Source organism: Maniola jurtina, chromosome 20 (assembly GCF_905333055.1).
Source record: "Maniola jurtina chromosome 20, ilManJurt1.1, whole genome shotgun sequence".
Classification (NCBI taxonomy): domain Eukaryota; kingdom Metazoa; phylum Arthropoda; class Insecta; order Lepidoptera; family Nymphalidae; genus Maniola; species Maniola jurtina.
Genome location: NC_060048.1, coordinates 7,491,012 through 7,779,369, shown reverse-complemented (window position 1 = coordinate 7,779,369; position 288,358 = coordinate 7,491,012). Strand labels below are relative to the sequence as shown.

At 35.6% G+C, this 288,358-nt stretch overlaps 10 protein-coding genes and 1 long non-coding RNA gene across 16 annotated transcripts; 7 read left to right on the top strand and 4 right to left on the bottom strand.

Moving 5' to 3' along the window:
- The first annotated feature begins 28,431 nt into the window (after nucleotides 1-28,431).
- On the top strand, nucleotides 28,432-31,854 carry LOC123875523 (testis-specific serine/threonine-protein kinase 3-like). The gene is made up of 6 exons (XM_045921392.1): nucleotides 28,432-28,745; nucleotides 29,333-29,502; nucleotides 30,213-30,362; nucleotides 30,544-30,817; nucleotides 31,359-31,535; nucleotides 31,740-31,854. Exons 1-6 carry the CDS (start codon nucleotides 28,569-28,571, stop codon nucleotides 31,824-31,826), a joined length of 1,035 nt encoding a protein of 344 aa, XP_045777348.1. The 5' UTR covers nucleotides 28,432-28,568; the 3' UTR covers nucleotides 31,827-31,854.
- Nucleotides 31,855-32,645: 791 nt separating this feature from the next.
- Nucleotides 32,646-34,435, bottom strand: LOC123875524 (ribonuclease kappa-like). The gene is made up of 3 exons (XM_045921393.1): nucleotides 34,289-34,435; nucleotides 34,063-34,185; nucleotides 32,646-33,186 (listed from the first exon to the last, which is right to left on the bottom strand). Exons 1-3 carry the CDS (start codon nucleotides 34,352-34,354, stop codon nucleotides 33,031-33,033), a joined length of 345 nt encoding a protein of 114 aa, XP_045777349.1. The 5' UTR covers nucleotides 34,355-34,435; the 3' UTR covers nucleotides 32,646-33,030.
- On the bottom strand, nucleotides 33,289-37,122 carry LOC123875525 (ribonuclease kappa-like). 2 transcript variants are annotated; one of them, XR_006798152.1, is made up of 4 exons: nucleotides 36,941-37,122; nucleotides 36,752-36,871; nucleotides 36,028-36,264; nucleotides 33,289-33,301 (listed from the first exon to the last, which is right to left on the bottom strand). XR_006798152.1 is itself a non-coding variant. In XM_045921394.1 (3 exons), the coding sequence occupies exons 1-3, from the start codon at nucleotides 37,013-37,015 to the stop codon at nucleotides 36,163-36,165; spliced, it is 297 nt and encodes a 98-aa protein (XP_045777350.1). In that variant the 5' UTR covers nucleotides 37,016-37,122; the 3' UTR covers nucleotides 34,965-36,162. The 2 variants fall into 2 exon arrangements, 1 of the variants encoding a protein (XP_045777350.1); XM_045921394.1 differs by lacking the exon at nucleotides 33,289-33,301 and having other exon boundaries at nucleotides 34,965-36,264.
- A 542-nt stretch (nucleotides 37,123-37,664) lies between these two features.
- Nucleotides 37,665-47,564, top strand: LOC123875999 (pleckstrin homology domain-containing family F member 2). Of its 3 annotated transcripts, XM_045922137.1 has the most exons (9): nucleotides 37,665-37,779; nucleotides 37,968-38,032; nucleotides 38,852-39,053; nucleotides 40,878-41,003; nucleotides 41,291-41,397; nucleotides 41,970-42,141; nucleotides 42,823-42,923; nucleotides 43,924-43,999; nucleotides 45,959-47,564. In XM_045922137.1, exons 1-8 carry the CDS (start codon nucleotides 37,764-37,766, stop codon nucleotides 43,981-43,983), a joined length of 849 nt encoding a protein of 282 aa, XP_045778093.1. In that variant the 5' UTR covers nucleotides 37,665-37,763; the 3' UTR covers nucleotides 43,984-43,999; nucleotides 45,959-47,564. The 3 variants fall into 3 exon arrangements, with proteins under 3 accessions (XP_045778093.1, XP_045778094.1, XP_045778092.1); XM_045922138.1 differs by lacking the exon at nucleotides 43,924-43,999 and having other exon boundaries at nucleotides 37,666-37,779; nucleotides 37,968-38,027; XM_045922136.1 differs by lacking the exon at nucleotides 43,924-43,999 and having other exon boundaries at nucleotides 37,666-37,779.
- A 767-nt stretch (nucleotides 47,565-48,331) lies between these two features.
- Nucleotides 48,332-79,404, bottom strand: LOC123875998 (midasin). The gene is made up of 41 exons (XM_045922135.1): nucleotides 79,206-79,404; nucleotides 78,663-78,919; nucleotides 78,155-78,403; nucleotides 77,374-77,669; nucleotides 76,933-77,135; nucleotides 75,782-75,945; nucleotides 74,097-75,601; nucleotides 73,840-74,005; nucleotides 71,439-73,737; nucleotides 69,626-71,363; nucleotides 67,892-69,545; nucleotides 67,600-67,814; nucleotides 67,393-67,525; nucleotides 66,662-67,307; nucleotides 66,023-66,528; nucleotides 65,756-65,932; nucleotides 65,002-65,411; nucleotides 64,183-64,322; nucleotides 63,075-63,301; nucleotides 62,200-62,417; nucleotides 61,640-61,857; nucleotides 61,022-61,195; nucleotides 60,642-60,842; nucleotides 59,729-59,943; nucleotides 58,844-59,006; nucleotides 57,323-58,470; nucleotides 56,656-56,785; nucleotides 56,234-56,363; nucleotides 55,992-56,070; nucleotides 55,605-55,824; nucleotides 55,346-55,447; nucleotides 55,035-55,205; nucleotides 54,530-54,907; nucleotides 53,958-54,135; nucleotides 52,805-52,956; nucleotides 51,981-52,106; nucleotides 51,587-51,771; nucleotides 50,798-51,006; nucleotides 50,183-50,388; nucleotides 49,268-49,621; nucleotides 48,332-48,805 (listed from the first exon to the last, which is right to left on the bottom strand). The coding sequence occupies exons 1-41, from the start codon at nucleotides 79,290-79,292 to the stop codon at nucleotides 48,620-48,622; spliced, it is 16,215 nt and encodes a 5,404-aa protein (XP_045778091.1). The 5' UTR covers nucleotides 79,293-79,404; the 3' UTR covers nucleotides 48,332-48,619.
- A 2,062-nt stretch (nucleotides 79,405-81,466) lies between these two features.
- On the top strand, nucleotides 81,467-90,617 carry LOC123875694 (uncharacterized protein C1orf112 homolog). Its single transcript, XM_045921681.1, has 13 exons — nucleotides 81,467-81,636; nucleotides 81,758-81,834; nucleotides 81,918-82,052; nucleotides 82,647-82,861; nucleotides 83,640-83,797; nucleotides 84,319-84,509; nucleotides 85,350-85,495; nucleotides 85,882-86,011; nucleotides 86,408-86,564; nucleotides 87,168-87,393; nucleotides 88,826-89,162; nucleotides 89,336-89,560; nucleotides 89,955-90,617. Exons 2-13 carry the CDS (start codon nucleotides 81,772-81,774, stop codon nucleotides 90,609-90,611), a joined length of 2,640 nt encoding a protein of 879 aa, XP_045777637.1. The 5' UTR covers nucleotides 81,467-81,636; nucleotides 81,758-81,771; the 3' UTR covers nucleotides 90,612-90,617.
- A 3,359-nt stretch (nucleotides 90,618-93,976) lies between these two features.
- On the top strand, nucleotides 93,977-98,531 carry LOC123875701. Its single transcript, XR_006798196.1, has 2 exons — nucleotides 93,977-95,730; nucleotides 96,058-98,531. It is a non-coding gene; the product is annotated as an uncharacterized LOC123875701 (long non-coding RNA).
- Nucleotides 98,532-99,071: 540 nt separating this feature from the next.
- On the bottom strand, nucleotides 99,072-186,338 carry LOC123875693 (tyrosine-protein kinase Src42A). 2 transcript variants are annotated; one of them, XM_045921680.1, is made up of 8 exons: nucleotides 185,741-186,338; nucleotides 134,145-134,266; nucleotides 129,099-129,262; nucleotides 104,476-104,803; nucleotides 103,475-103,653; nucleotides 100,769-100,925; nucleotides 99,568-99,821; nucleotides 99,072-99,212 (listed from the first exon to the last, which is right to left on the bottom strand). In XM_045921680.1, the coding sequence occupies exons 1-7, from the start codon at nucleotides 186,103-186,105 to the stop codon at nucleotides 99,613-99,615; spliced, it is 1,524 nt and encodes a 507-aa protein (XP_045777636.1). In that variant the 5' UTR covers nucleotides 186,106-186,338; the 3' UTR covers nucleotides 99,072-99,212; nucleotides 99,568-99,612. The 2 variants fall into 2 exon arrangements, with proteins under 2 accessions (XP_045777636.1, XP_045777635.1); XM_045921679.1 differs by lacking the exon at nucleotides 185,741-186,338 and adding an exon at nucleotides 150,911-152,732.
- An 8,462-nt stretch (nucleotides 186,339-194,800) lies between these two features.
- Nucleotides 194,801-198,136, top strand: LOC123875852. Its single transcript, XM_045921900.1, has one exon. The coding sequence runs from the start codon at nucleotides 194,801-194,803 to the stop codon at nucleotides 198,134-198,136; it is 3,336 nt and encodes a 1,111-aa protein (XP_045777856.1).
- A 4,589-nt stretch (nucleotides 198,137-202,725) lies between these two features.
- LOC123875699 (G-protein coupled receptor dmsr-1-like) lies at nucleotides 202,726-274,446 on the top strand. Of its 2 annotated transcripts, XR_006798195.1 has the most exons (8): nucleotides 202,726-202,875; nucleotides 239,952-240,406; nucleotides 243,037-243,195; nucleotides 244,570-244,706; nucleotides 246,826-246,928; nucleotides 252,247-252,625; nucleotides 265,041-265,581; nucleotides 274,432-274,446. XR_006798195.1 is itself a non-coding variant. In XM_045921686.1 (7 exons), the coding sequence occupies exons 2-7, from the start codon at nucleotides 240,131-240,133 to the stop codon at nucleotides 265,262-265,264; spliced, it is 1,278 nt and encodes a 425-aa protein (XP_045777642.1). In that variant the 5' UTR covers nucleotides 202,726-202,875; nucleotides 239,952-240,130; the 3' UTR covers nucleotides 265,265-266,096. The 2 variants fall into 2 exon arrangements, 1 of the variants encoding a protein (XP_045777642.1); XM_045921686.1 differs by lacking the exon at nucleotides 274,432-274,446 and having other exon boundaries at nucleotides 265,041-266,096.
- Nucleotides 208,985-213,316, top strand: LOC123875851. Its single transcript, XM_045921899.1, has 3 exons — nucleotides 208,985-210,043; nucleotides 210,590-212,071; nucleotides 212,741-213,316. The coding sequence occupies exons 1-3, from the start codon at nucleotides 209,231-209,233 to the stop codon at nucleotides 213,314-213,316; spliced, it is 2,871 nt and encodes a 956-aa protein (XP_045777855.1). The 5' UTR covers nucleotides 208,985-209,230.
- Nucleotides 274,447-288,358: the final 13,912 nt, after the last annotated feature.

Here is a 288,358-nt window from a genome sequence, read left to right as displayed (position 1 = left end):
ATTTACATATGAAGTTTTAGTTTTATTTTTTTTATATTCTGCGTGCTCATCGACATAGGCATCCCCTTTTCGATATACTATTCAATATACAATAGAATAGAATAGACTAGACTAGAATAGAATATGATATAATAATTCAAGTAAACTTTTACAAATGCTTTTGAATCGTCAAAATAATTTACCATGCATTACAATATGATGTTTGACTAGATCGTTATAATATTAGGGCGTACTTTTGGCATACAAGATGAATAATTTTACGTAAGGTTTCTATTTAAAGATAAAGCTGATTTTTTTTTGTTGATACAAGGGTTTTTAGCAGAATTACAAAAAGGTAATAAAAAAAAACAAAATGTATTAACATTCCTTTTGATTCAATTGCGTTAAGCGAATTTATTTTTACGTTATAGGTATGTACCTATTGGGTACTAGGGAGTAATAACTTGCTTGAACGGAATGTAACAGAGTGATCCGATTTGGTTTATCCCCGAGAAAAGTAATGTAATAATGTAATAGTAGACTCGTATACACATTGACCTCTGAAAGCATTTTAGCTATTTTTTGTCCATCCAAACAGAGAACCGTTTTGTATACATGTACAAGTCGATTAGATTGAACTAGAACGAAGGTAAAAGGATTGTACATTATATTTTAATAAAATAGACACAGACAGACTAGTAACGATGAAAGTAATATTTCTCTTCAGAGTTAGAACTATTGCCTGTAGTCTGTTCAATTCAAAAGTTTTGTTGCATTTGTTGGGTACCTGCTTCAAAAACAAATAATAATTACGGATTGTGGTGTGTATAATATGATAATGAAGCTTTATTTAGTTTGTAAAGTCATAGTATATCATTAATAATGCAAATTAGAATAATATTTAAAAAAAAATAACTATGATTTATGTTGGTAGTTAATACCTAATATTACAAATGTGGGTAAAAGCTTCACATTTGCGTTGAACAAAGAAATATTCTTGTCCGGATAGCTAAGTGGGTATTATTAACTTGAGAAATTCTCATTTAAAAGATTACAATAAGAGGGTAGACAAATGCAACATTTTTTATGCTCTCAGCTGCAATTCTGTGCTATAATCAGGACAGGCCGAAAATAATAAAGAGTGACAGTAAGAGTATATTGTGCGAATAGAAATATTAGATAGCATACAGTGGCAGTAGATGAATTCCCTGCGTGAATGGACAGATGAATGAGTTAAAAAGAAAGTCTTGGTTCTGGCAGTGGCATGCATCGGTGTCGCTCATAATCCATGACTCTCTGTTTATCATTTTTAATTAGCCTAATAATTATTTGAGATAGCGTAATTAATATTTGCATATATGGAATATGAAATACCAATTATTATTATTGTTTGATACTAGAGTAATTCATGAATTAAAATAGTTTGTGGGTTATAAGATTATATTTGGTGACCAACCCTCGTAATTAATAATGCAGTGAACTAGTGAAATCATTAATATAAGTAGGGTAAAATTGGGAGTTGTAGCTCACGTCTCTAGATAAAGCGCGGCGCGTCTAGCGGTCTAGCTGCGCCGCGCCGCGCATCGTATAGACGTGAGCTACAACTTCCAATTTCACGATCGATGTTAAATATAATCAGTAACAAGAGAATGATCAGGTTGTCAGAAACTCCTCGAAGATGATTCAATGGTGATATTATTCTTGGATAGCCTACTTATCACTATTGACATCTCATTTTAGAATTATTTGGATTTATATAAGTAATCGATTATTTTAAATCGTTCAACAAATTACTTTTCATGTGTCAATTTCAGATAAATCCTAATGACTCAGCTTTATAAGGTTATTTATGAAAATCAGACGATTTTAGATCAGCTGATGGTATCAAGTCAACATACTTATTATTTATTCTTAATACGCGTGCGGAAACTTTAAGACCTTTATAATAAATGTTGGATTTCTTTGAGATCGTTGATATCAGAATACCATCGTATTCCTTATAGTTTAATATATGTACATGATGCAGCCCACACAAATTCCATTTTACAATAACAACGTCAACTAAATCATTAACTTTTAATATCATTTTTATTTGTTTATAATTATGATGATTACTTTGAGTTTTTGAAAAGGAATGACTTCCTTAGACCATGTACATGAATAAACTAAAGTCGTATTAATCAACAGCTAATAAAAATATTGACTATACTTTGCTAGTCATACTTATATTACTAATCAACCCTTAACAAAAGGAAAGTAAATAAAACTACTAGATATATATTTTTTAGAAAATTTTATTATCGAGACACCATTTTCTTAAAACAAGCACGTTTTTTAATGCACATATTGAAGGATGGTATAAACAACTAAACACATCACTATTCGTTTCGTATTGTTCATACAAACTTAATAAGCTAGGGCAAGATTTATCTTCCAAATTATAAACACTATCGCAACCAAACATTTTCGATATCCACTGCACTTTTTCTACACCTTTAGCATAAACACGTTTATTATTTAAATAATTATTCATGTTTACATATCCTTTGTAGTTTAAGTATGAAATAAAACCTTCTTTCCAATGTATTCCTCTGTTTCTTTCTATCCAACAAACTTGTTTTCTTTCCGTTTTCGTTAAATTATAAAATGGGTATGGTGGCTTGATTAAATAAGTCTGGATATGGTTATTACATAATATAGCTATTTCTTTTACTATAAACTCATTGGAATCCGTCTTGAATCCTTGTACATCAATGATGACATTCATGACAACTTGCGAACAATATTACTTAAGGGTTTATATTCAAAGAGGCGATCGTTTATTATAAGACAATATGCTGATGTTTTATCAGGGATATCTTGCGAACTTTCAATTTCCAAACGTACGTCTACAGGTCCTGTCTTTAAATTCTCGTTTTGTCTTGAACAGTCAATTACAAACAGTGGTGCCTTTTCTTTAAATGTGATCAGATCAAACAACGGGTCAACAGGAAGATTATAATAAGACTGACGAAATTGAGTGTACATTTCGTATAATATACTGTATTTATTTTCATCAAATTTCAAATTAAGTGAATCGTATGGGTAATATTGTGAATTTAAAAACAGTGTTACATTTGTTAATTTGCAATGATCAAATATAGAACTATCATTAGTCTTACTGTTTTTCCTATTAGTTTGTAGACCAAAAATAACATATCGAGGCTTTTCAAGTTGAGAAGTAGTTTTAATTGACCACGAATGTTTTGTAGTTTTAGGAAGTAAAGGATATTCATATAAATCCCAATTTCTGAATGCTATTTGAATAGGTTTGTCTTTTTCTAAATACTTAAGTAGTGAGAGTCTTTCACGATCCGAAACTTTTATATGCGGCACACGCCACTGAATTGTTCGTACTTCTATATGTATATTATCATCCTTGTGAATTGTTACACTATTTAAATTACTATTACTTCTATTCAGAATAAGTTCATGTTTACAGTTTATAATAATTTTATTATAATCCTCGGCAAATCCCATTATTTTATTCAATGGTATAACAGCATTAAAATATCCCTCTGTCATTTTAAAACCATCCATTTGCCAACCCCACAATGCTGCGACTTTGCTATCCCCCTCATTCATCGATATGTATGATTTTAATGTTGTGGTTATTCCAGGGTTTCTTACGCGATCTATTTCAATACCGTTCATTTCATACCTAATGTCTTGAAATAGAAACATAACAGGGTTATTAGTAAAATTTACAGGTTTCTTTATTTCTTTCCCCGATTGATCTTTTCCAGTCACTGTGGCAAAGCCTTCAACATAAATTGAACTATTACATGGTAATATGTATATGTCTTGCTGATGTATTGGAATGCGAATTTCATCATTTTCTTTAAAGCTGTTATTGTATGGATTGTACGTGTGGATTTCATAACTTTCGATAGAATTATCGAATACTGGGGTGTTATTAATATTTAGAATATTCATACTTTGAATCCGAGTGATCGGAGAAAATCTTTGTTTCTTTTTGTTACAATATTACGATTTGCTTTAATACGTGTACGCGCTTTAGTAGCAGGCAAATGATTGATTCTTTTCACCTCATATCCAAGTGTTTTATTAAACACTATCATTTTGCTCTACGTAAATGAAGCCTCAGTTGGATATTTTCTTCTCTAAAATCAATATTGTTACCGTTTTCGTCAATGATTTTAACAGTTATGGATGATATATTACTCTTATTAACAGGAAGATAAATAATATTTTTTGGAATTTCTATATATCGATATCCTGGAGGAACGTTAGGAATAAATTCATGAATAATATGTGATGCAAACCCATTATTAAATGATCCGAATATAAGATCACATTCGATCCTAATGACAGACAAGGGAAGAATGTTAACTGGATTAACAGACTCATGCCATTTATTTGCTTCAAGTTTTACATTTGGGAAACCAAGTAAGCGTCCTAAACTGTTTTCTACGTCAAAATGTACAGTTTTGGAACAAAAAAGCGAGCATGTTAAAGTATTATTATTTGGTTTTATTTCAATTTCACAGTTGTCTAACTTACTCGCAAGATATTCTCTTATGTCATATAAATCATAAGTACCATATGGAATTTTTAAATATTTACATTCATCACCATATGCAAATATGTTATTGCTATGATTTATGTTTGGTATTGAGTTCAGAGCAGAAAAATATAATAAACCGCATTCATATTCACCATCGAGAATAAGAGGAGGTTGAAAAAATGATTCCAACACAGATTTGTGCCCGGTAATAGTGATTGTTACAGACATGATCGTAAACTAAATATTTACTGATTTTACTGAACTATTTATACATTTTATTTTGTGTATTCCAAAAACTTCTTAAAAACTTTATACATAGATGACCACAGTTATAAGGATGACTACCTTGAAAATTTTTGTAATTATAACTCATACCAGTTCCTAAATATTGAATTAACTCTTTAGGTGGTTTTAAATTTCCATAGCTGTCAAAGTATTGAATTTCATTATTTACTTTTGCATAGGCTACCCAATGAGAGCCAGGATTATTGGAGCTATCCAAATTAACTATACCACATTCTTTTCGAAAAGGATGTTTTGGCATCTCATCTCTCATAAATACCCCTCGAAAGTAAGGAATGTCTTGCGAATGGTTGATGATGTCAATATTGGTGAGCGCTCGTTTGGGTAGCCTTTCTCTTAGTTTTTTTCATTTGAAATGTAAATTCCTAAACTACCTCTATGCGGTTTGATATGTAAACCTTTGCCTATATGGAGGGTTTCCATTTTTTCATGATGCCTCTTTAATTCTGTAAAACGTTTTTTAGCGTCTTTCAAATCATTTATAACTTTAGCGATTCCTGCAGCACCACCAGCTAAGCTACCCGCAGCAGATAATCCGGCAAAAATAGGTATCAAAGGAAGTACTCCACCAGTTTTTGGAATTGGTATAATTCGAGGAAGTTTTATTGACGAGTCTTTAGTCAATTCTTTAGCTGCTGCTATGGCTAATTCTATAGCCATTTTCTTACATTTGGGTTTCATTTTTTGCACATGCTTTTTTGCATGAGCAACAACATGTTTAAAGTGTTTTTTCAAACCAGTGCCTGAAGCGGATTTTTTTGGCGACACTGTTTTAGAATTGTTGGCTTTACTAGTCAGTCCCGACCCGGTATACAATTTAGCTATCATAGCTTTATTAACTAAATTTGCTGCTATCTTTTCTCCCAAAGTTGCATCAGATGCTAAAGCACGTTGCTTAGCCCTTTTCATCAATATTTTATCAGCCTTATGACGATCACTTAATGAAGTTGACAAGTCGTATGCAATATCGTGTTGTTTACAATATTCATCCAATTTATTTACACCTTGATCTCCCCGTGCAAGCCTTTTATACAATTTTGTACCAGCACCACAGTAATTATATCCAGGTAGATGAAGTTCAAATGGTAAATGATTTATAAACCAATTCAGAATACTGCTCTCTTTCATTACTTTTATTACAATGAATGAAAAATAACTATACTATCACTTAAATAACAATAAATAAATTGAGAACTGGTTAGTTATAAAATATTCGTTCTATCTATCCAACTATTTTCACTCGATGGAAATCCTAACCACTTTACAAATATCTTGTTTCCTTTTCTTTTTAAAACTTTTTCAATAAGATAGACATTAGGATTTTCTGTTTTTTGAAGTTCTTCTGCATAAAATGAGCCCAAAATTGGCTGATGTTTAGCATCTTCTATAAGGTAAGTAACAGGATTCGTTTTCTGTACTTTTTTAATTTGGAATATTTCGGTGGACCAATTAGGAGTATAACCTTTTTCAAAAACACCTTTATACTTACTAATGCGCACAAAATCTCCAACTTTTAAATTTCTCTTCTTCAGGATTTTTAACTGTTTTCCTACATTAAATCTTTGAAGTATAAGTTTCTTATTATTTTCATTAACTTCGTTAGGAGATAAACCGATCGTTCTGTGTTTAGAGGTGTTATAATTTTCAACTATTTCTTCTAGCACACCTTTAGTCCAAGTGTAGTTTCCTTGGAAACTGAATTGTTTATACATTTTATTTTTTAAAGTTCTTATAAGTCTTTCAACTATAGAAGCTTTTTTAGTGGAATATGTAGAATAATGATTGATGTTAAATTTTTTGACTATCTTTTTAAAATTTTCGTTGTAAAACTCAGTTCCAAAATCTGTTTGAAGGTTTTTTGGAATACGTCCTTTCTTTAATATAGATTCAAACGCTTTAGAGACCTGATCTTTATTTTTAAACTTTAGTGGAAATGCCCAAGCATATTTTGAGAATGTATCAATTATAACTAAAATATATTTATAACCTGAATTTTGTTTCGAAAGAGATTTCATATCAATCAAGTCAGCTTGCCATAAATCGTCTATATCTCTCATGACAACATGTCGACGAGGAAAGTTTACTCTTGCATTTTTATGTATTTCATTTACGACGCTGTTTTTGCTCATGTTTTACTTTACTAGCCTCGGTGATTTCGATCAAATTACTTACTTTAATATTTATTTCTGTAATAAACTGATTAATTGATGATATTTTTTTTGAAAGATTGTCTGCCAAAACATCAACGTATTCTTTTGTTACACAATCGTTAGAATCTACCGGTTGCGCAAGATTTTTTACTCTTTTATGCTGAGCATCCAAATTATTGTTTGTACACTTCAAAGCGCATTCTAATAACACTCCTTTCATTCTTCGCATCTTATTAACATGATGTCCAAACTTATCAACTTTCATGTTCAACCTGCTTATCAATACTGAACACGCTCCATAAATGTGCTTTCTTTTATTCTTTTATTATACCCGCTTCTTTTAACTCTTCAATAATCGAAAGAATTTCATTATCATGATTAGTGTTGCCAGCGTCTCTGGACGCAATAATCAATCTTAATCTTTCAATTAACTCATTAGGATCATCCCAATAGATGAGATCAGTATCAGTTTTGTATTTCTTTAAAACTGGTAGCCTACCACCGTACTTTAATTTGTTTGTTTCACACATATCCTTTTCATAAAATAATGGTTTGATGATTTGAGAATATTTTTTTCCTTTGTCACCTTTAATTTGATTAGCAGGATTGTAATCCCTTTTATGAGCACTAGTACTAATTAAGATATCTTTATATGTGATTTTATCACTTTCGGTTACTTTATTCAAGTTTGGTTTATTTCTTAATAAAAGTTCTATTAAACCAGCAGTTAGTTCATAACTTTTATCATCAATAGTAATAAAAGTTAATTTGTTTGAAGACATATCATCTACAGTTGAAAATTTGACGGGGGTATTTCCTATCATCAATTTTTTGTTAATGCGACGTATACCAAATGGTATAGATACATTGCTTTGCTCGCCAAACAGATCATTGTCTGCCAGTGTTTCGGAAATGTTGACTTCATCATTTAGAAATTCCAAAGGTTCAGACATTTCCTCTTGTTTTTTCGGATTTTCTTCAAAGTTATTATCGTTGTGAGTAATTTCAATATCACCATCTTGTTTTGAGTTTATATTTGGAATTTCAGGCGATTGATTATTTCCAACACTTGCGTTGTTACAATTAGTTTCGTGATAAGATTTGTTTGTAGCATATTTACTTAGTGTAACAATTGCTTTCAAAGGATCAGACAGTGGTTTAAATATTTTTTTCCGCCTCAGTTCTAACTCTTCATCTTCATCACGTAATCTTTTTACTTTACTTTTAATAGCCTTTACTGATTTAATTAACTCTTTTTTCAAACTTGTTTCCATTTCTTTTTTTAATTATTTTACACAACCATTGAACTATGTAGTAAAAATTAAAATGAAACTAATTTTAAATTACAATCTGTTTAAATCATTTCATTCAAAATTTTACAAAAACGTCGAAAGATTTTCTATATCTACCGTTATTTAATTCACAATCTTTGTTAATTATTAAACATGTGTATGGATCTTTCCATATATCTGAACATAATTTTTTGAAGTCTGACCAAGTCATGTCAGAATTGACATGTTCGTTATAGATGTGTTTCAAATTTATATCATCTTGTTTAAAAATTATTAAAAAATTTACGTTATCTCGAATTAATTGTTTTGGTATCTTAGAATATGTTTGAGTCAAATAAAAACAGTCGATGTTCTTATGTCTACCCATTGAAAAATAATCTCGGATATTTACTTGGTTCTCGCAAGTAACATCATCAAAAATAAATACAGAATTTTTCAAGGCTTCAGTAGGAGGAATAACCTCTTTATCATCTTTGAAGGTAAAGAGCTTAACAGCTGGAACCATGCTTAAAACTTTATTCAAAAAACAATATTTTGGTTGAAATGTTGTTTTAGAATATAGGTAAACATTTTGAAACTTGAGTCCATTTTGATGTAGTAATAAGCTTAACATTGTGTTTGTTTTGCCACAATTTGACGGTCCACATATTATACAGCGAATCGTATCGGGCAACAGCAAACTATGCCTTTTTTGGATTGATGACGCTTCTATATTTAAATTGTTAATTTCCAATGTTACTGGTTGTTTGATCAACTTCATTGTGTTTTCTGTTAAAAAAGATAAAATCCTGTCATAAAGTCTTCACATTATATTCTATATAATTTTATAACTAAAATGTAACATAATGTTAATAACCAATTTAAAGAAACGACACCATACACGTGTAAACTCGGAATGCGTTGCTGTGTCACTAAAGATTTGTTTTCACTTTGCTCAAATTACCCATTTGAGAATACAAGATTATATAAGATTTTACTATCGATGCATGTTCATTCCTGTTACAGCTCTCGGGAAAAACTTGGAATGTGATGCTGTGTCACTAAAGCATTATGTTTTCGTTTTGCTCAAATTACATCGTTTTAGATCGCAAGACAGTATTAGATTAATTATTATTTATTAAAGCTTCATTCCTGCTACAGCTCCCGAAGAAAACAGTAGCCGCGCTCATAATTTTATCATAGTAAATATCGAGTATTTTACTTGGTAAGTTATTATAATTATTTTATAACAATGTGCTGACTTTTAATAAAGCATGTATTTTTTTTACCGTTATTTATTAATTATTTTTCTTTTTGTTTCAGAATTATGTCGACTCCTATCTTATCCAACGAAAATCTAACAAATCCTTTTTACTACGCACAAGATGTAAACGGGTTCGCGGAAACTGAATTTCAGAGACTTTGCGAGGATTTAGCTCAAAAACAAGCAGCAGAACCAGTTCAAGCATCTAGTAAGGAGATGAAAAAAAAGAAAAAATGCAGTTTATCACTATTGAAGCCTGTTTCACCCCCGACTTCTACATCAACATCCTATGTTATTCGCAAAGCAACTGGAAGACGGCTTCATTTAATAAAAATAAATATTTATGGACTAAATGGAGGAGAACAAGATGAAAATATAAATGGTGATACTCCTAGTGTTAGTGCACAGTATGTAGTCAAGGATAATTACGATGAAGTTATGGATGCTACAGAAAATTTGATAGGTAAAATAATGTCAAAAATTACTCACTCCATATAAATGTGAACTATTGTTGAAATGTAATTTGCTTATTTTTAAATATCATCATATTTTTTGTTTATAAAAATAGTGTTTTTTAGAGTAAGGAGCTGTAGCATGAATTCATTATATTATGAAATAAACGTGGTTTAAAGAATAAAATTGATTTTTTTTTAAATTTTAAATTATTAATTGAAAACATTATGATTGTACTAAGTACCTAATAATATTAACGTATTCCATGTAAATATTAGGTAGTACAATCAAGTTTTTTCAAATATTTCAAGGGTTCGATTCCCTTAAATGTAAAGGTTTTTAATTTTGCTTAATGTTTGCTTACTGCATTTTCATTTCTTGACCAAGGTGATAAGGATATAATGTTGAAATTGAAGGTCTATATAAACAAACGTAAAGGTCAGTAAGCAAACATTATCACCTGCTATGATATCACTATAACTCAAGTTATTGATCTCGATAAATATAAAAATAAAAAACTAAAAGGTAAAATAATAAAATGTAAGTGATGATGAGTAGTAAATATTTATTTCAATATTTGCATGCATACATGAACAATCAAAATTGCACAGTAATGAATAACATAAAATCTAGTACAAATTAACAACTAAAAAATTGTACTGTAGTGCCCCCACGGCAACGTTTTAAATTGCTTCTTTAAAATTTGTCTTTTATCATCTTCACTATTTAAAACTAACTTATTAATTTTTTGGGTATATACATTATGATTTTTAGATCTAATAACACACATATTCTTTCTGACTGATTCATTGTAGTATAACACATTTTTGTATTTATCTATATCCAACCTTTTGGTAACAGATGTTGTCACTCCTTTTGCCTTTTTAATAGACATTTTTTGTGATTCAATACAATACAATTTTGCTCGTAAGCCAACAAATTCAACAATAACATCTCCACCCATCTCATCTTTAAAAAACCCCGGAATTTTCATATTTGCTTGAGGGATATTGTAAACATTTTTATCGCTAAAATTGCTGGTATCGAAAAACTTAATATTCTTTTTCATGTCTGAATAAAAATCATCAGTATATATGCGATATAGTAAGCTATCAGTATCAGTATAACAAAGTTCAATATTTTCTTTATATAATGGTTTCATTATAGAATAGTGAAAGTTATATAAATGTGTTTTAGCTAACTCTAAAACAGTAAACCCCACATAAATTGGTCTATCCAAAATTAATTTCGTTTGTTCTAATTGGATTGCCACCAAATTATCTGTAAATATCGACAAACATTTAAAGTTAGGCGCACTTACATACTTTTCTGCTCCAATAATCCTGTTTGTCTTATTATTCTTATCTGTCCATGTATTAACAAGTTTTACATTTACTTGTTTTCTTTTATTTTCTATGGTTTTACCAAAAATAGCATTATTTTGTTTTTTGAAAAAGTCTTTTTCAAATTCAGACTCTGCTTTTTGCCTCAAAGAGGTATTCAATTCAATATATGGTTTCAAAAATTCTTTTTGTTCAAATGATAGAATTCTATGAATTTTTAACAATTTTAGACCGTTTTTAAGACATTCTTTTAAATGGATGTAGTGAATAACATAGGAACATTTGTCGTATAAATTTGCAATAAGCTTGGCATTTCTATGACCAAAAGGTGTAAATTTTTCAGCAGCAAATGGTAAATCTGAGTGAGCGTCATGTATTTCAGATGGATAACTAAGATCTACTTCAAGTATATAACCAATGTTACTATCAACAGTAATAGAATCAATTTCAAATGTCTCAATTTGGTCTTTGTTCAAAAATTTAAAATTACTTGTAGGAAGTTTCATCATCATTGCATAACCATACAGGTTCACACAGTCTAAATATACCAAAAAGCTACTTGATTTGTTGATATCATAGTCAGACATATATTTATTGTTAGCTTTAGCATATCTTAAAGAACACTGAGCTAGACCACCTCGTATACCTTTTTCAATCATTTGATACATCTCCACATCAGTTATAAGGTCTAATTTTACATTGGTATGCAAAAGCATTGCATCCCAACTTAAAGAAGGTGAAGAAACATAATAGCACGGATCTAAGCAATAGGTTGCTAAGCTAATTTTCCTGAATTTTTCAAAACTATCTGCTAGTAATAGTACATCACATTTTAAATATAAATCTGTATATTCGCCTAAATTTTTTATTTTAAAAGTTTTCCAAACTTTCATTGCATGTTTATAATCTTCTTCCGAAATAAGTTCTGCAGTAAGTTTATTAAAAAAATGTTTTCGTTTTGGTAACTCAGTTTCATCGTAACGTTTTAAAGAGTCTATATAATCATAGCAGTAGACACCCTTTCTGCAAATCAAATCAAATAAATACTGATCACTGTAATACCTACGCAAGTTTACGAAGTCGTCTTGATGTAAAGATCTAGCTAATTTATCTAAGCTACAACTGAGAAAATTAAAAGAATCGATGAATTTCAATTGAGCAGCAGTTTTTGAATCAACTGATATAAATTTTGTGAACGATATGTATTTTTCTTTATTTTTTGGAATAATATTTATACGACCGTTAATACTCGCTAACTCTTTAATAAAAAGATGGCAATCGTAATTACTTAAATTATGAAATATAATAGGTATAAAAGGACATTTCTTTGCACTCAAGTTGCAAATGTTGTGAGCCGCGCCTCTATATTCCCCTGTAAAATGATCATGATCTGCTACAATTTTATCTGTGGATGTAAATTTTTGTTTACATATACAGCAAACTTTTGCATTATGAAAACATTTCTTTTCAGTTTCAGTAAGTAGTTTCATGGGATTATTTTCTAACAAAATTGCATGTAATCGTTTGACATCATTTGAAATTGTTTCTACAAATTTTTGAGCACAGTTAGCTCCTATGTATGAAACCAGTTCATTAAGTTCAGGTTTAGACTCACAACAAATATAGTACGCGAAAGATGTGGCTTCATGAACCTGTATGGTTTCAGTATGCCCAGATTTACTTTTATCAGAATATTCTCTTAATAAACTTTCAAAATCACCATAAATCACAATTGGTATTCTTTGAGTTCTTTCATAATTATCAAAATATAATTTACTATTTTTCTCTGGAAGAACAGTTTTAATTCTAGCACAATTATGTTTGCATAATTTTTCTTCTGAATTGAAATAAATGAAGCACTCCTCACATAAAAAAATTTTAGACTTATTTTTAGTAAGTTGACTATGAACCAACCGTTCAAAGTTTCTTATCAAACAAAAATGTCTTTTATTGTTTTTAGTAATGTAAAGCAAATTAACATGAACAAGTTTACGCTTGCTGGTTTTGTACAGAGGTCCATTAATATCACCATTTTTTTCTAAACTGTATATATTAACACTTATGTCAGAATTATTTTTTTCAAATAATGTGATATCCTCAAAAGATGGTGGAAACGACATACCATCTATTTTTAAAACTTTTGAATAATGAGGATATGAAGATACTCTATTACAGTTTTTATTGGTGGGATACATATGTGCTAATATACTCCACAGAAAACACTTATCATCACTATTTTTAATATTTACACAAGATCTAGTTTTCAGAATTTTTATTGGTAGTGGAATATAGGAGCCTGTCCTTAAAGGATTGTATTTATTAATGTTTACTTCTAAATTATTCAAAGAGTCAAAAGACCAGCCTGATTCTGAATGTTCAAACTCTGATAATTTGTTAAGCAGGCTTTTTACACACTCTAAATATATATTTTTTATGTTTGTGGATTGAAAAATTTGTACATATTTAGTATTAAACGACTTCAAAGATTTTTCATTATTTTTTGGCAAAGTAAAAGTCGCAAATAGTTCAAAATTTATTTTAAGAGCATTATGTTTCTCAAGACTTCTTTTTACTAAATTACATATCGTATTTACAACTTCAGATAAAAATTGCTCAGGTAACAAAAAATTTTTTGATGGACATACACGATAGCTTAGTATTCTGTTCTTAAAAGCAGTTCCAATTATTTGAACATTATCGAATTCTGTGCGAAGTAAACAATTAGACTTATGAATATAACTTTTTTTGTGTGAAAAGTATTTTGGCACTGTTATATTACAAATATCACAAAAAGTCATTATGAGATTATACTAAGTAAGAGTACTTATTATTTGAAGTTAGTAAAATACAGTTAAAATTTTCATGCTGGGTATAGTGTAGGTTTAACCCCTTTAAAATCTTCCTTAGCAGCAGCGACCAAGCGATTCGTTGCCTGCCAAATTTCTGAGTTGGTATCCATACATGACTTATAAGTAAAAAGGGCGTGACGCCATCGATTACCCGGGCTTATCTTTGATGCTTCAGCAGCGTTATAGATGCGGAGTTCTAAGTAATAATCGCCTTCCGTTATTAATTTCTCTGGTTTTCGCTGGGTAGAATACCCTGATGCTATTTTCTTGGTGATAAAATTTTTAAGTGGTTCAAGCTTTTGCACCACTTCTTCTTCGTACTGAAAAGACAAAAATAATATTTTTAGTTATTAAAAAATATTAACTCACTTAATAAAATGTTTATTAATAAATTGTTTATAGGTTTCCATCAATAAATTCAACAACCCAGAGTTGAGTTGCGAAACCTCTCCTAAAGCTAACAATTTATTTGATCCAGCTCAAGAATCGAACTTTAGACCTTAGGCTCCATATTCAAACGTGCGAAACTAATATTAACTAATAATTAAATAATTAAATATAATGATGTAAAAAACCATTAATATCTTCTCAAAGAGTTTAGTTGATGCTTATATTCAGTCAGAATTCTAATATTTCTTGAAAACAATTGTAATAATATTATATTTACCGTAAAAATAAAGTGTAATAACTCACCTCAGACTCCCATGAAGGACGTACAGCCTTGACAGGCTTTTTTTGAAGCGCTTTCTTACGCTTTACAGGTGGTTCCGGTTCAGATTCTGAATCTGACTGCCGCCTTTTTGATTTCTTCGTTTTATTGAGTGATTTACTCTTTGAAGTTGAATTTGAAGCTATAGGTAATTCGTCATCCGAATCAAAAGGATTATTACTAAAGCTCGAAGCCCTGTTATAGAAAAAACATTTTTTTAATGTTGTTACATCATACTATTAACTAGTTCTGAAACAATTAAAGATTTTTTTGGTGAAATGAAATTTAAACATGTATGTACTTAATGTAACTTTTTAAAATACTATTAGGTAAGAAGTTTTAATATTAAAAAATATATTATTTTTCTGTAGATGCAACAACTCTTTCATTAAAATATGTAAAAAAATAAAAATAAAAAAATACATACATACTGAAGCTAAACAACTGCTTATTTGAAATTTAAAAAATGATTTTTTAAGTGAATTAAGTAAACGTTTGCTCGTTGAAGTGCTCACAAAAGAAATGCGTAGTGAAAACAGTGCTTACAGAATTTAGGTTCTTCTAATAGTCAATCAATAAAGTCAAAAGTTCATAGTATTTGCATAGAATAATGACTCTTAAACATAAAAGTAATTAGAATGACATTCAAAGATCTCATTATTACACACATACATAAGATGCCGCATGCATGTTTAGGATTCCCTATTAGGAAGCAAACTGCAAATATGCAATCCTGCAATACGAGTCATTAGACACCGAAAAGAATCACTTTTAGTTAACACATGATGTATCCCGACTATACCTACTTTGATATTATATTTTAACACTCATGGCGTCTGTTCTGTATTTCTACATTAGATAAGTATATGCATATTATGCACTATGTAGGTAATGTTTACAGCAGTTGAAATAGTGTAATGCCAAAATACAATATAGTATTTAATTAGTTACTTACCAAAAGCGGATCGATTAATAATAATAATTTTATAAAAATTATCGCCTATTTAGAGAATAAAAAGTACTTATACTTACTTATATGAAATATGTTTTTATCGACAAAAATAGTTAGGTAGAAAAGTGTTAATGTAAGTATTTTATGGAATAGTAGGTCTATCAACCGAACTCGATTTACTCTATGAGTCATGATAGCATAGTGATTAAGACGCCCGCTGCCTCCGGTTATAAGTCGGGCAGGGGTTCGATCCCAGGCATGCACCTCTGACTCGGACACTTGCTTTAGTGGGATACCATAACACTAGAATGAATGAATGAATGAATTGGATGAAAATTAATACTACAACACTTGAATTTTAACCTTCTATTATAAGAGTGTGGTTAGTAATTATTATTGATACTTATATACCGACATACTTACCTGTTCCGGCATAGCATGCTTTCCATCCTAAACTGACACACCACTTACCATGTTTTGAATACTTGAATAAATGAATGAATGAATGATTGAACGATCGTCTTTGAACCTTTATACCGCAACACTTGAATTTTCGATAAGGGAGTGTGGTTACTAATTATACTTATATTAATAAACTGACAAACGTACCTGTTCCGGTTTAGTATGCTTCCATCTTAAACTGACACACCACTTACCATGAATTGAATACTTGAATAAATGAATGATTGAATGATTGATCGATTGTCTTTGAACCTTTATACCGTAACATTTGAATGTTCGGTAAGGGAGTGTGGTCACTAATTATACTTATATTAATAAACTGACAAACGTACCTGTTCCGGTTTAGTATGCTTCCATCTTAAACTGACACACCACTTACCATGAATTGAATACTTGAATAAATGAATAAATGAATGATTGAATAATTGAACGATCGTGTTTGAACCTTTATACCGCAACACTTGAATTTTGACTTTACGATAAAGGAGTGTGGTTACTAATTACTTATATTAATAAACTGACATACCTGTTCCGCTTTAACATGCTCCCATCTTAAACGGAACCTCTGCTTAACATAAATTTAAGATGAGTGCTACATTAATTGCATTAGGTAGGTTCTTAAGGGTTCCAGTACAAAATATAAATTATTCTAAATAATCTAATCGATGCTTAAGAATAGAATTTCTATAAAATATTCCAACTCAGTATCGTAACTAGTTGCATCACTTGAGAATGTGCTAAATCAACCATTGAATCATCTTTCTACATGAGTTAGTAACAATAACCTGATCATTCTCTTGTAACTGATATCTATTGTGAAAATATTGTGTGTTCTAGCTTAAGTCTTATAGATCCGGCGCGCGCTGGCGCGCCGCGTCATCTAGAGACTTGAGCTAGAACACACAATATTACCCTACTAATATAACTACAGTTAAGATATTGATTAGTTTAAAAAGTGATAGTTTTAGTATGATAATAATTATTTAAAGTTAACTTTGATAGCACCAGCTTTACAATCAAATGATCCGTTTATAATAATAAAGCATTGATAGTTAAAATAAAATGGATGAGATCAAATATGATTCTTATGAGATCAAATACCTTGTATTATGGTGAACTAGGCACCGGTGATCCCTTGCGTGGATGCGCGGTAGATAAAGATAATGTGGTGATTGCATACGTGGATGAATAGTGTCGGAGCACTGTGTGGGTGCACGATGCTATGGCATTGAGTATGTGTTCAGAATTTAGTAAAGGATTTTGAGATTTAGTAAAGAGGTATGATCTGATTTTAATCGTGAGTGCTAATGCATTGCTTCTTTAAAGAATATTCATGGAGTATTAAAAACCGTGTTGGCAAGGCTACCTTGTGTATTATGTTGAATAATCTATTTAAAATTAAGTATGTATAGCAACATAATTGATACAGCGAGCCGTGATAAAATTTTGGAAGATTAATTAGTTGGAATATTGCACCATGGATATGAGATATCACACTGGGATACGAAGCTTGAACTTTGATAAAATATTCGAAAGATAATTGGGAATATTGTACCATGAATATAAAATATCACATTGGAATACGATGCTTAAACTTGAAGGCGAACTTGGTACGCTTAAGTGAGTGAAATGCTCTTTAAGTGCAAGTGGTCTTCAAGTGATCTTCTACGATGCTTGACCTTGATGGCAAACTTGGTACGCTTAAGTGAGTGAAATGCTCTTTAAGTGCAAGTGGTCTTCAAGTGGTCTTCTATGATGCTTGGAACTTGAAGGTGAACTTGGTACACTTAAGTGAGCGAAATGTTCTTTAAGTGCAAGTGACTTCAAGTGGTCTTCACCAACTTGGTACGCTTAAGTGAGCGAAATGTTCTTTAAGTGCAAGTGGTCTTGACCAACTTGCTGCATTTAAGTGAGCGAAACGCTCTTTAAGTGCAGTTGGTTTTCAACTACGACAAATCTGGTCCCCTAAGTGTGGCAAAGTCCCTTTAGATGCGGTTGTTTTGTTCTTTAAATTGAAAGCTGTTGTTGTGATGAGTGATAACGAATGGACAATATTCCTGGATCTTACGAGTACATAGTGGAGGTGTCTTGTTAAGTTGCAAGCTGTCGTATGATTGTGAAGTGATAAGTGACAATGAATGGGCAATATTCCTTAGGAAGTTAGGAAGGATCCTTACAAGTAGGTAATGTGAATCAGGTGTTAACGGTTGTTTATTTTGCAGTAATTTTATCCCGACTCGTGGGGTGCCCGGGGCGGGCACCATGCAGCATGGCCGTGTTGGCAACACCTCGTTCTCACGTTCGGTGTTGCTTGGTGTTGGTAGTTATGCTGTGGTCGTGACGTCAGAGCCCCCTCCATCGAGACGAAAAGATGGCGCTAGGGCGAGGACGTGGCGTGGAACGACAAGCTTCAGTTGCTGTTTGCGCTCCGACCGATTTACATTGCATTATACGGGTTGATTTTACTATCTGAGAGTTTAATTGTTAACAATAGATACCCAATCTCTAATAATAATCTCTAACCAAAATAATTTCCTCAGAATATAAACAATTTATAAATACAGCCAATTTATTTATGAACAAATCGAGCAACAAGCAATTTTATTAATGAAGGTAGCGATAGAGCCAACCAAAAATCGCTACAAGTATTCTCTTTAGAACCATTCAAACCGCAGCAGGCTTGTCCCCCCAAATCTACTTAGACAAGGGCTTATAAAACAAGCGATAATCATTCGCGGACGGTAAACATAACGTTGCGGTTGTTATGATCCCCCCTTCTCCCCCCCATTAACCGTAACTACTACGGGATCCATGAAAAAGCTTTTTGCGAAACACATGAATGAGTTTCACAAGGCCGAAGCGGGGCCGTTCTATTAAAATTCTGCAAATAACAAAAGGGACGCAAAGTGTCGCCATCCCTCGTCTGCTTACCTGCTGTCCCGTGTTTAAAAAGGAATGTGATACAATGCCAGTTATTTCCATTACTCCGTAAATTGGTGGGCGGGAAAACAAATAGGAGGCGCACGTTGTTGCCCGGTATGACAAAGTTCTTGCTTTCAGCTTTTCAGTCCAAAAACACTTTGTCTATATGTATACCTACTTACCGGCTTACGAGTATAACATAGTAGGGAGAAAACAAGCGCGGTGCGATGGCAACGTGTCCATGATCATAATAGAAGTATTATTCAATTCATTTTATTGCGAACTTGGGTTAATTTACACATTTAATAAATTGTTAGTGTCCTGCCAAATTCTACCTTACAGCATGCAATGATACAAAAATCCTAATGACAAATATTCTTATCTCCTACCGTTACCTAGTCATTTGTTCTATATAATCATTAACGGAATAATAACTTTTTTCTACTAATTTCATTAATTTTGCCTTAAATGAAGGAAACTCGTTGTAGTTATAATCTCTTTATAGGTAAGTAAATGATTATAAAGTATTTGAGCTGTACAGAAGAGGCTCTTTGGGAAGAGAAAACTTTTACTATGTAGGTGGCGTATTTTTAGGATTGTGTAGGTAGTTAGTGACCTAAATTGTGAGATAGGTTAGACTTAGAACTTAGAACCAACCATAAATAAACATCGTTGCATCTTAGGAATGCACCAGTATCTAACGATAAATTATTTCCGGTGAATGCAGGACTGTAAACTACTGAATGGTGTGGAAATGAGTTCCTACGAACTAGAAAACTAGGTTATGACTTATGCCTATGAGGTATAATTACTAAGGTTTTTCTAGATTTTTAAACGCCTCCAGGCTCCATGCGTTGTTACCTAATGACTCTAATTCGTGTACTACCTTCAAGATTTATTTTAGCAAACCACTAAATGAAGACCCTTAGAATTGACCATATTTAGTGTTTGTTATATTTCAGCGAACAACTAGAAGATACGCCTTAGTTTTATCCTAGATCTAAAAGCACCTAGTAGGTGATAGGAAGCTTTATAAATAAACATACAAGGATATATAAGCCTCACCTAAAAGCATTCGCCCCGAGTTATGAATCTAAAACCAAATATGAATGCGGATTGCGGATATTAAACATTGCAAAAATTTCCCCAAATTACGAATACGTGTTTTGAGCTGCAGCGCAAAAAATTTGCAAATACCACACCTACTCTACTATAATTTGCAACGAAATACACGAAAGTTTGCTATGAAACACTTCGCGTTATGTAAATTTTAGTCATGACAACTGAAAATGGGTCTCTTGAACTGGGTCACGTATATTTTACTTATAAATCTGGGGCGGCCACTAAATTATTAAGACTTTAATTGAGCCGGACAGGTGGCAGCATTGTACTCGTAAGGCAGAAGTTGTAGAGCATTTAGAGAAACAATGGCCTTTGCGGTAACTGTATATACAATGTATAACTCTTTAAATAAAGTTGAATATCAAAATTTGATGGTTTATTGTAATGCTGAGATAATCAACTAACTTATGACAAAAATTGAAATCTCTATCTTAGTAGAATAATAACACTCTTCAACTTCTTTAACTTTCGTCAGAATCGAAATTTTCGAAATAACACTTTTTAATTTTCATTGTGTAAAAATTTCAACACTACTTATTACGGTTCACGAGATACAGCCAACGACAGACAGACGGACAGATGGACGGATTGTCCATCCGTCCATCTTAGCCGTCGTCGGCAGGCTATTAGTCATAGGGTTCCGTTGGCACAGTTCGGGTGCCTACAGAACCCTAAAAACGAATACGCGATTAATGTAAGAACTCAATTCATGTACTGGTTGATGCGACGAATTCCGAACCGAATTGATTAAGATCCCGGACGGACTCAAAAATATTCGGGCTTATACCGATTTAAGCGAGAGTTCTAGCCGAGTTCTTATTATATCAATATGAGCACAGCAAACGATAGTTTAGCATTCATCATAGTTCGGTCAAACTTTAAGTTTCACTAGCCATCGAGTATCATTCAAAATCTGTAACACGGAAATGGGAAAAATGGAATACGAATATGTTTCCAACGCGCTTGTTCAATAGAAAATAGGTCCATGTGCAAATGGACGTCCGAAACAAAGACTTATGCATCACGCATAAGTACCTACGCCGTCCACCCTCGGACAAAGCTGACAAGTTAGGTCAGAAGCACTTCCATTCCACCATTTTTAGAATTCCGTGCCTGCCTACAAGGCAAAAATGGAGCTCTACATTAGAGCATTTTTACCAACTATGAGAGGGTTATGTTATGACTCACAAGGTGATGCGCGACTTTTAGGTAAAGGTATGGGACGGTCTCCACGTACAGAAACTAGATATCGCTATTTGCACTTATACGAAAAAATCCTATAGCAATCATACAATTCAAATCTGTGAAGAAAGTAATTTTCAACGATGTTACTAGATGACATCACGGGTATCTTCGAACATCCTCTATGAAGCTTGAATCACGCTAACGAAATGTTAACTTTAGAAGCCTATATACTCAACTAAGCCTCAATAGCTCAACGGTTCTAACAGCGGACTGTAATCCGTTGCACTATTATCGTACCCACTCCTAACACAAGCTTAACGCTTAGTTCGAGGGGAAAGGGGAATGTTAGTCATGATTAAAGTGATTAATATTCTTTAAAAAAAAAAAAGATTGGTGGACTGTGACCAAACCTTTATCAAATGTATATGGCGGTTGATTATAATTAATTATAATAAATAATACTTCATACAAGTTCCATGACACAACGGTCAGATCAATTGGGTTTGGAGCATGTTACCCGTTTGGAGGAAGATCTTTCTAGTGTTACGGTCGAGCTCACAACACACTCCTCCCGTACAGTTGTAGGATCCTGCTGGGTTATCATATTTTTATGGAAAAACCTAAACTTTTATTGTTTTAGTTACGGAACCCATGATTTGTGAATCTCAATCGCCTTTGAATGGTTGTATTTTAGCATCGGATATTGCGACCGATGTAAAACTTCCAATACACAGTAAAGTAACGGAAAGCATTCTTTGTTTCATTGCCAAAGTAATACTTTAACTTTTACATCAAATGCAAGAGAATAAACCATTAAGCGCTTCCTTTTGCTCTGCCTGCAACAAATGAAAGACAACATTCTTCTGTTACTTCCAAGATTGATAATGCGATCTGGGCCAATTTTTTTGTTTTTGCACTCAACTAAGATTGAGAATTGCTGATTGACGAACGCGCACTAAGAAATCAGCCCCTCCAATTGTGTGAGAAAAACGTATTCATCGTTATTGTAATCGGTAGCAAATTCTGCCCCTTGATTGGTTGTGGAAAATATAAACAGCGAATCAACCAATAAAAGGGCAGAATTTGATGTCGATTAACAATGAATACGTTTTTCTTACACAATCCGGGGACAGATTCTCATATTATTAGCTAACTTTTTTGGAAGGCAAGAAGTCTATTCTTGCTTTCCAAGAAAGTTAGCTGCTTCTGTTAATCGAAACCAAATAATTTTAAGATCAACAAACTCGTAATAAACTATTGAATACGAGTGATATTAAAGATTTAAAGATCGATACGCGCGTCGGCGGCTATAGGGCTGAAATCCTAATGGCGTAACACCATTCGATGAGCTAAGGTAGGTACGAGTATATACGAGTATGTATTGTTGTTAGCTTTTCAATTGAAGTTGAAAAGGGAATATCAGATAAGTTTGCAAAGGAATAAAAAATAATACGTAGGACTACAGTTCTGTTATAACGTCGGCAAAACAATCCCTATGAAACGTTTCGTTCAAATGTTGGAACTTGTACATGAAAGAACGAGAAATATGCAATTGATTGATTCTGTATGGAAACTCCAATGCTTCAATTAAAAACGAGACTCGCGAGTTCTCGGTTTGCTGGTCAACTTTTATTAGTTCCTGGGAGTGGGAAAAGTAATCAAGCCTGCAATATAGGTATCGCACATCTAACTCGAGTCCGGATAACTCTTAATTGTTTGATGTGACGTCTTCGGATACGTGCGCCAGGCTAGCTTCCTCTTATCTTGTTAACGAACAAATTACAAGTTTTTAATGCATTTGCGGAAAAGGTTGAACTAATCAGTATTCAGAAATTATAAGCGAAGTTGCCACGAACTGTTTAATTGAAGACCATTTAAAAGCACCTAAGTAAGCAGTTTGTAGTTATAACTTTAAGAGAATTTAATTTATCTCCATTCATTTCCATATTTTAAATGGACAATTAAGTATTTATCTTACTTTTTATACTTGCTTAACTCATTTTTAATGGTTTCATTTCAACCTACCTATTTATGTACTTTGATTTTTAATTCTGCAACCTTCCTATCTATTTTTATATTTCAGAGATTTTAGTTCCCTCGGCAAAAATCGTAACATAGTCCGTAGTTTACAAAAATGAATAATCCGGCATGATCTAAATAAAAACGTATTCAGCAACGAGCATTTATAATTAACGAAATATGTATTCCTGAAAATAAGCTATTCATACCTATATGCGCATAGCGTAGCGTTCGCAATTACGATAACAAAAGCAGCAGGCGAACTCTAGAAATATGCTTTCTAAATGAAAGCGTACAAAAAAGAGGCAAATGCACGAAAATGGGTCATCGAATGAAGTATTGCACACGCCCAGTAGAGTTAGACCCCACGTCAGTACTCAGTTTGCTTTAGAACCGGAATTCAAAAGTTTAAGGGAGGGACCTCACTAAATGGACGGTAAACTGGGAGACGGGGCAGGACGGGACGCATACGACAAGACTTGGAAGGCTGGCCGTCGGATGCAGCTATACTGCCATTATAGGTTAGTAAATTTTGTTCATCCCGGAATTGGTCTCCGTCGAAAATATATCAACATCGAAATTGTTCAGGAATACCACTACCTATACCAGGTAATACAAATAATACGATAGTATCTTTTACTGATGGGAATATTGAGAGCACTATTTAAACTTATACAAATCAAATTGACTCAGTCTAAATACTAAAGCTGAATCAGCACCGTTGGTACTGATTCTGATGGCAACCTTTCAGAGTATGGTTAGGAGGAGGTTGGTTTATCTGTTCTTAGACAGATAAACTTATTTTTGTTTAAAACTCTTAAATCTCATGACTTAAGGTATCTGAGCAGTGTTTAAAATTTGTGGAGTAGCAATAAAATTTTAAAATCTGAATTTAAAATTAATTTTCTGTCTCTTTTTAACAATATTAAAAAGGAAAAGATGTAGATTTGTACTCTAAAGCATCAGAATCAATCCTAATTTCTAATGATTCGTCCAACGTAGCTGTAAAGATTGTAAATTTAAAAAAAGGTCAAGTGCCAGTCTGACCCTCACATGGATGGATGGATTCAAAGGATTCCATACCATTGTCCAAGAAATAATACTTTTTATTTTTTATTTTTATTTTCATGGTGGTCATTATGAAACTCTTATTTGTTGTTATACCCGCAATAGATACACACATTCTGTGAAAATTTCAAGTCTCTACTCTCTACCTATTACAGTTCACAAGATACAGCCCGCTGAAACACAGACATATGGACGGACGGACAGAGACTGGTACAATAATTTTATTGTAAGTATAAAACATTTCAGATTTTAAGAAATATGAATTATATAGATTTTTGAGTGTATTGAATCACTTTAAAGCACAAAGCCATCATTGGTGAAAATCTCTACAATTTTGGCCATATTATCTCTTGTAGACAGACATCCATCAGTTGAGAAATCACGGACAATGCTAATAACTATTTAAGTGAATCATAAATTAATTTGAATTTTATTTTACTTAGGGCTAATCACAATAGGTTTTATGTCAATAACCAACCCAGATTCTTTGCTTCATCATGATCAACCCATCCTATCTTCTCTCAGTATGAGAAGAGTCCACCACGCTGGCCAAATGTGGATTGGCAGACTTCACACACCTTTGAGAAAATTATGGAGATGCAGGTTTCCTTACAATGTTTTCCTTCACCATTATATAGTGAGTGATACCCATTTAATTTCTTAAAACACACAACTTTGAACTTTTTGTTGCCAGTTTATTATAAGAGATTGGGAAGCAACCATAATTCATAATACCTACATGAACAGCAACTGGCCATACTGAAACTAGTTAGCCACAGATGAGTTATAAGCCTGAGATGTAAAGACCTACAGCTGGTTCCTAATTCATAAAAATCTGTTTTTACTAAGTAAGCAAATGTAAAGCGCTAAAAATAATCAAGAGAATAAAAATAAAAAAAGTTTTTAACAGCAGTCATTTTATTTCATTTTAAAATTAAGTCACAGTTAAAGCATAAAAATAATAAGTTACAGTACCTACTACAATCACTACAATCATAAATAAATAGCTAAACGTTTACACACACAAACACAAAATAAGTTGTCATGTAAAACATAGGTACCAAGAACATTTTGCAAATAAAATCAAACTATATTTATAAGTATACTTACAAAAAAATACAAAATAATAGTATCCAAGTCTCAACCAGTATGTAGGTACATACCTACTTAACAAAATAAGTATTTTCAAGCTTAAAAATCCATCTTGAGCATGCTTTGTATGCAATTCATACATTACTTACCTACTTTAACACTTTTAGCCCTAAATAGTAGTTCACTGTTTATAAAATATAGTCTAGGTATTTTTTGATAACCTAAATACACTTTCAACACTTAGCGTTACTATTAAAGGTACACGTTATAGTTAGTCACTGAAAGCGATTTTTTTACACCGACTGTTCTCTTACTGTTCTAATCTGTTTGATTTCAGCACTGTTTATAGCTAAAATTCACATTTCTTGCCTATTTTGATATTTTCTTGTATTGTTATTATTATTTATTTATGCCGCCACCCGCCATTTTTATTTTGATACATTACCTTAATGTCAAGAAGACATTGACACATTTGTAGATTTTTAAACCCTATATTAGGGACTATGTCTGTTTATGTCACTGGTCTGTGTTTATGATATTGGTCTGTGTTGTGTGACCTGTGTTTATGATGGCTATCGATTTAATAGTAGACCTTTAGTACGGTCTGCCCGCGAAATTCAAATTTAATTTGATTTTTCGCAATTTGTAAACTAATACGACAAAGTAGGCTTATGGCACTTTAATTGCGCCAATTGCAGTATCATCCTCACAGGTTTATATAAAAATCTTTACTTGAAAGGGTTCAGTTTAAGTAATTAGTCCTAGTATCGACTATAACTCACAAATAGCTAATTTCTTAATTTATTTGAAGTTTGTGTTTATACCTCAGGTAATAAATACCTTTTGTCTTAAGGTACTGAATGAAGTCTTATAATAATTATAAATATGAACAATTTTCTGTGTTTCTGTTCTTTTTAACCCCCGACCCAAAAAGAGGGGTGTTATAAGTTTGATGTGTGTATCTGTGTGTCTGTGTATCTGTGTATCTGTGTATCTGTCTGTGTCATTGTAGCGCCTAAACGAATGAACCGATTTTAATTTAGTTTTTTTTTGTTTGAAAGGTGGCTTGATCGAGAGTGTTCTTAGCTATAATCCAAAAAAATTGGTTCGGCCGTTTAAAAGTTATCAGCTCTTTTCTAGTTTTATTGTAGAAAAGAAGGTTAGATAACCGTTAGGTTCATAATATTATGTCAATTGACAAATGTCAAGCTGTCAAGATGGGCGTTGCCTAGATAAATAATTATTTATTTGAAAATGATGTTTTGGAAAACTCAGATACTTTGGATCTTAAGCGCGGAATAGCTATAATCCCAGAAAATTTGTTCAGCCGTTTGAAAGTTATCAGCTCTTTTCTAGTTACTGTAACCTTCACTTGTCGGGGGTGTTGAAAATTTTTAATTTACACTTGTTATTTTAAACCTATTCAATTTCAAAAAAAAAGTTAGGAATAATCCTAGCAGAGCTGCTTGTTTGGTTATGTTGGCACTACTGTCTTTCTGTCAGTGCGAGTGATCTAATGTTGGTATTAAAGCATGAAATCCATCTCATACATTTTCATAATTATCGTTAGTTACCTATTCGTTTTTGTATGAAAGAGATCAAGAGATTCAGATTACTGGTCAACTGGTCTGTGATTCAATTTATTGTAGTTTGTAAATAAACTATGTATATTTATGTGTTCTTTTATCACAGACCAGTTAAATAAATCTCGTATTATCTAAATAAAAGGTATTCGTAGTTAATAAATCAAGATTTATAGAAAAACGTAGTCAAAAAGTATCTATATCACATAGGAGATAATGAAGCACCCTGACAAATTCAATGTTTTCACTTTTCTTACAAGATGATCTGGATGTAGCGTTTGCTATGCAGAATCCTCGGTTAAGGGCCATGAGACCGGCCTGCCCGCGAAATTCAAATTTAATTTGGTTTTTCGCAATTTGTGAACATATAATGTGACAACGTAGGCTTATGGCAATCTTATTCCGACAGTGGCAGTATCATCCTCACAGGTTTATATAAAAATCTTTACTTACTTGAAAAGGTCCAGTTTAAGAAATTAATTAAAGTATCGACTAATTTGTGAGAATAGTATGGATGTATGGACTTGGATCATCGATGTCTATCATTTCTGAATCTGATGATTTAACGATTTTTTTAGTTGATTTCGATGTTTAAAATAATTATTAAAAATGTGTAAAAATCATAATCTTGTTGTTTTCATTATGTTAATAGTGTACAATGATAAAGAAACATTGTTGAAATTTATCGACAACAATTATAATTAGGTCACAGCACTACCGCATTCCTGAGCTCTGCATTCAACTCCTTCGCTATCTGTACATAAGTGTCGCAAAACTAGTATCTTTTAAAAATTCCCTAACTATATCACAAGTGTAAATTAAAAATTTATAACATCCCCGACAAGTGAAGGTTACATTACAGTTACTAGAAAAGAGCTGATAGCTTTCAAACCGATTTTCTTGGATTATAGCCACATAGCTAAGAACACTCTAGATCAAGCCACCTTTCAAACAAAAAAAAACTAAATTTTTATCGGTTTATTAGTTTAGGAGTTACGCTGCCACAGACAGATACACACGTGAAACTTATAACACCCCTCTTTTTGGGTCGGGGGTTAATAACGTGTGATACTGGCCTGTCTAGATAGGAAACAAAAACCGCGGCACGTTCAAACTTCGTTCCCATGACAGTCAACAACCATCAGTTGACAAAACGCCATAATGACTTAAAACACAAAAATTATAGTGAAAAATAAATACAATGTGGCCAAATAAATTATATTATGAGTTATACTTATCTAAAATTTTGTAATACCTACATATTTTGCGCATGATATGCCAGGGCCGGATGTAAGAGCCGACGACAATGTTCATGGCGAGATGTCTACGGAGCCCACGGCAACCGTTCACAGTGGCGTTGAAGCTAAGCCTGAAAGAAAACTAACCGTCCTTGAAACACATGGATATATTTTAGGGAGGACCATAGGTTCTGGTTCATATGCCACAGTCAAGGTTAGATTTATTTACAGGGCTACATACTTATGAATAGGTTATTAATATACCAGGTTTAGGATTTTTACCGTTCAGGTAGTTACCTACTATTTGTAGAATTTAGCTTTTCTTATTTGCGAATACTTTCTTATAATTCCCATTTTATAAATAGTTAGCTGATGCCCGCTACTTCGATCGCGTGGATATACATAGGTGTTTTAAAATCCCGTGAAAACTTTGGTTTTCCGGGCTCGTTCGGCAATTTCCATTACAGTACTCTTGGAAATTGCTTGCGTGCGGCCAATAAAGACTCATTTACAGTCCTCTGTAATGAAATCCTTTCTTTTGTAGCAGCTTACGAGCAAGTGGAGGCTTTACCTCCTACAAGTGGAGTATGTACGTCCCCAGTATGCAGGGTATCTCTGTGCCAAACTTCATTGAAATCGTTTTAAGAGTTCAGGGATAAAGAAGCAACACACTATCAAACTGATACGATGTATATATATTACGGTATTTAAGTAGTGGTAATGTTCAAAGTAGGGACTTAAGCAAATAATGAAATTGATTTAAACCGTTCTCACTAATTAAATATCAAAGTCCTACGCTAGGTAGCAACGAGTGATCGCCACAACTGTCAAGTGGCAGTAAAAATAATAAGTAAATTCCAAGCGCCTGGCGATTACCTGAAGAAGTTTCTACCAAGAGAGATTGAAGTTGTCAAAGGGCTGAAGCATGAAAATTTAATACGTTTCCTACAGGCTATTGAAACCACTCATAGGTAAAATATTTAGAATGTATAGAGGTGTAAAAAAATCCAGTAGTTAATGGGTAGGTAGGTATGTCTACGACATGCGGACGTGTTCTTGCGCCTAGCAAGCCAGATACTCTGCCAATATTTGACGAGTCCGGAGTCAATCACAAAAGCCGAGCCTCATGATTAGGTTAAAGTCAAAATCAAAATCATTTATTCAAAGTAGGTACAATTGTACTTCTTTTGATGGTCGAAATTTTTTAATTTGTACGATAAAGTGGTGATAATTAATTACGTAACTTAAAACTAAAGCTACGAGGGTTCCAAACGCGTCTGAAAACACCACAACAAACTCAGTCGGATATTCTTTTTTTTATTATCACCACTTTACAAAATCACGTCTTATTCTTATTAGAACTATCAAAGCTGATTGGCAACTCATTACTAAGCTTTCGTATCATTTAAATAATCCTTTACATTATATAATAGGATTTTTCAATCAGTTTACGTGTTATGAAAACTTTGAACTTATTGAGAGATTGTTCAGCTGAATAGGTGACTGCCTAAAAATCCACAAGGCGCATCAACACCCACCCATGATTTAGTTTGCGAGGCTGCCGCACGAACCCTGAGCTTTGTAATTGGTTTTTATTGGTAGTACAAGAAATGGGACCTGCTAGGTTAGTTAGAAAATGATCAAAGTCGCAATGTAAGTCTTGGATTTATATACATTACAGAGTATATATTGTTATGGAATATGCTGAAAATGGCAGTCTCCTAGACATCATCCGCAAAGACCAGCACATAGACGAATCGCGCGGACGTCGCTGGTTCAAGCAGCTCGTCGAGGCGGTAGATTATTGCCACGAACGTGGGGTGGTCCATCGGTTAGTCACCCTCTGTACTGCCAATTTGTAGGTATATGTTAATGGAATTTGGTAGCTGGAACCTGGAATTTGGTAGCTTCCAAGTCCCGTTAACTGTAGGTATAAAACATAATAAGTCTGTGATCTAAGATCTTCAAAGACATTCAGGACTTTTAATTCCAATTCTTTTTCCTTATCGCAGAGACATAAAATGTGAAAATCTACTGATGGATCATGGCCTTAACATCAAACTATCTGATTTTGGATTCGCGAGAGGTCACATGAGGCCGAAGAACGGAGTTTACTCCTTAAGTGAAACTTTTTGCGGAAGCTATGCCTACGCGTCTCCAGAAATATTGAAGGGAGTCCCCTATAGACCTCAGGATTCCGATATTTGGAGCATGGGAGTAGTTCTTTACGCCATCGTTTATGGTAGATTACCATTTGACGATACCAATTATACTCAACTATTAAAGGTAAGGTTTTATTTGTGGAAAGATATTAATTTATCAGCTAAATGAACTATAAGATATACCTACTTATTGTTCTCACTCCTAGGGCAGACATAGGCCAAAGACCATAACTCATAAGCCGCCTCAAAGTTCGGATTGAGAAAATCGACCTATCGTATTCCATTCCTTGCGCCTCAACTGCTCCACTTTTCTAAAACCCTATTGTTTATCAAATTATTAGTTAGATGTTATTCAAAATTGAACTGCTTCCATTTTTGATGCATTTTTTATTCCGATATCTACAAGTTAGCCCATGATTGCGATCCTACCTGGTGGTGAGTGATGATCACGATGATGAGGATTGCTGTCCAAGATGGATGCGGACTAACTTGAAAGGAGCATGCCAGTTTCGTCATAACCCCATACCACTGATAATTTCTTCGGGGCATCGTAGGTACCTACCGGAACCATAAATCACTTGACAGCACGATTTTGCCTGGTTTACCTATCTTTTTACCTTAAAAGTACATATAACTAGTTACTTAGTTTTGTCTTTTATTTACAGCAAGTTCAAAACAAGGTCTCCTTTCCCCGCGATCCCAAAGTGTCAACTGAATGCCGTAAGCTGATCACTAAAATCTTGGCCCCTCTCAAAATCCGTGCTAAAATACCGCAGATTTTAGCCGATCCCTGGCTTTGCCCCAGTCAGCCAACTAAAGATGTAGAGTTGGATGCCAATCCGGTAAGGGTTAATCTTACTTAGGTACATCTAGATCTTGAACTTTTGAAACTCTAAAATTGAACGGCGGAATCGTTAGACCATTGACAATTTGCTTTTTTTCACATCTTGGCAGAACCCAGAAGCAAAGGTCAATAGGTTCCCTAATTTCTAAACTTAGTTCTTACTAAGATGATAGGTATATTTTCTTTGTTTTTCGTATTCCAGGATAATGCTCAAGCTAGCAAAGACGAAATAAAAAGCGTAAATATTGGAACTGTAACATTTGATAGAAAATTGGAAGAAGTTAAATAACTTATTTTTACAATTTTGTAAGCTTTTATTTTTTTAATGTAGGTATAATCTACAAAAAATACTGTAACTGTGCAATAAATATTTACTGAAGCCTGCCTTTCATTTTATAAACCTAGGAGAAAATATATTTCAAAGGAGTTTTGCTAATGTAGTACCTAGGTACCTACCTTCTTACTCATACACTCGCATCGCGCTGTATTGAGAAACATAAACAAAAATATTACTAACTAATCAATAATAATCATGTTATCGTTAGCTACCTACCATCTACTTAGGTAGTAGGTATAGCAGTGGCGTGCACATGGATTTGACCAGGGTGGGCAGAAGGCACAAAGCATGAACAAAATACAGGCAAGTACGGTATTAGAGAAGGGTAATCATGTAGGTACCTTCTTTCATTCTTCAATACCTACAGTATACCTAGTGTTTTTGCGCATGTATGGAGGGCATGCCACTGTTAAGTGGGCTCTACACTCGCGGCGCGAACGGCCGCGAAAGCCCGCGGCAACTGCGATTCACGAGTGTAGATGTTGTTCACGACTTCGCGTTCGCGCTTTGCGCCTTTCCCCGAGCAGTGTCGGTTTTTGGTTCGCGACAAAGGGTTCCGTCCATAGTCACGTACAAGACTGTGAAGATTTGCGAGTGTGGAAGGGACACAGTTTACACGTGGATCGCGGCATACATTCACGGCGTGAAATAACGGCGCGACTTCACGTGTGAGTGTAGAGCCGGCTTTACATGTAACTGTTAATCCTATCAATAAATTGTACTTCCCTACTTCTAGGCCATTTCTAAGCTACGTAAATAAAAAGAACAGCATTTCCCTTTCATAAGACAAATATTATAGCTAAAATAGATTCGTCTACCTATTCAATTCAGAATGATGCTTATACCTATAGTTTAGTTGAAATAAAAGTAACTGTCTCCTTAGGGCCAGCGCATAGATAGGTAGGTATACAAACACATTGAGTGGAGCACCTAGAACAATGTATTTTTGATAACAAATTAAAATCAGAATTTATGCTCCGTGAGAAACAGTTGATATTGATATACCTACCTACCGACTGAAAACAAAAAACTTCGCCTGGGTGAACCCACCCGCCGGATTTTTGTTAAGGTAAATAATATGAATGAGGTAGTTTGAGTAGTTATCAAGAAGGACACCGCGGCTCTGCTTCATCCAATCTGCTGTTGTGCGTAGTACCTAAGACTTCTTAGGCTTTTCTCTACAGAACACTTCATCGTCTTTCAAACTTTCTTCCGCCATCCTGTTCTTCGCCCTGGCGTGTTTCATACACCAGAATGATAAACCCAACGTTATTAAGTAAATAATTGCTGCAACCCAGCAGTTAATCGCTATCTGAAAACCAGACAAAGAAATTTCGTTGGCGGTCGGCATGTCCGCCATCTTGAATTTCTCATGACGTCATAATAGTCACGTGCGAGCGCGACATACGCCATGTGGAATATTATGACTAGTTGTGTGGAACACTTCATTATTAAATTGTTATGTTCGAAAATAGGTACCAATGTATAGGGTACGATAGAACATTATAATACGATGGTTATTTATGTAGGTTTTAAGCTGAATCGAAATGCTGTATGAGATGATAGGCTTCCAGAATTAACTAAGGGAAACACAATACGTGCACAAAATGTGCGTTTTTCAGATATTGTGCATCATCATCATCAACCAATCGCCAGCCCACTACTGAGCACGGGTCTCCTCTCAGAATGAGAAGGATTGAGGCCATAGTCTGCCACGCTGGCCCAGTGCGAATTGGCCGACTTCACACACCTTTAAGAACATTATGGAGAACTCTCAGGCATGCAAGTTTCCTCCCAATGTTTTCCTTCGACGTTAAAGTACGGGATATTTAATTGCGTAAAAGGCACATACTTAACTCGGAAAAGTTAGAGGTGCGTGCGCGATAATACTCTAGTAGGTATAATGGTTAGGACTCGGTCTTCTTTTTGGGAGGTCGAGGGTTCGATACTGTGTATATTTGTACGTAAATACCTATGTATAATATTAAATGCAAATGTGCAGAATGACACCGAGGGTAGTTAAGAAAAAGCTGATCTTAACAAATCCATTCCAAAATATGAATAACGAAAAATTCGAACCTATCAATAAACCGGGTATCCTCTATTAATCTGTGGGTTAACACGGCTGGAGCTTTGAGCCAATGACCCATATGTGCTAGTGATACGTACCTACTGGAATAAAACTTACTTTGTGGTAATTGTCCTTAGTTTGTTTTATGAAGTCGTCGTAATCCTCATAACTGTGATGGTCGGGTTCAGCCTCTTCTATAAAAGCGAGGACTTCCAACTTGAAGAAAATTCCCATTACAACCTGAAAGTGTTGAATAGGTGGACAAGTACAAAGTGACAGCATTATCTGGATGAGTTTGAAAAGCCTAAGATTCATATTTAATTACTACGAAGCAAAACATTACCAACTGTAGAACTGCCCATATACTTAAAAGCATGCAGCATAAACCACAACCATATAGTATCCCCATATCAACGGTTTTTATGAGTACCACCAAGTTTTTCAAAATGAAAAACGGTTGTCAAGTCTTTTGCAAGATAGACGTCAAAATTGACACAAATATAGTTTTTTTTTTTAAATGTTACCTAGCATTGTTTTTTTTTTAATTTAACCAAGCCCTGAATTTTGTGCATTCAGAGAGAATTTTATTGATTTAAACACGCAACTCACCTGAGCGCTTGACCTTTATGTTATGAAGGTTACACCCAGAAGGGATTTAAAGTGAACCAATGAGGTAAAAATGCCGTACCTCAACAGCGCAGCTTTCGATAGTCATAAGTACTATTCAAATGTTGGTCATACTGGTATAAAAAAATCCCAGCTTCACCCAGATGAGAATTGAGTCAAAAGTATGATTCTGTGAATTTTCTAATTTTACTTCTGCATTGTATTCCTCATTGCTGAGAGTCGTGGTCCCTTTTATTAATCATAATAATTTAATGGTAGTTTTCTTGAGGTAGTAATGCTGAGGGTTCCCAAACCCTTCTGCCATAGAATTAAGGCTATGCCTTCTGCATAATTTACTTGGGTACGTAATTGGCTGTAAAAACTAAAAGTAAGAAATAAAATAACAAAATATATAACATTAATATTATTTAATTCAAGAAAACTATAGAACCATTTTACAATGTACCTACTGTAATAATAAATTATTTTATTTTATGTACAATTGATATTTGATAGCCAACACTCGTAAGCATAATAATTTCACATAATATAGTGATATTTATTATTTGCTGGACAAGATTACACTAAGAAAGGAGTATAATATAACAATAGTCGACATCACACATATTAAGACAATAAAAATAAAATAAAATTGAATACTACTTTCATTTGTGAATGTAAACCTTGAGAAAAGTTAACAAGTTAATACATCACTATGTAATAAAATAAAGGTCATTAGGAGTTTAAAAATTCAGAATTCGTTTAATACAGTATTAATTAATATACTTAAAACAATATTGTGCTGTAATAATCTCAATACAAGCACTATATTAATAAGACTTTTCCAGAAAAATAATGTATCTTTGTACATACTTAGTTAGTATTTTGTGAGTTTGGAGTTATGACTCATATTTGTATTGCAATCAAAATTAATTATAAGTGCTAATGTTAGTTGATTCATCATTCTTTCATATTATAGTAACTTATTGATCAAAGTGGTTTTTCACAAGGCTATAATATAAAGGTAAACGGATGCTTTAGTATGGAAACCATACCCACAGCAGTGAACACAAGCTAAATTAACACGCGATATAGGTCGGGTCGCGTTGTTTTGGGACATGGGAATCACGATATATAAACTATTTTTGTACAATGAAAGAGAAACAACGCTCTTTTCAATATTTAATTACTTTTCCCCCATCGATTTTTAATAAAATCTTTATAATATATAATAAAAGGTTTATTTTCCTTAATTTAAAACTACATAATATTTTAGTTCATGTTTTGCCACTTTTGGAAAAGCGGGTCAATTATGTCCATTTACCTTTAACCAGGAAAATAGGGTCTCTACAGGATAACTGACAGAGGATAATCCAGTGAAAAAAAACAGAGGCAAAAACTAATACCAAATAAATAACAATGACTAAATCAAATAAGCAATCATCTCATAATAAAGAACCTCAAATATTTCAAAACAAGTCAGGAAAACTTGATATTATCTCAACTTAAGCACTGCCTAAGAGTCTTACTAGGCAAAAAAGATACTTCACTTTTCTGGTAAAGCTAAATAATGGAATGGAGGTAAACTTCTGTTTGCTTGAGCCCTAGTTTTTACATGCTAACTGAAGAGCGGTTGTTCAACCAGAATTGATGGGCGGAAATGACAAGTGTGATCACATATAGTAGTGCAGCAATCCAGCAGTTGTGTGAATTCTGTAATTTACAAAATAAAGTTTATAATTATCTAATAGTGGCTGATTAATTATTATTTTGATATCAAAGTCAAGGCATTTATTTTTTGACTGTCAATTATTGAATTTGTAAGATAAATGATGTCATAGAAAGTAATAGAGTGAGTGAATCAGTGTTAATTCAATTGGTCGCAATCTTTAAATTAAATTAATAACAAAAAATCATTTTGATGATTGAACATTGATAAAAAGGCAGCAATATTTTTAAGCCTATCAATGCTTTAAATTTAGTTCAGACTGTACATATACAACTGAAATTGCACTTATGAAATAAGATAGATTCATTTGACTAACCAAAAGAATTTGGTAAAAGTTTACGTGAATGAAAAAGTTTACTTAAGTCTTAGGTTAGTTAGTTGTCTTGCCAAGGTACCATCATCAGAAAAATATTTAACTCTTTACAGCATAGATCAAGGCTCCATCAGACAGGTGTTTATAAGTATACTTGCCTGTGTGTATCCAGTTTCAACTTCGCTAATAAAATCACTGAGGGTCTCATGCTCTCCACCCAGTGGAAGGTCCTCAAGTAGAGCTACTGCTTTAATAGCGTAGAAAACGCCCATTAAAGTCTGAAATGATAAGATTATTCCTTAGTTTTCCATAAGTATCAGTGAAGTCACAAGACCATCAAAACTTACCAATTGAATAATTCCCCAAACACTTAACACGACTCCGACAAGCGAAAGTTTAGGGCCACAGAATTTGCAAGCCATTTCGACGGATTGTCCTCTAGTTTTCAAGAAACTTAAAAAGGAATTTATTTTGGTATCGACCACTGCCTGTCAGAAAGTGTCAAAAACCACAAAAAAATGGAGACTCACATGACCATTCGTGTTTATGGTGTAGAATTTAAAGCTAGACTACACTACAGTTTATTACGATTTTATCGGTTTTTTAAACTTAACCTAATTGAAAATTTGATGGATTTCCTAAACAAAAGCTGGTAAAAAGTCACAGTTTTTTAATCCATATTTTTTTTGACGACGCAATGCTGGTGGATATTCTTTGAATCTCTTTTAAATTAAATCTTATTAGATGGAATGAAATTCAAGTTTAGTAATAACTGTCATTTGCGGCTACATTAAGGTTAACGTCAAAGTCAATGCACAACGCCATCATTATCGCGATAATCAACGCGTTAAAACTGAGTGGTCTGACTGGTCGCACTTGGATTTAAAATCGTCTAGAACCAAACGGCATTGTGAATGCCATTGTACGTTGATCGTCTACGTTTAACGGATAACGCCGTTGAGCATCGCGTTGTTGGCTATTGACATGGCCGGGACATTTTACCTTTGACAGAACTCTGGCCCGCGGGCCGTAGTTTGGAGACCCTTGCAATAAAGGGTTATTAAAATAATATATGGCAACATTATCAAATTTACGAATGACACATTTTGATTTTACTCATCTTCCGTGTCTTTGAGTTGTGTGGTGTAAACTGAATAAAATTTTGTGATAATGGTGGATCGTTTAGGTAGGATATTTATAATAATTGTGTCCCTTGATTTGGGACTGTACAGCGGCCAAGCAATGGAATCTCATGGTGAAAAGTTGTGGTTGTTCTGATAATTGGTGTCATTGTTGTTTGTTAGCTCACTTTCCTTTGACGTCAAACTTTGATGCTGAGCCGCATTTTTAAGAGATTGTTTTCCTTTTTTCCAGTGAATAGTGAGGCAAATGCTAGAAGGATTGCTATGGTGGAAAACTGCTTCGGCAGTTCAGGTCAGGTGTGTGTTTTTTATGAATTACATTGATAAGAAAGTACTTGGTGAAACTTTCAAACTTTTCGCATACTTTTATCAACCGACAAACAGAGATAAATTCTCAGTAAGCACGATTGGTGGGTTTGGCCAAAGATATCACCTTTTTATCAGTGTGATATATTTTATTGTAGTTTACAAAAATAACTTTGTGTTGGCTGATAAATAGATGGACAACATTGTATTGGTTATAACTGCAATAAAGTTTTTTTTGATCCTGTTGTGTAAATAAAATAATATACTATTAAAAACTAAGCTAAACAAAATAATTCATTGAGAATCCTTAAAACTATAAGAAACTTATATGTTAAAAATACAAAACTCCTAATATATCCTATCTAATGTAAAATGTGAAAGTAGTTACCTTTTCACTTCTTACCTGCTGAACTAGGAATCTTAATGAAAATTGCTGTATGCTTGGATTCTGGTGACAAAAGTGTAAGGCAGTTTTGGGAAAATTTTTTATGTAGTCCCACAGGAAAATTTAATCCACTCAATTTAAATTTAGGCAACAGCTAGGCTAACTAATTTACCAATTAAAAAAAAAATGTAACAACTAACAATTTTACTGGAGATGCTTCATCCACACTTAGCTATGAACCTACCAGCCAAGCTATGCCATCGAAAGATTTGGAAGTTTAATAAAACCATACCTTTTCAAGTTAGATAGCTTAATTCTATGGTATCTTAATTATGGTATCTTTGCTTACCATGAGACAATATGTCAGTTAAGAGCTAACTAGTAACTTGTCATCAAATTAAATAGATTATCTGTCTTATTTTTAGCCCCTGGCAGAACAAGGCAGAGTTCTGGTTGGGGAGGGGGTCCTGACAAAAATGTGCCGGAAGAAACCCAAAGCACGGCAGTTCTTTCTCTTCAATGACATTCTTGTGTATGGCAACATTGTTATAAACAAGAAAAAGTACAACAAACAACACGTCATACCACTTGAAGAAGTCAAATTGGAATCGTTAAAGGATGAAGGACGTATGTATTTAATCTTTTGTTTACTGTTAATGACCAGCACATCTTGATGATTAGACCCATATATTATCTTGTTGCATTCAAATACCAAAACATGGGGTAATTATGGGATAGGATGGCACATCATGGAATCAAGTGGTTGTTTGAAATAAAAATCTTTTTACAAATCACTGTATTGCAGCACTTGTTGTGTATTTTTACTTTAGTCATTGAACTATCTATATCATAACTTTTTAAGGCTTTATTTTCGCAAAAATGAAGATATTTTTGGAAATATTTGTGTAAGAGAAAATTCTCCTTTTGTATCCTATTTTGGGAAGTATAATAATATAGATTTTCATATTTTTATTTTATATCTTCTGTTAATTTTCCTAAAAGATTGTCTTGTCCCTTACCTATCCCATGTCTGTTTCTACATTTATTAATTTGACAGGGTCTACTGATGATATTAAATGACAAATCCTTGAACTCAATCCAGACTCCTTGGGAAGAAAATTGTGATGAGCTAAAATAGTATTCTTGCTGCAACAATGCATTTTAGCCAATAGTTATTTAATTAATTTAATTATTAATAATTATTATTGTCAAACTACTCTTGCAATTTTAAGAATAGGGAAAAATTTAACAAGTGAACAGTAGTCTCTGTCTTTAATGATGAACAAGTATTATCTTTGAAATATTATTTTTTAATTGATAAACTTGAAATCAAGCTACCAAATACTTGTTGTATTCATAATATGCAATGATAGTATAGCTACTAGCTAGGTTCAAAGTTGAGTCATCCAACCATAATAACATTTTATCAGCTTGATATAAATTCAGAATAAGTTATAATGATATTACATTATGACTCATCACAATAATGATTCATTTCTACTACATTTTAATCCTTAAATATTTCATACAACTTCAGTTATCTTTTATCAGGGTGGTGACAATTTGCATATTTTTAACCCCCGACCCAAAAAGAGGGGTGTTATAAGTTTGACGTGTGTATCTGTGTATCTGTGTGTCTGTGTATCCGTGTATCTGTCTGTGGCATCGTAGCGCCTAAACGAATGAACCGATTTTAATTTAGTTTTTTTTGTTTGAAAGGTGGCTTGATCGAGAGTGTTCTTAGCTATAATCCAAAAAAATTGGTTCAGCCGTTTAAAAGTTATCAGCTATTTTCTAGTTTTCTTGTAGAAAAGAAGGTTAGATAACCCTTAGGTTCATAATATTCAAGTGTCAATTGACAAATGTCAAGCTGTCGAAATGGACGTTGCCTAGATATATACATAATTATTTATTTGAAAATGATTTGTCGGGGGTGTTGAAAATTTTTAATTTACACTTGTTATAATAATATATCTATGGCACACTACTTTTTACCAATTTACATGCTACTACTAAATACTGACATTAGAATTTTTAAAATAACAGATTTAATTACAGATTGTTAGATTATTTTGGGTTACATCAATGTTTATTAGCATAATACTCAGGTCTAATATGCAATTTACATGTTAATGCTCATTGCCTCAAAATATAATTAATGTACTTATCATTTTTATCATAATATACCCTATATAATAATATATATAATAGTTGATGCCCGCAACTTCCTTCCTGTGGATATAAAAATCCTGTGGGAACTCATTGATTTTCTGGGATAAAAAGTAACCTATGTGTTAATCCACCGTATAATCTATCGTCATCCCAGATTTCAGCCAAATCCGTCCAGTAGTTTTTGTGTAAACAAACATCCATACATACATACAAACTTTCACTTTTATAATATTAGTCAGATTGTATTTAATTTTAATTTAATATATCTATATGTTCTAGAATATCGTAACGGTTGGTTGATCCGCACTGCATCTAAATCTTTTGCTGTGTACGCTGCTACAGCCACAGAGAAGGAGGAATGGATGGCACATATAGAGAAATGCATAGAGGATTTGCTAAGAAAAAGTAAGGAAGATTGCTGTATTTTATTATTTTTTAACCCCCAAATGTCCACTAAAATGATCAACTTTAATTTTAGCACAGGATTTCCATTCAATTCATACTTAACCCAGCTGACCAATGTCATATATAAACCTAGTCCTAGCAAAACAATGACACTTTACATTCTTGTACAAAATATATAGCTGAAAAAGCATCCATGCATCTGTACCATCACACACATGCATGCCATACATGGAACAATGATATATGCACTTTGCCTATCTGGAGTTTTATAAAATCTTTGTTCATAGGTGGTAAGCAGCCACCATTGGAGCACGCAGCGGTGTGGGTGCCCGACAACGAAGCAGCTATTTGCATGCACTGCAAGAAAACACAGTTCACTGTCCTCAACAGAAGGGTTAGTCCTTATTACAGTGTTTTATCTGCTTTTTTTTTGAAAAAATGAATGAAAGCAGTTAGCTATGTATGTACTTTGATTGAAATCACAGACTTTGAATTCAAATTTGTACAGTTTTGGGGCATTTCACATGGAAATGAAGTCAAGTTTGTATTCAATGGGTCAAAAAGTCCAGATTCCAGACAGAAAAGTATTTTTATGAAAAGTGTGATCACATCATTTTGTTCACCGGCTCCTCAATTTCACCAGTAATAATAAAACTTACTTTTCACAGTCCATAAATTTTCATCATCCAAATTGTTATGTAAAGACATGAATTTTATTAATGTACTAGCTGACCCTGTTGGACTTCGTCCGCATGGATATAGGTTTTTAAAAATCCCGTGGGAACTCTTTGGTTTTCCAGGATGATAAGCCATGGTGTAATCTACCTTCATTCTAAATTTCAGCCAAATCCGTCCAGTAGTTTTTGCGTGAAAGAGTAACAAACATCCATCCATTCATACAAACTTTTGCGTTTATAATATGAGTATGAAGTAGGATAATTTGTAACATGTAGTTGTATGTTTTAGCATCACTGTCGTAAGTGCGGTTCGGTTGTATGCGGGCCATGTTCGTCGAAGCGCTTTGTACTGCGCGGCCAGAGCGAGAAACCGCTGCGTGTGTGTCTGCAGTGCTACGACGAGCTAACACGCGACCGCGCGCGTCCTGCGCAAATACAGCCTACGTCCGCTGCTGTACCGAGTCAGTACCGCCTTAAGAATATAATTAAATATCATCATCATCATCAGCCTGTGGATGTCCACTTTTGGACGTAGGCCTTCCCTAAAGAGCATCACACCCGGTCCTCAGCCCAAATATAATTGAATATAAATAATTTTTATTCAAACAAAGTTTTACAAGGATTTTTCAATCGTAAAATGCATCTACCACTGGTTCGGAATGCCTTTCCTACCGAGAAGAACCAGTTAGAATATTATGCCATGAATACAAGTAATTGCAATCCTGCGCATTGCTAGATGTGTTGTTGCGTAAGATTAGGTCTGAGGTCACACGATGTTTTGATACAACTCATGGATGCCAACAGCCCACCAATGTCAGTGGAGGGTCTACCAACGGCTACATATTCCGGTACAAGATCACCATTTTAGCACATTGGAACCCCAGCATCTATCGGTTCTTACAACTATGTGCCCAGCCATTCACTTCAGTCACTTTTGTTCACTTCTATGTCATTTCTGATTCAATCACTTAGAGAAACTCCCAGCATCAAGCTCTCTATCCATCGCCTGAGTTTTCTTATAAAACCTATAGTTAGCGACCATGTCTCTAATCTATGTCATCACTAGTAACACACACTGTTTGAAGATTTTCACCCTAGAATATTAGAGATTTTCTAGTAACCCTTGTCTGTTCATTCAACAGTAAAAGGCATGGAGGGCGCGGGGTCGGGGGGCGACTCGTCGGCCGACGACGACAGCGACGACGACGACGACCGTCTGCACACCGACCAAAGCCACGACGAGGTGAGACACACACATGCACACATATACACCCAAATATACTCACGTAAACCGGGTTGCTTTGGACCAAACCAGGCTCACATGACGTGAGTCGCACACCCAAACACACAAACATACACACTCAATACACATACATACTATTATATATAGACTATTATACGTAGTATCTTCTCATAAATACTTATTTAAACTTATATACTTATATATATAAGTTTTATAGAAGCGTGAGTTTGTCGTCGCGTCGATGGGCAGTCATTTATCCATCGTGAGTTTTTGTAATATTATTTGTATTACAATTCAATTTATATTTTGGACTGTTATTTTTTGGACTTTTCGTTGTGTACAACTAATTTAAATAGATACGATACATTAACAAACTCAGACAGAACCAGAACAATTGGAAATCATGAAAAACAGACCCGCACTGCGAAATTTCACCGCGCTATTTTTCCCGCAGAATCCTATTAAGCCGGCTCTACACTCGCACGCGAAGTTGCGCCGTTATATCACGCCGTGAATGTATGCCGTGATCCACGTGTGAACTGTGACCCTCCACACTCGCAAGTCTTGTTCGTGACGTTGACGATGCGTTCACGTTCGCGCCGCAAACCCTTTGTCGCGGATCAAAAACCGACACTGATCGGGGAAAGGCGCGAAGCGCGAACGCGAAGGCGTGAACAATATCTACACTCGTGATTCGCAGTTGTCCCGGGCTTTCGCGGCCGTTCGCGTCGCGAGTGTAGAGCCCACTTTACATGAAAATTGTATTTAAATCCGTTCTCGCGTATTTTTTTCATACGTTACCAATTTTGCAGGAAAATTCGCAGTGCGGGCTTACTCTTACTTTACCTCATGCTAAATAATGATGCATTACGAATAATAGAAAAGAATAAATAGAACGACTTTTTTCGGAAAACTGTTATGATAATGGCTTATGATATTCCCGACATCAAAAATGTTGTAAGATGCGGCATTGACAAAATGATATTATGCTTATTTCTAGGGCTTTACAAGTTATAACGCCGTGAACAACGGATTGAGAAATAAAGTCACGAGTGTATAGTACATGTTGACATTGTGTAAGTCGAGTCAAATGAATGGATACTTCATGCTTTTTTTTTTATTTGGATTTGTGGTTTCATTTCCCTTTGTGTTCTGTCACCTTTCCGATGTGTAGCGAAAATATCGTTTGCAAATGCAGTGTTGTAAAAAACCATCTCATATTTATACATCTTTATTTTTTATTGTAGAGAAACATCCGCAAATATGTTTGCAGTCCTTTATAAATGTTAGGTATATTATGCCGCCTCAATAGCTCATTCGGTAAAGGAGTGGACTGAAAACCGAAAGGTCGACGGTTCGAATCCCGCTGCAATATTGTCGTACCTACTCCTAGCACAAGCCTGACGCTTAGTTGAAGAGGAAAAGGAATTATTAGTCATTTAACATGGCTAATATTCTTTTTTTTTTTTTTAAAAAAAATCAAATTCAGGTGCATATCTAAAATATTGATCATTGCGTTTTAGAATTTCCAATTATATATGCATTTGTGCAGTGGCGAATCACATAATTCTGTTTGTTACTAATGTTTGAAGTGGTTTTATACTTACCAGTTTGATTTTACCTCAGAATTTAAAACACGTTCTTTTTTTAATCAAGGCATTTCGTAGCACGATTAGGTCAGTTGATCATTGAAAGGATATCTTTCAAACTAACTTCTCATTCAGTTGGAAAGCAAATCCTTTTGAAATTCATGGTAATTATTACAAAATCTTTTGAGGCCGTTTAAATCGAGCCTTAACAGTTGTTAAGGCTCGGTTTCTACTCAAGAGGAGCAGAGATGTGTTCAATCGCCCAATCAGATTGTTAATAAACCTGGAAGCATTATCACGTCATCTTTTTAAAATCTGATTTGTTGACTGTACATCTCTACTCCAAAAAATTAGAAGAAACTTTAAAATGCGATTTAAACTTTTATTAGGTACTTAGGTTAAGTAAGGTTACTTTTATTGGGTATTATTTACTAGTGACTTTCGCTAAGACAAAACTTTCGCTCATGGCGTAAAGTTGAATATTTCGCCACGAGATAGTTTATCTTAGCGAAAGTCACTAGTTGACATTATGTAGCGATCATTCATTTGTAAAACTGTTATCTCATGACTTTTTTATTATGTATTTGTTTTGTTCTAGTGGTTCTAGTGTAAGAGACTATCCATGATATTATAAGAAGACACAAAGTTGTCTTTTTGACCTTGAAATGTAGGACCTTGGAGCATATGAACGTAATGCATAACCGTAGCGTTAGTGTTACGCAGTCCGTGTGCACAAACGCAACCTGGCATGCTATAGATACATATTCTAATAGGCTGACATCTATAGAGCGCACTTTGACTTTGCTCAGACTTACGACACTGTTAAAACGAGACAGTGTTATATCGTTAGTATAAATCCGTCTCGTTTTAACTGAAACTTAAGTCTAAGTAAAGTCAAAGTGCGCTCTATAAATTTCAACCTTAGACTTCTGTGTCAGTTTGTCGGCAATTTCTATTTTCGCTCTGAACACAGACACTTTTTGATGAGCAGAACGCCAGGTTTAGCTCCACATACGCGCTTAGTTTTTTTTTTTAAAGAATATTAGCCATGCGAATCATGACTAACACTCCCCTTTCCCCTCCAGTTAAGTTCGTTTATTGGTCGATTTAACTCGTCACGTCGAGTCTCGTCGGTTCAGAGCGACCATAATGATTGACCAGGGCCGATACATTGCGTGTATGCGCTACGTTTATACTCTCCAAGGAACCCCTACATAAAGGTTTAATCAAACAAACGCGTTGCGCCAGTGATAAGCAATCAATTTTATATCTTTGCTTAATGCATCAGCGGCTGGGAGTCGTACCCGCCACGCGTTTGCTTTACCAAGACTTTAACGTGTGACGTAATTAATGTGACTTTATTTCATATATTTTTTGCAAAATCCATCATTTTTAATTTACTTTTTAATTAAATAATTCATTGTTTGTTATCTCTTTTTTTCGCAGCCAAAGTTCTACGGTGACGGCGAAAAGACTGAAGAAACCAATAACCATTCGTCCAAGGAAAACAAGTAAAAGAAAAAACCAAGCAATAAACAAAAAAAAAAACATCCCATTAAAATATTATTATGTAATTTATTATGCGTCCACAACAACACGAGACCTAAACCTGAAACATTCATGTAAGAAAACGTGACATGAGCGGGTAAATCTGTTGTTTTGTATGGAGCCAAACGTCATAAATTGTCAGTTCTATACAATTTTGCAGACTAACAAATCCAGTGTCATAGTATAACTTGAAAACTCATGCTAAGGGCTCTGAATTTCTCGCCATCTTAACTCTTAGGGCCAGCGCACATAGCGCAGCGCAGAGCATGCCCGCGAAGTTTTCTAATCGCGTGACACATTACACGAATTTCTACCAAAGGATGCGCGAGTATCCGCACGGATGCACAATTGATTTTAGATATTATTTCAATGAAGACAATGTCGATAATATTTTGACTGTGAAAAATGCTCTGCGCTACGCTCCGCTATATGTGCGCCAGCCCTTAGGCAGAGACCTATAGAGCGCACATTTACTTAGACTCAGTTAAAATGAAACAGATTTTAACTCTATCTTAAGTATGAGCAAATTCAAAGTACGCTCAAGCATTAGTACAGCGAGCAACTCTTTTCAGTACATTTATTGCGTATTCTTTTGGCGCACTGTATATATGACGTCATTGGGCTAAGTCTCGTGTTATTGTGTACGCGTGATACATAAATTATTATAACTTTACAATTTAGTAGTATAATCATGTCGCCCCTGATTTATATTTCGTGTGGACATTATGCACTTCACGAAAGTTGGAAAAGCGGGCAGAATATGCGTTTTGAGAGCGGCCATACATGGATAGCTTGAAGCAGTCATGACTTACTGCATAGCAAACACTGACTTCTGATTGAAGTTAAGATAGGGCTCTCTCTGTTACGTAATGCCATACAAATGACAAAGACAAAAAGTCATTGGGCGTTAACCATTTTGAATGACCAACCAATCGCAAAGAAGACTATGTTTTCCGTACTAATTTTTTTTCCGTGGATAGAATTAGTACAGAAAACAGGCTGTTTTTGAAGCAACTTGATTTTCGCTATTTTGTATGTATGTTTCCGCAGTGCGGGATTTTTCATACTTTGCTGTTCAAACTGTCCAAGTATGAGCGTTCTAAGGCTCAAGCCACATTGCGGCATTTTCTAAAATGTTTTATGTAATCCGGACTTCAACTCCAATCTAATAAGATCCAGTAAACATAATATTCTCATATTCATTTTCTTATACACAAATATATTCATTATGTGGTGGTGTCAAAGTTCAGTTTACAAATAGTACTCACTCACGCACATACACAAATGCAATAGTAATACACACGTTATTGTCTTTCCATACATCTTAGTAATTTAAAGTCACTCTAACATCTATGTAATTTAATATTTGTAGTAAAATATCTAAAATATCAATTAGTGGTCACGTAATTATCGTCACTTAAAAAAAAGCGGCCGCTTCACATTATTCGAGTATAGCTAAACATGTGAAAAGAAAGGTACTGACTCACTGACTGGCTCATCAACGCCCAGCCCAAACCCTTGGACGTAGGAAGCTAAAATTTTGCATAGATGTTCCTTTATAATGGTAGACAAAAAATGAGGCTTTGTTTTTGGAAATCCTTCGAATAGAAGCAGCGAGCGGTTTTATAATATCAAAGTCAAAATCAAATTATTTTTTCATTTCCAAAAACATTTGTCAGCGACATTGCCTTTGCCTAGAGTTGAATTTAAAAAAAAAAATACAATTGGAGGGAGATGGGAAAATGGTGGCAAGAAAAGTGGTGGTTATTAATTTGAAGCAGAAAAGATTGGAATTTATTAATATGTTTTCAAGAAGTTGTGCTTTAGAAGCTAAACAACAACAAGTCAACAGAATCAGAATATAATCTCTGCTCGTAATTAATGCGAATACGAAAGTAATTAAGAATACAATACGAATGATTTTTAAATACGAAAGTGTGGCTTTCTGTCTGCTAAATATTCCCGGTCCATATTTTTATAACAATTTAGACCTTTGGGCTTGGCATGGAGTTAGTTAACATATCGGGTACGGACATAGGTTACTTTTGTCCCGGAAAATTAAGCTTCCATATTTTTAAACCCAAAATCCACGTCGACAAAATTGCAGACTTCTAAGTATTTAGGTACAGACAGAGATAGCTTGCATGCAGGAGGTGGATAGAAGCAACTTTTATCCCGGAAAAACAAACAGTTCCCACAGGATTTTTAAAAATCTATATCCACGCGGACGAGGTCTGGAGCATCATGGGGTGGATAAAGAAAAGAACAGAGTTGCACAAATAATAAATTTATTTCTTTATAAGTATATCACAACTTAAGTACTAAAAATATTCACTCATGATAACCTAAATGTTATTCTTTACTTTTTATATGATAATACATGATAGCTTTGTCTTATAATACTCTCATTTAGAAAAACCGAAAAACTATAACATAATCTATACTTATAATATATCAAATATTATTGCATCTTCCATTTTTTATACACACGTGTAAAAATCAATATTTTTCTTCTAATTCGATCTAATTTTTTGCACTCAAAAACTCAATATTTAATTTTTAACTAGTATTTGCAGCCAATTCAAACCATTGTCTCAATGCGTCGCCTAGGACGGTCGGCAACGCATTCATATTCCGTAATATGAGGTAGAACGGAAACGGGAATGTGTCCAAATATGGTACAAATCCTAACAGAGTGTTAGTCACTGGGTCCAGAATAGGCCGCCTTATGTCCATTATGGAGTCCTGTGAACAATGAAACAGAGTTAAAATATTCAACTCTACCTTTTTTTTAAATTCACTATAGGCGCACGCTTGGCCACGATCACACCTGATGGGCAGTGATGAAGATGGGAACCTATTAATATTCACGTGATACGAGCACGCTGTCAGACAAACGGACAGACAGCGGACGCTTAGAGTAATGGTGGCCCATTGGCTTCGTTACTGAACTCTAAATGGGATAAGATCAGGAAGGAGAAGATACCTCGTAGACCTTTGGAGTATACGTTCACGTGGAGTAAAATAGAAAAATTATCCTTTTAAGGGCTGATTTCTAAAAAGGTCACCTTTTTATGCTGTGGCACTTCCCGCAACTAATATTTTACTTGTTTAGACTAATTTTGGTCAATGAGCTAGATAAAACTGTTCCTTACATACATATTAGAGAACAGAATAAATTCATACATGACCTTAGTGTAAACTCACCTTATTATCAGGGTTGTCTATGATGACGTAAACCAAAAATATCCCTTGTTGTCTTGCTCTCCTCACAGCTTGCAACACCCTAGTTTCTCCCTCCGAGAATATCCCTCTCCCATCACTGACTATCACCAACAGTTTGGCATTCAACGCGTCACTCCTTATCGAATGTTGGTCAAACATGACCGTGCAAAAATCTAGCAACTGTGCTATTTTGGTCTTGGTTTGATCAAATCGCAGTTGTTCAAGTATTTTGGAGCCCGAATGTTCAGAGAATTGTTCGGTGAATGGGTGCAAAAGGTTCGGTTTTTCGCCGAAACTTAGTACCGCCAGGTCTCCTGATTCTAGTAGATTTAATGCCTGTGGGGAAAAAGGAAATTACGAATCAGAAAGGTCATCCAAATACTGGACCAAAGTTAATTCACAAAAGATTATTTTATTATTTATTTAGTCAAAAAAAAAAGATCGCCGATTGATCGAAGTTTGCCTGTGAAAAACGTTTATACACACAACGCCAAAAACGGAAAATGCCAAATCACGTAAAACGGTATGCAGAATGCCTTTGCCTAGCCATAGCGCATACGCGCGAAATCAAATCGCTATGATGTAAAAAAAAAAACAACTATATTTTTAACTGTAAAATAGTAAGGGGTCTCTTAAATTTTAATGGTCTTTACCATTTTCAGAAGTCTTAGCATTTAAAAACTGATGAACTGATGAATAAACTTTTGAGTTTGGTTTTTCCACATATAATATATTATATTGGCATTTTTTACTATCACCAAAGCGGCAATTTTAATGTTGGTATTTTGAGTTTTTCTAGTAGTGCGTCTAAGCGGAGAAGAATACACAAAACTACGCCAAAATCTGCCCGTATGTGTGTGTATTTTATTAACATCGTTAAGTTACAAAGAATCTTACCTGAGAGACTAAAGCCAAGCTCTCGAAAGCCAATTCCTTGCTCCTATTGTCAGCCATCGAACTGGAGTCGTCGATCGCTATGGCGATTTTGTACTCGCGCTTGGCAGGTTTGGTGCGTCGCAACCAGATGCGATCCTTGCGGAAGTGCGACGCGATGTACGGGATCACGCGGCGCATGTTGATCGCGCGGCCGGTGCGGAAATCGCCTGTAAACAAATCATTTATAGCTCGTTCACACAGGCTGCGTAAGCGTAGACGTAGCGCGTACCATTGTGTCGTAATGTATGGAACTGTATGAAACATGGCATACCGCTTGCGTAAAGCGTGGACGTATTCGTAGCGTGTGTTAGGGGCTTACGCGCGTGACTACGCACGTGTCACGTGTACGTGTTTGGTGTGAATCAGCTTTTATTTGACTTGCAATAGTTTTCATGTTCTAGAATCACTTTCACAAATGTCTATTACGAACATCGACACAATAAAGTTCAGTAGGTACCTAAAAGGCTGTTTTAAGGTGTATGACACGGGCCTCCCCGCGAAATTCAAATTTAATTTAGTTTTTCGCAATTTGTAAACTAATGCATGCGGCCGTAGATGTAGCTCCGTGTCACTCACCGGCTCGTCGCGATCGTCCAGTGGGCTCCAGCACCAGCCTCAGTCGCTCGCACAGCGCACGCGCAGCATTGGCGCACTCGCTCCACACGGCGCGCCACGCGGCCGCGGACGCGCCGCTGCCGGCCACCGCGCCGCGCTCCAACCACTGCCTGAGGCTCAAGTACTGCTCCATTGTTATATCGTCGACTTGCTGGCTTGATTCTTCGAGTCTAAGAAAAGATAAGGAAAGTTGCTTGATATTTTCTCGTGGGAGAGTTTCGATGGATAAGTTTGTAAAAAACTACTGATAAACGATGATTTTTCTTTCTTGTTGCCGGTAAAATTAACCGTAATCTGTCTAAACGTTATCTAGTATGATAACTTCTATCTAAACAGTTTGGCGTTGGCTAATAGTTTGCTCGGATGCGCGGTGCGATGTCACTAAATTGCGAGAGTTTTCTAAAACGAAGTTAATTACCTATTTACACTCGAATATTATGATTTCAGTTTCGGTTTGTATACCTATTGTTTTTTTAGTTCAATATTTCAGTTATTTAAGAGAAATGTGCCACATCCATATAAACTCGAGAGTTTCAGGGCGTCAAGTGGAATTATGTACAACTATTATTTGGCTCAAATAAATAATTTTTTTTTTTTTTAATTGTCGCGGCATATTAGCAGTCAATTCAGTTCACCCTCGATTTCAATACCAGTTTCACCAGTAGCTTTATCAGTCACCACATTTATTTTGTCACATTATATATCACGTATAAAAAAGTAACCGGAACTCCAACCATTAACTTTACTAACCTAGTATGATAAGTAGTGTCTCGTCCTCGCGGCACGGTAGTAGTCAATACAATATCACCCTCGACTTCAATACCAGTTTCACCGGTAGCTTCATCACCACCTTCCTTCTTGTTACCGGTTTTGTCTTGATCTTTATCCTGGCCGGTTTTGTTCTTCTCGGACTTCAATTCTTCTGCCTTATCGACCTAGGTTTTCAGAATTAAAAATTTTTGGGTGATTCAGATTTCAATAGTGAAAAACAGGTATGTATAACTAATGTAATTGAATCAAATCAAATCATTTTTTAGTCAATTAAAATTTTACAAGTACTTTTGAAGTAATTTTGATGTGGACCTTAAGCCCTAATTAGACTGCAGCTTTTTATTTATTCATTATCTAAATAGCTATTACACACCTGAATATCGTCTTCATCCACATCCATCGCAACTTCTTCGTCTTCCTTCAATTTCTCCCCTTCTTCTTCTTCTTGTTGCAAAGTTGGCTGTTGGTCCGCTTGTTCCTTTGTAGCGGCATCAACCACCTACAAAAATAGAGGGCTTCTGATGATGATGATTGAACACAGTAGCATTTTGATTGCCATGCCCTCTAGCTTTTGGCTATTGCCTTGACATAGTTCCACATAGAATCCCACTATTTTAAAGTTTGCTTCCATGGACATTCTCCAGGTGATGGTTGTTACATTAAAATAAAAACCCAAAACTTAAAAACTCTTTTTTATGGCCTATATAGGCCTGCGCCTGACTGCAAACATACAAAATAGTAAGTGATGCCTAAGTTGCTGCGCGCCGCTTATTTACTCTTCTTTTGAAAGCCCCAATATTGTAGCTGGAGGCGGCGTGGAAAACGGAAGGGCATTCTATATTCTAGCAATACGTATTTGAAATGAAGCGACATTGTGGGAATCCATGAAATTTCGACTATGTACTCGTAGGAGAATAGAATAAAATATATTAGGATTTTTATTCAGATAGACTTTTACAAGTGCTTTTGAATCGTCAAATAATTTAGAAGAAAGAGTGTAGACCTTTACGATACCGCGCGGTCAGATAGTTAAATGACGAGTGGGGAACTAGACGAAATAGTTCCTTAGCACACTCTCCACACAAAAATTAGTAATAAAATTTTTTGTTTGCCGTATTTATTACCTACTGGCCTAAACCCTTTAAAGTTACATTTATATACTTTATAGTTCGTACTAATGTATAGTATATTGGTTACCTGTAGATCCTCTTTCTTGGCCTGTTTAACGTGTTGGTAGGCGTCCGCTTGGTCGTCTTGGCTCTTGTCCGCGTCGCCTCCTTCGTTCTCCGCCTCCTCTTGTTCCACATTTAGAGTGTGAGCTTTCTTATGTTTCCTTTCATTTACGTCACCTGAAGATTATAATTTATTATTTATATGCCACCGTGAAATTGTAAATACCGTTAGATTATAATCTAACAGAATCACACCCGTATTCACAAACGTTACTATGGGGTCTCATGGTGCGCTCGAATGCACAGTGTAGGTTCCACCAATCAGATTACTGTATCACGTCAATTTACAATGATCTGATTGGTGGAACCTACACTACGCGTTCGAGCGCACTGTGAGACCTCATAGGGACTTTGTCTGTGGTGGCGTTTGTTGGCGCGCGTGTTGTGACTTTTTGGAGTGTTTTTTTGTTAGAAGTGGCTGGTTTTTTGTGTCCCGCTGGTGTTTATTGGTGGTGGAACTGACCGAGGAACTGACTGAGAAGCGCTCTAAAGGGGCGCCGCGTGTATGTCGGCGGGCGCCAGCACAGACGAAGTCCATACTTATACATATAGTTTTCCTAACTTGTGAATAACTACACACTTGACATTGGCTAATCAGTGTAAAGCCAGACGAGAGAAGAAAAAAAAAAAAAAAAAGAGACCTCATAGTAATGATTGTTAATACGGCCGTCAATCTCGTGAGATTGTAAACTGTCGAAAGATTGTGAACCTCTCTATTGTGAGATCTATATGTCGCAGCGAAATGCCATAAGCCGGGAGATGTTGAACAACAACTCAATTAGACCATTTCACTAAACAAATCTAGTGATACCATAGAATATACAGGATGGATTTGGGATAGTTATTATAACATAGACATCCGCTAAGGAAGGATTTTTGATAGTTCAACATCTGATCAACATACAGCTCAAACTAATGGAAAATTTCCTAAGAAATCCGCTAAGAAAGAATTTTTGATAATTCAACGTCCAATCTATCAACGCACAGCTCAAACTACAGGATGGATTTGGCATGCAGCTAGTTATAATGACGTAGACATCCGCTAAGGAAATCTGGTTTGAAATTTGTATACTCCACGCGGACCAAGTCGCGGGCATAAGCAATGTATCAATAAATACCCAAAGTCCGCTCATGGTCAGTTCTGCCAGGTTTATTCTGGAACCGTTTCTGTTCTTTGTCTTGAGCGGTCTCAGCTCTGGTAGCGTCCTTGTTTCCGCGATGCCCTTTTTCACTTTTATCCAATTCCGACCTCCCAGTTGATTGGATATCCTCCCCCACTTGTTCTTGCGCTTGCTCCTGAACGAAAAAATGTTTCAATTTAAGGTTTTTTTAAAGAACCAAAAAATGAATCAATATATTGATACAACATTATGGATTTGTATGCTTCTTAATTCTTTATTTTTCTTGTTTAATATAGTCAATTTTTAAAAGGTACCCTATGATCTTCCCCGGGATGCAAGTGATTGCTTTGCTTGTCAAAATAGGTTAAACGGATTGACCGTGAAAAGCTAACAGATATACAAACACAGACAAACTTTCACATTTATATTACTATTAACAGGGATTATAGTATGAATATTTATTATTCATCCTCTGAAAGGGCCCTTACTATCTAGTTCTCTTAGATGAATATCTTAGACAGATTTACTAATATAAAATTTAATTAGTTTGCGTGATTATAATTACTTACGAAAGGTTCAGCTTCGTCATCCTGAGCCTGTTCTGTGTTCGTCTGAACATTATCATTAGTGCCTCTCTCCATGTCAGCATTTTCCACTTTCTCCTCTGCCGTCGGATCATTGTTGGAAGGATTTGCCTGAGGATTAGCTTCGTGTTCCTTTTCCTGTATTTTTTCCTCTTCGTTTATTTTATCTTCGTTCTTTGGCAGGTTTTCGTCTTCTTTTGAATCATTTTCTTCCTGTAATTCAGGTTCACGATTATCTGTTTCTGGATTATCTAGGTCTGGTTGAGCGTTTGGATCATCTTTTTCTTCATTAGGAGTGTCATCTTGATTTTCTTTGCATTCATTTTCATTGTCACCTTCTTTGTGCTCAGCATCTTCATTGTTCTGTAAATAATTTAGTTTTTTTTTTAAATTATCTTGTTATCATTTAAAAGCTACTCAACCTTTGAATTTTTAATTTCTTACTAAATTTGTAAATCATCTATCATGAATTACCTATTTAAGAATTTACCTGTTCGTCATTTACATCTCCTTTATCTTCTCCCTCTTCTTCGTCACTAGAAACATCTAGACCATTTTTATTATCCTTTTCCTCTTTTTCCTTAGATTTATCTTCCTCCTCTTGAATAGCTTCTTTCATTGCATCTATTTCAAACGGATTTTCAGTTTCGGTTTCGCCATCCTATATTAAAACAGATAGAACTAGATATAACAATATTATAAATATAGATATCTATATTGAAGCTTGAGATGAGTGATTTCATCAACCAGATGATTGTTAGTCTGATATGAATTGTGATTAGACTTAAACACCTTTTTTACCTTATCATCATCTCCTTCTTCGCCATCGATCTCCATATTATCGGGAAGTTCAAAATCTTCTGGTTCCGGCAACTGTTGTTGGTTACCGTGGTATGGATCGATCTGGAATTATTTTTTATGTTAGTATACATAGCAATCAAACATCAGTACAATCAGTAAAAACCTCTTGTTTTATATTAATCTTAGGTTCTTTAAATAACTAAAATTAATGTAATAAAACTAATTTATTCATTAAGGTTATTGCAGTTCTCGATCTTACATGGTCATCATCAACTTCAGGTTCGTTCAATTCATTGACATCTTTCTTCTTTTGTTTCTCCTTGCCCTCTGTACCATCGTCCTGACCCTGTTCTTGTTCTTTGGCAGCCTTCTCTTTCTCGCCCGTGCTTTCGCCCTTGCCATGCTCTTCCTTCTCTTTCTGACCAGACTCTTCCTCTAAATCATCTTCGTCCTCGGAGCCCCATATTTGTTGATCTAGTCTGTAAAGTTAACGATAGGGTTATATAGACCTATAAAGTATAGCCGTCTTTTTCACAATAAGTGTTCTGTTTAGAAAACTATCCCACAGCGATTTAGAATTTAGAACCAAAGTAAAAAATTATATCCCCTAAAGATTTTCTGAGAAAAGAGAGAGTTCTATACATACTTTTCAGCAGCATTGTCAGTTTCACCCATTTGCTTATCTGGATCATCATCTTCATTATCTTGATCCGATTCATCTCCTTCTGTAATGTTATAATTTTCTTTGTAATACGATAACGTTATAAAAGTCGTGCAGACTTTAACATTTTTCCATTTAGGAAGGATAGATATTATATAAATTATCAAGAAATAAATGAAAAGTAAAAATATTTAAAATACTGCTATTTAAATCTGAATCCGTTTTACCTTTCCGTTCAACATCTTGGAGATGGGAGTCAAAATCATCAGTCATATTAACTCCCTTTTCTTCTTCTTTGCAATCTCTATCTTCTTCATTCTTCTCTTCACCAGGACGATGTGCATCGTCTAGTTGATCCTACAAAAATCGATTGATTCATGAAGATTAATCAATAAAAAATGACTGAAAAACCCAGCTCAGCAGTAGATGTTATAACAAGCACTTTTTCTTTAAAGTCTGTATTTCAGAAGGATACACGCTAGATTATTTGATCAATAGAATTATTTCACACATACTCGCATAAAACAGACAGAAGTCTGTCCGTCTAGTGCGAATACCTCTTTTTAGCTTTAGAATTTTGTAGGATAACAATTTCATCAAAATTCTTAGAATATTTAAACTTAATATAACACATGTTAATAGCTTGTACCTGATTCTCAATCCTGTCTGAAACATCTTTTTGTCCTTCTCCTTCACCAAGCCCCATTCCACTAGAAAGCTTTCCGGGACCACCGTCACCCTCGCCTTCTTCCGTATCCAACCCGGAGGGCTTGCAAAATCTAAATAAGTTTGAAAATATACTGTAATATATGATTGTAACATTGAGAAATTTGAGTTTATATGATTTGAAAAAATCAGAAAGTAAGCTATAGAGCTGTACACCCATATGGGGTGGTGTCACAGATGAAAATGCACATTTGTATGCTTTGTTTTTATCTGTTACACCAACAACAAATAAATGCATTTTTTTTCTTTCTTCTTTATGCATTTTCTTATTTGTATTAAAGTTACAAGGAAGGAATTGTTACAGTAGAGTTAGTGTCAAGTAAAGCCTCTGACACTGAACCTGAAGTGCATGATTTTATCGATCTGTATATTTGTTGGCTTGAATTGAGGAACAACGGCAGGTCTATCTAACCCGTTGCGTATTGGGGTGTCAGTCAGTCAGGTAAGATAAGTACAACCATATACCTATACAAATATCTCTGCCTTTTTTGAATGACTCCAGAATACTTTTTACGCATCAAGATATTAGAATTTTTACTATAGCGGCTTTTAGGTTTAGTTAAAAATATATGAGTTCTATGTTAACATACCCTTTAGTGGCCAAATCCGAAAATATCTTCAACAAAACTGAAAGCATCTTACAAGAAATTCTGTGCACCGCTACTTTCTGTGACAAAAAGTATTGGACAAACAACACAGTTTGTTCCAATATTGGCACCAATCTTATTACTGCATTTTTTATATTCTCTGTGTCAGTTCTTGTTGCGATACATTGCACATAGTTGCCTAATAAAGAACGAATTTTGCTTATCAGAGTATCAAGCTGCAACAATTTAGAGTCAATCGATAACTTTTCTTGCAACAATTCTTTTAAATGCTTGTCTTCTAATATTTCTTTCGATTCCTCTTTTTCCTTGTTACCTTCATCGATAATTTCATCGATTGCATTCAAAACATCGATGTTGTCTGTACTTTTATCGATTGGTAAATGTTTTTTGTATAACGATTGAATTATAAGCAACATTGTCGCTACAATATCCTCTGTTTGTGCGATTAGTGCGTCAGACGAATCTTCGTTCATTTCTTGGTCTTTAACTTCATCCAACTTATCAAGTTCTTTAGTTGTGTTTTTCAAATATTGGATCAAATTTTCAACACATCTTAAAACTGGGTGTTGGGGGTTAAAATCTTCAACGATATTTGTCCTAAATTTGAATTGATATTCCTGTAAAATACCTCCGATTTTCTCAATCAGGTCGTGCAAATTTCGTTTAGCATCGCTAGTTACGTCGATATGACTTTGAGAAACGTTTGGTAAATTGTTCATTTCACCTATATGTTTAGGTGATGAATTGGCAAGTTTTTGTAATGCTGCCTTTTGCTTATCTACGACTGATATAATGGCTTTTATTTTGTTATAAAGTTCGCGCCATTCATCACTGTTTAGGAAACAACGTGCCAAAGGTGAATCTGATAATACTAGATCGAATTCTGGTATGGAATCAGTATTCAGAGCATCTTCTGGTATAGATTTGAGTACGATACTAAGTTGATCTAATAGAATGCTGGTATGGGCGTAACATTCCATTAAAATATCAAGCTTTTCTTTAATAGTTGAAATATTAGTGTCGCTAATGTCAGCTTCAAGAGCATTAGTTAGATTTGTGGTCACTTGGCGTAAGTCGTAAATGTTTCTTGCGTATTTGGATATGGACTTCTTTTGAGTATTTGTGATTTTCTGAGAAAAAAATAAAAATAATAGGACATAATTAACACCAATTCTGTCTTATACAATTTTCAAACTGTTATATAATTTTTCATTGGTCGATAGAAAACATTTTATTCGAGATTTGCGCGATTTCTTGTATTCTTGTCAAGTCAGATTTATTTCAGAACTCGGCCTTGGTCATCCCCGCACCTATCACTTTGACTTTCATCGAGGATTGAGCTAAGAATTGTAAATATACAAAAATTATCAGTTAATATAAGCTGAAATAATTGTGTTTCAGTGTGATACTAGTGAATTTCATTGGTATGTCTACAGTGTACCATTTCATGTATCAACCGAATTACCGACCAATGAAAATGAACTCTAAAACTTAAAAACCTACCAGTAATTGTGCAGCAAAACCTTTGCACCGTTCAATGTTTTGCATGCCCAGATCACTGTGTGGTGTCTGTAACGCAGTGCTAAACAACCTATGCCGAGCAATATTCTTCTGGAAATATTTCTCACAGCCGGACCATAGAAGTGTTAGTGTAGGGTCGCACCGTCTGAAAACATACTGCCCATTTGAAAATCTGATACATAATTTTATAATAAGATAAAGATCAAAAATTAAAACTCAATTGCAAAGTTTAAAACGAAAAATCTCAGAAGCTAAACCATTTTACGAATTATTATAAATGTCAATTTCTTTCTTAACGTATTTTTACTGTCGTATCCATATATTGGATTTGTCATGACGTCAGTTACATCCACACAGAACGACTCAGGTTTTCTGTCTCATCTTTTATATCAAAGACTCCTTCTCGTTTAAATTCTAAGTAAAGTCAGAGCAGAGTTAAAATACACTCTATTGGTCTCGGTCTATGACATACACCTCATAGTCTATCAAAATCTAGAAAATTATACCCGTATTCACAAACATTACTATGACATCTCACAGTACGCTCGAACGCACAGTGTCAGTTCCACCAATCAGATGACTGTGTCACGTCAATTTACAATGATGTGATTGGTGGAACCTACACTATGCGTTCACGCGCACTGAGAGACCTCATAGTAATGATTGTGAATACGGCCGTTAATTTGTAAGTTAAGTAAGTTTGGATAGATTGGAAAACTTATCAAGACTTCGGAAACATTTTATGGTTGATTTTTAAAAATAATTAGGTACATTTTATATGAAAATTAGTAAAAGTTAAACTCTTGACGCGTATTTATCTTAATCACAAAGTAGAGAAAACGAATAGATGTTTGTTTCTGGACAAACCTGCTCTTCAAATACTTCATAGCCGCGTCCAAGTCAACTGGCGGTATTGTAAAGTCGTACAGCTCTTCAGAGGCAGATAGTATAACTAATCCGGTTCGATAGTTGAGGCCCATTTTGCTGAGGTACTTGAATAAGTCTGCGAGGGCTTTGCGCTTTTGTTGGACGATGTTCTTCGCTTGGGACGTTTGCTTCTCTTTGGCTGCTGTTGCGTCAACCTTATGAAACCGATTACATAATTATTATCCGATGCCCGCGACTTCGCCCGCGTGGATTTAGGTTTTTCGAAATCCCGTGGGAACTCTTTGAATTTCCGGGATAAAAAGTAGCCTATGTGCTAATCCAGGATATTATCTATTTTCATTCCAAATCCGTCTAGTAATTTTTGCGTGAAGGAGTAACAAACATACACACACACACACACACGCATACACACAAACTTTCGCCTTTAATATTAGTGTGATTAACTTAGGATAAAGTATTACAAGCTGTTGATTATTTCTATCATAATATTCATGTGTTTCTGGCTTATTAACAGTCAATCCACAACTTATCCTTAAATCTTTAAATTATAATATTGATATTCCGATTTTGGTATGTCGATGCCAAATAATATTCTCGCTATAGCACAGTGATGCACTAAACTTCTAAAGAGCATAATATAAAGATTTATTCAGGCGATTAGCAAATTAAAACATAAAAATTTACACTAAACAGCAGTTGTACAAATTAAAAGGTTAAGTTGAGGTTTTTCCATAAAAGAGAAAGTCACTGCAGTCAGATAAGTCAATTTAAAAGTTTTTATACCATCAAAGTAGAACCATTTTTACTAGCATTTTTGGAACCTCTAGAACCTAAAAGGGATGGTGCTACAATCATGCCCACATTACTAATTGATTATTTCTATAAATCTTACCTCTAAAGATCCTAAATGTGCACTACTCTCGATTACCAGTGTAACAAAATCATCCAATGCTTGCACCAAAGAAGGGTATCCAGTATTTGTGATGGTATCTTTGCATAACGTCTTGGCTTTGTTCAGCAAGCTTGGTATCTTGGATAAAAGACTGACGTCTGATATTATTGGGCATGGCTGTTCTGTTTGGTCAGTGTATTTCTGAGGAGCAAGTAAGTAAAAGATATCAGACCTCAGATAAAAGTTATTCAACGATTGAAGAATCGGTCCTGAATAGTTTATTTAAGAAACAAAATTACGATACGAAATGTACCTACTACAATTTTAGATTTGCTATATAAAGCCTTTTAATCTTTATACATAATATTATATAAGCTTACCTTAATATTCCGAGCCAATACAATATGTATTTGGGGATCAATCATATAGGCGCCGCCAGTAGGGACGTTGGCACTAGTGGCTCTCTTCGGGCGGTCCCATATGCCCACGTGATCTGCCCCGACTTCACTCGAATTGTCCACTAGATAGTTCACTACACTTTCCTTTAGGACTTTCTGAGGACATTCCAAATAATAATCTATTAGACACCCTTTAAAAATTCGCCTAGACGGCCACAAGCGCACACAAAAATATCAAGCCACAAGTGATCGTTTAAAAACAAAAATATTGAAACCGCAAGTTATTAGCTTATAAAATTTGTACCTTAACGCAAATTGACAAGGCTCAATTTAGAATACAACATTGCTATGGGGCAGTTATCCTTATATAAGTAGAAGTAGAAGTCTAGACACTTTCTTTCACAATCGAAGGACTGCTTGTGGCTGGCTATGAGCACTTCCATTTTTGAATTTGTTATTTTACTCAATAAAAAAATAATACTTATTTTATTGAATTTGTGAGGTAAAAAATACAAGATCAGTGCATTTGAGTAGAAAAAAGCCAGAAAAATATAGTCCTGTCAAAGAAGATAAAATATAAAAATATTTTGGCAAACAAACCTCAAACTCTTTTGTATGCTTGTGAAGGGCCTTATGAGCCTTTTCTACTGTGTCCTTGACACTCCAGTAGCTAAGGTCGCGGTCCCAGGTGCAAATCTTGACGAAATCCTTTAACTTCTTCTCTATAGGCGCTCGCTTCTCTTTAATTTGGGCAGCCACTTGCGGCGAAAATTGTGCGTAGTAATTATATGTGTTCCATAGTATGGATATAAGCTCATCTAAAAAGACTTATTGTATTAAGTTGAATAATAATAATAATAAAATTATTCTCTTACATTGACTTGAGTCATGGATTCATGAATATTGAATTAAATTATAATTTATAACAAAAGAAAAAGATGAAAAAATTATACCACATAATATGGTGGCGTGTGCTACTACGCTAAAAAAACAATGTGCCTAATTCATTGTTTTAAAAAACCATCTTCGCATTATTGCCTTTCTAATGAAAACGGTTTGGGGCACATTATAGTTTCAAAGTCTAGAAGGACATAGGTAAAATCTTTATGTGTTTTATATATTCTAAAAATGTAAAAAGCATATCTACCCTACAAACTTACCTCGTCTCTCACTACGTTCCAAATGTACCAAGTGACAATGGTACACATAAACTATGTCCAGCCTGACTTCAAACTCAGCGAGATTGGATGTTTCCATGAAGTCTTTTAGCACTGAGATGATCCTCGACGACGATACCAGTTCGTCTTGATTTGGTTCCAAGTAGGAGTTTACTGCTCCATACATGTAGAACCAGTATTTGTGGGCCTCCGACTGTTTTCTAATACAACAAAACAAAATACATATAAATCTTATTTTGTAGGAATAATATTTTGTTTAATTGGGATATTTCACAAACAATCAATGTTTTTTAGGGTTCCGTACCTCAAAAGTAAAAACGGAACCCTTATAGGATCACTTTGTTGTCTGTCGTGTCTGTCAAGAAAACCTATAGGTTACATCCCATTGACCTAGAATCATGAAAGGTAGTTTGGTAGGTCTTATAGCACAAGTATAGGAATAAATCCGAAAACCGTTAATTTGTAGTTACATCACAAAAATAAAATGTTTTTAAATTTTCAAAGTAAGATAACTAAACTAACTATACAAAGTGGGATATCACATGAAAGAGCTTTACCTGTAATTTATTTCTTTGTTTTAGTTTTTGATTTAACGTGCAAAATGTCGGAAAAAATACCCGAGTACGGAACCCTCGGTGTGCGAGTCTGACTCGCACCTGGCCAGTTTTTAAACTAGAAGCACTAAGTCCCTTGTAAGGACGCACGCGTAAAACTAATTTTATCAATTGCGCAAAAAAAAAGCAAACGAACACGACTATCGATGCGTCCATAGGCGTTTGACGCGCGTTATGTGCACGGTTCGTGCGCGTACACAGGTGCGAATACATCTCAAGATTATTAAAATAAAATATTATTACCTTTGATACAAATTATTAAGGCACTCTTTCCAATTGTTCATTTCTAATTTTCTCCAGTTAATAATTTGCTGGCCTACGGCTAGAGAAATGTCTATCATATTGTTTCCCTTGTGGGCGTTCTTGTTCCATTCTTCGATTTTATCCCGGAGTAATTCCAGGCCCGTCAAAAACCGGGACACAGGGCTAGTGATTGGGAAGCTAAGTATCCTGTCCACTATTATTAAAATCTGAAAATATTTTTTGAATAAATTAACTAAATCTGTATATATAACAAGTGTAAATTAAAAATTTATAACACCCCCGACAAGTGAAGGTTACAGTAACTAGAAAAGAGCTGCTAACTTTCAAACTTCTGAACTGATTTTCTAGGATTATAGCTATCCAAAGTATATGAGTTTTCCAAAACATCCTTTTTCAAATAAATAATTATGTATCTAGGCAACGTCCATCTCGACAGCTTGACATTTGTCAATTGATATAACATTATGAACCTAACGGTTAGTTAACCTTCTTTTCTACAAGAAAACTAGAAAAGAGCTGATAACTTTTAAATGGATGAACCAATTTTTTTGGATTATAGCTAAGAACACTCTCGATCAAGCCACCTTTCAAACAAAAAAAACTAAATTAAAATTGGTCCATTCGTTTAGACGCTACGATGCCACAGACAGATACACAGATACACACGTCAAACTTATCACACCCCTCTTTTTGGGTCGGGGGTTAAAAAAAGCCCTCTGCTGGAGCTTTAGACTGGAAAGTACGTACTGGCAAGCGTAGTCTAAGGTTGAAATCTATCTGCTTAGACTTAAGTTTCGGCTAAAACGGGATAGATTTATATCGACGATATAACGCTGTCTCGTTTTAACAGTTTTAAGTCTGAGCAAAGTCAAAGTACATTCTATAGATTTCAACCTAAGTACGACCTCGAGCCAATAGTTTGACGATCTAAAGGTGGTGGAAAGCGGATGAGTAAGACGGAAGACTGTATGTGGTGCTGCGCTTTAGAGATGGCCTACTACTATGTCCAGCAATGGACGCATGATGGGTAATGGATTGAGTTTATTGATAGTGCAAAGCTTTAATAGCATCTATTCATAGTTCTTACCTCTTTAAGTGTAGGGAAATCAGGCCACTGTTCAAGCATTGCATTAGTACTCTCCTTGACTTTATGTAATAATGGGACACATTCTCTTGTCTCAGAAACCCATGGGGAATGGTAGAAATCTGGTTTCTGATTTGTTGCATCTGTGTGATAGAAAAACATTGGGTAAGCAAGTATATTGTATTTTATTTCAAACTAGGTTTAATTTAGATTTTAAAAATACTGTGGGAACTCTTTGATTTTCTGGGATAAAAAGTAGCCTAAAAAGTGGCCGTCTTCGCGATGCAAGCTATCTCTGTACCAAATAGATGATGCTTGCGATTTCATCCACGTGGATTTGAGTTTTTTAAGACTCACGTGAGAAGTCAAAAAGTAGCATGCCCTTTTCTAGATCTCTTTATCTTTCCTCAAAAACAGTAAAACAGATGGGTAGTGAAAAGCTAGCAGATACAATAAAGGATAGGCACACCTTCATTGTTGGATTGTTCCAGTTTTCCCCATAATATTATGATGGACTCATAAGTTGATCTTTTTTTAGGGTTCCGTAGCCAAAGGGCAAAAAACGGAACCCTTATAGATTCGTCACGTCTGTCTGTCTGTCTGTTTTTGACTGCAATCTCAACTGGTAGTAAATAAATATACTAGTCTCAGATAGAAACCAGCTAATCTGGGAGGGTATGGCAGTTATGTAGAAGATCAAGAAAAGTATGAGTTGAATTGATATGACTTGTGATCATACAAAATTGTCAGTGCAAGCATCATCTTGATCTGATGATGTAGCAAGCACCCAGGAGCTGTACAAAATAGGGGGAAAGTACTCACCATTGCCATCCACTTTCTCCTTTATATGCGAGACTATAACCAGAAAGCTCGGTGATATTCTGCCCTCAAAGTCGGCGTCCAAAGCTTCCCAAGCCTCCTGGATTACACTGCTAAATGTTGGATACCGCAGCAACAACGGGCTGAGTACATCACACCCTACCAACTTCTTTGGGCTGGGTAACCATTCAGCCCTGGTCGTGTTACGAACAAAGTTGGAATGCCACTTGTAAATGAGAGACACGTCATCAGGGGTGATCAAGTGTTTCGGTTTTTCTGTAGGTGCTTTAATTTTCCTCTGTTCGAGTGTTGGTGGCTTAAACTCTCCGAAATCTGATTCAGAGTAAGATGGGAACATTTCCGTTATTTCTTCATACGCGATGGCTTCCTCATCTTCGTCTTCGCATTTTGACCTGTAAAATTTTATGAGAGGTCATAAACTAAAATTGAGTAGCTGGCGAACAAAATGGTTTGATTATACTTCTGATCAAAAAAAAAAATTCTTTTTAATCTGGACGTTTTGAGCCACTTAATACAAATGAGCTTAAAAGTGTACTGAAATTGAGTCCAAAGTTTATGATTTTGATAGATGAATAGAAACTTGAAATCATTTCTAATTTTGCTTGCTCTTTTATACCGTCATGCCTGATGAAAAGCGACTATAAGTTTGAACATGCTTGCCTAGAAGATGCTCTTGCTTTGAAAAAGGATGCAGACAATTCCTGATAATTACAAAAACAGTTTATTTGCAACTTACTTGGTAACATATAAAGCCTCATCATCTTGTTTCTTCTTTTCAATGTCTTGTCTCTGCTTCTCCCAAGCTTTGGTAAGCGCGTTGAATGTGGTCAATACAGCGTTTGTTGTAACCTCATCAATCCGTTCTGATGCCATGCAGCTCATACTGATTTCGGATAAGTTCATTTTTAATACCCTGCAAAAAGATTTTATGAAACTACCCACACCAAACACAACAACAAATCAAAGGACCTTTAAGAATGAGGGTAACTAAAAGCAAACTTACTCTAAGCATTTCCTTTCTGCTTGGAAGATATCTTCATTCGCTGCGGTTGGGTTTTTATTCAATAGTTGCATGAAGTTCGCCGAAACAAATCTATTGAGGTGCTTTTCTCTTGCATCTTTATTGGGGATAGCATTAGGGTATTCTAGTAAAGAAGCCAGAGCATTTTGCAGAACTGGCCCATGTTCTATTTTCGCGATAAGCTGTCTTAGTAAATCAGTCATTGAAGATACGCTGTACACAATTTGGGATAATGAGCTTAGTAGAGGCTTAGCTAGATCGGGGAACGCCACAGAATAAGCACTCTCCACTTTTTTGGTAAATGCTTTTACTGAATACATCCACGAAGAAGTCTCCTTTATCACAGTCTGTGCTTGTTCTAGTACTGTTTTGTCACGAGTATTTGTTTCTATGATTTCATACAATTTATTTGCAGTTGAAATAAGGTTTGAAGAAATGGTTGTTATTGTTCTCTCAGATAGAACAGATTTTGTGAAATGCATGCAGTCCTGTAAACAAAAAACTTTTTTCAGAGAAAAGCAAAATAGTCAATATAGGAAAGAAACTAGTAACAAAGTATTGAGCTTGAAAGGTTATCCCAACACGAGTGATTTGGAATTACGTGTCAAAAATCAATCTTACCTTGACAAAGTTCCCATAGGATGGTTCTATGGGTCTAAAAGTATTACCAGATGCGTATTTATGGACTTTCTGTGCTGTCTTCTCTTTTAATTCCATAATAACTTTGCAGTACGGATGCACCTTTTTTAACTTCTCCCGATTTTCGGTTCCCTCTTTGTAAAAATCTGTAGCCACTTGAGATGGCTTTTCAATGTTTCTGTTTTCGCTTATAGTGCCAGATATAACGCCGTGTACGTAATATGCGCTCAACAACTTATTGAACATATTGATATCTTCTTCTATATATTGTACTTTGAGTCGGTATTTTTCCACATGGTCAATCGGACTTAATTCTGCCATTACTCGAAGGAGTATAAAACTCGTCAATAGGGACAGCTCTGAAGTCAAAATTTTTACTTTTGTTTTTGAGGGAGTATCAATTAAATTTTGCAAAACAGCATTTGCTAGTTTATCATGTACGTCGCTTGCTTTGCTAAACAGATCAATGAAATGTTTATCGTCTTTAAAGTGTACTTGCAAAGTTTGTGTTATCCCTTCATAAGATTTCGTTGAATTTTTACTAACGCTACCTTCGTCCGAGATAGTGTAATGTAAATAGTTTAAAAGCTGAATATATTTTTGCTGCTGGAAATTAGCATCTGATTTCCTGTAACAAAAATTAACCTTTAAGTAAGTAACTACGACATTTAATTTTTTTCAAATCATTATTCATCAAATAGGTTGTAACTTACAGTTTCAACGCGGCCGTTGAGTCCAAAGTACCAATGTTTTTCCATAAAGTATTCAATATCGCCTCTAACTGCATAGAATATTCCACACGATCTTTTATAGGTAATTTTTCGTAAGACAAAACTGGATGAGCACCTGCAATGTTAAAAAGCACATTAAGACTAGTAATGGAGACACATTATGAAAACGTATAGATGAATTTTACTTACTTGATTGATCCGAAAATGTAGTCAAATTCTGAAGGTAATAAGACATTAGCGGCATATTAGTTGACATTCTCTTGCTATTGGCTGGAATCGTTTCTATAACTTGCTCAGAGTTTTGTAGGGAATTTTGACTCAGAAACGGCATTGGATATGTAACTGGAGAACTAGTAAGCATGTTATAGAGATTTGTCCAGAACATAACTGGTAGAGATGAAAGCCTGAAAAAGTTAAAATTTTAATGTATCAAATAAAATACTTGAACTATGTTGCTAAATTCGGGAGGAAGAAAATATACCTTTGTGAGGGGACATCGGGATTGCTTTCTAGACATTTTTGGATCATCTTTAACTCATCCAGAAGTGCTGCAGGGAACCCCTTCATAATGTTAGCAGTTTGAATCAAACTTGTCAAAATGTCAACACAGTTAGTACTTTTTGGATCTATTTCCAAACTGAATTCGCTATCTGATATTTTATTCATAACTTCAAGAAGATATGGCTGCAAAATATTTATTATCCTTTGTATCACATATAAGTTTATGGGAAGCAATTTCAACTGTGTTCTCAATTTAGCAGTATCTGATGTATTTTTTATAAGTTTTTCCAGAGTATCCTCAATATCTTTAATGATTTCTTTATCTGGTACATCTAAAGCTAGTGTGATGTCTGATAAATAACTGGGTTCTATAGAAACTTTATAAAGTTGTCGATCTATGCTTTCATTCATTTCTAAATTTATTTTGTTGTATAATTCGGTTCTCGCTGTAGACAAGTCGTGTTCATTTTGATTTTGATACAATTTCGGCTGTCCGTAACATTTGCGAAGTTTTTTGCCAACTTTGGCAATTTTTGAATTATCTTTCTCAGTATTTAACATCAAAGATTTTATTTCTTTGGCGAATGTTTTCAACTCGTCCTGATTCGATGGTAGTTTGAACAATTCACCGAGTAAATATTTTTGGACCCATTTTCTGTGCACATTCAATAAAGGAATGATTTCTTCTTTTAAAATTGGAGCCCTTTTATTTTTTGACTTTTCAAATATTGGCAAATCACAAACTTTTATAAATCTTCCGCGCCAATTTAGTAGCTGTATAACGAGACATAATAAATCGTCATTCAAGCATGTTTCGGCCGATTTTAACGTTTGCTTGATATAGCGGTCAATAATTTCAAGGTAGATTCTACAATTTCTTAAAATGGGATATTCTATAAACTCATCTATAAGTTTTCCTTCACATACTGCCTTTGCGTAGTGCATTGCAGAAAAATTATTTTCCCCTATGCATAATTGGAACAGAATGTTCTGCAACTCAATGTATAAAAGAGCAAACTCCGTATTAATACTAGACACCTTCTCAGTATTCAATTGATAGGCTTCAGTGAAGAACCTTTTGTATCCATTTATTTTTTCGTTGCTTTTTAAATGTTCAAACGCCTTATCATTTAACTGATGCGTAAATGCTTTGATTTTATTTGTATTGTTTAGTTTCACACCTGCTTTAATTATGCAATGAAACATGTTCAATAGCTCTGGAGGACATTTTTGATAAGAAGTTAGAACAGAAAATAAAGCGTGAGTAGCACTTTCCGAAGACATGTCAGAATCTGTTGTCTGTTTTAAGATTAGATGCGTTATTTGTTTAGCGATTTCATGTGACGAATTAGTACACAATCCTTTAACAGATAATGTATGACTAACGTCATTAGAAACGACAGGTTCGTATTCTTCTGTTCCTAGCTCTAATTCTAAAGCTTTCAACATGGTATTTTTCATTTCAGCTAGAGACATGCTAACAGACGAAGTGAAGTCACTTCCACTTCTTGGCTTTATATAAACGTCTGAAAAACTACTCAGTAACGCTGTTGTACTCGAGATTCCTCTGATTAGTTGTTGCCAAGTTAGATGAGCGGCTTGTAACAAGTGTGATACAGTTGGCCTTTCTAATCCTGCAAAAATAAATTAAAAATAAATTACATAATAATCAACAATTTAATCAAACTATGTTAAATACTAATTAAATATATACCTTGTACAAACGCAGTCAATGATTCGTGGCATCTTATGCAAATATCGTGGTATTCATTAGGTAGCCCACAAGAGGAAAGCAAGGCTACTAAATCCATGTAATTCATTGTTTCCGATAAACCCAAATCAAAGTCTTCGGATCTCAATAAATAAATTTCGACTCCTCTGTTTCTCATTGCACGAGATATTTCACCATACTTAGAATCCATTGTAAAAAAAACTCTGAAGTTAGAGTGTGGTTTGATTTCAGTTTTTCCACCTCTTTCTGATATATTCAGCACGCCATTTGGTTCCAATAGTCCGTTTAATCTGTCAAGAACAGCTGCTGATGTTAAGTTTACGTTGTCCAGCAATAGCCATGACCCTTCCACTAACGTTTTTACGGGCAATGAGTCTACCCATTCAAATTTACCACCAGCGTTCACTGAGGTTAACGCTGAAACTTTATTCTTCAATTTTATTATGTTACTTTGAGCTTGCTCAACGTTTCTGGTTGAGAGGTTGCATGATATTGCGCAATCTAACAACTTTTCGCAATGTTCTAGAAGAAACTGTAACCTTTCTTCAAATTTTTTAATATCCTCATTTCTAGAGTTTTTATCCAAAAAGTTTCTTTGCAAAGATTTGTATTGATAGAGGTTACTCAACAATTTATTACATCTCCACTTTTTCGATTCCTGTATAACCCACACATTTCTTACAATTTGAATTGTTATCGTTTCTATTTCATCATACAGGCCTTCGAGGTTTCTGTTATAATCAACTTGCTCAAATCCCCCTAAAAGATCGGAAACATCCATGGCCGATGTTACTGGCACAACATGGAGGTCATTTCCTGTCAAATCCGCTAATACTTGAATAATGCTGCTTTTGCCCGTAGCTGTTGGGCCAACAAGTATAGATAACCAGTTCATTTTTACATTCTGAGCTAAAGCCTTTAGAATAGGCAATTGATTTCTCAGAACCAGCAAATTTGTTTCTACTGTACGCCTCCTTTTAAACATCAACTCTTTACTTCTCTCTAATTTCACATCACCTATAGTAATGTTTTCGTCGTCAATTGCGATTTGAGGGTTGCTATCGCTTCTAGGATATTCTGGCAAAAATATATCGTCATATATTTCCGCCATGTGTTCCTTGTCTTCTTCAGTTCTCATGCGATTAATGTACAACATATCTATATATTTTCCAGGACATATATTTCTTCCACATTTACTATCGTCTATAAGTGCTTCACACCACCTCTGAATATCCCTCAAATTCATTTCCCAAGGGCTGCCCTTGTGGCCCCACGACTGAATTTCTGTAACTTCATGAGCCACTTTGCAGTTGAATTCTACAATTCTGTGTAATATGTCTAGAGGTAACTGTGAATATTGTGCTTTTACAATGTATAAGAGATCTTCTTTAGTCAATGTGTCAATATACACTTGCGTAAATCTGTTTAGAAATGATACCGGTAAACCCCGTCGGGCGCCGCCTTGTTTCAGAGGGTTTTGGCAAGCGAAAAGTTTTGTTTGATGTTTAACTTTAAATGTTCTGCCTAGTTCTGGAATAAAGATTTCACCCCTGTGATCTAAACAAGCATTGAGACCTTCGAGTACGGGTTGAGGAGCTAAATTAAGCTCATCTAGTAAAATCCAATCTCCATTTTGAAGAGCATTTAGAAACGCTCCTTCTTTAAATGTAAATGACCCATCTTCCGTAGGTAAGTCAGTTCCAAATAGATCTGTAATATCCTGTAAAAACAAATATTAGTAAGAAGAAATTTTAAGTGATTTGGAATGCAAAATTGCTACTACGTTTAAACTTACCGTCTGATCACTGAGATTAATACGAACAACTCTGTGCCCTGATGATTTGGCTAAAGCAGTAACTAAGCTTGTCTTTCCAACACCAGGATTCCCTTCTAAAAGAATAGCCTTATTTAGCTGTAGGCCTCGTAGCAATCGGAGAGTATTAGATCCGGTGGTTGGTGCAGTGAAAGTAAATGTTTGTTTCTCCTCCGAAGTACCGTGAGGTCCACATTCGATAAAAAACGGCTTAATTCCGAACTTTGAGACATCCGATTCTGCTTTGAGCATCAGCTGTTTATTACACAGCATTTCTTCAAGACTCTCTGTATACTCGCTTCCATAAGTTCTGATTTGATTCAGCAACAATTTAATAGCATTTTGACGTAACAGGCTTAGCGTTCCAGTATCTATATGGCCTGTGAGAGTAGTGCCAAAGCAGTCTAGAAAAGTCATGCAAGCGCCGTGTACATATGCCTCAGGAACATCAAGTAAACCATTCGAAACTGTTACATTAATGAATTGGACCCATGAAAGCAAGTCACGTATACTGAATGGGAATTTGTTAGTGACTTCAGAATTTTTCAACCAATCAGTAAAATCCAGAATACAGTTGCCAATCCCGGAATTACCGTCCTCTTGGTTGCCTAATGCGATTCCTTTATTCACACTTTTTTCAAGCACTTTTAGTAGATCCTCTCTTGGGCTGACATGATCGCACCATATTTCTGTAAATCGGTTACGGAGAGCTGGTGAAAGTTCTTTTTTTCCGAAATCGCCTCCGGGATTCATAGTTCCAATAAAATGGAAATTTTGAACAGCTGCAATGACTACAATGTCCGAATTATCTTCCATGCCTCGCTCCGACAGCACAAGCTGTCGTTCCGGTTCAAGTAAAGAGTTCAACCTCTCTAAAACGCTATCATCTGCCAGAGAAATTTCGTCGGCTAAGAATAAATGACCATTCTCCATTGATTTTATTAAAGGTCCATCCACCCATTCAAATAACTTTCCGTCGTTTTTATACTGTCGAACGGGACGAAGTCCTCCTAGAAAGTCAGAACTCTCTGTGTGCATATGACAGTTTACAGACAATAGTTGCCTGCCACTCAATGCTGCCAAGATTTGACATATTGTCGTTTTACCGCAACCTGTTTCTCCCACCAATAAGACAGGCTCGTTAAACGTAAAAGCTTTTGCGATTAGTATAGCTAACCGCCTCATGTTATAAGTCCAAATGATATGTGTAAATTCAGAAAGTTGATTATTTAGAATCATCTCCAAAATGGGTTTAGTAACAGGTGAGGTGTTTGAATGTAAACTAAAGAGATTGTCGGGGTTAACTTTTCTCTTAATATGTTTCTCTATTACATCTTCGATGATATTTCTTTCATCGGTTTGACGAACTTTACCAGCCAGTATAAGATAGCCTTCATCTGCAATGTGTTGATCCCAATCATAAAATTTTTCGGTAGTTAACATTTCTTTGGAAGCATGTTTATACCTCTGGCCCCATCTGAACAAATCTCTTAAAGTAATAAATCCATCCTTGCCTTGAACAGCAGCCGACCCGCGTCGTCTGACTTGTAATTCTGCCATCACTTCAATCATCTTTTTACAATAGGTAGGGGGAATATGACATCTTTGGTGCAAAATTGTTTCCAATTCATGTCTAGGTATTTCATCAAAGTGCAATTCAACAAAACGATTCCTAAACGCTCTCGATAACATTTTTCGACCACCATACAAACCAGGTGGATTTTGTGTTGCAAACAACATGAAGTTGGGATCAGCTTTAACCACTTGTTGAGTTTCAGGAATGAACAGTTCACGATTGTCGTCTAAAACTCGATTTAGAGCTTCAAGAACATCACTTGGCGCTAAGTTAAGTTCGTCGAGAATAATCCAATATCCTTTTCTCATAGCTTCTACCAAAACGCCTTCTTTAAAGACAAGGTTGCCTTTAGAGTCTGTTGCATACGAGCCAATATACTCTTGTAGATCTGTGTGTTCGTGATTATTTATTCGTACGCAGTAGTTTCCTGAAGCTTTGGCAATATAGGTTATGAGGGAGGTTTTTCCTACGGAAGTGTCACCTTGAAGTAGTACAGGTAATCTGCCTAACGAAATAATACGCGCAATGTCTCGAAGATTTTTTCTAACTGTTGGTGTCAAAATATATCCATCAGGGATATCAATTTCTAAAGTTCCTTGTGGTATCCAATGCCCTTCGAAAAGCAAAAAGTTTTGACCTTGAATTTTAGGCTCAGGGATCAATTGTTTTAAGACCGAATTTATATTCTTTTTCCCTAATACCGCTCTGAAAATAACCAAACAACATTGTGAGACAATTTGATATACAAACTATAAAATTTTGTCAGCAAAAATTCATTTCAATACTTGCAGGGTTCATGTTACTTACTTGGCAATCATGGCTTCTACTTTCGGATGGGAAGATCTGTCGAGTTGAGTTAGGAAGGAAAGACAGAAAGCTTCATAAAGCGACCTAGCGACTGTGCCACATTTTGCTTTAGCTGCGGCTGTAAGGGCCCTACATAGCGTTCTCAGTGAATAATGTGGTGCATTACCTAAAATATGTACAAATAAATTTTTATTAGAAGGAACGAAATGACGTCAAAAAATGAAGTGTTATAATATTAATATTTATTACCAACATACCTGAACCATCCACTAAATTTAATTTCGCTTCTTTCCTTATTGTGGCATAAAAGTGATAAATAGCCTCCAATATAGCACCACTTAGATTCATGTGATACAAATAGTCACCTATAAGCAACATCAAATCATTCCTCTCTGTCAGCTCATCTATGAAGAATTCCGTGAATCTATTTCTCAAGCCCACAGGCAGATCTTTTTTACCAACATCTGTTGCTGGATTCATGCAAGCGAATAATGTAAAATCTGGATGTCTCTTTATAGGGACTTTATCACCTTTTTCTATTAAATCTATACTTTCATTTTTGTCTTCCAGTAGTCCAGCAAGACATTCTAAAATTTCTGCTGAAGCCAAATTGATTTCGTCTAGTAACACCCAATGGCCTTGCTGCATAGCTTTGACGAGCGATCCTTCTATAAATGCAAACGTCAATCTCGATGCTGATTTTACTTGCTGTTCTAATTTCAATAATTTATGACCAAATCCTAGCCAGACTTTTAACGTATCATCTTTCTTCTCGTTTATTAATCTATTAACAGCTGCTTTGTGGCTTTGTTTCATTAATGCCAGCAATGCAGTCCAATTTTCTGTTTCATAGCAAGTTTCGATATGGCCTATAAACTTCTTGTTCTTCTCTGTGTTGAAGAATCCTTTGAACATTTCTACATACTCAGTTTTTATTGGTCGTATTACATACTTGAGATCTACCGGTTTGTAGCCGCCGAGCAAGTCGGCAGAATCTGATTGTTGGTTCATATTTATAACCACAAGTTTATGGCCAGTTTGTTTAGCCAAATACTGTATAGAGGAAGTTTTTCCCGTTCCTGTTTCTCCTACAAGGAGGACGGGTTCATTTGACCTGACACAGCACGCGATCTTTTCAAGCAAGCATGACGACTGACGCGTAAAAGAGAAAACAACTTCTTTGTTATCAAAATCTATCCTATCTAAACTTTTTTCTACTCTCGGGACTTTGGCTCTGCCTACTTCTAACGCGTTTGAATGTAACGACACACTTGGTTTGTAATGCTTGCAATAAAATTCAGATTTTGTTTCGACAATGCCTAGACACGTGCCGACTTTTTTTGCCAACTCCAGCCTGTATTCTGGCGAGGAAATAGAACAAGTGAATATGTCCAAAGCGTCTTGTAGTACTTTAAGAGCCGATTCGGGACTTGAAACGTTAAATCCCACTACAGCTCTAGCACACCATTTCATTAAATCCCTTGTCGAGATAAGCCTTGAACCTCTCATAAAAGTCACATTTGTATCTTTTTCATCTACATCGGTTGTTTGTAGAGAAGTGTCATGACTTCCTACAGAAAACATCATGAACACTTCAATCATTTTTGAACATATTGTCGCTAGGGTTGGATATTTAGCGTGGATAATTTCAGCTAACTCTGATCTTGACAGTGGCTCTACGTTGATTTGTGTCAAATGCTTTTGCAGTAATGTGCTTGAATTTGACATTTTCTTTTGAAACCCGTAATTAGTAATTACTGTCCTGAAAAAGAAACAACAACAAAATCAGTTAAATTGATGAATTTGGCCATTAATGTGGTTCATTCTAGTATGCTGGACTGGAATGGATAGTGTTTTTTATTCAAATTATTTCAATCATTATATATGTATTGTTCTAGTGCTAATACCTAGAATACCTAGAATTTTATGGAATTTTTCTTACCTTTGAGTGACAAACAATTGAAACCCTGGTGTAACAGGCAATGCATCTCTGTATCCAGGCACACATAATGTATTTCTTTCCAATAGTGAACTCAACGTGGACGCTACATCTAAGGCTGCACAGTCAATATCTTCTAGCAACAGCCAGTGACCATTTTGGACTGCCTAAAACATGAAAAATATTAAAGAAAAACTGTAAACATATAATTCAGCCAACAGATTTAATTTCGTTTCTTTGGGGCTTATGCATTTTTCAGCACTAATTTGAATTCGTGCTAAAAAGTGAATAAGTGCAGTGATTGTGCAATAGTGCTTCCGCTAGGGAACAAAAACATAGTGAACTGTATGAATACATTAGAATAAACTAAGGACAGCTATTGGACTGTAAATTAGATTTAGAAATTAATTATAAGTAGAATTTTAAGTTAGGATAATATTACTTACCAGCCCATAGGCTAGATAGAAGTAATAATAAAGTTGTGTTATAATATAATAGATGCTTTATGGTAGAGGGAAAAAAATCTCTGGGGCTGCCTCACACCAACAAGCTGACGACTAAGGACTGACGCAGACTTACGGAGAGGAGTGGAGCTAGTCCAGTGTCTCGTTTGATAACAATTTAAACACAGCTTTATTTACTTTAACATAGGTTTGAAATTGGTATAATGAAAACAAACCCGAAAGAGACTCAAAAGGCGGGCACGCAGCGTGAGCAGGATTTTTTGACCATTTCAATTATAGATATGTAAAAGGTTTGTATTTTAGGGTTCCATACCCAAAGTCTAAAATGGGGCTCTATTAAGTCATGGGTCAAGAACTCATTGAGTACTTGGCCAGTTTTTTAATCCTATTATACACTACTCTTATTATAAAATATGTGAACATGTGCATGTTTGTGTCTTTCAATTCAACAATCAGACTGCAACAGATTAACTGATTGACCTGATTTTTGCATGGATATAGTTGAAAACCTAGAGAGTGACATAGGCTACTTTTTATCACGGAAAATCGAAAAGTTCCCACAGGATTTTTAAAATCTAAATCCATTAGCTAGTTAAAAATGACTTCTTCTTGGAAAATCAAAAAGTCCCCACAGAATTTTTAAAATCTAAATCCATTAGTTAGTTAAGAATGACTTGAACAATTAAATACCTCTGTCAGAACACCAGGTGCCCAAACAAACTCTCCTGGTATATCTGTGCACTGGTGTGAACCTAATAGCATTCTTGAGTCAGTCTGATCACCGAGCTGCACCTTCTTGAATGCTACACCTTTACGTCCAGTTATAGCTGCCAGGTGTTCAACTAGACAGGTCTTACCAGAGCCTACTGGACCCATTAGTGATAATGCTTTGCCTGTAAAAAAACCGTTCAAATGCAAGTCGGACTCACATATAAAGGGTTCCATACCATCATACAAAATATTTTTACATTTTTATATGCATCTATATATGATTTAGTAATTATATTTTATTTTACCTTTTAATGTGCAATCACCTTCAATAAAACTTTTACATTGACATAGTTAAAACAAATTGACTACAATCAGCTATTTTTTCTGTGCATAATATGTATGAGTAAAATAAAATTTTACCTGATGCCACAGCCAAGGCTAAGCTTCTCAAACTATTAATAGTAGACTTAACAGGTACCAGAGTGCCAGGCTGCACATTATTTTTATCATATACAGGCAGCAGAATCCCATCCATGTTTATAACACTACTTATATTTAAATCTAGCTCATCTATATTGCCATCAATTATATGTACTTCATTAGTTTGTGGAATGTTCTTGAGAGCATCTTCTTGTGTTATACAAAGATTTCTGGCTAGAATTCTTGATTGGGATTCAGTCATGTTTGTTAGTATGGCCATACATTCTTTTACCATCCTATAAAATAAAATAAACATTATCAATATCAACACAATTACTAAGAACCACTTACAGTAATAGTGCTAAGTGCTAAAGTAAATAAAGATTGTAGGTAAATCATGCCAGTATTTAAAAAAAATTGATGGATCGTTATTTTGTACCTAAATAGTATTTTTTTACAAAAATTCTGAAACTGTTTATGATAACTGGCAATTATTTTAAAATACCTATGCAACAAGGTATCACTAAAATCGTTAAACATAAATTTTTTCAACATAATTTTTATGTTCAGAAAGTACCCTGAAATATTTTTTCCAAAATTCTAATATGCCTCTGTGTAGCAGTAGGTTTCTATAACTGTACTAAACTTTAAGACTCTTGTTGTTTAATTTTAAAATGATTGTGGCATGACTCACTGGATGAAACTATAAGGGGTCCTCGCTTTATTATACAAAAAAATCCTAAAAAATTATACTAAGAAGTATGCTACATTATTAACTCACCATCTTATTTGGGAATTTTCATGATTACTAAAATTGTTAACAAAATTAGTCCAATCCCATTTCGTAGATAGTTCATTCGGTAGCTTGCTCAACAATGTATAACAGCATAACACCATTTGGTAATCCGTAATCTTCTGTCGACAGTCTAAGAGCCTTCTTTTCTTTGGTGCGACATTGTAGGAATCTTCATGGTGTATGAATACCTCAAATGGAGGTATTGAATTGATTTGAAAATATTTTAGGGCATATCTAAAAAGACAATTATTAATTAATTAATTTGTACTTTGCGTTCATAGGAAGTAAGTTCAAAATTCAAATTAATTGTCTTCAAAAAGACAAAGCATATCTGACAGTTTTTTGGATGAAAGAATTTTACATTGAAATATATGGAATACAACAGAAACTGATAAGATATAATTTTGATCATTAACTCACTTGCATTTCACTTTCGTTTAAAAAACCAAACCTATGAACTGTCAAAGTTAATTGTAGTAAAAATAAAACTTACTGAAGAATGTCAGGATGATCAGATGTAAGTGCCAAGATTATAGAGTACTCTAAATGATGCGTCTTTTCCAAATCTGTGCACTGATCAAAGTTTTCACTAGAAAACACAGGCTTCAAAGGAATTTGTGTGGATACTAATGCCAGCAGTATATTTGATAAATACTTTTTGAACAGCAATGCATCTTCAAAATTGAGGATAAATTGAGATAACTTCGTGATGAGAACATCAATTTTGATAGAATTGTTTTTTAAAGAATCCTGCAAACATGAAAGTTAAAATTAACAAACACAATCCGACAAAGTTTATTTAAATTACAGGAGTATGGTGACAGCCCTAAAAGACTAGTAATGCCGGCTTTTCCACAAATAACAAAGGGTCACTGTGAATTATAATTTCAAAGTTTTAGGGTAGGTAACTGAAACTGAATTTTATACTTATCAAATAAAATCGTTGTTCATAAGTAAGAACAGTTGCAACGTATGATGCGCCTTACTTGTGGACTTGTGGCTAGCAAAAATCACAAATTTTAAACTGTTTACTTACTACAACATGCTGACATGTTTTTGTCAGATCTGAGTTTTTGGTTTCCAGCTCGATATTCTTTATCGCAGCTATTATTTTGTCACCCATTTTCTCCACTTGGTTTTACTATCAGTGGGTTAAATCTAGTGATGCTAATTAAACGAATAAATACATATTATTCACAAAAAACATCACACCTTGCAGCCAACCAAGCCGGTGAATGGAAATGGAAAAAACACGTGTGAATATGACATTGACATTTAATGACATTTCATCAGTGTGACTTTTTTTTTTCTCTCTCGTCTGGCTTTATAAAGATTAGCCAATTTCAAGTTTGTAGTTTTAGAGCGCTTTTCAGTTAGTTTTAACCATAGACATACTAGTTTTCGCTACGCTCAAAGACTGACAAAGCGAGGGAGCGAAAGGTAGTTAGATAAGACCCATTGCCGCGAGCGAAAGCGAGATAGCGAAACAAGATGCCAATAAGTCATTGTTTACGTGAGTACGAGGCCATACGTTTTCGGCCTGTTCCAAGTCGAGGTGATTTTTTGCATTTACTAAATAATTTTACGATTAAAACGTAAAATCTATGTCCTGCCACCATGGTGTCTTGTTCAGTGAGCGAATGTGACGTTACAAGACGTTATAATCCGCGTAAATATACGTTTCACAGGTAATTACTGATTATTTATACTCATTGTTTATAGTTAATCATTATTTCATCATTTGTTGTTTGAAAATTAGGCAAAAAAGCTATTGGAAGCTTAGATGATAGGTTTCCCTTAAGACTTATCATCAAATTACATTGCTAAATGAAGAATTTTTGGATATTTTGTGTAAAATTTAAAAACGTTTGTTTACGATAGAGATTGACAAAGTGATGACGTCACAAGTATCGATAGTCGATAATCGTGTCTACCGGTAGGTTTGATGTGATAGGTTTCATGTGATGTATGTAAAATACAATATAAAACACTACTTTCCAATAAAAGAAAAGAACGAAATAAATATTTTCACTAATTTTTATTTTATTTAGCGTGACTTAGATTTCATATACAGGGTTAAAGAACCCGTACATTACTGTATTTAAGTGCTTATCGGGGAGGTCATTAGCTATGAATTGAGCGCCATATATACTATTTATTTTTATTAACTTGTCACTTAGACATTATATCAGAGTGTTATTGTAATTTATCAAATTAAATTTACTTGCACTATCTAAGCTATCTACATACCTTTCAGCTCAAACGGTTCAGCCATAGTAAAAATATAGCAAATAGTCCAACTCAAGGTGTTTAGAAAAATAAATACCTACACAGCGTGCTAAACACAACAGCGTGGCGACAAAGTGAGTCTCATAGGAGGTCTAGTGAGTCCGAGATTTGGTGTGTGCACGCGTACGTACGCGTCGCACACATACAAACCGCGTAGGGTCTTTAGTTTTAGGCGGACTACTTGCTATACTTTTACTATCGTTTAGCCGTTTAGGCGTGAAGAGGTAATAAAAACACAAACACACAGAAACATCCATACTTACGCATTTATATTCTTGACAACGTTATATACCTATACATATAGATTTATCAATCGTTTATTTCGTAGTAGCTGCACCAAGTCATTTCATTAATAAATAATAATCTGTTACCTAGCTTTAGCTTTGTTACTATTTGTGTATTTGAAATGTATTTGATTTCTTAAGATTATAAGATGCTTTTTACTTCACTTCGTTAAAACTAACTCATTAGTGTCCTATGATTTCGCCAGTAAGACTATCGATAATACAAATGCTAAAGTCAGGACAACTCTATTTCACGCACACATTTACGTTTCATTTTTTGTAACACCGTTAATCTGTCATTGTCCCTCTAGTTGTTTATATACTATCTCTATGGTTTTAACAAAAAAAAAAAATACTATCCAAAAAGGTAGAGCACGCCCGCCAGCTAACACCGACGCAGACGAAGTCTCAGTGTGACTAGGACTAGAGGATAGAGTTTCCCTAACTTGTAAATAACTAGAAACTTTTTAACAGGACTTCGTCTGTGTTGGTGTTAGCTGGCGGGCGTGTTTTGCCTTTTTGGAGTGTTTTTTTGTTAAAACTGACTGGAAAGCGCTATAAGGGGGTGCCGTGCGTATGTCGGCGAGTGCCGGCACAGACGGGGTCCATACTTGTATAGTTTAACTAACTTGTTACAAATAACTACAAACTTGACATTGGCTAATCTTTGTAAAGCCAGACGAGAGAAAAAAAAAAGTACTCTGTGTTGGCAACCCATGAAAGGAAACGTCAAGCTTAAAATGTCAAATTTGAATTTGTGTTTTTTTTGCTAAATTCGGCGCTGAAAATGTTGGATTTTGGTTTAGCTTAATCAAAGAAGTCTGTTTCAGTACCTACTCTTAATATTATGTCGTGATTATGTACCTACCCACAATCCTTACTATCCTAAACAAAGTAAGTATGTAATCACTACGTTTCCTAAATCCTATCTATCCATCTCACAGATGGATGAATACCCCCACCTCTCGATATCTAACTAATAAGTTTCTTGCATCTGCCGTGAATGGACCAAAAGGTGAATAAGCTGTTATGGATGACTCTCAAAGTTCAGATAATATCTTTTCAGAAACAAGTGTTTCAGATTTAACAACAGTATCCTTTTTTTATATTATAGTAATAATACAGATAAGTAATACAATTTCATTAGTAAACTTTTTCTTACAAAATAATCTCAGATTAAAATAGAAAAGTACGATGTACGTGTTTCGAAGATTAAGGCTTACGCACAGACTTGTGTTGGTGCGAAAAATGTCTTACATCAGGAACCTTTCACTGTATTTCTGGAAGACTGCAGATTTTGTATACTTCAGGTAAATAAATAAATAATGATTTCTTGTAAAGTATTAAAACACATGTACCAGTCCTTGGCAATCTTTATGGCTGCTTTGAACCACAGATGTAGTAGAACCACATGCCAAGTTCATCCAACCAATAAACAATCTGGAACTTTCATATGGTAACTACTATCCAGGCTGGGCGAGGTCCCCATAATACTTTTAAAAATTCACACATTGATACACAGCTATCAGAATGGCCATAAAGATTGCTGTGGCTGTATACAGATAGTTCTAAATGTATCCATAAATGCGTAAGCCATATGTCCCACTAGGTGGACAAACAACATCAAACAAGCAGGGAGCTGTTGGATTCAGGCGGTGCAAGAATGGCATGTGGAAATTCCTACATCTATGACCTATTTCCAGCAGTGGATGTCTATTCTTTGACAATGTTGATGATGATGATATTATGTCTATAAGTTTGGAAAATATTCAGTATGTTCCACAAATCTAGAGATAACAGAAGTTTAAAAAGAAAGACCCAATAATACCCCCATATGAATATTAGTTAGAATACTAGTAAGACTGGTCATTATTTATAATGTGAATAATTGTTTTTTTTTTCAGAGCTTGGACCTAGTTAATATATTATTAGAAGATGCAAACACAGAAATAGATAAATTGTGTAATTACTTGGAGGATGCTGTGTGCATTTTACAAATATTATCCAATAGAGTCAAGAGTATAATAGAATCTGCCACCATCACATGCAGTGCAGCAAAGAATTTGAGCACTAGTACTGGAAATATAATATTATCTGTATTCACTCATTGTAAAGACAGGTAAGTTTAAATGAATAATGACTTGTTGAAGCCTACGATTTTGGTTATGTGGGTTTAGGTTTTTTAATTCTGCAGGAACTGTTTGATTTTTCCAGATAAAAAGTAGTGTCACTCTCCCAGGTCTTTAACTATACCCATGCAACAAGTGTAAATTAAAAATTTATAACACCCCCGACGATCCAAAGTATTTGAGTTTTCCAAAAAATCATTTTCAAATAAATAATTATGTATTTAGGCAAAGTCCATCTTGACAGCTTGACATTTGTCAATTGGCAATATTATGAACCTAACGGTTATCTAACCTTCTTTTCTACAAGAAAACTAGAAAAGAGCTGATAACTCTTAAACAGCTGAACCAATTTTTTTGGATTATAGCTAAGAACACTCTCGAGCAAGCCACCTTTCAAACAAAAAAAAAAATTAAATTAAAATCGGTTCATTCGTTTAGGCGCTACGATGCCACAGACAGATACACAGATACACACGTCAAACTTATAACACCCCTCTTTTTGGGTCGGGGGTTAAAAAATAGTCGATCTGTTGCGACGTGATTGAAGGACAAACCAAAAGCTAGAAACTTTTATAACAACTAAGCCAATTGTGGATTAGTTATTAGGAAGGCCATACACTCTCTAAATTAAAATGACAAGTCTCAAAAATAAAAATATTGCTATCTTTTTGATAATGCTTGGTGCAGAAAAGGATAGAATTTAGTTAACCTTAGGGATTGTATGCAACAGAATTAGCCAAATATTGCATCAAACAAACTATATTTCAGTGAATGTACTTACGGCAATAGCCTATGTATGGTGGAAAAACAACTGAAGGATTTGTTTCGAAACTGCCATGAGTTGCAGTTGACATATTTAATGGCTTTAGAAAAGCATTTGATATTTGATTTGACTGAAAAGGAGGACCAAGATATACTTGTTGCAAGTAAGTTTGCTATTAAGTAATTATCTATTTTATGACAGCATCTATAGTAAAATACTACCTACTACAGACATGTTCATTGTTCAATGTTCATATTACCAGGCCTGTAAAGTTTGTGCTCAGTGATGAGTAAGACAAAATATACAAAACATATGAGTGTAGAAGAGACAAAATGTGTTCTAAGTTTTGTAGTTAGATGTCTTAACTTTAGATAGAAGAAGAAGATAACTTCTTATTTCATCTAATATTGTTAGACGGCTTACAGAAATTTAAATATGTATATTATACTAATTGTTGGGATTTCCTGATAACTGGCTTCAAACTTATATGGGCATGATTAGATGGATTGGAAACTTTTAACTTTTCTTTATTGGTTACAATTTATATTTTCCTTTTAAACACTTTTTTGTGAAGATGATTATTATAATTGTTATTTATGGAGTCTGATTTTCTGAAACAAAAAAATCAATAGAATTCTGGTATTGCTCTGATTAATATTTTTAATCACATTTCATATTTTAAAGCTTTAGAGATAAACTTGAAAATTGGCGATGTGGTGCACTCATTAGATATCAAAACTATGGCGGAGCAGTGGAAGGCATATACAATGATTTGTAAGAAATATTCAAGTTTTCTTTTGGAGAAAACTATATTTAACACAAGTAGTAAACTACTTGCTTCTACAATACAAAGAAATATACACATTGCTTTGGAGGTACCTACTTAATTTTCTATTATAATTTTTATACCATAACATAGCAGTAATATTCTCATTAAAAACTCTGTGAGTTAAGTATACCAAATTGAATTAATAGCTCGTTCACACAGGCTGCGTAAGCGTATACATAGCGCGTACCATTGGGTTGTAACTTGTAATGTATGGAACTGTATGAAACATGGCACACCGCTTGCGTAAAGCGTGGACGTATGCGTAACCCGGTGTGTTAGGGGTTTACGCGCGTCACTACGCACGCGTCACGTGTACGCAATTAGTGTGAATCGGCTTCTTAAAAGGTGTAGAACCTACCTAAAACAGCACGAATGCGCAATCAAACATACTGATGTTCGCGCAATGATTGTGTATGACGCGTACTATTCTGCACGAGCACGCGATGGTCGCATCGCTTACTCGCTTGATGATCGCGTAATCGCGTTGTATTAAAACGACGCCTAAGAGATGTACTGACAAAAACTGAAACCTGGGATTCAGTACATGATTCTTCAGACAGACTAAAAATTGAGTTAAAACGAGACTTTATGTGGGAGATATACATCTGTCTCAAGTCTAAGCAAAGTCAGAGTGCGCTCTATAGATCTCACCATTAGTCGCTCAATTGGAATTTTTCTTTTTCTTCTTTTTTTTGGGCTTTTCATGCATGACAATGTTTTTTTTTTGCATTTTTACGTCTACGTCATTGCCTACGTCAATTTGTTTTTAAATAAAAAACCCCGGTCAAGTGCGAGTCAGACACGCACGTAAAGGAATCCGTACTATCGTACGAAAATAACACTGCTGCAATTTTCATGTATACTTAATATATTTTATTTATTACAGGCAAATGAAGAAGACAAGATTGTACTTCGATCCTTGAAAGTAGCAAGTTTTTCTATAAAGATACTGTTGCAAATATGTAACATATTCAAATGTTCTGCCAATAATAACTATAGGAATATCATAAAACTATTGCTTCAAATCAGTTTGTAAGTGTTTTTATTTTTTAACTGGTTTTTGATTGCGAATTTCTTTATTTTAACCGTATTTTAGGGTTCACATTTAATTATAAAAAAAATCACTATGAGAAAAAAAGTCAATTACACTGTGTATATATTATAAAGAGAAAAGATCTCTTTGTTTGTTTATAATCGATAAACTCAGAAACTACTGCACCAACTTTGATAATTCTTTCACCATCAGAAAGCTATATCCAGAAGTAATATAGGCCTAACCTAATATATAATAATATGAGGTACATATGTATCAAATTCCACTCGAACGAAGCCGGGCGGATCAGCTTATTATCTGTTGATTTGACTTAATTATTTTAACTATTATTATATCAGTTATCAATAGTTATCAAACATTACAGGTGCAACAGTTCATACTATGAAGTGACTGCAAATAAATCATCAGAATTTTCAGCACTGTTGGAAACACACATATCAACTCCTGCGAAAATATTAATTGATATTCTTATTAATGAAGAAAGTTTTCTAAAAGTAAGTAATACATCTTCCTTACCTCAGAAATACACATACCAAGACCTTGACCTTACGCAATGGGTGATTTATCTATCTGTTTGATATGAAGTAACCCGCGACGGTGGGGGTGTCTGTGCCTATCATAATTTTCGCATAACCATTATATCCTTGACTTAGTACTCTTGTGTTGAGGTTTGAATTCGTAGATTCATGTGCAACGCCCCAAGCGAAAATTTTGTATCATACCTTCGCAACTTTCTTGCTTTTGACTTGACCGATTTTGATTCAGTTTTCAGTAACGTGTGGTCAATTTCACAGGTGTTCATTTTTCACAGGTTTTAAGTTTTATGTGTGGGTTTATTCTTTAATTGTAATTTATAACATGTTTAAAACTATAAATATGTTTATTTTCAGTTAATATTCGTAACTGGAAGCAGTGAACTGAAAGATAGTGAGTTGCTGGGTCATATGCTGCTTGATGTAATGATAATGAAAGCGCTTCTAAAGAAAGAAGAACCAAGTGATAATATGGATGAAGTTGTTGTTTGTGTGTTCTCACTCTTACCTTATTGTAAGTACAAAAAATGATTTTAATATAAGCGCCTCAAAGGTTCATTGGTTGTGGATCGGACTAAAATCGAAAGGTAGACGATTCAAGTGTCCCCAGGCACACCGTTGCTATCCTACTACCATCATTAGAAGACATACTTACCAAAGACCAGCAGGACGATAGAAGTCCATCATAGTGTCCCACTTGGTTTTTAGGGTTCTGTACCTCAAAAGAAAAAATGGACAACTATAGGATCACTTTGTTGTCGGTCTGTCTGTCCGTCTGTCCGTCTGTCGTATCTGTCAAGAAAACCTATAGGGTACTTCCCGTTGTCCTAGTATCATGAAAGGTAGGTAGGTAGGTCTTATAGCACAAGTAAAGGAAGAAATCCGAAAACCGTGAATTCCTGGTTACATCACGCAAAAAAAATGAAAACGTATTGTCTGTCTGTCCGCGTGTCACAAGTCTCTAGCTCGTAGACGCAATGAGTTACTGCAGACTTAAAATTTTGGTATTTAGGGGAGGGGCTCCCAAAAAAAGGAGCTGAATAAATTTTCTTTCGTGGGTACTCTTAGGGTATGAAACCCTAAAAAGCAATTGAATCCAGATTAAAAACTATTACAGGTCACAAGTGGTTTAACATTGGGTTGAAATTTAAGCATACCGCTACAGAAGACAAAACTCAATACTACAGGTTATACGAATATTTGTTACTCCACACCGCAGCTTTGACGAACATATTCAGTTGCGCACAGTATAAGAGATTAGAGAATTGTTTATATGAAGCTCTGTTGGGAACTGAGTATTATAGTGCGATTTTTGGTTCTAACTTATGGGTTTTACTTTGCAGGTAAGGTTACTTTTTATCACTTTTAATTAAGTTTACAGTGAAAAAACCGGCCAAGTGTAAGTCAGACTCGCGCACTGAGGGTTCCGTACTCGGGTATTTTTTCCAACATTTTGCACGATAAATCAAAAACATACATAAAAATAAATAAAAATCTGTTTTAGAATTTACAGGTAAAGCGCTTTCATCTTGAGATGTGACCACAAATTCGCGGTTTTTAGATTTATTCCTTTATTTGTTCTATAAGACCTACCTGCCTGCCTCATGATTCTAGGTCAATGGGAAGTACCCTATAGGTTTCATGACAGACACGACGGACAGGCAGACAGACAGACAGACAGACTACAAAGTGATCCTATAAGGGTTCCGTTTATCCTTTTGAGGTATGGAACCCTAAAAAGTGTTGTTTCTTGTACAAAGGTATGAGAAATAACCCTTTTTTTGCGAGTCTGACTCCACTTGACCGGTTTTTATTTAGGTACTAACCGATGCCCGCGATTTCGCCCGCGTGGATTTAGGTTTCTTGAAATCCCGTGGGAACTCTTTGATTTTCCGGGATAAAAAGTAGCCTATGTGCTAATCCAGGATATTATCTATCTCCATTCAGCCAAATCCGTCCAGTAGTTTTTGCGTGAAGGAGTAAGAGCTCCTTCTCACTAAGTCGCAAGCAAGGCGGCAGTAGCAGCGCGACTGTCGCGCGACAGTCGCGCTGTTCAGAAGCGGCAGACTTCCATACTAAAATGAGCAGCGCGACAGCCGCACGACACGTGATTGACATAGCGGCCGGCAGCGCGGCAGCCGCGCGCGATCAGTCGGCTTCCAAGCAGTGTTGCAAGCGCACGTGTATACAATTATTATCGATTATGATTATGTATGATGATTATGATTATGATGATTATGATTATGATTATGATGATTATGTATACAATTATTGTATTCAAGAAGACGTAACAATTCACCGAAAGACTTTTTTGACATTCGAACATAATTTTTTTTTTTATTATTACTACTTTTCAGCACTTTGTATACTGTTATATAATCACTATTTATATGCCGATTTCGAAACAAAGGATCAATCCAGTATTTTTTAATTTTATTATGAACGCGACGTCAATGGCACTGAAGGAGAAGCAACAATAGCAGCAGCAAAAATGATGTTTCCGTTGGAATCCATTATTGAAATGAAGTGTGCCACCCTAAACTAAACAAGTCGCGCTGCTGCCGCACTGCTTGCGACCTAATAAGAAGGCATCGGCGGCTGTCGCGCTGCTGCCGCACTGCTTGCGACCTAATGTGAAGGAGCTCTAACAAACATACACACACACACACACACATACAAACTTTCGCCTTTATAATATTAGTGTGATTGAATTTGAGTTTTGTAAATTAATAATATAAATCTTGCAATAATGTTACCATGTTCATATCTTTCTAGGTTCAGTAATAACCAACTGCAGTTACACGTGTTGTTGGGCTTATTAAACGTTTACCAGAAACTGGAATCTCATCCCTTATTTGCCACCTCGCCTCAGCGAATCCACTTGGGTTACACTATAGAAAAACTATTCCATACCGTCGACGAAAAAGAAAAAATGCTAATCTACAAACAATTTAGTGTAAAAGATGAAAGAAATATTGGAGTCTGGACTGCAATGAAAATAAAGAATTTACAAAATGATGTTGCAAAATATGTGGAAAGGGTTGTATATGATAATCTAATTGCCTGTTTTGATGAAGTTTCAAATGATAATGAAGATAGATTAGAGAATTTGGTAAGTTCATTCATTTTTAAATTACATTTCGTGCATGTACAAAAAATTAAGCAAAAACATTCTTGCTGGCTCTTCCCAAGTGCATTCCCAAGTATCTGTTCACACGTCAACGCTTTTGATGAGACTGAAATAGCTGCAACATACAGACAATATAAGTAAACATTATTTTACAGATTGAATATTTCAAATTGGCTTCAACTTGCCAATTTGTAGAAAGAGATTCAAGGATAGAAGATTTGCTGTTAAGAGCATGGCTTAAAGCTTGTCCACTTTGCAATAATGTACTGCAAAGGCATCTCGATGGTCGTTCAGTATGGCTCTTTAGGTATTTAGAGGATCTGACTTCTTTGACTGAAAGTTATATGGAAAAATTTGAACGAAGAAAAACTTTAGTAAAGGTAAGTTGGTTCTAATTCCTGCATTTCTGCCAGGAATATTGTGAACAGAAAACATTAAAAAAAAATAGCGAGCAAACGAGCAGGTGGGCCACCTGATCTTAAGTGATTACCGCCGCCCATGAACATTTGCAGCGCTAGAGGTACCGCCAATACAATGCGTTGCCGGCCTTTCAAGAATTTGTTTGTACCTACTTTGATTCAGTGAGGATTGTTTCACCAGTTTATATTCAAATTATTTTTAGTGTTAAGTAAAGTGTCGATGGATGACTCGAATCTTATGGTTTGGTTCAAGATTAGTAACAATAGAAAGTTGAGGATGTGTGTGATCCACTCATGAGTAAAATTTCGCTTTATGGAATTAATTGTTTTAAATTGTAAAATTTTTTTTTTTCAGATACTAAATATTATTTCAATTATTCTAAAGACAGGAAATATGGAGACAGTCCATCTTTTACTTAAATTATTTTGCAAACTTGCAAGTTTTCTATTAGAAAGCGAAAACGATGCAATTGCGACTCTATTAACAAGAACCATAACGATCATTTTTAAAGGCAACAATGATTTACAAGAATACATATTGAGTACTATAATTTCTAATGCTGATATTAGTGAATTAGTTTTACCAGTTCTGGAAAACACTAAATGTATATCGGAGAAAGTTGTTGAATACAAAAACATAATGTTCAATACCAAAGAATGGCAAAAACAACTAGATTCAGTTGCTGATAATAAGTATATACATAAATGTATGCAAATATCTGATATAGACGTACAAGAACCCATAAGTATGGAATGTATTGATATAAATGTACAAGAACTAAGGAAAAGTCAAACTAATTTTGATCTTGGAGATATAGATTCGTTGTTTGAAGAGAGTGACGGGGAAGAACCGGTTAGCAAAAAGGCGAAATTGGATTTCGATGTCAATCATCTTATAGGAAAAATCGAATCGGATGTAGAAAAGCTGTGTCAAAGTAAAGAGAATATACTCAGTGAATATAAGGATAGAATTAAGTGTGTATGTGATAAGTTGAGAAATATAGTTTCTTAATATTGATTTAGTTGTTTTCTTTTTTTACTTCTTACTAACTACTAGTACAAAAAATCTTTCTTATCAAAGTTTTTTTTAAATGTTTATTAATTAATAACATAATTGTTTTATTATTAATTAATAGCTTAATTAATAATTAAACTTAATTATTTAGTAATTATTGAACTATAAAATATATAAGTAAATAGGTGCATATCATAGTTTACAAAAAAGCAACTATCAAAATATAGTGCGCGACAGATTGAAATGGCAATTGGGGTATGAGGCCCCCCCCCGCACAGCCCTCGCGCTAAAGTGCGTGTGTGTGGCGTTCCCCACCTCATACCCCGATTGCCATCTTAACCTGTCGCGTAGTAATCTCAAAGTAAAATCTGCCGTCCTTTTGCCAAAAAACGGCTAAACTCAATTTTTTTTTATAGCATGGGCTTGAGCTTGATGACAATCATACTTAAAAAAGTGTAGGTAGCAGCGCGCTTGCCAAGAAGATGCCTATTTACTCTTTATCTTGAAGGTATTTATGATATACGTGGCAGGAAACGGACGCCGGAAGCGCATTCCACACCTTAGCTGTTCGTATCAGAAACGTTGAGCAAAAAGGTTTCGTGCGAGTAGATTGGATGCTGATCATATTAGGATGCCAACATTCATGATTTCTCGCTGTTCTGTAGTAAAAAGGTGAAGGAGGAACAAAGTTGGTAAATTCCTGAGCACACTCCAAAATATATCCGATAAAAGCCCGAAAAGGAGGAACACTCGGTACTGTAAGCTGCGTGATTAATCACCAATTATTCTTTAGGCATGGTGATCTATCAGGTCTAATTGAGTTGGTACTTGGTAGAGCCATCCCCAGAGAGAAAGAGTAGTTTTTAATTAAAAAACGTGGGAATTTTGATTTTGTTTCTAAAAAAGTGCCTCTTTTAGGAACATCAGTTTTCTTTTCAATGTTTAAAACTGCTTTTTGGGTTTAATAATAATTAGAGCTATCATAAGGGCTAGTTTAACTAAAAACTTAAAACGTCCTAGTTATTTTTTGTCCCAAGATAGCTAATAAGACAACAGGACAACTGCAGTTAAGCAAATAATCATCAAATACCTACAAACTTTCAACTAGCAATTAAACTTGCAGAAGTCAGCTGCTATTGTTATCAATTTCTGCAAGTTTCAGCAACTAAAACTGGTAGTAATTGACTTGTGAGAAGTATATTGATACTTTCATCATTTAATCAGCCAGAGCTGATTTTTGCATGTTTTATTGCTAGTCTCAGATATAGTTTTGTGTAAGTAATATAGGACTAAGGATTGTTTTAATAAAACAAAGTTTATTTCACATTTATATTTATTGTTGTGTTAAAAAAATCTTTACAAATAAGTGATATAATAATCATAACCATACCTTGCTAATATTACACTGCCGATCGACAACAATCGAATCGATACAATAAAAAATAAATGATAATATGAGATAATGAAGGAATTGAGTTAAATAGCGCAAATGCCTATCAACAGTGTAATATCAGCACAGAGGAAACTTAAAATAGATTTAATTGATACTCGGAGGTAATAAGACCTTAGTTCACATCGAACAGTATCAAATAACATCAGTCGCTCTATACGATTTCAACCAATCGCTGATGAGTCACCCTACGGCTGTACAGTACTGAGAACAACGCAATGTCGTGTAACAGCAACAATTACTAATTAACTTAATAATATCTAACACTCATCCTTCACAAAGTCTTATTCTACACTCTCTTTATCGCTCCCGTAATAATTGTGATGGCGCCATTCTATACGCAATATATTTACTTAATATTGGCTAACTAATAATAAAATACGAATACATTATTTTATTGCATTGTAAATAGCGAACTTAGCCACTGCCAAGCGAAGCCTAAAGCATTTTATACAGCTGTATATATAACTTAAAATCTTAATAAATTATTCAAATAATACAGATTAATAAATCGTTTAGGGATCGTAATATTTCTAATAAAATCATAAAACGTGATAGGAATAAAACTTATCAAATAATATAAAAACATGATTGTATGGTCGTTTCGCCTCACAATTCCACTCCTTCAACGAGTATCAATAATGCGGTGCAATAATTTCAATAGGGTCTTGAACTGTAGTAATAAAATAATGTGATGTTTTGTATAGCGGTAGTTTATAGGGCTAAAATTCATTAGTAAAGAAAAAAATTAAAAAAAAAAATTAGATTTTTCGAAATTATTAACGTCGCGCTGTACAGAAGGCGATCAATGATTTCACAAGGCGATAAACGACAAATATTTTTAAATTTTTTTATACAAAAAACATTTATTAAAGGAATTACAGTATTTTTCTGTTGAAAAATTGAAAAATATTTGTCGTGACATCATGTTAAAAATTTCGAAAAATCTAAATTTCTTTTAATTATATTTTCTTTAATTGGATTCTAGCACCATAAACTCAGTGACGGATTAAGACTACATGATGCCCTAAGCAATCCATGCCTGTGGGCCCCCCTATCCGTATGTCAACTAGAATCGGTCTTTGAACCTTTACTGCCTAAAAACATTAGTTTTTTGTAAAATAAGATGATGAGATGTAGCGTACTTTAAAGGTGCGACAACAATTAAAACCGGCCAAGTGCAAGTCAGACTCGCGCACTGAGGGTTCCGTACTCGGGTAATTTTCCGACATTTTGCACGATAAGTCAAAAACTATCATGCGTAAAAATAAATAAAAATCTGTTTTAGAATATACAGGCAAAGCCCTTTCATATGATACCCCACTTGGTATAGTTATCTTACTTTGAATAGGTGAAAAAAATATTTTTGAGTTTCAGTTCTAAGTATGGGGAACCCCAAAAATTTATTGTTTTTTTCCAATTATTATGTGAAAATCTTAATGCGGTTCACAGAATACATCTACTCACCAAGTTTCAACGGTATAGTTCTTATAGTTTCGGAGAAAAGTGGCTGTGACACGGACGGACAGACAGACAGACATGACGAATCTATAAGGGTTCCGTTTTTTGCCATTTGGCTACGGAACCCTAAAAACCAAAGCATAATTTATTTATTTATTGAAATGCGCCTTGCGGCTTTCGGAGGCATTCGAATTTCGAATGCACAAGCGGGCAGCGAGTCGGCAAGCTGGAGTTGGGTTATGACTCTAGGTCGGACTCTATGTCAACTTAAAACGCGCGAATTTTCAAATTAGTCCTAGAAACTTTTTTTGGTGTGGTTTTTGGTGACATGAGAGTGAGACGTGATGCCCTAAGGACGGCTTTTTTTTTGTGCTTCTTCTGGTGCCCCCTCAGACGTGATGCCCTAGGCAATTGCTTAATTTGATTAAGGGTTAATCCGTCACTGCATAAACTACACCGTTATACAAAACATCACATCATTCTGTTACTACAGCTCTAGACCCTGTGTTACACGTAAGCGAATGAGAAAAAATATACTTTTGTAAAATAACTGTTTACATCTTAGTGATCTATAGTTTCAAAAATATTATTTTATTCGAATCAAAATATAAATTGAAATGTACATTTTCGAAGCGTATCTCGCTTACGTGCAAGAAGTGAACTCAGTAAAATTTTGTGACGTAAAAATGTATAGAATTTTTCGAGGCACCTTATCGAAATACGTAATTAGAAAACTACTTTTTGTGCGCCATACTTCTCTGTCTTATTAATATAAATCGTGATTCGTCTCATTACACTAAAACCGTTTTCATAAAAATTTGAACCGTTCGAATTATCGGGATCCTATTGGAATGGTCGAGAAAGTGGACTTTTGTATCGGCAGTAGGTACTCTGTTCCAGCATCAACATTCTAAATACATTCAAAACTTCAATAAGCACATAACTACATTCTGTACTATTTATTTACAAGTGCGAGAGAAATTCATAAAAACAATTTTCGCTGACTGATCGGAATAGTCATCAATACAATGAACCTTACGAAGATACTATTTAATTGCGTTTAATTGTTCTGAGGATGTAAATAATGTCCCAGGAAATATTGTCGCAAGTGGTCGCGAAAATAAGTAAATACTAAGCACCGGGGTACAATAATACAATAAATATTGCACATTTCTAATACAGTGCAGCTTTTGACGAACGAGTATAACGATGTCGGTGTTTTACATGTACCAACAAAGCTAACAATATTACGTTAAACCTAAAAATGTTAGGATACAAAACCTACACGATATTCAAAAATAGGTATTCCTTAGGCCAAATTTATGTCTTATCTTTAATTTTTAAATAGAAATTACGTCACCTATCGTGTCTTCAAAAATAATGTTAGATTAGCTATTATTTGTGGCAACATTAAACTTTCCCTTAAACTAAAGTCTTGGCACAAATAAAATATCAATCGAGGATACGTATTGCGTTATTATGATAATTGATACTAGATAAGTATAAGACTACACGAGGACGTAATTACGTTTACAAAGTACGTAGGAAACTCAATCGGAGCACACGTTCAATTAAATAAAAACACCGTAAGTATTACGCATATAAATAAAACGACACGTTCAAGACAAACGCACGTACGAAAGCGTATAAATTACATAAATAAATTCCTAAGCCTAAATACCCTCAGAACAGTTAATATGTATTTATATAAAATTCAGTTCTTTAATAGGATTATTTGGCATCTATCACCATAATCGTTTATTCTACTTTAAACATGGTACACGAAGGTGAAAAATACCGTAATCCGATGCGTCTCTCCGAACATAATCCCTCATGAGTCAAGAGATACGCATGAGTAATAAAAATCCCTGCCGAACCTAAATTTCCTCCTAATCACACACATGCGCGGCCCGCGCCGCGTCCCGCCCGCACCCCGCGTCCCGCCGCACCCCACAGCGCCTCGCGCCCCAGAACTAAGTGGACCGAACTAATACGAAGCTAACCAGACACTAAACTGCTTCTAGCCTCAACTAAATCTACTATTTCGCTGTCAAAAAGCTAGGATATTTTAAACTCAATTCGTAATAACAGCCGACGATTTTATAACTATATCCAATACCGGTATTAACGTCTAATAATAATAAATCGTATTTTCGGCGAACGTCCATATCAACGACTTATTCGATATAAGAACTGTAAGTTAAGGTGGATGCGACGGGTTTGCCCGCGAAATTTAGTCGTGTAGACAAAGTAGGCTTATGGCACTTTAATTGCGCCAATGGCAGTATCATCCTCATATTATCATCATCATCTAGTTATATCGACTATATAACTGACAAATTAGTTGATACTACAGCTAATTTCTTAAACTGGATCCTTTCAAGTAAAGATTGTTATATAAACCTGTGAGGATGATACTGCCATTGGCGCAATTAAAGTGCCATAAGCCTACTTTGTCGTATTAGTTTATAAATTGCGTAAAAGCAAATTAAATTTGAATTTCGCGGGCAGACCCGTCTCATGCCCCTTAAGTAGTTAACCTATCCGTACGCTAAAATACATTTAGAAAAATTGTAGGCAGTCTAACTAAACTTACTATCGACATCGAAGAGTAATAAAATTGTGTAAACGGGCAGTGAGAGATGGCCGCAGAGCGTACTAAACTCGCAACATCAATTCCTTGCCTTGAGAGAATTATTCACTATTAATGTAGTAACGGTACTTAAAATCTTATCGTATATTTGCTTATCGTTTTTAGAACGACGAATTTCTTATTCGGTTTGTTCGTCTTTCTACAATTTTATTTCCCTTGAATCGATATTAGCCATTAAAAACATCGGCTACATCAACATTGGGGTATAAAGTGTCAAGTCCGCGTTACCTAATTTTTATACGAACATCGCACACGCAATCAACTATTTTTTTATTTTTCTATACAGCGTAAAATAATGTTTGTTTTTCGCAGCAGAACAATTTTATTTTGAAACACTTGAAATAATTAAATAAATATTCATCAACTCGAAAGCGTGAGAACTAATAGTAATTCACTAAACATAGCGTGCTATTCGAATCGCACGCGCTGCCGACAAAGTGAAAATGTTCCGAGCAAAATAAGCTCTCGCACGTAGTGATATAGCATAAACTGGCCTGGAAGCACGGCCATCCGCGAAGTATTACTGTGGTTCGAGGTTGCTTTCGAGTTTTGTTCTTGAAAATAATTGTAAATCTGCCATTTTTTGATTCTATTTTTTTTTTAATAAATCGATTGTACTACCAAGATAAAATAGTTTTAGCTGTGGGAAAATAGCCATTACACGCTGTATTGTGTATTAGTTCAACAATATTGAGCATAAATAGCAAAATAAATAAAATATTATGTCAACAGTCTAATCAATAATGTATAAAATATAATGAAAAATAATATTTATATAAGATTGCGTGCGTTATGTACAAGAAAATTTTGATTCAGTAGTATACCGCGTTGATATACCAAGCTTGTTATTCTGAACATGACAATATATACTAACAATACACCAAGTATACATTTTTCTTGAATTTTTTAGTCATGAAAGATAACGTCGCATCCAATGTATTGTTTTTACAAAAAGTGATATTTGATGAACAACATCGACTATTCTACGCACTAAATAGAAGGAAAAAGTAATTTAACATGTAATTAGCTTATCTCTATCGCTCACTTTAAACTATTATATGTGCGAGCGAGAGGGCGCTATTTAGTGCATAAAATATGTTTTTTTAGTTGCCTACGATATTATGATGTAAATAATCTTAACGATCATGAAATGTTTAGAATTTTTCTTCATTGTATATCAACATTAAATCATATTTAAAGAAAAATCTATAGTTCCTGTAATGTCTTTCTATAATTTATGTAACAAGTAAAATTAACATATTAGATAAAATTCTCTATTGGCCCCCATACACACGGCCGCTTTATGGAGGCTTTTGACGTTGCTGGTTTCAATGTTGGCTTGGAGTTTCAACAGACGTTTTTTAACGCGCGTCATAAAAGCGTCCGTGAGAACGAAGGCCTGGTGTATGAAATCGCGACTTTAGGGTAATCTAATGAGTGTGATTCGATGTTATCATGCAGGGTAGGTGTAGGAGAATGAATGGGGCGATGTGGAGTGACGTGCTACGCGATACAATATGACTAAAGCGTTACAATAAACTTATGCTTACTTAGTTATACTTTCTTCCTCAAATAAGGTGTATATTGTAAAATATTACTCTCGAACGCTCTGAAATGGACATATCGAGGCTATACAGCTAAGACCCAATACGTCATTATTATGTTAGGTGGCGCTTATTGAGTTTTACCAATATACCCTCGATATACAAATAATGCTGGGAGAGATGTGCCATAGAAAATGGCAGTTTTTGACGTGACAACGTCTTATAATTCGATAGAGCCGGCTGCACGCACGAAAAAACATGACTCATGCGGCGTTACCTCGCTCTGAGGCGTTCCATGTAAGGCTTGAAGTGCAAGCGAGAGCGCGGAACGAGCGACAAAGAAGCACAATCGGCCTTTGTTGTCACGTTCAACTATCGTCAGTCAGTAAACCGACTTTACAGACAACCAATTTTTTTTGTGCCGATCGAAGCGGACCACCGAGGGTACCGGGAATTAAAACTGACACTTTGTGTCAAATGGTTTTCGTGTTGACAGACGTCTCATCACTAACATTTAGTTCCGAGTACGCTCGCATGACGCTCATTGCTGCTAAAATAAAGTTGCTTCAAAAACGGGTCGGCAGAATCGTAGGTCCAGCGTGTATTAATAGAGGTCAGTGACCTCTATTAATAAAAGTGTTTCTTAAAAGCCCTTTCAAAATGCCAGCTCAATTTTTCAGAGATTATCCAGAACATTATTAAGAATAACAACATAAGACCACATTTTATACCCCTATTTGAGGAGACAAAATTTCAACATGAAATATCAGATCAAAGTAAGATTCACTTATTTTATCGACCAAACTAGTCGGGATTCAGAATAAAACCTGATTATTCAAACAAATATTGATTATTCCAAGAATGGTGAGTGGTCGGCACTTGATTTAAATACTCATAAATAATCATGTATTTAAATAGTCATGTATTGTTCGCTTTAGTCATATTGAAACCCAATTCTGTTACACATAAAACTAAAGTTAAACTCAATTCACAGTTCTGAAAGAATGCCATCTCTTTTCATACTATTCAATCCAGAAAAGGATGGATAAATTTAAAGGCCAGAGACAAATCAAACGGAAAAATGCGCGCGATTTTTTTCGGTATATTCTCCGCGTCGATATGGCGCTCCCCTAACTTTTAAATGTTACAATGTAACAGAATTTCGTACACGTGTTTCCATTAGATTTGTCCCTGAAATGAGTGAAGCAATAGTTTTACGTATGTCATGAATTGGTATGGATGTCGGTTTAGGGCGCGCGGTAGAGCGTATGCGCGGCGTGGCGGTGGCACAGCGGGCCCAGGCTCGCCTGCTGCAGCTGGCTCAGCGTGGCGGCGTGCGGCATAGCGGCGTGGCCGTGCGCGTGCGCCGCGTGGCCACCGTGCGTCGCGTGGCCGTGCGCGTGCAGCCCGTGGTGCATCTGCAGGTGCTGCATGGACGCACTGCTGTGCAGCATGTGCAGCTCCGGCGGCATGTGATAGAGGCTGGGCGTCTGGAAACAAATTAATTTTTAACTCACTTTAAAAAAAAGGAAGAGTGAGAGAGTTTCTCAATTCGGTGCGGTTTTTTTATAGAAACGATTTGGCTGGCTTAGGCAAAATTATGGAAATAACTCATTCACTACGTAGTGGTAAAAAGGTAAATAATAACAATCAATATCAAATAATATAATCATCCACCCTATTAGAGTCTATTATCATGATTATTAATTTGATCTTGATTAGTACTGAAATGAGACTGAAATCAATATTTTAAACGAACGCATCATGCCTGGGCAGATGTTCTCTTGCAAGCCCGTAACATGTGCGACATAACAACAAATTCAAGATGTCGATATGATGACTCACGTGGTGCGCGTGTGCGTGTCGGTGGGGCGGCAGGGAGGGCCGGGCTCAGTAGGCCGACGCCTCCTTGTACTCGGAGTTGTCCATGGTGAAGAAGTCCTCGAGCTTCCACTGCAGCGTCTCGAAGGTGGGCCGCTTGAGCGCGTCCTTGTGCCAGCACTCCAGCATGATCTCGTAGAGCGCGGCGGGGCAGTTGGGCGGGCACGGCATGCGGTAGCCGTGCTCCACCTGGTGCAGCACCTCCGCGTTCGACATGCCTGCAACGACCGATACACGATATTGTTAACGTGCCTACAGATTCCTGAAAGGCCGGCAACGCATTGGCGGTTCCTCTGGTGCTGAAAATGTTCATGGGTGGTGGCAATCACTTAACGTCAAGGCCCGTCTACTCATTCGCTCGCTATTTTACATACTGTTACAGTACCACATTTACAAGTCGCGTCGGCAAAATTCGTCAAAGCCGAATAAAACTGAAGATACTACCAATGACGGACAGACTTTATTGCTTGAAGCCAAGAATCTTTTTGAATTGAAATCAATCATTCTTTAGCTTCATTTACGGCGACGAAATATCGAAAGTAAATAACAACCAAAGTTTTAAAATCTTGGAAAACCTTAAAACCAGTAAAATTTACAAGTAAGGTTATTTCAACAATGGGAAACCCATTCAACTGGTGTCCTTTTGTCATGTACAAGTATGTATTGTCTCGTTATTTTTTCATCGAAATGCATCGTTTCAGCTTTGTTCGGAGAGGCAAATTTCATGTTAATCACTTACCACATATACATGTAATGTATGACAAGCAACAATAGTTGCCAATTAGTTCAAGTAAAAGAATATAAGGATAAGACGTCAATACTGTGTGGCCCTTTTTTCAATTACAATTTAGCGCTTTTCTGTAATCTCATCTGAAGAGTAAACACATTGGTTTCTACGTAAAGTCATACTGAGCGGAACCCCTCCAGCTAATTGTATAAATTTCCAAACAGACATAACTTTTAGGGCCAGTGCAAAGTGCTGTCAAACGTCTGTTCAAGGGTTTAAAAACTAATCATCTTCGTCAGCCTGTAGACGACCACTGTTGGGCCTAGGACTTCCCTAATGTGCATGACCACACTCAGCCCCAGCATTGCTCATCCAGCCATTACCCACAACCCTCTTTATGTCGTGCTGGAGGACTAATGGAAGCTGCATTTAAATTACCTGGATAAGGTATGCGGCCGTATGTGACGAGCTCAGTGAGAAGGATGCCGAAGGACCAGACGTCAGATTTGATGGAGAATTTGCTATAGTTTGCCGCTTCAGGCGCCGTCCACTTGATGGGGAACCTTGCACCGACGCGGGCTTCGTACTCGTCCTCCTAGATACAAAAAAAAAATAGTTTTAAAAAATCAGCTATTATGGGAAGTAAAAAGTTGGAATAATATTTTACTGAAGGACACACAGATAAGTACAAGTCAAACGAATCCAAATTAGAAGGACTTCATATTGTTAGCTATTGAGGAATCCTCCTCCAGCCTCCATTATCATACCTGCTTGATGTCATTATATTGTCATCAATCGCAAAATTAATCAGCCTTGTGGCATGAATGAATTTTCTCGAATCTTTAAAAAAGCGATTGCTCAAAGACTATTGTTTAGAGATTTATGTAGAGCTGAATGAGCATTATTCGTGATGCAACGTGTCTGTATTGCGTGGCTAGGGTTGAAACTGGGAACAAATTATACAATTCATGATCCATCAAGATGATTGCATCTAGAATATAATTGAGGTAATTTAAAAAGATAGATGATATAATATCTATTGTCTATACTCGTCCTTGCCGCATAGTTCTACAGGTTGTTTTATATTATTTTATAAAAATATTGGACTACTAACACTATCTTAAAAACTATTGTGATTTCTACATAAGTGAGAATTTATGACGACAAACTGCTAATTCAGTTTTATTTTTTAATTATTTATTATTCTGACTTCTGTATTAATCCATCCGTAATCTGTCCACGTTGTTTATGTTAATGGTATGGATCTTTTTTGACGAATGACAACGCTGCAAGGTAACTTATCGACAGTTTATAGATAGATTGAATCAGAGATTGAATATAGAAACCGGGTCTACAAGTTATGCTATTCTTTTTCGCCGTAAACATTGTGATAACAGGAGGTGACATATTTGTATTCTAGCTGAAATAAATGTGGTTGTTAAGTAATAATTTACATTTTAAAAAGACAATATGACCTATTAGAAATGTAATAAATTATGCAACAAAGTCTAGCTTCAAACTAAAACAATAAACTTTTCTCATGACATCAGAAGTACGATAAGAGTACTGTGACATCAGCTCCATGAAGGAAGCCAGCCAAAGGTGACACACGAGATAGTACAATGTGACTATTAAGTAATGTTATCATTTTGAAAAGACAAGTGTAAATTAAAATTTTATAACACCGCCGACAAGTGAAGGTTACAGTAACTAGGAAAGAGCTGATAACTTTCAAACGGCTGAACCGATTTTCTTGGATTATAGCTAAGAACACTCTCGATCAAGCCACCTTTTAAACAAAAAAACTAAATTAAAATCGGTTCATTAGTTTAGGAGCTACAATGGCACAGTCAAACACACGCCCAACTTATAACCCCCCCCCTTTTTGGGTCGGGGGTTAATAAAACACGATCAGTGTACACCTACTAATAGCAATCTAATCTATTACTTAGTAAATTCCTCTATTGCGATAATGCATTTATTATAAAATTAATGATATTACTACTTCGTTGTTCAAGATTAGGGGAAAGCTTGATTCGTTTTAATTCGGCATTAAGACTTGAGAGCAGTTTCATAGAAAATAGATTAAATCGTGAGAATAAATGTTGGATCGACATAATCTTTATGTATACTTATTATAAGTTATGTTGGAGTGAATGTTTATTGTTTGAAAATTATCACTCTCGGCTGGAAAGAAAAGATAGAGAGCTTTTTATACAAATCAATTTTTACAAGTGCTTTTGTATAGTTAAATCTATATCTATGGCCTTCCTTGCACAGTATTCGTTAATATTTGTAAAACGAAATTTATACCAATATTCGTAAAACATCCAACCACTTCGTTCAGTTATCTTAATGGCAATCACGTTTTTAATTATTTATTGTGATCGCAAGGCCGTAGCATTAATTGCAGTGGCAAAATGGATGCAAACGACGTAATACTTAGTTAACAAGGTAAAGAAAACCGAGCAAAAGCCGTTTGCCGGCGACATTCTAGCTCACTTCATTTCACTTTGAGGTTAATCGCAGTGGGTGGCTAAACCCATACCGCAATGTTTTGTGCCGTTAATAGATACCACAAGTTTTCTACAAAGTTGCCCATAACTCAGCTATTTGCCTATTTAAATACGAAATATCAATCATATCATATTATGGATTTTGTTCCAATAATATACCTAAACTGTTTAATTACTCTAGTACTAGATATTGCCCGCGAGTACGTAAGCGTGGATTTATAGTTTCTTAGGGTTTTTTACCTCAAAAAGAAAAACGGAGCACTTATAGGATTACTGTGTTGTCTGTCTGTCTGTCGTGTCTGTCAAGAAAACCTATAGGGTACTTTTTTTTGACCTAGAATAACGAAATAAAAAAGTTTCAATTTTCAAAGTAAGATAACTATACCATTTGGGGTATCATAATGGAAGGGTTTTACCTGTACATTGTAAAACAGACTTTTATTTATTTTTATGCATAATAGTTTTTGATTTATTGTGCAAATATGTCGGGAAAAATACCCGAGTACGGAACCCTCGGTGCGCGAGTCTGACTCGCACTTGGCCAGTTTTTATTCTTTCTTTCAAAGGCGTCGGAGTACTGTCTTCTTATACTGTATGGTAAAGTGGTTGGGTTCTCATGGTGGCTTACCTTGATGAGTCTAGCAAGGCCGAAGTCGGCGATCTTGACGAGACAACCTTCGGCGACGAGGACGTTCCTCGCGGCGAGATCACGGTGGATGTAGTTCTGGGACTCCAGATACGCCATGCCGGCTGCTATCTGGGCCGCCATGTCTATTAGCTGTTGTAGCTTCAGACCACGGCCTTTACCTGTGTGCCAACAAATGTTGTTTTTAACTAACTTTCAGAAAAAAGATTCTCTCTATTGCAATTTTTTGCAGGGTTACTGTCCGCCTAAGTTGTGGAAATTCAAGAACTGTTACTGGTGAATTAATAATGTATGTCTCAAGCAATGACTTCATGACTGAACTCCAAGTCCCAACTTCTAAGCCCTGTTGATGCAGGGTACTGCACTCCTAAGCCGTGGGGATTTAGGAACTGTTAAAGGCACAGATTTAGGATTAAAGGTGAAGTGATATTGTAGGTACCAAGCAACGACTTTATGATTTAACTCTTCTGTCTGCTAGCTTTTCACAGCCGGATTTAAACGGATGGTTTAGCCGATTTTGACGGAATTCAGTACAGGAAGTAAAGGAAGGAAGGAAATAAGCTACTTTTCGTCCCGAAAATCAAAGAGTTCCCCACGGGATTTTCAAAAACATAATCTATTGGCTACAAAGATAGCTTGCATTCCGGAGACGGATATAGGACATTTTTCCCCGAGAAAACAAGGTTCCCATGAGAATTTTTAAAAACCGGAACTTACGCGGACGAAGTCACGGACATCACTTAGTTGATTATAAAATCGGGAATATATTAAAAATAGATAATATGCTGTAGATCTCCCATTAAAGTATCGATTGTTTACCTAAGTTGCGATGCCTTCAGAAAGGAAATTCATCCGTTCTTTATTTATTATTGCATGTTGGCGTGTCTAATGTATTGTTAGCAAAGCTAATTTAGGTACAACAGACATTAATTCGTAACATTGTGTTAGTGGGCCGCGAGGAAAATGTGATTTGCTACTCTTACCTTGTAAATATTCCAAAAGCGAACCGTTCTTCATCAACTCTGTGATAATGTAGATAGGCTCCTCTAGTGTGCACACGGCGTATAATTGGATAAGTTTGCTATGCCGAAGTTTTTTCATTATCTGAGCCTCTGCGAGGAAGTCCTTAGGGTCCATTGTGCCGGATTTGAGCGTCTTGATGGCGACTGGCGTAGTGTTGTTCCATAACCCTTCCCAAACTTCGCCGAATTGTCCGTGACCCAGTTTCCGGACGAATTTGAGTGACGAGCGGTCGATTTCCCATTGATCTCTCGTTCTGTGCGAGAGACCTTCAGTAACCGGTTTCTCCACCTGAAAAATACGTAATTGTATAAAAATAAAGAATGACTATTGGTCAGCTTTTCCATTACTAAATTTAGCGGAACAATGGGGCGTAAAATTGTGATTGTCATGCCTCCTTATGTGAATAGTAATAGTTGACTGGAACTGTGTAGATACCTAATGACTTTTACTTGCAATTAAACATGTATTCAGAGCTCATCATACACTAAATTGTTACAAAGTACCACGCTAACGTGGACTTAAGTCCCTAAAGACTGTATCTTATAACGTAATATACAGATATAGGATAGGTAAAAATCAAGTGATTCCGGGCAATCCTAGACGGTCTAATAAGATTTTCAATGAACGATCTTCATTTATATTAACACACCTCTCAATTTAAAATAACTTAATGCCTTGATGATTTTTGCTAAAGGCTCTAACAATGACTTGTATTTTTATAAACAGTCTGAAATCTGCTTATCGTGCTAATTTTGGGAACTAGAGTGTTTCTACAAGAATGCCATAATTTCGGCGAATCACAGCAATTATTCAGATTCTAGCAGAGCACGGAGCAATGTCATAATCGAGGTTTGTGCTAAGGAGGCTGTTCAAAGGTTATGTATGATTTGTTTATTTAATAGCGCAGACTGATAGGCGATGTGTGGATATCAGGCAACCTGAGAAGTGTAGGTATGTAATTTTTAATTCACAATGCGTAAGTTGAAACCGGCGCGGCGGTTGCAGGCGACGCGCCACGGCGGTGGCCAGGCGACCGCGAGATCCTACTTACTACCTACTCCGGCGCTGGTGTTTCTATCATGTCGTGATCAGTCAGTACCTAATAATACATATTTATAAATAAATCCTTCAGCCATTCATTTCATTTCTTTATTTTATTGAATGGCGTGAATGAACTTTTTGCACGCGTGGTTATTTAAAAGGTCTTTTGTCTACTTTAATACTAGTATAAAAACCTGGGACGAACTGGGAACGAGTCGTGGTCGTGGCAGACCACGCAAAAGATGGAGCGATGAACTAAGTTACTGTGAAATAGAGACTAATGACGACAAACTGAATTACCATTTTTCCACCGTTAAAATAATTTAATTTAAACATACCGGATACAAGACACGATTCATCCGTTCCAGTCCGGCGCCCATACAAAATATACAATAAACTACATAGCTTTAGACGGAGCTTCTTAGACCGTGTGATATAATTTACAGCCTATATAACATTATTCACTCGGGGATGATGTAACTATCTAACAATAAAGAATTTTCAGAAACGGAGCTTTAGCTCTGGAGATTACCCCCTACGTACAAACTCACAAAGTAACAGTTTTATCTCTTTGTATTATAGACCGTGTCTATGTCCATTTGTATTCGCGGCTCAATCGCTGAACCTATTTTGACAGGCACAAAGATTGCTTAAGAGGAAAACCAATGCGAATGACATAGACGATTTCACCTTCAAACTAGCAATTTTGACATGCCATGACCCTCTATTGACAATTAATCAAGCAGACATTTCAATCTGCGAAATTTACGCGGACTTTTAGTATTTTGACGTAGGAGGGTAAAAGATCCAGTACATGAACGAATAAGGACTACCCTGATATTGACCTAAAATTAAGGTATATGAGAATCGTTCTATATCTAATTTTTATATTTTGTGTGTCTGTACACAGTAGGTAAACACTCTTAAATTATTTAAATATCAAAAAATCAAATAAAATGCGTGGTATTAATTATTATAAATTATTTTATTTAAGAAAAGGATAAATTGCCAGTAAATGAACTGGGAATTTCAGTGAATGAACGAACTCTATCTAGTGCATAAACTCTCGATTCCTATTAATAAATAAATTCTTAAATATATTTTCGGCTTGGAATTCAAAAAAAATTGTCAGATTTTCACAGTTTTTGACTTATTGTATATTTTTTTCTACATTTTGCGCGATAAATCAAAAACTATTTTACATAATAATAATAAATAAAACCTGTTTTAGAATGTATAATAGAGCCCTTTCATATGATATTATCCCCTTTGGTATAGTTATCTTAGGTTGAAAGTCACCTAAATTTTCTGGAAAACAGTCTAAATGATTACAGAGAAAATGAAACTTAATGCCCATGTTGCACCCAAGTCGCTGGAAGTGCAACATCAGCTGCTGAATGTTTTGAGAGTAGTGAGAACAATATACCGTAACACATGTTATCAGATTTGTTCCTTTGAGCCGAGAAGCCACATGTTCTGATGCTTTTTAGACAATCTAAGATCTCTCATTAAGTGGTCCAAATCATTTTGATTAAATAGTCTAAGTTGAGATGTAAAAGTTACTACATCGTCACTACCTTCTGAAAGTTCTTGAAGTAGATTGGAGGTACTGGGTTGGGGCTGAGGTACAGATTTATCACCAGAAGTCAGAATCGTTCTAATTGTAGACTGCAAGTTACAATAGAGTCGCTTGGAACAATTTTTTTGCTGTTTCTTCTGGTTATATTCACAATGCAGAAATAATAATCATCATGGTGTTTAGATGGTTCGCGCCAAATTATAAGACTTTTTTTTAGTAAAAGTAGGGTCTATTCTTATTTGCTCATAAACGCAATGAGGAAATACAGCTTCCACATATAAAAATTTGAAGTCCAGGCCTTGCTGTTAGCTGCTAATGGGTTCTCAAAGTAGCCCGAGTATGCTTGTTTTACAAAGTTAGACCCACTTGCACGACATTCTTTAATACGTACTCGCCACCAAATGGTACAAAAATGATTGGAATAACTTGCAGATGTTCTTCTTGATGTTAACACCTCGATAAATTTTGGAAATTACTTGTGAGATCTTAATAAAGTGTGAACATACAAAGTGTGAGTATAGTGCAAAATATGGGGGTACCTGTATCTCAAAAACTAGAGCTGCTGTGTAAAAAATTAAAGTAGATCTGAAATCAGCGACGTCAAATTAGTAAGAAACAGTTTCAAAACCTAATAAAACAAAAAAGTTGAATTTTGTATGCCAGTGAAATGATTCGGAATCGGAAGCCACTTTATATATCGCGAAATTTGGAAATGTGGTCAAATTTTCGAAATCCATATTTATCAATGAAAAGCGACATAATTTTGTAAGTAGTACCTACTTACTTCAGTTTACTATTTTTGAACAGTTTCGCAGAGGTACAACAATCGGCCTCATTCAATCAGCCGCCATATTTATAGTAACAGGCAAATAAATACAATTAAGTATTGGAACTACAATACCTATGCTCCTAAATGTATCTTAAATAACAAGTCTCATTCAGCGTTACAAGTGCAGAAGAGGAAGTAGACAGACGGATTAACATCAGTTCGAACAAGTACTGGGCACAAAAGGAAAGAATGAAAGGAGCTTACCCAGTACATCTTAAAAGATCCGTTACAGATACATGCATCCTGCCATGCCTTACCTATGCCAGCCAAACATGGGTCCAGACAAAGAATATAAAAAGAAAAAGTGACTTGCTAAAGGGCGATGGCAAGGAGCATAACTTAAGGAAAAAATATTCAAAGTGAGAATTGAAGACATAAGAAAAAAGACAAAGCCTACAGACACCTTGAGACATGCCCTAAAACTGAAATGCAAATGGTCATATTGTATCGATTTTTACAGATGAAAGAAGGACAGGAAAAATCTCCCCTTGGCCAGGTCCAGCAGGTAAAAGAAAAATAGGTAGACCGAAGACGCGTTAGTCTAATGCTATTGTGCAAATCGCGAGAGAAAATTAGCTTGATAGTACCAAAGACAGAGAGAAATGGGGATACCCAAGAGGGATCCTTATCCAAGAAAGAAGAATACCAGAATAAATATTTAAAAAAAATCTAAAGAAAAATTAAACCGACTTCAAAAACCACAAACACTAAAAAGTAAAAAAAATTTTAGTGATTGTGGTTTTTGAAGTCGGTTTTATTTTTCTTTTGAAAATTTTTTATTTCACAATTTTTAGTGGCCCCACTGTACTATAATATGCCATACTCAGTTTACCTAAACAACCCGAACCAAACCCTAACCCTAACTTTTGCCAAACCCTACTGTTTACTAAGATATTACACTGATCGCGAGCAATTTGCTCTTATCCATTGAGGAGTTCCGTTCTCCATTCATCAGATCTTCATCAAATTTATATGGGACCACCTGCGAAGTATACCCTATCAAACAAAAAAATCCAAATCGGTCCAGGCGTCTTTGAGTAATCGGGGAACATACATTAAAAAAAAAAGATACCGACGAATTCAGAACCTCTTCCTTTTTTTGAAGTCGGTTAAAAATATACTAAGATTTAATAACATGGTGTTATACCACAGAGTAGCGAACAGAGGCAAAGCTTCTAAGAAGCGAGCAAAATTTATAACTATTTTGGTAGGGTTGGCACAGAAGAATACAATTTAATAAACAATAGGTATTTGTTCAACAAGATGGCAAAGTTTGTTTTTGTTGTGATTGCTTAGTTTAAATATCGATCGATAGATCTAAATATCGATTTTGAACGAAATCAGTCACTTTACAAAGAATTATAAATGGTGCCAACTTTTTTAAATTTTGGTAACAGTTTCCTATTTTGTGACCCCAGGGAGCTCTAAATATCGACTTTGAACGAAATCGGTCAATTAACAAAGAATTTCAAAATGGCGTCAACTTTATTAAATTTTGGTAACAGTTTCTTATTTCGTAATCCCAGGGAGCTCTAAATATCGATTTTGAACGAAATCGGTCAATTAACAAAGAATTTCAAAATGGCGTCGACGTTTTTAAATTTTGGTAACAGTTTCTTATTTTGTGATCCCAGGGAGCTCTAAATATCGATTTTGAACGAAATCGGTCAATTATCAAAGAATTTCAAAATGGCGTCGACGTTTTTAAATTTTGGTAACAGTTTCTTATTTTGTGATCCCAGGGAGCTCTAAATATCGATTTTGAACGAAATCGGTCAATTATCAAAGAATTTCAAAATGGCGTCGACGTTTTTAAATTTTGGTAACAGTTTCTTATTTTGTGATGCCAGGGAGCTCTAAATATCGATTTTGAACGAAATCGGTCAATTAACAAAGACTTTCAAAATGGGGTCGACATTTTTAAATTTTGGTAACAGTTTCTTATTTTGTGATCCCAGGGAGCTCTAAATATCGATTTTGAACGAAATCGGTCAATTAACAAAGAATTACAAAATGGTGCCAACTGTTTTAAGTTTTGGTAACAATTTCCTGTTTTGTGATCCTAGGGATCGTCAGATATTGATTTTGAACAAAATCTATGACAGTTCAAGAAAATAGATTTTAAACACGATTTAAATTATTATCATTAACATTAAATTAAATGAAAACACGACGCGTGACGTGTACTGCAGCCCCTGAGCTTGAGCACAGGCCGAGCCGGTATAAACCGATTTCTCTCCGTACGCGACGTAGGGCCTGTGCTCACGCACACACGCGCCTCAAGCTTGTAGTAGTGTACCTATCGTAGCGCGCATGTATGAAGCTTTGACTCTGTTCGCTACTAATGTGGTTATACAACGCAATACCACACTCACAAACACTCGTACAAACATACAGACAAGTATATACTCACACACACTCACACACACACACATGGACGCACGCACACGCACTTTTGAACGGTTTGAACGGAACACGGTTTTGAAATTGAAATTGAAAAAAAGTGTAAGAATTTGTAAGAAAATATTTAAAAAAGGTATATCAGCCGGTTTTTTATTCCAGTTCTTTATACATGTAAAAACGTCCAATCTGTTCATTTACTCGAGCCTTTACCCTAGTACCTAATTATATCGACCGCCCCATATCAAAACAAAGTAAATGTCATTTTTCCGAAAATCGTTTTATGTCATAAGCCTAACTTTCATAGTATGTCCCGTTGTATTGTAAGGACACCCACATTAAAGTAAAATTAAAAGCTAGTAAGTCGCTTTGACCATTTTAAAACATAGTAAGTCTATGAACTGGCTAGGTTTTTTATAGATTAATGCGCCTTACTAAGTTTTTCAAAGGAATTAGATTAAATAAAATAAATATCACCCATTATCTAAATACCATGTCAAAACAGTAAATACTTAATAATGCATTAAAACTTAAAAGTAAGATAGGAAAAGTCAATGACCTCTACATGTCAACTGTTAAATATGGTTTGCAAGGGAAATACTTTGCATACTTACATAATGTTTTTAGGGTTCCATATCTCAAAAGGAAACACGGGACCCTTATAGGATCACTTTGTTGTCTGTCTTTCTGTCCGTCTGTCCGTCTGTCGTGTCTGTCAAGAAAACCGATAGGGTATTTCCCGTTAACCTAGAATTATGGGCAGGTAGATAGGTCTCAACTCTCATAGCCCAAGTAAAGGAATAAATCCGAGAACAAATTTCGTGATTCTAGATCAACGGGAAGTACTGTATAGGTTTTCTTGACGGACGGACGGACAAATGGACAGACAACAAAGTGATCCTTTAAGAGCTCCGTTTTTCATTTTGAGGTACGGAACCCTAAAAAAGAAAATGATGCACATGTAATGAATAAATGTGTAGGCCAGTCTTCACACTAAAATATTTAAACCCCTTTAATTTAAAAACTGTCATAGCCTAGTGGTAAGAACGTCCGCCTCCTAATCGAGGGTCGGGGGTTCGATCCTGGAATCACGCACTACTAACTTTTCAGTTATGTGCGTTTTAAGCAATTTAATATCACTTGCTTTAACGGCGAAGGAAAACATCGTGAGGAAACCTGTACCTGCAAGTTTTCCATGTTCTCAAAGGTGTGTTCCTAAACTTATCTTGAATTTAAACCACTTACTAGGTTTTGATCTGAGAAAGAAATTTGACATTAATTGACAAAATTGAGAGACCTAAGCTTGTATAAGAACACAGAAGTGTCATAATTCGTGTTCACTTTGCCTAACGTCTCTCGGAGAGCAGAGAGAGATTTAAACTGTTTCTTATAATCATTGGCCATATTTCAAATGCGAAAGTGTGTTTGTTGGTTTAATATTCAATCACGCTGCAACGGAGCAACCAGTCGACGTGGTTTTTTGCATGGATACATTTAAAGACCTTGAGAGTGACATCTCTCTCCGCATCGTATTCTTTATTGCTGAGGGTTGTGACCTCTTTCCATTATTCCTACATCTAATGGTAGGTTTTCTTGGGATAATAATGCGGTGGGTTCAAAGAGCCTACGGAACTCGACTAGAAAAACGAGATTTTGACTCTTAGGTTTAACGGTTATGAATTAGTTATTATTATCAGTGATAAAATTGATTAGGGCTGCTAGGTAAAATGACATTTATCTCGGAAAATCAAAGAGTTTCCACGAGATTTTTTCCAAGTTTGCGCTACTAAGTACATATATTATGAAGAGGAAAGGTTTGTTTGTTTGTTATCGATAAACTCTGAAACTACTGAACTACTTGCACTAAAGACATAATCATCAACATCAACCGACAGACGTCCACAGTGAACATAGGTCTTTAATAGGGTCTTCCACATGCTACGGGTTTGCGCCGCCTGAATCTTTGCGCTTGCGCTTGACGACAATCATGCTTTAAAGAAAGCAATGATGAGGTCCAAGTTGGAGCACGCTTACCTAGAAGATGCCTATTCACTCTTGGCTTGCAGGTATCTAAGGTATATATGGCAGGAAACACGGCCGCCGAAATGGCGTTCCAACCTTTAGGCTCTCCCCATTGCCCGCAGCTTGAATCTGAGCTTTCTTATGATGGTTATATTATTATGTACATATAATATCTCATAAGAAATCTCTAACACACAATCCAGCTAAGTAGGTCCAATTTCAAAAAAAGCTAGCTAGCCGACAAATCTAACTCAGTTAGGCAGCCTTCGGGAACCTTCGAGATGTCTCTCGTCCAAAATTCCTCAATGCTTGAAGACCAGTCTTTGAATAGTGCATGATGTCAGTGATGAAAAATGGATCCGAAATATAGGTCTTTTTTGTACACAGGAAATGCCTGACGCATACCCCTCCGTCATGTGGGGCTTGCACCAAACTTGCGCTACTACGAAATCCATTTCGGAACACGGCACCCGGAACGAGGCGCGCTATCTCCTAAAAAACATAGGTATAATACCTATTTAGAACACTTACTATCTGTCATCATAATCTATGACAACCTCCGAGTATTTACCTGGTAAAACCGTGACTTTAGAATAAATTTTAGTATATAAGCAGGCTTCATTTAGAAATGAAAAAATCCCTATTTTATTTTTCAACGATTATAAACACAACTTTCATTCAAAAATAATAAGCTTAAATTCATTTTAAATAATATTTTGCGACGAAATGACGCGCACAGTCCTTCCGCCATGACAGTCCAGTGGACACTGAATTCCATAGAGCGCCTGCAAGAAAATAAATAGCACAGGAAGTTTTTTGGTTAGTTTTAGATTATTTAAGAAATGAAAAACATTTAGTATAAAACTAACAGTTCGAATTGATTGCTAAACCTAAACATATCATTTTCTGGAGGTTGGCTTCAAAGTATCAAGATGTTAAAGAAAATTTTTACAGAACAAGTTGCGAACAGCAATGTTTTCAACTTGTTTTTTTTTTTTATTGGGATAATGTATACAAAATTAAAAGAGGCACTTATAATCTTCACAAACTGAAGTTTTTAATTGCATGTATTTAATAGCTGTTAATGCTTTAGAAAAATAAACAATTTACTTCAAAGTACAGCATTTTTGCGATTAGTCAAATAGCCATAGTCTTAAATCCACTGGATGAACTTTTTATCCCACGAACAGACGGTTTCTACAGGATTTTTACAATTCACGTGGCCAAAACGCTGGCGCATGTAAAAATTAGAGTCATACGCCTATATTCCCGTTGCATCTTAGAGTCCAATAAATACTTGGTTATAGTTACCGCAGTCATGAAATTGTATTAATCAAGCCTATTAATCCGAATGACTCGGGAAAATTTAATCTAACTAAAATAGAACCTAATCAAAAACCTGTCGGTTATTTTTAGCGTGGCCAATATAAGTTCATTTAGAGTTGCAGACAGAAATAGCTATATGTAAATAGGCATCGTAAGCAGCATAGTTGATGTAATCACGCCCGGCGCTTCGTAAGGCTGGGTCTACACTTCACATATAGGTATTATGTGTCATTTTAGTGTTTAAACCAAGGTTTAGACTATTGTGAATGATTAGATTATAAATACCTATATACGATTTACGAGTGAGTATAGCCGGAATCGTCTATATTTTTTGGTTTTTGAAAAATCCCGTGGGAACTCATTAATTTTCCGAGATAAAAGTAGCCTATGTCCTTCCCCGGGATGTAAGCTATCTCTGTACCTTTGATCAAAATTGGCTGAACTGTTGAGCTGTGAAAAGCTATCAGACAGACAGAGAGAGAGAGACATACTTTCCCATTCAAAATATTAAGTATGGATGTGTCATATTGGCAGAGTTAGCATTGTTTCAAATAAGTGTTTTGGACAAGTTTCAAAAACAAAATGTTTTGTTCTTTAAAATAGTACTTTTTCAACTGCATATTGGTGTATCGGAGCTACGTTTCGTAGCGCCTACGTGTACGATACACGATCCTTAGGTGTAAACGCATGTCATACGATACACCAGCAGATTAATTCTGTGAATTTATGGTATTTTTAGGATTCCGTATCTCAAAAGGAAAAAAATTAACCCTTATAGGATCATTTCGTTGCCTGTATGTCTGTCGTGTCTGTCATGAAAAGGAAATCAAAACCTATAGGGTACTTCCTGTTGATTTAGAATCATGAAATTTGGCAGGTAGGTTGGTCTTATAATACAAGTTAAGGAAAAAATCCGAAAACCATGAATTTGTCACATCACAAAAAAAAATTAAAATGTGTTCATGAGCAATTAATTATATACAGTTTACTTAAATCACATGCACTTGCAATTTTGCACGTATAAGTGTTATATCTTGTATGATGGTACGGACCCCTTGTGTGCGAGTCCGACTCGCAATTGACCGGTTTTTATAAACAGTCCATTGCATTGTACCGAATAGAGCGAGTTTCAGCCAATCAGAGGTGGTTGCGATCTGTCGCTGTACAGCAGCAGACCTCCAGAATGATACCTAATACCTTTACATCATGATACATCAAAAATGCACCAAAACGATACAAAAATGTGCACCCAGCCATAGTTGACGTAACCACGCCCGGCGCTTGGTAACTCGGTGCGATGCGAAAAACTGGCAAGCGTTATACAACATGTCACATTGATGGACAGCCTTCAGCATTTCCAAATAAGTGCAACGCACTTTTGCACTAGAAATTAAGATGCAAAGTTAACGTAACAGAAGTTCAATGACCTTCAAACGTTTTATTATTTATATTCGGATTCCATCACAGACGTTTTTTGCTCATCTGCATAAAACTTCTTAAGCAATACACCTACATGATACTAAAACAAGATCTATCTGTCTAAAACAGTTGCTACCTATATGTAAGCTTAGAAATGAGATATATATAAAACAGGTATTTATGTATATTTAACTACATACGGTATACACAGGCACATTATTCTCAAATCATTTTTGAATAATTATTCCATTAATGCCGATTTTTCAATCGTCAAATAACTTTTATCTGAGGAATCGACAGTTTTTGTTTAGAAAATCTGTCAAAACCTTTTTATTCCTCAGATAAAAGACGATTGAAACTTGATCGATTTGTGTTTTTATGATAAGTACATCGAGAATTTATTTATTGTTTATAATTTAGAACATTGTTGTGCATTAAGACAACCACGAGTACGTTCATGGACGATTTAAAGCAAAAATCTACTCTCCATGCATTAATTTTTCAGGCGCTTAAACCAGTGGCGCAAAATAACGTCCCTTCTATTTTGTCAGGGGTAGCAAACTTAGGTAAATAGGCACGAAACTGACCTAGTTACGCAAATAAGGAAAATGGCAAACTAAGCAGGAAAATTCGAGCAATGCAAGTACTGTATACAGGTAGACGCCAGACGGTAACAAGGCTAACTAAAAGTGACTAACCACAAGTAGTTAATTTTTTCCAATAAACAATATAACCTCAACAACAAGGTACTTTCGCGTTTATTCATGTATTGTTTTCACGTTAATTTTCTCGACCTTCACCTCTTTATTTGGCTGAATTAAACAGTCTAAACCGTCTAAACCTTTATTATTTTGAGGGCTATTTGCAAATCAGACGATAAAAATAAAACGTTAAAATTTGATTACCAAAAAAAGTGACTATGGGTTACACAAATCCGGGTTCTTTGTTCCATCTAATTTTTTTGACTCAGGTTAATCAGGGTTCTTTTTCCATGTAACTTGTGCAACCCACTTGTATCTTAATTTTTAACCCACGTAAGCTTACTTTAACCGCGTGATGTGCCACCGGCCCTAAGTCTGTAACTTTCGTACTTATTACATTCATCATCGTCGTCATCTCACCCATGTCCGGTCCACTACTGAGCACGGATCTCCTTTGAGATTGAGAAGGGATTAGGCCATAGGTAATCTACTAGCTACCAGTCAGGGCAAATGAAGGTTGGCACTTTGGTAGACTTCACACATTTTTGAGAACGTTATGGAGAACTCTCATACCTCATTAAGGTGCTAAAATTTTAAAGTCCAAATCCTTTGTTTCATAACAGGGAATCAAAAATATGCTCTTGGGAACCGGTTAAAAGATACGTGGTATCCAAAATTTCTTGGAAGTTAAATATTTACTTTCCTCAGCGGACATAGCGGGTAAACCAGTTAATGCATAGATATGTAGAATGATATCAGGGTTGTCGGTTCTGCGTGAAGTTCATATTACAGTTAATTTACAGAGATCTGGATGAAAGTGGAGGGTGTGCGTCAACGCCTAGTAAGGTACTGTTCCTTTAAAGTTTACGCGCAAAATAAGAGGTTGAAAGACGAATGAACTAATCAGACGGCATCAAAGACGCTGACTATCGCATCTCACTCCGTACAAACAAATAGATTGGAAATCGGACGTCAATTGTATGATTATTTAAAAAGTTTAGTTAAAAAGCTCTCTTTCATATTTTTTTTTTTTGATATTTCTAGGCTATCTGCAATCAGTCATTTGTCGACTATAATCAGATTATTTGAGTGAGTTACGGGTTTGGAGAAGGTCACTCCATCAAGAGACTCTTCTCTTCATAATTTTTGGATACGAATTATAACGCAAGGGCGTAACTTATACAACCAATAAGAAGAGTAATTGATATGCACAACTTGCACTGAGCTGGTTTTTACCAAGCACAACGGCAGTATGGTATTTTTCAAATCACAGATTTGTCAACCCTGATTGGCATACCTGCAGCTGATCGTGTCGATTCATTTTACTGGCTATTGAATCTGCCACGGAAGCCGTGTGATATTGATTTCTAAAAATATGTTTGCTCTACATAAATCTATGTTGCATAACAAGTGTAGCATTTCTGTATTATGTACCTTTACATCAAACCTAATGATTATTTTACTTTCGTAAAAAAAAAAAACATAATTGTCTATGGAAAAAATTTATTTACTATTACCTAATATATAATCTCATATCTCTAAATCATAATATAATATAAAATCATTCATTTTGGCTCTACTGGTAGTCGGGTGAAAAAAGAAACTTACTGATTAACAAATTCATTTTATTGTCCGACCATTTAAGCCGCTGCGGATCTAGGCACTGAGATTTAGCATGAACAAGTGTAAATTAAAAATTTATAACACCCCTGACAAGTGAAGGTTACAGTAATAACTAGAAAAGAGCTGATAACTTTGAAACGGCTGAACCGATTTTCTTAGATTATAGCTAAGAACACTCGATCAAGCCACCTTTCAAACAAAAAAAAAACTAAATTAAAATGGTCCATTAGTTTAGGAGCTACAATGCCACAGACAGATACATAGATACACACGTCAAACTTATAACACCCCTCTTTTTGGGTCGGGGGTTAAAAACTATAACATAGAACCAACCCCACAGAAACGCTTTTGACATATTCCAATTGTTAAAAAACATAAACCTACGCAGACAAAGTCGCGAAAGGGGTAGGTACTCTTATTATAAAAAATCTAAGAAATGAACTCACGGAGAAAGGGTAATACGCCAACACACCTAAAATCGCTGTTTAATGGAATTAAATTTTACAGCAAGCGAGTTTGTTTTTTTTTTTTTCATCTTCTTAAACCCTATAGGTTTTAATTACCCTTTCTTGATAGACACGACAGACAGACAGACAACGAAGTTCATTTTCCAAGTTCAAGGGTTCATTTTTCCTTCTGAGGTACGGAACCTTGAAAATCATTAAAATCTTTCGTTGTTTGAGGGCTTTGTCCTACAACGGGAAGTAAATAAGTTAATTCTCTACCGAGGAAACAAAGATAAGTAATTAAAATTCCGTTAAACAAAGTTCTTAAAAAGTAATTGTTTTTTGTTCAATTATTGAGATTATAACCTTTAAACATCCTCAGATAATTGTTACCTATTTGTTTCTCACACAGCCCAAAAACCGTCATAAGTTTAAGACTGCGCGTCTTAAACTTATGACGGTTTTGGGCCTACAGACCTATTTTTTTTCATGAAATTATTTACATTTTAAAGAGAGTTGTATCTATTCCAATAGATTCTAAGGACTATATTGTGCTTATTTTCATTCGTATAATTCGCATAGCGTTACTAAACAGAAGGATGTTGCAATCGCGATCCGCGTTGAAACCGCAAACGGGGTTGGGAAATGTGAATCTGAATAAACACGAGCGACTATCAAATTTTATTGCCCTGCAATGTGCCTACATTGTTTGCTGAAAATATAGAGGTTCGCGAAATCGCTTTAACAGCGGTCAGAGGTCACTCCCATTTAGGTATTAAATTTTATGTCGTTATCAAGTAGGTACGTACCCATCTATTAAGTACACAGTTCATACAGATAGTTTTACAGTTACGCTTTAGGACATTCGAGGTGAAGAAGATTCAGAATAATTCAGTCTTGGGAACTTCATATATTGGGTACGTACTACAAACGTACGTTACGTATAAAAACTAATAAATAATTCCAAGAGTAGGTACTTATGAATTTTGTGACATTAGAATTAACTTAGCAATTTTAATGTCATAGACCCTTAGCGATAAAAGTATACAACCTCAAATGATTTTTCAAAAATGTGTATGCTAGCCATGTATAAATCCTAAGGAGTGTAAATTTTTATTAGTCAGGCTACTTTAATAAGCCCGGATCTATGGCCCGGATTAGGATAGAAATCAAAGTCAAATTACTTATTCAAATTGGGTACAATTGTACACTTTTTGATGGTCAGTTGTTGAATTAGTAAGATATAATGGTGATAATTAATTTTGTTAACTTAAAACTTAAGCTACCTACAAGGGTTACCAACGCGCTCAGGTCTTCTTGGAAGAGCCCACAACAAACTCAGCCGGGTATCTGCTCGTATGTGAATAAGGGTTTTTCTATTAAGAATATGGCAAGTTTATTTCCCTCCGTACTTTAGGTTAGCGAAGATTAATTCATGTGTTTCCCATAAATCTTTTATGACAAATTGTTGAATTAACATGAATATTTAATGCTGAAGTACATTCCTATAGGTTGTAAATTCAAGGGTACGTCAAGCCTTTAATAGAAACATATATCAACATTCAACATATTGTATTACCATAACACTACGTCATATAAAACGGCGCGTTATCGCATAAGTATGTCGATATTAGCATATTCGCTTTATCCATCAAACGGCATTTCTTCATAACTCCTTAGGAGTTTTACTTTTAGCTAATATTTAATAATGTATACGGAGCAAAACATAAACACGAGAAAGTGAATATAATTTGCATATTAATAAAAGAACTATTACAACTTACAATAATAATTATTACAAGTACAGTGAGTAGTTACGGGGTCCTACCACAAACAAAACAAGTATTCTGCTTTTTATTCACATGCGATTTTTCATATTTCGCGTTTTATATTCAACTAAATGATGGCGGCGACTTCTTCCGCGTGGATTTAGGTTTTATAAAATCCCAAGGGAACTTTGATTTTCTGGGATAAAAAGTAGCCCCAGGATGCAATGCTATCTGTACCAAACGTCAAAATAGGTTAAACAGGTAGACCGTGAAAAGCTAAGTATCAGACAGACACACTTTCGCATTCACAATATTAAGTAGGGATTTTACAGTAAGTAATATAAAAATATAGAGCGTGACTTTGTTTTAAAATAAACTCGGATAATATATTTGATTACTTCACTATTAAAACCTACATATACCTACCTCATTTATTATAACAATTCCTAGTAGGTGTAACAGCTAAAAACACGTTTTAAATAAAAAGTTAAAAAATTAATGTTAAGTAATAATTTCAAACAACTTAATTTATAAGCGCAACGCATTGAAGCTAAAAATATAACACGGAGCAACTCATTCTATTACCATAATTATTTTATTAATGGTGCAGCTGGGACCGATGCTAGTTCGATTAAAAATAAACAAGATGGGTCATTTTTTGTATCGGCAGACTATAATATTGAAACAATCGTGCTCATTAAAAAAATACGTCACTTGCTTTGTTTATTCATATGACAATATTTAAAATTCACGATAGTTAAAATCTATATGCTTCGATTATAATAAGCATAACCTTTCGTTGGTTATTGATCTACTTTTAAATATAAAATTATAATTTATTTGCTTCCATTACAATAAGGATAACCTTTGTTGGTTATTGATCCAGTTTCGAATATAAATTGAGCGCTAATAATGATAAAAAAAAAACTTTGCTTACCTTAAAGCAATGCTACGAATTGAATATTATTTTTTGATCTTTATGTAAGGTTCTTCTACCCGATTCACATAACTTAAAAACTACTTTAAAACCGGCTCCAAATAAAGAGGAATTTATTGAACTTTTTGAGAAGCTATTAAAGTTATACAAAGTTCCGTGACAACCCACGAGTTCAGGTATACTTTAAAAATCATATTACATAACTTGTTATGCAATTTCTCACAATTAGAGATAAAGAAATAAGGCGAGAATCAACCTATTGAATAAAATTTTTGCTTCTCTCAATACAATTCATTTTGAATGGCGTCTCGCCAACGAACGTAACATTGAAAAGAGCAGAACTGATTAAGATACGACGAAAAATGTACCTCAGTCACAAAATTCTTATAGAGTTTCTCTTTGTCACTATCTTTTTGTAAAATGATGACTCTAAAAATCAAATTGCTGATAGGTTTTATTACTTATGGATTCAATGTTAATCTATTTTCAGTAAATTCAACAATAATACCTAATTTTTATTTCATTTTACATTTTAAAATATAATATCATACTACTTAAATTATGATTGGCGAGGTATATAATGATGTATTTATAATCACTACACAGTATATAAAATTGTATAAAACAAGTATTATATATATAAATATATATAAAACAAGCTTCACACTTGGATTTCTAGTTTCTTTTATTATGCTCGCTCGACTTCATACATGTATACATTACACGTGTAGAAACAAAATTATTTTTTACTTTTTAGTCTTTGTGGTTTTTGAAGTCGGTTTTATTTTTCTTTTGAATTTTTTTTAGATATTTTAAACTTCGCGACGGATTTTAATGCGGTTTTCATCAGTCCGCTGACAGACAGTCAGATGGACAGAGGAGGCTTAGAAATAGGGCCCCGTTGGCACCCTTTGGGCACGGAAACCGGAAAATCACAATACAATTTTTGATTTCGGACAAAGCTCTCGTATAATTATGATAGAACTTCACTTAGGTACAGGTAAGTTCGTTTAGTTAATTCAATAACTTATCGAGTTGCTAACTAATTTATCGACAAATTACGTATAGATTTTATTAATCATTAATTGTATAGATTCTGAAAATATATAATATGATTTACATTAAAATATTTACCGCTCGTTGTAGTAATATATTTACAGGTAGTAATCGAATTTTTGTTTTTTAACTTTATCTTGTTTGAATACATAATAATTTTTTACGCCTATTTTTCTCTGATATTGGGTATATATAACCTTGAGAAGTAGAGGGGTCTCTCCGTCACTCGCTCCATACAAACGTAGTTCCAATTTCATTTGAATATTAAGCAACCAAAGTCCATGAAATTTTGCAGACATATTCTAGAAACTAATATCTATGCCTGTGGTTTTCCAGATTTCTGTTAAAATATTCCGTTTCAAAGTTACGCGGTCTTAAAAATTCACATACAAATCTTTTTACACTAATTATAAGGTAATTTTACACTAAAAATAACTAATTACAGGGGCCCTGTAATTTTAAAAATACATATTTTTAGAAAAATCTAAAACACCACAGACACAGATATTAGTTTCTAGAATTAGTCTGCAAAATTTCATGGACTTTGTTGCTTAATATTCAAATGAAATTGGAACTACGATTGTATGGAGTAAGTGACGGAGAGAGCCCTGTTAACATGGCTCGGTCAGTCTGTATTCGGGTATATTTTGCGAACTTCAAACTTCTTTTATTTTAACTTTTGATTTCGTTTTGCAGTATTTTGTGGTCGGCGAGGTCGAACGCTAGTTATTAACTTTTTGCAAAAACGTTCATACGCGCGAAGTTATTATTAGGTTTCCTGTTCTCCTGTGTTGTAATAAACTCAAAAGAAAAAAACTTCTTTGCGGTTAGAGGCGTATTCGTATGCAACTGAGAAGAGTTAAATGACGCTTTGGTGGTTCCAAAGCCTTCCAAAGTTCCTTGTTACTAGCAGTCTGGCTGCATTTCCGCATTGAACATACAGGCTGGTCTTTTGCACAAAAAATGAGCCACTTACCAAATGAGGCAATTAAGTACATTCCTATGGTAGCTTATGAAAATAAGATAGTGATATTGGTACAGAACTGCAAAGATAAAGGACAAGGACATTAAATTGTCTAGCGATTTTTTAAGCTATGAATTCTCACTACAAAAATAATTTTATAGTGAATAAGTATATACCTCCAAATACTCAACAATCTACATATAAATATGTACAATGTACATGTATTATGTATATTCTTTTGTGACGTGAACAATTTATGACGTAAATGATCAGATCATTATAAGTCGGTGTCGGGGATTTATATATCATTTTAATTTATGCATTCATGGCATAATTGTAACACTAGATCACAGTTATTCGTTTCGTAATCGGCTAATCGTCGGGGCGGTATTTCCATCTAAGAATACCGATCACAATAATAGTAATTTTAAATTTCAATCAATCACTGGAAATATAATTAATTACTGTTGGCTTATTAATTTAAAAAAATAAAAAGGTCAAGTGCGAGTTGGACTCGCACATGAAGGGTATCGTACAAGATAGACGTACCTACCTAAAGAAAACGTTTATGTAGAAAACTGCAAGTTAATGTGATTCAGTAAATTAATGTTTTCGTGAACATATTTTAATAACCACAAATTCAACATCGAACATCATCTATACTAATAAATAAAATTGGAGTGTCTGTCTGTAATTTCGAAATAACTACCTCATATTAAGCTCATATGGTTATTTGAACGATACCATAACTGAATCACACGTTTTTAAAATTTTTGTCTGTCTGTCTGTCTGTCTGTCTGTCTGTCTGTCTGTTTGAAAAGGCTAATCTTTGGAACGGCTGAACCGATTTTGACGGGACTTTCACAGGCAAGTAGAGGATTGACCAGGGCGTAAAATAGGCTACTTTTTTAACCGACTTTTAAAAAGGGAGTTGTGTTTTTCTACCTATGTACACCGAAATCTCCGAGATTTCTGAACCGATTTGCGTCAATTCTTTTTTAATCGATAGAGGAACTTTGCGACATTGTTTCATAAAAAATTTGGAGTCCAACTCCTGAATCCTGATGCTGCAGGGGATCTGACCAATCCACGCGGGCGAAGCTGCGGGCATCAGCTAGTCTATTACTAAAATAAGACAACTGTTTTTGTTAGTTAAAAGTTAAGAATAGGTAATAATAATAAAAATAATAATTATAGATAATAATATTATAAATAAAGTATATATCATCGTTCGTAACCGTTTGCTCTATGAAAAGAGCAACCACCGAGTTTCTTGCTGGTTCTTCTCGGTAGGAAAGGCATCTCGAATTGGTCATAGATGGTTTTTACGATTCAAAAGTACTTGTAAAAGTTCAGGTAGTTGAATAAAAACATTTTGAATTTTGAATTTTTATATTTTGTATCTTTTAAAATTTAAACGATCTGTCTTGATTTCAATTTCAATCATGATACATAATACAGAGGCAATGTTGGAGTCAGTCACTCGGTATTTATCTAATTCCGCGAAACTTCGTGAAACCATTTTATGACGTATTTAGACAAAAAGTTTCAGTCACGAATTCGCTCAGGACAGGATTCGTGACTATTATTACATCATGATACCTTTTCAAAGAAAGTCTTTGATGGATAAGTAGTATGGTCAATTGGTCTTATAAGTAAGGTGCGCAATTTTCCGCGTACCACGCTGTTTCTATATGCAGCAACCGATAAAAATCTTATTTTCCCCCTAGATTTTAAATGATACTTTTCCCGGAAAATGCTGTCATAAATCATAGTGATATGGAAAATAGACTAAAATATAAGAAATTTTAACAGTTATTTTATTTACTTTTATTAATTAATTATGTATATGTATTTGTATAATATAAATATGTACAGAAGAGTAGACGTTAGAACGTTTCACTGCCACGATGTGATCACTCACCACTTCTATTACCGGATGAGAACAAAGTTATTTGGTAATCGTTTTCAATTAATAGACGCTGCTGTAGCAGGACCCCTCGCTAGCAATTTCAGGCTAATAAAATGATGGTGGCTTTATTGGAAAACGGGAAATATAATCGAATACCCAGGTGAGCGTTAAAAACTATGCCTCTGTGATGCTTCCACTTCAATATTAATCATACATAATATATGTATACATTATACACTAAAGATTTGGGGTATTGTTAATACCACTGAATATCGGAATAAAAGGATTCATAATATCATCATTTCCTCATGATAATGTAACATGGACATCATAATTATTCATTCAATCGATTTTACTACCATAAAAGGTATTCACTAGACATATATAAATACCTGCCACAATAACCATATATTATAATTTATCGATTACATAAGAAATTGGTATTTCCGTTGTGATATAATCATAATAACATTACAACATAGTCTACACATCTACTACATAGCCAGGAGTCAGGACATTCGTGTCACATCCTTCGAACATTTCTAATAGATTACGAACTTACGGTTGCCCTTCTTACAGCCTTCTTCATACAGACCACAGACTATTATTCTAGGATCTAAAACTAAGTCAGATATCGATTTATCTCTTCATAATCTATGCTCGACAATAATATAGTAAAAATAATATTTATTTGAAAGTTGTATATCCCTTGAAATATCTGTATTTTAATCAAAATTTTGAGAACTTCTAATTAATTTAACTAAACTACAAAATTGCAAAGATACATATTAACTTTAAGGCAAACCTAAATTAATAATAATAATTGTAAATGTCTTAGTTTGTCAAAAAATATGAAACCGCCAAAAATAAACGTAATACAAAATGATGATTCGTGTTGTTCATAGATGCGTATCTCGCTTTTGAATATGTAAGTCCCGCCCGTAAATGTTGATTGCTATAGCATGCTCTCACGCTCGACCATGAAGAGCACTCTTAAGGTAACTATTTATGGTCATCCAAGGTATAACAATAGGTATATATAGTGCGCGCAAAACATATAGTCCAATCTGTACATGATGAGTAGGCATGTCTGCTCGTTGTACAAAAACAGATCTAGTCTATGAGCTGAGCAAACCGCCTAGATACTGTAACTTCAGATCTTCACTTTAGAACTTGAGCGTATTTTCATAAATTTTAATAAACTGCCCTAGTAAAATCTTGTTTTGCTTGTTTTTGTATGTGATAGTCTGACCTAATGTAGCTCTAGTCAGAAAAGTTTGTTTTAGAAATTAATTTTCTTGATGGCAACAACGTGCCGTGGATCAGAAGTGGGATAAGTTATGATATAAGAACCTACCTTTGTTCGTTCATGTATCAAACATACGTCAATTCGCAATTTGTTAGCGTTTGAGCACGTGTACATACTTTAACAATAAATAACGCGAGAAATCGAACCGCATCACGTTACGTGTAATCTTTATAATCCGCTATTTAATCACACCTGTGTGAATATAATCACTTAATTATTCGAATCATAGATATAATTATATTTTTATCTTAAAATCGATGTATTTCTTCAATTGATGTGTATATTTTGCTACCGAAACGCAAGTGGAGTTTGATAAAACTGTTGATACGATATACACTGGTATCATGTAATGGTAGGTATGGAATAAGTATAAAGATTTTATGAAAATCAACAATTTGTCTAAAACAAACATGACAGACAACATTGAGTCTTTGCCAGGTAAGAAAGTTCATAATATTTACGCTACCTTTGTTCGGTCATACTCATCATGTATTAATTCGACGATGTGCAGTGTAACATTGTTTTGATTAAACACGTGCAAATTCTTTAGTAGTTACAATGAAATAGCATTAGCCTGAGGTTTCGTGCGGTCCTAAAATGTGTACCTACCTAAGTGGTAGCTGCTTGATTTTAATAATCCTAAATTAATTGATGGAGGACCTCGTTTTAGCTCTTTTGAAAATCCCGTGGGCATTCTTTGATTTTCCGGGATAAAACTAGCTACCGTCTCTCTCATGGATGCAAGCTATTACTCTATCTAACATATGGGCTGAATTGGTTAAGCGAATGGGCTGTGAAAAGGCAACAGACTGACATATAAACACACTTACGCATTTAAGTATAATATAAGTATGGAATATGGAAACATATTACTCACTCAAACAAAGTATATAACTTAACAATTTGTCATATGATAATAATATACTGAGAGTAAAGTGCAGAGCGCCGATATAAAATGTTCTTGCTTGATGATACTAGCTGACAATTTAGAATCAAGACATTTAGAAATCTTGGGTTTATTATCAGATTTCAACGTTGTGTACCATGATCGTATAAGCATTGTTTAAGTCTTTGGAATCTTTATCAAAACTTAACTGATGATCAAAGATTGTGAGAATGATTCAATTGTAACTATCATATATCACTCCCCGAGTAGGATCAATCCTTTCTGAGAATAAGGCTCTCTCAGACCAGATCGATGGCTCGAGAAAAATTTCTCACGCAGCCAGATACAATGGTGGTACGGACACAAACGGCAAACTTTATAGGTTGGCTATAAAATGGGCGATATTGAATTTTGTGATTTATGCACGTTCGTTACGAGTTACGATGCACGATGGCCATATTTAGTGATAGCAAAAAATTATATTATTAAATAAATCACTGCTTTACACAGGTTTTGCGAATACCCGTCCCTGTTCGCCAAGGTTGTATAAATGTCTAAAACTTTATAAGTAAATAAGAGGATTGGAACTTATGCAATAAGTTTTTTTTTTTTATAAATAATTACGAACAAACGAGTTGACATGACACCCGATTACCGCCACTGATGAACGTTTGCAGCCAGTTTTGTTAATTCGCCTCCATATTAAAGCTACATGTAAAAAAAATTATCTATTTTTTATGTTTTATGCGACGACCGATAGGAAGTAAATGGAGGAGGAAGTCGGAGGGCTATAGTATGTGGTGGTGCATTCTTGAAAAGCCTATGTCTAATTGATAAGTTAAATAAGTTAGTTTTCTTTATACAGTGCATTTTCAAACAATGCTAAATTACTCAGGAGGACTCAAAAGAAGTTTTGACATGCTGTAATGTATTACGTAACCTACTCGTACGTAGTCTTGGATACTTTGTAACGCAGTTTTTCAATGTTTCAAGAATAAATAAATAAATAAATAAATAAATCTTTTTATTGTTTCACCATAAGATTACAACCAAGAATTAGGTTAAACCACTGATGCCTAAAATAAGTTGTACACTCGTGTTATAGGCATCAGCAAATCGTGTTATAGGAATGGCTATATTTAGTCTATAAAAGAAAAGGCAACTAGACTCAAGCTGTGTGACGACAGCTGTATGTTGGTATAATGTCTAACATTCGATGCGACACACACAGAATAATATGTTAGGAATGCATTGCTTAAGTCATAGGCATTAGTAATCGTCCCTTAGCCTCTAGGTGCTAGGTACGCAGTATAAGTACTCGTAGTACTTCACCAGCAAAACATGTTGCTGATAATAATATAATGGAGTAGCTATTGTAGTCGGTAACAAGCAGTGATAGCCTAGTGGTTAAGATGTCCGCCTCCTAATCGGGAGGTAGGGGAATCGATGCCGGGTACCACCTCACTCTTTTCGGAGTTATGAACGTTTTAAGCATTTAAATTATACTTGCTGTAACTATGAAGGAAAACATCGTGAGATAGCCTGAGAGTTCGCTATAATGTTCTTAAAGGTGTGTGAAGTCTACCAATTCACACTTGGCCAGCGCGGCGTGGTTTTAACTGACTACGGCCAAAATCCTTCTCATTCTGAGAGGAGATCCATGCTTTGTAGTGAGCCGGCAATGGGTTGATTATGATGAAGATGATTGTAGTTCCTATTTATCATTTGTTTGAATCCAATCCAATTGCAATTATGCCGATATTTCGAAACATATGTGAAATAAAGTATAACATAAAGAAAAAGACAGTTCTACGAAACCTATTACCCAAGTGTGGAAATCGGATACTGCCAAAGTGTGTGTAAAGGTAGGAATTCGCTGTTGTAAATATGTTGCATTATAAATAATAGACATAAGTAGAGGAGGCACGGCAAACGGTGGTATATTTAGTAAAGTAAATAGGGATTCGTCCTGCTTTCAACAAAGTGTATCTTACCGAGCAAATGTGATCCGGTCCAACATAACTTGATCAATAGACGATAAGGCTACTTTTCGAGCCTTCCCACCAGGAAATTTTGAGGACACATATCGAGCGAAAAGTGTGAGCGAGGAGATCCATTAATAGGATCGCTTCATTTTTAGTGAAATATGTGTTTGGCACACATTCCTCTTTATTAAAACCTTGCGCATTCCTCAGAATTTAGAGTAGATATTTTTATAATTTGATAACCATAATAAGATCGTTACAAAACTTAAAATGGAGTTAAAGTCCACTTAGTAAAGGTAAAGTTTGCGCGACAGTCGTTTAATATCGATAGGCCTAAGCCAGGATCCCCTGCTGGTGGAAAGGTAAGAGGCTTACTGACCTGTACACATGGTTTGCTTAACGAGACGCACAGGCCATCAGCGTCCTTGCTGTAATGCTCGACCAATTCTTGTAGTGTGCGGAAGGTGGTGCGACGAGCGATGAAGAACCCTCCCTCGTCCAATTGTCGGATGCGGTAGTGTTTTACCGTGTCGCCGTCTCGAACTGTGGAAAATGGGTATTTTTAATAGATGTTAGTCTTAGAGCGACCATACAATCTTTAGTCTGTCATCACGGACCGCTTGAATCTGCGACTGCAAATCGATCTTTTAATGTCATAGATACAAGGAATCGATACGGCGAAGAACGCAAAAAAACGCAAAATGCTAAACCACGTAAAATGGTGGACAGTGTTAAATTTGCATAATGACTTATATGGGAAATGCCAAATCGCTGATATTAAAAATAAATAAAAAAGAGCAAAAGTGAACTATATCAACTAAATTAAACTATAAAATATAAAAGAGTAAATTTTAAAGGTATAGACTCTTAAAATTGTAGAACACTTTTCTTAAACTAATTATTTTAGTTTCGTATTTCCAAGCATTTCAGTTTTGGCATTTTGCGTTTTTGGCATTGTGCGTTTAAACGCACGAAACCTCTTGAGCAGTTGACAAAGACTGCACGAGGTGCCCGTTTAAAGACGAGTAATTTAATCCTATACTGAACTTCTGAAACTGATTTCGAACTGAAAAATCTACTTCTGGGCACGTTTGACAAAAGGAATCTTTCCACGCATCCACTAACGGATTTCCTGCTAATCGATAGGTAGATTTGCTGTGAATCAATTGTAAAACAATACGCGCTGGCCGTGGGAACTCTTGTTGTAAAAAAACGAACGTCATGTAATTCTAAGCAAATATGCGCATCCAAAATATTTCGCACCCAGCCATGCATGCAAGACCTGAATAAGGCGCCACCTCGACAGTGAGAGAATCGCGGCACTAGCCGCAAAAGGCCTGAATGTCAAGGAGAGGTCTGAAATCTGAACAGTTATAACAGTTCATACACTGCCTGTGGCACTATTGCCCTTTCTACTCCTAGCTCAAGTTTCACGGTTGGTTAGAGGGAAAAGGGGGTTTTTAGTTATGTGACCTAAGGGTAATATTCTTTTAAAAGTCATAGAAGACAAACTATTTAGAATTTGCTAATGTAATCCCGCCTTAATTCACAATAAATATTCAATGCATTTCCCGATTTATTTATATGACTTGAAGATATAAGGAATTATTTATCTTCGATTCCCAAAAACATTAAGCTCAAACCTATACTTAGAATACTAAGTACTGCGATGTGGTATTTCTTGTCCAAATATGGCAGTAGAAGCGGTACATGTCAATGACTCAATACATTTAAGAATTCGGCGACAGAATTTTTATCGTTGCAGAAGTCTCCATATTAACACGCGGACTGTAACAATACTATTGACAACATTAATTACATTATAAAGAGATAAAGTTTGTATGTTTGGATTTAAGGGTAGTCCCGGAACTAATGATCTGATTCGGAAAATTCTTTCACTGACGAATCCCCGAGTGTCCGAGTAAATCACGTGGACGAACTCGCGAACAAAGCTACTATGGTATAAGATGACGGATGATATAAAATTACAAATGTATTTATGTAATTACAAATAGGTATATAATATTTATGAAATGCGAACCCTAAGATTTATGATTAGTTAGAAAAATAAAAATTCTAGAATGGCGCGTTGTAAAATTCTCCGAAGGATTTTTATTATAGTTGCACGACTGCATTTAAAAATTATCTACGTAAGTACCACCTACCTAATATATTATAAACAGGGCATGAATTCTGTCTGGTAACGACGCATTACAGTATGATTGAAATAAGCAAAATTCATTTCGACATAAATAAATAGGCACAATATTTTAAGCAATATTAAGCATGCAAAAAGTATGTAAGAATAAAGTTTCAGGTCAACTTAAGGTAAAATATTTAAGTCTATAAAATATAGATTGTAAGATCTTATAAACTGATTCAATGCTATACCTACTCTGTGTAATCAGTCAAAATCGAAATCTACCAGTTAATAATAATTAATTGTTGCCATTTATAAAATGATTCAGGACAACATCAGACAAAGTGTTTAAGGCTAAAATCTTGGATGTGTAAGATTCTACAAGATACAACAGAATACAAACCATGTTAAGCACGGCGTAGAAATGAATGAATCAAAATCAAAACCAGACACTGTTGCAGTTTATATGGAATAAGTCCGGGACGCCATACCTTTGGACATCAAAGCATCTCACTAGAACACCATTATTATATGAAGAGAGAAGATGGTTTGCTAATTTCTCTTGATGATAAACAACTTATAATAATTGCCCGTAAAGAATAAGTAAAGCGAAGACATGTACTCGTACATTGTACAAGGGTCAAACAATGCAATCATAAATAATTATGTAACTACTTGATAATTGTCTTGAACACGCAAAATCTTCGCATCTTCTTCACGTACGATAACCTACTACGCTAATCTGAATTGCATATAATGGACGTATTATATAAAATGGAAAAATTAAAAAACTAAACAATATCACAGTAGGCGCTATTATATTATTTCATTAAAAATTCGAGTGATAAATGCGTGATTTATACTGTTTAGCTAAAATAATATCAAAATCAAAGTCGAGTAAATAAATACTGAGGCCATAAAAAATTTCATCGTTATTCATGACACCATTCAATTTATGATGCAAATTAACAATATTTTTCCACATAAATATAGAACACAATAAACGCTTCAAAGGATAAATGTTTCAAAGTTATCCATCCATATGCATGAAAATAATTTTCCAAGTAGAGCACGAGAAAAATACTTTACAAATTATACCTAATTACATTTATAATAAAATTATTACCGATTTTCCGCAATGAGGTAATGCAGCATCTACGCCGCCTGCGGTACAATTCGCTTCAGTTATGGATACTATTTTCCTGATTTCGGTATTCAGTTACACTATAAAGCGAGAGCCGCTCTGAATTGTAGGATTTACTTAAAATTCAACGCTGCAGATTTAAGCTTCGATTTAGGGCATTGTAACTTTTGCATTAAATACTTTGTAAGAAGAATGCCGCCATAATATCTGGAATTTAATATCAAACTTTTATTTTTAACCCCCGACCCAAAAAGAGGGGTGTTATAAGTTTGACGTGTGTATCTGTGTATCTGTGTGTCTGTGTATCTGTGTGTCTGTGTATCTGTGTATCTGTGTATCTGTCTGTGGCATCGTAGCGCCTAAACGAATGAACCGATTTTAATTTACTTTTTTTTGTTTGAAAGGTGGCTTGATCGAGAGTGTTCTTAGCTATAATCTAAAAAAATTGGTTCAGCCGTTTAAGAGTTATCAGCTCTTTTCTAGTTTTCTTGTAGAAAAGAAGGTAAGATAACCGTTAGGTTCATAATATTATGTCAATAGACAAATGTCAAGCTGTCAAGATGGACGTTGCCTAAATACATAATTATTTATTTGAAAATGATGTTTTGGAAAACTCAAAAAATACTTTGGATCGTCGGGGGTGTTATAAATTTTTAATTTACACTTGTACCTCTTGTACCTCTACCTACTTGATTTGTAGTTAAAAAAAATATTTGTAATTCTTAAACCTGCAATTAATTTAGAAAAAAATTAGAAGGTTTATGTGGTTAATTTATATATTATTTAATGTCTTCCCATATCTTGATGTTATGTGCGACTTCATATATTAAATATATGAGTTGTTACTTAAATACTAAGTTTGTTGATAGTGCCTACTTTTTTGTGTATTGACTTTTGTTAAATTAATAATAACTGTAAGCATCTATTCAATCAAATAATAATCATATACCTAATATCAATATTAAAATCATACAATTATATCAAGGATGTTGTTGGTAAATATTATAATTGTAAAAAACAGGAGTGGCAAAATACACATAATAAGACTCAATTAAAAAAAAAAACAAAAGTAAAGCCGATTTTGAACAAAATAACCGATTTTTTAGTAACAACAGACAATGCAAGTATCTCTACTTATTATTTTAAAACAACTTTTTCTGGCTTTGAGTGATCATTGATCACGCTTTAGCTTAGTTAAACACTATGAAAATTGTTTTGCTAACTAAGTAGTTAAAACTGTAAATTTTAATACATAACAATATTATAACTATAATAGTAAAATTTCAAAATGTAGACAGCCTTTGACGATGCATAAGCAATTTTCACGGTATATCATAAGTTCTTAGAAAAACATTAACCGGTTCCCTATCCGCACTGAACCATTGAGGCTTTGCCGAAGACAAGGTAAGCAAAGTATGTGCAACTAGCAACTGCCCTCGGTTTGGGTCACGTAGATGTTTGCATTTTTACGTCTTTTTCCTACTGCACTACTTTCTTTAAAAAAATAAGTATTCGTATCGGGTCAGTTTATTGTGTCTATAAGCAAATTGTTTAAAAGATATTTACAGATTTTACAAATATGGTATTGTTTTCTTTTAATTGTTACTAACTAATGAATCATTTAACCATATTATGTTTAATTTTCAAAAAAATGATATCAATTTTTCTATCAACGCAATGAATTGTGAAACTACTCCCATACTACTACTTTTCATAATTTGATTAACGCCTTCTGGTTTAAGAGGAACGGATATGCTATCTTACATTGATAAATATCTGTCGATCTTGCGGGCTCTTATGAAGTTTGCAACTCGTTTTTTAAGTGGTTTAGATCAGTAAATCAAATATTTGAAGATTTTCTTCTAGTTTTGTGCCATCTCTTACATTTATTAATATATGACGATATTATATAAATGCAAGTTTGCCTTATTTAATGATCAGATTCCTGTAAATTAGATATTTCAATATTTTTTTCAAAGAAGCATCAAACTTTAGGCATGCGAGACGTGGTAATTATTATGTAAGTAAAAAGTGCAACTGGAATAAATTCCGACTGGCAATGTGGGCAATATAATGAAGTCATAAAAAAACTAAACCGGAATCGAGCTATATTAATTTTACTTTTACCAAATTATATTTACCTGATAGTGAAAAATCGTTATGGCGGCTCTCTGAGTCTCGAATAAGGAAAGCACCGTGTTCATTCTCTGGTAGAAGCAATTTCTTTTCAGCTTCAATCCGTTTAATTTTGCGGAAGTACCATCTGCAACAAGAAAATTAAATTAGTAGTTGGCAGAGTATACTACAGTCTGAATAAACTTATATTGCGGTTTCCAAGAAATATGATAGTAGCATGATAATAGTATCTTAGGCAGTATTTAATAATTTGTAAAAGAGACGAAGATTTCTTATAATAAAAAAGTATTTCTGAGATCTTTTTACAGGTTGTTGGGTAGACCAGGCATAATAATATGGTATAAAGAATTAAATTTATCAGATAACGAGTGCAAACGATAGAGAGATTGCAAAATAAAAATGCAAAACGCGGCGTTTCTTGACAAAATATTTCCTTCGGCACAGTCGGTCCTTGAGAAGCCAAGAATGATTTAAGAAACGGAGCATTGTTATTTTTTTTTATTATTCCAAATAATGTATGTGATATGAACATTTTTCTCATTCATTAATTTTTTTCCTGATCTCCTGAATCCGCACTGGGCCAGCGTGGTAGAATATGACGTATATCCTACGCATTCTGAGTGGAGCTCGTGCTCAGTAGTGAGCCGGCGGCGATGGCGCCACCAAGCGCCGTAAAAAGTGTCTAGCGCCATTGATATACATAATGGTTGGTGTCTATTTGTTCAAAGTCATCTTAATAAAAGTTGAAATGTCAAGGAACTTCATTTACGATCTCATGACAAACAATGAAAACAGTGTAGGTACAAGGGTATCCGTCTGATAGCACACAGTCCAGAAAGCAGGGCGACAATGAGTCAACGCCAATGAATGAGTGTTTTGCATTCAATCGGCGTGAGCCCACCGACGAGAGGACCTTTTGTACTAACGCTTTTAACATGGAAACAAGCTTATGTGAATACATATTGTCCTTACTAGCTTTTGCTTATTGGTACCTAGTAAATAAATATTAGTCATTGATGAAACATACCAATTTTGGTTATTAATATTGCAAAAAAAGCAATAGAAGTACTTCATGAATCATGTATTAAAATATTATGAGAAAACCCATCGTGTCTTATATTTCGCTTTACATGTTTAAAGAAATTCAGTATTTAATCGATAAATGCATATTAAATAGATAACTTCTTACTAAATATTACGTAACAAGAACCTAACAATGGTATGCAACATTGCTTGATATTCCGCGACTCAGACGAGGTCGTCTGGCAGCCAATGACTAAACCGGTAGGTTATTCTGAATATTTTGAAAAAGACCTTTGGTATTTTTTTATTATTAATAGACTACAGGCCCATGTTTAAAAATGGGTGGGTCATATGAACCACCAGGTGACGTATACAGGACGATATAAGAGCATAAAATAATAAGTTTCAGCACTATGCCGTCACTTGTAAGCTGTCCAACAGAGTGCTGGTGAGAATTGAAAAGTGCAGGTAGAGTGAGTACATTTTGGTCATATATTTTTGTACGGCATTTTTACCATCGATAGATCCATGAAAAATAATAAGAAAGCGCGCAGTGCCGTAAAAAAATGGTGCGCCACAAAGTCAGTAAATGTTTTGATTTTCTGACAATTTCCGGGGTAAATTTGGTCATTTAATTCTGTACGGCACTAGTTTCATACTGTTTCAATACAGCCTCTAATCCATTATTCCGCAACGCCGTACAAAAATCATGCGACAAGGGGAAAAAATTGAGGGTAGCAACCCCCTCTCTTTCCGTGGTCCGGGGGGTGATTTGAGAAAGTACGGCTTTGGTTCCAAAACATTATCTAGCACTCAAAAGTACTATTAAAAATAATGCCGTAAAAAAATTAGTGTTCATTTGAATGTGTATCAATAATTATCTTAATTTCATGGTATACTTAATTTTTAAAGCTGTAAAATCATTTGACTCTGTACGGCAACTTTTTTTTTAACATGATAGTGTAAAATACTATTGTTATATAGTATTGCCGTTCAAAAGAAACTGTTCTAAAAAAAATTATAGATAAATACAAAAACTGAAATTTTTCAAATTATTGCAAAAGTTTAAATATTCATAGATTAATAAAATATAGCAATTTTCTACGCTTTTCCCTTGTTTTAAATAGTATTAAGATAAATAAATTAGGAAAAAATTATGCCGTACATTTTAATGCAGACCATATCTTTTAGGCTGATGAAAATGACGCTACCATTTTAAGGGTAGTACTTTATGGCCATCTGATACTGTACGGCATTAACATATTTTTGAAGAGAACAATTGATAATATGATGAAATCACTATGCCGTCTAACTGAAGTGAACGGGTGTGTATATAATATCCACATCCCCTACAAACCTTTGGACCAACGAAAATGTACGGCATGTAAAAAAATATTATCTATGCATAAAACACTTTCAAAATAAATTAATTTTATGTTGTTTCAAATCACCCCCCGGACCACGGAAAGAGAGGGGGTTGCTACCCTCAATTTTTTCCCCTTGTCGCATGATTTTTGTACGGCGTTGCAGAATAATGGATTAGAGGCTGTATTGAAACAGTATGAAACTAGTGCCGTACAGAATTAAATGACCAAATTTACCCCGGAAATTGTCAGAAAATCAAAACATTTACTGACTTTGTGGCGCACCATTTTTTTACGGCACTGCGCGCTTTCTTATTATTTTTCATGGATCTATCGATGGTAAAAATGCCGTACAAAAATATATGACCAAAATGTACTCACTCTACCTGCACTTTTCAATTCTCACCAGCACTCTGTTGGACAGCTTACAAGTGACGGCATAGTGCTGAAACTTATTATTTTATGCTCTTATATCGTCCTGTATACGTCACCTGGTGGTTCATATGACCCACCCATTTTTAAACATGGGCCTGTAGTCTATAACACTAGTTCAGCTCGCTGCACGTCTCAGCCGGGACGCGCAGTGAGCTGAACTAGTGTTTATTTATATTTTATACGAAACTGATAAAACTGAGCAATGCATGATTAGAATATTGTTATTACTGAAGCTATTGTAGTAATTTATCAAAGGGTTTTAATAAGCAATCCATACCTTTTCACGGCCCATTCGCTAAACAGATTTTGACCAGTACAAACATAGTTTGCATTACAGAGACTTATTATCAATAAAAAGAGTTCCCATGGGATTTTAGAAAACGTAAAACCACGCGGGCCACACGAACGCGGACGGAGTAAGTACATAAAAACCGGTCAAGTGCTAGTCAGACTCGAGGCGAAGGGTTCCGTACCATTTTAAAATATATAACACTATGTACTTTTTATTTATTGCCTGCTGACAGACAGACGGACGGACTTAGTAATAGCGTCCCGTTGGCACCCTTCGGGTAAGAGGAACCCTAAAAATTATTTTCATGCTTTCAATACTCGTTTATTTTTAAATTAAACTAGACACGTTTTTGTTTCTAGGAACTGATTTATATCCGGTTTGATACCTACAACATTTTATAAATTCTGCAAAGCAATCTTCAATGCTCAGCTTCAATCGATTCAGTTTTGTTAATGAGAATGACGCACGTGTGCAAGCATGTGTCACATGCCAGGTTTGAATTGCAAATTACTGATAACGAACAATATTGCTTCAAAGGATATAGTAAAGGAAGCGTTGTATGCCTTTGTGTTGTGTCGCGCACCTAAAGATCACGTGCAGGAAAGGCAATGTTTAGCATGTTATTCGATATAAAAACTGGAATCAAATAAAAATTATCCCTTTTTTAATTTTATTTTTATATTGTTTAAATTTTTAGAAAATATCCTGGATACACTGGATTTAGAAAACAAAAAAGGTGAATAATAGTATAAGACTACCGTCAATAAACCGTATGTGGTTACGACTGGTGGTTTCTAACATTTAGCCGACATTGATTTTTTTAAATTTGAAATATAAGGATAGAGAAGAAAATATGATGGATAGAGAACTGCTATCAATGTTGTTTGCTTATAAAAAAAATCTAAGTCGGTAGATAAAACTATCTATGCCTACTACAATCGTAAATCTTGAATTCCAATTCTCATTTCGTCCAATTCATTTAATTCGCAGTTAGTCCAATTCTCGGATTCAGTGCCTAAGGAAATTTGCGATGATTGTACAATGTACGTAAACAGTCAAAACGGATGCTGCTTTAGCAGAAATTACACATAAAGGAAATTGTAATGAGAGCAAAGATATATTTACCAGTATTATTATATTATTTTCATCGTAGTTAGGACAGGATGGTACGGATCGCGCGGTAATTATAATTATTATTCATCGGAATAACTCAGAAGACGCACGAATAAATAAACCTTTGGATTCTAATTATTAAGGAAACTGCTCAGAACTACAAGATGCTTATCACGATTGAGCATCTTGCGAAAACGTATTCTGCTTTATAACAAGAACTTTACAAGTGAACACCTAACGGATCAGGAAAAAAAATTATGGACTGTGCATTAAAAAGAAGTATTTACAGTATTTCTATCAAAATACTGATATCAAAAATTACCTAATCGTTAAATACTAACAATGTGTAAATTAAAACCAAGATTTCTTAGACTTAATTTTTTTTAAATGCAAGCTGGCCATAAATGCATTCACATTTGATTATTTTGAATCAATTTACTTCTTTAATTTATTGGCAAGGCTAGTTTTCATTCATGAATTTTAATGGTTTTAACCAATTTGTTATGCAAGATACATATGGGAAAATATTATGAAGATTCAGATAAGTGCCTTTTAGGGATTATCGAAATGAAAACTGTAGCCTACTAGTTACTTTTTATCCCGGAAAATCAAAGAGTTCCCACGAGTTTTTCACAAATCTAAATCCATTTGTAGATTTAGGTATCTATAGGTACGTTTTCAAAAAATCTATTAAGTAGACGTACATACGGTTTATTTTCGTATTCCGATTTAGCTTCAATGAGCAACTGCACGCACAAGCACAGATCACAAGTGTACTGGCTAAAACGGAAGCAGTCCTGCCTAAAATGGAGGTACGGATGTCCGCAGCGCCAGCAAAGCTGAAGGCGCGCCTCCGCGCTGATCTTGGCTACTCGCACCGGCTCAGCGTTGGCACCCGCGCCGGTCGCATCCACGTGCCGCTCCGCAACCCCGAGCTCTATCGCCAGCTCTGCAGCTCGCCAGTAGTTCAAATCTTTCTCATCCTCTTTCGGCATTTTGATGTTAACGAGGCCTAAGAAAGTCTCTGAAGTTTTCTCCCAATTTCTATTCAATATTGCACGTACTCGTCAAATTCTCAGGCTGAGATCTATAGAGCGCACTTTGGATTTGCTGAAACTTAAGACACAGATCTATTGAGCGCACTTTGGATTTGCTGAAACTTAAGACACAGATCTATTTAGCGCACTTTGGATTTGCTGAGACTTAACTGAAACTTACTTAAGTCTAAACAAAGTCTTTGTAAATCTATACTAATAAATAAAATTGGAGTGTCTGTCTGTAATTTCGAAATAACTACCTCATATTAAGCTCATATGGTTATTTGAACGATACCATAACTGAATCACACGTTTTTAAAATTTTTGTCTGTCTGTCTGTCTGTCTGTCTGTCTGTTTGAAAAGGCTAATCTTTGGAACGGCTGAACCGATTTTGACGGGACTTTCACAGGCAAGTAGAGGATTGACCAGGGCGTAAAATAGGCTACTTTTTTAACCGACTTTCAAAAAGGGAGTTGTGTTTTTCTACCTATGTACACCGAAATCTCCGAGATTTCTGAACCGATTTGCGTCATTTCTTTTTTAATCGATAGAGGAACTTTGCGACATTGTTTCATAAAAAATTTGGAGTCCAACTCCTCAATCCTGATGCTGCAGGGGATCTGACAAATCCACGCGGGCGAAGCTGCGGGCATCAGCTAGTACGTATATAAACTTAAATCTTTTCTCAGCCCCGCTAATAAGTCATATGACGTTCTTCGATTTCCGAGCTCCTGAGTTATCGGTATTTCTAAATATTTTTGTAAAACGACAACCAGTCCATAGAAAGTTTTATCTTCTGGTTTGTCGGGCGCGCACAAATCACTCAGCAAGTTGTAGGTTGCCTCCCCGACTTCCGTTTTAACGTGACCAGTGGCCACATGAATTTTTATGTCATTCAATGAAACTATTTTACACGATTTAGATAGATGCACGATCACCATGATAGTCTAATGTATTTATATTAATTTATTAGAATTAAAATCATGATATTTCTATAAAAACTCGACGCCAGTTAAATATGATACACTGAAACATAAGCAGTGGATAATATAGACTGAAATGTCGACCGAAGGGAAAAGAGGTAAAAGGAAAATTGTTGAAATCCAATGTTTTCTATTTCATGGCCTTATTGGGATATTAAAAATGAAGAGGATAACAATAACAATGTCACAATAATAATAAAATGAAAAGGGCGTAGTGTCCTGCATTTACTATTTCACTTTTATTACGGGTGAGGCCTTGTTACGTGCTAAGGGCACGCTTAGGGTCATAGATCGATCGCTAGGAATACCCAAGCGAAGGTCTTATCATGGAAACGCATTCGGAATTGATTGATTCAAATCAACTGCAGCTATCATCCTCATCTACACATACCCATTAAGACATGAAAACGTAAGGTAAATGTTTATGTTACTACAATTTATATATACTTTCCGAGATATGATCGCTAACTATGAACCTATTAAAACACAGAATTACTCAGTGGGCGCAAAGGCATGCTTGGAGTTTCTCTACTTGATCAAATCAGGAATGAGGAGATCCATAGGAGGAACCAGAGTAACAGACATAAGTAAACGAGTTGCGAAGCTGAAGCGGCAATGGGCAGGATAGTTCGAAACACGATAGACGTTGGGGTCCCAAAAATGGCGACCTCGCACCTGAAAGTGTAGCGTTGTGAAACCTCCCACTAGGTGGACAGACGATATCAAACGACGCGACGGTCGCAGGGAACCGCTAGATACAGGCGGTGCAAGAACGTGACGTGTGGAAGTTCCTACAAGAGACCTGCGTGCAGCAAGTGAACGTTTATCGGTTGATATGATGTTGATGAGATACTTTAAAGGTGTTCTTGTAGAGGCGAGTAAAATCTATAATAATTTAAATACTAAACAGTACAAAGCGTGTCTAATTAAAACAAAACTATAACACGGTGCAGCTAATGATACAAGTTGGGTGACTCATTGTTTTGCATAAGCCGAAAAACAAACGCCGTTTGAGAGTAAAAAAATCGGCCAAGTGCGAATCACTCACATACGAACCATCGCACAAGAAATAACACTTCATTTTTTATTATTCATGGCGGTTATTGTAAAATTCTTATTAATTGATACAGCCCACTTACAGACAAACAGACGGACGGACGGACGTACGGTCAGCGGAGTAGACTTAGGTAGTAATAGGGTCCCGTTGGTGCACTTCGGGTACGGAACCCTAAAAATATGAATCAAGTTGTTTCTATTATGCCTTAGAGCATAACGCGGTTATTAAACTTGCAGCTTGAGTTAAGAGGGGTCTCTTCGTCACTCGCTCCATACAAACGTAGTTCGTCTCTCATTGGAATACTAACCAATCATACTCAATGGAATTTTGTAGAAACGTTCCGGGAACTAATATCTATGCCTGTGGTTTTCCAGATTTCCGTTAAAATATTCGGTTTCAAAGTTACGCGGTCTTAAAAATTCACATACAAATCTTTGAACCCCTGTAATTTTTAAACTACATATTTTTTGAAAAATCCAAAATACCACAGGCACAGATATTAGTATCTAGAGTATGTCTGCAAAATTTGATGGACTTTGGTTGCTTAATATTCAAATGAAATTGGGACTACGATTGTATGGAGTAAGTGACGGAGAGAGCCCTGTTAAAACAGAACGGAACAGAAACCTACGGAGCTGTTACCGGACCAGACGATAGAACGACCTTGACCCGGATGCTGTACAAGAGAAATCGTTATGTGAATATATAAAAAAGATGGATAATTTCATAAGTAGCATGTTCAAAAATCACATGAAAAGCCTTTTCATTATGTAACACAAGCTACCTAACTTAAAGTAGCCTGTGAAATTCAGGATGCAAAATCTCACAAAAATTTGAAAATTGTTACATTAATTAAACATTCGATTGTAATTGCGAAAATACTTACTAAAATTCACTTTCCGTGGAAAACAACCTGTGGAATATCAGCGCCATTGATCTTGATCGTAATTTTTAGTTAAATTAATGTAGCAAACGATTGTAAGGGTGAAAATTGAAAAATCACTCCACGGTGAATCACCACTGAAATCACTGTAAAGAGCAAAAAATCACCAAAAGAAAATGGTTTAAAATTATGCACATCTCTAGAATAAGTATACATTTTCGGTGAATAACGTTACAATGCGTCTGATAACGTTTAACGTCTTCTGCATGACTGAATTTACATATGTATCTTGATTCTGGCATTTATTATGCTCGTAAACACTTAATAATATCGTCTTATAGCTTTCAATACACGTGTCTTCTAACGGACCACTTCCGACAAATCTGACGTTACTTATTCATATCCACCATTTCAGCTTTTACATTTAAGCATTCCATGCAATTTTTTTTCTCTATTTTAATTTAATTATCAATATTTGTGAAGACCTAGGGACTAAGATACAAGCTTTCCTATTTTAGGGGTCTGGATTCCAATATAAAGTTCAATTATACTGAGTTTCACAAATAAAGATGTTCTAATTTCTAATTTTTTACATTTCGTAACGTATTAATTTACAATAGCAACAGCTTTTTATCTTTAAATCTTATTGAAGATATTTATTGCCGATAACACAGGTTACAAGAAAAATATAAAAAGATTTTTTTTTGTACGATAGATAGATAGCAAGTAACATTTACCTTAACTTGATTAAATGTTATCAAGGAGTGCGACCACAACATATTAAGATAAAAATCATTCTTAATAGACAAACAACATTTTAACAAGTTTCTAATACACGAAACTTATTTAAACAGGCCACTTGACATATTTATTCTACATGTTTCAAATTGAGATTTTCGAAAGTTTAAACAGCAAATATGACTAGCATCATTTATTGCCTAGACTTGTAGATTTGTCATTAACTGAGATCTAATGGGCCGTCTATGAGTTTGTCCGACTTCATTTTATAAAGTAGTAGTAGTAGTAGTATTTATACATACCTATTAAGTATTACCTATCTATATATACCTATCAGTGAAAGAATTTTCAGTATCGGATCATTAGTTCCAAAGATTACCTACCTGCTACATCCAAACATACACACTTTATTTCTTTCCCTATAATGTTAATGTAGAAAACTTTGTATGCCTGTTTTCAAGATTACTAAAAGCACGTTTCCCATTCAAGTCAATATGAACATTTCAGAAAAAATATTTGTGACAACAGCGTACGATAACCCATCGTCGTCCCACTACTGAGGACGAGCTTCTTTTCGAATGCGGGTTTAGACTTTAGATCATAGCCTTTCACACACCTTTGACAACATTAGGAGAACTTTTAAGGGCGCAGGTTTCCTCACGATGTTTTCCTTCACCGTTAAGGCAAGTGATATTTAATTACTTAAAATGCACATAACTCTGAATCTCTGATTTAATTAGTATACTACCATCGTTTGCTATTTATATTTGGAATTTTAAAACTCACGCTGAAGATAAAACGTTGATCTTTCCGCCACAATGAGAGAAATGAGAATTTTACAATGCCCTATCCTATGGGTGGATTGCCGATCGTTGAACTTGTGCGTGCCGATGCTACCACGTTTTTTTTGCTAAGCCAGTCTTACTCGCTCCAGGTTGCTGGCTAGATGGGTAATCTAATTATAGGACTCCCTATCCCGGTACAAAGCTGGACACTTGTCTCTATACTAGTTTTTTAGGGAATTCTAACTTGTCGTTAACGACCAAGGAACATGTATTTAGCTTTATTTTTATTTAGCTTTAGACGATAGAATATTTTTTAATGCTTGGTATATTTCAATGATTGAAGTGAAAATTTCTTCAGGTGCGATGAACTTGAAGGTCGCGTTACCGACAGCTAATGTTAAATGAGAGTGCTCGGAGTGCCGATTATAAAAGTTAACAGTTAATGGTTTTAATTTACAAATTATGAAATTTTCATTTTTGATAGGTAGGTATTACAATTAGTTTGAAAATCCATTTTTTAACTAGTTTTAAGCTTTCACTTCTGTCAGTGGGAACTGCCTCCAATGACTACCAATTTTTTCTAATTTATTATTTGACGTTTCCAACGCTTTCAATTCAAATAACACACACACACACATACACACACACACATACACACTAACACTCGCTTAGTTCTGTTATAATTTATAATCTCTTTTATGTTAACTGTAATCATACTCATATATTGTAAACCCATTTGGCCTTATTTTTATATAGTTTAAAATGTAAAATTATAATAATTGTACCGCTGTTGTTTACAAATAAAGGAATAAAATAAAATAAAAAAATATTCAAGTTAGCGAGTAATTGGTACTGGATTGGGCGTTTGGACTTTGTTTAACTACAAGTATGCACACCTGAAATAGAAATGTATTTTTTCACTCAATAAAAAGGCGAAGAAAAAAAAAGCGGTGTATTTAAACGTGGCTATCAGTCTATAGTCACATGTTAGAAACCGTGAAAATGGTATAAAGATGGCAATGATCAAGATCACGCGGAATAGATTAAACGGTCTCCCATTATCTATACAAGCTAGTATGTAATTGATTGATAGACAAGTATGAAGACAATGGGTATTTAATTGTCTCAGAACCGTCAACTAAGTAGCTTCCTACTCTAATTGTATCGATAGATATATTTTATTCATACTGCTAAGAATTTCAAAATGATTAACATTTTGAAATTCTTAGCAGTTGAACTAATAAATAATTCATCATAAAATTGACGATACATAATACCTACAGATTAAAAACCTAACTCTTCTGAAATAGTAATATCGTTCAGAAGCGGTCATGGTAAACAGTAAATTGATGTTGTTTTTAACACTTCATTTACACATAAATCCTTCACATTGTTATTTAGTGCGGAAAATCATTGCCAAAAGGTATGAAGAGGTATGAACTAAAAACCCCATTGAACATAATAAAATAAACGGTATTTTTGCAAGCAATATAGGTTCCTCCGTTACTTTTTCACAGAAGTGACAGATAAGGATAACAGTGATACGTATCAAGACATACGATGAATTTCCAATGGGATTTAACAACAACGCTACCTGAAAAACGTCGTTGCTTGTCTGAAACTACAGGTGTAAAATAAAAATAAAATCACCCCGACAGGTCAAAGTTACTATTAATCTCATTGTAGTCGCAATCGAGTCCATAAGACAAGTGCAAGTAATATATCAATTGAATGACTCAAATCCCTACACCAGGTGAAAAAAGTATAATCCTCGAACGGTTAAACAGATTTTCATCAAACATAGCAAAGAACCATCTTGATTAAACAAGCTTTCAAATAAAATAAACCGCATCCAAGTCAATCCATTCGTTTGAAAGCTACGATGCCATATACACAGGTTAAGTTTCTAACATCCCCCTGTTTTCGGGGAGGGTTCAAAACAAATACATATTCTGTTCTTATTCGCCAATCTATATTTCCTACACATATATAGGAAAGACCCATTAAAAATATAGTTTGGCAATCTAGAAGCGTAGCGAAAACACTTAGCAAAATTGACAATGCGTCGTTAACTGTTAGTGCCATTTGTTGATCAGAAAAGGACATGATGATGCGGAAAGCTAAGGTATCATTGAAGGGTACCGCAAAAAATAATAAGACTTTATCATCGTGATAGGTAGGTACGCAACTCTTTGTTCTATAATAATAATTAATAACAATACAAGTGTAAATTAAAAATTTATAACACCCCCGACAAGTGAAGGTTACAGTAATAACTAGAAAAGAGCTGATAACTTTCAAACGGCGGAACCGATTTTCTTGGATTATAGCTAAGAACACTCTCGATCAAGCCACCTTTCAAACAAAAAAAAAAAAACTAAATTAAAATTGGTTCATTAGTTTAGGAGCTACGATGCCACAGACAGATACACAGATACACAGATACACACGGCAAACTTATAACACCCCTCTTTTTTGGTCGGGTGTTAAAAAGTAGTCTAGAGTGTGGGGACTCTCTGTCTGTTCCTGAATCGACGATAGGTAGGTACTCGTATATCAAATGTTAGGCTATGCATAATGTGAAATCATAGCAAAATATAGCTACTTTAGGACTACTAGCGACGATAATGACTAATGAGTCGTGATAGCCTAGTGGTTAAGACATCCGCCTCCTATTCGAGAGGTCGGGGGATCGATCCCGGGAGCACCTCTTACTTTTCCAAATTACGTTGCAGTTTAACCAAATAAATATTACTTGCTTAAACGGTGAAGGAAAACATGGTGAGGAAACCTGCATGCCTGACAGTTTTTTATAGTGTGTAGTATGCCAATCCGCACTTGCCTAGAGTGGTGGATTATGGCCAAACCATCCTCATTCTGAAAGCTGACCCGTGCTCACTAGTGAGCCGGCGATGGGTTGATCATAATGGTGATGATGATGATGATGACTAAGACACACAATTAAAAAAAAAACAATGCAAATAGCTGCAATTAGATAAGTGTATTAATATACTTAATTTAAGTCGAAAATAGCGGTTAGTGTGTAATGTTTGAAATTAGTTTGCATATGAAAACATCCGCGTAATGCAATTATTATCGACGAAGGCTTACAGCACAGTCGGTCGAAGCAGCACGCATAAAAAGCAAAAACAAATCGTAAAACCTGTTGCATTGTTCCTTCCCAAGACATCTCTACCGATCGTCGTGTTTAAAGCAAATCATTTTCTAACACATGTCTCATTTAAAAATGAATTAAGCAATTTAAATTTGTAGTAGTATTTCTATGTAGGCGCGTCCCATCTTAGGTCACATCATCAACACTTTAGAACACGATGATGATCATCATCATCATCGTGTGATTGTCAAGCGCTTGCCCATAATGTAATGAATAAAAGTAATTAATAACATTATAGGCAAAAAAAAGTTTTCAAAAAACCTAATTGCGGTTTGCACTACATGTTTGCCAGACTGCATTGTGTACTGTTGAGTAATTACAAGAGGACATAAGAACGGACATACATACACACAGACACAACCCTCCTTTTGGGCTTCGCCGCAATCGGGTAGTAATGATACAGTAATGGAAAATGCAAGCATAAGATAAAAGTAGTATCTATTAACCGTATATCCATAATACTTAATAATATTATAAATGCGAAAGTGTGTCTGTCTGTCTCTCTGCTAGGTTTTCACGGCCCATCCGTTTAACCCATTTATATGAAATTTGGTACAGAGGGAGCTTGCATCCCGGAAATTGACATAGCAACTTTTTATCTCGGAAAATCAAAGAATTCCCACGGGATTTAAAAAAAAACGAAATCCACGCGGACGAAGTCGCGGGCATCATCTAGTTACAAACAAAATATCGTAATCAAGTAATAAGTAACAACTTGACATCAGCTGATAGCACATAATAATATATTATAACAACAACTAGAAAACCTGATTTCGACTTCAGTAAAAAACCTAATTCAACATTACAGATCTCGGAGACGTCACGACTTGTTACCAAAATTAAAGATAGTGTTAGACAGAGTGAAAGTTAAGCAAAAGCAATTATTATTATTAATGATTTTAGACAATGGCACTGATTCTGATCACAGCTTTTTAAAGTATTCGCATCTTTTTCTTACCAGTGTAATATGAAAAGGACAGATAAATCTTGACAAAATATCTGTTGACTCTAGGTGCTAGTCTTGAGTATTTTTTTTTGTAGAGTAGCACGTCTTCTCGAGTCTTTAGTGGAAAATTCATTTTCCGGCCTTTTTTACGCAATATAAAAAAGAAAAAGATGCAGATACTCTAAATTTAGTTTAGGAAAAAAATATGAGAATCGACAACAATGTTGATGTTTGGCGTCTTTAAATAGTGATAAAAGAGCAAAAGGACGAAGTGTATTTACTTTTTATTCCAGATACGTTTTCTTTCAATTTCGAATACCAAATTCGTATTCATGATTTGTAGCACAAATTACATTTGCCAGCCTCATGGCATTACGAAATGTCAACTCTATTAATAACATAGTAAATTAAAATAACTTTGTCTAATTTCTTTATCAAACAAACAGCACACAATATAGACTAAATGACTTTTATTTTACTAGAACTATTTTCAATCCTCGAGACATTTTACTTCGTCGGGACATGATAATAAACTGATATTTTTTTAGTTTAATCTTATTATCAAATACTGATAACGATATCTGCAGTAAGTTTTATCAAACACTATCATATAATCTGTTAAATACCGAATTTCTTCATTAATACACTGTAATTAACTTGCGCGTTTGTTTTCAATGCATCACGAAGTTTCATGTATTTTAAAGAGGAGCATGAATAATTATCTAGGTAAATATTAATATTTACAACGAGAAAAAAATAAGGCTATATGTACATATTAATTGGTATTTCCGTACTTTTAAATAAAAAATAATAATTTTGGACCTATGAATAGTGACTGTCTAAAGTAAAAGTTGTTTCAGTCACTCTGTCAACAAATATTTTCAAGTGAATTGCGTTAGTTTGTTTCAAAAAATCGATCCTATATGCGATCAACACAATAGCCATGTTGATGGTTGGAATGTATAACAAAGGCGTTTTCGAATAAGAAACATTGATCAACATTAAAACAACTGTTACCTAAACTTAAGTCAGCAGTGACCTATACAAGTTATTGATTGTGAAATGAATAGATTAATTATAACTATATTAATAACTTTCTAACATAAGTGATGAATTGTGAGATTTTGACATTGACGTTGGCCGTGACCTGAACATCGAAACGTCTGCGGTTCAAAGTTTACGATCAAATGTGACCTATTGTAACAAAGTAAAACATATCCATACTAATATTATAAATGCGAAAGTGGGTCTGTCTGTCTGCTAGCTTTTCACGGCTCAACAGTTTAACCGATTATGAAATGAATTTTTGGTACAGAGTTAGCTGACATCCCGGGGAAGGATATCGGCTATTTTTTACCCGGAAAATCAAAGAGTTCCCACGGGATTGTTAATAGGCCATCCGTTTAACTTATTCATATGAAATTTGGTACAGAGATAGCTTGCATCTCGAAAACTGACAGACAATTTTTATCCCGGAATATCCTAAGTTCCTATGGGATTTTTGAAAACCCTAAATCCAAGCGGACGAAGTCGCGGGCATCATCTAGTCGTTAATAAAATAGATTTTATTATACATAGGAATAGTAGGAATAATTATTATTGTGCAACCAGAGTATCTCAAGGCTGATGGGTGAAACCGATACCGACACGTCCGTATATTTTGCCTCACCGGCCACCGCCGCTACTTTCCGCGCTCTCTAGCGGTTGGGATGTCCAACGATATTTATAACTTACTACTGTTTACATTGTTATCCGCAGAATGACTTTGAGCTTTACATATTTTTGCTAAAAAGTCATCATCATCATCAACAACCCATCGTCGGCTCACTACTGAGAACAGGTCTCCTATCCCAATGAGACAATTCGTAAAGTTTAAAGGTAATGAATGGTAAGGTGCGTAATATACCTAAGAATAAAATGGAATTAGATTGAGGAAACGTTAAATAAAATCACGAACAACAGGTGCGAACAAAATTCAAATCACAGCCACTTCCGATGGGTTGGCTACAGTTTTCGTAAGCGTCACCTTCATCGGTTACTTCCTGAGCGGACTTCGGATCGCCAAACTACTGAGAGGAAGATCGCTGGCGGAGCAGCGACCGATCGCGCTAACGTAGCCTTGGACGCGAGCACCCTGCATTCTAATCAACCGGCCTTGCGGAAGCGCGTGCGCCGGACAGCTCTCGTAACATGCACTTCTTGACCGGCGTATGATCAAAAGATCCGACTACCAATCGATTAGGCTCAGCTACACGTAACGGTTACAAACAAGCAGGTAATACGAAGAAAGCATAACTTGAAGATAAACTATTAAGTAAATCAAGGGCTCAGTGCCAGTAATTTATAAAAGCCATTATTATGCTGTGGCAATATACTCGTGTCTCATGCTATAAAGATTTGATATTTAATATTGTTATGGAAGAGCCGTGTCTTCTGACACAGAAATAGTTCTCCTACAAGAAGGCTCCAATTTCTTAGAGATAGTACTGTAAACATAAGTTACTTGAAATAAACATTTTTTTTTATATGTATAATTTTAGTACGACGAGCTACATCATCAGATTAGCATTAGTCATCGGAAAATTGAAAATGTCAAAATAACAAAGTTTCTTTTAAATATAAACACCAAAAAAAACGAACAGTCGGTCACAATGTTAAGTGACTAGTTAGTTAAGACTATCCATGAACATTTGCAGCACCTGAGAAACTGCCAATGCGTTGCCAACTTTTCAGGACTTTGTAGATCCGCCCCTTTATCTATATTTCGACTGAAAGAACGAATATTCGTTCAGTATGTTGTGTTTAAGTTAAATAGACCGATGTAGTCAATGATGTAGATATCGATACGCCTCAGCACCTTTTAACAATTTTGGCAGTGGTATTGTTGCTAAATATTTTATGCGGATAATATAAAAGTATAATATAAACTATTCACTTACGGCATAGAGTTTAGCTTCATGTATGTATCTAGAGGCAGAGGCTCCATACTTTTGTTATTTTCGTTTGTTCCCGAGAGTCTTCGTGCTGTGCGTATCCAGCTACCCCTTTGTCTTCGAAAGCCTTTGTCGTTTTTTAATAACTGAATATGCCTTTTAACAATGTCATGCCATTTCCATTTTACTGTTGCTGGAGAATCACTAGCCGCATCCTCTTTACAAATTTGCAAGCCGTCACTAAACCTTCGCATATTTTGCAAATAAATTTCGTTTGATTTTGGAGGAAGGCTTCTTCTTCTTTCTTCATGAACTATGCACGATTCTTGAGAATTCTGTTCGGCTATCCACTTTGAAATGAAATCATTTTTATCACAGTCTTGCGTAATCACTGGCTCTTCTTTGGGATGTGGTGGTATCCAATCCAAACTTACCCATTGACTAGATTTTGGTTTAGATTTAAAAATTACGTCTATTTCATCATCACAGTCCGACGAGCCAATCGAACAAACAGAGGTTTTTTTTCTTCGAAATCGCGACCGAACTATCGGTTTACAAGATGTAAATGACTCGGTACTCGTCACGAAATCAGTAGCATCTTCTTTTCTTACATCCTGTAAACTCTTAAGAGCACTATTAATGGTCTCTATGTTAGCATAAGAGTTTTCGGAGCAAGAAGAGTCAACACTAAATCTGCCTCTTTGTATCGGCTTAGATCTAGCTGTAACATTTGCATTACATTTTTCACTCATCCCACAACCTATATCTCGTTCGCTAGTTAAGGATATTCTCCTTTCATTTGATTTTTCGTTTTCCATTTCTATTATTTTAGCCATACTAGGAAAATTATTTTCTTTAGTAGGTTCATTTAATCTAATTAATTTTTGAGATAGAGATTCCTCATCAACATTTTCATTATTATTTGTATGGGTTGAGACAGAGTTATCTTCATTAAATTCTATAATTCTAGTGATTTTTTGAGGCATTTCACTATCTTCTTCTATTGTTACAGGTGTAGAAAATTTATCGTTTTCAAATTCTATTATCCTAGTTATCCTTTGTAAAGGTTCTTTATCGGTTTCATTCATAGTTTCTGAATTAAAGTCATCTAATTCGATAATCCGCGTTATTCTTTGGGAAAACCCGTCTTTTTCTGTCCCATTTCGTTCTTCATATTTCGGATTTTTGGTTTTACTAATACAAAATTGACTATCTAATTCGGGAAATTTAGTCGTGAATGGACTGGAATTTTCAAGCGTTTCGTTTTCTTCTAAGGAATTATTTCGGCTCTTTGCTTTCTGCAATGCACTTTCAGACAGGAAAACACAAGGAACCTCCACTTGCATGGACATCTTGCGTCGTCGAGTCGTATTTTCCTTTTCTTTATTAATGTCATTTTCTAAACTTTCAGCCACCGCTGTAGGTGGTAAAATAATCGGTGTTCCAGCTACCATGCGTAAAAAGTCTGTAACGGCAGCTATGTGGGCTCCAGTGACGGCCCCTTGTAACTTAACACCGGATACTTGATGAGGTACTAGCTGATTATCACGCATACACCATACAACGGGCAGAGCCCCCTCCGACACCATCATCGAGTCCGAGTTAAAACACTAGATACTACTCTATCAACAGTTCGATAAACTATCACAATGGTACTCAAAATCACTGGTGCATCTACGGGCAACGGCCTTTCATAAAACAAAAACAATATGAAACTTCAAACACGTAAGTATGACGTCCAGAGGGCGACATATCGCGGACGCGGCGAGTGCAAGCGATGCGGAGCGCGGCTAGCGTACGCGTCCGGGCGCGGCGGAGGTCGCGAGAGATAAGGCGGTGAGAGTCGCACGCGCAGCGACGCCGCCTGCTCCGCCCCGCCGCACCAACGAGCCATCTCTTATGATCATACATCAATTTTTATCCAATGCACTCCGGTAAATTATATAAGTAACGGTATAATATAAACTGTGACCTATTAAAGCTCTTTCAATTAATTACCATAGGAATTCATCAGATTTAAAGCCTAGAAAAATAATAAGGAATTTTTCATTAATTTATAAAACGCTGCATAACTTTAAATCAGTTCAATTTATTTTTGTAGAGTAATTTTATATTATATGCATTGTAAAAAAACCGGCCAAGTGCGAGTCAGACTCGCGCACTGAGGGTTTCGTACTCGAGTATTTTTTCCGACATTTTGCACGATAAATCAAAAACTATTATGCGTAAAAATTATTAAAAAATTCTGTTTTGGAATGTACAGTTAAATCCCTTTCATATAATACCCCACTTGGTATAGTTATCTTACTTTGAAAATTGAAACACATTTTAATTATTTTTAATGATGTAACCACGAATTCACGGTTTTCGGATTTATTCCTTTACTTGTGCTATAAGACCTACCTACCTGCCTTTCATGATTCTGGATCAGCGGGAAGTATCCTATAGGTTTTTTGAAAGACACGACGGACGGACGGACGGACGGACGGACGGACGGACAGACAGACAGACAGACAGACAACAAAGTGATCCTATAAGGGTTTCGTTTTTCCTTTGGAGGTACGGAACCCTAAAAAAAGAATCAGCTAAGAGCGTAAGAGGTTTACCATTTTTGTTTTCATATAAAATACCAATTTAAATGGAATGAAGATACATAAACAAGTTGCCATCAATTTTAATATTATACAAATGGAACACGATCACTAGAAAATTAACAGTGTTACGTTTTCCACAAATTTCATTATTAGCATAAAATATACAGGCATACCAATTCAAGATTCGCGTTACTGACGCAACGACTGCGAATTGAAATTAGTAAAACATTCGTCTACCGCGGACATCGTTTATTGTAACCCAACGATTAATAGACATTTACATTCATCGTCAGCGACCACTCATTACAACGCATTGCTTTGAATCTATGAAATATTTGAAAAAGAATAACATGTTGAATTAGAGGATGTCGGCTTCATCCTCACTTCGTCCGCGTCGATTTGGTTTTTTAAAACTCCCATGAGAACTCTTTGATTTTCTTCCGGGATAAAAAGTTGCCTATGTCAATTTCAGGGATGCAAGCTACCTCTGTACCAAATTTCATATAAATCGGTTAAATCAATGCACCTTCAAGAATCCCGTGGGAACTCTTTGATTTTCCGGGATAAAAAGTAGCCTATGTCCTTCCCCAGGATGTAAGCTAATTCTATACGAAATTTTATCAGAATCGATTAAACTGTTGGGCAGGGAAAAGCTAGCAGACACACAGACAGACAGACAGACAGATAGACAGACACACTTTCGCATTTATAATACTCGTATGGAAGTATGGATGTTCCGTTGGTTCATTAAAGGTGAGCTGTTTATTGAACGGTAGGTCGTAAGTTATTCCACCTTATCTCCGGTCACCCTGTCGAGTACTGTTAGAGCGTATTGTAATAACCCTATTGCCACCTTAGTAGTCTTAAACATCGATGTATAAGATACAATTGCTTGTCATTGAATCATTGACGTTATGGAATAGAAAGAGCAGTTAATCATTGTGATACTGATACAAGTGTAAATTAAAAATTTATAACACCCCCGACAAGGTTACAGTAACTAGAAAAGAGCTGATAACTTTCAAACGGCTGAACTGATTTTCTTGGATTATAGCTAAGAACACTCTCGATCAAGCTACCTTTCAAACAAAAAAAAAAAAAAATTAAAATCGGTTCATTAGTTTAGGAGCTACGATGCCACAGACAGATACACAGACACACAGATACACACGTCAAACTTATAACACCCCTCTTTTTGGGTCGGGGGTTAAAAAGAAGAGACAGAAACAGAAAACATAACATCAATGTAGACAACAAATTGCTAGACTGCATTAAATCGGACGAGATAAACCATAACTTTTAGTAACTCTTGTTTGATATAATCGGGTATCAAGGAAAAGCAAAAATTGATAGAGTTCAAACGGCTGAACTGATTTTCTTGGATTATAGCTAAGAACACTCTCGATCAAGCTACCTTTCAAACAAAAAAAAAAAAAAATTAAAATCGGTTCATTAGTTTAGGAGCTACGATGCCACAGACAGATACCCAGATAAACACGTCAAAATTATAACATCCCTCTTTTTGGGTTGAGGGTTAAAAATAGAAGGTCTATGTACTAAATCATGCATCCGTTTTGTAGGAAATATCTATGTATTTGAAGAAAAGTATCAACTTTATTCTTTCAGCATAATTGTGAAAGTAATTTTATAATCGCGACTAACAAAAATTTCTAACATAATATGTCCTATGTAACTTTTGTGGTCTCAAAAGTTAACGCGAATCAAAATTTTCAAATTGAATGGTACAAAAAGTTACAATAGTTTGAGAATACGTTAATAATGACGGACAAAGCTCATAATAATTAGCAGTTAAACTTGAAGGATACAATGTACAAGCTAAACGCAATTACATGCGCAAATGCCAATCAACAGTTAGTATCGGCGCCGTCGCATTTTGTGATGCGCGTCCCGTATCTAGGACAGACAAATCAGGTATTAATTATCCACATAGCGACTAATCAACCTTTGTGTGGGTCAGTAACGAGGAATGTCAACTTTGTATTGTTTGATTATTATTTGAGGTTATTCTTATTTCTATATCACTTAATATCTCGCTCTAAACCAAGAGACTTTAAATAATAATTAAACTTGAAAAGGTTTATATTATGTGTTTTGGATAATTTGAAAAGTATTTTAAAAAAATTAGCTGCGTTGTCGTTTTTCTGGTAACTGGTTTTGACTGAATTAGAAAATAATTGCAGGGAATGTGGCCGTAGCGTCATATTTCTGGGCTTTTTCCTTTTATTAGATTTTTGATTACCTAGATTTTGAAATAAGAAATTTTCAGTTTATTGTTGAAAATATTAAAATCTTTTGTTACCATAGATATTTTCATAATTCGATATACTTAACCAACAGGTTACTGAACAGGTAAGTGAGAACACTCACTTACACGAAAAATATCTATGATAATGAAAGAAGTGCTTTTGAGATTTAATATTTTCAACAAGAAACTGAAACTGGAAGTTTCTTCCTCCAAAATCTATTGAAAATTATGCCTTGACGTTTCAGTATTTTCTACCTTTTCAGTCAGATTCGCGCACCGAAGGTTCCCTACTACATATATGTATTTTTCCTATAAGAGTCCCTTTTTTCTTTTGAGGTACGGAACCCTAAAAATTATATAATTAATGTTCAATATAAATGTTATCGGTTACTTCTACGGTATTTACTTACATCCAACCAAGATGTAAGTAAATACCGTAGAAGTAAGCTAATTGGGAAAACCCGAATGTGAATATTACAGAATGCTTTCGTAACAGAGTAAGATGACGTGTGATAGAGTTAAAAAGACTAAGTACGTAATTAAAAGGAGGAAAGTGAAGTTACCGTTTCGACAGATTGAGAGAGTATCCCATATAAACAAAAAATAAAACTCCTTCATATTATCAGTATGGACTCCGAAACTTTCCAAAAAATCTTATCACGCTAGTTGAATGGTACTGTACTACTGATAAAGAGTGTGAGTACTAGTGATAAAGAGTACTTCGTCGTACGACAACAAAAGCTTAGCTCATAGTGAAGGGACGTACGTAAAAAAGGTCAAGTCCACAAACATAATAATGGGTGACAAGCAGGTTGGATTAAAGCAAGTCGTGAACTACGGAACACAATGCATAATATTACTGCCGTCACAGCATACGGGTGCTAACAAGGTCCAAGCGAGCGGCTTCGAAGAACAGCTTTCTGTTTAGCGGAATTTTGGTAAGACCCGGCAGCAGGAAAAAATATCTCAAGTGTTAATTGTGTATAAGCAGTAAGCACACTTAATTAAAAAGAAGAGACAGAAAGAGAAAACATAACATCAATGTAGACAACAAATTGCTAGACTGCATTGAATCAGGCGAGATAAACCATAACTTTTAGTAACTCTAGTTTGATATAGATATACAGATAATCAGGTATCAAGGAAAAGCAAAAATTTATAAAGATCTTTACTGCTTCTTATGTGAAAAATTAAGTGTGCAAAAGCTAGTAAGAGGGTGGCTGCACTATGCTTGCACGTGCCTCACGTACTAACCGTTTTCGCTATCAGTTCACTTTTTAGGAACGTCTGCCAAGTTTAAAACCAAAAAGTGTATTTGAACTTGACATTGGCTTCAATTTCAATGTCTGTGTAAGTCCAATCCAACCATTGAGTGAGAGCCCAAAAGTAAGCTGGACCAAGTTCTTAATATTTAAGTTTCAAAAAGATAGATTTTATCGCTCAAGTCATTTTAATTAATGACTGGTTTGTTTCGATGCAAAATAACACGGTAGCATATATAAATTATTCTTTAATGTGGATGTGCCAAAATTTTCAGATTTACTTGGGGAACCCGAATACCAAAAGCTTTGTGGGTCATTATGATTAAGCTTTACAGTCAATGTGACAGTTTGACAGAGATACATCGGAAGCAATTTCGATCTTTATCGAAATATGAATAAGAAATGCTCCGTGTATCACTTGTTAATGTAAATTCTGATTACCTAGAATCAGTTTGATTTCGAAACAAACAGACATAAAATTGGTTTAAAATGACTCAAGTTTTGTTTACTGTCTGACGTTCCAACCTTGTTTAAGTATAGGTCAAGTTCTTTACTAGTAGATCGATTACGAATTGGAATTTTTGTTGTCAATGGCCGTGTAAAGATTTTCCAAGAACTATTTGGTTAGCATCTACATCGGCGGCCAGCGCAACATTGAGATAATGTTGCTTTAATACTTTTTAACTCTTCTTATAGCTTATCTCATAATATGGGAAAAGTAGGAAGGCTGATGTGCTTCTGAGGTAAGACAAGGTTTATGGCTGCAAGATAATATATACTCAAAAGGTAAAGCTAATGTAATAGATGTTATTTTCTTAGTTACTACATCAAACTAAGAATTTTTTTAGACTGTTTAACTTTTTTACTCACAGCTTTTGCCTAACTTATTAAATTCGCATCAGTCATCTTCATAATAACGTAACAGATTCTGCGAATATTTTTGACAAGGACACCCCTAGGATTCTGATAATCAAACCGCAGGTAATTTCTTAAAAATTAACTTGAGGAAAATTGTTAGTAATGACATGATAATAGGGGGTGTGAACCTTTTAACTAAAATAAATGACTTTATTTATTTAATGGTATATCCATTAATTTAACAAAAAATGTTATACCATATAGGAAACGCTTATTCACCAAACATTTCATATTCATATAATTTAGTTTACAATAAGTAGTAGGTACTTACAGATGATAGCAAAAGATTATACTGAAATAGCTGATGCTCGCGACTTCGTTCGCGTGGATATTGATTTTTAAAAATCCCGTGGGAACTCTTTGATTTTCCGGTATAAAAAGTAGCCTAATGTATATCCATGGTATAATATACCTCAATTCTAAACAGCCAAATCCGTCCAGTGGTGTTTGCTTGAAAGAGTAACAAACCTACACACGTAACATACACACAAACTTTCGCCTTTATAATATTAGTGTGATATTCTTCCACTTAAACAATTTCCAGGGGATATGTTGTTGACAGGCAGTGGTGAAGGTAAGGACTCAGGACATTTTGAGCGGTGCATATTCATGTGGGTCGGTGTGTTGTGCTAGCACAGTAATTTCGTGGAAACCAAACAGCCAAATCCATCCAGTAGTGTTTGCTTGAAAGAGTAACAAGCCTACACACATACATACACACAAACTTTCGCCTTTATAATATTAGTGTGATATTCTTCCACTTAAACAATTTCCAGTGGATATGTTGTTGAAAGGCAATGGTAAAGGTAACGACTAAGGACACTTTGAGCGGTCAGTGTATATTCATGTGGGTCGGTGTGTTGTGCTAGCACAGTAATTTCGTGGAAACCGTCAACGACACGACGTTGGCGCCAGGAGGCGGCGCCAGCGCGGCCGATTCGTTCACCCTTTTTTTCTCGTCATACATTAACACATCACTTTCAATTAATACAGTCCCTTCATGTATCATTATCGTTTCTGTAACTCGGCTCAATTAAAATATTTCCATATTCCATATTTATTCTACTGTAAATTCAGCTATACGTTCTTTTTTTTTTTTGTGTAATTAGTGTTCCGCTTTAGAGAGTTTATATTGAGAGAGCGGTGATAATCTGCAAGGTGATTCACTAACTCAGTGTCTAACACTGAATGATAGCCACCCAACTCATTTTTTAATCCATTGAAGTTTTCTACTAAAAAAATAATTTAATATCACCCGGTGAAGCAGCAATGTAGAACCAACCAACCTCAGTGGCTATCATTCAGTGTTAGAGACTGAGTTAGCGAATCAACTAGCAGGCGGTTAAGATGTCGTCGTTATGTGCGTTCTAAGCAACTAAATATCGTTTGCTTTAAAGGTGAAGATAAACATCGTGAGGAAAGCTGCATGCATGAGAGTTTTCCATAATGTTCTGTGTGTGAAGTCTACCAATCCGCACTGGAACTGTGGCCTAGTCTAAATCTTTCTCATTCTCCGAGGAGACGCGTGCTCGCAGTACCTACCTAGTGAGCCGACGATGCGTTGATCATGATGATTATTAAGGGCGAAAAGGCAAACGCGCTTCACCATAGGCTGCAGAATCTCTTGAAATGAATGCGTAAATGACGGCTGCATTATTATTAGGCAATTTATTCTTATATAGTTGTCACATATGAATATCTAGTCAAATGCAGGCCTACTTTATTGCTTTTGGGGTAATTAAAGACAAGGCAATTTGATATACAATGTAATACATGACAAGTATCTAAATTCTAACGCTTCAAGGAATTTAGCGAGTTAATGAAGTCTTAGCAAATATTTAGCGAATACATTATAAACCGCGTATTACATAATTTGAATCTTGTTGGACCACTCTGCGACAAGATGATCGGTGACGACTATGTTCATTCATAATATTCAAAACCAATGAAGTATAAATTGATTTGCGTGCTAGAGTTCCGTTATCCGTACTCTGATAATTTATATATATAAAAAACTTGATATCTTACGCAATGGCTGATATATATTCGATGTTTCATAAAATGTAGATAAATAGATAGATATTGTACCGGAAGAAGGCACAATCATAAATGTAGATTTTAACTATATTTGTTATTTAGTTTATCAATATCGTACATAGTAATATACCTATACAATATAAATCCAAACTAGCAGTAATTAAACAATAAAGTATATATGCATTTTGCAATGTCATTAATAGTCCTGATAAAAGTTATTTTAAAATAATAATTGTACCTATTATAGCTTAGATACTAATCTTTAATCAATAATAATTTACAATGATATTGAAGTTACATTGTGAACTTTTATAATATTTAACCAAGGCAACAGAATGATGGGACAAAACTAAACTTCTTTAGAATTAAGTAATACTCTCATCATATTATAAATCTCATCTCAATTTTATTAACTTAGCGTGAAGTTACGTTTACAGTACATTTTACTTGTACTGTATGTTACCTTTACAGTACCTTTCTGGTACCAAAAACGCGTGTACAATCAAGGTATTAAGAAAGGAGCATTGTAAACAAATTCAAATTATCACATTTTCATTGAAGCCGGTCATTTAAACATTATCACAGTAAATCGAAATTACACTTTCTCTAAAGTTATTACTTATTATACTATTGAAACGAATTACTCAAAACCATTTTATGACGATCAACAACATTGGTGAGCTCATAGCGGTAGGTATATCATCAATTATTATTATAAGTCACAAGTAATAATAATTATTATCGACTATTAAAAGCAAAACTCATTACTCAGCTCATAAATTCCTAAATGCTTAGGAAACAGCGTGGTTAAGAGGATCATTGTCAACGATCCCCCGTCGATTTCCTACGTATGATATTATTGTTCTCATCTCTATCTGCCCTGGTTCGTGTATTCTCGGTTCCTAGATCGGTGCATTTGTGATAACCAATTCTAATTGCTGTGATTGGCTGAATTTACCATGTTCTTGCTGCGACAGTGAGTTTGAGCCACTAGCGGAACAATGTTAGCCGGTCAGAAATGATTGCAATTAGTCAACCTGTATGACGTCCGTGTTCTGTTTTTGATTACAAAAAAGAAAAAATTGTTGTTGCAATCATCAATTTTAGCAAATAGTGAAAGAGAGTCGACCAATCAGAGGTCACAACTACCGTCACACTTTCTGTGAAACTATGGCAGTAGGCTTACCGAGTAATGAAAACAATTTTTCATTCTGTAATGTCATGTGGCAAGTAGGGTTGCCACCTGCCTCTTTTTGATTTACAGGCTACCACCATCAAAAATACGGGGTTTAGATTTGAAGAAATTTAAAAATTTGAAGTATTTGAAGAAATAGGCGGTGGTTCTCTCTGAAATGCATGGAAAGACTATTTAGATATTTCAGTTTATTTGTAAGTTTTGTATTTTTTCTCTGTATGTTGCCGTGTCTTGATTGGTGAACTGTGTTTGCAATGTGATTTTAAATAAAAGATTTATTTATTTAAATAGCTTTTAAAAACTCTAGTTTTGTAAAGCAAAATGTTATACATTTCATGCATACAATCTTTGCATTTTAACTTAAATTTACATTTAACTTGTAATTCCACCTTCACAGTATCAATACTATGGCCGTAGCCAGGAATCGATTTCGGGAGAGGTTTTATCAGGGCCGGAACTGAATCCTGTCATGAGGAAAATAACATTCGCTCAACTTTATGGGCTAATTACCTGGTTAGTGGAATTTCGCCTTTCAATTTGACAGTGAGATAAAATACAACAATAAAAAAGCGCGAGCGCAGTGAGCGTAAGTGTTTTTGGTTCAATTACAGAAAGAATTAAAGTGAAAGGGAAACGAGTTTAGCCATAGCAAGATTTTATTTTTAAAGCTCCCTATCCATACTAATATTACAAATACGACAGTATATCTATTTGCCTATCTATTTGTTACCCTTTCACGGCCCATCTTCTTTACCAAAATTTTGGTACTTACTATTCAGAGGTAACTTGCATCCCAGACATAAACTTTTTAGCCCGGAAAATCCCCCACGGAATTTTTAAAACTCTAAATTCATGCAAACGAAATTGCGGGGCTTACACCAAGTAATACAAATTCAAAGCGCGAGTGAAGTGAGCGCGAAATGTTTGATATATTTCCAAAAAAAAATTGGTAAGCAAATGCAAGAAATAGTGTAAGTATTATTTTAGGCTTAGGTTTTTGACGGCTTCCCAGGCGCAGTCGCCATTTCTAAATTTCTGGTCTGGTGGGAGGCTTCGGTCATGGCTAGTTATATGGTTAGTATGGCCCTAACGGCCAAGAAATTAGACTGCATCATCACTTACCACTAGAAAAGATTAAAGTCACGGGCTAACTTGTATAAAAAAAGGCTAACATCCTCAAACCAAGCCCCGCCGCCTTGGCTACGACCATGATCAATATCGAGTGGGTTTCGGCTACGCATTGCCGCAAAAGGAAAATATTCTTTCTACTGGACATAACGTCAGTGTTCGGTTTCGCCAGCCAAGTGCGAGTCAGACTCACGCACCGAGGGTTCCGATTCGGGTATTTTTTTCGACATTTTACACGAGAAATCAAAAACTGTTATGCATTAAAAAAAATATGCATAAAAATAAATAAAAATCTGTTTTAGAATGAACAGGTAAAGCCCTTTCATATGATAACCCACTTGATATATGTAGTTATCTTACTTTGAAAATTGAAAATACTAATATTTGTTCATGAACACATGACAGACGGATAGAAGGACAGATGGACAGACGGACAGACGGAAAGACAGACAGACTGATAGACAACGAAGTGATCCTATAAGAGTTCTTTTTGCTTTTGAGTTACGGAACCCTAAAAATATTTAGTTTTATTTGCCCCGTATTTTATTTTCATAATTACCGGTTTCTCTATCCTGACATACGGGGTAACCAGTAAAATACGGGGCCTCTGGCAACCCTATTCGGAAAACACTGTCACATTCAAGTTAATGTCAAATATTTTGTTTTCAATTACAGAAAGCTGCATCAATCATTATTACAATATTTTCTTTGTTGTGATTGGCTGAATTTTTGAGTTTCAGCCAATAAACAGACTGTTTGCCAATTAAACGTCATAACAATATAAATGCCAGAAAGTTTAACCAAATAAAACAAACTTAATGAGAACCTAGTGAGAATGCAAACGGCACACAATTTATAATACATATTATGTTAGTCGTATATAATAGATATTATAGTAGTCGTTCACTTTGGTAATAGTCAGATTGTCATCAGTAAAATTGATATTGGTCGATGTATCGTAAATTATTGTTTCGGTGACAAATATTTTTATTATCTATTTATCTTTGAACAGAATGGAATAGAATGAAATGGAATGGAATACAATGATAAATTTTTATTCCTGTAAACTTTTAGGTAAACTTCAAAGTGTTTTTGGATGGTCAGAAAAATTTACCACTGGTTCGGAATGCCGTTCCTACGTTTTCTAGGGTTTCGTACCTCAAAATGAAAAACGGAACTCTTATAGGATCACTTTGTTGTCTATCTCTCTGTCTGTCGTGTGTGTCAAGAAAACCTCTAGGGTACTTCCCGTTGACTCAAAACCATGAAATTTGGCAGGTAACCTAACTGCGTAATTTTGGGTAGTTTTTTTAATCGATAAAGAAAGTTTGCGACATTGTTCAATAAAAAATTTGGATTCCAACTCCTCAATCCTGATGTTGCAGGGGACCTGACTACTAAAGCTAATGGGATTTAAAAAGTGTCGATTATTAATTGATATTGAAGGTATCTATACCAAGTAAACACTTTGTCGTTGACCTCAACCCTGATGCTGTAAGAAATTGCATTCCTAAATCCTGGTGATCCCTCGGGATTTGAAAAGGATAATCCGTTTAAATATTCTTACGTGATACAGAAACAAGTTGCATCCCGGGGACGGGCTATTACGGAGAGGCAACTTTTGTTCTGGGAAATGAAAGGATCGGGATTTTTAAAAACCTAAATCCACGCGAGCGAAGCTGCGGGCATTAGCTAGTTGTAAATATATTTAGAAGCTACTATAAGATAATAGATAAGGTACTTATTTCCTTATATTTTTATTGTATGGCAGCGCGCGGTTTTAAATTATAAATTGCACGTCCTGTCCTTTTCTGTAATACATTTTTTTCTCAATATCTACCGCTTTATCTCATAGCAAGAGTCCGTAAGACATAATACAGTGAAAATAGGCAAAATATACAATTTTTGCAGTTTCCACGTCAGTACCTGTCGAATTTTTCTAACAGTGTAAGCAGCAGAGCTGAGTTTACCATCAAGTGTTGATATGTGGGTGTTCCATAGAAGCTTTGCATCTAACATTATACCGAGAAACACGGGGTTCTCCTTTATTTTCAACATATGATTATTTATCAATGAATTTATGTCATTTAAGGTCCTGGTATTGGGCAGTGTGAATTCAACACACTTAGATTTCTTTGCATTTGGAAGTAAATTGTTAGCAATAAATCAGAGAGTGACCTGTGATATGGCATTACATATAGTATACATTGTCAAAAATTATAATATTAAAGCTGTGCGTATTGCGTGAGGAATAGGTTGCAAGAGAGTTGCAACTTGCAGGGTTTGATGCATACGCTATTGCCAGCAAACATGAGACATATTTTTATCTACAGGCAACGTCTGAGTAGGTAACGCATACGTCTAACGCAAGTTGAAATGTATTTAGTTAGACCTATCGACAAGTTTGGAGTCGGGTGCAGTCTAAATGTGGCCCGTGTGTTTAGACTGTCCGTTTCTGTCAGTTTCACGTGTCGTCCCCCGCACTTCACCACCCCGCTTGCACAAATCGAGACAGCACGAAATTTTCAAGATTTCTGGGTGTAATTTCTGGTTTTCGTAGTTCCCACATAATTATAACAATATAAAATATATAACGATAATTTTTTTACTACATAATATTCATTAAATTTTCTAGGTCTGTGGTTTTTCCAAATTTCATTAAATTGCTTCGTTGTCTAGAAAAACGAGCACAAAGTTGGGCCTTTTTTTAAAGAAAAATACAAATCTTTGAGCCCCTGTAATTTTAAAACTACATATTTTTAGAAAAATCTAAAACACCACAGACACAGATATTAGTTTCTAGACTATGTCTGCAAAATTTCATGGACTTTGGTTGCTTAATATTCAAATAAAATGGGAACTACGATTGTATGGAGTAAGTGACGGAGAGAGCTCTGTTAAGCTTGTTTTCTTGTTAAGGGTTTTCCACGCATAACTAAATGACAAGATAGGGGAAATTAATAACACTAACTAAATATAAACAAGCCTTAAGATTTTACGAACCTGCAATGTGAAGATTATTTTATTTTATTGAGTGAAACTTTCCTATTAGAATATCTAATCTAATATTAGCTTTCATGGTGCTTTATTTGACTAAAGACCTAACCTATAATACTTGTAGTTAATTAAAAAAAATATGCATGTTTGGCTGGTAATAAGCAAAGTTTCATGTCGCATATTAAGTAGATAAATGCAAAGGTGTGTACCTATTTGTTTGTTGCTATTTTCTTCAATCACGTGGCAACGGAGCAATGGATTGATGTGATTTTTTTGCATGTGTGCCTATAGTTAAAGTCCTGTGGAGTGTATGGATACAGTTAAGACTTTTTATACTGACACGTGAAAAAGTTCCCACGGGATTTTTTAAAAATGAATTCACGCGAACAAAGTCGCGCAACCAGCTAGTAAATTATATATTTTTAAACATTTCTAGCATTTAAATTTCATTCATATTATTATCGGTTAGACAAAACAAGTCATCGTCGTTTCAGCGTCGCAAGTCTGCAAAAGCTCTACGAAAACCTCTCACTGACATTCGCCGTGTCGTGGTGCCTCGTTTGCTCCCTGAACAAAGTCCTTCGAAATCACCGGCCTGTTGTGGATTCCAATAAAATTGCGAATTGGAAATTATTAGCAACGTAATGTGCAGTTTAATTTGCCTGTCGTAACGTTCGCGAAGTACGTCAATCCGCAGATTACGGTTTAAGAGCGTTATAGACGCGTAGAAAGTTGCGGCGCGACTCCTCGGCGCCTGCGTGTGTCCTGCGCTCCGCATTCTCCCGTCTGAAGCCTTAAAACAAGACTAAAAAGAACAAAATGTCTCCACTAAACTAAACAAAGTATATCTCGCTAGAGCCTTTAGAAGATAGAGAAAATAGACAATTATCGAACACAAGCAAGGCTATCCGTTCTAAGAATAAAACGCTAATGAATAGTTTGTTGCACCCAAACGCTTCATAAAATAGGCTATAGAATAGGGAATGCGTCAGTTTTTTTTTTGTATTGATGGGTTGAATTCTTCGTTACGTTGTAATGGTTTACAGGTAATTATAATCTCTGGGGCTTAATAAGTATGCGTATGAAATTATAGGGTTAGGTTATTTAGTTTTACTTGAGTATTAAAAGCTTTTAGCATTTTTTTAAATTAATAAGCAAAATGTTCCGTGTAATATTGTACAAATCTCACAAGTAGGTAGGTACCAATTTAGATTAGTGGAAATGATCAATAATATCAAGAAGGACTAATTTAACTAATAATTAGCTATATTTTAGTGTAAAAATGTTCTTCAAACAGTCAATTTACTAACGTTAAACTGGCCTCATGCTTGTAATCTAACATAATTGTTTAATTGTTACCCTGTTATTAGTGTTATTACCTATTACTGCATTTAGTGCTAAGAGACCAATTTGATCATTGTTGTTATTACCTCAATTTAGAGAGCGTTTCCTGACGCTTTTTTAATGCTAGGTGAATTTAGACAATTCTTTTACCAAGCGTTTTAAAGAAATTATTAATGAATATGTGATGACGAAGTGTTTGTATACATGTAGGTAAAACGTAATCATGCAAAATTATTAGGAACAGCATTTATATAGTTAAAAAAAATGCTGTAAAGGCAGCAAATATCCTGCAGTAAAAAGATTCGCGACAATACAGTTGCAGAATAAGAGAAAATATGTTTTGCGCAGGCGAAGGATAAGATAAACCAAAGAGAGCGAAAACAATACGTTCAAGAAGATTTCATGAAAGAGGAGCCTTAACCTACATTTCAAAATGATTACAAAGGAATGTCACGAAGTAGCAAAACATTGTTTGGATGATGGAGGTGTATAAACAATCGCTAACCGCGGAGTGGCGCGGGTCGATGAACGACCTAGCTCGCGCAAGGCGTTTCCTCCGATGCGATGCAATGTAAGCGCTGGAAGCGTGCGCGCTCCTAGCGTCACTGTGAACGCGATCTAATTGGGATTATCTATGTCAAAAATAAGCTATTTCTTAGGAGCTATTAAACAGAGGGTCTTCCGTAATTCGTAAAATCCAAGTCCGCTGTTAGTTTTAAGTTTGCCAACCATATTAAATTACACATTTCACTAACAAGTGTAAATTAAAAATTTATAACACTCCCGACAAGTGAAGGTTACAGTAACTAGAAAAAAGCTGATAACTTTCAAACGGCTGAACCGATTTTCTCGGATGATAGCTAAGAACACTCTCGATCAAGCCACCTTTCAAACAAAAAAAAAACTAAATTAAAGTCGGTTCATTCGTTTAGGCGCTACGATGCCACAGACTGATACACAGATACACACGTCAAACTTATAACACCCCTCTTTTTGGGTCGGGGGTTTAAAAATACATCAAATTACGTCAAATGTTTATAACCTCACATCTCCAAGCTCCCAAGCGTTTGGACGTTTGATAAAAAGTTGCTGATTGGACTAGTAGACATCATCCCTATTTTAGTGTAACTATTACTATTAACAGTGGATGTTTCAACGTTTGTTACTTGGATGAATTGAGGCGGATCGCGTTCTGATTGGAAAACCGCATGAAATCCACTAAGATGTTTAGAATTTATAAGTGTTAAAATCTTGTTAGAAATCTGTTTTCCAAGACAAAAAGTAGTCTTCAGGTCTTTAACTCCTCACTTCCAAGCGAAATATCACGTGAATTCGTTGATCAGTTGATCTATCGCTGCTTGATTGAAGGACAAAGCATGAAAAATGGCATAGGCTACTATTTATTACGTAGGTACCATTTGTTTTCCCGTAGCCGACATCTGTTTTTTATTGTTCTGGAATCCAAAACAGTGATTTTTGTTCATATATCACACTATTACGCTAAGACTATAAAGGCGAAAGTTTGGATATGTTTATGTGTTTGTGTTTGTTACTCTTGAATTTGGCTGGAAATGGCATAGCTTATACCCTGACTTAACACCTCGGCTACTTTTTATCCCGGATAATCAAAGAGCTCCCAGGCAATTAAAAAAACCTATATCCATGCGGACGAAGTTGCGGGTATCATCTAGTTTACCCATAGACCTACGATTTTTCGCTAAGTTTACCATATTTGCAACTTATGTTAATTTTACTACTAATAAAAATTGAAGCGTGTATTTGTTACATTAGCTACCAACAACAGGTGTCAATGTATCTAACAAAAAAAAAGTTAATTACACACGAGTGTTTCGCGGTAGGTACACATACCAGTTTGGGCGCTGCAAAACTCTCACTTACGGATGTCGCACTCGCATCTCGTTGCGACGGGTCATTACCAATAAAATTGGCAGCTCGCAAAAAATATCATTTTCACTACGGAGGTTTCTAATCATAACTGGGTCAGCGGAAACATACAAGCTTGTGATTCACTGAAGCCTTTTACATCACTCCTCCGCGCTGGGCGACTGGCGGTACCAGGATATGATCCGCCCGAGGTTATTGGTGGGATTTTTTGCATTATGTAGCTGCCAACTAAAATCACACGACTTACTGATCGGTTATTAATTTGCAATGCAACGTCAGATATTATTTGAATTCGTAATTAGGATTAGCTGTGTCCACGTAGTGGCATATAATAAGACAGTGAAAATTTGCTGAATGACAGCCGCGATGGAGATTGTAGATATAACTTGCATGCAAAATAAAAATTGGGAATAAGAGAAAGTATTCGTTAAATGTCATAGTGAAAAAAAGCTGCAGTTAAAAATGATCAATAATAATAATTTGACGTGGGCGCTTGCCCACAGTGCAGTGGTAATTGAAAGTGCCATCACTTGCGGGCACTTCAGCCATTAAGTCTGTACCAGATATAAAATGTGTGTCAAGACGTTTTCACGGTCTTGGCGTTAGTCTATACTAAATCGACCGTGACATGGGCGCGTGCGATTCGGTGCGTGGGTGGTTGTGAACCACCTCTTTAAACATACGTAACAAAATTTCTAAAGTACTTGTAGAAGCAATGGTGGTAATATTGAATAGATATCATACAAAACCTCACTAGAAAATTATAACATGTTGCGTCGTACTGCAGATATTCACGGAGGGTTTGACCTAATTTTCAGGAGTTTACAATGCGGGTCATTGAATGCTGTCTAGGAGTTACCTACGGCACGCACGCGACATTACAAAGTCGTCAATGCAAGGGAAATTGCTCACCGGCGATTCTGTAAACCGCTCAACATGCTCATTTCAGTTTCGTCACATCTGGACACTTTCTAAAGAAAATGCAACAACTAATAACTGTGGCAAGAAGCGGCTTGCCTTCCAGTGGAAACATGCGATAATAAGGTATAATTGCACACCACCTCTGTGCCTATATTTAGAAGCGAACGCTCAGGATCTTGTCGCGTATGCGACTTGTTCAATTACGTAAAGCGGTTGAGCCCATTTCTAATCTAAAAATAATCGTAGGTTGTACAGACGTCGGCGCCACTAGGATCGTACGTGAAAGTAAAGACAATTATGTTAAATCTTACCGCCGATATGATTTAAAAGAATCATTTACTTAATTAATATTAAATACGTTGCGGCAGTAGGATACTAAAACGGCTAACGATGTATACTCAAAAGGTCAATAAAATCAAATTTTCTGTTTCGTTTATAAAGATTTTATTTTATCAATTAAATGTTGTAACTAATGAGTAACGTCGAATTCAAGAAGCCAAATAGTTACTAACATAACTCTACTTCATGAATTTTGTTCGATTTCAGTTTATTGTAATTTATTAGTAATTAAGACAAATTGATAAAGTAATACTCAGCAGTAATGAGCGTAACAAAAACATACGTAAAATTAATACAGCCAAGGGTACAAAACAATCTTATTATATCAGTAAATGTTTCAAGTACAAGACAATATTTGCGCCCTATTGTTTTTCCAGTCACGTTCCATCTACTTTGCGTCACGTTTTCTTGTTAATTTTAACAAATTATAATATATACAATTTTCTCATAGTCAGGTATCAGTTTCTGTCTTTAGTCATTACTCATTACAGATGAGCAATGGACAGATATTTATTAGTTCAATTTGTAACATACCCATTACCCTATATTATATATGCTTCTCTTCTCGCGTCAGCCTCTCAATTTTGAGGATCGTGGCTCCCTCGAGATGTCACCTTCTTTACGATGTTACGCCATTTTTTCCTGTTAGTGGCCGTAAGGAAGGCATTGCAGAAGGGTGTGTCGACTCTCTCAGATACAGGATGATTACATAGCCAATTGCCTATGTAAAGTCAAAATTTTTTTGGTACATAGATGAGCAACCCCTCCAAAATAAGTTACAACTTTTTAAGTTATTTTCGGCTCTGAGCCATCAATTTTTTGATCCCACTTGCTGCTTTGAACGTCCCACCTTGAAAAGTTATAAATAAAGTTATAAAAATAACTTTCCAAGTTGTTTTCGGCCATCAACTTACAATTATTTTTTTTAATTTAAAGTAATTTTGTTTATTAATTTAGAAGTTATCAAGCTCTGAAAGACAAACGTACACGTGAAAATTCACCCAAGGAGACTCGGAGAAAAGTACCGTGAGTTGCTTCGAAAAAAGCTTCTTAACGGAGTTTACTAGACTTGGCGTGAACGCTGCCGTGCTCCCTGATACCAATTGATAAGCAAATTAACCATCAAATTAAGAAGTTCGAGACAGGTATGAAAGTTGTCGATTTTATTGATACTTCAGTAATATTATTACACATTTATTCCTAGCTTATCTTTATAGTCATAAACCAACATTGTAGAGTAGAGATTGATAACATAATTCCACTGCAAACATATCCGTAACTCAAAGTGGGCAATACATCAGTGGCGCCAGCGGTGCTTAATCGTTCGTCTGCGCGTGCGTTGTGAATTTTCCTCTGCACTTACACCATTAGCGGAGGGAAGCTATCATTTGCGTGGCGACGGGGCGGATCTACGCGCCGACCGGATTATTACTTGTAAGACTTCAAGTACTAATTAAGGACTAAATAAATGAAATTCGAGTACCATTTATTTGCTGAGTTGATACAACTCAGCTTACGTACCTGTTAATTAAATTATGTAAATAAAATTACTATCAATTTATCTATTGCAGAGAAATAACATACCATAGTTACTTATTTATTGATAGAGCTAGGTGAAACTATTTAAGGCTAAGAGTACCCAGTACCCGTGCCCAGTAGTGGCCCAGGTTGATGATGATGAAAGTACTTACCGGAGTACCGGAAGCTGGTGGCATGTTTCGGTGGAGACATGATCGATTTTAATTTCGGCAATGTAAATATGGTGAAGTCACAGTGAAGATGCAGTTTGTCTAGTCGGTGTGAACAGGGGCAACGTTCGTACGCGACACGTCGTCTGCAGTGACCTTAATTGCGCGCAATCTCGGCCGCTGCTCTCTCTCAAATCAAACTTGAGGGCCCTAGAACCCTACTTATCAGTAGACGTGAAGATCATCCGCCCTAGCACGTGAACTAGGCTTATGCAACGAGCCAATGACCGCTTCGACACGTTTGTATTAAGTACGTGTCCCCACACTTGATGCGATCAATTCGGGTAGGTATAGGGTTACCAGATGTAAAATTGAAAAGAGATGACATAAGCCTAGTGAAATCCTGAGGTATTTTTGTGAGCGCACATGATATGAAAATAGAACTTTAGTTTGTAGGTATTTTAATGTATTCTGAGGGGTCGGTTAGGAATTGATTTAATTTAATTTTAATAACATGTTTATTTTGATTATAAAAATATTGTGATCGCAACAGAAGTACATGGTTCGATCTGATGTTACAATAAATCGATTTGTGGAGTTTAAATAATAAGTACTAAATACACATACCTGGCTGAAATCCGCTTCCGCCAATCGCCTTGTGTTCAGAATTCAGATTGGACTATTTATTTTATTAATAAAAATGATTTAATTTTTTTTTAAATCGTAAAACATTTATACCTGATGATTATTAAGTTAGGATAATCACAAGTTTGATACCCTAAGATAAGTACGAGCAGTTTCTTTAAGTTTTAATTCTAATGGTCGGATGTTTTGTGAAAGGTTCCCGATTATAACGCTTTATACTTATTTTATATGTTACGTAAACGATTTACGATACAGATGTTCCGAATGTAAACAAACAAATTCAACTACGACGATGATAGGTCAATAAAAACAATACATTTAATGCCAATAGATAATAATATAATATAACTTAATGACATAAAATGACTACCTTAATGATTGCCAGCCTCCGATAGAAGATATGGCGCATCAAGCCATAAAAATAGCAATTATTCATTACATAATATACATTGTTAACAAATTACTATTGATATTGTAAGCAAATAAACTATGACTACTAATTTACACATTGGGCGTATAAAATATATCGATTTCTTTCATATAATATGTTTTATTAGTGATTAACAAGTATAACCCATTTTCAATGTTTTATGGATTTTCATTAGTTTGACTTGTTCATAATATTATGTTGTCTTTCCGTCTAACTGGTAAATGATTAATTTTGTAGACACAGTCATGTCCATTGAGCGTCTATGTGAATGAAGAGTTGAGATGTGGGATTCTCTGATGGCATGACATTCGAATTTGAACTAAACTTTGTTGTACTTTTCAAACAATACAAATGACAAGTGCCTGATGATGGTGATGGAAGGTAAACTCCCTAGTGGCAACTTACATGTTTTCATTAATAAGCTTCAATCCTTTTTGATTTTTATTAAAAAGCTGAAGTATAATTACTTTTTCATCATAGGTACCTACCTATTCGAAGAACGAAAATTGACTTTAGTGATAGCAGGAACCAAATTCAATTTTGTTCTTATGGAAGTTTGAGCTTTCGCAGCTACGCTCAGGTCGCCGTCGAGGAACAAAACATCGCATTGGCCCCGTGTAACACTAATAACTATTTTATTTTTAACTTATTCAGTAGCAAGTAGACATTTTGTACGCATGCCTGACACGGGCAATTGCATTGCCTGTCAACGTGGGTGGAAATTTAAAAATTGGCTCCTCCCAAGTTCTTTATATACCTGAAATGTACTTAGTTTACAGGTAGGTGTGCCTGGAATAAAAAGTGGACAAATCGAATTCAATTTTATCGGATAAATAGGTTTACAACTTCTTTTTAAAGGACGGTGAACTTGATGCATCAGTTTTTATGTCAAAGATGTCACCATCACACCTTTACTGGGAAATGTGGGCTTTAGGAAGCCGTTAGTGGCACATTCAACGCATCAACTCTTGGGTCACTGCAACCAGTTGGTTTATCCGTTTCCACATCTAAATAAGGGTCGGACGCCTTTTCCAAGGAACCTCGCCTTGTTAAAGGTTCTGTACCCAAGGGGTAAATAAAAACGGAGCCCTATTAATGTCTAATAGTTAGGAATATGAAATTTTCATAATATGTACTGTATATAATGTATTTAAACAACATATACTGTATTTAAACAACAAATACCGAAAACAACGATATTAAAATAGTTAATACCTGGGATTAAAACAAATGAACATTTTTTGGGGTTTTCTTTCACGGTTTACTGCGATGTTCTAGCTCAGAAAAGAAATATTTGATACATAGAAAATATGATTTTCATTACTATTAGCCATGTAAGGGACCTTAAATGAGTTAGGCCCGACTCGCACTTGACTGGTTTTCTATAATTTTATAATAGAGCTATGGAAGATGAAGACGGAATTTCAAGCGCACCAAAACAAGACATCTAATATTTCTATTGTAAAGATTTATACCTACTCGTACCTAAGGACTGGAAAGGATAGCGCTGTGAAATTCTAAGTGTCTAGTCACTTAATTCTTATAAACCAAGTAATTTTTATTCATATTATAAGTTCCTTTTTTTCAGGTGAAAATATAAGTTCCATACTATAAAGTTACAACTTAAGTTAACGCATTTATTATAGTGTTTACTTAAGTTGTCGTTATGTAACGGATCTGTGTGTTTGTAAGGTTTCCTTTTCATGGCTCAATCTTGACGAAAGGCACAGGTACTTATTTTTAATCCTGGTGATCAAAATATTCTCACGAGATTTTTACAAACTCTGTTTCTACGCGAACGAAGCCATAGATTAAACCACCCCGTAGATACAACGTTTTTAATAAAACGGGAAGACACGTCTTCCCTAGTCGAATCTTTATGGCAGGTAAGATCACTTTATTTTACTAAAGAACAGATTTATTTTTTAACCATTAGGTAGGTACGTTTAGTACTGTATAGCGCTTTATTAATTCATTCACTGATAGTGATTGAAATTAGCGTAATCTGCGGGTGAATTGGTCTTTAATCGCGCCCGCATGCATAAGTGCATGCGAGGACATATTACTAGAATCTGCTAAAAATATGCAGTAGTTATTAACCCTATAGTTATGGGGTTATTTTTATACCTAGTTGAATAGTAATTTTTGTTTGAAGTCTGTTCACTAACATAGTGTCGCTACCTAACTTGTGTTTAATATTTACTAGTTGATGCCCGCGACTTCATCCGCGTGGATTTACGTTCTCAAAAATCTCATGGGAGTTCTTTACTTTTCCGGGATAAAAAGTTGCCTATGTCCATCCCCGGAATGGAAGCTAACTCTGTACCTTTCATCAAAATCGGTTAAACTGGTGTGCCGTGAAAAGCTCGCAGACAGATAAACACACTTTTGCATTTATAATTTAAACTAAGGATAGTCGTATTTTATTACAAAAAACAAAAATAATATAATATTCTTACCTTTCTAGTTCCTATTATTACTATCCCTGTATTCTTACTCTTTGTAATTTTATTAACAACAAAGATATTCATATAAATAAATAAGTAATCATCACTCTCGATCAATCCACCTTTCAAACAAAAAAAAACTAAATTAAAATCGGTTCACTAGTTTAGGAGCTACGATGCCACAGACAGATACACAGATACACACGTCAAATTTATAACACCCCTCTTTTTAGGGTGGGGGGTTAAAAATGAAAGCAAAATAATAAGTGCGCCTGTGGGTGCAGCGATACCTACTATATGTTGGTGATCATACTTTATTCGGCACCTAACAATGAATGTTGCCACATTATCTTTGTTTGTATTGAATGCCCTTTTATCCTGAAAAATGTGTCCAACAAAGGTTCCGTATTGTCCGCATAACTTATATAGTGATAAATTCCAAATGAATCACAATCTAGAAAATTCGACATGACAGTTTTCACCTTCAATCTTCCAATACGTGAAAAACAATCGTTTTCCTCTTTTGAATACACCTATGGCAAGTACTTATAGCCTATACCAGATGGTGCCGACTTCTCCGCGTGGATTTAGGTTTTTTTAAATCCTGTGGGAACGCGTAACTTTGAAACTAAAAATGTGAACAGAAATCGGCCTAACCACGAACACAGATATGAGTTTCTGCACGTGTCTACAAAAATTCATCGAATTTTATTGGTTAATATTCCAATGAAGGTCAAACTAGTTTGTATGGAGAGGGAGCAAGTTCAGGAAAGTTCTCTTAAGACCTAAATCTGTTTCCATTGAAGTGAACAGGGAATGCAAATATTTATTGCTAATGGTCGATCAGAATGCACTGTTAAGAGTCGTATGGCGGTTGACGCGGTCGCGCGATTCAGCGAAGCGCCTGACTTCCTGTCCCTCCAGGATTGCGCGCGCATGCCATGAATAAACACCTAGTATGTATAAACTCAACGCTGATTAGTACTGGTTTTTATGAAAAAAAGCAATGAATCATACAAGACGAGTATCCGACGAACTGGACAGCTAGCAGACAACAAAAGAACAATATAAAAGACTAGCTGAGTCGCTCTAGGTTCACTCGGCTAGAATTTCTTTAAATCTTTTCTTAATCACACTAATATTATAAAGGCGAACCTGGAAGGCCTATATCCAGCAGTGCAGGCGTACAGGCTTATGGAATGGAACCTGGAAGGGGTATGACAGTTTTTATTAAACCCATACCACCCCTTTGGTTTCCACACGGTATCGTAATCACTTGGCGTCACGGCACGGTGGTAACTAGTCACGGCCGAAGCCTCCCACCGGATGACATAAAATGGGATTTTTTCGACAACGCTGGTTATAGTTATTTTATTTTTAACCTAGCAATATTTTTTTGTATGTAAAATGCACATGCAGTATACGCCATTGCCAGTTAGACATAATAATATTACATAGTTTACATAGTATATGCTACTTTATTACCTTAATAATATGGTCAATGATACATTATATAGGTAAATTTGCCTGTCACTGTCTAGAAAACACTCATCAAAACAATATAAAAAAAATTGATAATCCAGCTTCTGACACTATAAACAGAAACAATAAAACAAAGTGGATTGTCCTTCCTGGTGTAACACTATAGGGTGGTAGCGTTTATATATTTTACACTGAATTTATATGTAACCTGAAGTATCAAATGGCGTTACGTAGGTACTTCACTTACACCGAGACAATATACCTACTTAACGTTTATACACGTATTTCATGGTAAGTAGTGGTAGACTGCTGTGAGGAGTTATGAATTGATGAAAAACAATTTAATTTTCAGTTTTGTTCGCTATAATATTATAAGTACGATATTCTAGAAACTGTGTATATAAAACCTACAATTTTAGGACTAACCTATTCTCGATTGCGGTTGAATGACAGCAACAATGTCACGATCGCAATCATCTCTGATTGGTTGATGCTCGCTCACTATTGGCTACAATGTATTCTAGCAACAAGAATTTAGCCAATCACAACGATTGCGGTTGTAATAATAATTATTATTGATGCAGTTTCACACAATCGAGCAGCAGAATTCTATAAGGTTTTAACAGGGTTCTCTAGTCCCTTTCAAACTGACTTTATATTCCTGTCAAACTGTTGACTATACTTACCACTGTTATGATAACATTACTTTTTACTTGAAGAGTATTTTCTATTATGTGAACCTTTCGTTCATGAAGGTATTTCATAAGTTCTGAGTAGTACGTAAGTGGATACTTAGTCGAAGTTTATTTTACTTTATCTTTAGGTTTCCTTTGAATTGTCATAATGTTACTATTTAATAAAGTAAAAGTTAATATAGGTACTAGGAAAAGCTTGTGAGTGGAAGTTTTAACACCTCGCGCTAAATAACCGAATGTTTTCCAATGTTTAGGATCCATAAAATGTTTGCTATTGGCCATAGGTAGTTTTATTCAAGTCATCAAGCACACCGTTAAGTAAGCTGCAATAGGAATAGCTATTAGCTAAGTATCCAGGCGGCACGAACGCTACATACAAAGTGTGGGAACACCGCCATTATAATATTTGTCTTACAATTTGCCTGTTTGACTAGGAACAGTTTCCTTGTAAGCACGTCCATTTTACTGACTGCAGCTGGTGTTAGTTTTCATAACTGGGATTAGGAATGTTTATACACAAAAGGTAAGTAACTAGTTGAAGGAAGATAAGCAGTTATTTGAGTATATTATTTACTGCAGCCCGCAACTTCGTCGGCGTCGATTTAAGATTTTTAAAAATCTCATAGAAACTCTTTGATTCTCGGTGATAAAAGTAGTCTATATCCGTTACCAGCCCGGCTAGCAAGGGCAGTAGATAAAAATTATATCCCCCGATTATATCCACTGATGTCATAGAAATCAGTGGATATAATCGGGGATATAATTTTTATCTACTGTCAATGCTAGCCGGGCTGGATGCAAGCTATCTCTGAACCACGTAGATGAGGCTCGCAACTTCGTCCAGTTGAATTTAAGTTTTTTAGATATCCCGTGGGAACTCTTATTTTCCGGGACCAAAGTAGTAGGTATAAATATGTCCTTCACCGGGATTCAAGCTATCCCTATCCCGTTCGTTTATATTATAGGTATGGATTTAAGTGTTCGTAATGGACTTTACATAATATGAAGTTAATTGAACTCATCTTCATTCTAGTATAATTTTATCTAATCAAGGTGAAGGAGAAATGTATATTGACATTTAATTTCTTTATAATAATGTTGTGAGATAAAATCATTCATTAATGCTTTCTTGCATTTCGATACAAGCCACATATCTGTGGTTTCAGTTTATAAGTTACTAGCAAACCCGACCCGGTTACGTTCGAGTGGAATTTTTGAAAATCCTTTCTTATTCCCTTGTGTGTTATGAAGGATACCTGCCTACAAGTAATATGTCAATTTCTAGAACCAGACGTTAGAACTAAACGTTGATATAGTCAGTCAGATTTTCTTTTCCTTTTAGATAATACCTACTAGCTTTTTTCTTCGAGGTTGTTTGTGCGAGGCAACGTACACCCGAACAACCTCGCGGCGAAACCATACTGACGAAGCATTTTGGTGGTAGAACTCGTGCGTTTAATTTAGATGAGGATCACGTATTTCAACTTATCAAGGTATATCGATTTTTGCTTCTTTCAGTTACCTATATAAAATCTATAATAATATTATAAATGCAAAAGAGCCTCTCGCGGCCGTTCAACTGATTTTTAAGGGTATAAACAGCTACCGTTGATCCCTGAAAAATCAAATAATTCACACGGGATTTACAAAAACTTAAATCTACATGGACGAAGTTGCGGGCATCGTCTATTTGATACAAAGATAGCTTGCACACTGGAAACGGACAAAGACTACTTTTATCCCGGAAAATCTAAGAGTTCCCACGGGATTTTTATAAACCTACAGCCACGCGGACGAAGTCGAGTGCATCATCTAGTTGATTATGTTTTTACTAGTTGACTCACCCCGGCTTCGCCCGACTTTTTAAGACCACAGCTCTCACCACAACGTTCAACTACATGCGCCAGGGAATTCTTCAGATTTCGGTACATTACAACGAGGAAATGACGCAAGAAGATTGAGATATTGTAGTCAATCAAAACAAAAATAGAGATAAACAAACAAAATCTTTTAGGCTGCTTAAAATGCGGAGATGATCAACACTACCCATTTGTTTGTTGACCTTGTTTGCACGGCCGCCGTGGTAGCCCGGAACACGACAGTTTTAATTATTATGCGAGGGCTAATCTCTTTGTCCCCACATTTAAAGCCTTTTACAGATAAGCTTTATTGTTCTGCAAATACTGTGTGGTTTTTTGGAAGGCCGCTGATAATTTCATGGTTTCCATTACTATTGTGCCAGCTGTTTCAGATGAGGTTAACTTTACCTCATTTTACATGATATTGGCAAAAAAAAAGATAAGGGAATATTACTTATTCACTTACTAGGTAAGTAAATAAGAAATATTCCCTTACTTAATAATTACTTAATTAGTAATATTACTCATTTACTTACTAGGTAAGTAAATAAGTAAGTAATATTCCCTGACCTAGCTGACCAGACTCCAGAGTAACCGACATAGGTAGCTCAACGGGTTGCAAAGCTGAAGTGCCAATCGGTTGCTCAAAAAACAGGGGCCGTTGGATTCAGGCGGCGCGCGGCGCAAGACTCGTGTAAGTCCTTACAAGACTTATATTATATGCCCGGCAGAGGACGTCTATCGGTTGAAAATGATGACAATGGCTTGCTCAGCGCGCCGCCGGAAATATAGTAGAACCAGAAGACTATAAAAAAGTAAAGCTCTTCCATTCTACGTGACATTGGCGACGTGCATTGTGCTGGTGTTGGTGTGGCACTAGTCACTACTAAAAGCCATAAAACAAAATAAGAAAAAATTTAAATCCCAATCCCAAAATAAGTACCACAACATTTCATATTTAAACCAACAAAACTTTACCGAGAATTTCATTTATCATAATCAAAAACTTCGTTACTAACGCCCCTTGAAATTCGTGTTTCGACTTTCGACCGAATGACCTAAAAACCTTTGGATGGATTTAATTTAGAATGCATGCATTGAATGCCTTTATGAATTGCTTCATTTTAAATCCAATTAAAAAATAATTGAGATTTTGAATCCAGGAAAATATTATCATCGTACTTTTTAATTCGGTAGACTGTGTCTGTCGCAGCGAAATGGTATAAGCCGTAAGTTAGCCAACTCCCTTAGTGATATGGCTAACTTCCGGGACATGTTAAAACCATAACTCAATTAAGACTATTTCAATGCACGAATCTAGTGATAGCATACAATACTGAGCATCTGATATAATATCAAGATAATATTAGGTAATAGAAATAAAGTGCACATGAATGTTTATGTTCTAACCTATCCTAACCAAACTTTAGATTTTAAGATTAAATCGAATGTGGTTCAGAACGAAATCTGAGTACCGAAGTCTAAAGTAAGGTTAAATTAGATACCGTGTAACTTATTATTCCTTGAAAAGTTTAATGAACGATTTCTTATTTTTATTTGCAGAAACAACACCGGTGTCTCTCGATTCTCTAGCAAATTGCATTAAGAGGGGTCTCTCCGCCTAGATATTAGTTTCTAGAATATGTCTGCAAAATTTCATGGACTTTGTTGCTTAATATTCAAATGAAATTGTAACTACGATTGTATGAAGCGAGTGACGGATAGAGCCCTGTTAACTTGAAAACCACCAAAAAATGACTTACATGGACATGTCTAGTTATATCCAACGAACGATAAGGTCAATATAATTTTGCAAAGATTTATTCAAAGCAGTTTGCTCCTGTTATTATTACAGTATCGCAAAAGACCGTAGCATCTTAGGCAATAATAATTAATATTATCATAACACGTTCAAAACATCTGAAGAATGCTATAATATTCATGAGAAATTCTTTGACTAAAACGTATGGCGCCAGCTAAATGAGTTACGAGAATGGAGAAGCGGAAGTGCATTTGGCGCAGTTATAATGTTCAATGCATACCCACAAAGTGGAGTGTAGCAGAACAATTTAAAAATGAGCTTTATTCACTTTAACATAGGTAAGATTGAATTGAAATGGGTATAATGAAAACTAAACACGGAGGAGTCCAATGGATGCGCCGATGCACGACGCTCGCTGCTGCCTCTTTCACATAATTTTAATGAAGATAAGTTTAAATTGTTTGACGTTAAGCCTCAGCTTTACTCCACTCTGCCGGTGTGCGTTCTGCGTTGCATATTAGCATTCTTGATAAATTAAAATATATTTTGTTACTGCCAGTTAAAATAATACAAATCCAAGAACAGAGTTTCAAAAGGGGAGTCTTAATAATTTAGCACTAAGCTGGTTTCGAATGGGAAATAATTTAATTACTATTGGACTGTAATCAATTATTTATATATTCATCATCACTCTCTCCTGGACATAGTCTCCATTAGAGACTATGGGACGAGGGGAAAACTTGTATTCGTGAATGCAATCAGGTGGATTACAAGAAAAATAAATCGTGAATAGCAAAACTAGAATAAATGAAACTGAAATGCCGTGAATCTCCTATCAAAATTACTCTTAAGTATTAACTAAGTAGTTGCTTAATTAATATACGAGTAGAACACGTACATTTACATATTTAAGGAAAGATGGACAATGTGGTTCACATTAAGGAAATCTACCTGGTTTATGATAGAGATAAGATTTTTTATCAGTAGGTCTAAAAATTGTTTTAAAAACATATTTTCTGCTTCTTTACGAGCAGGTTTCTTAACATTTAAAGATGGGTTCGTTTTTTCTTTAGTAAATGACTCGAATGAATATGATTTTAATATGTCTAGATTCACAAACGATATTCAAGAACGCGTAGCGAGTAGCTAACCAAATGGAATATCGCCTAATTTTAGTCAATTTTTCCTTAGTTAGCTAACAAATCGCAGGATACCAGCCAGGTAACCTCCCCGTGTGCCGGAGTGTTGCGCTTGAGAGAGCAGCGCTTGGGCCGGTATACCCTGGTAACATGGTTAACAATTTTTCTTCATGGAATGGCTAATTGACCTGGCAGGGAGGGGTTTTTGTCCACGAGTGAGTGTCCCAAGCAGAGGGTGCAGTAGACGCACCCATGGGACATAGCCCAAGGAGCGGAAGATGTGGCTGTGTTGGGTGGTTGGTGATGAGTGTTTCATCACCCATCCAATAACTTGCTGCCACACTGGTTTCTCGCCTGTCCATTTTGGTGACGGGCGAGAGAGATGTTGAGTATGGGAATTGCCCTCCCCGTGAGCCCTAGCCCTAAGCAAATTATGAAGCCCTTTTCCATAATTGTCAGTTCGTGGTAACAAGGTGATATGACCCGCGTATAGCGCGCCTTTTACATATTTCGGCGAGAAGCTACTTGTTTACCTTTTTCTGTAGTTCCAACCAATTGGTTGCAAACTACGGTCGTAAGTCTCCCACTTCTGACGATACCCGTTCTTCACAAGGAAAATAACTGCAATATTATCTACTGAAAAGCTTTCCATTCAAAATTCACATTAATACAAATTAGATATGCGACGAGAAAGTTTCGGACAGTAATCTATACTTGACAGTGCACATGAATGATTTCATAGCTAATTCGTTACATATATTATTTTTAACAAGCTCAAGTGTTTTCGACTTGTTTTCAATAACAATCTGTCAGCTGTCTCAGCTACCTACTTTCGCTTGCGAATTTTAACTCATTATAAGCATCTATGTGACAACGTTTGATCATGCTATGATTGCGTAACTAATCTGAGACTTTAATTAAGTAAGTAGATACTTATTCAAATACTTATTGTAATTAAAGTTATTATCGTACTTTCATCCCAATTATCCCAATTCATCGCTGGCCCATTACTGAGCTCGCCCATTACTGAACTGATGGTCTTCTCACTGAGAAGACCATAATTCACCATGTTGGGCAAGTGAGGATTGGCAGATCTCACACACATTATGAAGAACTAACTCTATGGCATGCTGATTTCCTCACGATGTTTTCCTTTGCAGTTAAAGCAAGTGATATTTAATTGCTTAAAACGCGCATATTAAAAAGTTAGAGCTGCATGGCAATTTCTAACATGGGCATTTTGGTGGATAGTAATAATTTCTTACTAGTCTTGGGTCTGGTTTGGTGGGAGGCTTTGGCTGTGACCAGAGTGAACTAGAGTGAGGGAACTCTCGGTTTGATTCTGAATATCAACGATATCTCAAATATTACGCTATGGTAACGCAAAATCAAACAAAAATGGGGCTCCTTTAGGGCTACCTGCGTCAAATGCACTGCAACATTTGGCGCCTGCCAGTGACGTCGAAGTCTCGACATTTTGTTAGAAGTTCCCTAACTGTCGTGAACTGTAACGTAGCTAGTTACCTCACTTAAAGTCATTTCGGCGAGCAATTTAGCATTCCAGTACAATGCAGCCTAGAAACCGACCAAGTAGTTGGAGATAAATACGGATTCAATAGAACGCAAAAGGCAGTCTAAGCTGGAAGAAAGAGCTGGAAGAGTGAAATGCTGGAAGCAAGCTAACCATGTAACTCGCTTCCATCTTAGACTCATCATCACTTACTGCCAGGTGGAATTGCAATCAAGGGCTGACTTGTATCTGGGTGAAAAATAAATTGATCCATCTAACCTTAATTATCAATGTCAGAAAAATTGTTTAAATTAAGATAAGATAACAATATTAAGTATATACCTAAGTAACTGTGTGGTATAACTTCAGACTACGGAGTATAAATTCTTAAAGCTCATCTTTATAGGTCAAAATAAAAAACCATTCCAGCCATACCAGATTAAATGCAGGAAGCAAAGAGATACGTTATTTAAAAGTAGATATTTAATGAAACAAGAACATAATATTATAGGAAGGAGATAAATTAGTGTAAACTGCAAAACTAGCTGTCTAACCTGGCTTTCAGGTATTTTAACTTTTAAATAAGTAATAAAATTGTAAGAGCCATTGCACAATGAGAACATAGATTTAATTACTATCGTTTATGGAACCAGTTCTAAACTACTGCTGCTTCCATATTGCTAAAACAGTTGTGTAACTACAAAATTAACCATCAAGACATACATGTACATAATATATTATATTTTCATAGTTATATTATGCTAAGGCATAAATATCATTAAATATAGTCAACTTTAATCACAGTAATTAAGTACGTAATTATAAGTACATGTACTTAGATATTTTTTTAGCTTTTTACTTATCCTTTAGTTTGATTTGTCTAGTTATCACACAAAAACCTCCACGCAGAAGCTATTTTTCTTTTCATATATTTTTTGTAGGCAGGTCTGTCTAGAAACCACTTATATTTAAAAGTGCATGGATTAAGGTACAGCATTGACATTTTCAATAAAGTTAAATGAACTAAGGCAAATGAAATAAATGAGTGTATTGACACTATTTATTTTGCAAAAAAGATGATGGATTGGTATTGACCAAAAAAACAAAATGCTTAAGTATTCACTACAATTGATGCCTAGAACTTGGTCCTCATGGGTTTTGGTTTTCAAATTAGAATTCTTTAACTTTTTTTGGAATTCCAGGATATCTAGCTTTATTCTTTGCTTACATTATAAAGGGAGCCTCTGTGTAAATTTCATCTTTCTAGGTGCAGGCTATATGTTGTGTGTCGTCGCATATACATATATAAGTAACTATTTATTTTACTAAGTAAAATTTGATCAAGAAATTCAGTAAGGGGTTTCTTGAGCTATAATATTAATATTGGGTTAGAACTGTGTAGAAATACGAAAGTGACAGTAATAATATATATAGTTTTTGGAACATTGAGAGCACCTTTCTATTTGTGTTTACACACTATCAGAGTTAGTGCATTGAAATGTGTGCATACTGAGGCTTTCACTTCATACCCAATGAATCATAGTTAGTTACTTCCTTTTGACATTATCATCACATATCAGTTTAGTCATTTATAATAATACTTTGTTAGGAATATTGAATGTGTTTTTTGTTTAGTAACTCAATTACTTTAATAAATTTGACTAGCTATTATGTGGGTGTGCATGTAGGTTTCCAAAATATCATTGGAAACCATTGTATTCCATTGATAAATTCCCAGGATGCTACCTCCATTTTCAAGATGCAAGCTGTCATGTCTGTGCCAAATGTTTTTGAATTAAAAAATGATTTTAATTTTGTTTGAAAGGTGGCTTGATGAAGAGTGTTCTTAGCTATAATCCAAGAAAATTGGTTCAGCCGTTTGAAAGTTATTTACTTTTTAGAGTTTTCTGTCAGGGGTTTTAAATTTTTAATTTATGTTATTACACTTACTTAATTCCTATTTTCTCTAACTATACTTCTATTAAGTTTGTTTGCTTGTATTAAGTATATTTTTCTATATGAAAGACTCCTATCCAACCATCCAGATTTACATTAAGTAAGGAAATAATATTTCGTACAAATCAAAAAACAGATTTATAAAGTGATTGAGTGTGCAATGCCTTGCTGTTTTTATATTGGTAATAAAAAATAACCTCTTAGAAACACTTTTGTACCTAATTAAATACTGTGCTATAAAAGAATGCGAAGGAAAAGAAATCGGACAGGAACCGCTCACTATTGTAGCGATTGCATAAAAACATTCGTCTACTTACGGTTCGGCCTCTATAGACTGCAGGCGGGCGACATAATTTGATGGAATGTAGCCTTCTTGTTTTGTTTTCTTGCTCCTAGCTAGCCACCAGTCTCCCTGGGTATCGTTCAGGATCTCCAAATGCTCCCCCTTTCTAAAACTAAGGTCTTCATCTGTCCTAGCATCGTAATCATACAGGGCAACAAAAATTCGGGTGGGAGGGACCTCGCTCGTATCTGGGCCTTGTATCACCGTAGATCTAATTGGATCAGGAGGCGGCGTTGGCACAGGAGTTTGAAACTCCCGAGGGTGCTCCTCATGAGGATTCACACGCTCATTTTTGTTTTTGGAATCCTTTTCGCCTGTGCTACTGAAACAGTTCCCCATTTTCTCTTTACAAGGTGAGACTGGTATCACTTGTTTTATGTCAAATCACACACTTGTACAGATATAAACAACTGTTCAAGTCTTTAATGTCCATTAACATTTTATTGTGACACTTTTAAGTCAATAATAATAAGGGAGAAACATAATTTTAAAGTAAACAAAGAATATAAAACCCCGAAACAACATGACTACGGGCAGCCATTTTGATATACCATAGACAAGATAGAAATTGAAATATTTCTTCACCTTCTCGCTAGTCTTTATGGGCTATGGCTTTTTAAAATAATATAAATGACGGCGATGGGTAACTTTAGAATCCTGGACGCGACCGCCCGTGTACTACGTCAAGCGCGATGTTTCCTCTAGTCTAGATCATATTGCTAGCGCCATCTAACGATACTTACCTTTACTTTTTGTACACCGAATAGTCGTATTATACAGGTAGGTACAGAATTTGCTTGGAAGTGGTTCCGTTATAGTTTCTTAGTTTTCCAACAGATGTCACTAAAAAATATAAGAAATCTGCGTGGATTTTTAGGTTTTAAAATATTTTTAACCGACTTCCAAAAAAGGAGGAGGTTCTCAATTCGTCGGGATCTTTTTTTTTTTTTATTTTTTATGTATGTTCCCCGATTACTCAAAGACCCCTGGACCGATTTGGAAAATTTTTTTTTTGTTTGAAAGGGTATACTGTGCAGGTGGTCCCATATAAATTTGGTGAAGATCTGATGAATATCTTCGGAGATGGAGAACAGAACTACTCAATGGATAAGAGCAAATTGCTCGCGATCAGTGTAATAGCTTAGTAAACAGTAGGGTTTTAACTGGGCATAGCATATTATAGTACAGTGGGGCCACTAAAAATTGTGAAATAAAAAATTTTCAAAAGAAAAATAAAACCGACTTCAAAAACCACAAACACTAAAAAGTAGAAAATAATTTTTGTTTAGCTACACATGTAATGTACCTAGGTATGAAGTCGGGCGAGCTTCACTCTTGGATTTCTAATTTTGTTTTAATATGCTCGCTCGACTTCATACCTAGGTACATTACATGTGTAGCTAAACAAAAATTATTTTCTACTTTTTAGTGTTTGTGGTTTTTGAAGTCGGTTTTATTTTTCTTTTGAAATTTTTTTTAATATTTATATACCTACTTCCATAAAGCTGTACTTTAATATTATGTTAGTCAGTCAGTTTTCCCGTGGTTAGCTCAGACTCTTATTTTAATAAAAATATATGTATAATATGTATTACTTAGGTACCTACCTACTTGCCTACCTAAGGGGCATTTAGCATCTAAGGCAGGTAGATAGGCATTTAGGCAGATAATTTTCACTTCAGTCCTTGTTTATTCAGATTTCAGACCTTAGTGTTGTTGTATACTGAAGGCGTTGCTGTCTGTTTTAAATAGGTATTAATATTTTAGGCTGGTTTTTCATACCAGACTTAGGCTGAGATCTATAGAGCGCACTTTGACTTTGCTCAGACTCAAGGCACTGTCAAAACGAGACAGCACTATACCGCTGGCATAAATCTGTCTCGTTTTAACTGAAACTTATGTCTATGCAAAGTCATAGTGCGCTCTATAGATTTCAACCTTAGACCACCTTATTTTTTTGCCTATAGCTGAAGACCTGGAGAGTGACGACTATTTTTTACCTTGCCAAATCAAAGAGTTCCCACGGGATTTTGAAAAACCTAAATCCATCAGACGAAGTCGCGGGCATCAGCTATTTTAAATAATAATAATTAAATTGTGGCGTGCCGCAGCTTTCGTCCTTTTTAATTACTTATTTAGTAAAATTATTACAGTGTCGCCATTGAAGTTCGAATGTAGGCAAAAGGGCACGTCCGTCAATCCTGCTATCGTGCGGTCACACCTGCCCCAGAGATAATTTATTCATACCAATCTGCCTCTTGAATGTGTCGATAATAAAGTTTTATGTTGATAATAATTTTCAAATATTAGGTAGGTATATGTAAATTCAAAATCCTAAAATAATGAAAATAATATTCAAATGATGCCCCTAATAAATCTAAATTTGATTTGATTAAGTAAGTAATTGGTATCTATACTAATACTAATAAATAAAATTGGAGTGTCTGTCTGTAATTTCGAAATAACTACCACATATTAAGGTCATATGGTTATTTGAACGATACCATAACTGAATTACACGTTTTTAAAATTTTTGTCTGTCTGTCTGTCTGTCTGTTTGAAAAGGCTAATCTTCGGAACGGCTGAACCGATTTTAACGGGATTTTCACATACAAGTAGAGGATTGACCAGGGTGTAACATAGGCTACTTTTTTAACCGACTTTCAAGAAGGGAGTTGTGTTTTTCTACCTATGTACATCAAAATCTCCGAGATTTCTGAACCGATTTGCGTCATTTCTTTTTTAATCGATAGAGGAACTTTGCGACATTGTTTCATAAAAAATTTGGATACCAACTCCTCAATCCTGATGCTGCAGGGGATCTGACCAATCCACGCGGGCGAAGCTGCGGGCATCAGCTAGTCTTTAATAATACACGTATACCACTTAAAATTAAAACAGTAACTAGATGATGATTTCTGTACATTAAATAGGTACATTAAAATGATTTTAGGGAGGAAAACAGGTGCCAATTTCCTAACAAAAAAAACATCTTTGAATCTTTTTAAATAGAAGTCTAGTTAAAGTTTATGAAAATATTAATTAAACTATAGGTGATAGGTACTGAATAATGTAATATTGATATTTGCACAAAATGAAAAGATGATAATGTAGTGAATCATAGAAATTTAAATAAATTAGTGTGTTTTATTCGAGAGTCGTAAAAGAGTCGTCAAAGAAAACTGAAAACAGCAGCGCTCGTAGCGTGTAGCACGCGTAGCGCGTAGATAGCGCTTCTACAAAGCAAAGCGATTTAGCGTTCAGGTATGATGCCGTATAGAAATTAAAGGGGCATTGGGTTTAATAAAAACTCCCATACCCCTTCTAGGTTAGCTCGGTTCCATCTTAGACTAGTAAAATGGACAGACGATATCGCAAAGAGGTTTTTGAACACAGCGGCAGAACGTTGTGTCCTTAAAAGCCCAACTGTAGACGTCTATAGATTAGTACTTAGTTCGAGTTGAATAAAAAATAATATATCGCGACTGGCATCATTTTAAATACTGGTTTACCGTAGTGTTATATTACGGAACATGATCATACTTAGTATAGAATGTCGAAAGCCATTTGAAGTTTATTAGTTCTTAGAGTCTTAGTTGCCTTGGTCGTAAGCTGCCATTATCTTGTCTCTTGACGACAAAACTTTAATTAAACGCAGTTGACAAACAGGAAATGAAGTTTGGATTATGCCTATTGGGAGTTGTAAGATAGTACGACTTCTTACTATTCCTACAAAATGTGATCTCTGAACGACAATGAGATGGCTTTTTTTCGATTAGTGGGTGCAGCATAAAGCCTTCTAAATACTACGGCAGGGTCGATTAGAGTGACAAAGTGGGGAGGATCCCAGATTGTCCCCTAAACATGTTGTGTCTAGGGTCATTCTAGGTCCGATTCTAGATCGCCGCCTAGATCGACCGGCAGAAGCAGATATGTTGCCGGTTCTCCTAGATTGTGACAACCACCCTTTTGCCCTGCACGTGTTGGCCTGATTTTATTTGTGAGTTCGTTCGCGACAGCCGTCGAATGCGTTGGCATGACCCATGTGTAGGGACCACCCTAGATTGCTTAAATCTACTCGTAGCTGCGTTCTAAACCAGCCCTGCCGTAATGTCGTGAGTAGAGGGCTTAAGAAAGGGTATACCGTGCCGGCACATGAGTAGACAATGGTGGGAACTCTTTAATTTTCGTGTATAAAATGAAGCCTATATCACTTCTCCAGGTTTTTAACTATATCCAAGCAAAAAACCACCAATTGGTTGCTCCGTTGCGGCAGTTATTGATGAACAAACCGATCAACCAATAAACAAATAAATAAACACAATTTTCCATTTATTTACCACTGGGTAGTTACCTGCCTATATGCGTAGTGCTAGTAATAATACTATACCTACTTACTTACATATACTTAAGCTCACTTATAAAAAATTTAAACTGTTTAAAATATAATTTTTAGCCCATTTCTAAACATTTTAAGAGTATGATCTGAAAAATGTTAGGAACTAAACTGTACAAGGCAGGTAGGTATACCGGTATGCTGGCTGTGGAAAATCTAATTTTCTACGTTGTCCAAGATTATTCCAAAAATACGTGGAGACTAGAGACCCTTCTCTACTGAAGAATTCCAATATTGTACCTAAAACAAGTTACGTAAAGAAAAGTAAGAAGTATCTTATTTATTTAGAGGACTAAGGGCGATTTCATTCGATCCGAATCCGTGAAAATACATTCCGAAGTAATTATAGAACTATTTGTATGGAAGCTTACGCACTAGCTCCGACTTCTGGCATCCGAGTTCTCTCCGTCATCCGTGAGAATATCTCGGATGTGTCTCGGATTCAAATCGGACGTATGATGTACTCGTAGATATGTCAAAGATGCCCACTGAATAGCTTGGAATTGCATCAGCGATCGGATTAGTGCGTAAGCAATATCCGAGTAGGATCCGAGTTTTTATATCCGTCTTTTCACGGAACCGGATCAGATGAATGCGTGGTTACGCACTCATCCAATCCGGGTGATTAAATACTTCCATCCATCCATCCATCCATCAGCCTGTATGCGTCCACTGCTGGACATAGGCCTTTCCAAGAGCGCGCCACCAAACACGGTCCTCCGCCTTCCTCATCCACCCGCTCCCCGCCACCTTCTTCAGGTCATTGGTCCAGCGGGCAGGAGGTCGTCCCACACTGCGCTTACCGGTACGCAGTCTCCACTCCAACACGTCTGCCCCATCGGCCGTCGGTTCTGCGACAGACATGACCTGCCCATTGCCACTTCAGCTTGCTAATCCTTTGAGCTATGTCGGTCGCTTTTGTTCTTCTGCGAATTTCCTCGTTCCGGATTTTATCCCTGAGAGTAATACCCAACATAGCTCGCATTACTCGCATTAGATTAAATACTTATCTCTCTTAAATTAAATTTAAATTAAATTAAAATATCTAGATTAAATACTTATAACTCTTATTAAATACTTATCTATTTTCGTCAACTTTGAACTAAAGCTACGACTATTAATTCAAATGTACTCTGGGTTGAAAATAAACCCACAATATTAGACATATTCAGCTCAGTTTCCACTTAGGGTTAACGATTATCATCTGACGTTAAATATAACAACCGGGAACAGACCGCGTTCTCTCAACTATGGAGGTTAGTGCCAAGTTAGTTCTAGTAACAAAATATCAGCTATTGGAATTAGAAATTGTTCCAATTATCAGAAAGCACACGAAATGTACTCGATTTTACTGCATTGCAGAAAATCGTTTAATTTTATAGCCTCTACCGTATGCCTTTGGTTTTACCCAGGTGTTATATAAGTACCCTAACCGCTGAAAGTTATCTTTTTGTTCTGTGTCACCATATTATCGTAGTTAGGTACTGTGTTTTTTTAATATCTTTATTTATTTCAACAGGGTTTTTAAACAATATTATGTGTGTATGATTTCTTCTTCTTCTTATTCGTATTCATTCTTATCGTATTTTAATATTTAAATAAAAACGTCCAATAATTTAGTATTCTATGAATAAGTATTTCCAAGAAGTGACTAACTAAGCTATTCTAATTATCTTCATCTCTCATCATCATCATAAAATTATCAGTCTATGGACATCCACTTTTGAAGGTAAGGTTCATTAATGAGTGCCACCAAATCCAGTCTTTCATCCTTGGTCGTCCGTCTTGCTCCAATGCAGATTCACTATTATAAAGAAAGTTGAATTATGTTAATCACTTTTTTAAACGCCGACCCAAAAAGAGGGGTGTTATAATTGTATCTGTGTATTTGTCTGTGGCATCGTCGCTCCTTAACTAATGAACCGATTATGATTTAGTTTTTTTTAGTTCTTAGCTATAATGTAAGAAAATCGGTTCAGCCGTTTGAAAGTTATCAGTTCTTTTCTAGTTACTGTAACCTTCACTTGTCGGGGGTGTTATAAATTTTTAATTTATATGAGTATACTGCAGAAAAACTAACAACAGTCAACACGTATGTGTATATTCTTATAGGCGATAAAAATAGATCCATTTCAATACAATCGGATCTATCAATTTGCGGTAGCATGACTTAAATCAACATATGGATACAGTAGTGCATTCTGTTCGCGCCATTCCCTCTCTTTCGCACTCCTATAAACCTAAACTACCCATCTCACTCCGCTCCCCTCGCGCATATTAGAAGAACTCACACGCAAGATTCAACGCCAGTCGCTAAAACCGCATGTCACCGATCGATCGTGTGTAAACCGCAACGCGCTGCGCGCAAATAAATAAACCCACGTTTTTCACGCAAAAATCGAGCCAAAATAAAGTGGAGTGCTGTGCTGTGAGCCGTAAGAAGGGAAGACTGAAGATAAGAAGCGAGCGAAAGACCATCCTGTAAGTGCTCCCTTGTTTCTTTTGTCCAGCAACAAGCCACCCGCCGCCATTATTCTAAACTCCGCCACTCGAATTTTTCCCTGCCTCAAATACTGCAAACGCAACCAAAAGTTTGGTCCTTACGAACCTTGGATGGAACCATTTCTTAATAATAATATTCAATTTTGGCCACAAATATTGGCCACTTCAATCTCTTTATAATATTTCACGCAATTAACGCAACGCAGGTCCTTCGGTAAAATCTCTTGATTAAAGTATACTTATACTTATTTCGCATACGCAAATTACTTATTTCGCAATACTTACTTATTTCGCATACGCAAATTACAGGGAAAATCGAGTGTACCTATTTATTATAGTATTAATTACTACGCAACGCTATATAGAACGATATTAATATATCGTATTATTTAAAACGCAGAAAAGACTTTCTTACAGTGCAATATTTACAGTGCAGTAGGTACCTATATACAGCGCAGTGCATTTAAATCGAATCAGAAAACCTAAATTAGTTCGCAAAAAAGTTAAGTGAATCACATAAGTTATAAATCGAATAGGTAAATTCCGTACGCCAAGTTGCTTTTACCTACACATCATAATTTATTTCCGACTGTAGGTACCGCCGTATTCTATTCAGAATGGAATAGGTACAATGTTGTTTACGCTAACGAGCGACTTCAATAAGTTTATACCTACTTGTTCTAAGGCGTGATATTATACTCGCTTACCCACTTAAGTATAAAATTTAATTTTTACCTACGAGTACGTGTCGTATTAATTGAATCGGTAAGTAAGTACGTACTTTGTTCTCGTAAGCTGGATATTTTATTCCTATCTACCTACTTGGTTTCATTTTATTATTCACTTTACGTATTGTATATGAATTGAATACCTACTTTGTGCCGCGGTTAATCTCGAGTTAAAAACATGTCGAAAGGAGAATGTTCAACCCCGAAGGTGAGTGCAGAGGTGTTAATTTTGGAAGCTCAGGTTGGGGCTTATTTTGCAAATATGCAGTCTATTTATAACGCATCGCAACATACGGAAAGTGAAGATGAAATTAAATACTTTTTGTCGAAAGCCGCTAATATAAATAATTTACGCACAGAATACATAAACCTTGTTAAGGATTTAAATATGGCTCGTATCCACAATAATCCAGAATATGTCGCGAATTTCCAATCTTTAATTGCATTCGAAGATCTGTTTTCGTCCGTTCAATATAAGTTGAATGAATGTGCGCCTTCCACATCAACGCCGAATAATTACCCAGATGTGACGTCATGGAAGCCTAAAGTAAAATTGCCACCCATAACTTTACCTAAGTTTAATGGAGATGTAAAACAATGGACTATCTTTTATGAATGTTTTAATACCACAATACACAAAAATAAAGAACTCAGTAATTCGGAAAAATTACATTATTTATTAGGCCAACTCTCGGATACCGCCTTGACGTCCATAGCTGGAATCGAACCCGCTGGAGAAAACTATGAGCTTATTTACTCAACATTGGTGGATAAATATCAGGATATCCGCGCTTTAGGTTATAGCTATCTAGATCAAGTGCTTAACTTTAAACAGTTACAATCATCGCATACTTTAAACTCGTTTTTAGATGTTTGTGGGACATCAATCGCAGCGTTTGAAAAGTTGGATATAAAGAATAAGGCTGACTTTATTTATTTATATTTAGCTTTAAAAAAGGTAGATAAGGAGACTGCCCGCTTGTATGAAAATTATATACGCTCTGAAAAAATACCTACTTTTGATAATTTTATTAAATTTATAAAGGAACAAGCTAAAATTAATGATAGAATTCCTGAGAACTCTCACCGCACGCCAAGTGAAAATAAAAATTGGCGCCAACGCACAATCCCTTCGCCACGAAATATACCCTCTTCAAGTACATCTAAATCATTTGTTATTTCAGCTGATAATAAGAATCAGTGTTGCCCGCTTTGTAAAACTGATACGCACAAACATTTTTACCGCTGTCCTAAATTTTTAAAATTGACGCCGCAAGAACGATATAAGGTAGTGAAGGCTAACCAATCCTGCACAGTTTGTTTGTCATTCCTGCATAAAAACCGGGTATGCCGTTCGGATAAATCCTGTTTTTCCTGTATGAACCCATACCACCACACTCTGCTCCATATGTCTAGTCCAAACGAAACTTCTGGACCTAAGGGTGATCGCACACCTGCGGACCCTTCGGATACAAAATCACAAAGTCAAACTGCAGTCTCGCTTTGCTCGCTTAATACTAGTATACCAATGCGCACAACCGTTTTGCTGGCAACTGCGTGCGTCCGCGTTTTAGACTCACGTGGGACAGAAAACACTCTCAAATGTCTTATTGACAATGCATCGCAACACAACTATATAACAAATGATTGTGTCAAACGCTTAAATTTACATATAGAGAACCTGACACATCCCGCGTCTGTGAACGGGTTTGGAGGTACCTCTAGCAAAATTAAGGGTATAAGTCGCATAACAATATTTTCACGCTTTAATAATAAATCATATTCGCTCACGCCGTTGATTGTTGACAAAATCACAGATCACTTACCTACATCGCCAGTAGAAAGGTCGCTGCTCAATTATTTAGAGAGCGTACCACTCGCAGACAATACCTATCACCTTCCAAGTAAGGTTGATATGATTTTAGGCGCGCAAATGTTTACGCAAATTCTGCTATCAGGCCGCGTTGCGGCTCCGCCTGGTATGCCTCACGCTTTACAAACCACGCTTGGATATATTTTAATGGGCACAGCCCCGCTAACGCAATCAGTTTCACCTTCGCAAACGCAAACGCTATGTGCTATTACTAATGAACGCTTAGATAATTCTTTACGCAATTTTTTTGAATTGGAGGATGTACCTTCCCCTAAGAGCAATTTTCTTAGCATGGAAGAACAAGAATGCGAAGATATTTATAAAAATACGACAGAACGCGATTCTCACGGTCGATATATCGTAGCTTTGCCGTTTAAGTCCGACCCTAGTGTGTTGGGTAACGCTTCGCTAAACGCAGAAAAACGCTTTAATTATTTAGAACGCAAATTAGAAAAATCACCTTCTTTACGCGACGCTTATAATAACATTATTGATGAATATCTGGAGAAAGACTACTTGAGTCCAGTAACGCAAACTCGCTCTGACGTACAATACGTTATTCCGCACCACGGCGTTCAACGCGACGATAAAGTTTCTACTAAAGTCAGAATCGTTCTGGATGCTTCTGCTGTTGAAAATGACACAAGCTTAAACTCGCTATTACATAAAGGTCCTAATTTACAATCGGATTTATTTATGCTATTACTAAATTTTCGCTTATTTAAAATTGCTATTTGTGCAGACATCAAACAGATGTATTTACAATTAAAAGTTCATCCAGAATTTTATAAATTTCAAAGAATTTTTTATCGCTTTTGCAAAGATGATCCTTTGCAATTATTTGAATTTAAACGCGTATGCTTTGGCCTCGCTTCAAGTCCCTTTCTTGCGCTTCGCACATTAAAGCAGTTAGCTGAAGACGAAGGCAAAAAATACCCTTTAGCTGCTGCCGTAATAAATGCAGGTCAATTTTACATGGATGACGTCATATGTACAACGCACACCGTAGAAGACGCAATTGAGTTGGCCGACCAATTATCGGAAATGTTCGCAGCGGGTTGCTTCGATTTATTAAAATGGTCGAGCAATTCATCGCAATTTCTTGAACATTATCCTAAAGAACTTTTGCATCCTTCGCTTGCTATTAGCTTTGAACCCGAATCTAGTCAGAAGGTTTTAGGGGTTAAGTGGAAACCTCATAAAGATTTGTTTACTTTTGACTTTGCACCTAAAGAAATGAAATGCACTAAACGCAACATGTTGTCGGTCATTGCTCAGTTATTTGACGTTCTCGGATTTGTAGCACCTGTAATATTATTCGCAAAATTACTAATTAAAGAGCTTTGGCTTTTGAAAATTGACTGGGACGAGGAGCCTCCCGCACATATTGCACAAACTTGGCTAAAATTCCAAAGCGAGTTACACATTTTATCTCAAATATCGATACCTAGACATATCGGTATAACGCAAAACTGTGAAATAAATTTAATTGCTTTCTCGGATGCAAGTGAAAAGGCTTATGGTGCAGTCTTATATATTCACGCAAGCACACCAGACGGAATCGTTGTTAGTCTACTCTGTGCCAAGTCCAAGGTTGCACCAATTAAAACAGTATCGCTTGCTCGCTTGGAACTATGTGCAGCTTATTTGCTTTCTAAGTTGGTACGCGCTGTGTTGACAAATTATTGTTCTCGCGTTACTATTGCTCGCACATACGCATTCTCGGACTCGACAGTCGCTCTCAATTGGATAAATTCCAGTCCGCATAAACTAAAAACATTCGTCGCTAATCGGGTATCGAAAATTCAAAATAATTTAGCCACGGAAAACTTCTTTCACGTTTCTGGTAAAGAAAACCCAAGTGACTGTTTGTCTCGTGGTTTAATTCCCGCTCAACTTGCTTCTCATCCTTTATGGTTTAACGGCCCAACTTGGATGCGCGAAAGCTGTAAAGATTGGCCCGTTAAGCAATTCGCTCCAGATTTAAACGATTTACCTGAGACTAAAACAGTCGTATTAAATAATGTCTTGCCAGAAAAGCCTCTTATATTGGCTATCGCGGAACGCTCGTCCAATTGGTCGAAATTGCTACGCATCTTTGTGTACATTTTACGTTTTTCTAAACGCATAATTACTCGCGGATTAATAACCGCAGAGGACTTAATTGCCGCTGAATTGTTTATCATTCGCTCGCTTCAAGAAGTTTATTTCGCTGAATATATAGAAGCCTTAAACAAAGGTACGGCTTTACCGCGCGCTATAAGAAAATTACGCCCCATATTAGTAGACGGAATTATACGCGTTGGTGGACGTTTATCTGCCTGCAAGGATATTTCGTTTGATCATAAACATCCCATTTTGCTTCCTAGCAAGGATCATATTGTTAATTTAATTATCGAATACGTTCATCGCATTAGTTGTCACGCGGGACCGCAACTCACATTATGTTTATTACGCAAAAAATATTGGATCCTTTCCACACGGAGAATCGTCCGCGCTCGCATACTGAATACAACATTTCTCAAATTTCTGCCAGCTGCAGACGTCACCAACGAAAATTCTCGCTTACTCTCACGCTTCTCGCTTTTAGATAAATTAGTCCAATCATATTGGAAACGCTGGCGAGAAGAATATTTACAAACGCTACAGGTTCGAGCAAAATGGAATACGGAATCTCGACCAGTAAAAGTCGGTACAATAGTTTTAATCAATCAGAATTGCGCACCACTGCACTGGCCGTTAGGCAAAGTCGAGAAAGTCTTTCCAGGCCCAGATGGCCATATTAGAGTCGCTTTAGTTAAAACAAAGAATGGTACACTCGAACGACCTGTAGTGCGCTTATGCCCACTTCCTGTTGAACTTAATAATTAATCTTTTCTAAAGTTACGCAATTTATATTTTTAGTTTCTAGTTATTACTATTTAGTCTCTCTTAGATAATTAATGCTTAGTAAGGTTAATCGCTGTCCTAGTCATGGATATTTTAATTTTATATACTCTTTATTTAATAGTGTTTTCTTGAAACAACGTTTCAAGGGGCGGGAGCTATGTTCGCGCCATTCCCTCTCTTTCGCACTCCTATAAACCTAAACTACCCATCTCACTCCGCTCCCCTCGCGCATATTAGAAGAACTCACACGCAAGATTCAACGCCAGTCGCTAAAACCGCATGTCACCGATCGATCGTGTGTAAACCGCAACGCGCTGCGCGCAAATAAATAAACCCACGTTTTTCACGCAAAAATCGAGCCAAAATAAAGTGGAGTGCTGTGCTGTGAGCCGTAAGAAGGGAAGACTGAAGATAAGAAGCGAGCGAAAGACCATCCTGTAAGTGCTCCCTTGTTTCTTTTGTCCAGCAACAAGCCACCCGCCGCCATTATTCTAAACTCCGCCACTCGAATTTTTCCCTGCCTCAAATACTGCAAACGCAACCACATTCTATGTTAATAAAAACGTGATTAACCTGTGGCGCCGGCTGTAGTTGTCACACGACGCACTGTGAATATTTATATTAATTACTAGCTTATACCCGCGTCTCCGCATGGACAACAAAATTTCGAACTACGAACTCCTATCTTACCCTCTTAGGGTTTGAATTTTCAAAAATCCTTTCTTAGCGGATGTGTACGTCATAATAGCTATCTGCATGCCCATCCGGATTCCTCCAATAGTTTGAGTTAATTACTTTGATAGATCAGTTAGTCAGTCAGTCAATCACTTTTTCCTTTTATACTTAGAAGAAAAGGGTCAGCTTAGGTATTCAACTTTATCTAAGTTGGATTGGCAGCACTAATGACCTGGGGACAGACTTCAAGCGTCGCTGCTGCCGACTATTTCAATGTCTAGGACCAATGACGCGTTGCCGTCTCTATTTATTTTGAGATAGGCTTGCACTTGAAGACGATCATCCATACTATCCATACTAATATTATAAATGCGAAAGTGTGTCTGTCTGTTTGTCCGTCTGTCTGTCTGTTTGTCTGTCTGTCTGCTAGGTACCTTTTCAAGGCCCAACAGTTTAACCGATTCTGACAAAATTTGGTACAGGGTCAGCTTATATCCCGGGGACGGACATAGGCTACTTTTTATCCCGGAAAATCAAAGAGTTCCCACGGGATTCCTAAAGTCCCATCCGCTTAACCGATTTGTATGAAATTTGGTACCTAGGTAACTTACGTCCCTGTAATTGACATAGGTAACTTTTATCCCGGAAAATCAAACAGTTCCCAACGGGCAACACGAAGTCGCGGGCATCCTCTAGTGCTGAATAAAAAGCAGTGATGAGGTCTAAGTTGGAGCGCGCTTGCCGCCAAGATGCCTATTCACTCTTGCCTAAAAGGTATTTAGATTATACGTGGCAGGAAACATGGACAGCGGAGGTGCACCAAGCATAGCGGTTTAATGATTAAGGAATGTTTTTTTTAGTTCACCAGATGACTAGACTTAAAAAAATTAAATTAAATAAATGACGTGCCCCAGGATTACTTATCATCAGTCAAGTTAAAGTCACGTTAAGTTAATAAAAAAATGTTATTCTCAGAATTTCTAATGAACTTCTTATAAAGACATCAAGGAAGGAAAGTAAAATGAAATAATAGAGAGTAGGTAGGTACGATATTGTGTCAATTTTGTTTATTCATTCGAAGAAAATGAAATTGACAGAGACAAGGGACCAAGCAGTTTCATTCAAATGAAAACTGCGTAGTACCAGAGTGAAGTAGAGTGAAGGAATTCTCGGTTTGATCCTGCATCGACGATATGTCAAATATTAGGCTATGGTGACGTGAAATCAAACAAAAATAGGGCTACATTACCTTCTTCAAATGTAAGTACCTACTAACATTTGATGCCTGCCACTGACGTCGAGGCCTCGAGGTTTTGTTAACAGGGCTCTCTCCGTCACTTACTCTATACAATCGTAGTCCCAATTATTTCATTTGAATACTAAGCAACCAAAGTTCATGAAATTTTGCACACATATATTCTAGAAACTAATATCTGTGCCTGTGGTGTTTTAGATTTTTCTAAAAATATGTAGTTTTAAAATTACAGGGGATTAAAGATTTGTATGTAAATTTTTAAGACTGCGTAACTTTTAAACCGAATATTTTAACGTAAATCTGGAAAACCACACGCATAGATTTTAGTTCCCGGAACGGTTCTACAAAATTCCATTGAGTATGATTGGTTAGTATTCAAATGAGAGACGAACTACGTTTGTATGGAGCGAGTGACGGAGAGACCCCTCTTAAAAGTTCCCTAATTGTCGTGAACTGTGGTAGTACAATCACCAATGTCGTGTAAAAACAGATTAGGGGTAGATACACAACCTACTCTTGTTTTTTTCCGAAAAGGTATGGAATCAAATGACCTTGATGATCCAAAAATAGGTCATCCATCCATCCATCCATCCATCAGCCTGTAAGCGTCCACTGCTGGACATAGGCCTTTCCAAGAGCGCGCCACCAAACACGGTCCTCCGCCTTCCTCATCCACCCGCTCCCCGCCAACAAAAATAGGTATTCCATAACAATTATTATAAATGCGAAAGTGTGTCTGTCTGTCTATGCTTTGGCTTTTCACGGTCCATCTGTTTAACCGATTTTGACGTTTGCTACCAATATAGCTTACATCCCAGGGACGATCTCTATTCCGGAAAATGAAAACCTCATGGGATTTTATAAAAACCTAAGCCCACTTGGATGAAATCTTGGCAATTCAAAACAAGAAAAGATAAACTACTCATACAATGAAAGGGCAATGAAATAAAACCGACCAACCTATCATACATGATTTTAGAATAACATACAGATACTGAGAAAATGATAGGTCCGAAGAAAAGCTGTACAAAGACCTTTTTTGAAAAGATAACTCTGCAAAACATAAGATGAATGTGCGCCAATACAATTTGAAAAATGTATTGTAATTCAACACCCTCGGAAAGGATCTGCGAAGAAAAATTTCGAGTGGTATTCGATATGGTGTGTTTAGTTTTCCTTCGAAGGTTTTTGATATCACTTGGAACTGTAATAAGGTACAGTTACAGTTAAAAATAGTGTAATAATGTGAATTAACTTTATTCTTCTTCTTTCTGAATTTGTACTTTTGATATGCTCTACATGTTGATAGGTATATAAGTATTTATTTAGTAGGTACTTAGTCCATGGAGTATTTTTAAATTTTTTCTGTTTTAGGTTCTCGTATTTCTTTGTAAATGAAGTTTAGTATTTAAGTAATAATAGGAAATAAAATACTAGATGGACAACGGACATCAAGCGAGTTGCAGGGAGTCGCCGCGCTGGGTATAGGCGGCCTAAGTTCGAAGTCTCTAGAAGAGACCTATGCCCAGCAGTGGAGTTCTATCGGTTGACGACGATAACATTGTGATCAACCCATTACCAGCCCGCTTCTGAGCAGTGGTTTCCTCGCAGAATGGAAAGGGTTTAGACCACAATCTACCACGCTGGCCCAGTGCGGATTAGCAGACCTTGGGGAACATTATGAAGGCTGTCAACCATGCAGATTTCCCATGGTGTTTTCCTTCACACAATGAATGAAATATCTGCTCTATTAATTTTAGTTCAAAGAATCTAAGCTTCGAACAAAACAATGTTTTATGGTCAAAGATTTTTAGTTCGAAAAATGAATATTTTTGTGAAGCAGTTTCCGAAAATGAAAATGTCTAACATGGCGAATATCAAACTCGCTACTTCTGGCTATCGCAGCAGTTTTATGGTCGATTCAGTCGGTGAAAATCATGATTTATAACAAAAATGTCGAGTTAGTGAATACTCGGTGGGGAGTAACCTAATTGGTATGGAACTTCCATTTATTTTTAACCTACTTGAGGCTTTAAAAAAAGGAAATTCTGTACATGTTTGTTCCACACTCCAAGGGTGCCAACGGGACAGCCTCCGCTGTCCGTCGGTTCGTCTGTCTGTCTGTCAGTGGGCTGTATCTCATGTACCGTAAAAGAAATTTTCACAGATTATGTATTTCTTTTGCCGCTACAAATAATAAAAAAATACATAGATTCATTAGATAAGTAAGGCTAGCTTTAAGTTTTATATTGTAATAAACTTGAAGAAACTTACCTATTGATGATTTCAAAATACCTATTTAACGAGGTATCACTCGAGAGCGTAAAGCAATTTTTTCCGATTTTTACTATAGTTCAAAAGATGAAAACTCTTGTTTTCAAAATTTTAATACGCATCTGTGTAGCAAACTGAAACTGCTTTTCAACTTTACAGCTCAAATACTTATATAATTGATTTTTAAAATAGCTGTGACACAACAGACGGCCTGGACGAAACTATAAAGTATAAAGGCTTGTATATTTTACTACGGAACCCTAAAAAAGAAAATTTTGTGTTTCCACTCATAATGAATGAAGCAACAGGCCGCAGACAACTCATGTAGTATAAAGTAACACTAGTAACTAGTAGACTGTAGAGACGTCGTTCGGTTCGGACGCCCCGCTCTTCGATAAAACGTAATAAGAATATACTAGACATTCGAATTTTCCGAATTATAATCGCATGAAAATATAAACATTTGAGCATATAAGCTGTTATTAAATAGTGTACTTTTGTTCGAGGGAAACAATCTGTGAGTAAAACCTTTTTATCACCCGCTTGTTTGTTATGTAAACATTTGAATTTTTGGCGGTTTATATGTTTGTTGGTTATGATAAAATACGTTAAACATACGTTTGCTGTATTAAGTGATAAAATGTAATTGTATACTTAGTATCCGTGGAAATATGAGAGTGCTCACGAAAATTGCATTGTTTACATTACAAAAAATAATCGTTGATGTTCTCAAATAGAAAAGTTTATTTAACAATATTAGATTCAATTAGGTTAAGAACTAAGGCCAGTAGGACAAATATTAATTAAAAGAGGTGAATGTTACTAAAACCTAAAATTTATTAGGTACCTACCTATGTCGCATAAGGCCGATTTTCCAAATAATGTTTAAGTAACAGTTGGTGACTGGAAATTCGGTCCTTAATGTATCTACTTAAAAGCTACTAGCTTCTGATGAGCTAAAATCTAAATCCTAAAATAATTTATAAGTATTTACCTATGTTTTTATCACTAACCTTACATTGATAACGAAAATTAAACATTTACGGAGGCATTAAAGCAAAGCAATACAAATACTACAATCGGCTTTGTCAATTTTTTTTGTTGCTAGCTACCTATGTACTGTGTTCCTATGCACAAATTTCTCTATTTTATAGCTTTCCCTAAAGTCTAAGCGTCAACTGCTTGGAACAAAGAAGTAGGTACAAAAATAAAGCTTAAGAGAAGTTTCTCTAGCGCGCACCGTCCACAGCAAACACCCCATTGCTTTACACACAAACGTAGTTTGGTTTTCATTTGAATACTAACCAATCAAACTCAATACGTAGATACTTTCTAGGAACAAATATCTGTGTCTGTCATTTGTCAGATTTCCGTAAAAATGCGTGGTTTTAACATTATACGGGCTCAAAGATTTATAGGTCTTTGAGACCGTGAAAGTTATAAACAAAATTTCAGAGTTCAATTGGTTGATATTCAAACAAGAACCAAAGCTACGTTTGTTTGGAGCGAATCACGAATAAACTCCTGTTAAAAAATTCCTGTGAATTTCTGTCCCTTACCAACGTACTAATAAAATTACTAACATTTCTCAAAACCGCTGTACGAGTTTAGATGAACCAGAGGTAGAATAAAATGAGGCATTCCTACGATGCAAAATCAAATCGTTGAGGAATTTAGGATGAACTGCAGAGAATTTCTCTTGAGAATGAGGAAACATTCCCAAGCGTCGCTGCCGTTTTCTCTTAGTTAACCCAGTGCTATACCTATTTCTTTTGACAGTTGACTTACAAATCTCAATAGATCAAAAGAATAGATCAAAACTTACAAGAGCGGACTGAATTCTGAAAGGTCGCCGGTTCAAAGCTCACCCGTTGAACTATTGTCGTACGCTTCGTTGGAGAGAAAAGGCCAATATTGGTCATTATTAACGTGCCTAATATTCTTTTACTAAAAAAATATTTTCTGATCAAAGTGCCTTTCTAAACATACTTCTACTCAGGTACTAAATAATGAACGCCTATTTCAATTCGTGTGCAGTAAAAGATGCGATTAAATGAAAATTTTTGTACAACTTGATTTATTAATTAAATAGCAAAAAAAAAAGGAAAACCAGTTCTTACTTTTATAATGTTTCATAGTAAATTGAGTATTTTTTAACTTTATAGTTTTAATTAAAAATTTCCATGAATGAGCCAAATTACTGAACAACATTATATTTTTTCGGATTAAAACTGATGCCACATAAAATGATTTCAAGATTAATTATAGGTATAATGTTTATTCTTTAACAAACCTTGACTATTCTTTAATTAATAAATGAAAATACTATTTATTATAGCAGGTTTATAAAATATATAGAAAGATATTTAGAAAAAAACAAGTGTGAGTCAGACTCTCACGCGAAGGGATCCGTACCATCGAACAAGAAATAACACTTTGTAATTTTCTTTAATTTTTATGGCAGCCTTTTTATTTGATGTGATAGGCAATAGAAATACAAATGTGCAACTCTCTACTACGGTTCAGGAATGCAACCCGCTGACCGACAGACAGACGGACGAACAGATGGACAACGGAGGCATAGTAATAAAGTCCCGTTGCCACATTTCGGTTACGGAACCCGAAAAAGACCCCACGCGACCGACGATGATGTAACAAAAACAAGCGCGACCCGACCTAGGATTAAATGCATTATGGCCAACAAGGAGTAGAATTTTTACAGCCTTTCGTAATTCGTTACGGGGCAGACAGAAGGCGTCTAAGGATATTAGAAAGTCTATCTATTTTTAACCCCCGACCCAAAAAGAGGGGTGTTATAAGTTTGACGTGTGTAACCGATTTTAAATTAGTTTTTTTTTTTTTTGAAAGGTGGCTTGATCGAGAGCAAAGTAAAGAAAGTTGAGGGTTTTTCATACCCATCTCAGATAGGTTTTCTTAGTGACATTACTAGAAATCCAATAAAAAAGGATTTTCATAAACTCTCCCGAACGACGCCGGCGTGGGTCAGTTTGTTAATTTATTGAAAAAACCTTATAAATGATTATTTAATAAGCAAATTAACAAATTTTACATCTAGTGTTTCAGAAACTGCAAGCACAGAATACCTACTAAGTAACTATTTACCGAAAGTTAGACTATGATTAAAGCACTTTAGCATTCAAAGTAACTAAGTTGGTAGCTCTAGAGTAATGAATAATTTATTGTATACGATCCATTGGATTTTACTCTTCCGTTTCTCGCTTAGAATCGAGCATAGTTACCTACATGATTTGTAAGGATAGGCAAATGTAACAAAAAAGACATTCTTATATCGGCATAGAAAAGAAATTAGAAGTTCATTTGTTGAAAAAATGTAGTCAAACAATAATACAAATCAATTATTTTTTATAAACATGCGGTATTGAGTTTGATTTAACAATAATTATATTATTGATTAAATAGAACGTTATATTTATTAGTTATATTTATTGATATCAAAAGTGGTTGTTGCAGTCCTTAAGAGTCTAATATAAATGAAATAAAAAAATTGTGTTTATTTAATTCATTGTTCGTTCCTTATACCTATCTAACTTGCAGTTGCATCGTCCAAGTCTATCCGATTGAGTTGGAACTTTGTACAGTTGTTGTTGGCACTTGCGTGAAGGTTCCCGATTTTGTATCTACTACAGTATTAGATTTAGATTATTATTAGGTACTTACTATGAATTATAATTGTACCATCAACGTTCAGGTGCACGCGAGTTCAAATAAATTACAAAAACTTGAAAGATAACATAATTTTACTTTATATCATTGACTTATATTTGAATTCTTCAGAGCCTCAATAGCTCAACCGGTAAAGGAGTGGACCGAAAATCGAAAGGTCGACGGTTCAAACCCTGCCCGTTGCACTATTGTCGTACCTACTCCTAGCACAAGCCTGATGCTTAGTTGGAGAGGAAAGGGGAATATTAGTCATTTAACATGGCTAATATTCTTTCATAAAAGGAAAAGACAAACTTATATTTGAATTCTGAATGTCTGCTAGCTTTTCACAGTCTATCCATTCCACCAATTTTGACGGGTGCAGACAGAGATAGCTAGCATCCCGGGGAAGGACAAAAGCTCCTTTTATCCCGGAAAATCAAAGAGGTCCCACGCGATTTTATAAACCTTAATCCACACGGACATAGTCGCGGGCATCATCTATTTTATATGTAGTGATAGAGACGTGATGATAGCGAGCTAAGCCATGCAAATTAAGCGATCCATCTGTGGTAGCACCGCGTCACAAGAATGCAGTAGCAGTACGCTGTGCATATGCATAACATTAACTTAATCTCTTTGGCATTAAATTATCTGCATGTAGCTCTAGATAGTAGATAACTCCCTAACGGGGTGTAAGATATTTCAGTACCGGGATGATATTCTAAGAAACTGAATAATGAGCCGCCCCTTGCGCTGTCCCACGCACTTAACATCTCCAGATTTCTATGATAATACGCTGAATAAATACTAACGGAATATTATTAACAGGGCTCTCTCCGTCACTCGTTTCATACAATCGTAGTTCCAATTTCATTTGAATATTAAGCAACCAAAGTCCATGAAACTTTGCAGACATATTCTAGAAACTAATATCTGTGTCTGTGGTGTTTTCGATATTTCTAAAAATATGTAGTTTTAAAATTACAGGGGCTCAAAGATTTGTATGAAATTTTTTAAGACCGCGTAACTTTGAAACCGAATATTTTAACAGAAATCTGGAAAACCACAGACATAGATATTAGTTTCTAGAATATGTCTGCAAAATTTCATGGACTTTGGTTGCTTAATATTCACATGAAATTGGAACTACGATTGTATGAAACGAGTGACGGAGAGAGCCCTCTTAACATAACTTCACGATCTTCGCTTTACAATAGATACCCTCGTATTGCTGTGTATAATAAATATGTATAATAAAGTACCTACAATAAAATCATATTTTCATTTTATTTAGGTACCTTTAAAATAAGCGTAAGTTATTTGGAATGAAAGTTACATATTTGCATTTATTATATACGATGATAAATAAGCGGCGTGCAAATCATACCGGCATTAAAGTACTGCTCACCTTCAATGGTTATTCCAGCTCAATGGTTATTTTTTAATGACCTGTCATTAAATATTTACCTACTACTGTTATTTAATTGCTTAAAAACTCAGTGATTAGTGTTTACCAAAAACTAATACTTAGTTTGTATAATGTCAAAGCATTAAAAATAAATGCAACTATTTTCGAGCAAAGATATTTATAACTAGCTGATACCCGCAACTTCGCCCGCGTGGATTTAGGTTTTTTGAAATCCCGTGGGAACTCTTTGATTTTCCTATGTGCTAATCCAGGATATTATCTATCTCCATTCTAAATTTCAGCCAAATCCGTCCAGTAGTTTTTGCGTGAAGGAGTAACAAACATACACACACACACACATACAAACTTTCGCCTTTATAATATTAGTGTGATTTCGTTGATAATACTGCTGTCTAAAACTTTAATATACGAGTTATTTTCATATGAGGTAAATCACACGCTACGCTAGGTGGAATTTAAGTAATAATTAAAATGTAAGTAAAACTTGCTCCAACATCACTTCATAAAACACGAATTTTCACGAGCGTAACACATAACTCGGAAGTCCTAATAAAATAATAATAATTTACACTCGTGAAGTAGAGATTCCTCAGACTTAGTATGAGTTCGTACTTACGTCTCGACATCGTGGATAGATTTTGAGTTCTGTAATGACCTAGATGATTCATAATTTGACGGAAGATTTTTTACACCTTTATTACCTGTTACCTACCGAAGCTATCATGATCCAAACGTCATAATCATTTTATTGTTACTCCATGTGTTGGGGACAATACGCAGAGAATCTTCCAGCTTTTATAAAATAACGAAGGTCTGGCACGCGCTGGCTCTTAGTCCAATAGGTACATCTTATTAAAATTTTCTTCAGTGAAGAAATAACGCCGTATTTTATTGCAAATGCCAAAGTGTTGCAGCGCATCGAATATGTCTCGGGTTGCAGCATCGCACTTCGTTTTACATCTTACTATGGAATAAAGATTCACGCCGTTTTGTATAAATCATTTCACTATTCTGAAAATAGTTTCATTAAGGCTTGGCCAAACAACGCGTGACGTTAACGAGTGAAACGAGGCTTATAGAAGACTAGCCGAAGCCCGCGACTTCACCCGCGTGAATTTAGGTTTTTGAATTCCCGTGGGAACTCTTTGATTTTCCGGGATAAAAAGTGGCCTATATGCTAATCCAGGATATTATCTATCTTCATTCCAAATTTCAGCCAAATCCGTCCAGTAGTTTTTGCGTGAAGGAGTAACAAACATACACACACACACACATACAAACTTTCGCCTTTATAATATTAGTGTGATTTTTGAAGTAAAACTCCTTCATGCGCAATTTGAGAGTAACCTAAGCTAAGCACAAAACATATCAATACAGCCGATAGATGCGGCGTCTTTATTGATATCAACTCAAACTGAGCTTAATATACTTTGGCATAAAGGTGACAGTGTGTAGTAAGCTCAAGTGCGCCCAAGCGTAGCGAGCGTCTTTCGTGTATTGTGTTGTATAAAGTCACCATTACTATCGTGTAAAGTCACTTAAGCAGAATGTTATATATTGTCTATTGTCTGTGTCATTATTGTCTGTGGTCTCTCTCTTGAAATAAAAGCATCATACAACATGGTGTCAGAATTATAAAAATTAAAATTAAAATGAATAGTCAAACTGCTAAAAAGTACCAAGATTTTGTGGAAAATTAGTAAGTCAGTCGTAAAAGTTAAATAAATAACTTACAGTTTAAAACAATTTAGACAAAATGCCGAACACAGAAAAAACTCCTCAAGTCATGTCGGCAAACGACACGTGTTCGACATCAAACATTTTTAATAATGTTCCCAAACTTGTCGTCTCGAAGGCTGATAGCCAGAGCAATGCAGTGGAGTGGAAGAAGTGGTGGCAGAGTTTCCAAATGTTCCTTCTCGCCACGAACCTGGAAGCTGCGTCCGAAAAACGTAAAATAGCCATATTGCTACACACTGTCGGTGAAAAAGGCGTAGAGATTTACAATTCTTTTAACTTGGATTTAGAGAAGATAACATTATCGGAAGTAAAAAACAAATTTGACAATCACTTTGAGCCACAAAAAAGCCTAACGATGACACGTCATTCATTTTTCACGAGGGTCCAAAAAGATGAGGAAACTATTGATTGTTTCATCACTGACTTGCAGAACAAAGCAAATAAATGTGAATTTGGAGAGCTAAAAGACTCATTAATCAGAGACATCTTCATAGCGAACATGAGTTCCAAATTGATTAATGTGAAGCAAAGATTACTGCAAGAAAATAACCCTACTCTTGAAAGAACACTTACACTAGCAAAAACCGTCATAATGGCGCAAGAAAATGCTCAAAAAATTGAGAGTACACAATGTTCAGACACAGTCATGCACATACAAAGGCAAAGACCAAGGTCAAGGTCCAGAGGTTCTTCAAATAAACAAAGTATGTCACATAGTCAAGTCAAGTCAAGGCAACGCAGTCAGAGTCCATTTAGTCAGCGCAGTGCCAATAACAAAACCTGTGGACGGTGTGGTCAATTTCATCGCTTCAAATGCCCAGCTCAAGGAGTTAAGTGCAATTCGTGTAATCGTCTCAATCATTTTTCAAAATTTTGCTACTTTAACAAAAATAACATTAGAAATTTACAGTCAACAGTCAATTCTACAGAACAGATGTCTAACAGTGAACAATTTTTTATAGGAATGGTGAAAAATTGCAGTGATTCTTCAAATTCTAATAAGTCTTGGTATCTTAGCATGTTTATAAACAATGTACAAGTCAAATGTATATTAGATTCTGGTGCTGATATAAATATCATGTCATATAATACATTTAAAACATTAAAATTGTCACAGTCAATAATTAAAAAGTCTCAAGCCAATGTAAAAGGTTTTGATGGGTCGTCAATAGAAGTTTTAGGTCAATGTGATTTAATTTGCAATTTTAATGGTTGTCGACAAAGAATATCATTTTATATAGCTAACATTAGTTGTTCTACAGTCTTAGGTCTACCTACATGTGTTGATATAGGTGTCTTAAAAAGAGTCTTTGCGATCAACAATAAGAAAATGACTCAAAGTCAAATATTAACAGAATTTAATGATGTATTTCAGGGTCTTGGATGTCTACCTCCTGTTTGTCGCTTGAAGCTTCAGGACAATGCAGTACCATGCGTTGATCCTCCCAGAAAAGTTCCATTTGGATTATATAGCAAATTAAAAGAAGAATTGGATCGCATGTCGGAAATGAACGTCATAGAAAAAGTCACACATCCTACTGAATGGGTAAATTCTGTTGTAGTCACTGTCAAAAAGTCAGGTCAGTTAAGAATTTGTCTTGATCCTAGGAATTTAAATAAATACATTATCAGAGAACATTATCCTCTTAAAAGTATAGATGAAATTAGGTCAATATTAAAAGGTGCTTCTTATTTTTCACATCTTGATGCTTTTTCTGGCTTTTGGATGCTGAAACTAGATAGTGCGAGCTCAGATCTTTGCACATTTCAAACACCTTTTGGTCGTTATCGTTATTTAAGATTACCTTATGGTATTAATGCTGCGTCAGAAATTTTTCATCGAGTAATGACAGATATTTTTGCTGATCTCGAAGGAGTCTTAGTTTTTGTCGATGATATTCTAGTATATGGGGAAACAGAAGAAATTCATAACAAAAGATTATATAAAGTCATGCAGAGAGCAAGAGAAGTCAATTTAAAATTAAATAAAGATAAATGCAAATTTTCAGTCAAAGAAGTATGTTTTTTAGGCTATGTCTTTAGTAAAGAAGGTGCTAAGGTCGATCAGGAAAAAGTCAAGGCTATTGTCAACATGCCTACCCCAACTAATGTCAAAGAACTACAAAGAGTCTTAGGTATGATAAATTATTTAGGTCCTTTCATTCAAAACATGTCGGAAAAAACTCAAGTTTTAAGAAATCTTCTAAAAAAAGACTCAGTCTGGGTCTGGGATGAAAATTGTGAAAAAAGTTTCCAATCTTTAAAAAATGCAATCACAAATGCACCTGTCTTAGCTCATTACAACCCAAATATACCTATAGTCTTGTCAGTCGATTCATCAAAGAAAGCATTAGGAGCAGTGCTCATGCAAAATAAACAGCCTATAGCCTACAGTTCTAAAACTCTAACTACAACTCAAGAAAGATACGCTCAAATAGAAAAAGAGTTATTTGCTATTCAATTTGGTTGTGAAAAATTTCACCAATATGTCTATGGCAATAGGGTCACTGTACATACAGATCACAAACCCTTAGTCTATTTATTTAAAAAACCTTTGCACGATGTACCAGCACGTCTACAAAGAATGATGCTTGCTTTACAGGCTTATGATTTAAATGTAATTCATGTGCCCGGTAAAGAAATGTACATATCAGACACATTGTCTAGGGCAGCTTTAAAAGAAAACTATATTCCAAATTATGAGTCAGATTTGTCATGTCATGTAAATGCAGTATATTCTAACTTGGCTATAAGTGAAGAATACAAAAATAAAATTTTACAAGCTACTAAATTAGATAGTCAATTGCAAATGTTAAAAAAGTACTGTCAGGATGGATGGCCTACTAGTAAAAATCAAGTAGATCCTTTATTGAAGTCATACTGGAATATTCAGGCGGAAATTCATGTCATTAATGATTTATTGTTTAAAAATGATAGATTAATTATTCCAAAGTCAATGCAAAATGAAATGTTAACGAAAGTCCATGAAGGTCATCAAGGCATCAATAAGTGTCTAAGTCTTGCTAGAAATATTATTTTTTGGCCAAACATGAGTGCAGATATAAAGAATTTAGTTGATCAATGTTCTATTTGTGCTAAATTTAAGCCTAATAATCAGTCAGAGCCATTGCAAAGCTATAATATAAGCAAATTTCCATGGCAGCAAGTAGGTATTGATTTAATGCATTTTAATAACAAAACTTATTTAGTTGTCACAGATTATTATTCAAAATTTATTGAATTAGCAATGCTGAACAGTAAATATACAGCTTCTAACATAATAATACAGTTAAAATCTATTTTTGCACGCCACGGGATACCAGTCTCCCTGGTTTCCGATGGTGGTCCACCTTTTAATTCAGCAGAGTTTAAATCATTTTTATATAATTGGGATATTGAACATAAACTTACAAGTCCATACCACCCAAAGTCTAACGGTCAAGCTGAAAGTTCTGTCAAAATTATGAAAAATTTATTAAAAAAATGTTTGGAGTCTAATAAAGATCCATACATGGCTTTATTACAGTATAGAAATACACCTAAAGCAAATTTTCCATCTCCAGCTCAGTTATTAATGTCCAGAAATCTAAGAATGCATATACCAGTCACTAATAAAAAGCTTAAACCTAAAGTAGTCACCTTCAGTGATTATAAAAAAAGTTTTGATAAAGACCGAGCACAAAGTAGAAGTTATTACAATAGAAATAAAAAACCATTACCACTTTTACAACCTGGTGATCATGTCACTTTTAAAAAGAATCCTAATTCAGACTGGCTTCCTGCTATTGTTAAAGAAAGGTTAAAGTGTCAGAGGTCATACATAATAGAAGACAGTAAAGGTAATAGGTACAGGAGAAATAGAGTACAGATAAGGTTCACGTCCAATGAAAGTTGTCACAAGTTCGATTCCGAGGTGCCATCCAATGCTTCTGAAACCCAAATAAGTCAAAGGGAAGAGGAACCAAGCGAGAGACAGGTGGAAGCAGACCATGATTCATTTACAGATTCATTCATGGATTCAGTTCATAAACCTAAGGAATTTTACAAGTATGTGACTAGATCTGGTAGAGAAATTAAATTACCTATGAAATATGATTTGTAACTTTTTAACTAAATGTAACTTTAAATGTAATTTAAAACTTATACTTTTATATGTAAAACTTAAACTATTATATGTACCTATGTAAAAAATTGTCTCTTTGTAATTAACTAATTAGCAATTTACTCAATAATGTCATGTCATGTCATAGTGTTCAACTTCTTAAAATGTCAACTAAAAAATTGTAATAATTTATTTATTTAAAAAGGGAGATGTTGTATAAAGTCACCATTACTATCGTGTAAAGTCACTTAAGCAGAATGTTATATATTGTCTATTGTCTGTGTCATTATTGTCTGTGGTCTCTCTCTTGAAATAAAAGCATCATACAACATATTGTTTTCAGTTTACGATACTCAGAGTATACTTGTTCTGTATTCTGAATAGATTTATAAAGTTAAGTTTAAGTTGTCATTACAAAGACTTGCTCTATTTCTAAAGTAGTATGTGGCAATCTATTTTAGGCCAAGACAACATCGTCAAATTAAAATAGTACGGTACAACCTATTTTGATAGTTTAAAAAAACTTGCTTTTTAAAACAATTTAGGTACCAAGCGGCCTTGTGACATGTTGCACTTTTTATGTTGGTCTGCTGTGAATGAAGCTTTTAACAATGGCTTTAAGTAGGTATAAATAGTAATTAATGCGGTTAATGTGACGTTCCGCAGCGCTTTTTATCTATCCAAGACTTTAGGTACTGTGCAGGAATTTTTTCATACAAGCAACTAAAGCACACTCCTTTAGTGTTTGCAGACTACTTTTTTTATTAAGGTATTCTTTAAAAAACTTATTTATTTATTTATTCAATTCTATTACGTATTCAATACGTTTTTAAAAGACGTGCAGAAAGCGTTTTTACAGCGTCAGTTACCTATAACAAAAATAGAATAAAACAACTGGGTTTTACATTTTTGTTTTTTCTTTGACAACCCTAATACATAAAATGATATTTGCGAAAGTTCAATTTAGGCGATTTTATCGTTAAATTCAGAATGAGATTCTACTTGCATGGAATTTAGGAACATTTTGGTCGGGAAGTATCCTATAGGCTTTGATTTCCTAAACGAGTCTTGACAGACTCGACAGACTTACAGACAAAAAAGTGTCTTATAAGAGATCCTTTTTCCTCTGGAGATAGGGGACTCTAAAAAAAGCTTTTGTCAACGCGTAAGTTACCATAGATAAAACACCAACCATATTTTTTTAATATAATTAATTAGCTAACGTAGCTAACCCGCTCTGGTTTCACTCGGGTAAATTTCTAATGCAAAGTAGGTAACTATAAATAAAATTGAGCTTTTCACGCTAAATAATATTTATCGTAATATCGTGTACGGTATAGTAATAAACGTCTGCATAAGTAATATATTTTATTTGTATGAAAAATTGTAATTCCTCTCATAACTTAGCCTTTAGTAGAAACACTATTTGTCAAACAAATATATTTACGAACAGAAGCAAACAGTTGCAAAGCTCCTATTGCATCTTTAATATCTTTTTCAGTCACACTTTATACCTCAATATTCAATAGAAAGAAAATATGGCATCCACATTCATTATATACTTCACACCTACGAGTAAAATGTTGACGTATAATAAGTGTATTACTATTAGTAGTTTTGAATTCTCATTGCATTAGTGAATTAAATTCACTAATAAACTCATTTCATGCACGTCAATCTATTTATTAGCCCCCGACCCAAAAAGAGGGGTGTTATAAGTTTGACGTTTGTATCTGTGTATCTGTGTGTGGCATCGTAAACTTATGAACCGATTTTAATTTAGTTTTTTGTTTTGTTTGAAAGGTGGCTTGATCGAGAGTGTTCTTAGCTATGATCCAAGAAAATCGGTTCAGCCGTTTGAAAGTTATCAGCTCTTTTCTAATTACTGTAACCTTCACTTGTCGGGGGTGTTATAAATTTTTGATTTACACTTGTTCATGAAAAACAATAATAAATAAACAAGTTCTGGAACTACTTTGAACTTTCCCCACTAGCGATTCTGCAAAGCTGATGTTGTTCAATTAATAACTGTTACCCACAGTTTCCTTTGCTTCATGTTTGATGCCATTTAAGACTGAAGCCTCAACAGTAAATATAGCTCAATGAAAACTTTACCCTTCCGTTGCATTAAAATTATGGTGCTCGCTTAATATAATTTTCTTGAATAGCTTTTGTCCTTTGCTTCTATCGTGTAGATTTGTTTTTTCAGCCTAAAAACAGCCAATATCAGTTCTTGCATAGTACCTTGCTTACCGGTCTTGAAAATCTCACTGTAATACATCGCCTTTAAATTTAATAACCACTAAGAATCGAAATCACACATTTTTAGCAAGCTCTCATATACCCAAGAAATCTATAGGCAATTTAATTTAAGCTCTATGCTTGCCACTATAATATTACTAGGGGATGCCCGCGGCTTCGCCCGCGTGGATTTCGATTTTTTTAGATCCCATGGGAACTCTTTGATTCTCCGGGATAAAAAGTAGCCTATGTCCTTCCCCGGAATGTATTCCAAGTCTGTACCAAATTTCATCAAAATCGGTTCAGCGGTTGGGCCGTGAAAACGTAGCAGACAGACAGACAGACACACTTTCGCATTTTACATAATATTAGTATGGATGTTAAGCATAAAGTTTAGAATATCATAAGTGGCACACCGTACAAGCTGTAACGTGAAATACATAGGTAAACTAGCTGATGCCCGCGGCTTCGTTCCCGTGGGTAATCATTGATTTTCGGGATAAAAAGTAGCCTTATTATTAATACAGGGTATAATCTATCTCCATCTCAAATTTCAGCCAAATATTTCCAGTAGTTTTTGCGTAAAAGACCAAACATCCATCCATATATACTTACAAACTTTTGCGTTTATAATATTAGTAGGATTCAAATTCTAATTACCCTTTCGGATTCCTTGATTATGTGTATAGGAGGTTTTTGTGTAAAAACATAGCAGAATAAAAAACATTATTTTTTTGGCAAGGACGTTCAGAGGTGTTCTAGTTGACTTTTTTAGTTTTTAAACCAGTTTAAAACTAAGCGATACGGTACTAAAAGTTTAGTACTGGTACATTTTGTTTTGTTTTCTGAATGTTTATTAAACTACAACTTTAAAATGTGTTGCTACAAATTACAATCACAGAATACTTAACCGTGGAATTGTAAATTATGTAATTCAATACATTATAACATCGAGCTTGACCATTTGCGTCCAGGTATTTCATAATACAGTGGTATTTTGTTGCTGTAAATACCTAACATTAGTATTGTAGAATAATAAACCAATATAGATTTGTTTCAGAGGGTTCGAGTACATTCTGTAGCCGTCAGGTTTTTTTCTTTTTCTTTATTCTGATACAAGTTACCTCTTGACTGCTATCTCACCTGATTGTAAGTGATGATGCAGTCTAAGATGGAAGTGGACTAACTTGGAAGGGGTATATCAGTTACATCAAACCTCCATACCCTTGATAGGTTTCTACACGGCATCGTACCGAAACGCTAAATTTGCTTGGTGGGTAGCCTGTAGGGTAGTAACAATCACGGCCGAAGCCTCCCACCAGACCAGACCAGAGATAATTTAGAAAATATATTGTACCAAATTGCCCCTGTCAGGGTTCGAACCCGGAACCTTCCACTTATAAGACCACATTGCTTATTACTGCGCCAGGGAGGTCGTTAGGTAATGATAATTCATAAACATATAGTATACTGAAATATTATAAAAAAAAACTAGCCATGTGCGAGTCAGATTTGACGCTGAGGGTTCCGTCGGTTCCGTAACTTGAAAGGAATACTTCAGAAGTGAGTACAGTAGTTATTAGATTATGTTATTGTCAATACCTCATAAAAATTTGGATTTTCCCTTTACTTGAGCCATAACACGGCCCTTGGTGAATAAATTTCGAGATTTTAGTTCAACGGTCAGTAAGTCACTTTTGTTTGGAAAATACCTTTGAAACCTCAGAATAAAGGGGTGGCTCTTTCAAGATCAATGTTTGAAACGCTGTATATGTAAGTAAAATAATAAATGACATGTGACTATTTGGAATAAACGACCGGGCAGAGTAAATATAATTTTCAAAGTAATTCAAAGAAATAATGTCTAAATATCATTAGATACCTAAAATTCTCCATCTCTTATTTATAAGATTTGAATTTCACAGCCTGATGCTCAACAAAACTTATTACAATTGATTTAATCAAGAAGGAATCTCGGACATCAATGCCGATAGGAAAATTGCAATTTAACTTTTCTAAAAGGTTCAGCCAAAATTATTGAAAATTTAACTTTTCTAAGGGCTCAGCCAAAGTGTTTAATTAAATAATGGACGTTGTCAAAAACCAAAAACCGAAACCTTTTTGATATAAAAAACATTTATATCAAAGGCCTTGCTGATACGTTTTTGGAAAGTGGTACGACAGGCAAAATGCCGGGCCCTCAACTCGCGAGGACCACGTTCCGTGGTAGTTTTTAAGAGGGCTCTCTCCGTCACTCGTTTCATACAATCGTAGTTCCAATTTCATTTGAATATTAAGCAACCAAAGTCCATGAAATTTAGCAGACATATTCTAGAAACTAATATCTATGTCTGTGGTTTTCCAGATTTCTGTTAAAATATTCGGTTTCAAAGTAACGCAGTCTTAAAAATTTTGATACAAATCTTTGAACCCCTGTAATTTTAAAACTACATATTTTTAGATAAATCTAAAACACCACAGACACAGATATTAGTTTCTAGAATATTTCTGCAAAATTTCATAGACTTTGGTTGCTTAATATTCAAATGAAATTGGAACTACGATTGTATGAAACGAGTGACGGAGAGAGCCCTGTTAACTTGTTTCAAGCAAAAATTATAATACACTTTTGTTTTAAAAACGACAGCTCTGCTAAACCACAACTTTGTCATAGTAAAGTTCGTACCTATACCTATATTTTATTTCATATATGGCCACAGGCCAATAAAAATTTGTCTGGCTATAAACCGAAACGTGATAAATTTTTTGGTCTGCGACTATATAAGTTTTTGAGTTTTCAGTTCCACTTTCTGGTGCCAGCAAACTCATAAATTGTTGTTTTGCTAAATGTAAGTGAATAGGCACCTCCTAGGTGCCCCTACTAGACCTAATGTTTGTTGTGATTGCAAACACAACAAACATTACGGATTCAACTATGGAAAATCCAGTAATTAGATAGGGGTGGGACCACAGAACAAGGTAATAGAAATGGTACCTACTTGTCTTTTATTTTATCTATACCACAGTAATTTACGACAGTTAGGGAACTTCTAACAAAACAAACCATCGAGGCGTTCGTCGTCGTCACAGACAGGCGTCATAATGTGGTGGTCAAATGTTAGAACATTTGTCGCAGGTAGCCCTATTATTGTATGATTTTACGTAGCCTAATATTTATAGTCAATTTAGGATCTGACCGAGAGTTTCCTCACTCTAGTTTACTCTTTCTATACTAATATTATAAGGAGGTAAAGTTTGTAAGTTTGTTCATAGGGGGTAATCTCTGGAACTATTTAACCAATTTTGAAAATTCTTTCACCAGTAGAAAGCTACATTATTTCTGAGTAACATAGGCTATATTTTATTTAAATTAATTAGGGATCCCTACGATGATTGTAACAAGCTAGCCGTGCGAAGCCGGGGCGGGTCACTAGTCTTTAATAATGCAGTAACTGCGTGTCGCCGATTTTAAGAATCTCACTCATATGATAACGTACAAAAGCAATTCGAAAGAACATGACTTTAGCTAACAAAACAACATAAAGCAAACTATGAAGAATAATAATACTAAGAATAATCTTGTTTAACATTTCTATAATTCTTCTAATTTCTGTGGATAGTGCACAGCTTTTGCTTTTGAGGTCACGTGAGTTTATCTGTATAAAAAATCTCTCTCATCAATCCCAGAGCTCCTAGAGGATTTTCTGTGTTGTAGCGGTCAGCCGTAATTCATTAATCAGAGATAGATAAGAGTAGAAGCTAAAAACAGGTGAGAAAAAGCAATAAATTTGTTACAACAAGAAGTAATAATGTATCTAAGTTGAAGCGAAATTTTTATTTAAATTAAATTTCAATTAAATTTAATTTATTTCATTGAAAATACTTGTTACAATAAAACATCTAATTAAGTACTTTACAAATCATGCCCATGTGGAATGGTGCCAAGAATACTGGCTGCATTTGCGCGCTAGACAGCCAGGCTGATCTTTTGCGCAAAAAATGAGCAAGCCCTTCCGTCACTAGATGAGGCTATTATTCGAGGTGAAATGTCTCGTAACATTTTTTAGCACTAAAAGTCCATGGCCCTAAGGCCTAGGGTCTTGACGGGAAACAGAACAAAAATGTAGGTACTCTCGATAAGTGAGGCGTACCTACTTGGACCACTTACCGGTTTCATCCATTTCTGCTGCGGCTCCCGCCTTGATGCTGTCTCCCAGCAAAAAAAAATACAATTTTAAGCTCCTGAGATCCTCAACAAAATTGTAATTCCTTAATTTATGAACAAAGTAATGCTTAGACACTCGTACTATAAGGTAACTTGTGTTGTGAATGTGTCAGAATCCTCCGAATCATTTACAAACATAAAATTACCTATGAATCAATTTCTAACCTTTAGGTACAATTTTCCAATATAAACTCATTGTAAGTAACTAGACATATAAAAATCATTTTCAAAATTCTGTATACCGAATAGTCACCTGTTCGTCATTTTGTGGTTTACGGCTTACGCTCACCTAAAATCATATTTGTCCGTATTTTACGTCTTAGGGAAAACTAGCTAATATTGGTATTTTATGTATTTATTTTACGGTAGGTATGGGATGGATCATGGATGGGGCGGATTCCTTTTATAAAAAGAAAAGTTCTACTCACTGACTCATCAACGCCCAGTCTAAACCCTTGGATCTAGAAAGCTGACATTTTGCACAAAGGTTCCCTTTATAATGAAGATAAGGAACAGCTAGATTTTCTGAAATTCCTACAGAATCAAATCTGCGGGCAGTCACTTGATTACATAATACTTAATTAAAATCTTTGTAGAAATAAAGAGTTTTCTTTTTTTCTTACTTACTTAATATTAATACATACCTACTCCTACATCAATAACTACGCTAAAACCAGCGAATAACATTATATTCGTAGGGTTAAATGGCTTAAACCTATTTACGAAGACCATGTTCTTAACTTCGGCATAGGTACTCACTTATTTAAATATTACGGATTCAAAGTAAGGGTTCTTTAAAGGAAACATAATTTACGTCAACAACCTTAAAAGAAACATTTAATTTTTCTTTTGGGAATATAACATAATTACTTTTTTCAGGGAACATTTTGATTTTGCCAATAATAAAGGCACTGCTCGAAACATATTTCCTTCTTTTATTATTATTTAGGAAAGCTTTCATATTATAGGCTTTTGCAATCTCTTTTGAATTGTCGAACATTGGATATAATATGGATAAACTTAATAACATAAATATAATATTGATTGGGAATGTTGATTTATGTTTTAAATATATGTATTAACATATGGAAGCCAGTGACTCTGTTAATGTTTTTAATTAGGTAAAAACTAAAAAACATTTCATACAATACCCCACTTGGTATAGTTACCTTATTTTGAAAATTGAAACACATTTTAATATTTTTTCTGTGATGTAATCATAAAATTACGGTTCTCAGATTAACTCCTTTACTTGTGCTATAAGGCCTACCTACCTGCCAAATTTAACAGACAGACAGACAGACAGATAGATAGACAGACAGACTACAAAGTGATCCTATAAGGGTTCCGTCTTTCTTTTTAGGTACGGAACCCTAAAATAAAAAGAGCATACAATTTTTATGCCAATACCAACATTCCTTATACATTACATTATTGTCGATAGATTACAGATAATATATATATATATATATTTATTTTTCATGTACCAAAATTGTAGTTACAAAGTTAAGATAAATTAAGCTATGTACAAAGGAAATGCTTATCTCTAAACAGAGATTTCTTCCAGCTTCCCCGTAATATATTGACTGACTGACTGGTTATGGTTTGATAAATTATTAATTTTGCCCGTACTAGGTAACATCAATAACAACCCGATGATGTTATTTTACCCGATTACCTGATGATTAATGTTGAACATAGGTTTATTTGTGTGAGCTTTGTTGTTATGAAGAGAGACATGCGTGAATCAATGCATGACAATAGAGTAGGTAGGTACACTACAAGTGTTTACTTTGCTGTTGACCGCGTTAATCATATGGGTTAGGTAGACAGGTATACATTTTACATGAAAATGTAATTTAATACTCTTCAACTGCACGTGTTACACTCGTTTCAGACACGTTTTAAATTTATTTATATTGCACTTCATAAATAAAGCATGCATTCCGTACGCAAGTATAAAAAATTTATCCTGACTGTCTGACTGTTTTATCAAAACGCAGTCTAAACCACTGCGGTTAGAACTTAGGATTTTTTAGTTTATCAGCTATTAAAATTAATGCTTACGTAAACTAAAATAAAAGAAACAAAGTTTTTTTCTTTACCTACTTTTGAATTTTTTATTAGAAAATTTCGGAATTTCAATGTAGGTCAGGTAGTAGTATATCAAATGGATACGAAATTGTAGAAAAAAAAAACACAGGATAAGTTAAAATCAACTTGTAATAACATTTCTGCCTCAAGCTTAAGTAAATACAAGCAAGAAATAATAAGTAACAGTAATATTGTTAAAACAGAATAAAACATTTAAAATATCTTCAAAACGCTGAGTAAAATCAACTTGTATTAACATACTTTGCTAGTTAAAAATAAGCTTATATAATAATAACATTGTTAGAACAGAATAAACCATTTAAAAATATCTTTGTTATTTTGAATTCTTTACAATTTAGTTTGCATAAAGTAGGTAGGTATGTGTCGAACGAAGCAGCAAATTGTGTAGATATAATTTAAAAGAATAGCAAAACACGACTCCCAGTAGGTAGAGAGCACTGAATACAGATAATATTACCGTGACTCTACTGTTACAAGTAGGTATTGCGACTGCCGGCCTGTTTTTTAACCCCCGACCCAAAAAGAGGGGTGTTATAAGTTTGACGTGTGTATCTGTGTATCTATGTACCTGCGTATCTGTGTATCTGTGTATCTGTCTGTGGCATCGTAGCTCCTAAACTAATGAACCGATTTTAATTTAGTTTTTTTTGTTTGAAAGCTGGCTTGATCGAGAGTGTTCTTAGTTATAATCCAAGAAAATCGGTTCAGCCGTTTGACAGTTATCAGTTCTTTTCTAGTTACTGTAACCTTCACTTGTCGGGGGTGTTATAAATTTTTAATTTACACTTGTGGAGCAGTTTGATTTTCGCCATTTTGACACTGATAGCTGCAGTGAACGTCATATTCCGAAATCCGAACTAAATGTTAGTGATAAGACCCCTGTCAGCATTGTATCAACACAGAGACTATTTGATACAAAGTGTTAATTTTTATTCACGGCACAGCTAGGCGAGACGCTTCGAATCTGCACAAAAAAATAACTGTCATTTTGAATGGCACACGTCTTCCACTTTCCAGCAAATTGTATAAGTCCATTCCAGTGGTATAGACGTGTTCCATGTAGATATATAAATAAATCTAATATACTTTCGCTATAAGATAAAGGTTGACAGTTACGTGATGCCTGAATGCAATATTACCTACCTAATCCACATACTTTATTGACAGTAATTCCGACAGTAAAGATAGCTTTTAGGTATATTGTTCAAACCAACCTACCAGTAGCTCTATAGGGATATTCTCTCTCCCTAGTTGTTCTTTCACGATGATGGTGATCATCTTGTAGACCTGTTCTATATTATAATCTACCTACCGAAAAGATAATATTTTCTGCGATGGCAACTGTCATAATATTATTACGTATTTTATTAACCCCCGACCCAAAAAGAGGGGTGTTATAAGTTTGACGTGTCTATCTGTGTGTCTGTCTGTGGCACCGTAGCGCCTAAACTAATGAACCGATTTTAATTTAGTTTTTTTTGTTTGAAAGGTGGCTTGATCGGGAGTGTTCTTAGCTATAATCCAAGAAAATCGGTTCAGCCGTTTGAAAGTTATCAGCGCTTTTCTTGTTACTGTAACCTTCACTTGTCGGGGGTGTTATAAATTTTTAATTTACACTTGTTAGGTTTACACTTCACAATAAGATTTAACAAATAAGTACTTTGAACAAACTTAAGAAAGCAAATTCAGTGGATAATACTCACTTTTCAGACAAACTCTAAGTAGGTAGGTATAATAATCTCAAGTGGCTTGTGTAATATTATAGAGTTAATTTAAATTTTGACCTACATCCAAAGTCACCTAATTGGCCCTTAACATGACTGCACTCTCAACGTCGAGCCAAGGCTTTCTTGGGCGGCTAGGCTGTGAGATCTTCCTACGAGAACGAAATAACATATTAATCAATAATATTAAAAAAATCATATTATAAATGCAAAAGTATGTCTGTTTCAGTCTGCTAACTTTTCGATGCCCATGCATTTAACTGATTTTGAGATAGCTTGCATACCGGGGACAGACATAGGTTACCTACTTTTTAATCCAAAAAATCAATGAGTTGGTTTCCATGCGGGTACTAGAAATGAGGATATCCTGCCTGGATCCCCTCACTTCTGATTTGATCTCGTAGAGGCATCCATGCGTAGCTGTATACCTACATGGCTCGCTGAGGTACCTACTCTGAGTTTTCTTATGAGACCCATACTTAGATAGCGACCATGTCTCAGATTCATTATGTCAACACTTGCTGGCAACACACACTGCTCGAAGACTAGTCTTCAAGATCTGACGAAGTTATCAGTACAACTACCAAAATTGTCTTTGGATATTTCTTGTAAGTATTGAGAAAAAGCTTCGTTTCCACCCTGTTTACCATTATTATTGGATAAATCGTAGTCTTTGATGTGTTTCACCTACGCCCTAGAGAATCAAAGGTATTGATAAAGGTTGACAACTCTTCAGACCTATCGTAAGATTTACTTGACACTTTTCCGTAACAAATGATCATACATCTTGATATAATTTCGTGAAATCTCACTTTCATTTTAGCTTTTCCCTGCCACTTTTAACATAAGTAGGTACAACAACAACAACAACATACGACGTATTTTAATTTGTGTAGAATATCCCTTATAAAAAAAGTTTTAATTGAAACGAAACAATTCGTTTTATAACTTAAGGCCATGCATGTCGTAGGAGCGATCATGGCTGGTGGAACCAAAAGCCTAAGGTGGAGATCGTGCTCTAGTACAGTGATCGCAAAGCAACTAATCTGAAAACGAGGTGTATAACTGCGCAGAGTACAAAAACAGGTCTCAGCGCTACATATTCTCGGTTTTCAGATTTTTTCCTTCACTTGTGCTAAAGATCTACCTATCTGCCTTTCATGATTCTAGGTCAACTTCCTATAGGTTTTCTTGACAGACACGACGGACGGACAGGCAGACAGAGAATAAAGTGATTATATAAGGGTTCTGTTTTTCCTTTTGATGTACGGAACCCTAAAAAAGGGACTGGATGAGAAAGATTGAAGACAGGGTTCATCAGGAGAGGCTTATGTTATCACACTAATATTATAAAGGCGAAAGTTTGTATGTGTGTGTGTGTGTGTGTGTGTGTGTGTGTGTGTGTATGTTTGTTACTCCTTCACGCAAAAACCACTGGACGGATTTGGCTGAAATTCAGAATGGAGATAGATATTATCCTGGATTAGCACATAGGCTACTTTTTATCCCGGAAAATCAAAGAGTTCCCACGGGATTTTAAAAAAACCTAAATTCACGCGGGTGAAGTCGCGGGCATCGGCTAGTATAATAATATAGGTATTTAATGATGATGAAGAAGAGCTCAGTAACAATAGTTGACCTAAACAGATGGATAATAGAAAATTTCTATTCTAAATAGAAAATATTATTACGACGAGGTACTCCTTATAAGATAAGATATATGAATACCTACTGATATTATTTGAAATTAATTGGACTGAGAATTCAATTCAAATTTTTCACTTCAATTTGCTTTCGAAGACAAAACAATTCGTTTGGAATATCGTATTATTTTTGTTTGGAGGATCAAACCTAGCTTTGATATCGGAAAAGTTAATTTGCTAAAATTCGCTGGGTATTCGTTTTGCTAATATTCGTTAATTAAATTCAAAACGCTAATCTGCGCCACTGTGAACTGTCAAGTGACAATTAGTTAATTAAACTTTATTTAAACGTAAATGTCTTGGTAGGGCCTGGTAGAGCCTATGGGCTAATTATAAGCTAATTAGGTAGACTAATTAATTTCTTTATAAATCTTATAGTTCAAGCTACTTTATTACATAGGGTATTTCTGAAAATCCTTCTACATTGTTGTATAGAGGAATTTTTTGACCATTCTTGATCCAGCGGTTTAAGCTCGTTACGTTGTTACCTTCGTTGTTGTCAGTCAGTAATTTTTTACTTTGTACATTGCCCGCGACTTCTACCTTCGATTTCCTGGAACAAAAATGCAAATCAGTTATATGGTTCCTTGCTCCGTCACGGCGTGATTGAAGAACAAACCAACAAACAAACGCACTTTCGCATTTATAATATTGTGTGTAATGAATAGTGATCCATATAGATTTTGATATCCTACCTTTCCCAGTTGTGAGTGTTGTGGTCTAAAGTGGGCGTTTAATTGCTTCTGTAGTGTCGTGGGAGGCCGTGGTTATAATCATGTGCTGCGAATCTCCAAGGGGTTTAACGTTGCGGTACGATACCGCATAAAAATCGATTGATATTATGGGTATTATTAATGCCATAGCCCTTCCAAGTTGGTCTGCATCTTAGACTGCATTGTCACTTAGGCATCACGAAGTCAAGATCCCAGTCAAGTCTGCAGTGGTAAATTGTAATCAAGCCAGCAGTAGATAAGTCGGATTATTCAATTTAAAAAAAATACTAAAATAATAAATAAATAAGAAAACTAGAAAAGAGCTGATAACTTTCAAACGGCTGAACCAATTTTCTTCGATTATAGCTAAGAACACTCTCGATCAAGCCACCTTTCAAACATAAAAAACTAAATTAAAATCGGTTCATTAGTTTAGGAGCTACGATGCCACAGACAGATACACAGATACACACGTCAAACTTATAGCACCCTTCTTTATGGGTCGAGGGTTAAAAAAGCGCACTTTCTCGAAACTACCTTTTCTGACATATTGCCACCTTGATGTCACAAAGGACTGTCCAGCGCGGAAATGCAGCCAGTATTCTTAGCACCATACCACGCGGGTATGATTTGTATAGTAATTAGATGAGGCTTTAAGTTTTACTGTAATATTTTCAATATTGATAAAAGCTGGAAAAAAAGTATGTTATCCTTTATAGATTTTACAGATTTTACTTCAGATATACCTATTTGAATGGCATTCAAGTTCGCGATATGAAGACGAACTAGGCGCCAACTGGGCGCACCACAGTCATAATACCTAAGCTCATTTACATACGTAAAATTCAATACATTTTGATCTCTAAAGTGACAAGGTTGGAATATTTTACAAAAACACTATAGATGTATAATATTTTTAAAGTAGTTTCGCTAATTTTTAGGGTCCTGTACAAGTTTCATAGAGGAAATAATTTGGAACCTCATATGGGTACAATAACTTTGTATGTCTGTGTCACTATTCCTGGCTCTTTTTCGGCCTTTAGGAAACTATAAATGCTATAAAGCCTCATATTACCGCGAGATTTTTAGTTTTACAAGGAATAAATTCTGTAAATCATTAATTTCAAATTTGTGTTTACAATATTGATCACACTAATATTATAAAAGCGAAAGTTTGTATGTGTGTGTGTATGTTTGTTACTCCTTCACGCAAAAACCACTGGACGGATTTGGTCGAAATTCGGAATGGAGATAAATAGTATCCTGGATTAGCACATAGGCTACTTTTTATCCCGGAAAATCAAAGAGTTCCCACGGGATTTCAAAAAACCTAAATCCACGCGGACGAAGACGCGGGCGTCAGCTAGTATACAATAATATGTTTATAACACAAATAATAGTACGGAATCCTCTCAGGGCGTGAATCCTCCGCGCACTTAACCGTATTGTTTAGTTAATGACGGTAAACAAGGCATTGTATTAGCGTCGAAGAATCGAATTCGGATTTCACACCTAATACCTAACTAATCTACCATAAGCAGTGTCCAATTTAGTTGATTTCATGGCTTGGTTATAATATAATACCTAACGCCTCAATTTCTATATAGCTAGGTACTATGCATTAGATTAACTATTCCGTGGCTTTCCATACAAGAATTTTTGATGCGAATTGTAGGTTATGCATTTAATTTTTGATGGCAAGTGTCATGTTTAGTTTGACAGCTTTGTTTATCATGATTTCTAATCGGAATATAGAGATCATTGCCTGTAGCTATAATACAAAATGGACACAAGTACGCGCGCGTGCATTGTGACGTCCTGCCATTAAGTAATGTCTCAGAATACGTAATAGTACAGGTACAGTGTACAGGCCTCAAAAACTCTAACATTTAGGGCATCTCGTAGATAAAGTCCTACCTTTATCCACTAACACTCAAAAGTAATCCTAAGAAAATTGCTGTATTAAATCACTTACTTTATGTTTATTTTATTTCATCGGGAAAATTTTGGTTAAATTACATCTTTAATCTATACATCCACAATTTTGATGCCAGTCGGTAATGGAATGAGATATCATCCCATCACCGACTGGCACAAAGGAGACCTATGCTCAACTCTACTCTCCTATCAGAATGAGAAGGGTTCATGACGAAGTCCACCACGTTGACCAAGTATGGATTGGAAGTTTCACACTCCTTTAAGAACTTTATGGCATGTAACCCTCAGGCATGTAGTTTTGAAGCGATATTTAATAGCTTATTTAAAGTTAAATGCATATAAGTAACTCCAAAAGTTAGAGGTACGTGCCCGGGATCGAGTTTCGGACCCCAGAATAGAAGGACCTGGTCCTTAACGTCGACCACTATCAGCATTAAACGATACATTTACATTATTAAATAGGTACTTACCTTGAAAAATTGCCACTGCATCGAAATCGATTTATCATCCTCTTAGAGCAGTTTAACGGACGTAAGTATTTTATACACTTGATTGGACGTAGGTAAATGAAACTAACTTACTTCCATACCAGAGTGAATAAGCACCTTCTAGGTAAACGCGTCTCATCTTAGACCACATCACTTTCCATCAGGTGTGATTGTGGTCAAGCGCTTACCTATAGTGAATAAAAAAAATACATAGTCATGTAAGTTACTATGATGTACTGTTTGTTTACATATACATTCACATTATTATTAGGTACCTTGAAAAATTGCCAGTGCATCGAAATCGATTTGTCATCCATTATAACAGTTGAACAAACGCACCTATATAGTTGGATGTAGGTAAAGGAAACTGACCTACTTCCATACATGATTAAGTTTCTATGATTTACTGTGTGTTTACATACTTACTTCTTTTAGACTGGACGATAATCTATGAAGCAGCGCGAGCGGTGCAAATGCTCGCTTTGCAAATAAAAAGTCCCGATTCAATTTGCAAGTCTATGGGTCTACGATAAATATTACTATCCCACCAAAAACATTTCATGTAAAAAGTTAGCCAAGACTCACAAGTTCATAATGTTTTCACTGTTAAAAAGTTATGAGATCTCTAGTAGAGCCAAGCCCCTAGCTGAGCTTAGATTTGTGCTGGCCATGGGACCTATCCCAAGTCCAAAGTAATATAGCTCTTCTATGTTCTTGACTATATCACATTTATAACAATAAATAACAAATCACTCTACTTACAAGCTCTGATTCTACAAACCCTACATCTTGGTAAAAAAAGGACGGCTTGGCCGTTTAATAACTTTTAACGTTTAATATGTTATGTCATGTAATAGTTTTACGAACATTAAACGGCCAAGCCGTACTTTTTTTACCAAGATATAGGGTTTGTAGAATCAGAGCTTGTAAGTAGAGTGATTTGTTATTTATTGTTATAATTGTGATATAGTCAAGAACATTTAAGAGCTATATTACTTTGGACTTGGGATAGGTCCCATGGCCAGCACAAATCTAAGCTCAGCTAGGGGCTTGGCTCTACTAGAGATCTCATAACTTTTTAACAGTGAAAACATTATGAACTTGTGAGTCTTGGCTAACTTTTTACATGAAATGTTTTTGGTGGGATTTCATTTCTTTTTGGCAGGTGCCCTAAATTTTTTTTGGATCTATTTCTTGTAGGTACATCATTTTCATGGCCCACTCTCTATCGTTACCTCTTTTTTTAAAAGCTTTTATTCAACTTGCAATGTACTCGTATGTAAGTATGTTCGTTCGGGTGGAATCTTGCAACTCAATTTTGAAGCAGATATACCAAATTTCAGTCTTTTAGGACTTCAAGAAACACAGATACTTGGTACGTTTGATAAATCTGCCACGGACATCTTATCCTGTAAACTTTAGTATTCGAGCAACAGATTTTACAGATATGCATCTCATACGAGGGGATGAAGGGGGACCCGATTTCTTAATTTATCTGTTGTTCATAATTCTTGAAATTCCTGCTTAATGCCAAATTTTGGTTTTCTAGGACTTCAGAAAGTACCCTAGAATTTGTGACTAGACGTTTTGAATGTCGATAAATCTGAAACTATCAAAGCTAGACAATTGATACTCAGTACGTTTAATGAATCTGCCAAGGACATCTTATCCTGAAAATATCAGCATTCTAGCGGTAGAATTTAAAGATTTGCTTCCCCCATACAGAGGCGTAGAGGGGTGAAATTTCCAATTTCTTAATTTTTTTGTAGTTTGTATGCAATTCCTAGTCTACATTCCAAATTTCAGCCTTCTAGGACTTCGGGAAGTACCCTAAAATTACAGACTAGAAGTTTTGACTGTCAATAAATCTGAAACTATAAAAGCTAGACAATTGATACTCAATGCGTTTAATCAATCTGCCAAGGACATCTTATCCTGAAAATATCAGCATTTTAGCGACAGAATTTACAGATTTGCTTTTCTCATAAGAGGCGTAGAGGGGGGGAAATTCCAATTTCTCAATTTTCCTGTAGTTTGTCTGCAATTTCTAGTCTACATACCAAATTTCAGCCTTCTAGGACTTCGGGAAGTATCCTAGAATTACAGACTAGAAGTTTTGACTGTCAATAAATCTGAAACTATAAAAGCTAGACAATTGATACTCAGTGCGTTTAATCAATCTGCCAAGGACATCTTATCCTGAAAATATCAGCATTATAGCGACAGAATTTACAGATTTGCTTTTCTCATAAGAGGCGTAGAGGGGGGGAAATTCCAATTTCTCAATTTTTCTGTAGTTTGTATGCAATTTCTAGTCTACATACCAAATTTCAGCCTTCTAGGACTTCGGGAAGTACCCTAGAATTACAGACTAGAAGTTTTGACTGTCAATAAATCTGAAACTATAAAAGCTAGACAATTGATACTCAATGCGTTTAATCAATCTGCCAAGGACATCTTATCCTGAAAATATCAGCATTCTAGCGACAGAATTTACAGATTTGCTTTTCTCATAAGAGGCGTAGAGGGGGGGAAATTCCAATTTCTCAATTTTCCTGTAGTTTGTATGCAATTTCTAGTCTACATACCAAATTTCAGTCTTCTAGCACTTCGGGAAGTACCTTAGAGGTTTTGAGTAGAGGTTTTGATGATCATCAGTGAGGGACGAAATCGGCGTATTTTAGGTATCAATAAATCTGTAACCATAAAAGCTAGATATTTGATACTTAGTATATTTGGTAAATTTGCTGAGGACACCTTATACTGAAAATTTCAGCTTTCTAGCGTCATCCAGACCGAAGTTATGACGGGTCGAAAATACGGCGAAACACTTCGAGAAAAAGGTACGTAGCGCCCCGGCCGCCGTTTGGCTCGTCTTGGCGGGGGCACTACCGTGCCCCCTGATCACCTGCCCGGCTAGCATGGGCAGTAGATAAAAATTATATCCCCCGATTATATCCACTGATGTCATAGAAATCAGTGGATATAATCGGGAATATAATTTTTACCTACTGCCCATGCTAGCCGGGCTGATCTCCTTAACATCGGTCCACAAGGTGTCACAAAGGTTACGTTTCATGTTTTAAAAAAGTTCTGATGCATTTTTAGGATTTTATATATCTTTATCTCTTTGTTTCGAATATTGTCAGAGTGTCAACGATATTAGTTGAACGGATGATTTATCAACCACTATTTCAATTTCAGCTAACTTCCGAAGTTTCAATAAAGAGAGCTTTCTGAACTTAATAAAGGTAATCTCATGTTCAGCGATATGGAGCTATTATCTACCGAAGTTTCAAACTTTCTAACTAATAAGTCGAATTCTCTTTACCAGTTCAACGTGATTAATACATATTCTTAACCATCTGTCAATAATTCCAATATTATCAATAATTAGGATATGGGTTTAATGAAAACTGCCATACCCCTTCCAGGTTAGCCCGCTTCCATCTTAGACTGCATCATCACTTACCACCAGGTGAGATTACAGTCAAGGGCTAACTTGTATCTGAATTAAAAAAAAATCTGGTCTTCCATGTTTAGAACGTACCTAGTAATACGTTGGTGGCCTTACAGATATTACAGTGGTGAGTGCTGTGGTTTTATGAACGGTAGATCCCCAGCTTGGATAATTTTGAAACTTTCTTGGCTTGAATTCGTTTGGTTAGTTGAATGCTGTGGCTAACAGCTATCACCCTACCGGCAAAGCTCACCAAGCCGATACGACGCGATGCAACGTGTAAAAATCTTACTTTGAAAATTGAAAATAGTAATTATATTTGTTCATGAACATATTTTTTTGGTGATCTAATCACAAATTCACGGTTTTCGGATTTTTTTCTTTACTTGTGCTTTAAGACATTTATACTTGTCTTTCATGATTTTACGTCAACGGCAAGTACCCTATAGGTTTTCTTGACAGACACCACAGACAGCCGGACAGAGGGACAGAGGGACAGACAGACAGACAGACAACAAAGTGATCCTATAAGGGTTCCGTTTTTCCTTTTAAGGTACAGAACCCTAAAACGACATCAAAAATACCAAGGCACGTGCCCAGAACGCTGGCTGCGTTACCCCGTTGAATGACTCTTGAATAATGATGGATAAATTATTAATGAGCGGAGAAATTTCCATACTTAATAATGAACATCGAAATAACTAGGTCACCTTTTGAAACGAAAAGAATATAATAATGATAAAAAAGGTTCATAATTTGGTGGCGGCATTGAATGAATAATTTGAATCTGTACTGAAATTCGCTTTTGCCCGCGGCTTCTTCCGCGTGGAATAATAAGTAGATAGTCTATTATTAGGTAACTTCTAATTACTGTCAAGCTCTTTAACTATTTTATACTTTATAAGTATGAAATAAATATCGACTCTTTGCTTCGTTGCTTTACAGAAGAATAAATTAACGAATAAATACACTTTCTTTAGCGATAGGACCGCCTTTTGTACGTCCACATTTTAAGTTTCCTTTTTTTTTGTAACCTGACATTTGTGTTTTGTGGTGTAATAAAGTATATTATGCATACAATATACAAACAATTAAATTCAGAAACGGGTATTTTCTTTGGAACATCGTGCTCATCATCTTACCCCATAACCGGCACACTACTGAGAATAATAATAATCTCCTCTCAAAATGAAAAGGGTTTAGGGATTAGGCCATAGTCACACTGGCTCAATGTAGATTGGCAGACTTAATACATCTTTGAGCACATTATGGATCACTATTTAGGTATGAAAGTTTCCTCGCGATGTTCTCTTTCACTGTTAAAGCATGTGATACCTATCTATAGTAATTGCTTAAAACGCAATCAACTCCGAAAACTAAGTGGTGCGTGCCCAGGATAGAACTCCAGACTCATTGAATAAGAGGCCGAAGTCCACTAGACTATTGTAATACAGTAGGGTCAGCGTCATAGGCACCCGTCCATAGTCGCTTACACTGCTTTGTTGCTGTTGTAACTATTCTCATACAGGTGTAACCAGAACGCTAGCAAAAAAGAAATACAGGTGATAGTACTGATGATTACAGGCAAGATACCTTGGTAAAACTAGGATTATTATTAAAATCCTGTATATTTAAAAGTTCACAATATATTGCAAATCAAACATCTGACTGACGCTAAAGGTCAACGAATGTTTCGTAAATAGGTCACTCGTAGTTAATGCCTCGTCGTAGGTCGGGCATTGACCCGAGTTGTGCACTCTATCCAATGCGGGTTTGAAAAATACTAAATCATCAAAACTACAAGATAAGGCAAATGGTTTTTAGCATTGGATTGTGGACAGTATAATAATAACGCTAAGTTTTTGCTAGCGTTCTGGTTTCACCTGTATAATTTCACTATATCGCATGTTTCCCACATTTCGATTCGTTCCCGGATATTGCGGCTTATTACTATGCAAATTGTCATCAGGAGGTTAATCACGTAAAGCACTCGCAATTACAATGGCTAAACGTTTCTACGGTACTCCATGAACGAGTAGCAATGTTATACGATCTTCCGTTACGCTAATGAAGTCATCAAGGGTTTACTGTAAATTGGATTTATGTGTCATGGACAGAAAAAACGTCATTTATTTATGAACTCCACAAATACATGCATTCGGATTACAGAAAAAACAATTCATCGAAATGTATTCCCTGCCAAGTTTGTTACGAAAAAACAATATTAGTTGTATACCTACTCGCATCTCTACTCTAAAGTTTCTTATCCATTTGAAACGCCAAAAGCTTAAGCACTTTCAAACAAGACTTTCTCGCTCGACCTTGTTTCTGTTGTCGATTAGATTTTAAAGTTACTCTTGGGAGATACTTTGTCTTATTTTGAAAGTTAATTTAACTAATTGAGAAGGTTTTAAATTAAAATTTTGTTTTACGTAATCAAATCGTTGACGTGAATTCTTTACATAAGTATGTCTTACAGATAACGAGAAAGTCAATATGTTGAGCTTGCTAAAAAACGGACCTTACTAAGTAATTGTTCATCGAAGTTTGTATAATATCCTCTTTTTTATAAAACGTATTCTGGATTATGTGGAATTTTTAGTCAATAAATGCCATTTTTGGTACGTGTTGAGAAGCTCTGGGGTATCAAAGGTATACGTGCCAGCCTTGCGCGATACCCTGTGGGCTCCAATAAGGAAATAATCCTTACTTAATGTAACTTAGCCTAGAGGCAAAACAAATATTTGTTGATGGCGGAAAACGGGCGGATCATAGGATAAGTATACCTTATTGAAAGCAATAACTACGCATCTGTTGACCATCTCTTTAGTTGGACCCTTGGCATATAGACGTCCATACATACACATTAAATTAATGTATGAAACATACATTAATTTAAAGGGATTACCTACCGAAGGAGTTATCGGATATACCTCTTGTATTCAGTGACTCCTTGCGACTGTTTTAATGTCCTCTATCGTCTGAATAAACAGCATGCAGGGCTTTTTGAAGAATACTTTATTCGCAACTGTCTTCCACTCAGTACCAACTACCAATTATCATATCATAGAAAATCTTCTATATTACAATAATTGGTACTGTTAGGGTGCTTGCTGGCGATTCGATGAAATAAAATTATTATTTGCCAGACTGAAGGTCTTTACAAGGTCGGGTGGTAGGTAAGTACAATGATTTGGCACCAAAATCATGAAACTTTGAAAAGGTCCACAATCTTGCAAGTATTCATTGAGTTCATTTGAACGTTAAATTCAATACAAATTCTGTATTCTTTTTTGGAACTTGAATGCTATACTGCATACTGCAGTTTATTTAAGTTGCAAGGAGGATACACACACGCACAGATAGTAAACGATTTCATCCCTTCATCATTTCGAACAGAGCCAGAGGTGGGAGTTGGAACCTATTCTAGGACTCTCAATGCAACTCAATTTGCTTAAGCAAGCACAAAGATTTAAAGTAAACAACGAGTCGATAGTCCTTTAAGTCGGCACCGATTTGCACTCTATTCCAACCTGTTTCCAATAACGGGCCAGCGTTAATTGCCATCCTTATCACGTTTATCAGTGGCATACAGCTAATATACTGATATAAACGAAGCTTTATCATTATCTAGAAAAGGAAATTGTACGCTTAATAAATGTGTTTAGAGTTAATTAAATACAATGCGTACATTTTGAGAACGCACTCGCCATATTTGCTCTGTGTCAAATGTCATGTCAAAAGAACGGTTTACCCTTACATCATAGACACAGTCCAAAACGTCGAAGCTTCACTTGCACTGACAGGCGTCAAATTTTACCTTTATTTGACGCCAGGTAGGCTTGAAATGATTATCACGTTTATCACTTGTTTATCTGTGGCATACAGCTAATATACTGATATAAACGAAGCTTTATCATTATCTAGAAAAGGAACCTGTAGCAAACAGAAAATAAACAAGTGTAAATTAAAAATTTATAACAACCCCGACAAAGTATTTGAGTTTTCCAAAACATCATTTTCAAATAAATATTTATGTATCTAGGCAACGTCCATCTAGACAGCTTGACATTTGTCAATTGACATAATATTATGAACCTAACGGTTATCTAACCTTCTTTTCTACAAGAAAACTAGAAAAGAGCTGATAACTCTTAAACGGCTGAACCAATTTTTTTGGATTATAGCTAAGAACACTCTCGATCAAACAAAAAAAAGTAAATTAAAATCGGTTCATTCGTTTAGGCGCTACGATGCCACAGACAGATACACAGATACACAGATACACACGTCAAACTTATAACTCCCCTCTTTTTGGGTCGGGGGTTAAAAACATAGATGATATTACGTTCTGTTACACACCATAATACATATAATATCATTATTTTTTTATGTTTTCGACATTTTTGGGGCTTTGACGAGTTAAAGCGTGACATTCCGAAATAGGTTATTACGTTCCCTCACAAAAAGTCACACGTTCACACATTTTGCCGGTGAAGTTAATAAATCAAAGCACCGACTTTTCCCCACACTCATAATACTCTGACACTGTAAAAGAAATGAGAAATCTATTTATTGCTGGAAAAAACAATGCTTGTTAGTGGGCGTAGAAATTTTATAGACACAACATTTTGCGAAACAAAATAACAAGCATTTTTCTAATAATATTTTGTTCTTACTGGCGGAGTAATGCCTCCTACCAGACCCTAGGTTGCCATTCCACAAAATATTTGCGCTTGCGAACAAAATAACGAGCGTTTTTCTAATAATTTTCATGATATAAAAAGAATTGTCCATCGGCCAGAAGCAGTCTGAAAATAAAAAAATATGTCGCCACAAAAGATTGTTTAACTAAGCACAATTTGAAAAGATTTATTTTTATTTAAAATAAAATATGGCGCTCAGCCCTAAAATTATGCCAAACATTCGTGTGAATTACACCTAAAATTAAAATATGATTGCTTCACTTGCTTCACCTTTTCGCCATGTCACAAATGTGGCGCTACCGCTTTCTTATGAAACTGAAAAAAGGATTAGATACTATTCGTTTCCACGGCAGTGTGCCCTCAGCCTTAGAAAACAATAGGAAATCTAATGGGTATCTAGCTAACATCTGTTCCGTCATTTTTAAAACAAGGTAATTGTTATGTAAACTTGTCTTCTACTGCACATTGGATCGGGTTCTCATATCAAAACACTTTGGCGTACAGTATTGAGAGCGAATAACGATTCGCTACGTACCTATCCTATACGTAATGGATACTCGTAGTTTTATTTTATAACAGTTTATTTGAAGTTTTCTTTGAAGCACGTTTGAAGTTATCATAGCATTGCATTTTGACTTCATTTTATCTGACTATCTAAGGTAATTTTATGAGATTAACAACGTACAGCCGAAATTACTAGGTCAGAAACTTGAGGTTTGGTATTCTGGTAAAACTAAAATGTAGACCCCCTAAAAGGATTTTGAAAAATTCCAACGGGATCATTAAACTTTAATCCATGGGGGTGAAGTCATGAAAAGAAATGGAAAAAGCTACTTTGTATTGTACAAATATGAATAAGTATTACCTACATACAAATTGAAAATCGAAATAATCTACACGTATAATAGAGAAATCTTAGAGAAAGAGAAATGTAAAGCAACAATTATTCAATCGTTTCATCAAAGTCAAATAACGTTTACCTAATATTTTGTAAGAAATTTATTTTACCCCTCAATGCTTCCGACCTTTCACGTGGAAACTTTATTAATTGTTATTTTTATACCGCTCACTAATGCTCAAAGCACAGTGGCGCAGAGTCAAATAAAGCGACGCGCGACGCAATTTTTCTTTCTCGTATATCCAAAGTATATTATTTTCATACCATACACTTCAGCACTTAAACATTTTTCAAATTCAATATAGAAATGTATATAAAATCCTAATGTAAATAAATTGATTTTAATATTTTTCATCGATACTAATTTAACTATAGATTAAACTGACTGACTGACAGGGTCGAGAAATTTTATATTTTACATTTAGTTTTATCTATACTTAACTTAGAAATATGTATGAAACATGTCGTAAGTAGCTAATAATGTTAGAAGAATGTAAAAAAGAAATTTTAGAAATTCAACCCCTTTTTTTTGTTGGGGGATGACGTTGGTAGAACTTATTACTTAGGGTGGTTGGTATTTACTTCGCGGAGGGGGTCATAATATTTTATTAAAATAAAAACAAAACAGCTTGAGGAAAACTCAGCTTCTACTCTACCGCAATATGTCTTCAGCCTAACTTTCTGTACGGACATTGACAGGCCAAGTTCGACAAAGCCTATTTGAATGTCTCGACTCTCGGTACAATAATAAAGGAATTTTCCTCAAACTGTTTTACCTTTACTTTAATAATATTATGACGAGCTCCCCGATGTATAATAGCGATGTAAAATTTTTAATACCATTCATTCCACGGCGGCGCTTTGTATGTATCGTAGGGAAATGTTAAAAACCAAGATTTCATCTAGGGATATAATCAAAAGCCGGCAGATGTTATAATAACAACCCAATTTGATCATTTCACTACATAAATCTAGTTATAAGATAAAATACTGAGCAAAGTTTATTGACTAGAAATTAACTAGAAAACATTCGTAGTCGAAATTTCTACGGACACGTTCGAAGCGATTTGCCTCCTCATTTCTAATTCGAACCGATAGGATATGGAACGCATTTCCAGCTCCAGTTTTCGCGTCCAATTTTAATATACCTAAGTTTTCACCTTCAAGTCAAAAGTGAATAGACTTCTTTTGGGAAAACACGCTTCATCTTAGGCTGCATCGTCACTAATTGCCAGCAGATCTGATTAAAACCAAGCGCTAGTTAATTAAAAAGTTCAAGGTGCCTTTTGAAGCAAACTGAGGGTAGGTAACTACCTGCTCTATTGGGCTTTGACTGAAGTGCCTGTAGGTATTTCTTCTTAGTTATTACTTCACTCGGCGTTACAATCCTTCTAAGTTATTGGCCTCCTCTACTATTTTAACCTCCACTTATCTTATTAGTACGTCTTTTTTCCACGGTGTGAGTTTTTAAATTTTCTGTAAATCTTCTTCCATGCAATTCATCTATCTTTTTCTGGGTCTTAGTTAGTTAATCTACTTAGGGTCCTAATGGTGCGCCGTGTGTTAGTAGCTTTTAGAAGATTTAGGCACCACTCTACAAGTATACATACATGTCTACCTAAGCTGCTACGGATCAAGGCGCTGTCTCTTACTGCGGCTTTATCTTATGTACTAGCTGATGCCCGGGACTTCATTCGCGTGGGTTTAGGTTTTAAAAATCCCGTGGAAACTCTTTGATTTTCCGGGATAAAAAGTAGTATGTCATTCTTCAGGTCTTTAACTATACCCATGCAAAAAATCACGTCACTCCGTTGCACCATTGCGACGTGATTGAAGGACAAACCAACAAACAAACATGCGAAAGTGGTGCTCCAAAATCGATGGTTAAGATACAACGATTAAAGGTATCAATTTTTCTATTGCAAGGCAAAGCTCGAGGCTTTAGTAGCTTAATTAGAGTTAGTAGTAGTTTAGTAGTTATATTAGAGTTGTAGTTAATTAGAGTTTAGTAGTTTATTTAGTTTAGGCGAAATTTAATTTGGAAAGTTAATTGCCTCAGGTCTGGTTACGTTTTCTAATTGGAGGTATTGACAGGGGCTAGTCGCAGTCTTCAAGCCCAAATCCATTAAGATCTCAGAAATAGGATACCTTTAGGCAATGTTCTCTATAAAATTAACTCGGTGTTTATAGTTTATTTTACTTGACAATGTAATGCGCCCAAACTAAAGGAAGTTTCGCCATGTTGTCGATGTCCTACATGACTACATTGATATATTGAATAAAAATATAATCATGAATATTTTCTGGTTAAGGTACAAGAAATATGATAGATTATAGGCACCATCTACCATAAGAATTAGAGAAAATATTGTTAAGTGAAGCTAAATAAAACTTTGAAATGCATTATTCTTTACTTTTTTGCAGATACAATGTTGGTTACCGCGGTAGAAGTGTGCAAGTAATTTTCAATTCAAGAGGACTGATATACATCGACGTAATAGATGTCACACAGGTCCACTATTATAGTACTAAGTGGTAATAGATGGGACGTGAGACTTGAGTTACGGTGTAAGTGATGAACAAAGGTGCACTTTCCGTTCACAATGCTCGCGGACGATGAAACACGATCCAGACATAACCTCAGCTACATTGGAACAAACGACACCTACTTCTTAGAAGACACAAGACTAATATCCTTGCTGCACAAGAGAGGTGGGAACCACACGCCTATAGAAGAATGGCTGAAGGCGCTAGAAGATTTAAGGAACAAATACAATATTTCCGTTATAAAGGAATGCGATCGCTTCGATTATTGCTCCGGGGAATTTCGGGACCTCATCCTCGCCTACAATAGTATACACGGTTACATCAGCTTATTGGTAAGTGTTACTGAATAGTGAATAATGTTTTTGAGAATATTCTTTCTGAAAAGGAAAAGCTGACTGCCTGATCTATCAACGCACAGCTCAAACTACTGGATTGGCTATTAATTTGACCCTCATATTTGTGAAATACAACGTACAATGAAAGTATTACAATCTATAGTTCTAACTATTTGTAATACTTTATTGTATTCTTAAATAACTAACCCAAGCAAGTACCTAAGTGTTTTTAAATATTCCGATCGTATAAGAGTTGGGGCCTTTGCCCAGACACGAATCCTTTTACTTTTTTAATCGGTTAAAGTTTACTTAGGTACTAAACTAGCCCAGCAACTTTGTGTGGGCGGATTTAAATTTTTTTTAAATTACAAAGCAATAATTCTCCCACTTGCCGATTAAAAGTATATCCGTACATGGGATGCAAGCTATTTCTGTACCACATAGGTAATGTGGAGATGTGTAAAGATGTCCGGGATTTTGTCCACGTGTATATTTTAGATTTTTAAACTCTCGTAGAATTTTTTTGATTTTCCGGGACAAAAGTAGCATAATAGCCCGTGTATTCAAAAAAACTGAGGAACCATGAAAAATCCCTTTCGCATTTATATTATTAGAATGGATATGTATCTGGATGTATGAATTTTGTTTTAATATCTACATTAAAGAAGCTTATATTTTGAAAAAGTTTAATACTTTTAACCCCCGACCCAAAAGGGGTGTTATAAGTTTGACGTGTGTATCTGTCTGTGACACCGTAGCTCCTAAACTAATGAACCGATTTTGATTTATTTTATTTTGTTTGAAAGGTGGCTTGATCGAAAGTGTTCTTAGCTATAATCTTAGAAAATCGGTTCAGCCGTTTGAAAGTTATCAGCTCTTTTCTAGTTACTGTAACCTTCACTTGCCGGGGGTTATAAATTATTTATTTAGTCAATTGGCACAGCAAGCAATTTGTGTAACTGGGAAGAACGTAACTTGGTGTAAACATATCAAAACGTTTCCTACTCGTGTCTCCGTTCACAAAGCAGTTGGGTATTTACATATTTAAATGAAACTCGGTAGTGGATGCGGAATAGACAACAGTTTTCAATTTAGCTTAGCATCCGCGCAATTTGCCAATTGGAATGGTTTTTGATACAATTAAGTATTAAACTCAATTACAATATTAATCTTTATTTCAGGTGCAACTTTGATTGTGCATCCAAAATTAATAAATAATAATGGATGATAATAATTATTTTATTATAATGATTAAGTAGGAAGGTAGGTATATTTTGAATGGCAATACAGGGTCTCATAGTTAGTGACAAAGTTGAGTGAAAGAACCGGCTATGAGTTTGCCCACAAGATCATTATAGTTGTATTGTTACTTATTGAAACTTTTGTGTGATTTGAAAAGAATAACTGCTGAGTTTCGTACTGGCTCTTCTCAGTAGAATTTTCATTCCAAACCGGTGGTAGAGTTACAAACATAGCTTAAGGGCCATGAGACCGGCCTGCCCGTGAAATTCAAATTTAATTTGGTTTATCGCAATTTGTGAACTAATACGACAACGTAGGCTTATGGCATTCTTATTCCGACAGTGGCAGTATCATCCTCACAGGTTTATATAAAAATCTTTACATGAAAAGGTCCAGTTTAAGAAATTAATTAAAGTATCGACTAATTTGTGAGAATAGTCTTAAAAGACCCTAGTTTTTCTTAAAGCTTAGGGCACATTTTGTATCAAACTAGCTGTCCGTGTCCTGTTTAATAAACGGCATATTGTTTGGTTTCTGTAAGAGACATATTAAAATGTAATCCTGCAACGTTTACAAATAATTAAGCGAAAAGATTTTGCAAAATGAGTTATTTCATAGTCGTTCCATAACATTTGTAGCCCCTGTAATGGTAAGTTTAAGGAATTTTGATTGATAAATTGCGATCGTCGGGTGATCACAAGTATGTTAATTATGATTTCGATCTCGATTAGTGTTTTACAATTGCACCTAGGTTCCTGGTAAGCCAGTATCCGTCCGATGAGATTTATAGTTAGGTATGCAGTGCGGTTGAGTGCAATGAATATCTAATGAAGTGAAAATACTTGGATATACGGCTATTGGCTTTACTTTATCTACATCTAGCTTTAGCCCGCGACGGCGTTCACGTGGATTTAGGTTATCCCGACTCAACTGTACCTACTTTTGGATAAAATGAAGACTGTTGCACTCGGGCTGTTAATTATTATGTACTTTATTTAGACACAAGTAAATGATTTTAGGGTTCCTACCCAAAGGACCCAAAGGGTCTTATTAATGGGGCCTTATCAATGTCACTCTGCTGTCTGTATGTCTGTCTGTCCGCCTGTCAGCAGGTCTCTAGCGCGTAGACGAAATGAGTATACAAGCCTGAAGTTTTTGAATATGGTGTAGAACGTTGACTCAAACCCGCTATAGTTTCATAAGCAAGAAGTCCTGATATAGGCAATTTGGAATGATAAATTATGTAATATCAAAATTGGCTCTGGTTGGCAAACGTCGGCCACAGCACTAGCCACTCTGCTGGCAAAGACGCGCCGCGCAGTGACTTAGCCTGTAGAGTCTACAGAGGTACTACCTATTACACTAATTGCCTATTACCTCTACAGATCTGCCTCTTCGGTAGCCTAGCCAATGCGTTGAACGTGGCCGTCCTGACGCGAAGGGACCTAGCCACTGCTCCCATCAACCGTCTGCTCAAGTGGTTGGCCGTCGCCGACGTGTTCGTCATGCTGGAGTACGTGCCCTTTGCTATTTACAGATATCTCGTGAGTATGAAGTGATGGTTTTTTTTTAATTTACTGTCGTCATATAATTATGTGGGCCTTAGTATGAGATTTTACATACCACCAAAGTTGATACTAGAATTCGAAAGTCCAAACTTCTTCAAAACTTCAAACTAAAATTGACCTAAAGTAAAGATTCTCAACATCTGTAATTTGTAACTACACATTGTACTACACATATCCATTATCCAGTATCCACATTTATGCGAATAATGAATTGAACTGAATTTAAAACGCAGTTTAAATCTGAATCGATCTACGTATTTGGTATATATTCTGGATCGCAAGTTTTTGTGTAAATAAAACTCAATCGCAAAGTTTCCACTACAGCGTATGAAAATTTGAACAGCGCCCCTAGCTGACCGCTTTACAAATACAAACTTCCTTTGGCTATTCATACGTGAACGAGCTTCGTTCGTTATTTAAAACTAACACTTTAGGTGCAATACAAATATATACAACATGGTATAATACTTTTGGCACCGTTCGATTGGCGATTTGATCTCTTTTTGGAAGCTAGAATGTGAGTTTGAACTTTTAATTCTGCACATTACTTACCTACATCGTAGTTATTTCCTTTCGTTATTAGTATATTGAACCAACGATTTCTATAGATTGTGACGAGCCGCCTTATTTTTAAGCACTCTCGTAGGTGTCGTTTTTAATCCCCGACCCAAAAAGAGGGGTGTTATAAGTTTGACGTGTGTAGGTATCTGTGTATCTGTCTGTGGCATCGTAGCTCCTAAACTAATGAACCGATTTTGATTTAGTTTTTTTTGTTTGAAAGGTGGCTTGATCGAGAGTGTGCTTAGCTATAATGCAAGAAAATCGGTTCAACCGTTTGAAAGTTATCAGCTCTTTTCTAGTTACTGTAACCTTCACTTGTCGGGGGTGTTATTTTTTAATTTACACTTGTACCCATACTCATGCAAAACAAGTAGACAGACTTCCCGCTGCGGGTGAGCGCGGATGACGTGCGGGTATGCGGGGCGTCCCCCACCTCATACCCCGATTGCCATCTCAACCTGTCGTATACGATACAGGGTGTAACCAGGAAGTCTGTGCTGCTACGCAAATATCCCTATGTCGAACTTTTTTTTTATAAAAGAATATTAGCCATGTTAAATGACTAATATTCCCCTTTCCTCTCCAACCAAGCGTCAGGCTTGTGCTAGGAGTAGGTACGACAATAATGCAACGGGCGGGGTTTGAACCGTCGACCTTTCGGTTTTCAGACCACTCCTTTACCGGTCAAGCTATTGAGGCTATGGCTATTGACTTTTTAAAGTATACTATGAGCTTTGCCTATCTGAAGTTTTATAATATTTTTGTGTTGAACAACGTATTCACTTGCAGCTGTTCCCGGGCCAAGTGGAGCGGCCGTACTCCTGGGCGGTGTACATGCTGTTCCACATGCACTTCACGCAGATCCTGCACACCGCGTCCATATTGCTCACACTGTCGCTGGCCATCTGGCGATATATTGCTATCAAGTGAGTAATGCATTCAATGATAACTATTATAGAGTACTAACTGATGCCCGCGACGTCGTCCGCGTGGATTTACGTTTTTCAAAATCCCGCGGGAACTCTTTGATTTTCCGGGATAAAAAGTAGCCTTTGTGTTAATCCAGGGTATAGTCTATCTTCATTCCGAATTTCAGCCAAATCCGTCAAGTAGGTAGTTTTTGCGTGATTGAGTAATTTTAATAGAATAAGAAATATTTCTATTCTATTCCATACGTAGACCTATAGACCTTAGGTCCAGAAATCTCGGAGAAATCAGTGTAGGTACTTACGGCGTACCTATACATTGAAATAAAAAAAGGCTGAATTGAGATCCTTCTCCTTTTTGGAAGTCTTTTAAAAAAAGCAATAATCTTAAGCAAGCCCGAGCTGGCAAAGAACTCCTTATAAAACTAAGATCGCAGTAATAATTACCTACTCTGAATATACCTTTATTACCTGTTGTCTCCACCACCCAAAGGCACCATGATCCAAACTTCATACTCGCTGATCGTTCCTCCCTGTGTTGGGGACAATACGAAGATAAACTTTCAGCTTTTATAAAATAAGGAAGGTCTGGCACACGCTGGCTCTCACTCTATTGCAAGTAGGTACTTTCCGCGTTTCAAGTTAGGTTTGCTTGAGAAGGGCTTAATAAATGAATTATTAATTAATTAATACACCTATGTATCCTTTGATAGCAGTGTAGTAGCTATACGGTTACATTATATTTGTGTAAGTATAAAGTTGCAATCACACTACTGTGTTGTGGTGTGGTACAGTCTAGTTGGCATCAAATAGAGTTTTAGAGGACAAACTGTAAAAGCACAGAATAATAACTATTATTAAAGAGTAATATAGGTACTTGAGTCTATGCTCGGCACGTAAAATGTTATTTTACTATCATAAGTCCACGATAAACTCAGTCGTATATCCTTTTTAATATCACCATTTCACATATTATCACTTGAAACTTACTATCGATCTATCAAAGCAACTCATTACCAAGCATTCCTGTCATTTTCATTATTTTTTTTTTTCAAATTCGTATACTTACCTACTATAACTGTCGATATTTTTTGTCGAGTGTTTACTGTGATTGCTAAGTTTACTCTATCCGACCGCTTTTTATCGCATCGCGACACACCACAACACATCAGTGTGTTTACACCTTTATGCAAGGGTCTTGTACTTTGAGCTGACGCTAAGCAAATGTTCAAGTGCTGATTATTTAAACATCCGATTAAGTGATGAATAATTAATTAATTTGAGAACTTAGTTTCGTCTTATTTGATCGGTTAATATTTATACGATGCGCATATAAGCAATTAATAAAGAACAAACCAGCATATATTTTCTTTCATTTACTCATATATAATTATTATAAATATGTATATCTAGTGTCTACCTATCTCTGTTACCTTTAGATCTAGACAACATTTTTGGTACAGACATACATAGATTGCATCGTATAGAGATATATGGGATACTTTTTATGGCGGGAAATCAAAGAATTTTCCCGCGATGAAAATTCTAAATCCATGTGGAAAGTAGCGGGTTACAGCATTCATAGTAAAATAATTTTTATGGATTACAAAATATCTCAGCTAGCGTTTTATGTATATAAATGGATGACAGGTACCAACTATTGGGCAAGGCGCCAAAGGCACTTACCTTTCTCATATCTCTAATAAAAATATGAGCTTCCATTTTACAAGGTAGAGTCTTCAACGGTCTTCAATCACTCTAGTACGAACGCGCTGATGTTCTAAATATTTAGATTATTTTTGCGTATAAATAAAACAAATTGCGTGTAAAAATTACAGATGATAAAAACTTAATATGTATAAAATTCAGTTTAAATGCTTATTTGCTTTTTATTTATGTAATTAAGGTACCTTTAATGCATAAATTTTAAGTTCTCACTCTCATTTTAACTTTCTTCTTCTGTATCCTTCTTTATATTGTGTGCAAAAAAGATTTAGAAGAATGTGGCATTGTTTCGTTTATTAAATAGGTAAAATAATTTAAAGGTGCTGGTAAGTTGGGTTTGAAATTTGAATTTGATTGAAATTGCCTTATTAATTAATTATCTTTTTTTCTACAGGTACCCGTCCCACGGACCTTCCTTGTGCACAGAACGTCGCTGCACCATTGCCATTATGAGCAGCTTCCTCTTGCCTCCTATACTGTGCATCCCATCGTACTTCGTAAGTATTGATTTCTTGACTTCCCAATTTACTCAATTGCGAGTTGGGTTTCGATATTTTAGGCTTCCATACATAATAAATGAATAACATTTCTGGATGTATGAAATATGTCATTTTCGAGGTAGAACGTGAAAGAGAAGCCAAAAAATGTTCATTTTTTATGGTCACAGCTTACAAACTACTTTATGAATTGCTGTTTTCAGTATTTGTGATAAATATACATGTAAAGAATAATAATTTAATTAAATTTCTAATTTAATATTCGGTTCCTCGGCGTTCTTCTCCAAATAGCAAAGTTCAGGTTTGTAACTCATTTTGTCTATGAACTAGATAGGAAGCAGAGTAATCGTTTTTATGCTTTGGGTACGGAACCCTTTAAAAGGAATGTAATGCTTCAAGGTTTATGTAATGTTTTAGAGTTCATATATTGTATGTATGTGACTTTTTATTTCACTATAACTTCTAAATGCCTGTACAGATTTGGATGTACGGCATATCATTAGAATCCTTACATCATCTCTAAAACAATATTATGGTTTTGAAAATTCCCGTGGGAACTTTTACCGTTGTTTATTTTAGTACGTACCAACTGATTTGAGTACTCAACGTACCCATTTCTTATTTTAAAGGCTCGTTAAAGTACTATTCAAGTAAACACTTTACCAAGCACGTCAGTAGGTACTAAGTTTTCAAAGACCTGATAGAAAAGCTGCAAACAATAGCTTTTATTAAAACTTCTACAAGTTCAAAATGTATGATAAGTTTAATAATATTTCTATGAAAATAGGTAGAATTCTGAACGTCAAAAAGGAAAATCTAATATAACGTGTAGAGTTCTAGAATCTAGTACAAGAAATTTCCTAAGAACTTGTCGTTTATCTAAGTTTTGACTTTCAAAACTTGGTACGTATGAAAGTTTTGTGCCCCCTATTACAGCAAAATATGTTTAACTTTCGCATTGAGGTAAGGTAAGGGTAAAAGTGAAGTTAAAACGTGTCCCCTAGCAATTAAACTTGCAGAAGTTAGCTCTGGCAAGTCACTTGCCCTGTGTTTAATACTCGCGCAAAAACTTGCGGACGCTAATTTTCAATGGAAAAAGCTTACCGTAATTGATATTGAGTATTGACAAATGTACCAAAGACAGAAACTGCAAGAAAACTTTCCCTTGGAGACTTAGATTACTCAAAACATGACTCATATATTTTAGTCAACAGTCTGTATAAATACTAGTCCATTATTTAGACACTTTTAAACTTAGGTACCCACCTACCCGTAACTGCATTTTTACTAAGTACTTACATGTATTTTATTTCTTACGTCGTGAAAACCAAATTACCTGTTTCTAAAATCATTTGTGGTCGTTGCCGTTTAGCATATTGGTGGTTTTGTAAGCGTTTGTTAAGGGTTTGATTCTTGGCAGGAACAATTTCGCGACATGAACACCGTCAGTCAATATGCATCAACTGTTGGACATAGGTCTCTTTTAAGTAGCGCCAACGTTCTATTTCCTCAGCCTTTCGCATCCAATCGATTTTTCTTAGATACTGTCTGGTTGAAGAAGTGAAGGAGCACTGGAAGGCTTCGGTCGTGGCTAATTACCAACCCACCGGCACAGCTGTGACGCCAATCTAGAGTTTCGGTTCAATGCCCCTAGAAACCGATTAATAGAATTGTTAACCCGCTTCTATCTTAAACTGAATCATCACTAGCCACCAGGTGAGCTTGTGTTTATCCTGGTCAATTTTCGACCGACTAGAAAAATCTGACAGAACTTTCACAGGCACTGTGGACTTTCCTAGAAGTGATTCGGAATACACAAGTACAGAGAAATTCGATACAAATGAAATCGCGGAAATGTTCATAAAGCGTTAATTAATTCTTATTATTAAACCTTTATAAATATTAGCCCAATATAATTATGTAATAGCAAACCAGCACAATTATTAATATTTTCGCTCAACCCTGAAGGTTGGTTGGTAGAAAACACTCTTGGGTATTAGTCTAATAACGCCAGCCGTAGTACAACCATCGACTCTGTAAACAAAACATAAAAGCTTTGGTTAAACAGAGTCAAATCCCGCGAGAGACGCAAATAGCGACTCTCTCTTCAACGAACTTGTATTGAACGTGTTCAAATTGGCGCGATTATATGCATAAACCACATTTTCTGTGTCGCATCCCGCACGGAATTTGCCTTGGTTTGATTGAAGTATATAATATTTTAAAGAACTGGCCAGGCACAACAGTGAATAAAGGAGTAAGGGAAAAAGTCAATACCTAATACATAATTAATATTAATTATGAACAAAGCATGGCTTGGGTACTCTTTGCCGTCCATACTGTATAAAACTATGCGATCATAACATTGCCTTATTTAATGTATCTATCATAAATATTGGACGCATATATGGACAGATAAAACGTCAGACTTTTTGTAACGGTTATAGTGTAACTAATTGAAAGTTACGCCAAGGCCTGGATCCTGGATGTAAAATTTTTACTTACTAATTATTACCTACTACTCTTTTCATATTAATTAATTCCTTTCTTCTTGGTTAATTTTCATTAGCACGCCTATTTAAATTTTCCGCTTGAACCAAAGGGACCGCTAATTTTACTGTTATGTTCGCCTTTTGAATTCTCTTTTAATTAGTGAAAAAAGGTAAAAAACAGAAGAAACTGATGTAAATTACGACAATCAAGGGGTATTAGAATTTTATTAATAAGAACACTACGCTCTCGGTTACACGTTTTGTTAGTAGAATAATTTTCTTTTGTTAGAATGGCCTGAAAAGAACATGCAATATACAGTTGGGAATCCTTATGGTGGAAACGTTTTTACGTAACGTACCTACAAGCACTTGTGATTTACCCTTGGGAAAGCTTTGCGGCTTTCTAAAACTTAAATAATATACTTAATTGGTGGTGGAGGTAAAAGAAAATATTTTACATTTAATAAATTGAAAATGCGAAAGTGTGTTCCATTATTGGTTAACCACTAACCATATAAAAGAGAAGCGTTAAAATTTTGTATTTTTTTTCGTTTGGTTCGAACAGATGCGGGTGGAACGTTTTTAATGATCATTGACTGACCATGTTTAATCAACAACTCAATGTAGGTTTAATCGGAATGGAATATTATTATTATAATTATTATCAAATCAAGAGTTCTTCAATTCTTTTGCTAGCCAAATTTTAAAATCATCATTTTCTAAATAATTACATAATTTATATCACATAATGTATTGTTTGTCTTGCATGATGATTATTGGGTATCTTATAGCTACGCTTTAGGCAACCTCAAATGCCTCAGTTGACAGGACGTTTAAATTTAATTAAAACAAAGTTAGTTGTAGCGAAATAATTGAACGCAAATACGACCAAGTCAGTAGATTGATTGTGCAGGGAATGGTGTGGCATGGTACAATTAATGGCGGTTGGTTTCACGGGCAAGGCCGAGCACTCACACCTTAAATTGATCGTTCCCGATTCTATAACAGTATCACGTTGTTTTGGACTGTATCTACTCGCCTGGAAAATAGTAAATAGAAGGTTTGTAGGTCAAATGTTTGAAATAAACAAAATGTACTGATTGATTGCATATTACTACAGCGCGGACCATTGAGCTTTTCTTCCATTTTTTATTTTATTCGATTTATTATTATTAACAGGAATCTCTCCGCCACTTACTCCATACAATCGTAGTTCCAATTTCATTTGAACCAACCAAAGTCCATGAAATTTTGCAAAATATATTCTAGAAACTAATATCTGTACCTGTGGTGTTTTAGATTTTTCTAAAAATATGTAGTTTTAAAATTACAGGGGTTCAAAGATTTGTGTGTGAATTTTTAAGACCGCGTAACTTTGAAACCGAATATTTTAACGGAAATCTGGAAAACCACAGGCATAGATATTAATTCCTGGAATGGTTAGTAGTCCAATAAGAGACGAACTACGTTTGTATGGGGCGAGTGACAGACCCCTCGTAAATGTTGGATAGAAAGAGGCGCTACTTAGCAAAACCCATAATCTCAAGGAACAATGAGCTTAATTTGCTATAATTTAAAACCAAAACTAAATCCAAATCCAAAACAAAAACAGGCAAGTAAATCTGTATGGTACAACATGCAGCATACGATATTAACTGCCCGCCCACTCACTGCTAAATATGTTTAGCAGTGATAGGGCGGGCGGTGTATATCATAATATGCTGCACGTTAAATATATTTTATTCAATTTATCAACACTTTGTACCTATATTTTTTAACCCCCGACCCATAAAGAGGGGTGTTATAAGTTTGACGTGTGTATATATGTATCTATGTCTCTGTGTATCTGTCTGTGGCATCGTAGCTCCTAAACTAATGAACCGATTTTAATTTAGTTTTTTATTTGAAAGGTGGTTTGATCGAGAATGTTCTTAGCTACACAATTTAAAAAAAATCGGTTCAGCCGTTTGAAAGTTATCACCTCTTTTCTAGTTACTGTAACCTTCCCTTGTCGGGGGTGTTATAAATTTTTAATTTACACTTGTTAAATTTTTGCTGTCTGTAATCTAAAGGGATGAATTCTTTTTAGAATACAGACAGCAAAAATTTCCAGATAGTGTTTATTGAAATGACACAAAATTAGATCGAACCCACTTGATTGATTTCGTGAAAGTGCGGTGAGACAGGCAAGGAACAAATGGCACTTAGGTTGTCGGTCAAGGCTCCTGTCCGGTCCCACCTTAAATTAATCAATTCCGACCGTCGCTATTTCCATGCTATTTCCAGACGATTGTTTGATGTTGGAGGAAAATAATTTGAATGTAGATTCCACTTTCTCAATTTCCTTTCTCTTTGAGCGTGCAACAGTAAAGAGATTGCTTTTGAAAAATGCACTAGATGTTTAAAATGGTTTAGAGAATTTTTATTTACTAGACTAGTTTATAACTAGTTTTTAAAAAGTAGGCATAATCAATCCAGTAATCTCTTGATAAGTTAGGTACTAAGCGACGTTGTAACATTTTTCAAAAAATAACAGCGTTGTTAAATAAGATGGCGACAGGTTACCGATATAATTAATTATTATTAATTTCGTCGGAAACGTTTAGTTACTTTTAAATACATATGTCATATAATAATTAAGTCTAAAACTTGTCAATTGAAGTGACTAATCAGTTATGTGAGATTAGAACGACAATATGGATTTCAGCCCGCCTAACCATCGAGCTGTTTCGTCTACATTTAACTAAGAAAATTCTCAAATCTTAACTTCAATAAACTTCGAGCCATCTTGTTAACCATTAACTTCAACTAATGCTTGGTTTCCAGGTATTCACAATACATCAAGACTACGCAATGGACAACGGCCCAACAAAAGTGTTCTATGTAGATTCCAACTACGACGGACGACTATACCAGACCAATTTCTGGGTGCACGCTGTTGTTATAAAACTACTTCCCTGCGTGATTTTGACGGTGATCAGCGCTTGGTTGATCCGGGTGCTATACCGGGCCAACAGCAGGAAGAAAGCCTTGAAAGGATACAGTGCTTGTCCGGTTCCTACAGTGGTCAATGGGAACGGGAATATATTCACAAGGAAATCCACGAAGCGGTCGAAAGCTGAAAGGAGAACGGACCGGACTACAAGAATGCTTGTCGCAGTCCTCTTGTTGTTTCTACTGACGGAGTTTCCTCAAGGAATTCTAGGTTTGTACCGAGTTCGTCTAAGTTAGGTAATTAATGTGAAGAGCTTGTGACAATGTTTTGGTCGTAACAACGCGAATATTTTAGCGTTCAAAGTTCCTGGTTGCTGTTAAGAGGATACTTGTCAACAAGCCCCCGTCGATTTCCTACGTATGATATTATTGTTCTTATCTCTATTTGCCCTGGTTCGTGCATTCTCGGTTCCTAGATCGGTACATTTGTGATATCCAATTCAAATTGCTGTGATTGGCTGAATTTACCATGTTCTTGCTGCGACAGTGAGTTTGAGCCACTAGCGGAACAATGTTAGCCGGTCAGAAATGATTGCAATTAGTCAACCTGTTTGACGTCCGTGTTCTGTTTTCGATTACAAAAAAGCAAAAATTGTTGTTGCAATCATCAATTTTAGCAAATAGTGAAAGAGAGTCGGCCAATCAGAGGTCACAACTACCGCCACACTTTCTGTCAAACTTTGGCAGTAGGCCTGCCGAGTAATGAAAACAAATTTTTCATTCTGTCTAGGTGTAGGGTAGGTGTAGGGTTGCCTCTTTTAGATTTACAGGCTACCACCATCAAAAATACGGGGTTTAGATTTGTTTACGGGAGACATTGTTTCTTATATATTGTTGTATTATTGTATTGTTTATTATTGTATTTGAAGAAATAGGCGGTGGTTCTCTCTGAAAGCTTATTTAGATATTTCAGTTTATTTGTATGTTTTGTATTTTTTCTCTGTATGTTGCCGGGTCTTGATCGGTGAACTGTGTTTGCAATGTGGTTTTAAATAACAGATTATTTATTTATTTCAATAGCTTTTAAAAACTCTTCATTTTGTAAAACAAAATGCATGTTAACTTAAAATTACATTTAACTTGTAATTCCACCTTCAAAGTATCAATACCATGGCCGTAGCCAGGAATTGATTTCGGGAGAGGTTTTATCAGGGCCGGAACTGAATCCTGTCATGAGGAAAAATACGTTCGCTCAACTTTATGGGCTAATTACCTGGTTAGTTGAATTTCGCCTTGGTAAGCAAATGCAAGAAATAGTGTAAGTATTATTTTAGGTTTAGGTTTTTGACGGTCTCCCAGACGCAGTGGCCATTTCTAAATTTCTGGTCTGGTGGGAGGCTTGGGTCATGGCTAGTTATATGGTTAGTATGGCCCTACCGGCCAAGAAATTAGACTGCACTATTACCACTAGGAGAGATTAAAGTCAAGGGCTAACTTGTATAAAAAAAGGCTTAGATCCTAAAACCAACCTCCGCCTCTTTGGCTACGGCCATGATCAAAATCGAGTGGGTTTCGGCTACGCAGGTATTATTCTACGCATTGTCGCACAAGGAAAATATGTATTCTTTCTACTGGACATAACGTCAGCGTTTGGTTTCGCAAGCCAGCCCGGCTGAATTTGTAAAAAACCGGCCAAGTGCGAGTCAGACTCACGCACCGAGGGTTCCGTATTCGGGTATTTTTTTTCGACATTTTACACAAGAAATCAAAACTGTTATGCATTAAAAAAAATATGCATAAAAATAAATAAAAATCTGTCTTAGAATGTACTGGTAAAGTCCTTTTATATAATAACCCACTTGATTTAATATTTAGTTACTTTGAAAATTGAAAATACTAATATTTGTTCATGAACACATGACAGACGAAGAGACGGACAGACGGACAGATGGACAGACAGACAGACGGACAGACGGAAAGACAGACAGACGGACAGACAGACAGACAGCGAATTGATCCTATTTCCTTTTTGCTTTTGAGGTACGGAACCCTAAAAATATTTAGTTTTATTTGCCTCATATTTTATTTTCATAATTACGGGTTTCTGTATCCTGAAATGCCAACCAGTAACCAGTAAAATACGGGGCCTCTGGCAACCCTACTCGGAAATCACTGTCACATTCAAGTTAATGTCAAATATTTTGTTTTCGATTACAGAAAGCTGCATCAATCATTATTAAAATATTTAAATTGTTGTGATTGGCTGAATTTTTGAGTTTCAGCCAATAAACAGACTGTTTGCCAATTAAACGTCATAACAATATAAATGCCAGAAAGTTTAACCAAATAAAACAAACTTAATGAGAACTTAGTGAGAATGCAAACGGCACACAATTTATAATACATATTATGTTAGTCGTATATAATAGATATTATAGTAGTCGTTCACTTTGGTAATAGTCAGATTGTCATCAGTAAAATTGATATTGGTTGATGTATCGTAAATTAGGTATTGTTTCGGTGACAAATATTTTTATAATCTATTTATCTTTGAACAGAATGGAATAGAATGAAATGGAATGGAATACAATGATTAATTTTTATTCCTGTAAACTTTTAGGTAAACTTCAAAGTGTTTTTGAATGGTCAGAAAAATTTACCACTGGTTCGGAATGCCGTTCCTACGTTTCTAGGGTTTCGTACCTCAAAACGAAAAACAGAACTCTTATAGGATCACTTTGTTGTCTATCTCTCTGTCTGTCGAGTGTGTCAAGAAAACCTCTAGGGTACTTCCCGTTGACTCAAAACCATGAAATTTGGCAGGTAACCTAACTGCGTAATTTTGGCTAGTTTTTTTAATCGATAAAGAAAGTTTGCGACATTGTTCAATAAAAAATTTGGATTCCAACTCCTCAATCCTGATGTTGCAGGGGACCTGACTACTAAAGCTAATGGGATTTAAAAAGTGTTGATTATTAATTGATATTGAAGGTATCTATACCAAGTAAATACTTTGTCGTTGATCTCAACCCTGATGCTGTAAGAAATTGCATTCCTAAATCCTGGTGATCCCTCGGGATTTGAAAAGGATCATCCGTTTAAATGTTCTTACGTGATACAGAAACAAGTTGCATCCCGGGGACGGGCTATTACGGAGAGGCAACTTTTGTTCTGGGAAATGAAAGGATCGGGATTTTCAAAAACCTAAATCCACGCGAGCAAAGCTGTGGGCATTAGCTAGTTGTAAATATATTTAAAAGCTACTATAAGATAATAAATAAGGTACTTATTTCCTTATATTTTTATTGTATGGCAGCGCGCGGTTTTAAATTATAAATTGCACGTCCTGTCCTTTTCTGTAATACATTTTTTTCTCAATATCTATCGCTTTATCTCATAGCAAGAGTCCGTAAGACATAATACAGTGAATATAGGCAAAATATACAATTTTTGCAGTTTCCACGTCAGTACCTGTCGAATTTTTCTAACAGTGTAAGCAGCAGAGTTGAGTTTACCATCAAGTGTTGATATGTGGGTGTTCCATAGAAGCTTTGCATCTAACGTTATACCGAGAAACACGGGGTTCTCCTTTATTTTCAACATATGATTATTAATCAATGAATTTATGTCATTTAAGGTCCTGGTATTGGGCAGTGTGAATTGAACACACTTAGATTTCTTTGCATTTGGAATTGATTTGGAAGTAAACTGTTAGCAATAAATCAGAGAGTGACCTGTGATATGGCATTACATATAGTATACATTGTCAAAAATTATAATATTAAAGCTGTGCGTATTGCGTGAGGAATAGGTGCAACTTGCAGGGTTTGATGCATGCGCTATTGCCAGCAAACATGAGACATATTTTTATCTACAGGCAACGTCTGAGTAGGTAACGCATACGTCTAACGCAAGTTGAAATGTACCAGTGTATTTAGTTAGACCTATCGACAAGTTTAGAGTCGGGTGTAGTTTAAATGTGGCCCGTGTGTTTAGACCAGTTTAGACTGTCAGTTCCGCCCCCCGTCACCGTCGGGGGTTGGTCGTCCCCCGCACCTCACCACCCCTCTTGCAGAAATCGAGACAGCACGAAATTTTCAAGATTTCTGGGTGTAATTTCTGGTTTTCGTAGTTCCAACATAATTATAACAATATAAAATATATAACAATAATTTTTTTACTGCATGATATTCATTAAATTTTCTAGGTCTGTGGTTTTTCCAAATTTCATTAAATTGCTTCGTTGTCTAGAAAAACGAGCACAAAGTTGGGCCTTTTTTTAAAGAAAAATACAAATCTTTGAACCCCTGTAATTTTAAAACTACATATTTTTAGAAAAATCTAAAACACCACAGACACAGATATTAGTTTCTAGACTATGTCTGCAAAATTTCATGGACTTTGGTTGCTTAATATTCAAATGAAATGGGAACTACGATTGTATGGAGTAAGTGACGGAGAGAGCTCTGTTAAGTCACTTTGACAAATTAAAAGGTATTTTGTGAAAAGCTTAGTTACATTAGTCAAAAAATACTTGACTCCCGAGTCTAATTTATTACGTGTACTTAATAATAAACCAGTAAAAATATAAAATAATGTATATTTTTAAATATTCTTTTTAGTAACCTGTAGGTAGGTACATTTATTTCTCTTGAGACTGACTCAAAGATAACAGTCTGCAAGCAAATTCAATTAGCTGGAGTTATTGCAGTTGCATATTTTGTAATAATATCATACTACGTTTCAACTACCTTTCACTATTTTCTTTCATTGTTTGAAGAGTTGAAAAGTGATTGTAACATAATCATGTTTATTGGCGTCACTCAGAAAAGCAGGTATTATTTAATTATTTTTATGGAATTATTGGAATGTCCTCTCATTTACCAACACAAAAAACACAAGTTCAATGTGTAAAGGTAATCCGAGAGTCTTAATCTAAACAAACTAATGCCAAAATAAATAATTTAATTAGAGCGTGATTGCTATCACAACATCTAATTATACAGTTCACAATCCAAATACCGAAAATATGCGATATCGCTCCGAATCTCGGAAGGAGACTAAACTACAACCTTCGAAACACCCGTATTTATGCAAGTTCAATCTTGTTGGCCTCCTAGCAACAGATTGTATGACATCGAATGAGCCAAATATCGATTTTATCAATCTACCTGCATGAGATAAATTAATAATTTTATATTATTTTTGACAACTCAAATCAATTTTTAAAAATAACCTTACAGTTCGGCCGTCCTGAATTTAACACGTCCTCGTGTTTCTAATCAATCTTGTCATGTCAGTCGCGGGCTTCCTTGCCCTAAGTCAAATCCAAATCATGGGCTATCCTGCCCTCCGTCAAATCATTAAAACCTACCCTTGAACTGCCGAACTCTCAGTTTTAATATCAAGTCAACAATAAATCCAAACGACTAACTTCCCATTCGATGTATACAAAATCTGAACCACTTATTGCAAGTTACTTTCCACTTCACAAAAGACTAAATTCTTAAAAAAAAACTAAAACTTTTAGTCACCAAATCAAACTCATTAAAAAAAATTATCAAATGTGGGTTGTTTTGAAAAAGATACCAAAGCGAAATTAAGGCAACGTGAGACACATCCCACTTCTGAATTATTGGCGTCACTCAGAAAAGCAGGTATTATTTAATTATTTTTATGGAATTATTGGAATGTCCTCTCATTTACCAACACAAAAAACACAAGTTCAATGTGTAAAGGTAATCCGACTCCGAATTAGTTTGTTTAGATTAAGACTCTCGAGTCTTAATCTAAACAAACTAATGCCAAAATAAATAATTTAATTAGAGCGTGATTGCTATCACAACATCTAATTATACAGTTCACAATCCAAATACCGAAAATATGCGATATCGCTCCGAATCTCGGAAGGAGACTAAACTACAACCTTCGAAACACCCGTATTTATGCAAGTTCAATCTTGTTGGCCTCCTAGCAACAGATTGTATGACATCGAATGAGCCAAATATCGATTTTATCAATCTACCTGCATGAGATAAATTAATAATTTTATATTATTTTTGACAACTCAAATCAATTTTTAAAAATAACCTTACATGTTTATATAAGAACAATTTGTTTACAACGCAAATGACGAGTGAGTGAGTAATTTATTATTCAGAACCAAGAATTATTTTCTTATTCTGAATCTACATGGACTCAACTCAGAATATATCTAATATCAAAGCTCTACAAACAATTTACTCGGAACCCAAAACATGATATTGATATAAATTTATACTTGAAAGCGCGTGGGACGGGCTTTCATCACCATCCACAGCATCCTGCTGTGGATTATCCATCATGGAGGGTTATAATTAAACACGTGTTATCAAATCACCTTGTATTACCGCGAGTATAGGAATATTAATGGAAATCAACAACAAATTAATATCTGCTCGACACTATTAACTCAAATTGTATAAAATAATAATAAAATCCGAACGGTTGGAACAGATAGACGGCGATTTGTCGCAACCACGGTGCGTCGACGGCCTCGTTCCGCACAAACATGGCCGCCCCGCCACCATAGACATCGACACTTCGCCAGAGCGGCCGTCAGTTGTCACTCGCGTCGACAACTACCGCCGCTCTCATTCCACGCGCCGTCACGGCCAGACTGACATACGCCCGCCCTCGGGCGTTCGCCTTCAAGTTCAGGTGTTCCTAAAACAACAATTTTACAATCACTGGCTGCCCGCTCGTTCATCCTGTATCAACAGTTTTCTTTACATGGGTACGCTATCATCACTATCAACAGCATTGTCAACGTCTACATCAACATTATTGGCTTAGACAAGACGGGAGTGTCCCTTCAATCAACCCATCAGGGTCTGGCGCGTACGTCAATGTCTAAACGACCAGCCAATCGCAATACACGTCTGGAAGGCGTGTGTCCCTTCAACCAACTCCCTTGAGTCTGGCCCGGACGACACTCCCTTACCAGGATAGACTCAGAAACTTACGTAACACACCATCTGGAAGTAATGTGTCCCTTCAACCAACTCCCTTGAGTCTGGCCCGGACGACACTCCCTTACCAGGATAGACTCAGAAACTCACGTAACACACCATCTGGAAGTAGTGTGTCCCTTCAACCAACTCCCTTGAGTCTGGCCCGGACGACACTCCCTTACCAGGATAGACTCAGGAACTTACGTAACACACCATCTGGAAGAAGTGTGTCCCTTCAACCAACTCCTACGAGTCTGGCCCGGACGACACTTTCTTACCAGGATAGACTCCGGAACTCATCTGGGAGGCACTAGTGAATCCTTTCAATCAACACAAATAATGTGTATGACCCGGATGTCACCACCAAAGCCCAGGATAGACAACGTGACCACACGACAGTGTTTTTCACACTCACGCAAATTAGTCTAGGTGACATACCTATAATTACGGATCATCTCGTTCAGAAGAAAATATTTCGACTTCATTTTCAATATCCCAAGTTTCGGGATCTGAGTGCGCACTTAGAGTGTCAGAGCCAGCAGAGACCGTACTAGAGTCGGCTGAGATAGTACAGGAGGTTGTGCGATTATTGTCGGAGCACACGGTCAAGGTATCATCATTACTTAGAGTACACGAGCTATTAAGGATTATATCATCTTCAACATTTTCTGGTGACTCCGCCGTCTCGGCCTCTTCATAATTTAACAAGTTAGTTGTCATCTCTAGTAAACCAGCGTGCCCCTGGGGTACAGAGCGTAAATTCTCATGTGCATATTTATAGGTTCTGTCCGACCCACATAATTTTTTTAATTCGTACCTATCGTTGTCTAGCACCGCAGTTATTACGAATGGACCTCTAAACTTTTTATCTAATTTTGTCTGGCTTCGTTCACTGTTTTTGACAAATACGAAATCGCCTTTACAAAATGGTATGATTTTTGCACGGCCACGATTGAATCGATTAGCTTCAGATTTAGCTGCTTTCTGAATATTAGTTGACGCGTTTTCCCGTACAGTGTCAAGATCTAAACGATTTTGTTGATCAGAATTATCCAAATTCAATTTAGACATACCCAAAGACTGGGATTGAATGCCGAACATAAGTTCTGAGGGTGAATATTTTGTCACGGTAGATTTTGTACTGTTGAGCGCAAGTTGGATATTTCCTAATTCATTACGCCATGTTTTATTGGGATCATTCTCAACTATAGTTAGCAGGCTCTTTAAGGTGCGCATTACTCTCTCGACCTGCCCATTGGCCCGACTTGAACCCGTAGCAATAAAGTGCAGTTCTATATTGTGTTCAGCACAAAAGTTTTTAAAATCAGAACTTACATAACAACGTCCTTGATCAGCAATTATTCTTTTAGGAGCTCCAAAAAGGCAAACTGCCTTTTGTAAAGCTTGTACAGCACTTTTAGCATCAAGGGAAGAAGTATGTTCTAGTAAAACATATTTCGTAAAGGCATCAATAATTACAGAACAATATTCTTTTCGGTCACTTTTCCCGGTCAGCTTTCCGGTGAAATCTATGTGCACGGTATGCCATGGTATGGCTACTTTTGGGATAGGGTGAAGCTGAATGGGCTGAGCTCCCGATGGGCCTTTTGCAGTTTTGCAAATAATGCACGAGTCAATGAATTTGCGCACACATTTAGACATCTCAGGGAACCAGTACTTTTCATAGAGCTTATCTAGCGTTTTGTCTTTCCCTAAATGTTGTATCTCACTGTGAACGTGATTTATTAAGCTCCAAATCAAAGACCTCGGCACTATTGGTAGCCATGAAACAATTTTGTTCCGAATGACTTTTCTGTAGAGTATTCCATCCCTAACATCATATGTTTGTGCTATTGAATCGGGCAATTCACCATTATCGTGCTTTGCGATAAGGTCACGTATTTCGTTGTCACGTTTCTGTTCCACGGAAAGCCAACCTTGATGAAGTTCTACATATTTAATAGTTTTAGTTTGAACATTTTCAGATATCATGCTAGTATCATCATAAGATGGTATGGGGTTACGTGAAAGATAATCGGCGTGTTCCATTCCTCGTCCCTCTCGATAAATAATTTCGAAATCGTAAGCTTGTAAAAAGGCCCACCATCGATGTACACGTGGAGTCAAATCTTTTTTTGATTTAGAGGCCTTCAGAGAGTTGCAATCTGTGTATACAACAAAGCTCCGACCATACAAATAATGTCGAAAATGTTCAACTGCCCGTACAACCGCTAACGTTTCTAATTCGTACGAATGGTACCGGGACTCCACTTCGGACGTACGTCGGCTAAAGTATTCCACGACGTGCGGTAAATTGTTCTTCCTTTGTATAAGGATGGCGCCATAGCCTTCGGAGCTCGCGTCTGTGTGCAGTTCTACTGGTAGGTCTGGATCAAATATTGTCAACACCGGTTCAGATGTAAGAATGCGAACTATTTTATTGCGAATTTCTTCATGCTTCGTAGTCCACGTAATTGGACCCTTCAGTTTCGTGAGTGGATACAAAGGCCTGACAATATTTGTGAAACCAAGAATAAACTTACGAAAGTAAGAAGCAAGGCCAAGGAATTGTCGTACGTGTGTAGCCGTTTTAGGTTGTGGCGAATCAACTAGCGCCTGTATCTTCCTAGGATTTGGTCGTACCTCACCGGATTGCAGAGAATATCCCAAGTAATCTATTTTTTGTTTCATGAATTTGCATTTTTTGAGGTTCAATGAAAATCCAGCTTCTGCTAGAGCTCTTAAGACCTTGTCAAGTCTTCGCAAGCCTTCAAAGACATCGACAGAATAGCACAAGACATCGTCCATATAAATTAATGGTTTATCTTCTAAGTGATTCAGGGCTTTATTAATGCATCTTTGATAGACAGAAGGGGCGTTTCGTAATCCAAAGGGCATAGCCAAGTACTCGTACTGTCCCTCAGGAGTCACGAAAGCTGTCTTCTCAATCGAGTCAGGGTGAATATTAATTTGATGGAATCCTGATGCCATATCGAGAGAGGAAAAATAATGAGCTCCCGTAAGTCGGTCTATTTGTTCTTCAATACGCGGAAGAGGATAATGATCAGGTCGCGTATTGGAATTTAGTTCCCTGTAGTCAACGCACATTCTATCAGAATTATCCTTCTTTTTTACTAATAGTATTGGACTAGCAAAGGGTGAGGAACTCTCCCTCACAACTCCCGCATCAATCAATTGTTGAACTTTCTCCCTAACAATCTCTTTCTCCGCAGGTGCTAAACGGTATGGGCATCTTTGTACTAACTTATGTGAATCCATTAGAGTTATTTCACATTCACCCGTATTGACACGCCGAGTGGGAATCCCCTCAATAAAACATTCGGAATATTTATTTAATAACAATATGAGAGACTCTTTGTCCTGCCCCTGTAAATCAGTGTCAATCTGCGTAAAATCCGGTTTAATAGATGAAAGTTCACACAATCGAGCTTGTTCCTTGGAATAAAATACAAGATGGTTATTTTCAATTTTAACGCATATCCCTTTATCAAGAATGTCTCTACCAACTATGATGGGGTCTGACATATTACTGTCGGGAACAACATGAAATAGCAAGCTTACCGAAAACTCGCCTATTTTCACCTCAGCCTGAATTTGAGTATCACATCTGATGTCATCACCCCCAATCCCACAGAGATAAATTAGACTCTTACGCTCAGTACCCTCAAGTTTACTACTGAAGCTTTCTTTCAGCAAAGAACAAGATGACCCACTATCAAACAAGAAAGAGACCAACTCACCAGAAGATGTTGTCAACGAACCCCTTGAAGGACGATGTTCGCACCGACGGACTTCCTTGACCGCAGCTCCTCCTCCGTTCTTCTTGTCTGGACAGGAGGATGCCACATGCCCGGGTCGAGCACAGGAATAGCAGATTACGGAGGATTTCGCCTTCTCATGTTCACTTGATGAGCTCGGGGAATCGTAAGATTTTGTGCTCCTGATATCTTCACGTCGCTTTCGGCATTCTGCTATTCGATGTCCAGCCAAGCCACAGAAATGACACCTTCCAATAAATCTCTCAGTTTTGCGAACTCTCTTTATTTCAGGCTCTTGCATTTCAGCATCATCGAAACGTCGCTTAAGAGATACGCCACTCAAGATCCGGAATAACTGGGCCCGTGTAGTGACATTGTGTGCATTTAATTCATGTCGTATGAAACAGTTGTTCTGGCACAACACGGATATAACCAGTCCCACCGCCAACTCTTCAGGCATCTTTAACTTGGGTATTTTTTCTATGAGGTTCCACAGTCGAAGAGCGGATTCCGATGCCGTCTCCTTGGCACCTATTTGGAATCGAATAATTTCATCAAAATAATCCTGGGGCAGTTTGGGTTTTGAAAATCTTGCTATTAAAATCTGTTTCACTGAGTCCCACGTTATATTACCGAGGTTCAACTTTGTGAGGCAAGCAGCAGCACGTCCTTTTAGTGCGCTTGTTAGAGCCACAAGTAGGTCAACTCCCTCTAGATGTTTATTTTGGACAATAACTTCTGTCACTTTACACCAGTCTTCTATATCCGCATCAGGTTCATCTGGGTTATATTCCAAAAGAATTCGTGTATTCTTACTCACAGTTGAGGCCTGAGGCATCGCCAATACTCGCGTCAGCAATGTTTCCATGTTGCCCAATAAATTCCCAGGGCTTATCTCATCGAGCTGTTTTTCCACGTTGCTCGCCCTTTTCGATCCCACTTCTGATGAAAGCGCGTGGGACGGGCTTTCATCACCATCCACAGCATCCTGCTGTGGATTATCCATCATGGAGGGTTATAATTAAACACGTGTTATCAAATCACCTTGTATTACCGCGAGTATAGGAATATTAATGGAAATCAACAACAAATTAATATCTGCTCGACACTATTAACTCAAATTGTATAAAATAATAATAAAATCCGAACGGTTGGAACAGATAGACGGCGATTTGTCGCAACCACGGTGCGTCGACGGCCTCGTTCCGCACAAACATGGCCGCCCCGCCACCATAGACATCGACACTTCGCCAGAGCGGCCGTCAGTTGTCACTCGCGTCGACAACTACCGCCGCTCTCATTCCACGCGCCGTCATACTGAAGCGAGAACAAGCTTTTGCTTCTATTGTGGCAATATCATAACAACCTCTGGGAGTGTTATAGCCGCTGGGAAAAGATTTGTATTATCTATAAAAGCGAGTCGAATCTTTATGAGAGTCTGTCTATTTATAATTACACTACAGATGTTTTAAAATTTTTGTGATAGCCCTAATATTATTTACTACATTGAATACACTACCTACTTATATGCTCGTAGAATGAAGGTTCCAACATTTTTCAAATAAATACATATTTACGCTCCTTAGATGCTGTAACTAATCATAAATATGTACGTCGAAATTATATTTATAGTGAAACTATGAACCCCGACTTTTGTTTTGAACATAGATTGAATGTTGACAATGTAGCTTTATCTATCTCATCGATCTCTACTACTTACTTATTTTATTAGGAGAATAACTACTGTCTACTAGTTTTAATTGATTTATCTAAAACCTTACCTATCTTGATTTACTTACGTTACTTACGTTTTATAGCGGAATAGTAAAATTTGTTTCGCAGACTTGCGAAAATTGCGTAATTACGTCAATTAACAATATTACATTACAATAATCTTAACCTTTTTTTTATGCAGGTCTGATGAGCGGCATACTGGGCCGGTGTTTCTTCAAACTCTGCTACGATCTCTTCGGCGAGCTGATGGACGCACTCGCTTTGCTGAATGGAGCTATCAACTTCGTCTTGTACTGCGCCATGTCCAAGCAGTTCAGGACTACGTTTCGCCAGATCATGTGGAACCGATGTGCGCCCACCCAGCGAGCCAGTTCTCATACTGAACTACAAACTACATTTGTATGAAACTTACATAAGCCCGAGGGGGTATTGGTTTAAAATTATGGACAGTAAAAAAAATACACAGTGGTTATTGTAAAGAAGCGGTGATAGCCTATTGGTTAATACATCGGCCTTCTGTTTGGGGGATCTAAGGTTCGATCTCGGCCACGCAGCTCTAATTATTAGGTACTATCGGAGTAGGTATGTGCATTTTAATCAACTTAATGTCACTTGCTTTAACGGTGATGGAAAATTTCGTGAGACAACCTGCACTCCCCAAAATTTCTCTATAATGATTTCAAAGGTGTGCGACATCTCTTACCTATAATAAATTATAACTCGTCATAACCTAGGGATGTGAGAGTTATCAAAATGATCACCAAGACCATTGCTTCTTTTGTTAGAACTATTCCATTTAATAGATCGATGCTTTTACGGTAGTATAAGTAGGTAGTTTTCAATTAATTGAATCATGTCCAATTACTTCTCAACAAGTATTGGACTGGTTCAAGTAATTGGCGGAAAAACCTTTTACATGAAAATGAGGACTTTATTTTTGACTAGTTAATTCCCGTGACTACGTTTGCGTGGATTTAATTTTTTTAATCCTGATAAAATTATTAGATTTTATTTAACCTATGTCGCTTTCTAGGTCTTTAAATCTTTAGGTCTATAGATAACCGTGCAAAAAAATCACGTCGATCCGTTACTCCGTTGCGACGTGATTGAAGGACAAACGAACAAACCAATAAATAACGCACCAACAAACTAACACACTTTCGCATTTTACAATTTTATTTTCGCAATTTCGCATTTTACAATTTTTAGGTGTCTACTGTGAAAATTTATTTCTACATTTAAGCTTTTTTTTTAAAGTGTTGTAAGTAGGCTCCTACTCGTAGTAGGTATGAGAAATTCAACGGTACTTCTTACTTTGACCTCTGATATACATCTGTCCCGTTTTCGTTTTAAATTAAGTAAAGGCTGAGCAAAGTTTTTTAAATTATCTTTATTTATTTTCAATGGCTTTTACACAATCTGTATTATACTAATCAACAATTATTAATTAAATCAAATTTTATAACCTAGGTACTAGTAAATATTCTATCTAACTGTAACTTAATTATTTTATATACTACCTAATCTGTTTTTAACACTTTTTATATAAAGGTTAGAGTACCTACGTTTTATAGATCTATAGTCCGTTTCTATTTTAAACTTCGCGCTATCACTTACCATCAGTCCACGGGCGAGATCGCAGTCATGGCCATTTAATCATCGAAAAAATTTACCACCAAGAAAATGTAAAACAAACAAAAACAGTAATAAATACTACAGGGGGTAGATTGATAGGCCGCTGTTGTGTCGAGTAACAATTTATTAGTAAGGAGGGTCCGAAAACTTTTTAGGCCTAGACAAACAAGATGCGCGGCGGCATCAATACGCGATGGCGTCAGAACGCCTCACTAAACACACCCAGTTTACAATAATTCCATGGCGCCACCTGTATTAGGGTTCCGGCTGAAAACCTATTATGCTGAGTTGTGACCTTTTTTCGGGTTGTGCCACACATGACAGTTTATTCCGGCGCTTCTTCTGCTTGAGATCTTTTGACTTTAATGCTCGAGTATTAGAGGCGCCGGGATAACCTAACCCGTAGGTTTATCTGGTAATGCAAAGCTTTCAAGAAATAAATATTTTTCTTTATATCTTTCAATACAAGGACCTGTGAATATCCTCAATACCTCAATATTCAGCGAACTGAAATCAGAAAGATCGACTGTTTAAACCTCTACCCGTTGCACTATTTAAAAATCGACCCTTAATACGAGTTTTAGGTTAAAATTGGAGAATAAAGCAGTATGATATTACTCGTGTTCAATAAAGTTAATTTATTTAAAAACAGGTCACACAGCCAGGTGCTCATCGCGGCTTATGTCCTGAGCTCCACAGTGTGGATGCCTTCATACATTTAATTTTATTTTTGAATTATTTCTTCTTTTCCTTGGTCCCATCGTGTGTTACGTGCCCAAGCCTTTATTAAGAGCCCAAAAACTTTATTTTGTTGCGATGCTAAACGCTAACAAATTACGCTAAAAATTAGGGCCGTGAGACTTGAGAGTGAAATTGATTAAAGTTTAATTCGTTTCTAGTATTTAAATTAATGAAGGTAATTTAATATAATAAAGGGCTTTGTTTGAATTTTCTGACTTCAAAGTTGAATACGAAGACGTGCAAGAAGGTATATGTCACCAGCAAACTACCTTTATGTACATGCCTGTTACATCACTTACAAGTTACAAGTAACTTTGCAGGATTCAACTAGGTATGCCATGCGTACAGGGTAACACACTTACTGACTGACATATCATATCAACGTATGAGCAAACTGTTAGATTTAGATTTACATTAGATTTTCAGTATTTATATAGGGACCCACTAAGAAAGGATTTTAAGAAAGTTCAACAGGATTTTAATAAAAGCAAATCTACGCAGACGAAGTCACGGGAATAGGCTAATGCGTAAGCGTACCTACCTATTAGTGATCCGTACCCGAATGTGCCAACAAGGGTCCCTATTACGCCATCGCTGTCTGTCTGCCTGTCTGTATTTCATGAACTACGTCTCAAGGTACTAGGCAGAGAGTTGAAATTTTAGGGGTCCAACTCGCATTTGACCGGTTTTTATTGTAATTACTTTTGTTAATGTTGCGATTAAAGTGAAATAAATTAATTCAGAAAAGCTTTCATTTAGGCCTTTCATGAAAGCCAATAAAACGTTTCATGGAAACTTTTGGAAGCTTTTATTAATTCTGGGTTATTTGCGAGCATTGTGTGGACCGTTCATGGAACTTTCATTAAGGGGCTACTTTCGGAGACGGGGTGGTAAAATGGGATATAAAATAAATACTTATCGTTGTACTAAACTTGCGAGCAAAGAATCTGAGTCGGTCACAACAATTTTCACTTCAATAACTGATCCGGATGCTTTGATCGTGAGTTTATTTTGTATACCTAGATTGCTTATCTATAGAGATTTTTAATACGACGCAAAAATATGTAAATAGGCAGTGGAAGTATCATTAGGTAAACATAGTAGTACATATATATATAATGGGTACGTTATTGTAAAAGCGAAAATCCAGTGATTCGTGCTTTACAGTAACATATACCTATACAGGGTTTATGCCCTGTATAATTTATAAAACATACTATACTATACTATACCTAAAGGCCTAATAGGCACATTAGGGCCTTCTCATTCTGAGAGGAGTCCCGTACTCAGTAGTGGGCCGGGGCGATGGGTTGATCATGATATATTCGGTACTATAGGTAGTATAATATAGTATGTGTATTATAAATTGTTTTATTAGTTAGATAAAGTTCCTCTTCTTCCCAAAAGATTGTTAAGATAAGTTTTGTATACTAAAATCTATTGAATATAAGTTTAAAAATATGTATGTATCTAAAGCTAACGCTGATCGCGTACTAGGTAGGTATGTAGAACGACAAGATTGCGTTAGTATGTACCTCTACTCTGAGATTTTAAAATGAAACCATTGAAGTATAAAATGAAGTAGGTAATATATTTCGATGGATGAAACTAATAATACCTAATATGTATATACAAAAATGGCTGACTAAGGCTGTCTATCGACTGAAGGGGAGCGTAGCTGAGACGAGTTTCGCAGACCAGTCGAATTATTGACATGTTAAATTTATATACCTGATTCATCTTCTAAACTCGTTTCCGCTCCACTCCACTTCAGTGGACAGGTACCCTCGGTATACCAAAGGCCTGAGTGCCCGCTCTAGTTAGGCAGAGTGGAGCATGCAGCGTTCGTCTCAGTCACATAACATACACACAAGCGTCATGACTCCTGAGTTACCGTCCTTTAACTAAAAAGTCTCGGTCCCACCCAAAAAGTTTATTTTTGAGCTATAAATATAAAGTGGAAATCAAAAATTAATGTTCCTATACAATAATGCTGCCGCCCTTTAGCTAAAAAGACGTTAAGAACAAAAAATGTTTTTTGAGTTATCACTACAAACTTAGATAGATATATAACTAACTTAGACTTTCATACACTACTAGCAAACCCGGCGAACTCCGTTTCGCCACTTGGTTTGTAGTACATGCTATGAAAAAAGATTTTCACGCTTTTCTGTTGAAATTTTTCCTGAATTTTCTTTGCTATAAACCACACGGAGCCCGAGACCTTTCCAACGAATGCAAAACCGTGGAAATCGGTTCGTGCGTTATGGAGTTATAGCGTCAGGAAGGAAAACCCGACTTATTTTTATATAGTAGATAATGTTTCTAAAAAAGAATGCTATTGTAGGAGCAGGCGAAAACTAACTAAAAACTGTATGTTGGTGTGAACTATGACCACACGCTGCATGCCTCGCGGAACGCGTGTCACTCAGTCCTCACCCTAAGGCTGCTTTTCCACCAGAGATGTGCTATGCTACGTTGCTACGGATGCGATGATATCCACCAATCATATTCATTGGTGCACATAGCTTAGCACTGGTGAAAATGGATTCAACTAAGATATGTTTTTTATATGGAAGGATGCGTGCTATGGATGCCTGCTATGGGCCGTCGTGAGTAGCTATGTGCAGGCACGGCAGGACGCGTGAGCGCCTCTCTCCATACCGCGTTGGTGGAAACGGTCACATATTTTCGTAGCGTAGTTGCATAGCACATCTCTGATGGAAAGGCACCCTAAGGAGGATGTTGTGAAAATTAGCATAATTTTTCGCGGACAATACAAAGCTTTTTGATACATTTTGTATGCATATAGGCCCATTGTCCCGGCATTATGATATATGGTATTATGTTAATGTATGCTAAGCCGAGGAAAAGAGTGGAAACATTGATGTTGGAACCATAGCTGTAAGGGTGGAAACAGAGTTATAAGACATACTTTACATAAGACCGTATTGAAACAGACCGTGTCACGTTTTGAACGCGCAGATGAGACATGATAGAAATCCATATTCAATATTATAAAAAATTGAAAGTGTCTGTCTGTCTGTATGCGAGCTTTTCACAGCCCATCTGTTTTTTGACGAAGGATTAGAAATACCTTGCATCCTGGGCACAACGGCTACAATAACTTAAATCCACGTAGAATCGTAGATGAATCGTATTATCATATCGTGCTAGCACTCATTCTATATCCGGAAAAGGATAGGTATGGGCTAATTTTACCCCAAAAAAATCAAAGAGCTCCCTCGACGCATCAAAGTGCATCGAGTCGGGTCGCTTGTCTGTTTCCGCCCTAAAATTTTTAAATAATGTAAATTGTAATACTTTGTATTAATGTGATTCCGTGCATTGAATTTTTGTAAGATTTTGTACCATACCTTTATGTTTATTTGGTGCTTTTTATGCTCTTTATACCTATAGTTATTTTTTTGAATAAAACATGTAAATGAAATGTCTAGTTATAAGAAACAACAGAAAATAAAATACATATATGTGGAAAGAAGGTTATGTCTTTGTTTATTTTTAACCCCCGAACCCAAAAAGAGGGGTGTTATAAGTTTGAAGTGTGTATCTTTGTATTTGTCTGTGGCATCGTAGCTCCTAAACTAATGAACCGATTTTAATTTAGTTTATTTTGTTTGAAAGGTGGTTTGATCGAGAGTGTTCTTAGCTATAATTCAAGAAAATTGGTTCAGCCGTTTGAAAGTTATCAGCTCTTTTATAGTTACTGTAACCTTCACTTGTCTGGGGTGTTATAAATTTTTAATTTACACTTGTTATAACTGTTAATAATAAATTTAAACACGCAACGTGGAGCCATTAGTTTGAGTGGAAACATGATAAAAGGAAATCGCATAGATTCAACAAGATAAAGTTAAAAAAAACAACCTCCATACCTAGGTAGGTGCGGTCTGCTACCTACAGACAAACGTTTCGTATTTATTTATACAATTTTTTTTTCACAGAATTTAAACAATAAGACTTACTTTTCAGAAGATTTCATTTGATATCAAAGTCGATAGTTGTAGTAGTAAATAGATTTATTTCAACTTTATTATTTATCGTACCTTTATACCTATCTACTGGCCGTAGTCCCAACCCCAAAGTCCGGTAATGAAATAAGGTAATGTATGTAGAATAGGTATTGTTGTTGTAGACTGTAGATTCTGTAGAGGTATTGTAGCTCAAGGTGTATTTGTCTCATAAATGGAATATCTCGGAATATGTGCTTATAATCTAGATGGTGCCTACACAAATAGCTTGGATTTATGGATTTATTCATGGGCATGTGCTTACTGCTTACGTATGGGAATTATTGCAGACTACCGTTGAATAGCTTTGTCTTGTTGTGTTTGTGGGAACGATTATGGTGCAGTGGTGACTACTGTGGTCTTATAAGTGGTCTCGGGTTCCAATCCCGGCTAGGGCATTGAGTGAATTTATAATTTGTTAATTATTATGGTCTGGTCTAGGGAGAGGCTGAGGCCGTGAATGACCACCACGTAACGTGCCGCCAAGCAATTAATGCCGCGTAGATACCGTCCAGGTAGAGAAAATTATAAAAATAGAAAATCTTTAGGTACTAGTTAAAATCAGTACAATACATTGAAATCCTGACCCCTAAACTAAGAAATAAGGTAAGGTAAGAGCTTTCTTAGTTTAGGGACCAGGATTTAGGGTCATAAACATATCTTTACCTTAATCAAATAAATGCTAAGTCGTAAAACAATTGCAACCAATAAGGTAGATACTGTCCTAAAAAATTACAAAATTAGAACAACCTAAAGAGCAATGACATAGTAGCTTCGCACGTATAGCTAATTACAATTTTCGTAGGCATCTCTAATTTTTTTGAAAATAAAATATAGCCTATGTCACTCAAGAATAATGCAGCTTTCCACTGGTGACAGAATTTTCAATATCGGTTCAGTAGTTCCAGAGATTACTACCTACTTAAAAACTTTACCTCTTTATAATATTAGTAGGTATTATATAGGGAAAATACACAAAATAAGAAGCGACAGTATCAGACGAAAATCCATAGTAACTGATGCAATAAATCAAGCTTTGAAGTGGCAATGGGTTGGACACGTCTCACGTTACTCTGACAACAGGTGGACAATATAAACCACGCGATGGAAAGAACGACAGGCAAAAGGGATGTTGGAAGGTTATTCAGACGGTGGGCTGATGAAATAATACAATCTTCAGGGTCTAGAACTAGTTGTAACTGGGCAAGGACAGGGAGAACTGACGAGTTTGGGGGAGGCCTGTATACGCAAGGTGCTCTTGTTTCATAACAAATAGCGATCACTTACTAACCAATTACTAACTTTGAAAAATAAGGGAAATGTACTAACTAACAAAACTAACTATTAAGTATGTAAGTAACTAAGGTTCTTGAGAAAAAAGCATTTGTTAAAAAAAAATTAAAACATAGTCTATTCGAAAACGTAGCCATATCTTTATTACTACCATTCTGTTTTTGTCAGTAATTATGAATTTGTTAAGATTCCAACCGCAGTTTTTCTTCGTTATCTCTGAAAATTCGTCCAATAAATTCTCTTTCTAATTAAAACGTAGTATTTTTTGTTAAACATAAATATTACTTGTGTTTTTTTATTTAAAAGATTATTTTTGCTTATAGGTAAGTATTGTAATTCGAACAGTTTTGAAACTGTGTAGTTTTTACTTTAGAACCCGGGATATCAGCCAAAAAATCTGTCCACTAGCTAACGAAGCACTCATAGTTACTGAGATTAATACCAACTCCAATAACTAGTTTACTCCGATGTCCCCAAATTAAAAGTTGAACTCAGAATATCTCTAGCAAAAGTCACGAGGGCATTTTGTGTGATATAACACTATATAATATTATAAAGGAGAAAGTTTGTATGTGTGTGTGTGTGTATGTTTGTTACTCCTTCACGCAAACACTACTGGACGGATTGGGCTGAAATTTAGAATGGAGATAGATTATACCCTGGATTAGCACATAGGCTACTTTTTATCCCGGAAAATCAAAGAGTTCCCACGGGAATTTAAAAAAAACTACATCCACGTGAACGAAGTCGCGGGTATCAGCTAGTTTCAAATAATGTCAGCGTAGCTATTGATAGAGCTGCCAATCACTCCACCCTCGTCACCTGTGAAATGTAGGCTATTTTAGAGCCCGAAGGCGATGCATTTGACGGTAAAAGGATTCACCGCTCAAGCCATATGAGTAGATATTCCTATTCAAGTCGTAGGTATAATTTATGCTAAAAGGTGTTCATATTTTCCCCTATATGTGTCAGCTATGAAGTCAATTCAAGAGACATGACGGGTTATCAACAAAGGACCTCAAGCCAGATACAGTTTAAAAGCTATTGGGATGTATTGTCTAAATAATATTATTTACTAGCCGATGCCCGCGACTTCGCCCGCGCGGATTTAGGTTTTTCAAAATCCCGTGGGAACGCTTTGATTTTCCGGGATAAAAAGTAGCCTATGTGCTAATCCAGGATATTATCTATCTCCATTCCAAATTTCAGCCAAATCCGTCCAGTAGTTTTTGCGTGAATGCGTGAAGGAGTAACAAACATACACACACACACACACACACACACACACACACACACACACACACACACACACACACACACACACATACAAACTTTCGCCTTTATAATATTAGTGTGATTCACCATCAATAACCTTTTATCATCATCATTATCAACCGATAGACGTCCACGGCTGGACATAGATCTCTTGTAGCGACTATTTATTTGTTCAGATACACATTAGTCCTTGATTGCAATCTCACCTGGTGGTAAGTGATGATGCAGCCTAAGATGGAAGCGGGCTTAAACCTGGAAGGGGTTTGGCAGTTTGTTATTAAACCGGAACGCTAAATCGCTTGGCGGCACGGCTTTACTGGTAGGGTGGTAACTAGCCACAGCCGAAGCCGTGAAGAATGCATAGTTGCAACACGAATATCATAATTTTAACCAAATAGCACAATTTGCTGTTATAGCAACGTGCTAATTACAAATTTTGAGCTAAGGGTGCTGATATTATTTAATGCTATATGATGCCCGCGACTTCGTTTGCGTGGATTTATCTAAGTTTTAAAAAAATCCTAAGGGAACTCTTCGATTTTCTGGGATAAAAGTAGCCTTAGATATCCGTATATGAGATGCAAGCTGTGTACCAAGTAGACGATGCCCGCGACTTGGTCTACGTGGAATTAGGTTTTTAACGATCCCCAGGGAACTTTTTGGATTTTCAGGGAAAAAAGTAGCTTTCGTCCGTCCGCGGGTTAGGTATAAGATAACCAAAAATAGATTGGCCGTGAAAAGCTAGCAGATACCAGACATAATATTCGCGTTTGTAACATTAGTATGGATTTTGCTTTTAACATTGTTTTGATTTTGCCCCAAAATCAAGCAGATAACTACAAGAGAAACTTATCCGCAACGCTGGCTAATATTTAATTGGAAGTGCGCAAACTGATTGAATAAGTAAACACTGTGTCTAATTTACATTGTATTCGTTGACTAAATTAGTATTGAAAATAGCTCCATCACTGTTTGTACATCAGCGTTATGAAGGATAAAGGATAAGATTGACGTAGGTACCTATCAAGAAATATTATGTGTCAGGATCGATAGTGATAGCATCAATAATATCAAACATCTAACGTGGCCGTGCAGTACTCTTCCCTTAAGAGGGGTCTCTTCGTCACTCGCTCCATACAAACAAACGTACTTCCAATTTCATTTGAATATTAAGCAACCAAAGTCCATGAAATTTTGCAGACATATTCTAGAAACTAATATCTATGTCTGTGGTTTTCCAGATTTCTGTTAGAATATTCGGTTTCAAAGTTACGCGGTCTTAAAAATTCGCATACAAATCTTTGAGCCCCTGTAATTTCAAAACTACATATTTTTAGAAAAATCTAAAACGCCACAGACACAGATATTAGTTTCTAGAACATGTCTGCAAAATTTCATGGAGTTTGGTTGCTTAATATTCAAATGAAATTGGAACTACGATTGTATGGAGCAAGTATGGAGAGAGCCCTGTTAAAAACTTTTAGATTTTAGGGGTATAAATCACCTCAAAATCTTCTTAGCTCTCGGGTCAATCAATCATTGATGACTAATATTTTTCTGAGGGCATATCAAAACTAAAATTAATGCTACTGAGAACAACTTTCTAACTTAAAACTTTACGAGTCGCTGGATTAACTCCTTCAAACAACTCCTGAAACTTTACCGCCTTTCCCAAAACTGAGACTCTTCATCAGAAATCAAGTAAGTATTCGTTTAAGCTGTACTTAGATATAAGCATCCTATAAGAATAGGAACAAGTTAAAATAACCTCAAATAAATTGTGACACGCTTTTACTACTGTCTTCGCTCACGAAATTTGAGTCAAACATGTATCTCGTGTAAAAGAACAGAAAAAAGATTTTTTATTCGCATAAACTTTTAAAAGTTCTATTGAAATTGTCAAAAGAATGTACAACTGGTTCGAAATTGCATTGTGGAGCCATTTCGTGATTGTCACACAAACTAATGTTTATGGATTTAAAGCCAAGCCACACTCAAGATATAGGGTTTGTAGAGTCAGGGCTTATAAGTAAAGTTATTTTTTATTCGTGTGTATTATAAATGTGTACACAGTCAAGAGTACTTAAGAGCTCTGTACATTGGACTTGGGACAGGGCCCTTGGGCAGCACAAATCGAAGCTCAGCTAGGAGCTTGGCTCTACTAGAGTTCTCATAACTTTTTAACAGTTAAAGCAATAAACTTGTGAGTCTTGGCAACCAAGTTTACACGAAATGTTTTTGGTGGGATCTGTTATACCAACCTTATTCTAGTTACCTGTTTACTTACAACTCGAAGTTGTGAGTAAGGTTTTGAAGACATGTTATTTATTTATTCAAAAACATCAACTTTAAACATTGAAGTTTTATGTAATAAATGGCTTTAAAGCGCTCTCTTAAAGTGTCACACTTTCAATGTTACATTTCAAAGCACTTGCAATTCTGCAAATCTTTATGCTAGAACACAATTTCAGACTGATTTCAGTATTTCAATTCCCGTCTTTTCGGATTTCATTAAAATGTGCAGTCCGTGGTCTGTTGAATAGTAAATCTGAGACTTCATTTTCATTTTCTCATTGAATATCTGAAATATCTACCTACTTATTCGTAGTGTATCTTAGTCTATCTTATACAGAACGGTCACTTTTTCGGCTTAAATATGCAATTACATTTCTGCTTTCAGTGGTAAAGGAAATCAATTATTACAACTTTATCGAAATTTTGGTTGTCTTGACCATGAAATCCATCCAAAGTTCCATATTATAAATGCGAAAGTGCGTCTGTCTGTCTACAAGCTTTTCACGGGCCATCCGTTTAACCAATTTTAGCTTTTGGTACAGAGATAGATTGCATCCTGCCAACGGACATAGGCAGGTATATCCACGCGGACGAAGTCGCGGGCTGCATCTGGTTTGATAATGTTAGTAGTTAGTACCTATTAGATTATGAATCCTACTGTTTATTATTATTGTGTCACTTTACATTATTACCGTCAACTATTTTCTAAAGTTAATTTTAGAAAATAATTAAAATTGCAATTTTAATCAATCCATTTTATACATCAATGATTCTCCATGGACTCGAAATAATTTCTTACACAATGTCATTTCGTAATTAAAAAAGAGAAACCATTTGGCGTCTCAAAAGAAAAGCACTTTGGGATATTAATAGCTTTGTACAAACAACACTCTGTTCTGGCGTCCATTACGAGTTATTAGGTGAAGTCGGCCGGTGTATATGTTACAGTCAAAAGCGAAACGCCGTCACACCTTAGTTTTTAAAGTTCCATATCTCAAAAGGAAAAAAGGAACACTTTGTTGTCTGTCTGTTTGTCTGATCGTCTGTCTGTTTGTCTGTCTCTCTGTCTGTAGGTAGCTATGTCTATGACTCTACCACTAGTTCGAAATGCAGATTCTACTGAGTTTTTCCGGCAAGAAAATCAGCAGTTACCCTTAACATATCATAAAAAGTTACAGTATGTAACACTAGACCATCTTGTGGACAACTGAAAGCTCAGCCGGTTGCTTCCACGCAACTTTGCCATTAAGGGATTCTTCAATTGTATAATAGCCTCAACTTAATAATTATGCAGAGTTGCTACTCCTAAGATTGAACGAAAGACCGGAGTATCGCAGTTTAAAAGCAAGGAACGGCGAAGTTTCTTTTGGCTGTGACTTATAGCTGACTGCGAAGAGAAAATATTTACGTCAGAACTGTTTACGGCGGTCAGACGAACATAAATTTTGTTCTTTCACGACCGTAAATTCAGGAAGTGGGTGTGCAGATTTGAAGTTATGCGGTACTCGAGTTTGAATTTTTTACCATTCTAAAGAAATCTCTATATTTTTCATACAGGGTAGGTATTCAATAGAAACGGCTTTGCAAAGTACTGAATGTTTTAAAATAAAATAGAGTATAATGACTATACCTAAAGGACGCCCCGCACAGTCCCCGCACTAACCCGGTGCGGGATAGCACGGGTGACGTGCGGGTGTGCCACTGAATAGGTAAGGGTGTGGGGGCGTCTCCCGTCTCAAACCCCGATTGCCATCTCGACCTGTCGCGTACTAGTCCTACCTATTTTAATGATTCTTCTTGATTTCTGATATACTTAATCATCAAGCAGCTAGCTAATATAGCTCTTAGCTAGATGCTTAGGTATATTACACACATTACAACCGACGAACGTGTTCAGGAGATTTAGAGAATATGCACTTTTCGTCGTCATTTAGAACATTTCATTTAATTTACACTAAGGTATAAAAGCTCACCAATAAAAGCTCAACCACAAGATCAACAGCTAGTCATGGAATATGATAAATATACTTACGAGCAATCTAATCGACTCACATTCTAAGCACATACGCTTAGAATTTCAGTCTCGCAAGGGTAGTTAAGTGTTTAGTTCTGTTGTTTTCTGGAAAATGTTCGTAGGTATTCCTTCACGTCCGTAAGGTAATGAATTGAATTTGCCACCCGTAGTAATACCTTTACGCTCCCTGTATTCCTAGTAGTTAGAGATGGGCATTATTGCTACTTTTCAACACATATTTTTTCATTTGGTAAAAAAAATTCTTTATAGCGATTTCACGGATGATTTTTCACGGAAAGTGATTTTCAAATTTTACATACAATCGTTTGCTACATTAATTCAACTAGAATTATGATCAATAGGAATAGCGCTGATATTTTACAGGTGGTTTTTCACGGAAAGTGAATTTTCGCACTTACAATCGAATGGTGTTTTCGCACTTACAATGTTTTTCTATTTCCAGCACGAAGCGATGCTAGTGTTTCACTCGCACATATTGTTCTTTAGGTAAAGGTCGATGCACGCACAAAATGTAAAAAATAAAGCGGGATTAAATGTAATGATTTTCAAATTGTGAGATTTTGCTAAGTGATTTTTCACAGGCTAAGCACTTTAAGTGAAATAGCTATAAGTGTTACATATGATAAGGCTTTTCACTTGATTTATCAAATTACACCCTGCGAAATGTCTGTCTCTGCTCAAAGTACATTTCCGGAAAGCGCAATTTTAAAACCTTTATAGGGTTCCATATCTCCAGAGGGGGGAAAACCCTTATAGGATCGTCGGAACTTCGTTGTCGGCCTATCCGTCGTATCTGTCAAGATCCGTCAAGGCAATCGGAACCTATAGGGTACTTCCCGTTAACCTAAGATCATGAAATTTGGCAGGTAACAATATCTTATAGCACAAATAGCGGAAAAAATCTAAAAACAGTCAATTTATGGTCACATGAATCATAACAAAAAAATTAAAAAGTGTTATTTCTCGTACCTTCGCGTGTGACTAGAACTTGACTGGTTATTTCGATCCGTCAAGCTAAGATTAATTAGATTGTTAGCGTCTATCACTGACTTCAAAATATCCATGTCGAGAGTTTTTTTATTACAACGAAAGCAATTTATAAAGTCAAGCACCCTATAAAATTTCAAAAACCTACTCGTTACTTTTGAAATATAGCCTACTTACTTTATTAACTGGGACGAGATTTTAATAGGTAACTCGAGATGCTAGAATTATTAATTTTAATATATGCCACTAATCGTAGAATAACCACCCGATATTTATTTTTTAGGGTTCCGTACGTATGATTGAAAAGATAGAACCCTTATGCGAGTCAGATTAACCCATGATGGCTTTGTAGCTTGGAAAAATTTGAATAAAGTAATTAAAAACATGTATAATTAAAAATAATAATTTAACTAGAAAAAATTAAAAATAGATCCTTTTTTTGAACGCACAAAACTAAGTTTATTTGTAACTAAAGGTTTATTTAAAAGTAGGTACTCAAAATTCCAAGTTGATAGCATTAGTAGGTAATTAGTTACTAAACTGGAAAAAATAGTTTTGATGCGTATTTTTTTATAATTGATACGGAATCCTGAAAAGCGTGCGATTAAGGGCTAGATAGTGAGTAGGTAGTCTACAGAGTATAGTGCCTATAGATTTGGAGAGTGTGCTCAAGGTCAAAAACCAGGTCAAAAAGTTCTTACTTTTTGACCTGGTTCCTCCTTCACCTTTCTATGAAGCGATTTGCCTCCTCGTTTCTAATTCAACGTCTAGGATATGGAACACCCTTCCAGCGGCGTCAACTTCCCTTCCAATTTTAATATGGGTAGGTACCTTCAAGTCCACAAAGAATAGATATCTTCTAGGCAAGCATATTCCACGTTAGACTGCATCAACATTTGCCAACAGGTCTGATTGCAATCAAACACTAGTCTATAAATTAAAACAAGTGCGAGTCAAACTCGCATACGAAGGGTTATCGTTCAAGACATAACACTTTTTTATTTTTATTTTCATGGCGGCCATTTTGAAATTTATTTGTTGTTATAGCGGCAAAAGAAATACCTACTAAGACTAGAAATAATGTCTGATGGACAGCGGAGTCTTACTAATCCTTGGGCTACGGAACCCTAAAAAAATGGTGAATTCCACTAATGACTCCTACATTTTGGTAGGGACAATCATAGGTTTTATAAACACTCTCAGCGATTCTCCAAACAATCCTACTTTACATAAATGTATGAATGTTATTTTCAGAATTGGCTGACATCAAAAGGCCAATTAAATACGAGTAAGAACCTTGATTCAAAAACACTCACTGGTGATGAGTTCTCTGTATATACGCGTTTACTCGTAAATTGATAAAAAACCTGCCAAGTGCGAGTCGGATTCGCACATTAAGGTTTTCGTAGCATCGGCATCGTAAAAGAAGTAACCCTTTTTTAATTTAGAATTATATATCTAAGTATATATTTAGAATTGTTCTCATGTGAGTGAACTTATGTACTTTTTTACCCGACTGCGGCAAAGCCAAAGGAAGGGTTATGAGAAAATAAACTCTTTAAACCTAATTTTTTTAAATTTTCGTTGCAGCCATTTTGGAATTTTCATTAAGTGTTTGTGAATAAAGTGGCCACAGAAATACATATTCTGTGAAAATTTTAACTCTCTGCCTATTACGGATCAGACAGACGGACGGATGGACGGACGAACAGCGGGGGCTTAGCAACAGAGTACCGTTTGCATCCTTTGGTTACGGAACCCTAAAATAATATTACTTTTTTATTTCAAATCAGGCTTAACCAAATGAAACGTGAGTAAAGTATAATACACATTCACAAGCTTCCAAACTCTATAAAGGCTGGTTTACGCCAGAGTAATAATTAAAAACAGAGCCACACTTGAATAGTTTAAAAGTTTTTGTTTATTGTTTGTTGAATTACAAATCAGAATGACAGTCTGATATATTCTAATTTTACAGTAGGCATATCAGCAGAACTTTCGGCGTAAAAAAGACTGCCACATGCTGCCAGCCACTGCACGGCATAAACTGACTGCTTATCCAAGTTGAAATAACTTAGTTCATTTTCCATTATGTACCTAAATAGGTACCTTACAAGTTACTTGTCTACTTAATTCCAAGTATTCTCACATGACGATAATCTACTGCTATCAGCACCAAAATGACGATATATACTCAAGTTATTTCAAAAACACGTCATTAATCGCATATCTAGCGTACCTACTTACCTACTATGTAAACAGTACTAACATCTATGATGAAAATGCATGATGAAATGCAATTAGGAAAATTTGGTGACAGTTTTGCGTAGTTAGGTAAAAGCTATTTACGATTGAACGCATTATCCTATTATCACTTGCAGATTAGGCCACTGACGTACTGAATAAACGTAAATCTGCATCTGATTTTGACAGTTAAGGCTTAGGCTAATTTAAATGGTTTAATTTTAGGCTTGGAGGCACGTGTGGATTAGTTGAAGGACGTGGGGCATGTGTGTGCGTCACAGATACCTACCCATGCCGCCGCGCTTCCCTTCGTACCCCCAAATAGATTGATAAATTACCCACTGCGCAGGTTGAGGTCAGAGTTCTTTTTACTTGACCATGAAAAGCTGCGATGAACAACTCAAGAAGGTTTTGCTTGGCTGTTGACTTATTAAGTGACGCATACAGAAGGACGCATTGGGTTTCGTGACAAAGTGTTCCCCGTTTCCCTTCTAACTATGCCTAAAGCTTATGCTAGGATGCTGCGACAATAGTGTAACGGGTGGTGTTTCAACCGCCCGACCATTCGGATTTCAGTTCGTCCCCTTAACCATTGAGCTATTGAAGATTTGTGAGGAAGTTTCTCGTTCTGGAGCCCTGACCACCGGCGGCTTGGGTTATTCTTCGAAGCAAGTAGGACTAGTCTCAAGAACTAACAATATTTTTGAGTTTTATATGAATACCTACTAAGTATCTAAATTAGAACAAAAAAAATAGTAATATGTTATGTTTCGTAGCCTTTTCAAAGAGGATTGGCCTGAAGGTTGGAGAAATGATCAAAGTTAGTAGTTTCTATAAGTAAGTACTTTTACATATAACTTCACGCTTGATGACTTCAGGGCGTAAACAACCCAAATCACGGATCGCTTCAATGAAATTGATACACGCTTTGAAAATCGGGGAAAATAACGTATTTTCGAGATTTTCTTCGGATAAATCGAAGAATCAAATTATATCTGCTCGGTAAAAAAATTCAATATTTCACATAGAAATGACAGAATATTTAACTCTGAAAGGGGACTGGTGGGCGGATTTTAATTTTGCCGCCTACGCTTCGTAATGTAGATGTTTCACTTGCTTTTTGGCGTTTATGATAATGTACTTATGTATATTTTTGTCATTATGTAATTATGTTTGGCTCGTTTGTAATGGGTACGCACTGCTAGAATATGGGACCTCTTTCCCACTTCCGTTTTTCTCGCCAACTAAGTACAACATTGGGACCTTCAAAAGAGAAAAGTGAACAGGCATCTTCTATGCAGGCGCGCTGCGCGCTGCACCTTAGGCTGCATGATCAGTAATCACCAATACCTACTGATTGGTGTGATAGCGATCAAGCGTATACCTATATACTTGCGTATATAAGCAACGGCACGATGCCGTGTAGAAACCAAAGGAGTATGGGTTTAATAAAAACTGCCATACTCCTTCCAGGTTAGCCCGCTTCCATCTTAGACTGCTGCATCACTTACCACCAGGTGAGATTGTAGTCAAGGGCTTACTTGTATCTGAATCTTATAATAACCACCTGAATAAAAAATAAACTTAGTTAAAAAAAAAAACTACTTTTATATACAACTTAGGAATTTGGTTACTGCGTAGGACCCAATTGGCTGCTATAGCGTCGCCGAATGAGTTGGACAAGCGCAGAAGCTCTGCCAGATGGTGGGCTCTTGTCCTCCTAAGGTAGGTACCATACTCACGGTCTGTCCATTTGGTTGTTCACTCTCCTTTTGAAGGTTATACTTACTAGCAGGAAAAGCGGAAACCAGAAGGGCATTTCATAATATTCTAACAGTGCCAGAAACGAGGAAGCGAATCCCTTTGTACGAGTCCGTGGAGTCCGTGCCTTTGCAAGGATTACTTACCATTTGCAGATAATAACATTATATATTACATAATTTATATCCTGAAGTACTTAAGCTTACTTCCGCAGATAAAAGTCAATGTTTACACGATAAAACGCTTTACAAAAAGCGTCGTGAATTGAGAAATAGAAACATATGGGTGGACGTGCTGTTGGGTTTATGGGCCATTAATATCAGTCGACAATGCTGTACACGATAGTCCAAATGAATGATGATGGCTTAACGTCTATGAAAAATGGATGCTGTGAGTAAAAAGTTTACAAATATTGCTCTGCGCGTAGCTTCGCTCGAATGAAATTACTGAACATCCTCTTTAATGAGGGATCTGCATCCAAAATCAAGGAAATCATACTAGGACCTATTTATAGGTTTGAAAACTTTTTTTTTTAACTTTGAATAGATTTTATTTGTTATGTTTGAAATTACTATATTGTGTTTTTCACTTTCGTAAAAAATCAAAGACGAATTTTAAATTGACTATTCATAATAAAAATTTATAACTAAAAATAAAATAGCATTGGTGAACTTTAACCACGATCAAATGGAAATCATTTCACACTACACTAAAATATTATAACTGAAGAACATGCCTACCTACTCAACATTAAACATGAAAATTTCATCACTGTAGCAAGCCTACGCATTAGATGGAAACCTTGATTGAATTTGTATGAATAGATGAAGGAAGTACTCGTATATACCTAGGCCATCTAGGCACGTTCACAAAGTGAAATGAAAAGACCGATTTTCTTTTTAATACAAGTCATATTTTCATCAATCTTTTCATAATCTCTGATAAGCAACTAAGTTGGTATATAATCTATTTCCGACAACACATAATATTCGTCTGTATTTTGATTCATTTTCATCTTTACGGTATTTTACTGGTAGAGATTGCTCCAAGCAATAAGGTCGCCTTTGCACACAATTGTTTTTTTTCTGTTTTCTTCTTTCTGTGTTGTGATCCTTTACATGTGTTTTTGTGTGCAATAAAGTGTTTCTATCTATCTATTTTGCCGAATCAATAAGTTGTAAATGCCTCGCAGACAAATTTGAACGCCTTCGATGAAATTTTAAAAAACATTGATTTTGAAAGAGCCACCCCTATTAAAAAATGTAGCAAAAAATTAAGAAATAATCTTCAACTGTAAAGATAAATTCTTAGTATGAGTTTTAGTGTGACACAAAGCGGGAATCGATGCTATTGGAAACGTCCGAGTACCCAGTCTGATAGACTTTCCATCAAAGAGCTGAAATTTTTTGTTGAAAAATCATGACTTTTTCGTTTGACAACCAGTGATGCATGACGAACGAGTACGTGCATAACTGGAAAAGGCATTGAGTTGTAGACCATAGAGATTTCAATTATTAATATAGGTAGTGTTAATAATTTAAATCTCTATGGGTTTATTGTTCTTGTTCTTCTATCGTACCGCATGGCATTGTCAAGGTACCTGTACGAAGCGATTTGCTTCTTCGTTTCTAATTCGAACCGCTAGGATATGGAATGCCTTTTTGGCATCAGTTTTCCCGTCCGCTTTTAATATAGGTAACCTTCAAGTCAAGGGTGAATAGGCATCTTCTAGGCAAGCGCGCTCCATTTTAGCCTGCATCATCACTGACCCAGATCTGATTGCAATTTGCAGCCAAGCACTCTATAAATAATTATAACGTAGGAACATAATATTATTAAATGTTAATAAAGTGGTAGGAATATATAACCAGTTTTTGTCACTAGTCAGAACTCAGATTGAGGTCATGTCCCGAAAAATGGCCTTTAGTATGACACCAGCTCAATGCAAGTGTCACGCAAAGACTTCTAAAAAAAAAAAAATAGAGCCTAAATGTCATCAATATCAATCAACGTCTACAGTTGTACAGTCTACAGTGTCTACAGTCTACACGTTAATAATATTTTAAAATCCGGCCAAGTGCGAGTCAGCCTCGCGCACCAAGGGTTCCATACTCGGGTAATTTTTCCGACATTTTGCACAATGATTCAAAAACTATTATGAATAAAAACAAATAAAAATCTGTTTTAGAATATACAGGTAAAGCCCTTTCATACGATACCCCACTTGGTATAGTTATCTTACTTTGAAAATTGAAACACATTTTTTTTTCTGTAATATTAAACACAAATTCACGGTTTTCGGATTTTTTTCTTAACTTATGCAATAAGACCTACCTACCTGCCAAATTTCATGATTCTATCTCTATTTTCTTGACAGACACGACGGAAGTACGGACGGACGGACAGACAGTCAGACAAAGACAACAAAGTGATCCTATAAGGGTTCCGTTTCGCCTTTTGAGGTACGAAACCCTAAAAAGTAGGTAGGTATATTATTTTTTAAATTGTTTCCTTAAAAGTCTTTTATGAGATCATTATCAACATCGTTATTAACACTTACTCGAGGAAATGCGATTAAAAGGTGCTTCGTATAAAACATAAAAGCTCTTTCTCAAGAAAATAAGTGCAACACGTGCAACACTGTATACTGTGTATAGTCATAGGTGTCCTTACAGTCATGGTTTTTGACATTGGCTCGTGAAAATATAATATGCTCTATTTTTTTTATTGCTGTAAAGTATGTTTTAAATTAATGTTATAGCTGATATATGTATAGATGGTTAAGACTGAATAAGGATCGAATCTGGGACCTCGACTTTTCGAGATTCTAGAAATATTTTGTATATCTTTGGTGTTACAGAAATATTTTTTACGATGTTTACTTATAATCGTACGCAAAGATAAATTTCGACATGATATATCGCACGTAAACAAAAATCAGCAATATTATGTCGAGTCTAAAAGCAAGCGTGTGTTGTGAGTCAATTTCACTTAGACAAAAATGATGAAACTGTGATACCTAATGGTTTTTGGCACATCATTTTTAGGTAGTAAACGTAGTAAGGTGAAAAAGGATCGCAAATACGTGGTGAAGAATGGAAATAGGCAGTTACGTAGCGGGAATATCAATATCATTATCAAACCTTGTAAGCAGATAAACGTCGGCTAAGTACCTACTTTGGTCCCAAATAGGTAAATTTATTTTAAGATAAGTATAAAATGTTATTGTTTTTTAAATTTTGTTTTTTTTTTTATCAGGCTATTTCGAATTATGTTGGGAAATTTAGGGCAAATTATTCCTACCGAAACAATGGCAAATCGAAAATCGTAAACCGTTAAAACCCGGCGTTGCGCTGAAAATACAAAGTGCGCGTTAAAAAAGCGTTGATGTGTGAACAGATACTTGGGAATGCATTTGTTCTATTTGAACGCTTTTTTAGCGGACGTTAAAAAAGCTCTCGTGCGAATGAGGCCTTATAGTCAACTGGGTAAGATTTGAACATCGGTAAGATTCTGATTTTGCAGTCCGCTCATAAATCAAGAAGCTTTGGAGGCTTTATTTTACACGAGAGTTAGGGCAGGCGCAGATGGCAGATGAACGTACACGGAGGACAATATAGTTCGACATCCATTACTATGCTATGCAGTTTTAAGTGATCTACATATTTCGAAGCGTAAAAAAAACTACGGCAGGGAGGGTTTTACCTTACTATTATGTAAGTATTTTGAGGCAATACTCAAATCCGAAAACGCATCGTGCGGCCTTAGTCTAAGGCCATCGTATCCGTTATGCGATATAGATCTAAGTGATAAACTTTTGTCTTCCGCGGTCAATAGTCCGTCGTCTGAGTAAGCCTTATGATGGAAACTAGGCATCAACCAACTAATAAAACAATCTGTCAATGTAGGGAAGATTATTTCCTATATCTTAACAGGAAATGTACTATTTGCGACATTTTGGCAAGGTTCCACGATCTTCGTGACTTGGCTCTAAGATATGTTCATACTTCATACATCGATATCGGGACAAGTGAAGGTAATTACGTGAAGAACTACCAAAATAGACATTGTTAGAATGAAATCCGATGGAGCCTTTGTACATCCTCATTGGTAATGATGTCCAAGGCTGACCGTCCACTGGCTATTGTGGCTTGAGTATCTATGTTTTATAAAGGGTCTTCATACGTATAAGTAACCCGGTCATAAAAACATTTATTTTTATTTCAAGATAAGCTTGAGAAAAAATCTAAGTCCACGCGGAGGGAGAATGGAAACGAACACAGCGGAGAAAAAGCTCTAGCAAGTAGGTATACCTAGTAGGTATGCTATAGAACGATTAAATCAATCTAAGCTCTTCAGTTTAATACATATCTATTATCTAGACAGTGATTTTATAATATGATGGGAGATTTGAATGTAGCCTGCATTTCCGCAGTAAGCCGCTAAGCCGATTTTGTTTACAAGTTCACCTTCCATCGAACAAGAATTTGCATAAGCTCAAAGTATTAGAAACTTCTTGACTTATTTCAATCAAATTCTGCGCTGATAAATACAATAAACGTTTAAACTTGGAACCGTCGAGTGTCATTCTCAAATAAATGGGGAAGTGGGTTAATGGGGGTCCGTAGGGCTTAGGTAGAGCATAGAATGCCTACAAATCTTTCGGTAGAGATAGGTAAATGGAAATCTGGAGTTACGGAGGTATATGGGAATTTTAGCATATCACGCTTTATTAAATAGTTTAAGGTTGGATTAATAATATGATTAATTAAATGATAAATGAATAATAATAATAAAATATAGAATATATTATTATTGATTGTACTTTAAGGCACAATTGTATGAAAAGTTATAATATATATTATATACTAAATATATTAATTTTTAAGCTACTGTTCATTATAACATAATATAGCACTCACTACAAGGTACTGTAAGTTTTTGTTTAACTATTGTTAAAAATATTTGATTAAGTAATTACTTTAATAACATTTTAACTAAATTAAAAATCAAATAATCTAAGCCCTCATCGAATCTGTCGCAGCGAAGCATGTCCAAAATATTGACAGCATTGCCCTTGATGGCAAAATTAATTCTTTGGCCAATAAATAAGAGAGAACTAAATTGAATCCAGTAAAAAGTCGTAGCCCTAGGTCTTGTTAAATATCAATGAATGTTATCAATATTAAATCTTGATTAAAA

Excerpts from the sequence above, each read along its gene's own strand:
- LOC123875852 (XM_045921900.1), top strand. The coding sequence starts at position 194,801 with ATGTCTAGTCCAAACGAAACTTCTGGACCTAAGGGTGATCGCACACCT.
- LOC123875693 (XM_045921679.1), bottom strand. The coding sequence starts at position 152,496 with ATGATGGTGTCGGAGGGGGCTCTGCCCGTTGTATGGTGTATGCGTGAT. Across the intron at positions 134,267-150,910 it reads ATGAAGCTAAACTCTATGCC|ATGGTACTTCCGCAAAATTA; the intron begins GTAAGTGAATAG and ends TTCTTGTTGCAG. Across the intron at positions 104,804-129,098 it reads TAAGCAAACCATGTGTACAG|GTGGAGAAACCGGTTACTGA; the intron begins GTCAGTAAGCCT and ends CGTATTTTTCAG.
- LOC123875699 (XM_045921686.1), top strand. The coding sequence starts at position 240,131 with ATGCTCGCGGACGATGAAACACGATCCAGACATAACCTCAGCTACATT. Across the intron at positions 240,407-243,036 it reads ACGGTTACATCAGCTTATTG|ATCTGCCTCTTCGGTAGCCT; the intron begins GTAAGTGTTACT and ends TTACCTCTACAG. Across the intron at positions 244,707-246,825 it reads TGGCGATATATTGCTATCAA|GTACCCGTCCCACGGACCTT; the intron begins GTGAGTAATGCA and ends TTTTTTCTACAG.
- LOC123875524 (XM_045921393.1), bottom strand. The coding sequence starts at position 34,354 with ATGGGGATACTATATGGTTGTGGTTTATGCTGCATGCTTTTAAGTATA. Across the intron at positions 34,186-34,288 it reads TATGGGCAGTTCTACAGTTG|GTTGTAATGGGAATTTTCTT; the intron begins GTAATGTTTTGC and ends CAACACTTTCAG. Across the intron at positions 33,187-34,062 it reads CTAAGGACAATTACCACAAA|ATAGCGATTAACTGCTGGGT; the intron begins GTAAGTTTTATT and ends TCTGGTTTTCAG.
- LOC123875694 (XM_045921681.1), top strand. The coding sequence starts at position 81,772 with ATGGATGACTCTCAAAGTTCAGATAATATCTTTTCAGAAACAAGTGTT. Across the intron at positions 81,835-81,917 it reads GTGTTTCAGATTTAACAACA|ATTAAAATAGAAAAGTACGA; the intron begins GTATCCTTTTTT and ends AAATAATCTCAG. Across the intron at positions 83,798-84,318 it reads CCAAGATATACTTGTTGCAA|CTTTAGAGATAAACTTGAAA; the intron begins GTAAGTTTGCTA and ends CATATTTTAAAG.
- LOC123875999 (XM_045922136.1), top strand. Across the intron at positions 38,033-38,851 it reads GCTTCGGCAGTTCAGGTCAG|CCCCTGGCAGAACAAGGCAG; the intron begins GTGTGTGTTTTT and ends TCTTATTTTTAG. Across the intron at positions 42,924-45,958 it reads CCGACCAAAGCCACGACGAG|CCAAAGTTCTACGGTGACGG; the intron begins GTGAGACACACA and ends TTTTTTTCGCAG.
- LOC123875998 (XM_045922135.1), bottom strand. The coding sequence starts at position 79,292 with ATGGGTGACAAAATAATAGCTGCGATAAAGAATATCGAGCTGGAAACC. Across the intron at positions 75,602-75,781 it reads CAATTGTTTGTCACTCAAAG|GACAGTAATTACTAATTACG; the intron begins GTAAGAAAAATT and ends TTTCTTTTTCAG. Across the intron at positions 60,843-61,021 it reads TATTGGCTCGGAATATTAAG|AAATACACTGACCAAACAGA; the intron begins GTAAGCTTATAT and ends CTTGCTCCTCAG.
- LOC123875851 (XM_045921899.1), top strand. The coding sequence starts at position 209,231 with ATGCCGAACACAGAAAAAACTCCTCAAGTCATGTCGGCAAACGACACG. Across the intron at positions 210,044-210,589 it reads TCAAATGCCCAGCTCAAGGA|GGTCTTGGATGTCTACCTCC; the intron begins GTTAAGTGCAAT and ends GATGTATTTCAG. Across the intron at positions 212,072-212,740 it reads GGCCTACTAGTAAAAATCAA|TATAGAAATACACCTAAAGC; the intron begins GTAGATCCTTTA and ends GCTTTATTACAG.
- LOC123875525 (XM_045921394.1), bottom strand. The coding sequence starts at position 37,015 with ATGGCTTGCAAATTCTGTGGCCCTAAACTTTCGCTTGTCGGAGTCGTG. Across the intron at positions 36,872-36,940 it reads TTTGGGGAATTATTCAATTG|ACTTTAATGGGCGTTTTCTA; the intron begins GTAAGTTTTGAT and ends TTATCATTTCAG. Across the intron at positions 36,265-36,751 it reads TTGAAACTGGATACACACAG|AATTCACACAACTGCTGGAT; the intron begins GCAAGTATACTT and ends TGTAAATTACAG.
- LOC123875523 (XM_045921392.1), top strand. The coding sequence starts at position 28,569 with ATGCCAGGGCCGGATGTAAGAGCCGACGACAATGTTCATGGCGAGATG. Across the intron at positions 29,503-30,212 it reads GCTATTGAAACCACTCATAG|AGTATATATTGTTATGGAAT; the intron begins GTAAAATATTTA and ends TATACATTACAG. Across the intron at positions 30,363-30,543 it reads GAACGTGGGGTGGTCCATCG|AGACATAAAATGTGAAAATC; the intron begins GTTAGTCACCCT and ends TCCTTATCGCAG.